General features: G+C 41.0%; 4 protein-coding genes and 2 long non-coding RNA genes across 6 annotated transcripts; 2 read left to right on the plus strand and 4 right to left on the minus strand.

The window, feature by feature from the left end:
- Positions 1 to 7,405: 7,405 nt before the first annotated feature.
- LOC108877064 (uncharacterized) lies at positions 7,406 to 12,082 on the minus strand. The gene is made up of 3 exons (XR_001960064.2): positions 11,600 to 12,082; positions 9,468 to 9,569; positions 7,406 to 8,703 (listed from the first exon to the last, which is right to left on the minus strand). It is a non-coding gene; the product is annotated as an uncharacterized LOC108877064 (long non-coding RNA).
- A 5,650-nt stretch (positions 12,083 to 17,732) lies between these two features.
- Positions 17,733 to 38,500, plus strand: slc12a4 (solute carrier family 12 member 4). Its single transcript, XM_018666866.2, has 24 exons — positions 17,733 to 17,982; positions 27,016 to 27,113; positions 27,199 to 27,330; positions 27,703 to 27,849; positions 28,213 to 28,267; positions 28,585 to 28,715; positions 28,870 to 29,111; positions 29,421 to 29,635; positions 30,049 to 30,213; positions 30,511 to 30,609; positions 30,733 to 30,790; positions 30,880 to 31,054; positions 31,350 to 31,468; positions 31,672 to 31,770; positions 31,994 to 32,113; positions 32,263 to 32,367; positions 33,493 to 33,661; positions 34,254 to 34,449; positions 34,799 to 34,968; positions 35,414 to 35,545; positions 35,766 to 35,873; positions 36,060 to 36,247; positions 36,358 to 36,491; positions 36,617 to 38,500. Exons 1-24 carry the CDS (start codon positions 17,847 to 17,849, stop codon positions 36,706 to 36,708), a joined length of 3,285 nt encoding a protein of 1,094 aa, XP_018522382.1. The 5' UTR covers positions 17,733 to 17,846; the 3' UTR covers positions 36,709 to 38,500.
- Positions 38,431 to 45,743, minus strand: dpep2 (dipeptidase 2). The gene is made up of 12 exons (XM_018666867.2): positions 45,582 to 45,743; positions 45,356 to 45,439; positions 44,823 to 44,983; positions 44,575 to 44,701; positions 44,299 to 44,428; positions 44,073 to 44,214; positions 43,440 to 43,509; positions 42,422 to 42,598; positions 40,285 to 40,369; positions 40,123 to 40,198; positions 39,426 to 39,561; positions 38,431 to 39,149 (listed from the first exon to the last, which is right to left on the minus strand). Exons 1-12 carry the CDS (start codon positions 45,624 to 45,626, stop codon positions 38,952 to 38,954), a joined length of 1,431 nt encoding a protein of 476 aa, XP_018522383.1. The 5' UTR covers positions 45,627 to 45,743; the 3' UTR covers positions 38,431 to 38,951.
- Positions 45,744 to 45,966: 223 nt separating this feature from the next.
- On the plus strand, positions 45,967 to 125,334 carry LOC108876968 (uncharacterized). The gene is made up of 3 exons (XR_001960056.2): positions 45,967 to 46,112; positions 46,997 to 47,073; positions 125,195 to 125,334. It is a non-coding gene; the product is annotated as an uncharacterized LOC108876968 (long non-coding RNA).
- On the minus strand, positions 54,180 to 56,414 carry LOC108876967 (uncharacterized). The gene has a single exon (XM_051076975.1). It carries the CDS (start codon positions 55,601 to 55,603, stop codon positions 54,770 to 54,772), a length of 834 nt encoding a protein of 277 aa, XP_050932932.1. The 5' UTR covers positions 55,604 to 56,414; the 3' UTR covers positions 54,180 to 54,769.
- Positions 98,045 to 236,021, minus strand: celf6 (CUGBP Elav-like family member 6). The gene is given in 15 exon segments (XM_051076972.1): positions 98,045 to 105,668; positions 111,821 to 111,970; positions 116,897 to 116,915; positions 116,917 to 117,041; positions 121,119 to 121,199; positions 121,784 to 121,846; positions 122,649 to 122,670; positions 122,672 to 122,799; positions 124,126 to 124,273; positions 125,200 to 125,373; positions 133,737 to 133,816; positions 137,752 to 137,880; positions 148,143 to 148,191; positions 225,850 to 225,932; positions 235,703 to 236,021. Coding segments are annotated over 14 exon segments (1,479 nt in total). The 5' UTR covers positions 235,953 to 236,021; the 3' UTR covers positions 98,045 to 105,668; positions 111,821 to 111,842.
- Positions 236,022 to 262,615: the final 26,594 nt, after the last annotated feature.

The following is a 262,615-nucleotide window of genomic DNA, read 5'->3' on the forward strand; positions in this document are numbered from 1 at the left end:
AAAAAAAATAACCTCATAAAAGATTTATTTATCAGGTATTCAAAAAGGATTTAAAACAGTATCAAAAACTTCTCTCAAGGAGGTGGTAGGAATGATGTTAAGCTAATCTTGAAAAATAACAATAGATGGATGGTGGTAGGGCTGGATATTGTACGTTACTGGTGGAAGCTATCAGTGAAGGACAGCACTGCAGAAGCTAACTTAGCCCTCTGCCATGATTTATGACTTGATAAAACAATGGATGGATGAATGAAATTGCAAATATCCTTAATGTGAATCTAGTATTTAGTGATGACATTAAACATTTTAAATTCAATTTGGCCATGAGTTGGTGATGTGGAATTATAACAGTAGGAACAGAGTTGCAGAGGTCTTGAATCATCTTTCTGGCTGGTCAATTTCTAAATATCACTTGTCACAATGCATTTTGACAAAATCTAAAATACAGATAGGCAAAGTCAGGCAAAACCTTTTATCTGTTAAAGTTGCTTGCCATATCTTGTTAGCTGCTATTACCTTCAAGATGAGATCACAGGTGCAGAGGGCAGGCAGGGGTTTAAAAAAATGGTCTTGGTGTACATCTAAAAAGATGAGCCAATTTTTAGTTATGTTACCAATACAACACACTATTAAAACAAGCTATAAAATACTTTCAATTACAAGAGTTGTTATCTCCAGAAAATGACAAAACAGTCAGTGGGACAGTGTTTCATTGGCCTCTCTGATTAGTTCATTTTACCACTGACCATGAGTTGGGTGTGAACACAAGTGTGCTCTGTTGCACCAGTGACCACAAAATCTTGAAGGAATGCTTTACCTCTGTGCCTTAAGTATAGACAGTTATTGGTGTGGTTTGTTACGCATTAAATAAACATCAAAATGTTCTCGATTTCTTTGACTATGAGCATAAAGTTTCCTGGTGAGTCTTGAAAGTGTGTCAATTCAATGCAATGCAGCAGCCCAGAGTTAAAATGAAGACAGTATGCGATGGATATTAAGTGACCAGGACAGTTTATCGACACAAGATATTTGCAAACTGGAAATAACATAATTTTACTGGGTAAGAGTTTTACTGGGTAGTGATTTCCCCTTTAGAACCACCTGATTTGATAATGAACACTTCTATAGCCGATAACCACTCTTACTCTTTCTGCGTTTGATCTGTTCTTCTGAAGTGGGGCTTGAATTGTCTGCCTTTTGCATCTCATCTCATCTCTACCCTGCTTCTCAATGCCTCCAGTTCTAGCTTAATGCAGCAAAAAGGTCAAAACCACAAACTTTCATCAAATTTGTTTAACCAATAAAAGTCAAGCTGGACCACCATAGACTGCATCTTAATTGGCAGCTCTGTGCAGCACTAATGTGATTGGGGCAAAGGAGAGCCATTTTTTTATGCGCCGCTTTAGACTGAGGACTTGTTCTATACTCATAATCCAATTGTCAGGGAATAATCCATGTGACTGAGCAGCAAAATCCTTTTGTGGTTGGCAGGAACATTTCATGGAGAGAATCCTGACACAAGTAGAGCAGGGAAGGTGCTGTTACCAAAGCATTAGTTTAAAAATCCTGTGGCAAATGCTACAGAGGATTATACCTACAGACAACGGTCTTAGCTTACAAAGTTTTTGTAAAATGCAATTGTTATGACTAGCAGAGATTCAACAGTGTGTCCAATTTCAGATCTAATTTGGTAAGATCATTTGTTAGTGGCCAATCTTTCAATATGCCCCATGAGATTTATCTATGATCTATCCACACCTGTAATGTGAGCACATGTCTTTGTTCACACATCTGTGCATACAGCTTGATGTAAACATCGCAGATGTATACCTCTGTACTAATTTGTTGATGACTGGTTATCAGGGTAAATGTTACTGTGAGGTTGAAATCCAAAGCTGGGTGGGTTTAACAGAGAATATCAGACCTCAATGCCTCTCTTTGGTACAGAAAACATTCCCTTGTTTTTCTTGGAAATATAACAGACACTCAGAGAGCAATGAGCTTTTCCACCATGATGTCCAACTGTGACAACAATAATCTTTCAATTCTTGAGGTTCAACAAAAATATTTGATGGTACATGTGACTATTTTTCTGTTTAGATGCATGGAATGTCCCATTAGGTGTTTTCCATATTTGAATGCCCAACTTAATTATTTAATTTCTTTTATTCTGCTGCTGTTGAATGCTATACAGAATTTCTAATATGTCCTACAGTTAAGGGTTAAGGGACCTATCAAGAAGTCACATTTCACTCCTTTGCCTTGGCAACCTGTAACCACATGGCTAACTTGAACATTAAGCAACCACAGAGCAGCTGTGGGCATGGCATGATGGCCAGCATTCCTCAGAGGCAGGAAACTCCTCTCCTCCCATGGGAACACTCTGTGGATGATGTATTTCCTGTTTATTTCTTGGGCCACCCCTATAACTGTGAATACCACGAAGAACCTGGACTAAGTCCAAAGTCTTCACAAGAACGAGAGAACTATGACCCTTTCCTCCACATATGTGGTTTCAGTCCATTCTTATTTGTCCAAAGGTTTCCATAAAAAGTCATGCCCGTTTCCTGTCTCTGCAGCGAAAGCAGACATGAATCTAATAGATGCCAAACTCTGATTCCAACATAATATACGACTACACATGGCCACAGCTTCTCAGAACTCCTGGTAAGCATTTCGGATCTCAGGTCATGAATTTAACCTGGACATTGAAGCTTAAATGAGCTTATGTCTAGAGAGAAATATGCTGTAGGAGTTATTGATTTATCACTGTCTGTGATTTAAAAAAAACATTAAAAATGACGTCTACTTTTTGTGATTTGGATCTTTTCACATTCAATACAAATTTTTTTTTTTTTTTTTGGAAGCCACACATGAAGTCAAACTGTTTCACTTTTGAGTCACATCTGTGACACACAAGTTTTGGAGTTTGTAGTTCATTGTAGCTTTTTCTTCTTTTTTCCAATTTTGCATTTATACAGAATATGCATACAGAAAGAAAAAAACGCTATACAAAACAAACATCAGTACTCTGTTAACACAAAAACATACTACATACCTAACTTACATGGTGGAGGAGAGGTTTAGAAGTCTTCAAACTACAAGTGTGTGAAAGGCTCACGCATACTCTAACAAGGACACAGGTACACACACATACAGTATACTTCCATAGAGGACCACAAAAATCTGATATAATTCCTTCTGGAAGGATTACTGTGCAGTTCACATCTAAAGATAGATAGTGTTTACTACAAATTCTACTCTAAGAAGTTGTCTTTAGAACATGAGCTGGAAAATCAGTTAAACTAAGGTATAGTTTCAGTTTTCTGAGGTGGTGGCTCCAGTTCGTCATTATGCCACCATTTCAGACCCACCCATAAAATCCACAATTCCACAGTGCAGTAACTTTCAGGAACTATTTTCTTAGAGAAATTATGTGTTTAGAAACAAATCTCTGAATTTGCTTTACACAGAATAATGACTACTTTCCAGGGGTGATATCATTGATTTAAATATGCAATATTCCTGATTCAATGATTTTACTTTTTGTTCTTGCTCTGTTCTTATGTTTTTTTCCATTATTGTGGTGATAAATTCATTTGTTATGGTCAGTTAATCTTTGTGACCCTCATAATTTTAATTTGGAAATTTACAGTATAGGTCTTTCCAAATCTTCACAGTGAGGACAAGACTTCTGAGGGTCTATGCGCAGTCTGCACTTGTAAGTATGATGCATATTGCAATCTCGACAAACTTAACCACTGACACTGAGGACATTGTGTTTATTTAGTCATGAAAAAAAATGAAATAAAAACATGACCTGATCAGTTAGACTGAGTTATGCTAACCCCAAAGTTCAGTTCACATCCATGCTTATCTGAGACATCAGTATGAACAGGAATAATTCTCCAGTTATCTGCTTTGCCTTGACATAGAAATGAAAATGAATCAAATCAGAACCAGATCCAACTGGATTTGGAAAACAAAGTACAGACAGCAAATATCTTTGAAAACAAAATGCAATGACTTTTTCCACTTCTGTGAATGTAAAAATAAAATGCTTTATGTTTCAGTAGGAATTTTGTGTGTGTAGTGTAGTTACACCACTTCCTGGAGGGATTGTTCGTTTATGTATGTGTGTTTATATTTAATTTAATCAAGCATGAGTGTGTACGTGTGTGTGTGTGCATGTTTATGTGCCAAATGCTAATTCACTCTTTATTTAGAGTTAGTGTAACATGGTTTACATTTGGTAGGTCTTTGTAAGTGCTTTTACACCAGTGATAATCAGTGGCAGCTCTGGACCATTTAAACTACAGGGGCCCACTTGGCCCAGTTCTTTTAGGGGAGGGCAGTTAAATTAACCCTGAAACTACGTGATGAACTGAGTGTTCATTATAGCAGTGGCTTGGGATGAGAAAAAAATAGTAAGAAAGTCAAGTGAGCTGGGTTAGAGCCTCTAAAAATAACTGTGACACACACAAGGATGGAATATTTTCAAGACTTAACTACCTTCTACAACAGATTAAAAAACAAACACAAGTCACACACAAATCCACAGGCAACTTTAACATTCAAATTTAGGGACATTCCAAATTTATTGAGATCATCAACTGGCCCTGTCCATGGTGCCTATTGCATCTGTGTCAATAGTACACAGTGACAAATAACTTTAGTACGCCCAACAAGTAGCAAACAATGCAGTCATCTACACTTGCTTGCACTTTACTCACAGTTACACACATAACCTCAACCTGAAACCTGTCTATGTTCTTACATTTTACATGTATTACAGTGATTGTGTAGTCGACTCGCACTGCCAAAACGTGAATGACCTACATAACAATACTGTGCCTGAACACATCCTGTGACAGAGGACTAAAGCTGCTGCTGCTGTTATACGGCTGAATTGCAGGTTTCACTACGCAGCCTCAAGCAATGAAACTACATTAACAGCTCATTTCAAGCCAAGGTGTGACATTTTCCCATCAATAAAGCCATTTATCCAGACAAAGAGAGAGAGGGGGAGAGAGAAGCCAGTGTAGTTTAGTTTAGTTTATAGCAGACACAACTTTGGGACTTTGGCTCATTAAGATATATTCATTGTTGAGTTTTCATCATTTCATGGGAGTTCACAATAAAAACTTTTTTAAATTTAACACACAATTCTTACACATAACTCGAAGTCATTTTTTGATCACTGCTTTGGTTTTCTTGCCCACACTTAGAGTATGTTTGAGTCTCACCACCCTCAACTATACAAACACCTGTTAACTATCCAATATTAAATTGTCTGCAATGTTCAGCATATCCTAACAAGCTGATGCTATAGCATCTTCTAGGCACCAAATGGCTGAGAGCTAAGTAAACAGGTGGTTAGCGAACAAAATCAAGCATTTAACTAATAACCAGCTGGCATCAATGGACCAAAACAGAGTAAATGGACAATTGAATATATATTTGTCAGGTGGCCAAAAACACCTCCACTGGGATGCTCATGTATAGCTGCATGTATATAGACAATTAGTCAATCATGGCTGTATTGGTTGTATGTGTTTGTTTGCTTGCATAAACTGCTTTATGCATCTTTCAGGAAAGCAAAATGTTGGGGAGACCTCTTAGGTAATGGTGGACTAGACTATGCATAATGGAGCGGTAAACACTTATGTAACTTGTCAGCAAGTTGAACTTGTTGAATCCGAACAAAGCATTACAGTGTGTTCCTGTGTGGAAAGGGGGATGTGATGGGAAGAGATGGAAGTGAGTCAAAAAGATAAGCAGCTGCTGAAGAAATCCCAAGTTACTGCATGCTTTCCACTTAGATTTGTGTTGCATTTTCCATCCATCCTCATGGGGAGTGTTAAGTGAAGTCAAGTGCTATTTTAGTAGTTAGAGGCTCTAAGGAAAGGAATTCCAGCTGGTTTTTTGTTGTTTTTTTTTTTTTACAGTACACTAATCTGCTTCTTCTGTAGCCAACAATAATTTGCAGCCAGGTCTTTGCTAATTGAAGTTTTTCTAAATATATCCAGCTAATTATTATTCTGGAAGAAATGTGTTAGAAGTCTTAGCAAGCCTCTAGCTCAGATGGTCTACTGGGGTGTCTTGGAAATTGAGACCTTTACCTGTAATTTTCTTTCCATAAAGCCTACTAAACTCTAAGGCTGCCCCCTAAAAGCAGATGATTCGATGTATCCCCCAGGAAGACCCAATTAAACTCACAAAATATGATTCAATGACTTACATTTTCTTTTTCAGCTGTCTCACCTTACACACACTCCACAATGCAGGAGCAACAGTGTGGCAGGCTGTAAACCTAACTACTGAGTCTTGTCTTTAAATGACCACATCGCAAAACCAAAGAGTGGTTTGAGTCTGCTGGCTACTCTAAACCACTCAGCTCCAGCGTCAGTTAAGTTCTGCCTGCCTGCTTGCCCATTGCAGGAACTCATGTCATAGGATTTCATACCTGGACCAAGACACTAACTGCTAAAACAAGAGCAAATAGCTGAATCTTTGTATGTTAATCGCCCAAATCCAATTAGAGTCAGGTACAGCCCAACTAATTTCTTCACATACAGGTTACACATATGGCAACGTCTGAATAGATGTATAATGGAGCCATATAGTGTATTGAGTGTAAAGAAACCTACTTATAAAAGAACAGATAGTGTGCAGTCATAATAATAATTAAGAAATACCCTTGTCAACAATGGTCAGCTCCAACACCTTCATTAAGCTCATGTAGCTCATCAACATCACCTCAACGAGGACAGAGGTTAAGGCCTGTAAGTTGCAACAATCTTAAAGAAAAGGAATGTGAAACCTGCCCACAACTGGGCAAGCTTCATGTTTATAACAACACACTGTTGGCCACCTTTTTGTTTACCATTATGCAATGCTGAAAAGTACTGACGCAAGATGAGAAGGACTAGCTGTCTACAAAGACAAAGCAGAGCAAGATATGGCAAACACAAAAACATCCAAGGGTGAGTGAGGAGAGAATGTTTGTTTCCACCTAAACCTGGATTAATGTCTCCACCTCCTCAGATGTCTGGGTCTTGGTTCTGTCTGTTTTCATCCTCTCTCTTTTCCACATTCTGGTTTTCTCTGTTTTTACCTCCCCCTCTCTCTGTATCTCTTCTACCCTCTCATTTGTAATCCTGTTTGAGCTGGTTCCTAGTCTGCAATCTGTCACAGAAGGAGTATGGTCCTGATGTTATCATGTCTATCAGCAGTAGATTTCCTGAGAGGTTTGTGTTTGTGTTTGTGTGTTTGTGTCCTTATGGGCAAAAATCTAAGTCATACACCAAGTTTCTGTGCTGTAAGAAGAAAGAAAATTTTGATAGCAGATTTTGAATGGTACTGCTCTAATAAACCATACAACTAATCATTTGGGTGACAAAAATACACTGTATGTTGTGGAAAAATTGGGAAATAGTAAAAACTCTGGTACACAAAAAAAAGAAACGGCTAACAAAAAAGGTAATACGTACATGTACCACTAATACTGTGCATTTTCGGACCAGATTCCATTTAACTTTGGCTCTACTTTGCAGATATGATCAAACCTACTGTGTATTCCACATCACAGTGAATTATTTTTGCTTTGCCACTGTATCTCTGTGATAAAACACAGCATGTGCACTAAGTGTGTGTGAGAAGAGACATAGGGCTGAGTTATCAGGGCTGTTTTCTTATCAGACAAATTTATAGTCTCAGCCAGGGCATCTGGTGTGGGAGCTGAAGTTCAGAAGTTATGGAAGGATTGAGTGGCATACAGAGGGAATTACAGATAACCTGGAGGATATAAAGCAGGTTTCTGACAAGATGGTTCATAATAAAGTGGAAAATATATAAGATGGGCGGTGTATGCTGATAAATACTCTCATACTGCTGACTTGAATGCACCCAGAAGCCTGAATTCTCAGGGTTATTATCCATCTTGAGCTAATTAAACTAACCTACCTTTTGCCACAGTCATGATCACTTGATCATGATTGGACCAAAACAGTCATGTGAAACAAGCATCAGGAAGACAAAATAGGTGTGATGTTTACAGCTTGCCATACCTTTATATACTCTGATAATGTTGTGATTTATATGTGTTACAGTGTTAACCGGGAGATAAAAATCAGTTTTGTTACATTAGTAAAGCAATGACAGTTCAACAGGCTGCACTCAGGTCAGCCTTCAAACTGGGGTTCAAATTAAAAGTCTTCTGCGGAGTCATGCAAATGTAACCTTGTGACATTGCAGAGGCTGGCTGCAAATACTGGGGTCTGCAGCATAGCCTATCCATAGTAACAAATAAATCTTGATGTACTACACAAGTGGTTAACAAAGTTTTTGAAAAAGAATAACACCCACGATGACCGTCACTGACTGTGTGGACACATATTGTTTGCTTCTTATGAAAACAGCTTGATTTTCAGCTGCTGTATATCTTTGCATAAGTTCATAATGATCTTCTGGAAAAACTCAAAATTGTACTTGATGTTTTCTGGAAAGACTAGATCAGAGGCATAACAAACAGCATGATGAACCCCACAATGACACTGCTAACAATTATGCTATGTGAGAAACTATTTTAATAAACTCACCAAATATTCCTTGAAAAACATATATGGGTCTTCCTTGATGTAGACAATAAGGCTTTGCAGGATGCATTCCCTCCTTACATCGATGTCATCACACTAAACATGGCTGACAAATAAAAGAGAGTATTTAGGCTACATAGAAATTGGCAAGAGCATGTTAAGTTTTCAAATACTAACCTCCTTCCTTCAGGGTTACCTCTTACTGAGATTAAAAGAATACTTTGCATTATTACAAGGTGTGTGGTATGTGCACATGAACGAACTGCCCACTATTTTGTTTTGGTCCTGGGGCTTTTGTTCCAAGTAAAGTTTGTATTTCCACATTTTTGTTGAATTGAGCAGATCATTTCCTGTGAATATTACATCAGCGATTAGTTTTATATTGATCAGTTTGAGCCAAAACCAAGTGCCACCCAACTTGCAAGAGATGTTTTTTGGTGTGGTGCACTGCAGTGCATTCTGGTAGTTGCAGGTTTTCTCTCTTTTAAGCAAAAGCAAATGCCACATCCCCTTTTCTCTGATCATGTAGCACAAATTTCAAGTGTTATTGAAACACCGTAAGCCTGACTGATGCTCAATTTTAGAGGTCAAAGCCACACACACTGTTTTTGCAATGATCTTTCAAATGTGGTTATCAAACACTTGACATGTGGTCATAAAACTCCATAATTCATATTCATGTACACTTTTTTTTTTTTCCAGTAAAAGACCCGTGGTTATAAAAGTAACCACAGAAGCGAACTCAAACTTTACTGCCCCTCTTGTAGCTTAGCTAGCTAGCCCGCAAAGTCCAATTTCACTGACGGTAAAGGCTTAACGGCCTTTTCACAGCAAGCTTTTTAAACTATTATTATTAAGTTGAGTACTCACCAAGGAGTGGATTCCAGGAGTTGTCTGTGTCTTTCGTACAGTGCCACCAGAACTCTCATGAGAAGGAATCAAAGACCGAAAAGCATGGAGGCTGAGAGCGCCCTGTTTCGTACATGCACAAAAGATGGCGCCAATTCAAATGAAACTTGTTTGTTTTGCGTTCATGAATGTCAAGGTGAAACTATTACAGTACCCCAATTAAATGTACATGTTTAAATCTTAAATAAATTTGTTCCAATAAACCAAGCAACAATTAAATGCGTCACATCAATGAAGGGCTTGGATCAGTTTTTTGAGTGCAGTTTAGTTTTGAAGAATCTGGTAAGTGGTTTGATCAGCCTGTATTTACATTTTGTTAACAGAGTGGATACTAAAGCTGTCAAATTATTCTACGAGTCGTTAAATAGAGATTCTGTCACTATATAGACACCACCACTTCTGGAGTGGAGAGGTGGTCTAATGGTTAAAGCCTTGTATTTAATCACAGGTTCCAACCCTGACACTCAATGCCAGTCAGCTAATCCCTCATAAATAGAACAAGTTTCGCCACTTTCTCTCTTTGGCTTAGCCTGCCTCTATCTTACTGCAGGACAGACAGTGAAGAGAAGAGAAGAAAAGGTTAATTCCATTTCTCCCAGTACTGACATGCATACTTTCCTCAAAATAAAACAAGGCACATATCATACAGCTCGTACACATGTTAGCCATCTTCTTTAATATTGCAAAGTTTGAATATAAAGTACAGATTAGTGGTGGAATATAAGCCTGTATAGACCTTTGAGGTGACTGTGTTACTTTGCCTTGAGTTGGCTCAAGTTAGTGCTGAATCACATCAATAAGTGTAAATCAAATAAATGACTGATACACCCACTCCCACCCCCCCACCATCACCCCCCCCCCCCCCATCTATCCATACACAATTACACAACTAAACATATTCCATAGCGAGTTACTTGTTAAAATTAATAACAAATACCACACAACTTAAACCGAAGTTAAGATGAAACATTCCAACAAGCAACCACGAGGCCTCTGTACAGGCTACAGTCACAAACCACACACACCACCAGTTAACAACTAATAAATTCCAAATTTGCTCAAGCAGCAGGCCCTGTCCATGGTGCTGAGGGTCTCTGTGTGGACAATACACAATTCAAAACCTCAGTAGCCCTAACACACTGCTGCACTTGCATTGCAAGTTATCACCACATCAACAATGGGCCTTTTTCACAGCAGATATTTTGAATTTTAATAGAAATGCATTACAAGGCATTACAAATGTGAGGTGATGTGGAAAAAAATCTTATGATAAATTTCATCATTTCATCAGACAATGTCGATATATACCACAATAAAAATAAACTCGCTGCCTGTCACGCTCAGAGATTCCTTTTTACTCCTAAGTGAGATGTGAAGATATCATAAGGTCAATTTTTTTTTTGTATGGCATGGCACTGGAGAGAGTGGACACTATGGTCTGTTATTGCTGAGCAGGTATTACACTGGTTGATTTAGGGGGACCACCAGCACTTGCTTGGGTCCGGGACGGTAAAGTCTTGTGTTGAGCATACTCTAAAGGATATGGCACTGCTTCAGATGGTAAAAAAGATTAGTGGTATTAGCTACCGGTCTTTGTAGGAAGTTGCTTTTGACACAATTTGCAGTATTCTGCTTCTTGTCAGACTTCAAATAGCAGGCAGCTAATCTTACGCTCAGTGCTGTGAGTCAATCTAACCTGACATGGCTGTAACTCTATCCTGCCACAAGTGGTTTGGCGCGGCACTATTCTCATTATCATTGGCGTTTGGTGTTGTCTGTCAAAACACGAATGGAATGAGTTCTATCGACGTTGTATCAAAAATGTCTTAAGTCTAGCTCTATTGAGATTGAGTTATTTCGCGATAATTATCGTTATTGTTTTATAGCCCCGCATTAAAAAGTCTCTGTTCCATTCAAGTGTCCCATCGACAGTGCGACAGTGGGAAACGTAGGCCCACAGTACACAAGGACCTTGAAACTATAAAGTAGCTACATTGAATGCAGCTTCTTAATGTAATTAAGCCTATTGTTTAGCTATGTGCACATCTTGAGGAAAGCCACGGGGCGTGCAGAGAAAGGAGGCTGGTACTTACTGGAAGAAGAACTTTGTCCCTCATGGTGGCAATGTCTTCGGTAACCACGTCATAATTCATCACTGGGCTTGAGTTTTACCACCGCCAAGAACTCTGTTGATATTGTGGTCAATTCTCTCCTGTCCAACTTTGTCTTCTTTTTTGCAGGTCCAGTTTCAGTGTCCACGTAGCCAACTTTCAGTTTCTTAAGTTTTTGTAAAGTTCCAGAAATCCATATCCTTCAATGCTGCTGACGGTTTTTATCAGAGTGCCACTGCTAACATTATTAGTAAAACGTTAAAACTTTCTAATTGTTGTCAATAGTCTGCGGTGTGGAAAAGAAAGCCACACTTAGTCGATCCTCACATACAGTCCACGTTCCCCCCGCATTCCCAGAGTACTAACCGTTTACAATTTGGCAGTAGCATGAGATTACTAATCAAGGTAAATGAGCTTCACCTGGCTTCTTCGTGGCGTGTTTTCCTGAAGCTGCGCAGTGCGGTCTTTCACCACACAGTCTGTCTGGCATTTGCCGCTAACAACAAGCCAGAGGGGCTACATATACACTTAGATGTCAGTTTATTAGGTACACCTAGCTAAAACTAATGCAGTCAAATACAAATACTAGGTATAGGTTCAAAAGTTTGGGAGCACTTTCTCAGAAATATATAAATAAAAATAAAACTGATTAGTGCAGTGTTACATTTGTTGAGAATATAAAGGTGCCAGTTGCATAAATTCACGTTTCTTTTTGACTGTCCTAAAACCCTTAAACCCACACCCAGAAAGTTTGACAGAAACAGCTCGCAAATTCTCATGTGCTCTATTGTAAGTGCTGGTGGCTGATTTTGCAGCCTTGATCATTGATTGGGATGGCTCCCACTTTAAGCATGGCTCCAAGTCTGCCATCTTAATTGTCATTAGAGATGACAGTGTTCCCTCCAGGGCCAAGCTGTTTCTAGTTCTTATTTCGTTCAATCCCACAAAAGAAAATATCCACTCTGCACCAGAATTGGAGTGTGGCAGGACTAATGTCAGTTTAGAAATGGTGGAGAGTCTCTCAAACATGTATGCAAAGGAGCAGCTTTCCTAATGTCAAAAGTCTGAACATGCTTAGTTGTTGAAGGGCTTTCTTTTTCTTTATCTCAAAATTTATCAAACAGTCAGTTTAACACAAATCATATTATTGTGTTTAATCATAAACATATCAAGGGTGGCCACACTGTACATACTTCATCTTACTGTTCTTTGCACTAAATTCCAACTACCAGGCAGATTGTTTTCCTTATCCACATATGGGATGGCCTGAGGCTTGTCAAGAGTACTGTGGGAAAGATGAACTTAGAGAAGAGCTTGTAGATGAACTTAACCATTCATTCAGTATTACATCTCACCTGAATATTAAATTAGTGCAGCCTGAAAGACAAAATACTGGAATGCAGGCTTCAATCGCCTCTTCCACTTCATCTCTGATTTTCTGTAAGTTAGAAAAACAAAGCTACAGCTCACACACATATTGTTAAGTTCAAGATTGGATACTGTAGCAAGGATATTTGTCTTACCTGTTGATTTAAATAGCTGGAAATTGGCTCCTCTAATCTAAGACGGCAGGTCAAAGAGGTTTTGAGGTGCAACTGGACAGACATCCTGTAGGGTTTCTATGTATTCTGATTCAAAGAGCTCAGAAAACTCTGTGCTGTGATTAATTCCATAATTGTATGAGAGTCATGTTACACCAGTTAACTCCTTCAAATTTAATTTAAATAATTTGTGTAGAACTAGCTGGAGAGTTGATACCTGCCAGAAGATCCTTGTGATTGGTGCTGCCTTTAAACCAAAAGTCCACATCAGCTGCAACATCCTCTAGATCAAAATCTGACACCTGCAATTTAACATTTTCAGTAAATCATACAAAACATATATTCAGCCTACACTTACCTCAGCAAAGGCAAGACCCGCTTGCTTTGCAGTGTTGTGTAACACATGACACAGACAAACATGGATAAAAACACTACTGTTTTTTTCTGTACAGTTTTTGAAGCAAATGTCTTGTCCAATCTTCATTGTCTACAAAGAGGCCAACACAGTTGTACCATGCAATGTTATTGTCTTTTAAGGTGACATCTATCTTTTGGAACTTGAGTTCAGCTGTTTCAGGTCTGGTCCCAGTTGTGATGATCCCATGGATGACTTTGTTCACATTCAACAGACAGATCTTTTTTCTTCCTGTATTAAGAAAAGAATTAGCCCATTGGGGAAAATCAAACAAATATAGTAAAGTAAGTTCACCTACAGTAGCCTACTTCAAAAATATGGCAATCAGGTTAAAGCGTAACTCAGTGTGTAACTCAGTATTACAATATGGATGTATAACGCTTATATGTACAATCATGTTAGTTTGCTAAACTGTCATTTTGGAGGTGAATTATGTCCCATAAGTAAACTAAATTTGTCTATAGAGACTGTTTTTGGCAGTAACAAGGCCTTCTCATATACTAAGTGTGTCATTGAGTGACACACACTGAAACCACCAAAAATTGATCTTAGTCTAGCTGTAGAGACTGGCAAAGCTGCTTTGGGGACAATGTATTACCGTGGCCAACCTTTCAGTCACCAGAGCAGCCAGACTGCATGGCATTCATTTTCCACAGATCCAGATCTTCAGTGCTGGAGACAAAGTGGAAGGGCCCCTGAGGCCACGTCAAGCTAATGATTGCAGCCAAAGGTAATTGGATCGACTTAAGTCCCCTCGGGCACAGTATTAGAAAATCCTAATCAATGTCACTGGTAGAAAGACAAGGGGTGCTTAGCTTTCACAACCAATTAGATTTAGCCATGCAGCTAAGAACCATTCATTCATAATGCAGAGAAACCCCCTTTTTCAAACAATAGTCTTTAAAGTTGTTCTTTTTTCTCATGCAATTTTACAGGGTAGACAGGATAACTGTGGGAAAAGAGTTGAAAAAAAAAAGGTCAGATAAGTGCACTAAAAGATGCTTATTTAGCATATTTTTTCCATAATCTTTAACAATGACATAACTGATTAGCACATCAGTGAGAAAATATGTCACACAAATCTTTCTCTTCCAACAGAGAATAACATTATAATCTTAAGCAGAGGACATTTGCCATGCCTGTCAATATAATAGTCAGGGTTACACTTTGATTTCAGTGTAGCTCCCCTTTAGAAATATAAACAAAAGGGTAGCTCCAACATTACAATTCAGAACACATGTTTGGTGCATTCTATCTTGATTCCCTTTTTTTGTATTGCCTGGACAAACACCAGAAAATGATTGAAGTGACATTATTAATGTTTTCTGATACTGAAATGGTTTGTTTAAATCAATCAACTCTGTGAACTCAGGAGTAAAGCAAGCTCGTATTTGTTTTCAAATGTCAGTTAATCAGTTAAATAACATAAACATAACATAAACATAACATAATGTTTATTTTCCAGTTCAACTTGTGACAATAAATGTTTTTAGGGCTATGTTCTCTTTCTGTCATTTGATGTGACTTTGACATTTATTAAATGTTTCCCAAATTAAATACTGGTTATCTTGGAATATACACAATGCCCTCCATTTTTTTTTATTACATGTCAGAAGTCTGACACCTAGTGGGTTTTGACCTAGAAGCTGAAAAAGGCAAAATGCCTTTGCAGGATGCTTGACGTATTCAAAGGTTGCCATCTAGTGGGTGATCGCCATAATTGCAAGTCAGAGAGGCGTGCACTGCAAGTGGTAGCAACAAGTGAAAACACAATGTTAAGGAAGGAAGGAAGATCAAAGATAGAGAACAAGCTATAATAAGATAATTCTGGTAAAAGACACCTCTCATCTTGTGGGCACTTTAACATGTTGGTACAATGCCATTAGAGAGACTGTGAGGCTAAATAGCTGTTCGTATTCACAAGTTATAGAGAGAAATATATATTATTATATAGAGAAATTAGTTGCTCATGTGACCTCAGCCAAACGTTTATTTCTTTGCTCTCTACTTTCTCAGTCACTGAGAAAAAAGCACACTATCTTTGAGTGAGAGCAACATGATCAAGACATCACCAGGGACCTTTGCCCATACCAGGTACTATAGCCCCTATCATGGTACTTTCTTACCTCACAGTACCTTTACCCCCAAATCCTAAAGTCTCTTCCTGTGCTGTAAACAAGCTGACCCATGTGGGCCTCATGTTTCCTGGGACCTGCCCCCTCCTGCATACATGTCTTTCCACAAGACTGAGTAATTGTAGTGGAAGGAAAGAGTGTGTCAAACCCTGCCTGCCTGCTGCTCACTGACCCTCACTTGTACACAGCGCTGCATGGGTTAGTCAATCTAGGAAATTCCTTATATGGTTGATGGCATCTCATGTGTATTTCTTTGCCCAACCAGCAAGTCAGTCAAGGAATAAACACAACTTCTATTACATCAAAGCTAAAGTCTGTCTGCAGATTGGAGAGAAAAGAAAAAGGACAGGTTTTATTTATTGTGGTACAGGACTGTAAAAGCTCAAAGTTGCCAACTGCAGAAGAGTCCTTATATTTGCCAAAGGTAACACTTGAAAAAAAGGGGGACAAAAACTTGTAGCACATAGTCTAAAAATAAAATAGTTTCATTACTAATCTGTTAAATAAGTTGTAATATGGACAAACTTTCAAAAAGGTGTTTGGGTCACTAGAATTTCTTGTGAGATTACAGGAAAGTGTTTCTGTGATGGTTAGTAGGTACAGCAAATGTTTATTTGTCCACAGAAATGAGCTTTCATGCAAAACAGATTCCAGTATGTGATGACAGTATCTCAAAAAGCAAGAAATTCTGTGCATATCGGGCTTTGCAGTCATCTCATATGATGAACAGATGATCAAGCCTGTATTTCAGTAGGTAATTAACAATTACATTGTAATATATATCTTCTATTTTTGTACAGTCCATACTGCTATAAAACTACACTACCCTTACCTGTTAGGTCTGGCATCAAGGATATGCAAATGTTTTGCCCCTGGTCTAATAACTAGTATGTCTTTAAGTATGCAGTGATTCATTTTCTCCTCTTTCACTCTGGGTGTGCTCTTTATGCCTGAAAAAGGTCTGTGACCAGAGGCTTGTATCCATTTAAATAGTATGTAGATCCCAGTGTGCATGAGCTCTTTTTTGTGTGTCTGTGTTCATGTGATTGTCCCTCCAGCTCTATATCCAAGTGAGTGAATTACACTTAAGCTCTTTTGCAGATTATTTTCCCATGTCCTTTTCTTCATATGGAAGGTGGTTGTCTCTAAAATAAAGAGAAAAAACACCCAAGGACACACTAACAGTTTACAAAGCCTCTGCAATCCAAACAGAGCACCAGCAAGATCTAAAACTGACTTAAACAGGACCACTAATAACAGCCTTAGCCAGAAAGTCTTTGATCTGCTACTTTTATGGTTTGAGAGTAGCTGCCATTCTAGGAAAGAGGAGGGTAATCTGTCAGTGATGTTATAATTCACTGCTGAGCCTTTCTTTATAGCTCCAACAGCTGTAGTCCACCTCAATTTATAATATAATACACTTAACATTCATGTATTGTCATTTAAAGAATGATAGAGCAAATGTTGCCAAAAAAGATTTAAAATTGTGATTGACCATGAGGCCAAAGATTGATGTGACAAATGAACTGTTGGGAGAACAGTTCATTTGTTTATATCTGGGGGCTGAACTCATTTACTGTTTCCTCTCATTTTGACAGTTTTTTCTGCCCCCCTTCCCTCTCTTTTCCTCTCTGTGCTCCATCCTCTCCAATGTAGTTTGATTATTTTCCAAACTGCCACGTTGCTGTCTGTGTGTGTTGGGTAAGGCCCACATACACAGAGGACTGTCTGTCTGAACCTTGAACAGACGAGGTTCACTCTGTTAGTGTGACACAGACAGCAGAAAGAGGTCACCCCGCACTCTCTCACCCACTCACTTTGCATGACTCAGGAATGACAACGCTAACTCTTCAATCAGTTATGCCCCCACAGGTCACTCCTTCTCCTTGGGGGTGGTGGTGAGGTGTGTGTGAGAGTCTTTCCAAATGCATCCCCGAGACCTCCATACCCTTTCTGTTCACACAAAAAGCTCAGGAGGGGCTGGCCTGTGGGTGGGGAATATGATAATACCCTTCAGAGGAAGTGAGCGCAGTGTAGTGGAATGTAGTTGCCATTAGTGGGAGTTGAGCTTCAGCTGGCTAACAGCTAGCCTGCTATGTTGAGTCTGAGCTGGAGACGCAGAGGAGAGTGATGAAAACATGCCTCACTTCACTGTGGTACCGGTGAAGGACCGAGCTCAGTCCAGCTACGACAGTCTAGAGGGGATTAACTGGGTGGATTACAGGGACACTGGGCAGGACAACCATGATCACCAAGATACTGTCAGCTCTGATGGTACGTCTCACAACTTTTACTCAGGTCTCTATTTCTTAGTTTGGATACACAGTAACTTATTTGAAAGTTTTGAAGGTGAAAAAAAGTCTTAAAAGTGATACTTTTATCGTAACAGAGCATGAGAAGGCTTTGCTTTGTCTTGAGAGACTTGTGAACAGCTGGTTGTATGGTTACCATGGCAATTCTCCCAGGCCAGAAAGCAGTTTTCCTATAGCAGACGGGTCTGTTTTTGACAGTTTGCTGTAGGTAAAGTTGTTGAAGCACTTCTCTGGTGTTTTTTTCCTGACTATGGAAGCCTTTTAAAATAAACTGGGGGACAGATATGTAACAAAGAGAAAACAATGAAAGGGGGCGAGAACCGTGGGGGAAAGACACAACGGGGGTGGGTGTGTGTGTGTGTGTGTTGGGGGGGGGGCGGTGTACCATTGCGACAAGAGAAGGCCCCAAGTGCTTTCTTGCACAAAAGATGGAGCTCTCTTTGTGCCAGGGGAGGATTTCCTTTCACAGAGATTGGCTGCTCAACAACACAGGAGCAGATTTCTCCCTCCTTGCTTCTCTGCCTCGGCTTGTCTCGCACTGTCACTCTCTTGTTTCTCCACTGTATCAACATAGAGAGAGGGGGGGACCAGTCTCCAAAAGAAGAGAAAAGGAGGGAGGATAAGGAAAGGAGCGAGGAGTTTGTAGCTGCTGGGTAGGATTATGTGAGAGGAGCGTTGATTTGTGTGGGCTGAGAAAGAGAACCAACTAGGGAGGATTTTTTTTCTTTTTAAATAAAAGACATGCATGGGCGTGGTCTTCAAATGAGGCACCCACGCTTAACCAGGCACCCAGAAGGCTGGGCTGGGCTGGGCACAATCCTACACACTTACTGGCCATCCATTTATATTACAGTCTGTCTACCGGTGAATGTCATGCAGACTGTTACCTCCCTGCTACTGAATAATACCAGAAAGGATTTGAGTTCAAGGCTGAGGACTCATCTTAGTTGTTTCTAAGTGAACAGTCACTATACTGTATGTAAGGATCTAGAAGGAAGGCATGTTTATTTATATGTGTTTATGCATCAAGAGTTTAACTGCATATATGAGTGATAAGATGCTTCAGTGAGCCACTGGGCCCAAATGAACTGACATTTGAGGCACAACACAAAGGAATCTCAGCATATGTTGATCTAGCTGTTGGCTTGTACATTTCTGGAATGCATGGATGTCACCCTTTATCGCCAAAAGGCATGTCTCACAGCAGAAATGCAAGTTAAGACACTCAAAGATACTGAACATAAAAGTTATTTATAAGTGTCTTAGAGTCATGGCTCAAATGTGGTTAAAGCAGAACTTTGTACCGTGCCCCTTTAAAAGGTTTTGATGACAGAGAGGAAAAACAGATGTCCTAAAATAACCCTGCAGGTTTTTTGGGTGAGTTTCGCACAAGCCTGTTGCTGTCTCCCCTGTCTTCCTGTTGTCACAGTTCTCTCTTACCCACCCAAGGAGCACTTCCTGAAGCCTGAGAACAACAACCATTAAACTTAGTGGACAGCTGCGAGGATGACTATATGCTGGACAGGGTGAGAAAGAGAAGGAAGCAAGTCTGTGATGAATGATGACATGGAGCAGACGGCATGTACTATGTTTCCATTTTGTTTCAGGGACAGATGGAAACTAAATGGTAATAGCTAGACAAGTCAATGCAGTTTATTGCATTTGACAGCAAATAATTGTAGGCATTCATTTATTTAATAATACTCCATCTTTAGATTTCTAAGACATATTGAGGCAAGAAAAAGTTGGGTGGGAAAGCAGTCACTGTGGTAAAACAGTCCAAAAGCGGGTGCGTGTACTAGATGATTTCATCATGGGAGTGGTGGGCTTGTGAATATGGTATATGCTGTGTGTGTGTCTCAGCTACAGTGTGACGTACTGCAGCATGGAGGAAGTGCCACAGTGCAGAGTCTGTTTCAGGCTGTGAACTCAGCACTGTTCAGCGCAGGACGGGACAGGGCCAGTCTCAACACTGTGGTCATTGTGAGGGTGCTGTACTCCTGAGCAAGAGCAACTACCCTGAAATAGCCTTCACATTTCATTTCATGAAGATGTCTACAGCTGTGCTTCCAATCTTTGCTGTAGAGAGTATCATTATATGTGGGTATATGCATGGCATATGTATTGTAAATGCACAAAATTACTGTTGTGTTGTGAAAAATTGTTGAAACCCTCAGAAATATGAAGGTCCTAAAGAACCCATATTTTCTCTCCCTAACTACTGGATAAGTGCCCTTAGGCAAGGCATGTAGAGATTCCAGGTGTAAGACATAAGAGTATGTAAAGCAAGGCAACAAATATCCCATGAACTAAATAAATTTAATGTGCAGAAGACATTACTTTTACTGTGACCAATCACCCATAAATAAAATATTAACCTACACATAACATTCCTTTTTTCTCTAACTTTAACAATTATTACATTTAGCCTGTATATACTTATCTATATAAGACCTTTTCCTTTTTATAAACAAAATACATATTCATTGTTTTTTCAAATATGGCAATAGTTAGTTTGCACATTTGTGAATTTGAAAAATAATGGTCAGTTATTTGAAAACCAGATGCTTTGGCAAGTAATTTGTTATGCTTGCATTCAAATAATACTCATCACCCAAAGAAACAAAGATGCAATAAGTATGCAAAATACATTTTGTGGCCACTTGAGGTCAGTGGAGCAAACTGTAAAGCAACACTAACATCTTTAATGAAGTTGTTATAGGGGTGTTAGAGACAGCTTACTCGCACATCCAGCAGGCAAGGAGCAATATTAGCAATCATTTGGACTCAGGTTTCTGGCCACCCTGCTTCTCTGTTTCAACCAACTGTGGTGAAAAGTATCTCAGTCTTTAGCTGCTAAATGCTGCATTGTGATCATGAGCTAGTCTCTAATTTTGTCTCAGTACAGGACTGGTAGCATACAGTGACTTTATCAGAGCTGAAAACAGCTGCTTGCTGTGGCTGGAAATGACTGATAAGAACAAAGAGGCTGCAAGTCAAAAACAACAACAACCAAAAAAACCAAAAAAAAAAAAAAAAAAAAAAACTATGACCTGAAATGCTTATGTTAGCACTTTTCTGTGGTTTTTTTTCTACAAGCAAAACTTTAATATTACACAGTTTTTGATCCAATGTTACTATAAAAATGACACACTATGTCTTCTTTTATTGTTATATGCAAAATACAGCAAAAAATTGAAATTTGTCTTTTGCTTGCATCGACCTTAAACTAAGCAGTTCATGAGAACCTTATGTAATGAGGGGATGATTTGAAGAATGCTGCTGCGTGTTCCCTCTCTAATTCAGGAGAACAGGGTGACCATTTCTGTCATGCTGTCTGACATGCCACACAGATAGGCCCTGAGAGATAAACACTCTGTAGAGGGGCAGAAATGTGGAGCTGATGACAGAGTTGGAACAAATTCTGATAGCCATAGACATCCAGACACACACTTTTACACAACCCTTAACAACTCAGAGTTTACAGTAAATCACTGTAAGAGGATCATGCTTAAATTAAATGATTTGTCACACATTTCTTATGATGCAGCTGTCTTGCCAGCAAATATCGGCTCATTTACATCAAAGTGACAAGACAAACAGAGCAGCTTAGATGCTTTTTTTCCCCCAATGCGTACCTCCAGCTGTTCCTGAGGATCTCCTGGTAACTGACTGCATTCAGTGTGTCCTGGGTCTAGCTGGATGTTCTTCACTGCCACACTTCAGATACTAAATAGAGGTCAGCAACACCCCCCCCCCCCCCCCCCAAAAAAAAAACAAACAAACAGAGTACCTCATATGAAAACATAAATAGTTTAGTGTCCACGCATAAATAATTTTTGCCATGTTTCACTTGGGCAAAATGTGAAACTTGTTGTAAATGCTCAAAAATATGAGAAATATTTGGAGCAGGCTTGTGCATATTTCCCAGTTCTTCACTCAGACACAAGGTTTGTGAGCAATACAGAACCAGGGAATCATAATAGGAGAAGCAACAATAAGCATAGTAGCAACAGGGTGCTATTTAATTGCATTTTCGAAAGCCTGTACCTAAAACATTTAATAATCTGTCCTTCTTGAGTTTTATATTTAGAAATGAGAGTATGAGATAAGAAATCTACAGCAGGCTATTGTTGTACAGGAGTTTTTCATTCATGTTCCCTTCATTCATTTTCTAGAATTCAGTTTTTTGGTGTTTACCTCCATGGCAGTGTGCTGCTCACGATTTTAACATACATAAATATAGACTAGGCAGTAACTGTTTATCTGTACCATAGACTGTACAGTCTGTGATCTACAGTATATGTGTAGCATTCACACAAAGCAAGCATTTTATAAGTTTTGCTTGTCTGTACTGCAAATAACAAGCTTTAAACAAAGACACTGCAGACAATCCCACTACACTTTGTGTTTATTTAGTCATTAGTGTTACACCCTTTGACATCCCCGTTTAGTTAATTTGTGTCTTTTTGAAAGTCTGTTGTGCGATACACCTCTTCCCTCCCACCTTCACCCCCTGAGGTAGTCAGACTGAGCTGCCGTCCTTTTCTCATCATTAGCACACATCAAAGCTAATATGTTTTGCTGTACGGCTCAGCAGGTTAGCATTCCTCCGCTCTGTACAGATGCCACCCCGCATGAAACACAGCCATTGCAGCTAACACTGGCCTATTGCTGTTATAGAATTAAACTATTTCTTGGCACAGGATGGGGAGGAGAGAAAAGTAAAGCGAAACAAACAAACAACTGTATAAAAACCTAATCATGAAAAGTTTCATAATTTAAGTGTTTTAACTAGCATTGCCTGGCAATATGCTTGTTGGTTTGTCAAGACCAGTTACCCCAATTACCATGGCCTGTAAAATATAACGGATACTAATGCAACTGTGTAGAAGAAATTGCAAATACTATAGATGTAGGTCTGACATTTTCCAGATTTGCATTACTAAGTGTAGCGACATTACTTCAGTGCATCAGCAAAGTAAGCAAAGTTGCTTATTGGATTTTATAATGGATAGTGAGTTGACACAATAGGGTTAGATAGAAATGATGTGTGACTTCCTGGACAAGTTTTTTCTAACCTAGGACCTGGTTTGAGACAAAACCTCACTTGCAGTTAACGTGATTATCATGAACATATTGATTTGTAAGGTAATAAAGTAGGAGGAGATACAGTAGGGACAGTGATCCCCCTGCAATTTGTTACACTGCACATAGCACATTCTAGTTTATTTAATTATGACATGCATGATGCCAAGGCTTGTTGCATACTGCCTCCACAGTGGTGCACCCTGTATTGTATACACTGCAAACAATTCCCACAGCCTCTGGTTATGAGTAATGGTGATATGGTTCCTGATCATGTTGATAGAGCTGGACTAGTTTTGACAAAGCAATACTCCAAATATCAAGTCATGTTACAGTTTTCCAGATATGATTAGTTGCTCCTCCACTATTTTTGTTGATGCACTGCACCTTATTGGGAAAAAGCAAAACTGATAGACTGCAGACAGCTGTGAGAGGTCAGAATGGCAATGACCTGAATACAGCAGAGAATAGAGAACAAGTTTACCTTTTAACTATTTGAGCTGCTGCCATGCATCAGTTGTATCATGTTTGCCCAACCCAGTGGTGCAGTCACTCTAGCTATGCTTTGAAAGCGTGCACTGTACAAAACCAAGCAAGCAAGCAAGAAAGAAATTAGAAATGAGCAGAGGACATTTTTCCTTTTTCTCTTTTACACACACAAATGCAAACACCACCTCCAAACACCACTAAACACTGGAACATTCCTCCTGACTAACTGTACAAAGTAGAGTGAGCTAAGCTGTATGACTTCTCTGCCTCAGTGTTAAGTCTTAAATGTTTATTAAAGAGGAAGTTTAGCAAAGAGGCTTTTTCAAACCCTAAGCAGCTAATGGACAGCGATATTGTTTTCCACGTCTAAGCGGCTTTAAAATGTGCAGTCACAATGTAAAGTTTCTTTCTTTCTTTCTTCCTCTCTCGAACATTAGTGATTTTGAAACATTTAATAGCTTGTTGTTTAAAAAAAAAAAACACTCTTGGAATCCTCCAGACATCTCAGCCAAGTACACACTGTAATCTAGACAAACTAAACTAATGACCTGTTTGGTGTAAAGTCTTGAAGATGTTTTGCAGGAGTCACTTTGTGGATGTTGGACCCATGACAAATCATAAATCATATTGATTTTGTCTTTGTAAGTTTGCCCTGAGAAATTCGTGTTTGTTTAGAAGTCACGAACTTTGCACTTTGAAAAGACTTGACAGCCTAGCGTCTTCTTTTGAAATTGATCTAGTTGTACATGCGCAACAAATTATACACATACGCAGTCTGTGAAAACATTTGCTTTAGACTTATATTGCATTTTGTGTTTGACTAGGACTACAGTTCAAAATTACTAACCTATGATAGTTTATTTGTTGTCTGGGAAGCCTATGCATGTAGGTTTTATGAAACAGGGTGACTGCAAATTGCTCAAATGCTCCTAACTGTGTGCTCCAAACTTGCCACAGAGAAAGTAAAAGCCATATTCACCCCTGTTTAAGTTCTCTCCTTAGATACACCCTTCTGTAGTTGTGTCTGTGAAACAGCACACGCTCTCTGTGATCTTTTAGCTGTGGTTGTGGGCTGTTCTGGTGAGGACACAGGTGACTTGTCGGTACACGTCTCTGTAAAGCCTCTATGCTGTTCTATGTTCACAGCACGGCTTTTGTATGCCTTCACAACAAGCCTGTTAATCTTTAATCTTTTTAATTAGACATTTAATGTGAGGTTATTAACAAGAGACCCCCACTGTCTCCCCAGCCCATTCTTAAATGAGTTTCATTAGTTTGGCAGCTAAGTTGGAAGCCAAACTATTTTTAGGTTTTAGCATTAGGACAGACATGTAGAGCACAATGTTTGGGGTAGCCTGTCAGCTGATTTCCGCAATAAAAAACTGTTTTGCCTGTGTGAATCCATGTCTCTGTCTCCTCTGCAGTAGCCTCCCTTCACTGTTGCTTCATATACAGATGTTGTGGTTTTTTATCCCATTCCACTAACAGCAAGATAACACTAGAGGACAGTGTTGATATTGTTTTTACTCTAATCTCTTCCCAGGCAGCACTGTACTCCAGCTGTGTATTTGTCAGGATTTGAAAAGACTCATCAGGAATTTGTCCTCCATGCTGCCACAGATCATCTCATTTTTATAACTAAAAAGAAAGGTTTAGGATTTAAGGAAACTGTTTAATTGATATATTTTATTCCCGAGCTTTTTGCACCTTGAGACTTCTGGAAACAATGCTTTCTTCAGTTGATTCCAACATACACACAAGTTAAGACCACTGTTTTTCTTATTGCTGTATTCCTGGAAGATCATTTTTAAGTGGTGAAACATCTAGATATATGCAGACTGAACACCAGTACAATTCAGGAATACAGATACCTTCAACTCAGCCTAAAGATCTTATATATCCATGAGCAGACATGTGCCTTGCATGTATGTGTATGCATGTGTGTGTGAGTAAATTAGCACTGTACCCTCCATTCTCCACCCCCCCTCACTGTGCACCATGTGTTAGATCAGGCCCCTGAATGAGTGCTCACCCTGGGTGACTGGGTGTCCTGGATAGTAATTGACAATTCCCCAGGCTAGAGCACAGAGTGCTCTGTTGCGGTCTGCACACAGCGCGTAACTATGCTTACCCACAGTGATACCTGCAGCAGTGGGACACAGAACACAGGTGAGTGAAGCTCAACCAACTCACTTACAGCAAAGCTGGTACACTTTCAACACATATGAGAATATTTTTTTTCTATTTCGTGCTCACTTGGCAAGCTGGCAGACTTTTTGTCGCAGGATTGATTTGGGTTTCGAGATGCCACTGTTAAAGTTTACATGCTCCAATAAGCCAAGGTTAGGTAATTTCGAGGTAATGAGGTGTGTGTATGCCTGTGAGTGTGAATGTGTGTGTTTACACAAAATTGCAGTGCTTCTGTGCGTGCAATGATTACCCCAGGCGTTGTTCTCGTCTCTGCTTGATTCTTTTCTTCAAAAGCAGAAGTTAATGAGAGTAAAATCTAATTATATGCCTGTTTATCACCTGGACTTTGCTTTGTCAGTCTGTGCTGTTTTTGGCCTTTAGCTGCAGCCTGACTGCATGAATTGTGTTTTAGTTAACTGCTACAGCTAGGTTATTAAAAAGTTTGAATTATAATTAACAGTGACAATGAACAGCTGATCAAATATTGAAAAGCGCTGCTATGGCACAACTGGAGTTGATATAGGAAACTGTATTTTTCCTGTCAGCTTTTATTCTATTACTGAACAGGCAATGTTAACGTTTCCTTTTCCTGATGGAGATTATGTCTCATTTCACAAGCTTTGAAAACTTAGATAATTTTGATTTGGCAGATCAAGATTTTTCTTCTTATTCCAAATCTAGAAATAATTATAAACAATTATGAGTGATCTTATTTTATTTTTAATGCAAATTGGTGACATAAATTAAAACCGTGTTTGTTTTGTTGTATATCCATTAATAACTGTTTGTCTGTAGTGGCACTTTGTTTATGAAACTTCTGTAACATATCCGTTAAAATGTTTTACCAAATGGTAAGGAATGAAAGAGATGGAGTGTGAACCTTTTAGTTAAGTCATTGTAGGTCTACAGTTGTTAATATTAATTTAACCCATCTTTAAATTGAATCAAAATGACACAGAATTATTATGTTGACACTACTGGATACTTATATATACTGTCCATGAAAGTCTGGTTGTTACAGAAAATGTGATACACTTTGACTTGATGCTGCACTTATGGTGTTATGTGTTACCAAGATACCTCTAATACGTCTTTAAGAGAATTGTCTGCCTGATTTATTAGCAGGGAAATATATATTTGTTTGGGTCTATAGCTTGAATGGTTGGTTAGCCAAAAAACAACTTTTTTTTGTTGTTAACCTTAAGTTGTTTTTTCCTCTTTCCAATAGGACACGGAAATCATAAAGAAGACAGTCCATTTCTCAACAGTGCCCATGCTGCTAACAAGAAGAATGACTTCTATGACAGGAACCTGGCACTGTTTGAGGTCTGTTACTTTTCCAATATCTCTGTCAATCGATAAACTGAAACCAAATTCATTAATTTAACTTCTTCCTCAATTCCTCCTTCAGGAAGAGCTGGACATCCGGCCGAAGGTTTCCTCTCTGCTCAGCCGCTTGGTCAACTACACCAACATCACCCAAGGGGCCAAGGAGCATGAGGAGGAGGAGAGTGCTGAGGCCTCACGTAGGAAGACCCCCAAGGTCAGTAGTCAAGGCACAGCAGGGGAACACTATGCCTCACTGTTTTTTACCATGAGTGCAGTGGAGTTTTAGTAACAATATCCTCCAGCTCTGGCTCTCTCTCTGTCTTGCTATCCAACTTCTAGTTTGGTATTAAGACTTGTTGATTGACTGCTTATGCCTCTGCATGCTCTGTAGTCACACTGTGCTCTGTAGTCACACTGTGTATAAGGCCTGGATACAAGCAAAGAGCTGATAACATGATTGAATGACCTTTAAAAAGCACATCAGTCAATATTAATGATCAATACACTTGTTTCCTGAAATGTCATGCTCAATACTCTCCCTTCTCTCTCTCTGCCCCCCACCCCCACCCCTCTCTCTTTCTATCAGTCTCCCAACATGGGCACTCTGATGGGAGTCTACTTACCGTGTCTCCAGAACATCTTTGGTGTCATTCTTTTTCTCAGACTGACATGGATTGTTGGGATGGCTGGCATCATGCAGTCGCTCTTGATTGTCCTCATGTGCTGCTCATGTGTTAGTATGCACACACATACTGTGCACACACACCACCAACAATGTGGGCCCTAAGCCAGTTTTTACTGCTTTATCAGTCGATAGAATCCACATGGTTACATAAGCAGCAGCAATTACTGTATTTAAGACAAAGGATGTTATTTTGAATTGTGTCCTTTCATTACCTAAACCCCACATAACAGATCCAGTAAAAGTATTAACATTCAGGCTACATATATTTAATGTGTATGATTATGTAAAGTTAGAGACGGAAGCTGGGCTCCGTTCCAGCTGTCAGTTAGACAAGCGGATATTAACGTTACACCCACAAGACGTGTGTTCTTATTTATTCAAATTCATTACACTTTCCTCTTCCCTTTGCAGACAATGCTCACAGCCATATCAATGAGTGCCATTGCTACTAATGGTGTTGTTCCAGGTAATACCTGCTCTGCCGTAGCCCCTTGTCATACATTTATTCTGCACTTATTTTTCATCAGTGCTATAAATTCAGTTGTAGCATACTTTTTTGCCTGATTCTGTGAAAAATAAATGGGTATTGTTGCAACAGATATATGTTTTTAAAATAATTACTTGCTGGACCTTCCTATCCTCTGTCTGCTCTGCAAAAATTAAACCAACATATTCTTCCACTTGGGGGCAGCAGAAACTTACTAGTGAATCCACTGCATGCAGTAAAAACTGTGAGGTTTCCAGTGGCTTTCTGTATGTAACAGTTGGTCCTGTTTTTTGTAGCTGGAGGTGCATACTTCATGATCTCACGCTCCCTTGGTCCAGAGTTCGGAGGAGCAGTGGGACTGTGCTTCTATTTGGGCACCACCTTTGCTTCCGCCATGTACATACTTGGTGCCATCGAAATCTTCTTGGTCAGTTTGTTGAAATGTTATTCTGCAGTGACATCCCAGCTCCACATTTGTATGCTGAAACGTGATTCCTAAACACTGCTCTGTAACAGATTGCATGTATTTTACATCCACCATAGTATATGCACTAACACTTCTGTCATTTTTTCCTCTTCAGAAATATCTGGTGCCTCAGGCGGCCATCTTTCATGGCACAGACCCCCTCGGGAGTGACAGTGCCATGTTGAACAATATGCGAGTCTACGGTTCTATCTGCCTCACACTAATGGCTGTGGTGGTTTTTGTAGGAGTCAGATATGTCAACAAGCTGGCCTCTCTTTTCCTGGCCTGTGTCATTATCTCAATTGTCTCCATCTATGCTGGAGCAATCAAATCCATGACTCATCCTCCAGAGTTTCCGTAAGTCTGCAGGGGAGGTGTGTTAAAATAAACATGTGTCTTAACACAACCTTAATATGGATTTAGTGGTTTAAATGAGGGAGACTTAGCATAAGACATAAGGACTTGTCTTTATTGTTATGATTCTGTCTCCCATCTGCCACCAATGTCTTGCATGGAGTGTGAATTTTCAGTCAAATACCTCAATATTTTCTTTTGAAGACACAGTCTATTCTGTGGCTATCGATGACAGTGTAGGGATGGAAATGATGATGACAAACATAGTAACAATTTCAACTTTTATCATTTCTGTCCATGTTATTGTCATAGGATCTGCATGCTGGGCAACAGGACTTTGGTGAGAGATCGCTTTGATGTGTGTGCTAAGACTGTGATACAGGGCAACATCACTGTGCCCAGTCAGCTGTGGGAAAGGTTCTGTCTGCCAGGGAACATGAGCAGCGCTCAGTGTGATGACTACTTCATCCAGAACAATGTGACAGAGATACAGGGCATCCCCGGACTGGGCAGTGGGATTATTAGAGGTAAATTGACCATCAGTTGATGAAGGATTGAAGTATATGTACAGCATGGGGTTTTGTTGTTGATGATAGAGATTACAACTCTTACTGTGCCAAGTACAGATGTATATATATATATATATATATATATATATATATGTACTGTATATATAATTATTATAAAGATATTGATAAAGGGGTAGAATACAATATTCATGACATTGACATTGCAGTTTGCAAATTATGCCACAATTTTTAAGAATAAAAAATCATTATGCGGAAAAGTTAACTTAATGGGTTTTCTTCCATTAGAAAACAGTACTACTGTATTTTGGAAATAAATTGCCAAAGTAACACCCTACTTGATGAATAACACATGTCAGTCTCCAATTGCGTTAGTCTGTCTCCAGTATTCTAAGCATGTGTTTCTCTGTTAGAAAACATGTGGGGTAACTACCTGCAAAAAGGAGAAATCTTGGAGAAAGCGGGGCTACAGTCAGTTGATACCCATGGCGCATTGGACAACTTTGGCATGTATGTGTCAGCAGACATCGCTACATCATTCACACTTCTGGTGGGGATCTTCTTCCCATCTGCCACAGGTAATAACAACATTGTAAATCAGGCCAGCCTGGTTATTCAACAGCTTCCATAGCACTAATCCTTACTTAAAGTCTTAAAAATAATTTACCAAATAGTTATTAAAATAGTGTGTTTGTCATAACAGTTGGAATGTAAAAACCCAGTGGTTGACCTGTTAAACTTGTAAACTTCATAATGCAGGCAGTATGACTTATTATGAATTCTTTATTATTTATCCACTCCAGCCAGTAGGGGGCATGCTTTAACAGTTTTTACATGCCCTTTGTATTTTTTTATCTGCCTGTGTTTTCCTGTAGGTATCATGGCAGGCTCCAACAGATCCGGTGATCTCCGGGATGCTCAGAAGTCCATTCCTGTGGGAACTATTCTAGCTATTACCACTACTTCACTTGTTTGTATCCTTATTTGAGTGACTACACACAATAAGACTCAGAATCCTCCCACCTGTACTGTAAAAGAGGAAAGGGAAACAGATACATCCTTGTGACATTTGTAGGTCCTTGACCTCTTGTATTCAGATTTAAGTTCTGTAGTTCTGTTCGGGTCTTGTATTGAAGGAGTAGTCCTCCGGGACAAGTGAGTTCATTTGTGTCCTATAACAAGTTACCACGATTATCAAACCTGTTTTTCTGAATAATAAAATTTAACAATGGAAATACTTGCAGGTTTGGGGACGCAGTCAGAAAAAACTTGGTGGTGGGGACTCTCTCCTGGCCATCTCCATGGGTTATTGTCATTGGCTCCTTCTTCTCTACAGTTGGGGCCGGCCTGCAGTCCCTCACTGGGGCGCCCCGACTTCTACAGGCTATTGCCAAGGACAACATCATTCCTTTCCTCAGGGTAGGGCAGCACATTGCACACTGTTGATCATACATTACCCATTTCACATTCCTGAAATTCTAACTTGTTTTGAGACAGAAATGGCTCCCACAGGCTGGTGAGCATATACTCAGAGACAACAGTTGTTTCCAAAGCATATGATAATTTGAATATTCAGAATAACCTCAACTACATGCAGGTCTATTGTGCTGGACATATTTGCATTTGGTAAGATATTACGTGCAAGCTTATTTGAATATGATACAAAAAATGATTCGCATCGTCACATGTGAAGGCTTTTTTTTGTTTGTTTCAGGTGTTTGGTCACGGAAAGACCAACGGAGAGCCAACATGGGCACTGCTGCTGACTGGTCTCATAGCAGAGCTGGGTATTCTTATTGCCTCTCTGGATATGGTGGCTCCTATCCTTTCCATGTAAGATCACATACATGCATACATGTCAAAAGTATGATATATGTGACAAGGATGTACTTTACACACCCACCACATTAATTTCTCTGAGACATATTGTATACATGAACATCATAATTCCCCTGTTTGGTAAAGGCCAACTACACCATTGATATGAATATCTACCTCAAATGTATACAAAATTCTTTTTTTGTCTGTTTCAACAGGTTCTTCTTGATGTGCTATCTCTTTGTGAACTTAGCCTGTGCAGTTCAGACTCTTTTACGCACACCAAACTGGAGGCCAAGGTTTAAATATTACCACTGGTAAGTACAGGTGTTATCTCCACCGTACTTACAGGAGCTGGGAGCACACTTTATTTTTCCTGGATTCTCCTGGCTGTCAGGAATTCAGATTACTGACCTTTGTCTAAGATTTATGCTATAGTGACCTTCATGAAAGACTAATGCATTATGCATACTTGTAAATAATCGTACTGTTCTTGATACACAAAACTGTAATTTCAGGCTTTATGTGTCTCACCCACAGGGCTCTGTCCTTCCTTGGCATGAGTATGTGTCTGGCTCTAATGTTCATCTCCTCCTGGTACTATGCTATTGTGGCCATGGGCATCGCTGGGATGATCTACAAATACATTGAGTACCAGGGGTATGTCTGGAATCTAATAAGCATTTGAAATGCTTTTAACTTACAATACATCCTCGTATGCACATGGAAGGAATGGTGCATAGGTCACTTTCAATTTATGTCCTCTGTTACCAATGTGCCCTGTCTCTTTCACTCATAAACCAAAACAGAGCAGAGAAGGAGTGGGGAGATGGTATAAGAGGACTGTCCCTTAGCGCTGCACGCTACGCCCTGCTAAGACTGGAGGTCGGACCTCCACACACCAAGAACTGGAGGTACAGCTACACCTACTGTTTTTTTACAGTCAGCATGACACTTAGATTGCATTTCTGAGGAGCCATGCAGCATGGTGGCACATAAAAGTTATTTTCACATCAGTATTTATTGACAAATATGTGACACTGTTGGTTTAATTTTGAAAATGCTTTAAATGCAGTTATAAGACCGCACAAGTTTTCCCAAAATTTTATTTGTGGCATTTGAGTTATGTTTTATGTCACCCAGAAGGAATTCTGGGTGGGCTCTCTGTCTTACATAAAAATGGCCCTCCAGAATAATGAGAGGGATTTACTACCAGCTGCCCGTACTGACACAAAATGAGTATGTGTCATCTGGAAAGTAAGGATGTAAAACATTTTTGGGAAGTTGTGGCATGAGTGGTATCATGTGGTATCATGTTAGTTCCAGTTAAGTTAGCGTGTCAACTTTTGCTGCAGAGTGTAGCCATTCTGATGTTGCAGTTCCTCTTTGCCTCTCACTCTGAATGTATAGACAGTGACAAATATAGCCAGCCTTGACTGTAGAACAAAGAGCAGAAGCAATATATTAATAAAATGTAAAAAAAAAAAAAAAAGCAGCCCAGTATACAACAACTTGGTGGTTTAGAGGTAAAAAAAATGTGTTGAGGTTGAGGTTAAAATAGATAAACATGGTAGACAAGTTAAGAGATTTTTAAGTTACACGCTAACTGTTGTGTCAACAGCACTTCTTTGGCCTTATTTCAACATATAGTTGGTATCTGACTCACACTGAAAAGTAGTCACTTAAATTCCGTGGAAGTGGCAGTGATGTAACCAGGCCATCTGAACAACTTTCACATTTCAGCTAAATTTTTAAGCAAGATTTCTTTTGACCTGCAAATCAGAGAATTAGCAAAGTGTATGTGATGGATGTGTTTACAAATGCAAGATATGTAGATAGAGACTGACTTTATCATCAGTCCTTCATTGACAATGATCATTCCTGTTTTGATAGATGAACATTAGCATTAACATGGGTCTATGCTCTCTATACTGTTTCAAATTAATATAGAATTCATCATTTATAGTGTATAAGACTCACCTTTGAACTTGGCCTGTCTCATATTGTCTGTCTGTTACTCACTACTCATTGCACTACAGACCTCAGCTGCTGGTGCTGCTGAAGCTGGATGAGGACCTCCATGTAAAATATCCCAGACTGCTCACATTTGCCTCACAGCTGAAGGCGGGAAAAGGCCTGACCATTGTGGGCTCTGTCATTCAGGGCAACTTCCTGGACAGCTATGGGGAAATGCAGGCAGCAGAACAGGTAAATACTGGAAAGTCACGTATGCTGTACGTGCTCTCTACAGTTCTCTATTGTGCTGTTTTGCTGACTATGTTGAGGCTGGTAGTTACAAATGAACACTTTTTGTAACGTGAAAACCACATTACAGAGCTTGTATATTTCACTTTCATCAAAGGGCACGGGTAGAAACATCTTGGGGACTGGTGCAAGAACATTTTTACATTGTGATGTATTTGGTGAAGAATTTAGCTTCACTAAGTGAAGCAAATTTTGCTCTTGGTTATGTGATAATAAGTGAAAAAAAGAATCACTCAAGCACTTTAAGCCAAGTCAATAACCATGCATTATGTATCATAACTCATCATTAGAGCTTGTGCTCTCCAAGTCCTGTATTAATGTTATTTCAGCTGTTGAACAAGTCTTTATGATGTCTGTAGACACATGCACTGTGATTAGTTTAATCAGATGTAATGAAGGCAGAGGAGCTATTAGAGCTTTTTAAAAAATGCACTGTATATATATGTATATATACTTCATAACTGTTTAAACATCCTCTTACTACTGATTGTGATCATGGCCTAAAATTCAGTCTAACCACATTTTTTTCTGTCAGGCCATTAAGAATATGATGGAGATTGAGCGGGTCAAGGGCTTCTGTCAGGTCGTGGTGGCATCAAAGGTGCGTGAGGGCATTGTCCATCTGATCCAGTCCTGTGGCCTGGGAGGCATGAAGCACAATACTGTGGTGATGGGCTGGCCGTACGGCTGGAGACAGAGCGAGGACCCTCGTGCCTGGAAGACTTTCATCAGTGAGTGTCACTGAGATATTATTAACATAACATGGCATTTAAAAGGCCCAATCAGCATTTGCAGTATGGCAATCCTTTTAAATGACTGCCACCCTAAATTGACCTTGATTGCATGATGTTTACAGAAATGAGTGTGTACTTTTTAATGGTTAAATGCTAATGTGTTCAACAAACACCTGACTATTCTGAGCTTGTAGTTATGGCAATCATGGGATGGAAAAGACACATGTGAATACACTTTTTACATGATGATATACATTCTGTGTTTGTAGTGTAGCTAAATTCATCTTTTACAGTACAGTTAATACAAGTCAACTGTCTCCACCTCTATGCGTTCATCTCTACCCAGACACAGTCCGCTGCACCACAGCTGCCCACCTGGCCCTGATGGTGCCCAAAAATGTGTCCTTCTACCCGAGCAACCACGAACGCTTCACCGATGGCAACATTGACGTGTGGTGGATCGTCCATGATGGGGGGATGTTAATGTTGTTGCCTTTCCTGCTCAAACAGCATAAAGTGAGATGACAATGTTTACTGTATATCACTGAGGGTTTTTCTTTTTCCAAACACTATTTTAGAAGTTGTAAATAATGTAGTCTTATCATCTCTAGAAAAGGTGCAGTGTGTTAAAATGTTTATTTACTGTTTTAAGCATATTTATATGTATATTTTGCATATTTACATTCTATTTTAAAGAAATACACACAAAACTTCCACAATGGAAATCATAGGTATGTTCAAAAATTGTTAATATATTGATAATTTCATTTTAATTAAAACAACTCACATGTGCTCCTTGAGCAGTATGTTAGTTTTAATTTTATGTTTTTTGGAGCTATGCCTTTTGAAGAACTTTTATTTTGAAGTAGGTTTTCTGTTACTAATTATATTCACATCCATTAAATAGACCTCATAGTATCACACTTGTGGCAATACCAACATGGTTTTATTTGTATTTCAGGTGTGGAGGAAATGCAAGATGCGCATCTTCACTGTAGCCCAGATGGATGACAACAGTATCCAGATGAAGAAAGATCTGGCCACGTTCCTTTACCAGCTGCGAATAGAGGCTGAGGTGGAGGTGGTGGAGATGGTGAGGGTTCCTCTTACGCAACTATTAACAAAAAATTGTGATTGAAACTACATGTTCATACACTGAAACAAGTTTGTTGTTTTCTACAGGATGCCACAAACATTTTTTTTTTTTTTTTGGCATGAATTCATTTACTTGCACTGTCACACTGAGTATGTGAACAGACAGATATGTTTAAGTTGCATTAACCATTAAAACTGTTTCTCAAATGGGATTTCAGCACGACAGTGACATCTCAGCATACACCTATGAGCGGACGCTAATGATGGAGCAGAGGTCCCAGATGCTGAGGCAAATGAGGCTCTCCAGTGCAGAAAGACAAAGAGAGGTGTGTTTTTTGTGAGTTGCTTTTCATTAAATCACCACCGACAGATGTAGTGGTGTTCTTTGGGAATTTAGCCAGCTCAACATGAGCTCCTATTAGCTGCTATGAGTTAACAGAGTAAGTTAGTTAAGTTAGTTACATACAGTATATTGACAACCAATTCTCATGGCACTCCCATGACTCCTGCAGGCCCAGTTGGTTAAGGACAGACACTCTTTGGTCCGTATGGGGAGTCTATACTCAGATGAGGAGGAGGAGGTGGTGGAGGCTCCTCCAGAGAAGGTTCAGATGACATGGACAAAAGAAAGGTGTGAGGCCGAGAGGAGGAACAGGAACAACGCACCTGAGAATTTCAGGGAACTCATGAGCCTCAAACCGTGAGTCGAATGCTAAAACTTTCACCTTATTTCTCCCTTTGTTTGTCTCAAAAAGTTTCTTATCAGCACAGACCCACTTTACTCTGTCTCTCCTTCTTGCTGCAACCCAGGGATCAGTCCAACGTGCGGCGAATGCATACAGCTGTGAAGCTGAACGAGGTAATAGTCAACAGGTCCCACGATGCTCGATTAGTGCTGCTCAACATGCCCGGGCCACCACGAAATGCAGACGGCGATGAGAACTGTATCCTTTGCCAATATGATAAAAGAATAAGGCGTCTTGCATAATTTGTAGAAGATTGTGGACCACAATTCACATGTGTATAGGCTATTGTTTGCTTGGCTGTACTTCCTTAACTGTTTCCTCAGATATGGAGTTCCTGGAGGTGTTGACTGAAGGCCTGGAAAGAGTGCTGCTGGTGAGAGGTGGAGGTCGGGAGGTCATCACTATTTACTCATGACCAATTAGGAGCTGCTACACAGAGGCCTCAGCCTCATCACACTACATTCCCCTTCTGAACGCAAAGCAGCACCCACTCTGCTGCCAGAAAGCAGCACCCACTCTGCTGCAGCACCCAGTCTGCTGCCAGACATTATCAATTTGACACTTTTTCTGAAGTATGGACTTTTGAGTACAAAAGAGGTTTATTCTATTCTTGTAGAATATTGAGACACCTTGGTGTACATATCTATCCAATATGTTCACAGCTTTGCCATTATTTACAAATGAAAGCTGTTATTTTTCTCCCTCAGAAAATCAATATTTGTGTAAGACTGTCAAACACAAAGTGTAGGTTAGTGTTTTCTAATTTATATGTAAGAAGTACCTCTTCGTATGTGAAAATAAACCTATATTTGATGATTTGGCAGAGAGCACAATCCAGGATAGTACGCATGTTTTTATAACAGTTTTAATAGTATATCAGATTTTTATTCTATAGCAGCCTTTTGATTATTTTGGAAGCACATCTCTATTTATTTATTTATTTTTTCAACACTTCCCCATTGAGGTAAAAGAAAATGTTACTGTAGATAATAAACATAATTCTTGACGTTGGCTGTGCTGTATTGGTGGCACAGAATGGAGTTTGTAAATGTGGATACCAGAGATCATAAGCAAGTTTTTAAAAAGAGTTATAATTTATCATTTTTGGACAGATATTTGTGCTCTTGATTAGAGAAAAAAATGTATGAGTGATCTTTGGGCTGTTACATTTGTACTTTTTCTGCCGACCTAAAAAGCTTATCTGCACACAAAAAAGATGGCTAAATGTAAAGTTGTAATCCTTAAGATTTTCATGAAATCAAACCCATTTTATACTATTTATAGTCTGCATTTTTCTGCAGTAGCCAGTCAGTGTATTCACAAATACCCACCTGTGTGGTAGTTTTCCTTACTCACAGTGGAGTTCATCATTCCCAACCTGATTTCAAATTGCCTACTAGCTAGCTGCTTATGGATTGTTGCCCGTAGTATTAAAAACCACACTTGCTGGTACCATAGTAACCATGGGTGTTGTCCAATCAACTAGGACTGAAATCTGAGGGATTACCACCTTACGAAAAAATCCTGTTCTCAGATAACATCTTGTGTTTTTAAGGTCTTTTCCTAGGAAGTTCAGTTTGATAAATAAGTAAAAACTGTTTCTTTTATGAGGACTCAATGGGCTGTACAAGCCAAGGGTGTTTATATGTAAGGAATAACTAGGATTGCAGTTATTAAAAACTAAAGACGCAATGGTAAGAACACTCCTGGTCTTCACTTTAAATCATAGAGAAAAAGCATAGGTTGGAGTAGATCATCCCACATTTTCTCTCTCCAGCAATCCATATTATGTTTTAGCAAATTCAGCTTTTGGCACAGCACTTTTTCATTGGAAACTTTATGTTGGCAGTATTTTAGTGACACTGAGTATTCATTTTAAGGGCGATTACACTATTTTGTCACAGTTGTGTGGTTATCTGAAAATCATGCACATGGTGTAAATGTTAAAACATCAAAATGAGCTCACCACAACAAATTCCTATCAGCTATGTTGCCAATGCAGTATTGACTCTGATTCCTAACAAGGCGGGTTTTCTAACTTAAATACCTGGTTTTAATTATTTCTTCGTGCAATGAAAAAAGCAAGGGCAATTGTCTGCTTGGCCAAATAGCTCAAAATAAAACACACACACACATGTTTTATATTCTTCCATAATATCTTATTATGCTGTACGATCAAATAAAAAGGAACATTTGTTTATTAACTACTCCCCCTGTACTACTCTGTTGAAGACATTCACACAATACTATCACAGCAATAAATAATTTGTGTGATATTTATATTATGATTATGCAACATTGTACACTTATCTGCACCTTAACTGGACTGTTTTCCTTCACTCTCACTAGTGCACTAACCTCCCTTACAGCCGTCACAGTAATAGAAGTCCCTGCTAGATTAATAATAATAATTTAAAAAAAAATACCTTCACAAGCAAAAAACAAACTGCAAACATTCCAGAATGAATGATAAAGTGCCTTTTAGAAGACTGGTAATCTGTATATTTAATATGTATATATAGGTTATCTTTACAGACCTGTGAAGTGCTCGGCTGACCTACAGACGGCTACAGCAAAACTCATTAAGCTCTCCTAATTTATCATAAAAATTAGGCTCTTTAAAAAAGAAGGTGCAGCTGACCTGAATTTTTAAAATATTCATTCAATCAGAAATACGCTGGAAGGCAGCAGAACTATAGCCAGGATTAGGAGACCTGGTGGTCCAGAGGAGGGACCCTGGTCAGAGGGCAGCCCTCTTGGGTCAGGAGGTCTAAGGACCAGCCTGCAGGGGTTCTGGACTTCCTCCATGGGGATCTGGACCTCACTGGGCGGGATTGAATTTAACTCATTACGGACCTAGGGGAAACATAGTGCGAGAGGAGAGTGTGGTGATATATGAGATGCTTTTGAACTAATCTGTGTTATGGCCACATAATTTTGAATAAAGGTGGTTTATTTCCAGACAGAAATGCCTTTTTAATTAGGAAAAAAATATATATATACATACATATACAGTCCAATATTTGATACATATCCTTTACTTACTTATCCTTCTCTACAGCTAAAATGATCCTTTGGCCATTACAGGGACTGCACATTTAAAATATAAAATATATAAATCTTCCAGCCCACCTGCTCCACCTCCTCGAACACTCGCAGGAAGTTCCTTCGAAGGACATCAGCCAACTCGCCCTCAGTCCAGTTCCTGTGCAGGAGTTCCTGGATCAGGGCAGGATACTTTGACACATCCTCTAAACCCTTAGGAAAGCTGATAACAGAAGAGCACAAATATATATTATGCAAAAAAAGACATCACTAAATCTGGACAGTTTTGGTGTTATGTAATGAATCATTTATCATTATAAATAAGATTCTTTTAGTATGAAGGGAACAAAACAGATTCGATGTCCACCATTCTGCAGCAAATCTACTGCAGCAGCCCTTTCTTTATGCCTGTTAGCAGTACAAAGTCATTGATTTTTACCATTTTCAGTCTGTTGACAGCTGAGACAGCCAAATTGTTGAAATCATGACAGGCTAACAAAAGCCCAAAATTGATCTTTTTCAAAAACAACCTCTGAAATATGTTGTCTAGAGAGTGCCAGAGAGTGTGCCCAGCTGGTACTGGAGCTTCATTTGGTTTCTGTCTGTGTATATGTAAGTTGTGTCTCTTAAAATTATCATCCATCCTAATCATAGATACCTACAAGCACTAAAGCAACTACAGCACCATAGATTCACTGTTTGCAAACTGTATGTCCATTTGCCTTTGACTTAGTGCTTCTAGTTATCTGTATGTTGTGTTTGCAATAATAAGAATATTTCTTACCTCACAGCACCTTCAAAGTCCCCTCCGATTCCTAACCACTCAGCTCCAATCACTTTCTTAATGTGGTCAAAATGGTCTGTAAAATCCATGTGGAATAAGAGATATAAGCAATATAAACTCCAGATTTACATGACCAAAAAAGACTCCAAATGAATGCCTCACCAGCCACATGGGAGATGTTGGCCTCATCCCTGCAGGAAATGAATTTGCTGTGGAGATTCACCATGATCAACCCTCGCTTTTTTTTCTGAAACACAACACACGTGTCATTGACATGAACAGAAAAAAGGCATACATAGAGAAGCATAAATGACTAAAATAAGCTGCGTATAAATGCATTTTATAGACACAGACAAACAACATTTCTGTCTCATTTAGATTTGTTAGTTGTGATGGCAGATGTGATAAACAAGTTTTGACTTGTTAATACCCCATAACTCTGTGCTAGAGTAAGCGCTCCAGCCTGCTTTGCTGTACACACATAGAACATTTTATGAAATAATGAGAGACATGCCTGTACATGATGGGGCTGGAGTCAGGCTGAGGTAATATAGTAGAAATATATCTATATGGATCTATTTTATATAGTATATTTCATATAAGATATATACATATCCCTGCAGTTAATTGTTATTAATCCTCATCATTCTCTAACTTGCTGCACCATCAGGCTGATATACTGTACACCTCTAATATACATGAACAAGCAAATTAAAAACCAGTGGATTTCGAGATGTTTTTTAGGATGGGTATACATCAGCCAATGTGCTGATATGGTGCCAGGCAGAGACCAAGTATTTGGATAGGAGGAAGCAGGATTTCAGAAAACTGTGCTTTGACTCTTTGCACACACTCAATGAATGTTGAAATAAACATTTAGAAAGATATGCAGTACACTGAGCTTGGGTATTTTTATTGCATAGAAAGCACTTGAGGCAATATACTACTCCTGTCCACAGATTATATCAGTATTTATCAAATAAAACCAGGTGTAATTACAACTTTTAACACATATTACTGGTAGATGGAATCAAAATCAGCAGAGAGAAGCTGATAAAATCATTGTAACCTGAGATGGGACTACATTTCTTGTAATGCTGGATAAATGATAAAAAAAGAATGTGGTAAGGGAAATTGCCCAACTATTGCAAGCAAAGTACAGCCTATATAAACAGACATTCTAGACATTCTAAACTCAAGTGGGAAAAATGAAGAGAATAATAGGTTAGTACTAACAACTGAGGATGAATTAGAACACAAACAAATGGTGGTTTAAAGAGATATTCAGAAAAGGATGGGGATGGGGGGCATCACAAGTATTGATACTGTTGGTAGTAAACTGATACTTGGCTTTAAAAAAGATTTCATAGATACATTGAGGTTTGATACCTTGATCATCAACGTTGTAATGACCACACTTACAGTAAACAAGCAGTTTGCTGGCAGTCTCACCCACAACACCAAATATCTAGATTGACTAAAGACTGGTAGGAAGTGCACTTTGCAGCTTTGGCTCATAAAATTCTTGTAATGTCTCATTTTAAGTTCATACATTATGCTGGAGGAAAACCACCTACGATTAGTGGTTTCTACCAGTTGTTCATTGTGTGAATCATCATTTTGTCATTTAATGCTGGGAACCCTGTATCACACAGTAAACTGAGTGTTAACCAGGTGTGGTAACCAGATCTCAATTTTGGACCAACGTGTTACACAGGACTCTCCACCACTATCAGCAAAACACCAACAGCAGCTGTTCTGGCAGGATGTGGTGGCCCAGTACCTTACTAAGACACTTAGTGTTGTTTTTTCTTTTATCACCCAGCTGTATAAAAAACTAAAATATACAACGTGGAGTTGATGTCCTGTAGTTCTTCCTTCATCCAGTTTTTCATTATCAGGAACTATATGTGTGAGCAGACTAGTTTATATAGATGGTTAGACTAGAGAAGAAACTAATGGGAGGAAAACATGGTTGTTGAAATTATGAAATAAAGTCAGCATTGAGACGTTAACTTCATTTTTTTGACTGTGCAAATACTCCCTGAGGATTTGGAATTAATTATACAGACTGTTATTGGCAAAAATAGAGTAATTTGTTTAATGGTGTAAGTCTGTCAGTAAGTGTTTTATCCCTTTTGATAAACTAAAATCTGACAAAGAAAACACATTACATGTTCTTTGTCAGAGGTATAAATAAAAATTATAATTGAAATAAATTAATCACTGACTTGACTGATAAGCTGGTCATTTACTAACTAAGCAGGCAATTAATCACTCTGTAAATTGGTTTTCTCACCAGCTCGAGCAGCAGCCAGTCAGGTACGTTACGGCCATGGTTACAGATGGAGTAAGAGGATGAGTGGCTAAAAATAACAGGAGCCTTGGAATGGTTCAGCACAGCCAAGGATGTCTCCCAAGAAGTGTGGGAGAGGTCCACTATCATTCCCAGTCTGTTCATCTCCTCCACCACAGCCTGAAAAACCATTTAAGCAGCCATTCACAATATCATGGGAAGGAAGGAAATCAATTCAGCTGAGAAACAGGGGACTGTTACACATACACGCAAACACTCGCTCAGATAGCAATCGAGGAAGTCCTACGTGCTGCTGTTGAGAGGGCCAACTGAATAGGAAGCGCAATATAAACATGTTTGTCATTTCAAAATAAGCTATTATATTGTTTATAACCAACATTGCTCTAATGAGCAAATTTAAGGACTTGCAAGTTCATGTGGGTTACAGCAGCTCCTCTGTAAACAGCCCCATGTCAAGAGAACATCTAGAATGCACAGCATCAACCAACTTTAATAATGACAAAGTCCAGTTTCTTCTGCACAGTGGATTACTATTGTGTCTACAGGCCTAAAAATGACTATATCCTCAATACTCTGACTTACTACTTACAATGTACCGCTATTACACTACTACAACAACCACAACAACTTCTGCTACTGCTACCATTAATAAAAATAAGATTGAAAGTAATAGCAATATAAATATTTCCTCATTTGTTGGCCAAAACATAACAATATATGTACACTCAATAATTAAATCAAATGAACTTTGAGGGGCTTCTTAAAATGCATTGCGTCATTAACTACAATTTGAAAAAACAAACAAACAAGCAAATGTTTGAATTTTATCATCATTAACTGTCATATTTGTAAAATGGTTTCTCATTTTAAATAAAATTACTCATCTAATACTTCCCCCCCAAAAAAAGCAATTTAAAATCTACAATATGCTGACATACCATTTTGTGGAATGTGATAAATGAAACTTTTCTGTTTTGATATCACTGAAAATTAAACTTACCTTCCCAAAGTGTGTCAGGCTGTTATTCTGTCTTTGATAGACACTATAAAGTTTTGAGGATGATTCAGCCCTGCAATTAAAAAAGAGAACACTGTCAAAACCTCAACTCATGAAAATCTTATGCATCAAAAAATGTAAAATATCTAAATATTGTGGTGTTTGTTGCATCTGAATGGGGTTGCTGTGTTTTTCACCTGGCTGGGGCACATTCAGCTACATGTAATGCCAACTTCTAGATAAAGTACAAATAAAGATTCATTTGCATAGAAGGAAGACAAATGTAAACATGTTTGACCTTTTCCATTCAGTCAGCCCAGTAAATAAACCTCTTCTAGATTAAATATGGTTCAGTATCCCATTCACCCTCTTTAAAGTTGCTCTCTATCATTGAAATCACCTGGCTGCTGCTTGCTATTTAATTTATCTTGAATATGGCATCAAAAGTTTCAGTGGTAAAGACACAGCTCTATCCAGGGTTTGAGTCAACAAACAATGTGGGAGAAAATACTGACAAAATTTGAAAAAAAAAAAGAAAAAGAAAGAAAGAACGCAAAAGCAAAAGAGGGTATTATTTAGTGCCCTATAGTATTCTACTTAAAATATAACGTCCAGAATGATGATGATCTTAATTACCAGGGTGTATTGCAGGTATGTGTGAGAGCCATGGAGCGGACTCCAAGTTGGTAAAACATCCGCAGGGCTGGCAGGCTGCTGTCAATGGAATGCCCCCCCTCAATACTTATTAGACATGCTATCTTCTTGGAATTCTTCAGTTCTGCAGTCACAGATGCACATTATCAGTCACTTTTGTGTTTTTGTACAAATCTAGCTTGTTATTCCGTTTTAAGGTGTACTATACCCTGGGCAGATGTGACCAGCTCAAACTCCTGGTACTTGGTGCACATGCGTCTGATCACATCTATCTGTTCCAGGGTCAGCCTCACAGCATCCTTCTCCTGGGCCCCACACATCACATAGACTGCAAACATCTGACAAAGGGAGAGGAGAAATCACAAGAGTAAAAGAGATAGATTTGAGTTACTGCCATTTGAGTTACTGGGCTCCTCTTTGGTCTAATCCACACTCTTGAAGAGACTGGCAACAGAATAAAAAGACAAAATATGAAGGGCAGTACCTGCGCCTGTACATGGCCAGCTTGGAGACGTGTGATGTCTGTGGCCAGTTTGCTGACATCATGAAGATCAATCTGACTCAGGCGATTGTTGTGATGTATCCTCAGCTGGAGAGCAAGGTCGTTATGACTAACAGATGGAGAGAGCGGGTGTGAGGAGAGTGAGATGGATGGGATGGAGAAGCACTTCAATCTAATTTAATCTGCTTATATTTGCATGATGTGTAGGCAAGACATTAAACATCCTTTACCCATCAATAAGAGGATATGTGGTCATCAAGTGATGGGCTCTATCTCTCTCAGAGAATCCAGAAATAAGATAACACAGAGAGGAGAGTATCAACAAATGCCTGAGGGACTGCAGGGAAAAGTTGCTTGAAGCACTTGTAACAGCTTTCCTACAGGACATATTCTGAAGAGAGAAAATACAGATATCTGATAACAGAAGAACAGACGCACACTTACAAGGACACACACAATATCACAGTGACAGTTAGAGATAATACATGGTAGCATCATTATAAATTTAAGGCTTCATATTTCAATGTATATTCTAAGTCCTACTTGGAATACATAATACTATCATTCTGATGAGTTTAAAATGATAGGATTGTGTATGATCATTATTAACTGGAAGAGAAACACAGAGAAGGAGGGCAATTTGTAATTTTTAAAATGCCCAGTAAAACCCTGATGCATCCTCTTCTCCAATACAAGCTTGTATCTATATAACAGCAGGAAACAGTTTACTTAAAAAAAAAAAAAAAAAACTAATCAGACTTACCAGACTGGTCTGTTGAAATGATACCTTTTGAACACTTTGAAGAACAACTGCACACAAGCGGCACGAACTTTCCAGCTCTACGCCCTAGACAAATGTAGAGCAAACCTATACAAAACTGGCAGCTGTGACTCGTGCTGCATTCGAGTTGGGTCTGACAAATGTTAATACGTATACCTTCAGATCTCTTGGTTACTAATAATAGTATTAGAATGACAGCGGCAGTTACCGTGTCTTGGAGGTTCCAGTGTAGATGGACTTTATCGTCTGTCATGCCTCTCCATATATGTCCCCTCCTCACTTTCAAAGCCTGACAGTTTATGTTACTGTGAGTATTACTAAGGATGATTACAGGTCAGATAAACAAATGGCTCAACAAATACAATAGCACCAGAGAAATCAGTCGACACTTTCATAGGCTTCGTACTTGCCACGTGCAGTTTTATTTATGACCTTATTTAACTGTGTTGCCCCTTTTCGGAATTAGGAACTTACGAGGAGCACTTGAAAGCACCGTTAAGACCGTTCAGGATTTGATGTCGCCATCTGCTGGCTAAAGCGCTACCTTGAAAGGCTATAAGCATAGTTGATTCGAATGTTATCAGCGTTTTTTATGTTTGCACCGGCAATTACTTTCGAGTTACTCGGCCGCCATGTTTGTGCTATGTAAAATAATTGATTCATAAAAAGAAACGGCTTGGTTGACCACAGCTTTACTCGTCAACACTCGCCCCCGCCGATTTCCAGACTGCATCTCAAGGTTTGTAAATGTGTAAGTCAAAAGAAAATGATAAGCGCGCTAAACGTTTTATGTTCTAAATGTAATGTTGTATATATATATATATATATATATATATATATATATATATATATAAAACTTCAACTTAACCCTTGCCCACAAGCTAACTGTTAGGTCACTTCCTGCTACCATCTTTCTTTGTCCCGAGCGTTGGAAGTTTGAGACAAGTTAAAACTCTTCAGCCCCCCTTTTTTTGTACATAGCTTTCACATATTTTTGTGAAAGCTGAATTGAACAAGTTTGTCGTCGAAACAGTAAGTGTTGTCAAAGTTTGGCCTTATAGGTTTAACATTTCTGCGGATTGGAGCACATCAGTAGGCTTTTTCATAGCAGACATTTTGATTTGTTAGAATGGGAAAAACACAGGTGAAACTGACAACATTAATGATGGCTTTGTGCAATTGAAGCGTTCCTGTAAGCCATGACAGTGATGGTATTGTGCGCCAACAGGGACAATACCATCAGCCTGAAACTAAAACATCTACATGGAATTCAGCCATCATTAATTTGATTATTTACACCTGTGACGTGAATAATGTCCTCACTGAAAAAGGCTAATGTATGTAAAAATTATGAAAAGCTACAGAAGAGGACTGACAACAGAAAGCACGGAGTCAGACTTTAATATTTTGTTATCAAAACAACACAACTTTTCAACTAATAAGTGATGTTTTGGCCTCAATCCAGCTTCAGCTTTGAATGGTATGGTCTTCCTAATTACAGTACATGTTAAGAGAGCTGCGGTTTTTATTTTTGCAAGGTGCAAGCAAAGTGCAAAGATAGGCCCCTAATGATCACAAGCTCAGTCTACTACAGTAAATACAACATAAAAAATGTTCTTCCAGGGAGCTGGTGGTGTGTATCTGCTTCAAGAGAAGCTTGGAGTTTGGAATACAGAACGGGGCAGGAACAAGTTCTTAAGGTAAGAGTATATATATATATATATATATATATATATATATATTATATATATTTTTTTTAGTCACCAGATATTGATTATTTTTAATCCCCTAAAATGCTATCCATGGCGTGATCTGCTAATAAATTGTCCCATTAGGCTGTGATAAACAGCTACACATTTACAAATTGCTGTATGTGGAAGTGTGGAAGAAGAGAGTAGTGCCAGGACTTGTGAATGCATTAGCTGTTAATGTGTTCATGATAATAGAGGTGTTTTTTTTTTTCCTTGGTTTGAACTTTGGTTTGCGTCAGAGAGAGGAAAGCTTTAGCCTGTGGTGTGTAGATATAGTGTGTTCCATGAGTGCACAATAGAACTTTTGGACTTTTAGAATTGAATGTGATTTAAAACAAGAATGGCAAACATGTGGCCTGTAGTATATTAGTTCCCCATGTACGAATAAAGGCATGCCAGTCATTACATTTCTTGCTCCAGTATTTTGGAATAAATGTCTGCAGACTGTTTGCCTCGCATGCCTCATAGTTAGCATCCTCACTATGATATAAAAGAGAACATTATGTGGGCAAGACAACCTAATTTCATTACTAACTGATATCTGTTGACTCATACAAGCTGCCATTCCAAATACATGAGGTGTATCCGGTATGAATTTTTGATATGTGGTAGTCAGTTATTGCTGCCCCAAACCTTGAGTCTTTCTATGTCTGTTCAAGAGGAGTAGATAATTTCAGGCATCACTCACCTAGAGCAATACCTTGGTCAGATTACTTTGCTTTGCCTTGGCAAGAATCATTTCTGGAAAGATGCATCTGATATGGTGAACTGCAGCAGAATGCAGCAGTCCAGACCACAGAATACAGCATCTGCTTTCAGATTCTTTCAAACTTGTAATGTCCTTGTGCTTAATGAATCCAGGGTGAATTGTGCAAATGTGAATGAGTCTGGTGTTGATGGGGAGCATCAGGGTGCCACAAATGAATTTCAATTAATTTCAGTGGGAAGATGTGAAGCCTGATTCTGTGGTCCACCCACTGAGATTTGGCCTTGTAGTCTGTAATGAGGAGAGTGATTCGGCTCTGATTGGAGCACCCTACTGCTTCAATGGAGTAATCACAACTGTGTTGATATTACTCTACCAATCCTCCCACTGTGCGGAGTGGACCCCCAGCTGACACTGTTTGAATTCAAATTAACCAAATCATTTAGTCATATTGCCGACCTTGGCGTGGAGTGTGACTGGCAATACAAGAGATAAAAACCTCTCACGTTAAACTGAGTTTTAACAGTTTGATGAGGGAGCTTGAGCCAAATTCTTGTTATTAGTGTAGTAGCTGTCTGCTGTACTTTAAAAAAAAAAATGTGATGGAACGCATTGGTGCAGGGGTTAGGTCACTCTCTGGTAAAGCACTTCAGAAAATTGATTTTGTAAATGATATTTTCCTTTAAAACCCCAAGTGAAATAGCGTGGAGATGGCTTCACAGAGAAGCACTTTGAATGACCCTGAGAAAAAAAAAGGACAACTCAATTAGGAAATGCCACTGGTCTCAGGTGTTGTTTTTTTTTTTTTTTTGCCACAGGTACCAGTATTATACACCGTGGAACCTTTCAATTGTGCTGCTTTTTTTGAATAATAGTTTTCAAAACTGCATTTTGGACTGCAGAATTATATGTCAAGAGTAACCCCTCTGAGCATCTCCTGAAATTGTGCTCGCCATCATAGTTAAAATAATAAACATGCAGTTGAGCGTATAGAACAGTCACACTTTGGTTAGGTGTAGGCACAAAAACTAGGTAGAGATCATTGTGTGAGTTACTTCATTAAGGTTACAGGACATTCAGGTTCAGTTTTTAAATGCAGTTACGGTTGTGGAGCAGTCATGGTTAAAAGAAACAGCGATGACTGTTGGTTTGAAATGGGAAAGGAGCAGCTGTCTCCTGTATGAACATCTGGTATTTGTTGATCCATTGATCCATCCTCCTCCTAACTATCTGTATTCTACGTCACCTGACTTCCTCCTTTGGTCCTGTCATACTTATAGTATCTAACAATAATTATCGCTTAACAATAAAACGTAACTACAGATGTAATCAACAGCTTGCATGATGACCTATGTGCTTGCTTTTTTTCAGGACAGTCTCCTGTCACTGCTCTTGGCTACAGTAGCTAGTGTCATGTTTTAGTTAACTGAATGAATCATTTTTAAATGTTTAATCCAACCCTCTCCTGCTGCTCATCCAGGTCCAGGTTGTATTGATTTCATCAGTTATATGTTAGGAATTATTGTTATAGCAGCAGGTATTTAAAAGGTCTTAAAACAGCTAACTTGAATGTGAACCCAGTGGAAACCTTATATCATAGCCAGACTAATGTGTATCAAAGAAAAATAATTGAAAATGATGTAACTTCTAAATCCTAAAAACAAACACTGTCAGCCAAACAACTGCAATAACTTGTGTTTGTAATTGTGAATTTATCAGGGAAGAAAAACTGTTTAGTTGAGGCACTTTTAATAGCTGTATCCTTCAAAGCTGTTGAACAGTCAGGAAAAGGCTGTTGAGCTCCTTGCTGTTTCAAGTGTGAGATGCTTAAGAAAACTACTGTGCCTTCTTTTCAATGATTATATTGATCACACTGGAAAGGGGGATCCAATTACAGAGATAACACCTAGAGGCAGAAGTTGTTCATCACTCTCAGTGCAGAGCAGGTGACTGAGGAATGTTAATATGCAACCCAGGAGCACTATGCATAACATTTGGGATGTTGTCACTTCTGAACACATCCAGGACTACAGCTTTCCCCATATTCTCCTTATTGTGCATGTGCATATTTTTCAAGAGGGGTCAGAGGGCAAAAGCTGGCTGAGGGGTTTATTCATTTCCAGCTCACCATTATTGTGTTTATCTTTCCCTCAAGACAGAAATGTCCCACCTTAACCTTTTACTGGGCATTACTGAAGCAGAACAAAGCTAATTTTTGCTGGGGCAGACATGTAGGCATCGGTTGTCTTTCTATCCTTGCTTTATTTTGCAAATGACAGTCACTAACCATAGCCTTTCCTGTTTCTCACCAGCGCCATTTACTAGAGACTGTACTGTGTATATCACTAGGAGTGCTTTGCATAATATAGGCAACCTGCTTTATACCTCAAATTCTTTAAGCTAATTGAGTCTAAGGTTCTCTCATAATTTGTGTGTGTGTGTGTGTGTGTGTGTGTGTGTGTTGGTGGGGTGGGGGATAAAACCTATTGAATGCAGTCTTTTCACTTGTAGTCAAAAGAGGAGAAGAAGCAACATTTCAACATGCTGGCACTGAAATAGGCATAACACAATCTTAAAAATAGGATGGCCCAGAGCTTCTACTTTATTTGTTGTAAATTCTGTTATATTTTTTTATACATGATATTAAGTTTGTCAGATAATGGTGGTCTGTCCTGTGACCAAGTGGCTTGGTTGTGTAAATATTATAAATGCACAGGGCCATAAATGTCTGTCCAATATACCCATGATTGCAACCTTGAGCAAGGATTTATCTTTTTCTGTAGTTGACTTTGAACCCATTTGTCCACCAGAGGGCAGCAACAGTCAGAACAAACCCTTGTTAGTTTTCCTCACCTTTGTAAGCCCAACCCTTCAAATAAGAAAATTAATCAAATACCTACATAACGCACAGAACTGACAGATACATGCATGTGACCAAATCCAAAAATGAATGCATAAATAATCTAAAGAGCTTAAGATAGAAATCCTTAAAGCAAATATCATTTTGCCCCAGTTTCCTATTAAATTCTAACAGCACAATGCTACTGTCACAAACTCTAAAATTTCCATATTAGTATTAAGTGAATCATAGGTAATGCTTTTTTGAAAAACAGTCTTTATTTAGTGTAAATACAATGTACCTTCATTTTCTATCAGGGCTTCTCAAAGAATGCTAAAGACATTTTGGTCCCTGAACTTCTCATTTCTTTTGCCCTGGATTCTGGCAGCCTTGTAGTCAGTGTTCATTATCTGCTCTTACAGCTTTGACTTCAGCACAGCAATTACATCCTCAGCTGCGCTGATTAATCCAACATGGAGGCATTTCACAAAATGGTTTTGAAAAGACATTTCCAGACACTTACCAGGGAGTAGCTGTGGCATGGCTTGTTTATGCAGATAGACCACAGCCAGTCATATTGCAATAAGATGTTTTCAATGGCTGCTTAAGTGTTCTCTTAACCTCTAGTGTACACTGTGCAGGAAACAATAGACTGTATGGAAAGAGATTAATTTAATCTGTTTTATTCTGACATAGAATGGAGGTCTGCCTGATGTCATTTTGGGTAATGTACATTTCTCTATTGTTGAACATATTCCCTCTACGACCATTCATTAATATGTCTCCACTGCTCTCTGCTTAACTGCTTAACCTTCCATTCTCTCCTGGCAATCACATAATCAATCACTGTCCCATTACTTGACAGGGCAGACAAAGAGAGTGTATGAGTGAGAAAAACCTTTTGGCCTGTCTCAACAAGCAAGAGGAATGTCGACTTCAGAGGCTAACACAGGCAGAAAACATAGGCCCAGTAAATATTCAATTTAAAGGATTCCCAGATAAGGCGAGTTGAAAAATTGAGGCAGCACCCATTCTTCTAGATAAGAGAAGACGGAGCCATCTGGAGGCTGGGAGATAGCGAACTCCCACGCCATCCCAGAGACCTCACTCTCATCTGCTGCAGCAGCAGAGAAGGGAAAATAGAGTGCCAACACTTTCATTATGTTAACTTCAAAATGAATTTATTCACATTCAGTGCATGCAGTTATTGGCTTTGGTAAACAGAAGGTTACGGTCCCGTCCACCATGATAGATAGCTATGAGCGGTCAGTCTTAACATGATGTTTCCCCTTATCAGTGATTTAATAGCTTAAGAACACTTTAGTTAGATATTCCTAAAAATTTTATAAGAAAAAAGTAATTCCCTTGCATTACCATTTTGAAGTAATCATTAAAAAAAAAAAAAACAATTATGTTTTTAAACAAACTCATTCATTCTACAGTTAGTGGCAGTTACCCCAATAAAAACAACTGAATTCTCTCTAACATACTCAGTTTGGGGAAAAACATCACTCATCACTACTATAGTTGCACCTAAAAAATTCATGCCTGACCCAAATAATCTTAAATATGTCCACGTCGTACTTTGACTTGTAAATCTTGTATATCTTGTATACATACATCTTCAAGATTGAAGATAGGGTAATTTAAGTGGTACTAAAAGCAGCTTTACCAGTTTTCTTTTAGTCTGTTTCATAGAGGGAGAAGGTTTTTTTAAACATGGTATGCACTCACTTTGAACACACTATGTGAGTATATAGTATTGTGTTAACCAAATTCAAATAGTGTATTTTAGGCCAAGGCCTGTATCTCCTCCAAATCCACCTTGACTGCATCTTTGAAAACAAACGTTATTCGTGAAATGGACTCTCAGCTTTTGAATAACCTTGTCCACATTCTTATAATGCACTTTGTTGACTCCTCCAACATACTATTTCGTGCCAGCCACATTGGATTTAGCTCCAGGATAATGCTTTTGTCAGTATGTTTTATCTGTTCTCTCACTCAGGTACGCTATGCCGTTATCCCTAATTACCCCCACTGCATTTTACACTTGGCCCAGAATTCTTAATGCTTGATAACAGATACAGGTCGATTTGAAATTTACTTATAGCTGCATTATCTTTTTGACCTGCATCACAGACTGACTGTCCCATAGGCTCTTGGGTGAAAGCTGTTAACTCTCTGATAACAACGACCTGAAGTGATAACCTTCCAGCAGTCTCGAGGACACACAGTTTGCTACATGTGTGCTGTATTGCAGTCACAGCATTTCTCATTCAACCTTGGGTGCTCTGCTGTGCTCTGATTCATTTAATGGGATTGAGAGGGAGGTTAATCACAATGTCTGCCATACACTGGTAAAGTGCTGGCTGACCACTATATGAAATATTACGATTTATATTTCTTTAAAAGACAAATTTGTACAGAAATGCCATAGAAGTGAATGCTCTTTTTTTTCTCTCTATTTTAAGTTGTAATAGAATTGTCCCCCCAGTTAGGAGTCACTTTGATTAATTTACTTTAGGAGGCCGATATCTGCTTTTGCAGATTTTCATTAAGATCAACAGTTAAAGCTTCAGACAAGGTTCCACTTGTCTATGTTATTATCCCCAGAAGACATGGTTGATTAAGTGGAAAAACTTCTTAAGTATTTGGATAAATTAATTCTCAGGAAGGTTTTTGTTTGTCTTGTTTAGTACAACTTTTCAGGAAATATATGTAGAATCTTTAATCCCTAAAATTCAATACGTACGTTTCTAGCTGTTTGTTTTTTTTTTTTGTTTTTTTTTTTTCCTGCTACTGTGCATTCTGCTCGGAGTTGGATTTTGATCCAATTGCCATACGTTTCTGCAGCATGCAGTTAAGCTTCAGCAGTTACTCAGAGGTACCTTTTTTGCAGCTAAAATGGTATCTAAATGTTGTGAAAATGCAGAGGGGCAATGCATAAAAAATGTCAGCTGGAGAAAGTCTGCTGCTATTTCATTTATTATGTCAGTCAAGTACAAGTGCGTAGATTTGCTGTGAAAACTTGGCTCTTTTTAGACCACGTTGTTCAGCATATTATTTTGCTTGAGAAGTGGTAAAAGTATATAGCGGAAGGGTAGACTGCACTATACAATAGATATGGTGGGTGGGTAGGCCTATAGGCTGAAAGGGGAAGGAGTGTAACACGTTGCCTTGGTTTCATATTTTGCAGGAACAGTGCGGTGTGAGCTCTGTCAAGCTTAGTTTTAATCCTTTTCTCCACTGTGTTGTGTGATGTTATGTTGTTATCTTAATGATAATCTGTGCTTGTATTTCTGCCCTAGGCATTTCTGTCAGGCTGGGTTGGTTTAGGAGCTGTGCCTTATCATCAGCTTTGTCATTAAATCAGCTTTTTCTACAGACAAATTTCACTGCCGTTATCCTTATCAAAAGATCAGCACACTGTGATTTTCTGTTCAATCAGAGCTTTGCAAATTCAATGATGTGTGAATAAGACAGATGAAATACAAAACAAAATTTCCATCGGGTGGAAAAAAAACAATTTATTCAATATTGTTTTCATGAGTTAATAATCAGACAAATAAAATTGCTATGTTTTGCATTTGTCATATCATCAATGGCTTTTAAGCTGTTCTTGGATCTACCTTGTGTATTTTTAAAGACTACACTTAAGAGCATGGAGGAATAGAGATGATTGTAACATGATGCTAATAAATAATTTTGTCCACAGGCTGTAGATACTTTACTGCAACCAGGAATCTGGAACCTGTGCAATTCATGGCTTTTTCTTTTCTTGATGTGAAATGGGATTTAAATCTGTTAAAGATTTTATACCACAGTAACACACATCATCACAGTTTTGTGGATGTGAGAGACCGTGTTGGACGTGCCGCAAAGCACATCCCTTAAATGCTATATGTACAGAGGCAAGCTTTTAGGTCCCAGTCAAACTGACCTCTGGAGGCTGGAATTGGTACTCAGTTCTTCTGAGAAAGCACTGTTCTGTCTGAGTGAGTGTTCTGATTGTCTCAGCATTGTGCTTGAGTGGAGGGCAGTGCCAAATGAACTCCTCTGATTCAATCCTCTCCACTGTTTGACACCGGTTCAGCCAGTCATTGAGGAGGGAGGACTGAGACTCCTTCCCCCAAACACACTCTCTTACAGTGAGTGAAACTGCTGTATGGCAAAGGTCCAAGAGGTCTCTTGCAGGCTGTCTGTGAGGCAGATTCGACACCTTCTTTCTCCTCCCACAGCGCACAGAGAGTCTCTGGAGGTTGATAGCCTGGTTCCTGGGGATCCAGTGGGTCTTTGGAAAGAAGGATGCTGATGGAGGGCACAGTCCTGTGCACCGTCATCTCAGATGTCCCGCCTTCAGTACTCTCCCAAACCTCTTTGACCACCTTGTACTGGAGTTTAGTCAGCTGGTGCAGAGAGCCCACTTTTCGTTTCATGATCTCAGCGCAGGTAATGGTCTTTGTGACTGCACGGCCTGACCCAGTGAAGACCACCTGCCTCAGTCCACCACCACTTACACCTCCCCCACTTACACCCTTCTCTCCTTGCATCCGTGCCATGGCAAATCCCATTAAGTTGCGGATCTTACTTCCCTCCTTCACGCGCATCTCCAGCACCCCAGAGGCTAGTCCTGGAAAGGGACAGGGGCTGTCCTCCTCAGTTCGGCAGACTTTCTTGAACCCTTCCTGCCCTAGTTTAAGTGCAGGGGGAGGGAGTGGTAGTGATGCTGGCTTCAGCGGGCTGGAAACATTGACCACTGCTGGCTGGCCAGCATTGCTGTAAGTTTGAGCCTGGTAGACAGGGCAGGTCCCTGGGGTTATCCCATTCTCCATTTGGATCGGTTTGTTCATCTCAAGTCCTGGGTGGGGCCTAACAGCGTCTCTGATGAGGTACTGGTTCTGGCCAGTGACCACTCCACCTCCTGTGAACATTTCTCCTGTCCTCAGTGCTCTACTGCAGCGTTAGTCCAGACACACACTTGGAAACAGCTCAACATCATTTTCTTATGTGGCGCTTTTCTCTCCCTCCAGTCAACAGCTGTAAAGTTTCAAGACTTCATATAAGAAATATTACCCGCTCCCCAAGAGCACTATCAATGAAGTCTTTAATGCTCCCTCTCAGAAAGAGCTGGAGAAATAAGATAAACGCCTGGCTTGTGAATTAAGAGTACTGTCGGGACCATTCAAGATGTTCTTTAAAGAGCATCTCAGTTTCATACCACAAATGACTATTTGGAAAGTGCTCTGGAGACAGATAGAAATAATAAAAAAATACTAAGCTAAATTATCCTCTTTCCTTCATTTGTATGTATTTCATATGGCGCTTTTAACCTTAATAGCTGCAAAAGATATGGAGTACTTTGTTGATTTTTCTGTAACAAAACTTTTCTACAGAGAAACTAAAAGCTCAAATTAAGACTCCACCTTTTTCTTAGCGATCCAGTCCAGCGTTGTTGATTTTGATCTGCTGTTCATGACGTTTTCAACTCAAAATTGACCTCTTGGATTGTCCAGCTGTTAAGGTCCACCTCCTGTTTTGGACTCCTGGATGTTTTACTCCAGCTTGAGTGGGTCTGCATCTTCTCTCCTTGTGCTCATCTTGGCATCCACTGAAGTTGAGGTCAGGATTGCATGGAGGTCTGCACCTGGGGTGTCCTCCCTAGAGCTCTGTCTTGTCTCCAGTGATGCTCTGGGAAGTCTGTTCTGTTCCCCACAAAGAGACATAAGGGACAGGAGCTGCCTCACAAATGCTCACAGGAGGAGTGTCTGTGTGGTTGAGGGGGAGCATGAGGGAAAGGGGAGACAGCCCTCTTAAAGGCACAGGTCTTTTCATCTTTTAGACGAACACCCTCCCCTCCACAACTGAAGCCTGCCATCTGAGGAAAAAAAGGAGGGTATGGCTACTGTGTCCCTTTAAAACCTAGAACGCAGATCCCCGGCAACTTTGTCAATCTCTTTAGAGGACGTTCCAGTGTTCAATGTACATGACTGATTAAACCTGAGTTCTGAAATAGAGACTCAGTCAACCTTTAAAAATGCATTTTCAGCTACGAAACAATGAATTAAATTAGCTCTGTTATAATTGAAAACATCCTTCAAAGAGCCACTGAAAGTCAGCAGCATTAAATTGCACTGTACTTAGCCTTTATCCTATTAGATGTTTGTGACCATTACAATTTACATAATGCAGCATTAATAGCTTCATTGTTGAGGCAATCAAGTGGTTCGGCAAGAATGCCTGTCTCTTAACGCTTGGATTGTTATATTGTTACAAGGCTGGAGAGCCCTTGTGGATCAAGGACACAAGGACCACAAAAAGCATAGAAGCATGACTTTCATGTTCAAGGTGCTGTATTAATAGTGACTGTCTTCATTAGACTGGCGTATCTTTGCAGGTGAGGAGATGGGGCTGACAGGTGGAGTAATAAGCATCTTAATGGGCTTTCCATCACCAGTGGAGGGCGCTGGCTTGCTCCCTTCTGTACCGAGTCAGGCCCAGACAGCTGTAGCATCGCCCTGTTCAGCCCAGTCTCCTGGCCGACAGGTGGATTTGTTTTTGTGTGTGACTGACAGATGGGAGAATAGGTAAAGACAGCCCACTGAGGCTGAACCTATGAGGCCAACAGAGAGAGGCAGACAAGTCCTAACTACTCTCCGCTCGGTATATCCCATGGTGCACAGTAGTACACAGACAGTATAAATTCACTGTGGCTCAGCCCAGTCCTTACTGTGAGGTTAATTCACAGTGGCATGTGTATTATATTGGATCCCTATGGTAATCAAGGAAAAATGAGGAAACCCCCTCAACTCCCAACTCCAACGGGTAAAGTGTAAACTGGATTTGAATGTCTTTTATTAGCAGAGTTTGAATGGGAATCGTCATTGAAGAATCAATAGACTGATTAGATCCATGGAATGACTCATTTTTTTCACTTTTCTTTTTTCCCCCCACCCATGTATTGGGTGGGAAAGCTATTTATCTCAGGAACCATTCCAGACACTGCAGGAGACATAGTAACAAACATCTTTCTTTTTCTTGCCTTTTTTGTAAGCTAAAAAGAAGACGGGAGAGAGGGAAGACAGGGGGAGGAGGGGAGGGTCTGTAGCGCTCAACACCAAAGTGATCATTCTGTTGTTTGGGAGAAATTACCCTCATCAGTCATACAGAGATGCACAGCTGCCTAAGGGGATCTGGTAATGTTACTGCATAATAAACTGTGTTTGTGTGTGTGCACATGTTTGTGTGTTCAGAGTCAGAGCGAGACGAAGCAAGGAAGAAATGCAAGAGGGCAGGGGGTAAAAGAAGTCTGATTTAACCACAGAGAAGTTAAAATTGATGATAAAAGCAGCCCTGTAATCATACCTCCTTACTACATGATGTTGACACATCATTTATTGCCTCTCAGTTTAACTTTAGGAACCTGTTTGCTGGTGTGAATGTGATAGATTAAGCAATACAGCTTCTGAGCAAAAATGCACTGTTCTGAGAAAGTGTCTTCAGACACATCTTCACAACGTTTTGTGTCTCTATCAAAGACAACACTGTTCTCCAGATGGCTAAATAAAACCATCAGGGCTTTGCAGAAGTGCCGTGTATTGACTTTTTTGAGCGGAGCTTTTTTCTTTTAAGTGGCTTCATTTAATGATGGGTAGAGGCGGCGGTGCTCATGCTTGGTCACTCACCCCTTCACACCTCCTCCACAGAGTTGGCCTCTGCTCCCGTAGCTCTCTAAGCACTTACTCCTCACTTTATCTGACCTTGGCTGGCATCTGTGACAGTCTAGGCATTCTCTCCTGCATGCTTACTTCCCCTTCCTCGTTCAGCAACCACCCTCAGCTTTCTCTCATGCCCACCATAATTTAAGTAAAGAAAAACCATTTATTCCCAAAGACTGTGACAAATAGTAGTGGTTGTGTCTTGCTCCTCTCCCTCTTTGCTATGTACTTCAGATGTCTGAAGTGGTTGCTGTTATGAATTGTAGGGCTGTCCCTTTGTTGTTTGTTGCAGCAGTCTAGTTGCAGAGGGGCTTGTTGTGCCGTTGTCAGGGCTGCACATAAGCACGGTGCCTCACTGTGACAGCCGGTCGCTCACTTTACGTTAACCGCAAGTGTTTTCACGGTCATCAACCAATGGTGGCCTGGAGGCTGTCATTTCGCTCCGTGTGGAGCTCGCCCGCGGCTTGGTTCTGCCCCACAAATTCACAGCCGGCCTTGGTGGGGGGACAGAGCAACACACACACATGCATATGCACACATTTACAGACACACACACGCCCACTGGTTGGGTACACGCACACACAAAAAACTATATGCTCAGCATAAGGCAGGCTGTTGGAGCAATTACAGAAACATGGCAGAACACGATGAAGCAGGCCCTACTTTCAGAAGGGAAATAGAGTGAGCAGAGGAAAAATGATGACGCCATTAATAACAGGGAGGCTCAGAGGCTCACGGGGAGGTGGGGGTGGATGACCCTCTGTGTGATTTCCCTGTGACAGCACTTTGAGGTGCAAATGGTTGTGTTTGTATTAGATTTTTGGACGTTTAAATGGGCATGTTTGCCTCAAAGGCTATATATATATATATATATATATACATATATATATATATATATAAAAAACCATGGTGGTGTAATATACCAAATGATGCGTGAAGAGATGTTTTCCTGTCACTCATGCTTCCATTATTTTTGGTAAATGACAGGTCAAACCTCCTTATTCTCTCTTCTTGCATCTCTGTCTCAAGCTGTTCTTACACATCTCTTCTCCTCCAGCCGCGGCTTTCCCCTCGGCACTGCAATGCAGATATGTCTCGCACAGTGGCAGGAAACTTTGAAGAAGCTTGTGAAATAGGAACATGAGAGAAAGGACTGAAGGGCATGAAAGAGATGGAACCGAAGGTAGAAGAGGACAGAACTGGGGAGAATATATGCAATACTACTAGAAGTGATAAAAAGTTTCTGCACTTGGGAACCCCAAGCATTAGAATGTGTAAAAGCTGAAGCATATGGTAGACCACAAAAAAACAAAAAACAGACGCGGCAACTCTTGATTTATGAGACCTGTCAATGGAAGTGATGTCTTTAGCTTCATCAACAAAACAGCTTTACAAAGCTATCACACCACCTAACAAATGTTGATGATGATGATGATGCTTCTGAAGTACCACAATCATATGAAAAGGTGGCATTTTTTGGTTCAACATTAAATTGAATTGGGCAGAGCAGAACCCTGTTGATCTGTTTTTAGGTGTATTATTGCACGCAGTTTGATTAACAGCACTGTCTCTAATTTAAATTGGCAGCAGCAGTTGATAATAGCATTTGTGTTTGGTGCTTCTGTTTTGTCTGGCCTCAGGCTAAAAGTTAATGGACTTTACAGAAAAATTTTGATCAATTCTATCAGGAATTAATTGGCCATGTTGAAACAAATGCAAAAAGTAAATGAATGCCTCAGAGAAAGTGTTTGCTAATACTGTAGCTTTCAACTGGGCAATATAATGCTAATTATTGCATATTCGTAGACGAGCTAACAGACATGGGTCATGGCTACAAGAATGGCATATTTGAATAGTAAGCATCAACATCCAAGACGTTAAATAGACAGAGCTGATGTTGATGGCGATGCCATGTGTTTGATGCTCAGCAATTACAGTTTTCTTGGATAAGTCTCTACAGGCTTTGCACTCCTGGATTTGGGCAGTTTATCCCATTCTTCCAGGCAGGTCCTCTTAGTTGCTGTCAGATTTTACGTAAAGCGCCTGTCAACCGCCATCTCAAGTCTCCCCACAGATTTGCTTTGGGGTTTAAAGCAAGTAAGTGATTCTGGAGAAAGATTCTTGATATTTGAACAGCCAAACATACAGCCCTCCTTTCAGTGCTACTTCAGAAGCTCCACCCCCAAATTTATTGATGCCGGTTGCCAAGGTAACGACACCTACAACTGGGCTAGCTGACCAAAAGAGAAATATGGTGGAAACGAGCGTCTGCTGCCTGAGGGTAAATTAGTATCAATAAGGAGAAGCAGTTTTTATTGCTATGGAAGTACAGGTGGAATATTTTTCTCTGCAGTAGTGTAGAAAGTTTGATAATAAACCTGTCAGTATTGAAGTAGGTGTTGAAGCCAAATACTTCTAGGTTGAAGAGTAGTGTAGCTTATGTATCCGTAATATTATTGTTAACAGTAACTTATTCTGTACTGTCAGTGGTACCTTGGAACAATGTTGCAAATTCTAAAAGAACAAGGAAGGAACATGGCAGGGTTATATCTCTGATGTTATTTAGATTTAGTTCTTACTGTGGTGTAATTCCATAGAGGAGCACTTAGGCAGGATTAGTAACAGTAGGGTGATATCTCCAATGTTATTTACATTTCATTACTATCATGGTGTAGTTGGCAGAAGCAGAGGAGGAGGTAGAGGTTGAAGTGCAACCAGTCCCTGCAGCCTATCCATGAGCATTAACTGTTACTGATTCTCTGGAATAGTGTTTTGTGGCTCAGTCTTAGCCACTTTGTTTGTTTACCCCGTTTACAGAGCCAGGGCTTTTTTTCAGCACACACAGAGAATGGACAGCCAGCAGACAGTGAGGACGTATTCAGTTAATTTGACAAAAAGTTTATTGGATTTGAATCACTGACTCTACCTTAAAGTCTTTGGCTGTGCCACTCAAGGACAGTCAGAAACTTGTCCTGAGGCCACACCAGCTCTGTCTTGGCTGAATGCTTCAGGTCAGTGTGTGGTGAAAGGTGATCTGACACTCCAGGCTCAGGTCATGTGCACTCTGGAGGAGGGTTTCTTCAAGGTTCTCCCTGTATTTGACTGCATTCATCCCTCCCTCAGTTCTAACAGTCTCCGTGTCCCTAGAAACACACCCAGAGCATAATGCCGCCACCACTATCCTTCACCGCAGGGATGGTATTAGTGAGGTGATGGGCAGTGCTTGCTATTTGCCAGACATAGTGCTTGAAGTTCTGCTCAGAGGGTTCAGTTTTTGCCTCATCAGTCCAGGGAATCTTTTTCCCTGTGCTTTCAGAGTTCTTTAAATGCCATTTGGGAAACCCCATGCATGCTGACAAATGCACTTTACTGAAACTGGCTTCTATCTAGCTACTCTACCACAAAGGACTGATTCATGGAGAGCTGCTGGGATGGTTGTCCTTCCACCTCTGCAGAGGACTCTGAAGCTGTTGGGTTCCTATTCACCTCCCTGACCAAGGCCCTTTTGGACTTGCTGTACAATTTGGCCAGATGGCCAACTCCCTGGTGATTCTAAACTTCTTCCATTTCACAGTTATTGAGGCCACTGTGCCCCTGGGAACACTCAAGGAGACTGCCTTAGAGATGGTTTTACGCCTCTGCCCTGATCTGTGCCTCACCCCAAAATTTTATGGCGAGGGTGCATGGATAGTTTCTTAGACTTAATGGCTTGATTGCCGTTCTGGCATGCAGTGTGAATTATGGGACCTCATAGATGTGTGGCTTTCTAAACTATGTCCAATCAATTCAGTTGGAGTCAAGTTCTAGAGACATTTGAAAAATAATTAAAGCAAAATTTCAGTTTTATTTTTACCCTATTGTGACTGAAAAACTGAAAACCCACCCATATGAGGCCTTTGTGTTAGAACTGCAAACAAACGGTCCAGCAGTGCAAACTAGTGAGCTGACAGCATAACCGCAAAGAGTGAGCACAAAAGTCTGATCAGTGAGAAAGAAGTAGAATGAACTATAAAAAAACTATAAAGTAAAAGTTTCACGTTTTGTTTCAGTCAGTTTTATTTGCTCTCACATTCTTATTTTTGTTAAATATTTAGAAGTTTTGTTTGATTTATACTGACACAAATCTGATTCCATCACTAGCATTTTGTCCCATGTATGGAAAACCATTCTTACTGTGCTAACCCTATACCTCAGAATATTATGTTTACATACAACTAAACTGCACAGTTTCAACTAAAAAAGGAACATTATAATCCTCATGACTATTGTGTTAGACTGCATTATAGGTGTTACCTATATTTTAGTGTCTGTTAAAAATATGTTACAAAGTCAGATATCACTGTATGATAGATGTTATGTGACTCCTTGTTGCCAAGGTATCACATTGGGCAAGTGAAGAGCTTGCACACAGGATGGCCCAGTTTAAGCCAAGTGCAAATATTGCCCAGCCAGTACATCACTGACCAACTGGAAGTCTTTGAACAAGTGCATCTGCTCTCAGCCCTCCATCACTTGTGATACATTAAAATTAATACAGATAATCTTAGATAGGTAAACGATTATGGGTGGTAAAAACTAAGATCAGGTAGTTTTCTATTTATATTGCTTTTCCATACTGGGTTTTGAACATATCTAGTCTACTCCATTGTGTTTAATTGCATCACAAACAAAGCCTATTCTAAGCTGATGTTTTGACTATTCACCTACTTGTATATATCCACTGTCTTCCATTGCAGTAATCATACTATTTGCACCTTAGGATATTCCTCTTCCTCAAATCAATTTATTGCTGAATTTGTATCTCCCTCCTTTGGGTCCCAAACCACCCTTTTAACAACACTGCACTGGATCAGTGGCTTCTGTACAACAAAATGAGACAAAGTAGGCTGTGGTTCTTTGTTCCCCCCAGTTTCTCGTAAACACCTTCCTGTCACTGAATTTCCAGATGGCCACGCTCCTCTGTATCCCACAGTTCATAGCTCTAAACTTCCTAGCGCACACATTTGTATCGGGTCACTGCTCACTCCGACACGCTAGAGGAAGAGGAGCACTAATCCTACCCAGAATGCCTCCCTGGAAATGTTCTCTATACACAAATGGTTGTTTTTTTTCTTGTGGGGGGTTGGAGGGGAGGGAGGCCACAGTGAGAGTGACATGGTTGCAAGCACGTGCATCCAGTGTGGCTGCTGTAACAGTTGACTATGGCTCAGTAGGTGTGATTCTTTTTGCAAGTGACCTCTTTAACAGACTTGGTTCGGGTTTCCTGGCTGGTGAGTGGCTGTTAGGAAACACAGCACTGAACTTTAAAAGATCCGTTCACAGGTCCACAGCAGATTTATCCTGTATTTAATTGCATCGGAGAGCAATCACTCTCTGCCCTCCAAATCCTTGGTAAAGCTGTGCTTTACAATAGAGCCATAATTGCAGGAGTTTAATTGCCTGCCAATGCTCTGCTCCCACTGCCTGCTTGCATTGAAGAGCCCAATAATTAGAAACAGGGAGAAATTAGGTGGCAATTTTGTCTTGGCAATTATCATAATGCAAAAGAAGTGCCATTAGTATTGTTAGCCCCACAGTACATAATCCTTTGACACTGTCAAGTCCCTCTCTTAGCTGCTGGGTACAACAACTCTTGATTTCCCTGTAGCCTTTGCACTCCCTCAGTCACTACTTTAGTCATCAGCTATCCAGGCCAGCCAGCACACTTGGAGTCAAACTAGCAGACTGAACACATCCATGCCCGGAGTGCTGGGAGGATTACGAGCTACAGCATTAGCAGTCTGTGTTTCCTTTAAAGGTATATAAATTGGGTGTTTAATCCTCTTCCACCATGTCAACCATGAAATTGTGTTTGATATAACAGAAAAATTAATGCAGCTGACAGATATTGTATTTGTACCACACTGGCATTTCATTTTGTTTCACTGGATTTTCATTGTTTTGACTCCTAAGTTGGGTATGTTGCTGGTTTTGAAAGTACACCTTGTAGTTTTAGTGTATGGGCAATGACAAGGAAATATTACAGGCAAACAATCTGCTGCTGACTCAGATAAAATTTATTTTAAGATTTGCATAATGAATGTCTGGTACTGTGTGTTTATTTAGAAAACTAAATATTTATAAAGTTTTTACTTTTCATCAACTCTCTAGTCTTTGCGTAAAGCTGAACAAAATGTGTTTTTTTTTGCCAGACCTCTAAGATGGCCTTATACATACAAAAAGTGAACCTAACTGAACCTAATTCAGCACATTTGGATGCTCAAATAAAACAGTTTTTCTGAATACCCAGATTAATCCACATTGGATGATGATAAGGGACATTTAACTGTAATTCAATACTTATTTCTGCACTTACATATATACAATGGTGTTAATAAGCCATGGTTTTTGTTAAGCTCTCTAAAATCATGATCCACAGATTGTAAAATACTTCAGCTGCAGCTCACTTTTGTCCAATGTATTCAAGGACAAGGGACAGATGCTTGAATCCAGTAGAAGCCACCACTGCCACATTTTCAAGTGTTTTGATTGGAATTCACTAACTTGTTTTCACAGATGGGGCACAACCATGTGTAGCAAGCCTTCAGATATTCAGTTAACCATCAATTGCAGATCACTGCAGCTTCTATGAATGGGCACAACTGCAGTACAAGGAAGAAGATCACCAAATATCTTGAAAGAGTACCATGCTGTGCAGTGGTCTTGAGGGCATTGAAATGTAGCCACAGATTGAGTACAGACAACATAATACACTTATGTTGTCTGAAATCACTGACTCAATTTGTTGGCGTAAGGATAAAATACAGCCCAGCATGAATATTTTGACTGAAACTGGGAAGCTTTTATGCTAAATTTAAGTTTAGGATGCTTTCATTCTTAACGATTCTGACCCGAAGTCAGCACAAAGCCTGAAACCATACATATGTGATATATTTCTAACACAGGATTTGTCAGCCTTATCAAAATCACAATGACCTCAAAGCATAGGGCTCTGGTTGTCTGTGGACAATTTTGTGCAAATATTTTTACTTTATTTGTTTCACTCATACAACTCTGCTTGGTTAGTTCATGTTACACAGCCCTTTAGAAAGGATCACTTCCCACTGCTCCCCTTCTCTTTAGCCCTCAGCACTTTGTTAAAACTTCTGCCTGAATTCTCTCAGAATCTGTTTGTGCAGTCCATTGCAAAACATCCTTTTACCATTTTAGCAATTTTCTTCATGTGAATGCACGATAGCAGATGCTGACTGTTGGGTTTGCCACCCACGTGGGAAGTAACCCTGGTAGCTTTGCATACAGTGACATCATGTGCACACCACCTATTGCACACTTTGCATTCTTTTTTTTTCTTTTTGTTATTTCAGCATATAATATCTTCACACAGCTGACTTTATGATGGTAGGCAGCTGCTAACTTTTATTTTGTTTGATATCCAAGCCAGGATTTGCCATATTCTCCTGTCTTACAAAAAGCATTAAGCTATATACATAAGGTGTTGTATTTCATGAATAAAATGACCTGATATACGGTATTAAATTATAAAATACAAAAATCAATGAATCAATATGGATTGAATTTATAAATAAATAACATCTTTTGTTATGAAATTAAAAATATGTGATAACAGTTTGGAAAGTACATTAAATTTGATCCACTCACATAAAGGGCCCAACTAGGATTTGAACTCTTAACTGGGGACACAGTGGCACAGATAAGAGGATGCCTATGACCTGTTTGTCTCCTGAGCTAACTGTGTTGTATGAGGCAGTTTAGTAGCAGGGTGTTATCTCTGTGTGGAAAACAAGAGGTACTAATACACGCCTGAATAATGAAGAGAAAATGACTTTGGGAATCAGGAAGTCCTTCACCATTAATGTTGAACAACTCTCAGTGGCACTCAAGCAATCAGGCAATGGGATTTACAAAAGATTTTAATTTGGATGCATTATCCAAACTCCTCGCAGACCAAAAGGCAGGCAATTGCTCTGACAAAAGATATGCACTGATAAGTTTGAAGGTCAACAAGCTGCTGCAGTGGAGATATCAGCAGCTGGTCTGTACCACATGCACTCAGTTGCAGTAAAACACAGACACACTTAATGTATACATACACATTAGAGGGTGACCAGGTGGCATAAACACTATCAAACACTAAAACTGAGTGTACAATTAGCCTTTTTCACTCCTCATCAAAGTTTATGATCAGTAAAACGCTTCTGTTTCATCACACATTTGAAAGTCACATGGAGCATAGCTTACAATTTCCAACCGCCATAAAGGAGAACGGCTAATGAGGCCCTATGTTGAGAATAAAAGGGGGATTAATGAACAACACGGTTTGAAGAGGCTAGGCAGCCCTCTCCCAAACCCTTTACAGTGTATGCATATACTAGGTGAGAATATTTTGAGGCTTTCACACGTTGCCACAGTATTGAATGGTCTGTGCCGCGCTTGGAGGAGCATTCTGCTGATGGAATCAAAACCCCTTTCACAGATTCAAATGAGGTGCACTCAGCTGTGATTGGTATTGGAAAAGCATTTGTCGGAACAGAGGCTCACAGAAGGCTTCTTAAATACAAGGCAATCACAGTGTCTAACGCAGAGACGAGGCGAGAGGTGTGCCCGGACTGCAGAGTGGAAAACAGGACAAAGGATTATGATGGTAATAAGCAGTAAACCAAAACAAAGTCATCCCCTGATCCCTCATCCTCTCTCTCTCCCTCTGTCTCTGTCTCTCCCTATCTCTCTCACCCCTAAATCCTCTAGTACACTCTCTCACTCCTCCCCCCCCCTCTCTGCATCACACACACCACATATTGACAGGGCCCATTTTTTCACTGTGCCTGAGCTACAATTTAAAACTCATTTCTCATTATTTGCGGTGAATCCTTACACACACAATTTCTAATCTGTCGAGGCCATGATGGCTGCTGGCAGAAGCAGAGGCTCTTTATGCAGATGCCCGGCTGTACTACCTATATGCAATGTCAACTCTTGCACACCCGGTTGGCCTTATTTTATTACAGGCGTCAGCAAATCTGCATGCCGTCAACTGTGAACCTTTGTGCTAATGTCTTTTTTTTCCCCCCTTTAGCTGAGCTTGTGGTGAAGGCATTTTTTACATCTCAGTGATAATGTGCAAGTGCAGATCAGAAACCGTTTCTTGCTCACAAGCTTCAAGAGATACCCTCATGTGACAGAGCTAAGATACAGAATATGCAGGCTACAGCCAGAATAAGGTGGATGAGCTCAGGGTGAGAGGGAGTTTACAAACCTCTAATTTGACCTGTTTAATGAAAGGTTGTCAGGGCTTCGCTATATCCCAAAGTGGCTCCCCTCCTACTTTTCACCACATCTTTGACAGACACTGGAAGGTACTGTGTGTGTGTGTGTGTGAGAGAGAGAGAATGAAAGAAAAGAGAGAAGGAGAGACTGAGAAGAGTAGGGGACAGAAACAGCCATTGTTATGCCTGCAAGAACAGGAGTTGGCAGCAGAGGAAAGAGAAGAAAAGAGGGGAGAAGATTGTGTCTGGAATTGTCCAAGTGTGGCAGTAGTGGTCCTCAGTCACTTTATCAGTGCCACAGCAGCGCTTTTTCCTCCCATCTATCTGCCCAGCGACTACCCCCCCACCCCCCTCTCAGAGCAGGAAAAACACTTGTGCTTTCACCATGGATGGCTCAACACAATCACAGACCTTTTTTTTTTTCTCCCCACCTATCCTGCTCACGCTATCTCTTCACTCAACATCGCTCATGTCTAAACACTGGTCTGTTTTTTTTCTTTCCATTGCTCAATTCCATCATATTTGTAGAAGTGCAGAGTACTGAAAAATTACCACACTTCACCTCCTCTGCACATGCTATTTCTATCTGTTCACTTAAACAGAGTTGGGTGTAAATACCACACCATCTCTAGTTACTTACATCTCTATTTCTTAGAAAGATTTTGAGTTTGTACAGACATAATAAAATTTTGAAACTTTATCTGGAAAGCAGATCAAGCTTGTGGGGGATGGCATTTGTTGGAAAGTGAAAGCTTTGACCTAAGACTTTCGTTCTATGGATTATATCAGACCCTCTTTTCCCATAGGTTTCAGATGATACTTTCACCATACTGAGCATTAGTCTCAGACACAGAGACAGAACAAAATTTTCAGGATGTATGACTATTTCCTGTGCCTGAAAAACTGGAGATTTCATGTGATGCTGAATGTATTTGCAAACAAAGAAAGTAATATCAGCAAACCATCTGCCTACTGCATGCTTCTTTTTCTCTAATGGTACTCTAACTGATTAATTAGCACCTAAGTCAGTACTAGCAATCTTCAGTGCCTGTGATAAATACAGGAAGCTTCTGAAAAACATCAACTTTGTAGAGTGCGACAGATAAATCATTTAAGAATGAAATGCAGATTGCTGCAGTGTGTCAGAAATGTCTCCACAAATAAGACAGAAGCTTAATGTTTGAAAATGCTATGGTGGACTTGGACAGAAGTAGATAGACATAACTATTAGACAGGCATATCACTAATGATGCAGCTGTGACAGCAGTCAAGAGACGGATATTGACTGTGGTATAAGTACTGAAATGTTCTGTGTGTCAGGAAGTTCCTTTGCACATAAACCCTTGAATCACAAGTCCGGTTCAGTCTCCATTGTTTTCTATGTCTGCTACCACAATGCAGGTCACATTATTGGCAGGAAACAGAAGTTCAGTATTCATCTTTGTTATTCCCCTGCCTCTCCTTTCTGTTCCTCCTCTCTATTATTTTCACTCCATCTTAATAATTTACTGTTAGATAAAGTGAAACCATGTCTAGGCATGCTGATGGTATGATAACCTTAAACAAAAATATCACGGTTTTGCGTTATCGCGGTATTGCAATTACAGCTCTAAAGTTATTATTTTGAAATGTCTGGTAAGAAAAACAACAGTGAACACAATCAATTTTATTTTTAAACAACACAGAATATTTGGAACATTAGGAAACATGTATGATTACGTTAATTTTGTTTTTTAAAAAAAAGTTGCCTAAGTGAGCCTAAACTTGCAGCTCAACAAACTCATAAATACTTTAATTCTTTTCCGTTAAAAATAACTCTCAAAAATAAAATTATAACTGCTCCTAAGGATTTTCTTCTGGTAGAAGTAATTCACACTTCGACTGATGTTTGCCTGGCATTTATTTCTTCTTTTATCCTCCAAGACACAGTGAAAAACTGAAACAAGTAAACATTCAAGTATAAATATATTAGCGTTACAAAGACTAGAATACACAAATTCAAACCAGAAACTAGGAGCTGCCATGATTTCCCAAAGTTGCCCTGACACTCTTCACTGTTAGTGAGCCGCTCTACACAAACATTGACAAATATCTGAATATAAAGAGTTGACAAAGATATAACAAAACTTCAGCAGCAGCTACAAAAACTAAAATATATGCAGTCTCTTTCCTAAGTGAGCCTTAATCTGCAGTTCAACAATCTCTGCACTTCTCTGCTCCTTGACGTAACGTTAGTGGGGAAACTAGCTGATATTAGCTAGTTATTTGTTATGTGCTGCAGGACCAAGCCTATAGCACTTATTTCATTGATGCTAAACATGCTAACTCTTATAGCTGTTGCATACGTTCATTTCAAGACAGCATAGCCTTGGCACAGAGTGATAGGCGGTGCTCCCAGAGACGTGAAATTAGGTTTGAAGTATTGCCTCCTGACCTGAAATATTCCCACACAGCCCATTTTTTTACTTTTATTTTTGATGGGGGGAAAGTTCAGGGGTGTCACCTGCTTCTGCCATCATGAATACAGGTATCCTAAACAGAGCTAACTGCGTGCACAAACTGGAGGGGTAGGGGTCGTGTTAATCCATGCTGCACACAACTCGAGGGACTCCTACACTTTCTGTCTTTGAGGAGTCATTTTAACGTGGGAGGAAAACAGCTTATACCGTAGGAATGGTATAACGGAAAATAGTGGCTTGACTTTTTCAAACCGCGGTATATCTTGAAAGCAGTAACCGGCCCATGCGTAGTCGCATATACATTGTATTTCCAAAGGGAAGCACCACAACATGGTAATGAATATATTAGAACACTTCATGTACAATGGTGCCTCTAGTTTACAGCATTCTGAACTGCATGCATTCACCTCTGTCTAATGTGGACTTCACTTCAATCAGTAGGTAGCATTCAGTATACTGTCAGCCCACTCAAAAGTCCAGCAGTCAATAAGAAATAGGTTGAATTAACAACGTGTTTGTGGTTTGACTGCTATTTACATAGCGGTGCTAATTACATCAGTTCTCCCACAGAGCAGTGGGATCAACTTGTCATGCTACTGTAATAATTGTCAATATTACTGGCCACATTGTGTTGATACTTGTTTCTTATTTTTTATGACAATATGTCATAACTAGCACACTTCAGTGTTCTGTTCAAGTTTCTGGAGCTATTTAAGTGTGGCTGTTAAATGCATTAATGAATACAGTATTTCTTCATCTTCATCAGCTTGTGATATTTGTCTATTCCTCTATATTTCTGTGACCTACAGTAAGCCAGTTTAGTTAGTTGTAAGCTAGTTAACAGCAAACATAATTTTATGTCAGCGATAATCTTTTTAATCCAGGTCTGTGGCATTGTTAGGCTATATGATTTCCTCCAAAATGTGGACATTTTCTCAACTTTGAGAACTGTATAGCTGTCTGAACTGGTCAGAACCATGTTTTTACTCATCTATAGCTAGTAATAGCAACCGGAAACAAAGTATCTAAAATAGTGCTCCAAGTAATGTGCATTATTGAATAATTTTCTCTCTGTCATTTGGTCTATTAAACATCAGAATACTGTGCAAAATGTTGCAGTTTGCTGAAGCCTGGGATGATGTCATCAAATTGCACTCCAAAACCTAGACATTCAGTTAAAAGAAAAAATCTCCAAATCCCCATTACTGAAAAGTTCCAGTTAATTATAGGAAATGGAAAAATGACTATTTGATTATCAAAACTGTTTTGTCTTTTCAGTTGTAATCTGAAAGTGATTGAAATTTATTATACAGTATTTCTGCAATTAGACAGGGCTTCTTCATAACCTAGTTAATACTGTTTATGATTGTTGATTTTGGTGTAATGACGATGTATAGAAGCTTCCCTTCTCAGAGAGCTGTTTTGGCAAGATGAGAAACACATCTCCCAGTGGGCAGCAACAGTGTTATCTGTACATTTATACCAGCATGCTGCACAGACCAGCCATAGATGCTTGGTCAGACATAGAGATGAGATAAACCAGTAATCCGAGGATCACAGACGAGGAGATGGGTGCTCTTTCTTTGTGTCTGCTGAAGACTGAAATAGCTGAGCTCCAAGGAAAGTTCAAAGTCTGAAGAATGACTTTGTGGCCGTCATCATATGAGCGAGGAGGTCAAAACTCCAGTAAAAGATGGGTTAGCCATACCAAACAGGTAGGTGTGCTCACTCTGTGGGAAATGAAGGCCAAAGAGGTAGCTGGGATAGCATTGCAGCACTGCAACTACAGTCACGGGTCAGCAGATAGCATTAGGTGGCAGAAGTTACAGTTACCATCAACAATATGAGTAAAGACTGGGTGGAGGGTTTCATTTTTTAGTATTATGCAGCAGTGACATAGGTGTGCACTTATCTTAACAGAATTGGCTATTCAAACACACAGTTCCATGCATATAACCCTAAAATTTAGCTCACATCCAACAGTATCTCAATAGTATAGATAATATTATAGGCATATTCTGTGGTGCTACCTGTTTTGTTAATTGTAATAGTTGTAATGGACGAGCTGAAAAGGAAAGAATGTTAACAAAATTAGTAATAAATATTCCTTTTTGATATTTTGTGCAGAATTGTATTAATAGACCAATTTGGTGTGGATGAAATGGCTTAATGGATCATTATCAACCAGAAAATCTATTGAGCAATCTCCTAGAGGCTTGTGTCCACACAATTTGAACATCAATTATGGCAAGTAGAGTACTACATGAATGTTTAAAAGCGAGATTTGTTTCTTAAAATCAAACTCAATCAGGTGTAAATAGCACTTTTAAACAACTTAATAGCACAGACTTTTAAAAAGCAGTTTCTCTAAAAATCTGCTCAACGACAGTAAGTAGTTTGTCATTGTTGCACACAGCAGCACATCAAAACAAGCTAAACTGAGAATGCGATGAGCTTGAGTGGATAATTGATCAGGCTGAAATTACCAATGGATTTCTGCAGAGCTTACGCTTGAAAATCTATTGGGCTTCAGGTCATCTATTGGGAATCATAGAGGTATGTAATACAGTGAAATGGGCACAGAACACAGTGTTAATAATCTGTTTACACTTCAACCCCCTTTCCATTGATTTCCATTCTCAGCATGCACCACCTGACAAGCACCACCTCCCCAAAGGACATCAGTTAGTTTTAAAAGGAGCAACAATAATTTAAATGAAACAGTGAAACAAAACTTTGTGAATACTATATTCTATACCAGTTACATACTGTATTTATGTTTATGTATTTGTTGGTTGTGAGCTATCAACAGCATTTAGTAAAAAGCTTATTGATTAGCCATCAGTTCTTTATTACTGTATTTGCAAAACATATCTGTGGAACTGTGTATTGAATTTTAAATGCTTATGTGCATACATACATAACGCTTGTGTCTGTATGTGGGTCTGTGTAATATTTTTATTTGTGTATGTGTGCAGCATGTGATTGTTTTTTGAATGTGTTCTAATATGTAGGCTTTATTTAAAAAAAAAAGTCAAAAGTTGGTGCTGGTGATGCCTGGGTTTCAGCAGATTAAGGTTCAGAGTAGGCAGCGGTCTCTGATGTACTTTGTGTGTGTGTGTGTGTAAATTAATATTTAATTTAACTTTCTCTTAGGGATAAATGATGTGAGGAAAATATCTAATTGCAATTTTTCTGACTAATATTGTGATTTAGACTGTGATTATTATCTGTTAATTAAACCACAGGCCTGTATTTGTGGTCTCCATAGTGTTGAGCAAGTATGTGTGTGTGTTTTTGCACTCACTCTACCTTCTTCCATTCACCTGCAACCTCTTTCATCCATATACATATGGTGTGTGTTTGTGTGTGTGAGTGTGTGTCCCACTGCAGCTCTGTCTGTCTGCCTTTAAAGAGGCTGTGAATGATCTTATTTAGTGGGTGCTGATTGCTGCTTTAACCTGGCGGCCACGCTGGCTGCTGCTGCATTAATAATCGCACGGAGGCAGGAGAGCTGGCGAGGCCCGCACCTTGTTCACCGCTCGCTCGCTCGCTATCTCCACGGCACCAAGGAAAGAGCCAGCAAACAGCAGGGGAAGTGTGGCGGAAAATTACAGTCTTCACATGCCAGCTAGGAAGGCTGCTGCTGCTGCTCAGTGGGGGCCAGTGCTGTGTGAAGAAGACAGAGGAATTGGGAGGACGTTTTAGTGTATAATGCCCGTGTGGAGCCAGAGGGGTTGCATATGTGTGTGTGTGTCTGTGTGTGTCTGTGTGTGTGTGTGTGTCTGCATTCTTCTATGTGTCCACGTTTGAAGCAGTTTGAGCTGAAGATCTTATACTTTCGACCTCTTGTCCTGAATGGGCTAGTTTAGATTGAACATTTTTTGTTTCAGGTTTGAATCAGGTTCAGACTATAGTTAAGGTTATTTTAGGGTCAGGCTTGGGTTCAGTACAAACAAGATAATGGAACATAAATGAGTGAATGCATGTATACATGTGTGAATGCATTGCTCATATTGGTGTGCCTTATAAAGTAATATGAAATGTATATAAAACGATTTTGCATGCTCTAGTTTCCTTTTATGGTCAAATGGAAACTCTTAGTTTTGGCCATAGGTGTGAATGTGAGTGTGGATGTGGTTGCCTATCTAGGTGTGTTAACCCTGTAGTAGACCAACGATCTGTCTGTGGTGTGCCCTGCCTTTCACCCAGTGCATGCAGGGATAGGCCCCAGCCCTTGTGACCCTGCTCAGGATGAGCGGCTATAGAAAATGGATAGATGGATGACTATGTATGTTGGACAGTGAGTGTGTATGTATTCATGTGTGGCATGTGAAGGAGAGAGGGAGAGAGGGGAAAAAAAAACACGGAAAACCAGAACACGGCAACAAAGCGGTCCACCAACAGACCTCCTTTGTGTCAACATTAACTAGACGGGTTGAAACTGCTGCCCTTTTTAAGCGTGGCCAACAATTCCCTCTTTCAGTCCAGTCCAGACGACATTTTGATTGGTTGTGTGAAGATTAAAGCTTCGCACTCTCTGCCAGGGAGAACAGTATAATTGATATTTCAGCTCTGGGCAAACTTGCTCTTGCAGGCCAGTGGCTGTTTCAGCAGAAAATTAATGTTAGCACAGCTTGGCGGCAGAACGGTCGGCATGTTTCAGGAAATATACTCTGAGTTAGGTCTCTCTGGTCCACTGGCTTCTGCTGCAACTCTCTGTGTGTGAAATGAACATCCTGTGTCGAGAAAATGCGTGTGCTTCGCCTTTGTGTGCCGGCACATACGCACACACAAGTAGTTTACCACAAATTTAAAGATCTGTGCTAATGGAGCTGAAGGAGGATCGGTGATTTACCAATTGTAATGTTCAGGCTATTTTTCATAATGATATCTATAACTGTAGAAATGTACTTTTTTTGCCCTCTGATCTTCTGATGCCAAAATGTGACACATTTTGAGATGTCAAGGGCACTTGAAAAGGAATGCAACGAGAGTCTAAGTAGGATTTGATCAGTCCCAGTGCTCCTCAGTAATATCAGGTTGCTCAACAATGAGAAGCATCTCTTGTCTACTTCATTAACACATGTATCATTCAGCCAGTCTGAAGAACATAAAAATCAACCTAGCATGAAACAACGCCGGAGTCCTCGTTCCGATGGCACCCTCATGGTGCACTCGTCCTGAATGGGCCATTTAAGTGGACACAGGGGATTAGGCAGATGATGGCAGTCGAGGTCCTCATATTGGTTCAGTGTGACTCGGACCACATTAACAGGACATTAGTCTCATTTCCATTCCAACAGCGTGTGCTTCCACACAACACTGGAGAGCGCGACCAAAATCATTGTGACCCTCACGCTTTAGCCTTTCATTTCCTGTCGCCATTCAAACCTGCCTTATCTTTTTCTCTCTCTGTTCTCCCGTTTTCTTTCTTGCCCTTTCTCGGCTGTCTTTTTTTTTTTTTTTCCGTCCTTGCCCCCGCACGCCACATTCTCTCCCCTCCGTCTCTTTTATTTCTTTCCTTCTTGTTCCACATCAGCAGCTGGGTGAAGCCTCTCCCCGTCACGCTTGGCCGCACTCCCCTTAATTACCATGTATTCTTCTTTAGCTAATAAAAAACGCTGATGAAACCGATTACATGGCAGCGGGGCTTTGTATGGAGCTGGATTTAGGCACAAATGGATAGTGAGAGAGAGAGAGAGAGAGAGAGAGACAGAAGGGGAGAGAATGCTGGAGACAAAGGGGTTGAGAGAGATGGGAAGAGAAGGAGGAGAGGAAGGGAGGCGATGGAAAGAGAAACAGGCAATGGAAACAGCAGAAAGGAATGGAAACGATGGATGGAAATTGGGGGGAGAGGGGGAATGGAGGGGGGGTGGGGGTGGAATGGTTTGGGCAGTAACCCGTTTGTTGTCTTTGTTGTTGTTTGGGTCAGAGATGCTTTAGGCCCTGAGGGAACTTCCTCATCTTATCACAGCAAGCAGACGGCTGGCACATCTTTCTCATTACTAGCCTCTCAGTTATAGATTACTCCTGCCTTACTCCTCTCCCCAGCCACAGGCAGTCTCTGTTACAGTCTACAGAGCCACACTTGCACCAAACGCAGTTTGAACTCCTGAATATAGACTTTGCCTTTTTCTTTCCCTTTCATGAACATTAAGTCGCTCTGTCTATCCATGTAATTGCGGTTTCAACTGCAACCAACTGCGGCTTGGAGGAGAAAATGAATTAGGGCTTCTTTCTTGATTGAAAAGCCCTCTGAGAAGTGCTGGTAGCTGGTTCATGATACACTTTCTCTTTGCAATATGTTCTGTTTTCCTGCTCAGCTGGATGGAGTAGTGCTTGCTTAGTCACAAAACAGATGCATTAGCACTTGTGTGTTAGACTTTTAGTATCAACACATGAGAAAAAAACCCATCTAAGCCAGCTCCCACCGGTGCAGCAATTTCTCTTTTATAGTTGAGATTCCAAGAACTTGGTAAATGTGATTTAACACAAACATGAAAAACAAAACTCTTGAAGGATTGTGTGTCAGTAAAAAAAAAAAAAAAATGTTTGAAAATCGTTACTGTTTCTGGGGAAAAACATTCTGAGTAGAGAATAGCTGATGACACGTTTTTATTTAATTTTTATCATATACACTTATCATACACACACACACACACACACACGTATAATTTGTCTGTCTCTCTCTCTCTCTGTGTGTGTGTGTGTGTATGTCTATGTCTGTATTACACATCAACAAGTTAGAGCCTAAGACCTTTGTACCCACTGTGAGTGCAATTTTCTGTATGCATATGTAGACCCATTAGCCACACAACAACCGCTGATGCACAGAAATGCTTTGGAACAAGCTGTGCCATTACTGGTTTGTTGTCCTATTTCATGACCCCTTTTCAATGAATACGGAAGCCCTGTGAGGCATCCTCCACAGTTACATGTTAATGTTTGCAATTTGGAAACATAAATTGAAAATGTCAGAAGCTCAATAGCTAAATGGAGATAAGTAAACACATTATTGAAATGCTGCGGCCACTTAAAGTCGGACACCCATTCCATACAAAAGCTAAAAATTATTAGGATGAGAAGGATGAGAAGGAAGTAAGAGGAGGAGGAGGAAGAAGACAAAGAGGAATAAGAAAGAGAAAAAGAGGGCAGGGGCACTTTAATTCGCACAGCACGTACTTGCCGAGGGGGTGAGACGATTAGGTTTGTGATGAGAGGCAGCAGTGTGACGGAGAGGGCATGGGGGGTGTCAGGATGAGCGAGGATGAGGGAGATGAGAAAGAGAGAAGTATTATCTTGCCGCTCTTTCAGAATCCCACACATGCACATGCACACACACATTTATACGTGTAGATGCATGCACATGCACTTACGCCAACCGCATGCATGCACATAAAATATCCACATATCCACATCATGTTCACACCCTCTGTCTGTTTCTCTCTGACTTTCAAACACATACACACACACACAGATGCGCACACAGTCAGTGGAGAAGTGGAGTCAATGCAGTTGGCACCTGGTTCCCCTCACTGCACACACATTCATCACTCAGTCGTGGGCCTGACAGAACCCTCTGCCCCACAGGCCATGGGTTCACACATACACACAAGCATACACACATCCTTTACATTTTAACACACACGCACAGACAGGAGAGGTAGAATGAAGAGACATCAGCAGTACTATCAGGCACCAAACTGCCCACGGGCCAGGGACCTGCACATAGACACACGCTGTTGCACACTGTCATTAACATTTCTCAAGGTGTGGTATCACTTTTAAATTAATCACCTCATTCTAAGTCTGGCATACTATTATAACTTTCAAATACAGAAAGGTTTGTGACTCAAAGGAATAGTTCAACATTTTGGGAAATATGCTTATTCAGTCTTTGCCAAAGGTTAGACTAGAAGATTGATACTACTCACAGTTCTGTGCATTAAATACAAAGCTACTTCCAGCAGCCAATCAGCTTAACTTAGCACTTATTAACAACTTATTAACGGTGCCAGTGCTGTTGATAAAATTTACTTGAGTGGGGGAAATAACTAGCCTGGCTTTGTCCAAATCCACCTACCAGCACCTCTAAAACTCTCTAATTAAAACATTATATCTCGCTTGTTTAAATGTCTCCTGGCTGGCTTAGCCTTACATTTAGCGTACAGACATGAGAATGATATTGATCTTTAAAGGTGGGTTTGTCTTATAATTAGTGTAACCACGGCATGTTTTTTCACATTCACCCGTTGGCTTTAACTGGGTGACTAGTAAGCACACCAAGTCACCAATGATGCACTAATTAGGAATCCCAGTGGGAAGCTGAGAACTTAATAATTAAAAGTTTGTAAAATATAATGATTGAATGCTTGAGTTGAATGTTAAAATACCCCTTTTAGACCACCATAGTAACCTGTGATAAACTCACATGTGCTGTCTGTCTGAATGGGTCAACATCCAACCTTTATCTAACCTAAAATGTAATACAGTCTAAACTACGTGGTTACTCTAGATTTACTACAGAATCATTAAATGATTTTACCCTATAGTACCGGTGCCAGTGCTGTTGATAAAATTTACTTGAGTTTGCTGTCCATTACTCATTATTGTAGAGGATGGGGTGCTTATATATGTATGTACATAATAGCATATTGTCTGATATAATTTCAGAAATGTGTAGCAGACCAACAGCAGCAGACACAAGGTCACATGAGAACTGCAATGACCAGAGATTAACCAGTGACTGCTGGTTGAATATGTATACTTTTCTGCACCAAACTCTGGATTTGTGCATGAATGTGGTTGCAGATACTCAGCAGTCACCATGGGAAGGAAATATCATTTCACAGCAGAGAAAAGACAAGCTGTTATTATACTCTGAGGAATGAAAGATTGTCTTACAGAGAAAAACTGTCAAAAAAAAAAACTTCTGCATCTTTGAGTTCTCTAGCTTACACCATCTAAAGGCATTCACAAAATGGCAAGAAATATATAGTTGAAGAAAATCTTGCAAAGATACATGTTAAAGATGAGGTGTTTTTAGAATGAAGAACTTTTTTATTGTGTCTGCACTGCAAAGAATATTTCTTTTGTAGCTCCTATTTCACAGTAGGTACTCTCCCAGAACAAGATGAACTTTGAGTGACATAAGTGTATGGTAATTGGTCGAACACGAGCAAATGCAGCATTGGCAACTGCCACTTTTTAAAACTTGTGTAAAATGTTAACTGTGTAAACAGCAACTTGTAATGACTCGTAATTCCTAACCAGCCATGTTCAGATGGGCAACAATGAAGTCCATGCTTTATTGAGTGTATATACGATGGGGGAAATTTCGGCATGTGCTGGTATGAGATTCTGACGGTATGATAACCCTAAGCAAAAATATCTTGGTTTCACGGTATCACGGTATTGCTCTTACATCTCTAAAATGAGTTGTTTTGAAATGCCGGGTAAGAAAAACAACTTTTTAAAATTGATATTGAACAGCTCTACCTGGGTCACAAGTGCGACAATCACATGCTCTCTTCTCTCCTTCGCAGTGCAACACAGTCACAAAACACCAGAAAGCCAGCAGGCTGTTTGTGTGTCGTGATTTCGAACTTTGTGAAGTAACGTTAGTGGGGAAACTAGCTGATGTTAGCTAGTTCATTGTTATCTGCCGTAGCTAGACATGCTAACTCTCGTAACTGTTACATACGTTCACTTCAGGACAGTGTTACCTTGAATTTGGCACAGCACCACCCCACAGAGTGTGGAGTGGTGCTCCTGTAGATGTGGAATCAGGTTTGAAGTATTGCCTCCCACTGCAGCCACTCTGTGCAAGCACATCCTGCAAGTTGGCTGCTCGAAATTGTGACCGCCTTTTTTTCCCGGTGCACCTTCCTCTGTCATCATGAATACAGGTATACTGAACACAGCTGACTGCTCGCACGAACTGGAGGGGTTGGGGTTGTGTTAATCTGTGCTGCACACGACCTTAGGTGCGCCTGTACTTTCTGTCTTTGACGAGTCATTCAATAGGGTGGGAGCCGCGACTTTCACCGTAGGAGCCATATGATGGAAAATATTAGTGGCTTTGAAACCTTGTTTTTTTCAAACCGTGGTATACCTTGAAACTGGTAACTGGCCCATGTCTAGGAGCAATACAATGTGAATTTGATGTTGCTATACCAACCGCTGATCAGCTTACATAACTTCAGCATTCCCATTGGTGGTGCGAATGCAAACAGACAAAAAGCCCTAGAAAGTATGTAGCTCTTGAAGTTGCTCTCAGGGAGTCTCCAGATCTGTTTAGTCCAAAAACGGCTATAGAAAATTCTAGCATCAGTAAATACACAGTGTGTTGTCTGGTAACTGCATAATTTAGTATTTGAAATTTAAGCCATTTTGTTATCCATTAGATTTAGATCAGCTCCTCATTCCTTAATAATACTGAGAGATTTTACTATTTGTGCTTTTCTTGAGATTGAGGTTTAAATGCTAGATTAGATTTAATAAAAAAAATAATTAATGTTAAAAACTTTGACTATCAATGGCCTTCATGGACTCAGATTCTCTCTCTCTGTTTCTCTCTCTCTCTCTCTCTCTCACACACACACACAGGCACCAAACACAATTTGCTCAGTACACAGCTTCTGTTTACTCCTGTCCTTCATCTTCCAGGCAGTCAAATTTTGCTAATAACACAAGCCTACATCAAATGAATAATGGGCCATCTTACATGAGCCATGGCAGTGTTACCTTTATAACTTATTCCTTGCTGTCTGTGTGAGAAAAAATGGCAAACAACAACAGGTATTGAGTCTGCAGAACACACAGTTGTAACTGCATTTACAGTGGAGGAAGTGGATTTAGAGGAATCATTTCTCAAAACACCCCCATCTTTTTTTTTTTTTACCCCCCCAGTTTTGTCTGTTTTGTTTTGTTTGCGAGCAAAAACCACTGGATTACAAGGCAGGAAAAGAGTTACAGCTTTTATTTTTGCAAATCGAAACTGATGTATTTGCAAATGGACACTCTGACTCGTGTTACAAAGCCAAACCTCATTTTGTCTGGAATTTTTTTGGCAAATTCATCATTTGATCATAGCAACCATTGCTGTGACAAATTTCCCCCCTTTTTCTGATTCAGCTGGCCCTTTTTGGTATGTATGATGGCTGAGATGTCGTTGCCATCTCAACCGATCCAGCTCATCTTTTCTTTTTCATGTGCTGTTTCTACATAGACCACCAAAGATTAAAAAAAGAATAAATAAACAAAAGTTCAGTTAAGTATAGCATGATATGGTAATGTCAGTCACCATATTTAATTGTGTTTTCATATGCCCTGATGAGTCTGTGTAACCCACAAAATCCCTCCATTGTTTTTATGTCAGTCCATGTGGTTTACAGCTTGTGGTCCGTCTGTAAGACGGCTCAGCGTGCCTGAAATACTCTAAATACAAACTGCTGTTATTGCTTTCTGGCATGATGAAGACAATTAACATTAGCTCTGCTTTAAAAAGTAAATGAGGTGATAAGGACACTTCCAGAGGCCTTCAAGTAAATATAAGATAGATTAATACATTTTTTAAAAAACATTTGAAATTCCTATTTTAATTTAACTTCGCAGATACTTGAAGAAAGATTAAATGGTAAAGTCAGAGAGTATACCGTATTAAATGCTCTTAAAATGTCATATTACTTTGCTGCTATCAGGCATTTCACTGTCCGTGTATTAACCTTTCTTGCAATCAGTGTCAAAATGGCACCATACGCCATACTCTAGTAAAATTCACTGATTTTTGACATTTCACTGCATGCAATCTCATCAACTGACCTTTAAACTATGGACCTTTTACTCTTCTCATAGTATGTGAAGTGGTGTGGATATATTTTCCTTCACAACTGGCTAAATTAGATCATGATGTGAAATTACATAATAAACAATCATAAATATTGAATTGAATCGGGAAATTGCACATTTTGTTGCAGCAGAAAGCAATGTTTTTAAGCACATGCTAATTTTAATTGAAAAATGCTTCTTTAAATGAAATGCTATGTCAACATTTTTCTACCAATACTGAGTAAAAATGATTAACCTATGTTGGAAAAACACATTAAAATTGTATCTCACCTTTATAATGCAGTATAAAGTGCAACTTGAGAAAGCTGCAAATGTCCGTGTATGCAAAGCTTTGCAGACAGAGGAGCATTTGTGTGTCTCTGAATGTGCTCATTTGAATGTGAGCACTTGTGTGTGGATTGCAGTATTAATGGACGTTCCAGTACATTTGGTCCGACGCCAGTGGGCCCAATTGCTTAGCATGCCTGCAGGACATTAATTGATGGCCGGGTTATGCTTCCTAATAAGTGTCATAAATAACGGTTTAGCAGGACGAAGGGAAAAATCTCAGATACATTAACCACTGCGTTGACATCTTAATGGAGATTCAACTGAGATGTGATCAAGTGGAATCCGTCAAGTAGGAATCCATTAATGTGGGGCTGAACCCTCCACAGCAGCAAACTGGTAACAGTGATGACAGGGATTGGGACAGACCAGCTTTAGTGCTGCTCGTGTGTCACTTGCAGCTTTAATGGACAGCCTTGTCAACATCCTCATCCCCACCCGCACATGGCCCTCCACCAACACAGCTGTTGAAGATCTGTCAAACCTCCGTGTCAGAGAGCCACACACACCCTCCCAAAGTCACTGATGGAGCCAGTAAAAACCATGGGCCGTTCACTGGCAGCATCATTGATTTTATCCCCGAATTATTGTTGAGGACGCACCATGCCTTGCATACCAATGTCGGGCCTTTCACAGGCACACAGGCAGGAGGGTCAAATTAGTCCCAGATTGCCGCAGTTTCTGTTGTGGGAATGGAAGTTGGAGAAGCAAGTGCTGGCAACTTTGTTTGGCGATATTTGTCTGCAAGCATGCACACATGTGCACACAATAAACTCATAAAAACATACTCACACAGTTTGCCAGATTTACCTCCATATTAGGTATGCAGCCAGGAAGCTCATCAGTGGAATTGCAGGTTTAGCCAACTGAGGATTTTTCTGTGTAACCAAGCCTCAAATGAATGGGATGAAAAACCTCTGAGCTCCCCCAGTATACTGTAAGTGGTGTGGAACTCAGCAAAGGTACAAGCATTAGTCCCGTGCTAAGGCTATATTACACAGAAGTGTATGTATTGGAGTGTATGCGTGGGAGAGAGCCAGAGTATACATATATATTCATTTGTGGGTGTGTTTATACATGTGTGAATGGGATCCATGGGACTCTGAATGTGTGTGACGTGTGTTTCCTTGTCCTTTTACAGTATGTGTTCTTGTTTTCTTTTTTTGGGGTATATTGTAAGATAACCATTTACGGAATAAGGAAAAAAGGGGAAAGGGAAGTTTGTCACTCCTAGTAGTAGAACCTTTTTTGACACTCTCACTAGGAGTTGCCAAAAATTTAAACCATACACATAGAGGTAGGAAATTACTTTTTACGTTTAAGTAAGCTTTTATGTAATGAGATTACTGTTAACATATATTTAATCAAAGCAGCAGAGCTTTTACTTGAATAAAGTAGCACCCTTGCTGTCAATCTCTTTGACCAAAAATGGCTGTTCGGTAGTGCAGCATAAGAAGTGCCATGCTCAGCTTTTCCAGCAGAGTGGTGGATGTAGTCTATCATTAGCCTACATACTGCCTTGACAGGTGCTTTTGTTAAAGGAATTCCCTCAAGTTTATCAACTAGGTTCTCTGAAGTTTCTATTGTAAATGTGCCAGTGTTTAGGAGGTGAGTAGAACTGCTGCAGTGACAGCCACTGTATGTGTGTATGTGTGCCAGTGAGTGTGTGTGTCTGTATGTGTGCTTGTATGTGCATGGAAATGTCTATTGAGGCCCGTGGGGTGACAGTTCTGCTCTCGGCAAGTAGGTAATTAGCATGCATTATTCAAATGAAAGACGGAGGGAATGAGGGTGGGGACCTGTCCACCTGGTTGTCAGCACTGGAGCCCGTCTCGTTCAGCGCCACTTACTCCACACATTTAGAAACATCAGAGCGTGTCTCTTGTCAGTGTATTACCCTCTTCCCAGGCGTGGGGATAATGCACTTTTACAGGGCCCCATTATGAGGCAAGATATGATCGAAGTAAGCCAAAGTCAAAGACATTTAATCTTCAAACTGGAACAGAACTGTCTGTGTTGCACATTTATATTTAAGTCAGATCAAGTCAATTTTATTTGTACAGCACTTTCAGCAAAAAGGTCTGACAAAGTACTTCACACAGCAACAAAGGGCATAAGAAGACAGGCCTTCACATTAAAACATAAAACACTCCACACAGCCTGATATAACTTAGAGCAGTATGACATTGAAGACCCATTTAAAGGTGGCAGCATGTGTTTAAAGAGGCCAGATTTGGCTGAAATCAAACCACAGCTGACCTGCATACAAATAAGAATACATAATGCAGGAAGACCTGTATCATCTTATCCAGTGTAATTTAATAGCCCTGCAATAAACCCCAGGTTTGTGAGGCTAATAGTATACATAGTTTATGTTGCTATGTCAAAGAGGTGTTGATTCAACTCTATGGTAATATATCAGGCTGTAGTTTGTGGTGTTGCTGGATTACCACACGGTATTTGGTAAGGTTCTCTTGTTATTGTGTCTACTTACTCATTGAGGCTTTGTGTTGTTGGTTTATTTAAAACTCCACGGCAGCAGAGATGCAGGAAGCAGAACTAGAAATGCTTTTCCACAAGGCAGCAAAAGCAAATTGTGATATTTTAGACCAATTACAGAATTTCATGCTGTGGGATCTGGTGTGTGAACAACTCCCCTCATTCAGCCAGCGAGCCTCTGCAAAGGCCGAAGCATTTGTATCTCCACAAACATGTTGCTTTGTACGTGAGAATGAACTGAATTGAATAGTTCCTGCAGCCAGTGCACTGACAGCTAAAGAAGCAGCCATACTATATTATTCTTTTGAGGTCAAAAATGTTTATGTAGAACATGATGAACACAGGACGATGAAATAACAAATGTACAGCATTTCACATCTGCACACAACTAAAACATGTTTTTAGTTTTAAACCTGAATACTATTCTGACACACACACACACACACTATCCCATAATACTAACATTTGGCGTGGTTTCCAATATATTAACACTGACCACCAGGTGTTCCTACAATATCTCACCACAACCATTTCTGCTGGATTATCATCTCCAGACTCATATTTTAGCCAACAGATTGAGTCATTAGCACCTTTCCTTATCTCCCACCCATTCTCCAGCCCCTCTACGACACCTCTCCAGGAGTGGCCTCTGTTTACATAATTGATCAATTAACTGCTTGAGAAGGCTCCCTCTCCTCCATGCATCCCATTTTGCCAACATTTACATGTGTCAGTTTAATTGTGTCCCTATCTCCTCTCCCAAATTATTTACCTACTCACTCACCCACACTGCAAAGCTCCCATTGTCCCCAGGTGACTGATAGTCTGACTGGAATGGAAATGTGTTTGCCTGGATCATAATTTGACTTTTTATGACTGGGAAATTGCATTGAAGGCAAGACCAACATCTAACCAGTGATCACTACAGTACTGACCACCATGGTGAGATTCTCTTTACTAACTATCCAGCTGACAACTTTAACCTGTCAGCTGCTGTTTGTTGTACAATATTTGAGCAACAGTCAATGTTTCCTTATGTCTCAGCACAGCACTGCAGACAAGGAACCAAGGCCAAAAGATATCCCCAAATGAAAACTGCACAAACAAAACATTTGCAGAGAAAAGTGATTTTGTGTCAGTGGCTGACTTTTTACAATGACCTTTTTTCCCCATAACTATTCAGCCATGGGTCTGCTGGCTTGAGGTCCGTTTGCTGTGGGTTGACTGGGCATGAAATCAGACTGGCATTAACCCTCCTCTCCCATAGTGGTTTTACACAATTTACATACAACAGTCTTTTGATTGTGCTGGACCACCAACTAATCCTTTGTTCCCATGAGGGCTTTGCTGTACTTTGTCCACTCTGTCTGCTACAGACTCTTACTGCCCTCATGTGGTGTATGGGCATATTACATCTTGGTAGAGGAAATAGGTGGTCAGTACTCTGTTTGTGCTGATTCACATGTAGATAGACAGTTATTGTCTGCTGACCATGAGTGCACCTATTAATGAAGTACTCTACTTTTAAAAGGCGAAACATAGCAATTTGTGAGCTTGTTTTCCGGAATCCACAATTACTGCAGTTTTAATTACATTACATTGCACTGCACACAGTACATTGGACAAAATACAAATGATGTATCAAAGTTTCTAATTTAATGTCAATGAATTAAGTATTGTGCTAGTAATGAAAGTGATTATTTAAACTCGCCTTTTATGTACCCACTCAGGTTTACACAAAAGGTGGATGTGTTTGCTGGGCAGATCATTCATTTTATCAGATATTTGTTTGTTTCATATGAGTACAAAAAAGTATGTAGTTTGTTTTTTTTCTTTAAATAATAGTAAATGTTATTTCAGCTTGTACCCTTCAGCAACCACAAGGTGGTGATAAATCACTGAGACTGATTTGGATAAGTCAGACCTGTGGCTCCTGAAACAGACCTGTGGCTTCTGTATTGTTTACTATTTTTATTTCTTTTTTTCAATCAACAAAAATATTTTCTTGCAGTGTTGTGTCCTAATATGAATGGAAAGTAAAATTTCAGTAATTCTCTTTTGTTTCAGAGACAAAAAATAAACACAATAGCTAATGTTTGTTTCTGGACAGGCTATTTACAAAAGCCCCCTACTAACCAGGCATGGAATGATTTCTATTTTCAAAAAGTAAAATGGTTTTGTTTGGTTATCTTTGCTGTAAGAAAAGTGAGACACTCATCCCCAGTCCTCACAGAACAGTTTGCTTTTGTAAGAAATGAATATGAACAAATAACAAATCATGCAATATTTAAACTACAAAAATAGGCAGTAACAGCTTAAAAGAAAAATCACTTCAGCTAGATTATGAAACACTAAGATCAGTTTGTTCCCTAACTCAGTGGGAGTTCTGGAGAGCAGCAGAGAGTTCCAGTCACTGTCTTTTGTGTGGTCATGTTTCTTTTTCTGGCCAAGTGTCCTTGAGCAAGACACAGGGCCCAAACCTACTCAGGGTTCCTCTGCCTGAAACTCCCCCTTTGTCTCCAGGATACAGATGAAAGTCAATCATGATCTTTGATGAGACTGCAGTGTGAGGGGGACAGTGGTACATCACAACACATAGGATCATATACTGCTAATAACATGGCGTATAGCATAGTAATAAAAGCATAATATAGCATAGACACACATAGTATAAATAGTGGTAGTGTAAGAAGTTTTAATGTTGTGGTTCACAGCGAATACAAATAGAATCCAAATATTTCAACTTGTACACCTGTGTATTTAGTAACCTATCAAAATTGGGATAAAGCCATGATGTTATGATGATGTTATTTTTTTCAATTCACACTTATAGAACCATATAGTAATAATAGTTTAGTATAGAACTATATAGTAAACTATGATATGGTTCAATATAGTAATCAGTACTGCATTGTACCATACTACCATACTTAGCATACTATCATAATTATAAAATACAAAGAACAACAAAAAAAAAAAACACAAAAAAAGACTGAACCACTATTTTAAATATTGTAAATCAGCAAAACATATTTTAACTGAAATTGAAAGCAATTTGCAATTAAAATGAATTACTTCTACTGTTTACTGTGAGCATTGTCTAATACTACAATATAGCACAATACAGTATAGCTCAGTATAGTTTAAAAAGTATGTAGTGAATATCATAAAACAGTGGAGAATTAATGCTAGCATACTACAACATCTAGCACAGTTGTAAAATTCGATGGAGGCAGACGTGTATATAGTACTGTACTGGACGTATGTTGTTACCAAAGTGCACTGCATTTACTCTTATAGGTAGCTGAGGATGTTCAGTAATGACTGTAGCTGACGTAAGACCATAGAAGCTTGGAGTTATATAGGATTGTGTGTGTGTGTGTGCATGTGTTGTAATGCATGTGGACATTAGTACTCTCAGTTGAACACTGGCAAGTTAATGACATGGACCTCTGTCAGATTCAGGCCCCTATCACAAGCATCCAGCCATCAGGGTTCAAGCTAGGACCTGCCCATTAACACGGAGGCCGGAGGATGCAGGCTGTCTGCACGAGGAGAGAGAGAGTGAGCCTGACACAGAGCAGGTCCCTCTCCCACAGCATGCTCACCATCCTGCACTTTCCAAGGACATTATGGCTCCATTCCACCAGCTCTCCGGTGGCAGGCTATCATTAGTGCGCTTGCGAGAGCCCAGAGAGGTGATAGCAGGGGAATTGTGGGCTTTCATATCCACAAGCTGGTCCACAGGATGCCAGGCAGAGTGTGGTAATTTAGCTCAGAGGTGATGGAAAATAGTGGGTTAGTTTAATGACGAGTTTGTGTGGCCATGTAAAAGCACTCATCAGAGAGTGGGCGATAGAGAGAATGGGTGAGAAGCACCAAAACGAAGAGAGAGAAGGGACTTTGTCGGTGTGTTTTTGAATGTGTATGTCCTCCCCCTTTTCTTATTAGAGCTCTGTTTTCTTTTTCTAACAGTGAGTCAACTTGCGTGCCAGTTTTCAGTGGATTTAGTGTGTATCTCAAAGAAAACAAATCATGAACCTTAAGTCCTACTACATCATCTTCTTTTGATTATTTATTTAAATAATTACCAATATTGGAAATTTAGAGAGGAGGACAGAAATAATGACGAATGAAATAAATAAATAATGCAATACAAAAAGAAATCTTCAAGTACTTAAAGTCACAGTATTTTACAAATAATACAAATACAGTCCCCTTTAAATATATTTAGTGCTTAATTTGTCAAGATTAAAACCACCAAATGACTCACAATTTGATGATTAAATGGGTGTATAGTTAGCAAGGCTCTTTTGTAAAACTACTTTTTAATTGCAGTACAACTTACCAATATCAAATGAATGACGTTAATGGTTATATAACTATTTATCACCAGAGTATCCCATAGAAAGTACTTTATATCTTAAAAACAGGCCTCTGTGTTAATTTGGCAGCTAATCTTTGTTAATCTATATCAAGATAAAGTATAAAGCTCAAAGATGAAAAACATAAATGAATAAAGCCACCATTCATAAATGTTAGTGTGCCCTGTCCTGGTGCAGTGTTTATTCATGCCTCTAATTCACTTTGAATTTCATCCCTAAGAAAAAAAAAATCAATCCTCCATCTCTGTCTCCCTTGGCAACAGGTTATAATCCATAGTTACGAGGAACGGTTGCTAGGTGCGTTGCCGAGATACAGACCCTTCTCTCCACTAGCGCTACGTAGGAGGCCACCGGGTCCTTGATGATGGCAGAGAGATGAGGGACGGGTGAAAGGATGACAAGAGACAGGACAATGAGGATAGGAAATAGACGCACACACCTGACAGAGGCTGTACGAGCAGAGGCACAAAGAGAGCGCAGAAGAAAGGCTGAAAATGAGAGTGGAGAATGGAAAGTAAACACAAAAAGGGCTAATGTAACAGTCTAAGTGGGCAATCTGCACACCTCCATTTGCCGAAGCTAGGTTTTAGTGTGTCTGTTTCTGCGTGTTTCTGCGTGTTTCTGTGTGCGTCTCTTTCTGTATGTGTGTGTGCATTTGTGCTGCATGTGAAAGACAAGAGTGACAGTGGAAAAGAGAGGAAGATGGGGAATCTACTTTTTTCTTTGAAAAGCCTGCTATCATGTTAAAAAAAGAAAGATAAAAAAGCTCTACTGATGACTTCAATCACTGAATCCTTTGTGTACAGGCTTTTTTCTTTCCAGGGGAGTGGGGAAAACTGAAGAAAAAACATGATAAGATGGAAACTTTTAGTATGGCCAGCTTTTCCAAGTTATTTGTCTTCTCTTTGACATAAGTGACACACTAGCATAATCAGTGGGTTTGTAATACTTGCAATGCAAATATGATACATGTTTTTGTCAGTTTGAAACCGTAATTATGATTCTGACTTTTTTTTAAAATCCAGTTGTTGGATATGCTGGACCTGTTAGATGTCTCCACATATTCCCACAGATGTTGCATGCATAGACAGTAACAGCTCTCTGTTTATTAGTGCTCGTGGCCATATAACCACCTGAGTTACACAAGCTGTCATTTTTTTCTAAGGCTGATCCGATTAGTATGGTGATGATAGAAACCCATGGGAGTACTTACTCCTCACGAGTTTCCTCGTTGCTAGATAGAAAGAGTGTTCTTTGGTGCTGGAGCTGCAGGAGCCATCTGCCACTCTCAGCACCGATTATGCCCAGCCTCTCCCCCAGGGGGCAGTAGCACCGTGCACACAACTACTCGACACACTTAGCTCTGAGATCAAAGGCACAGTGCTTCTGCAAGCCAAAATAGCCACCATCGCCCTCTCCTCTGTCTACCTCAGGACAAGTTTTCACTACTTTTTTTTTTAAGGATATTAATATGATGTCATAGAATGAGAAACCAACCTCAAACCTCAGGTTTTCAGCTTCCTTTGAATAGGTAGCGCTGCTCTACTGTGCCCATCGCTCCTAACAATATTATTAGGAAGATAATTCTCACAAACAAATAAACAGTGTGTAACACCCCTGTGAGTTTTCCTTTCAGGTTGGGTTATTGTGTGTGTATTTCACTGATATTGTGTCATCTGTTGAGGGAGCAAATATCAGGGTTAGTTTGAGGTTAGGCTTTTGATCTCTTGTGAGGGTATAAGTGAGGGAAATTATAGATGATCACAAACAAAAATTAGCTCATATCAGTTACTGACTGACAGTGGTTAGATTTAAAACTGTAGTATCATTTGTAGTTGACAAACATTTTGTCAGAGTTGGTTGAATTTCTTTTCTGTGCCCTCATGTCTCTGTTTTATTTAATTTCATTCAGGACTTTCGCAATTAAAGAATCATAAGAAAAGTACTTAAAATGCTCTACAGTTTGTTATTATCAATGACAGTTAATGAATTTGAAATCTCAATTGTTGGCTGCCCAGTGTGATTGCTTTGATGTCTTAATGTACCCAAACAAAATCCAAACAAAAGGAAAGACATTAAAAAAAGGCAGAAATTAATTAAGTTCCTATTAGTTTATGATTTGTGTTTTAGCACTGAAAAAAATAAACATATTATGAAAAAATGTGTTAAAGTACAAGGGTGGCAGAAGGCTTTATTACTGTTTGGAAGACTGCTTTCACTTTCTGTTACTGTGTTAAAAATGCATTGTGGATTAAACAATAGCTGGACCTCTGGCTCAGTATCTGTCCTTCAGCTTAGCAGCCTCTTCATACTGTAGGCTTTGCTTTGAGCAGAGACCCCTGTTGGTTGATTGGAATGACTTCCCTAATTGGATTCAATTCCTAATTGAAATGTAATAAAAATGCATCAGTAGACGTGGCGCCAACAATTACCTCATGCAAATCTCTTGATGAATTGACGTGAGGGGCGTAATTGCAGCTGTTAAAAAAAATGCATTGATTTCTCCTGGAATAACATCAATTCAAATCAGTTCACACTCACGCTTCAGCCCGCGTTCGGGAAGCATTTGTCACAGCACAGCGTCCCTGTTTGGAGGTATACAGACAAAAAAATGGAAACATCTGCACCCTTTCACGCGGGCACGTCAGATTGATTGGGCTTGTGAGACTTTGTATCAAATGTGCTACATCTATGCATATGCAGTAAAGTATTCTCAGCAACTTGGAGGAGGGAAATAAAAGAAGGAATGTCTTTGTTCTTTGTTTCTGTTCTCATCGAGATGGTGCACGGGTTATGACTTCCTTTGGTTTGTATAGCAAGCATATTCTGCTGGGGATGTACCACAGAAACACACACACTGTCTCAAAACACACAAGGTCGAATACAGTTGGAGGAAAAAAGAAATGAAATCAGATACACACGGAAAGGAACTATGCAGGCTTTTATTCTTCCCTCCACCAAATGTTCAGAACATTATCCGTCTGTCTGTTGATCGGGGGTGGCAGTCTAGAGAGAAAGGGTTAAAGCATCTTCTGAGTTATTGCCTACCACCGTAGTCATAGCAACAGGTTAATAAGTAGCTTCTCTGATCTTCCTCTGTTGCTGCACAGGTTGCTAAGATACAAATAGCATTCTGGACCCAGTGGACTGAACTGCAAACATCTTTTGATAAGAATGAACTTTAAAGATTTAAAAGTAATGTGGAAGGCAAAGAGCCCTATATGTGCAAAGGAATGTAAAGGGACAGAAAAAACTCCAGCATTACACCTACAACTATAGTGATTGCATAGTGCCACATTTGACCTACCCAGGGCCGAAAAGGAACACAGCAAAACAAAATTGAACACTTGCTAAATCCAGCTACCTCATACCTCGGAGGCTAGTGGTTGGCCCATGTCTAAAGGTAAACGGGCCAATCAGCTTTGGAACAGAGTGGCTGTTCCTAGACGCGTGTGCGAAACCAAGGGCAAATTAAAGCATTGCCTCCGAGTTGCATCATTCTCCCCTCACAGCTCTATTAGTAGGCTAGCCACAATGTCTCTTTACGAGAGGTACTCTCAGAGCAGAATTAGGCACACTTCCCTGCAGTGATATGTCTTTTTATGAACCACACTGGCATCATGTGTGCCAGTTCCTACAGCAACAAACCATAGCTGAATTTAGTGGGAGAAATGCATGTCTGGATACCTCTTTTCCTTGTAAGGTGACGTAATAGGAAAGCAGGAGATAGATGTAGAATTTTTTAATGTGATTCTGGCTTGATGAATTTCTCAGACATAAAGATAAATGAAGATGTGAATCAGATATTAAGAATCAGTGATCTGAATACTGATTTATAAAGATGAAAAAAGATGGTGTCCTCACCTTTCTGTTGTTATCTCAACTTTTTTTTTTTTTTGCCCTCTGCTCATCTCTTTTCCCATCAAGTAATGGAATCTGAAAAGTGCATTGATTCAAAAAGACGGACCATCCGTACTGACACAACAAACGAACAAACAAACGAACAGCTTGACTGGAGGAAGCTGTGAGGCCGCAGTAGGGAGCACTGGAGTTCGTTTTTGATGATAATGCTTGATCCCTCTGTTCTCTCTGTCACTGGGCTTCATGCTTTCACTTCAGCTCAGCTCAGCTGTCAGCACGCAATGGCTACTCACTCAAGTCCTTGTGCATGCGCATGAGCTCCTCATGCACGGGCACCCTCACATAATGCTGGGTGCAGCTGCGTAACATAATACTTGTGCGTAATTATTACAAACTGTGATTGAACATATGATATGATACTCCAATAAAACATGCATGCGTGTGTATCATATCTCAGAAATTAGTAACTATCCATGTGTGGTAATTTGGCAACGCTTATAAGCAGCAATAATTGTGTATCTGTGTGATTAAGACAGTAATCAGAAAATAATGACACTTCAGTGTGATTTATGAGAATGGATGAAATTTCCCAGCTGAAAGGTGGCAGGTTAAACAACACTGACCTGCCAAATACCAAGAGAGATTTAAACAAAGGCCAGAGTTAATACATCACAGAAGCAAAGGGGGGGTATAGAGTGGGATGTGTGCGTCACAGAGCTTTGGACAGCGTGAGGTGTCTGCGGGTCATATAAACCTTTTAAGAGAAGAGGGGATGTTGAGGTTACTTACCACTGATGAAACACAAACCACAAAAGCTGCCCTTGGTTTATTAAAATGATTGAAAATGCTGATCCACAAAAGTGATTTCAATTCAACGTGAAAAAAAGACTAACAAAATTTGCAGTTTCGGGGTTTAACCACAGCAGTGTTATTCTGCATACATCTACAGATGAAAGCAACACTCTCACTCCAATACTGATTAAAGGCTCTTTGCTCCCACCAGGCTCCACGCTGGTTTGGGTTCATTCAATCTCGGCCTTGATTACTCGATTGGATTCATTGATTGAAGGGGAACTTTAATGACCTATTATCTCAAGTGTTAATCAGGTGTTGACAGACAGCTCTCTGTGGGACTGGGCAGGGCTGAGGGCCAGGATGGACAGGACTTGCTGGACTCCTGCCACTCAGACAAGTCAAGGGTTGAGCAGCACACGGAGTGCTGATACGCCACTAGACAAGTTTCATTCTGGAGCACAGCCTGTGCTTTGCGGTGACATCATCTTTTCTCTACCGAGGTCGGTCATGAGTCAGATATTTTGGTGCCTCTTTTTTTTTTTCACTCTCATTCTCACCCGCTTTATCTTCTGTTGTTACAATTTTACCACCCTGTGAATTACCTCGAAATGAGAAAGAAAGGAAGGAAAGGAAAGGAACTGAGATATAAAAATGGAGGCCCCTGTGATCCCTATGTGTTCTCATTTCATTTTATATTTATGGAATATATGCAATTGGTAAAGTTAGGTAAATGTAGATGAACTGTTTTAACCTTGTGAAATATGACTCTGGAAAGGCCAGATATTTTTAATAGGAATAAGGTCCACTGCATTAAATGGGGTTACTGATTTTAGTTTGGAATAAAATTACTTTCTAAATGTGCATTATGCATGCTTTTGTAATACTTTGTGGTGTTTTGCTAGTATTTATCTGCAGATGTAATGGTTACCAAGTGTAGTTTTCTTTGTCAGGTTGCTCTTGAAAAATAAACAAATAAATAAAGTAAAATAAACAAAAAATAACAAATAAACAAGTACAGTGGAAGTGTTAAGGTAAAGAAAACATCCTTGAAATTGCAAACTTTAATATCACTTGTAACTTCAGTGTGTCTCATTAAGCATAGTTGCTCTAAATTCTACTCTGTAGTACAGGTGGTATGGGGTGGAAGTCTTAGCAAATACACTTAGTGCTCTTCCAGTGGAAAACAGTGTGGACAGACAGTTACACGTCCGAGTTACACCTGTCTGCATCACCTCCTGTATCGCCAGCCTAAATCTTTTTTGTCTCCTCCTCCCCCACGTCTCCCACTGCATCCCCTCTCTTTAATTATCTCCCTTTTCAATCCCAGCATCTTCAAGTCTCATCAATGCTTCTTAATTTCCATCAATACCTCTGCAGCCTAAGCTCCCCACACCTGTCCAGTCACCATGGCAACCTCACCTCTGACAACAAAGAGCTCTGTAAGACATGGCATGCTGTATTCCCCTTGATTAGATATTGATTAAGCTTTTGTAATACATAATAGGATCAAAGGGATTGTGCAGCTTTGCTTACCCAGGTCTTCTTCACACTTTCATTTAGTTATAATCTTTTGTTATTTAGGAATCTGCATGTAAAGAGGGATGGAATCGAAATTTGCCACCCTTTGTCATAGCCATTGCAGATGCTCCTTCAGGGACTTGTAGATGCACAAAGACCGTTTTTATAATAATTTTTTAAAAAAAGAAGCGGTGAAGAGAAAGCACAAAGACTCCACTATGCAAATCTACAGTTTAAAGAGAGTGTTGACAGCACATTCAGGCTTCTGAGTGGCATAGCTCATGCTTAGTGTTTGCAACATGTTTCCCATTAAAGGACATGCTAATAGGCCCGTTGGAGTGTGCAGAGGCTACCGAATGCTTGAGTGTCCCTAATGGACGCATTGATAGATTAATGGACGATAAAAGTCAAATGCTAAATGCATGGTAAGTGACAAGTGATAAGTCAATATGGTAAATATTTGTGTAGGGCACAGTTAAGAAGTTGAAAGGCCATTATTCACGATTACCTACAGACAAGTCATTCCTTGGCATAATGAGGCACATGGCATGAATTTAAGAGCTTATGAAAGTAATGGTCTGGAGTGCATTTCTGTCAATTATATATTAATGTCAGCTGCAGAAGGAGGATCAGGAAGACATGATAAAATTGGCTTATCATAAACCCATTAAACTGGTATTTTTAATCAAATGTTCCAAGTGAGGATAAAGAGTAAATGTTGTCATCTTTTGATAATGATGCTATATATATATATATATATATATATATATAATATATGCAGAATTTAGACAATAGAATCTTAGTAGTGCATTGCTCTGAAAAAAAAAAGAAGCAAACTCTTAAAAATTCCAAAACACTGCATGCTTTTTGATGTACTCCAATTCACACACTGCCCTTCACACATCAAGCACATTTGTTGATGTGAATGATGTGATACTAAAATCCTGAAGACACCTGCTCGAGGACATGAGAAGGATTGTGGGCTGATCTTTTTAACACCGGTTTTTTCTCATGTGTATTTGCGTTGTCAGCTGCAGTATTTGAGTTTCATAAGACCACCCCATCCCAATCAGCATTACCAATAAAGTAAATACACACAAGAAACACTTCAGCCAGACGGGAGAGGGTTGTGTGTTTGTCAAAATTACACTGAAGATTTAGAGATACACGACCAAGAGAAGTGAGAAAACCGATTTTTCCTCTCCCACACTTAGAAAGAAAGGGAGTCAGAGTTGAGGATAAACCCAGGAACTGAAAAGAACCATGTTTGGAACAATCTGACCTTTTTTTTTTACAACTCAAACAAGGATAAAGACAACAAAATGTAATAACTTTCCCCTACCCAATCCATACTTCATGATTATCCCTCACTCCAAAACATTGGAAAAAATGGAACTGTCAAAAGAGTCTTGTTGTTCCATTTTCTTTCCCTTGGCCCCCCTCCTGGAGACAAACAAACAAACCCCTGTTAGCACATTTCATCAGCTTTAGGGGTTACAGAACAGATTGAGTATCGACAACAGTGGCTGTTGAGGCTTATGGCTCAAAGGCAACAGTGGAGGAAAATCTCAGGGGTAGGAGATGCAATCGAAAGGACCAAAATAATTCAGCAGGACTCACTCGAGGAACAATCCAGTTTGTCATGTGGAATCATGGAGTGTCTGCCGCACAATGAGAGAAGGGTCCCCGGAGACCCGGCACGGGAGTCAACATGTGAATAGCCAAGAGTTAGTGCCCCAACTGGCCACTCTTTTCCTTTTTATCACCTGCAAATTTAGCAACCATAAATCTGTTTCCACACCAATACTACTACACAGATGCACCAGAGAGGCCCATAAACAAGAAATGATGTTTGGTGTCTTGGGATGGTTTGGTCATTGATGGTCCCTAGGGTGTCATACTCTATTCTCGGAACAATTACTGTCAGAGAGTTTTGATGTTTTCCTTTTGTTGTGATGGGCAGCTGTGGTTGCTGGGAACTGTTGAACCATGTCGATTTGCAAAGAAACAAGTTAAATTATCTCACTCATTATAAACAGGCAGTTTAGGTTTGTTTGACACAATATTGTATGGACTTTTCCTTCCACTGTAATAAGCTTTGAGGCGTCTGGTAGCTGCTGAGGGTTAATGAGGGAGGAGGAGACTCTGGGCCATAAAAAGGACACTGACCACAGGTTTCAATGTGATCTGACCCTCCTTGCCGTAATGTTCCTGTCAATAAAACGCAGCACGAGGAAAACCTCTGATTAATCGATCGACATCCTGCTTCTTATTCACAGACGATAACCAGCAGCACCCATTGCACCTGATTTTGTTTCCACTGTAACACCTCCACGAGACAAGAGCTGAATATCCATTTCCCTTTAATCAATTCACAATTTATTCCCCTCCCTCTTCCAATCTCCCTCCCATTTATTATGCATTATTCGCCCTTTTTAAACGATTTTCCACTAACCGTCTCATCTAATTTGGTATTCGGATATGGTTAGCGCTGTTAGCTCAATTAATACAATGACATGTCCTAAATGCATTCTCTCCACAATCCAAGTGACAAGAGGACACTGAACATTTCACATCTTTGCAAACAGGGTCATGCATGCACGCCAAGATAGATCCAAACCTTTAGGATTTATTTAATCAGGCTATGTGAACAGATAAAAACGACAAAGCAGGCTCAATCTTCTACAGGACTGTGCTTTATTTTAGTCTAAGCAGAATATAATGAACTAGAGAACTACAGAGTTCAGGAGCACTATGGGAGATATCACCCCGAATCAGGGACCCGAGCCAACGCTAATTCAAATTACATCTCTGTTTCAAACAAAAAGAAAACAGTAACTCAGTTTGTTCAAGTCAAATAATAAAGGGCATGATTATTCCATTCATTGTGGATATAAATACCTAAATATATTATGATAAATTAATTTTGCATGAGAACAAATGAAGAGGATGAAATTAGATAGTGAAGCTGGGAATGTAATGATTCATGATACAAAGATCAATGATGCAAAATTACCTATGACTAAATGTGAATTCTTTAAAGGCTCTTATTGAATGCTTGATTGGAGCAAACTGCTCAGTTAGCTGAGTTTGTTTACATTTTGGTCCTTGTAACCAATGGAAATGGAGGTGGATGACCACATCCTCATTTGTGTCAGAATGGGTTGAGGCAAAACTGACTCTGGCAAAGTGTTTGTCTTTTACAATAGATTTTTGACCTTTGAAGATAGAGCATTTGGCATCCCCAGAATACAGTGTGTCCGACAACTGTTCACAGGTAGTACTGTCAGAGAGAACAGGCTGGGTTTAAGGCAGAATTCCCTCCTCAGATTAACAAATCAACCTGACTGGAGCAAAGCAATGTGGTGCTACCTACTGTTGGTACAATGTTTTCTGTTTATGAACTCACATTAGATAGCAAACTGTGGAAGAAACGTCCCATAGGTAAGAACAGAGAAGATGAAAATCAAATATATGTCAATGATTACCACCAACCCTTCAAAACAAGCAAAGAAAAAAGAAGAAAGGAAAAAACACAATTACACAAAGAGAGAAACATTATAGGAATTCATCAATGGCTTAAAGACAATGAGATATGACAGCATAGGTCTCAAAACCAATCTGGCTGCAAAGTTTGATATTTTTTTGTCTTTTTTCTCTTTTCTCAAAACAACTAAAGGCCTCAGATGAGATTCTTTTTGAACATGCAATGCTGATTCATTTGAACTCAGTTGTGCAATGGACTCATTTTTTTCTGAATCCACATGACCAGTACCATCAATCATCCTTTTACAGTGCAGTTTGTTAATTTTTGTATTGATTTAAGAGCTTTCAGTGGCAAAATCTCTTTGAACTTGCCCGTCCACCAGGGATTCCATACAGGGATTGTGCAGCCCAAAAAAGAAAAAAGAAAAAAAATAAAGAAAAAAGAAAAATGATCAAAGCATATCCGAATAAACCTCATGACAATGGGTCTATCCCAGCTTCAGCCGATAACAACAAAACAAAAGAGAGAAACTAAAGAACCATTTACCAACATGAGTATAAAATCCCATTTTTGAACATCAGTGCTTCACTATACAAGAAATAAAATCATTTTTATCTTCTGTTTTTGATAAATTATTTCATAGGTTCCTTCTCTTAGTTTCACTGAAATATATTAACTATTCTTTTAATTTTTTTAAAATGTTTGAACATGATCTATTGTACGGCCTATAAAGAAGGTTCAACAGAATTGAAAAATAAGCTATATTGTATGTACAGAAGTAACGCAGCTGTGTGGTCAGGAGAGCAGTGGCAGATTGGGTCAAGCAGGCAGGGGGTTCTGCTGGGTTCTATAATAACTGCTGTCTTGTTTGTCCCCTTCTTCCAATCTCGGCCTAACCATGTATGTGTGATTTCAACCATATGTATTAAATGTTTGATTCCAAAATGAATTATGTACACGTTGAACAAACTGTTACCTCGAGTTTAATTTTGTAAAACTAGCTTCTTTAAACGTCTTAAAGCCCAAACTTTCACTTTCCAAAGAATGTGAAAAAGTGTGGTGGTGGCTGATGCTTTTTTTGTCGCACTGTCAAGCAGTAAGCATGCAGATGGATGAACTCTACTGTCACTGTCGTATCTGTTCATCAGCCCCAATTGGACTAATCCAATTACCGCACAGGCGATCCTTCTTCTGTCAGAAAAATCATGACATGTCGGTGTACACAGAATCTTAATTAACGGATCACTTCAGGGCTGTGGCTTAGGTTTGACACTAAGTCAAATACTCTCTAAGCCGTGGTCCGACGCTTAGGGTTGTAGGATGCATGTTCACAGCCCAAACTTAAGGGGCTTAAAAGGACTAAAACTCTCCTAGATCCCTGCACTGCTGTGGATACATTTTATAGTGACATCATTGTCCCACAGAGTTGGGCTTCTCAACACAAGCTGCTATACAACCTTCCTCTGTTTTTGTATTTTATAGGCTATTTACATTAAGGAATAAAAAAAGTCTTTGTCTTCATTACTCTCAGCCATGTTGTTAAACATAATTGCACACCTCCAGCGATTCACTGTGCGTTGTTAGGTGGACGATGGCATCTTTTTTTTTTGTTTGTCTGTTACTCTCGGAATTTGATATTGAAACTGTAAATCCAAAGCACGATTTAGGTGGTTCATCAGCCCTTCTGCTGGCTCAGCGCTCCCTGCGATGGGATGCGATCTTACAGCTCCCGCTGACCTTGTATTTGTGATTCTGCTTGACCTCCTTCAGGATCAGGGGTAAGGCAAAGGCTCTGAACCTCTCCACTAATCATGACATCATAGCGCCTGATGCCCTGAGTATTGGGAGTGATTTTGTGGAGTTTCAGTTTAGCACGCAGCACCCCCACCATCCAGTGCCTATTTCCACCTCCACCTTTTTTCCATACAAAATCCCATTTCCACAGCAAAACCCTTTCTGCGCTAGAGTGAGATGACGGAAAAGCTCTCTCCCAAAGCAGCTATTAAATGAGAGGCATTAATTTCTTCCCTCCTGTCCAACAGGTTCCTTTTAATTATCTCTCCACTTTCAGTCAATTACATTTCACTTCCTTTCCTTGACAATCACTGCTATTTTAGGGTGAGTGTTATGCACCCAGGGGGTTGGAGATTCGTAGACATGCTCTAGCAGTTCTCTGCTCGGCCCTGCCATTGGCTGGAGCACTTTAAGGATACATGCTCCTCTTGAGGACTGACCTTGTGAGTAGTGTGTGTGGTGGCAAGTATGGAAATGCGTGTACTATGCACAGTATATATCCCCCCTAATTTTTAATTTAATGATACAAGGTCAGAGTGGATACATGCATCAGTGGCAGAGGAGCAAGTGGTCTGAATGCTTATTGAAAAAGAACTCACTATTCTTGTGTATACCTTTTGCTGCTTTCAGCCATATTCTCACAATTAATTATATTCATACTAATGTCCTAGGGGTAAAATGCCAAGTTACATTTTCTCTTTGTAAATTTGAGGGCAAATATCAAATAACAGTTTGGCAACAGCTTGGTGAGTTACTGCTGGGTTGACATTTGTCATTGCTCTTAGAGGTGAAACATAGCCTGGACTACAAACCAGACCAGACAGGCTGGGAGCAGGGCAGGCAGAGACTCATGTCAGTAAAGGAGGGAGTGAGAAGATCTAAAAACAACTTTTTTCCCTGTTTTGGTAGTTCCACAGCCTGTTTCACAGCTTTTTTTTTTTTTTTTTTAATGCACGTCACTTCAGTAGCATCCTCCCTGGGGTGTAAAAGTAATAAGAGCACCCTTGTTAAAAGTGTTGAAATGCTGATTTCACATTGCCTAATTTAGCTCTGGCATAGCAGAGATGCTACATGAACACTGCACTGATTAGCCAAGCAGACAGCAGGATACTAGGCTAGGCTGGATTTTGGCTCACTGGGGACTCAACCTGCCTATTAGCAGTGGGAACTAGCACAGAATCTGGTAAAAGACAGAGGAGATCAGTAGAGCAGGCGTACAAGCTTCATGTTCAGCCTGACGGAGCCTCACATGCAGACCGCACTCTAGAGCTGGCCTAGACGAGGACAGGAAATTTCATTGCTCATGGAACATTAGATTTGCCATCGAGTTGTCCAACTTCACACGAATAATGAGCACAAACAGCTTGCAGAACATGGCTTTGTTTTGACCTACTTCACATTAATTCATGAAGCTTCCTGCATTTAATGTCCGACTGAGGGCTGAGGAAGGAGGGCTGGGTTGGTTGGTTTGTTTTATTTGTTTTTTTTAACCTCACATGTATTTGAAGGCAATTTTTAAAAAGCTGTCATTTTGATGGGCATCATTTTGAATCTGAAGAACTACTGTGCTTGACAAATATTCTTTCAGCAATACTGTGCTTTGCAGGTGTCCCAGCAGGGATACAAGCAAGAAAAAGAAAGAAGTGTGAAAGAAGTTATTTTGTAAAAAAAAAAAAAGGCAGCTTGTGTGGAGACTGTTGAGACACAATTATGTGCTGAAAGAGGAGTACACAATAACGTAGTCCTCTCAGCAGCTGCTTCTACAAAATTGAGGATTTCCAGTAAAGTTGTTGGTTTTGACCCAATTTCAGGCAACTATTGCTGCAACATTTGTGGTTAAAGAAAAAACAAAAAAAGGTCTCTATACATTTTACCATCCACCTTTCTCTTTTAATTTTCGGTAACGGTACTCTGAATGTTAACACCTCACTATGATAAGGAAAGTTTTATCCCACATTCTCCTTCGCCTCTTCGGGTAAATTTGGCAGTATTATTGGTGCCAGGTCAGCTGTCAGCAGCCTTGCCAGGGAGTAGGCACAAACATAATTCTCTCTAATCTTCCTTCTGTCATCCATGTGCATGCAGGGGACCATCTCTCCCGTCATTTGGTCCAAGTGATTATCCCGGTGATTTTTCACTTGGTTGCTGCTAATGTATAGAGGCTGGTGATTATAGTGTGATTAGAAGGAAAGGTGAAATAGCATGTCTAATACGGTGTGGGAGATAATTGAAGGGTAGCGAGCACAGACATTAGCCAGGTTCGAAAAATGCTGTTCGGAGGTGTGAGCCACTGAACAGTTGGGCTGTGGTCTTGAAAGGCATGGCTGCTCTCAGGACAGGGGGAAAGAGAGGGGGCACATGGCATCGCTAATATCAAGGGCTTGAATCAAGACCTTCCGCTTATTTAAATGGCAAACAGTGGCAGTACGTTAAAGAATCTGGAATCTGCTGGCATATTTTATCAGTCCCTCCTTCAGTGATTTGCAATAGGTCCGGTCTGCTTTTCTGTTTTAAGAGAGAAAGAGGGAAGGAACGGCAAAGAGAGGAGTCTCAGCAGTAAAAAGAAACAGGCTGGACTGGAGCTTAAGGTACCAAGCTCCAGTCCTATGCAATCTCATTATTTGAAAGCATATAGCACAAATACATAGTGTTTGTCACCAGGGGTGTGATTATAGCATCTAATTTTATCGATTAAACTATTGGGCGTCATCCTTGAAGCATCAGTTTAAAGGATCTTGATGTGATGTTTGGTTGTTGACTTCCTCTCTTCACCCCCCTCCTTCTCTCCTTCTTGCCTAGCCCAGGCCTCTTACTGCCAGCTGTTGGTGTTCAAAGGGCTGGTGTGTGGATGTGAGCTGGTGTTCAGCAGAGAAAACTGGGAAGTGTTCAGGGTGACTGAAACACCATTGCTCCTCCCTCTAGACTCATTCCAAACATACTGATCTATTTTTAGAGAAAGAGCCTGCATTCAGAGCTCTAAAACAGTCCAAATAAAGGCTACAGGACTCTAAATCAAGACATGACAGTTTTGGAGTGCTTCACTCTTGTCCTGTCTGGCGTCAGTGTCAGAGAGGCTACAGGAGAGCTGAATGATGGTTAAGAGTGACTGTTAGATCAAATTTAGATATAGTCTGTTTAAGTGGTATGTTTTTTTTCTCCATAGGCTCTATGTATAATATATGAGGAAAGCAGGTCAGGGAACATGTTAACAGTGGAATTTACATTATACTTGACAGACCTAGATGAACTCTAAAAGCCTGCACTCCCTTGCCTTCGATACAGTAAATTGAGTTTGTCTTCAGAAAAATGTTTGTTTGTATCTGCCAAGAGACAAGGTGCAATTTTTCTCAACTTGGGAGCTTTGCAGCAGCTCCGGTGGACACACACATCCTTGGCATGTCGCTTATGTAAGTCCCAGCTGTTTACAGTGGCCATACTTTGTTTTTTAAGGGGAATTCAAATGCCATAAGGGCCAACTCATTACTGAGGTCATTCTGCTGGCAGTTTCAGTAGCTGTCGCCCTACTCCTCATCCTTTTTTTTTTTTCTCCCCTCATGACCATCCATTTGTCCATCTCTCTTTATAGAACCCTTTCTTTTTAACAATTTGTGGCTTCATAATTCACACTCCATGTTGCAATACAAAAGGTCAAGGAAAAAAAAGGGAATAAAACAAAAGACACCCCATGTCCATTTTGCTTGGTCTTTACAGTGGATTGTCGCTTGAACACAAAGGCCAGTGGGAAGCCTTAAATGTCTGCACCCTGTCCAGCACAGACATTAGTAAGTTCAGTCTTTTTTTTTTTCTCTTGTCATTCTTTTTCTTCCATCCAGAACAGTCTGTTCGTAGCTGTCAGAGAGTGCAGTGACACATCATGATGAGCGAGAGATATCCAGTGGCTGATACCTTAACACCCAAGAAAAAGAGACTCGTTGCTTACAGGGGCAGATGAATGTTTCCTTTTTTTCCCTCCCTTTTGCCCCCTTTTCATTACGACTTCAAGTATTTTTTTAAACAACAGCAAAAGTTAGCAAATCTACATTTTTTTCTAGTCTACTTTACTATTCTACAACCTGGTGCTAAATCAGCATCCAGAGCAAAAGATCAGCCCCTATACTACGATTCCATGTCTTTTTTTTATACATTATTTCCATTTTCTTTTATTCGTACTTACAGTAGGCCACTGGATATTGATTTAATGATTTTTTTTTTTACTACGAGTAAATTGTAATACTTGCAGCTACAAGGTATGAGTTTTTAAATATATATTTATATATTTATATATTTATATTCTTTTAAAAAGCGTTTAGTCCTTTGGTCCCTATTTCCTAAGGAATGATGCATGTAAATTATCCTGGATTCTCCTCTTCTCTTCTCTCCTCTTCTTCTTCTTCTTTTTCTTCTCCTTCTCCTCGTTTTCTTCTTCGATCCAGAGCTTGCCCTGTCACAGAGCACAACACCTGTGTAGGCACAAAAACCAAAATGGCAGCAGGCTGGTGTGTGTGTTTGTGTGTATGTGTGTGTTCGCTTCAGTACTTGAGTTGGCATTTGCACGTATTTATACATGTACAAAGTAGATTTTTTTTTCATTTTTCTTTTTTTTTTTCGGTGTAGCATCTTTAAATGTGTATGTTTGGTTTGTTATCTGTGTTAATGTGTGTTTATCTATATCCTGTGTCAGTATGCATGCTTTGAGCATAATGAGTCTATAAAGGTTTTTTTTTCCCATCATGTCTAAAAAACAGCAGCAAAAAGTTGGTCTCTGCAAAAAATCTTCTTCCACAGACGCCAAAGCAAAACAGGGAAAAAAGAGGCATTTGCGAAGAAAGAAAAAAATAAAATAACATAAAAATAAAATAAAATAAAGAACAACTCTGGGATCCTTCTCTCAGTCACCCAATCTTTCAGCGGGTTTCCAGCAGGATCAAGGGACCACCCTTCCTTCATGATATGTAGCAGAGCAAGAAGTCTTTGTACTTTTACTGCACTTGTGGAAATAAGGTGTTGTGGCCCTTCATCCTGTGACAGAGAGAGAGAGAGAGAGGGGTGGAGAAAGAGAGAGGGGAGAATAAGGAGAGTGGATTCAGTGAGGCTGTGGCAAACATGCTCAGGGTTGCTGGCTCCTGGTTATCACACAGACTGACAGGCACAGCCAACAGCATGAGAAACAGACGGGAGGGAGGAAAAAAAAAAGAGGAGCGTGTCAATCAAAACCAGAAATAAGTGGGCAAGAGGTGGGGTGGGAGATTTGTGTTTTAACCATATGGAACAGACATCTACACTGTGACAGCACTAATCCAAGGAAGGCCTAATTTAAACTGACTACATCTCCCTGCATGTAGAAAAAAACAGCTGACTATTGCCTGAGATGTTGCTGTCATTCATCTTATTGTTAATTCATTACAAACAAAATCCCAAAAGAACAAGAAGGAAACATAAAGAGAACAGGACAAGCATGTGTGCGAGTGTTAAAATTGTGTAATGGTTATAATGACAGAAAAAACTGATGGTTGTCCAATATGAAAAAAGAAACATACATCTTTCAAGAAATAGCCTCTAATTAGGATCCCATGAAAAACCATCCTAGCATCTCCCCTGCCTTTGTGTTGACTTGATATGCTACACTGTTACTAAATGTGCCTGTGCTGTTGAGCTTTGGGTATAAAGGATCTAGTTTACAGCCTATCATCCCTAATATGTTGTGAGCTATGATGTGGGTGAAGAAAGGCTACGAAATCACAGCAAATCACTCTTTGGCAGTGAACATGAAAGGGTCTGACTTTGTTACGGGAACGTGCGCCCAGATATGATCTTTGTTCTACCTTTCCATTCCTGTAAATGAGCTTGTTACCATTTCATAAAAGATTTGCCTTTTAGATGTGGGAGCCGAGATTCTAACTTATTTCTTATGTGTGCCAAAGCGAGCCCAGCCATTAGCAGCATAAAGCACTAACAGTCCCGATTACAGATGCCCTCTTTTATAAGCCACGAGCGACTCTCACTATACATCTACCACAGAGCAGGAGAAACACACACAGTGGCTTTAAAACAGCGATTTTTTTCCCCAAGTAAGCAGCTTCTTTGAAAATCTTACAACTACTAGATAGATAACAAAGATTTTTTTTTTTCATAAGCTTTTTGTCCCAGCATTATGACTTACTTAGATGACTCCATAAAAGACATCTTGCAGTTAAGGGGCATGGTTGATGCCAGAAAGACTTTACCCCTCCCGGCTTGCCTGACTAGATACCCCCATGGGTTCATTGGATAGACTACAGGAGAGGAGAGTCACCTGCAGGGCTTCTGAAAGAATGGCGCAGAACGAGTTCGATGAAAACGACTAACTCTTATCAGGGTTTTGGCCTGGAGGGATAGAAACAAACTCACATGCAAAGAAAAAGACCTTTTTTACTGGGAATCTGTTTAGTTCCTTTTTGTTTGCACAGACAGAATAACAATTATATCAAATACAAGCAGCAAAAAACATAAGAGCTAATTCATCTGGTGGCATAATCCTATAAAAAATACAACAATAGGCAGCACCAAATACTCATCCCAGGTATTTGTATTTTGTTGTATTTCTGCACCCTGCTTACACATCTATGTGTGTACGGTATGGCTGTGTGGTGGACGGATTTTAGCCATGTGGGTCTACAGCGCTGCCTGCAGCTCTGCTATCGCAGGTGTAATTGGTTTGCACCCTCATAAATAAATAAATGGGAAGTGATTCTCATGTTAGGGTAAACAAAACAATCTTGCAGAAGTACTCCCTGTGCAGATGGAATCCACGGAGAAGTGGAGTGTCAACATTTGCCTGTGCTCTCTGCGTGAACGGTGGAGATTTAATTGGCTACACAAACATAGGGTCATCTTGGCCATCTCTCAACTAAACAGCTGTCGATTGGGGGTGGGGGGTGGGACGGGGTGGGGAGGGGGTGTCCTTTTTGCAAAGAATCATTCTTTAAAAAATGAAGAAAATCATAGTTTGCTTGAAAAAACACTGTTGATGTGGATGTGAAGAAATAGAGAAATAGAAAAATACAGTACATCCATACACATGAACCCCACAAGAGAAAGTAAAACATCACAAGGGCACACATTACAATAGCACAAAGGGTTAAAGGCCACTTCCAGTTATAATCAACCAACCACTCAGCACGTGAGTTACATTATGTACAACAGGTACCAGCCAAGAAAGGCATTGGTTTACTGCACTCCACAAACTGCCAATATACAATATACAGTATATATATAAATATATATAAAAGGAGGGCAGAATATAAAGAGATAGAGTTTAGAGATATCAATCAACGCCACGTCATGCAACGCAGTCACAGTCCCACCACATGACGTCATCCAAAAGAAAATGACACCATGGGTTCAACTTACAGCTGTGGGAACTTGGCCCCATGACAGGTGTGGGGGGGGTTGTGGCTATAGCGGAGAAAGGCCACCTCACACTGTGATTGGCCGTGTCAGGTTGCCAGGTTGGTGGGGGTGCAAAAGAGGGAAAGAAACAGTGGGATTTTCTTTTCCTTAAGTCAGAATTCAAAGCACCCTCTTCATATTTGTTCCACACTCTCACTTATTCTGCCTGACAAATCAAATGAGGTTATTATGGTTATTACCATAAAACTGAAAAAAAAAAAAAGAATTGACAAGTAAAACAGAAATAACAGAACAAATAATCTTCAACACAGCACAAAAAAGGCCTTTTCTTGTGCCTCAGTGTGGTGGTGAAATATTCTCAGGCTGACAACATTTGCAGGTTAAAAGGTTGAATTGATGTTTTTATATTCACAAAGATAACCCTTAAGGCAGAAATGCATATTTCAGAAACTTGTCCTGTCTACAGTAATTGGATTTGCCTTGCATTGTTTGCTATGAGGGTGGCCGTACAGTGAGTGCTTCAGCTTTTTTGCATTAAGTTTATCTTTAAGACACAGAACACAATTTCAGAGTAGCAGGGCTCCTGAGACCAGCAGAAGAGAATGCTGTCTGACGTGTTTTTAATTCAACTTCAAAGCGAAATCGTCGGTATTAGAGAAAAAAAGGTGGGCTTCTGAAGTTATCTACATATTGAAGTTTTTACCTAAAGAACACACACACACACAAAAAAATCATCATTCAAGTTTCATCAGAGTTTTTCATCGTTATAATGTTGTTAAATTGAGAAAATTAAATAGCTCCTGAACTTTACTTATTTCTGTCTGTTGCTCAAGAACTCAATGTACTGTCTGCCACAATACAAGGCAATAAATGAAAAGAAAAAAGTCTTAAAAGTAGATTGTTCACATCTCTAATACACACCTTCTTTATATAAGATCCCACATGATGTTTAAGAATCTGTAAACCCATAGAGCTGTGATACAGAGCTGGCTTCAGAGGCCCCCGGTAGCGTATTGTTTCTCCAGTGTTTTCATGGGATTGCTCTTGGTTTTGGTCTATTGGTTTTTCCTTAACTCAACAACAGAAATGGTGTAATAACAGAGGAAAAACACAGAGATGGATTGAACCAGACCAGAGACGAAGGAGGACATGAAAAAAGCACACACATGTACCGACACGCACGCATGCACACACCTCCTGATAAAGTGACAGAAATGTTATTGTGAGAAATGTCTGTGCTTGGAGACATTCTGAGTACATCTCAATGACTGTCCTGTCATTCAGTGCTGTTGCAGGATATTTTCCATTTGTTCCTTATTGATGTGCTAAATCAGAATCACAAGCCCCCCACCCCCCCACCCCCCAATCTTCTCAGGTTGTCTGCTTTGAAAGCTTCTCTTCAATTAGCAGGACGCAGCTCTATGCAAATGCTATCAGGCAAGGGATAAAGGGAGCATCTATCATTTGTATTGCATACCACCTTCCATTAATGCCATCCTGTGGCTTTTAAAGAGTCAAATCTAAAACAAACAAATGGTATTACCACGCTTTTATTTATGGAGGAATATAATCCATTGTAATGAAAAGTTGTCTAGCCAATTGGGTGAAGAGAGCATGCTTCTATATTATTTTTGCACTGGCAGCTGCACTTTGTGACAGATGGGCGATGATTCTTTGAATCAAGCCTGACATTGGGAAATTAGACTTTATTGAGGGATGGTGCCACTTTAAGTAAACCTTCTTTTTATTATTTTGCTTGAAAGCTCTGACTTTTTAAGGACCTAAAAAACCATATATTTGCAAGATCTCTTGGTTTCTCTGCTTGGTGAGTGCATACTTCATTTAAACCTGCCCCATTAAAGAGTTAAAAGCAGAAGATGAATGTGGATATAGTTCACTATGCCCCATTTATTCACAAAGGATAAACTTGATTTCAGTAGGTAATTTTATTGGAAATTGTTAAGTATTAGAATGGCATAGTTTTAAATTAACTTTTTTATATAGTTTTGAACACTTGCACACAGCAAACTTTAAGCATGAATGATAATTTTATAATGACATTTTATACATTATTAAAATGTTATTTGATAACTTTGAACATTCTCCTGTTTACATTATATATTATATTGGTTCATTTTATTTATTTGCAGGATGAAATCATAAGTGGTCAAAGCCCTTGGTGCTGCTACAAGGTTATAGTTAATTAAAATGAGATATGAGGACATGTACTCGTGGATAACACAAGAGCAAATGTTGACCAAATGTCCTCATGTTGAAAAATGTCCAAAACAGACTAGCAAAGTTAAATTAACAATACCAAGATATATCTTTGCTGTGTGTGTGTGTGTGTGTGTGTGTGTGTGTGTGTGTGTGTGTGTGTGTGTGTTTTGGAGAATATTTGCACACAAAGAATGACAAAATATAAAAATGGACTGAGACCGTTTTAGTTGAGAACAGACTGGTGAAGCATCACTTGAACTAACCAAATGGTGCCTACTGGGGTTGGTGCTGTTTTCCATCATTATATGAGCCACTGCAGTTTATGGGGTGAGTAAGTGCTTTTCCATTAAGCATCTTTTTGTTTATTTATTTTCGTGAGCACAGAATTTTCTTTCAAACATCCTGCATTTACTCTTCATGCCCATCACTAGCCTTGTAAAAAGTTGTTATACTATAAAGCTGCTCTGTATTATTGTGCATCTTCTCCATGAATTTTCCTATAAGTAAGGGCTGTACTAATAGGGCCTGTGGATTTTGCTAAGCAGCTGACAGAAATGTAATGCTGAGCTATTTTAAGAGAGTAATTATTACTATCTGGTTTTATAAATTTGTCGCTTAACAACTTGCATCGATTCTCAATGCCATTCCTCAGTAGACGGGTAATTATGCACAGCTGGGTATTGATGATGTCATCAGTCTGCACTGGAGTATCATGCAGGTACAAATTAGATTTAAAACCCCACAAGAAACAGAAACAATTCAGAGGAGCAGGGCAACCTGACAAAAATCTCAAGAGGCTGACTTTGTGAAGAGGTGCTACGCAATTTAGATACTAGTGCCCTGACACTTTCCTAGCTAATATACTTTTAAAAAAGGTTAGTGCTTACAGAACTAGTACAGAACATTCACTTTTCCCACAGGGGACCACATTTGTTACTAAGCTAAGCTATTTGTGTATTTTATAATTTTATTAGTTCATCATATATATATATATATATATATATATAAAACTATGAAAGTAGAAAATAAATGAGGAATGATGATTTTCTGTTAGTTGAAGTTGTTTGGAGATGCCTGGGAAATTGGTGCAGTTCATTTCCTCCTTCCTCCTTACGCTGATCACCTCCCTGGAAATTATACCCCCCACTTTGTTTCACCATTTCTTTTAATTGGGGTCAAAATGAATGGAGGAAAGATGTATAAAATACCAGTGAAACTGAAATTATATTACGATATTAAGGATTTAATTCATGCCTTATTCAGAAATTTTTTCTTTATTTTGTGAAACACAAATATACAGTATTATTTAATGATTGGTGTAATAAAAAAGGCTTAAAGTAATTAAAAGTAAAGACATCTTACTCAGGTTTGAAATTGAAAGAGTGCGCATAAAAGTTAAAGTGAGATTTAAGGCAATGCTCTCTTACATTCACATCTGCTGTAGCACCAAGACTGTGTGAAACCAGTAAGTTATTAAGTAGCACAGTGGACAGTTTGATTTTTAACAAGCATGGGATGACGTGCAAGGCATGGTGTGTGTTATGGCATGGATGTTACTGTACCTGGGTATGGACAGCAGTCGAGTCAGTAAGGTCGGTTGGCATCCTTTGGCCGCTTTAGCTGCACCTTCAGCCTCTTCATGCCTATCTGAAACCCGTTCATGGCCTGGATAGCGGCTTGAGCACTGGACGGGTTATCAAAACTCACAAAACCTGAGATGAGCACAGAAACAGATCGAGAAAAAGAGAGGGAGATGGGGGCAGAGAAAAATGGGAAAATGGAAAAAAGGAACAACACATGAGTTGAGAAGAATGGATAGAGATGAGAGAGAAACAGGGAGTGGAGAATGGGAGAAGGGGAGAGACAGATAGAGAAGACAGGCACGATGAAAGAAAAAAGGGGGGAGAAGAAGACCCTTTTTAACTCTCAACAATGACACAACAATAGGTCTTTGTTTTCTCTTTTCAGCAGATTAATTGAAAATCTCTGAATTAAAAAGATTACATAAAATACCACAAAGGCTAATAACACAGATATTAAAAATCAAACGGAGAAGAGCTATTAGAAACCGGGAGTTTAACTTGAGCAAAGAACAAAAAAAAACATGAAAAGGTGTTCAAAGATTAGAGAGAAAAATGGAGTCTCATGTTGTGTGTGGATTTTGAGAGCAAAGCAGTGAATGTTACCTGAGTGTTCGAGCCATGAAAAGAGTGGCAGGGCTGCTTGTGTGCGTGTGTGCGGAAGCGCATTTTTATGTACGTGTGTGACTGAGCATGTATCTGAGTAAAGAGTAAAGGGCATGGGGGTCGTGACGAGATGCTAGGAGCAAGGTGTGTAGGACGGAGGTGCCTGCTGCTCTGAGTTATCACCTGGGTGTCGAGGCGGAATGAGCCCACAGCTTTCCACACCGGGACTCCTTGCCTGCTCTTATCAGACACCTCTGTGATTGACGGCCCAAATTTTCCGCCTGCCAGCTGATTTGATCACACCGCTATGGGTCCAATTTAATTTGGGGGGAGAGGGCAGGCTTTTGTCAGTGCGGGTGAGATAAGGCTGCTGCTTTTACAAACCCTTTAAACAAACTGAGCAGGGAAGGGCCTGTCAGTTGGCAGTGATCCCCCCCCTCCCAGCCTTACAAACACACACTCACACTATTCCTGGCTTTAATGAATCTCCATACCTCACATTTACATCCACATGCCAAAAGGATGATAGGATGCTGGGGGTCAAAGTACAGAGGAAGAGGAGAGGACAAGAATACACTGCAAACTTTAAGCACTTGAATCCATGTGTATAAAAAAATAAAAGCAGAGTACGGTATTTGAACACGTTTCCAGTTTCAGCTGTTTTCTGGAGACAAAGTAACTGGCTGATGTTTCATATCTTTGATGCAGCACTGACTGTGTGGAGCTGTGCAACTCAATACTCCAAACACTACTAGTGTTTGAGGTATGGCTCTCACCACAGCCATCCATATCAGCAGAACGTCTGTGCACATTGTAATGTTATGCATTTTTAATAAAAACACACACAAAGTTGCAAACGTTACGGGTGACAGTGGGGAAAATACAAGTCGAGGACCAGGCTGAATAGCTGAGAATGCTGCTCTACAAACGTCTCACATTGCGCCACAAAAAAAGACTTACTATCTACCCGTTTCTACCACGGCGGTTCAAGGGCTGGTTTGTAGCCGGTGCCTTATCTTGAACCAGTTCTTCATGTCTCGACAGCCAAGCAACTGGCTCTCAGGCAAGAAAAGTGGTTCCAGAGAAGCATCAACACTTTGCTGGTCAAGAACCAAGAACTGTTTACATCAGGGGCTGTGGATGGGTTTATCGTGGCCAACTAGACCGACTAAAACTTTCTTATTGCCATTTTTAAATAATTTGGAAATGTTCAAAATCAATATCAAGATGTTTGGATGCCACTGTAGGCACTCCACACTATGGCAAGCTGGTTCTCAGAGAGTTTGCAAGTTGATTCAACTCTGAACTGGCACTGTGCACTAATGGTGTTTGGTACTACAAAAACCTTTTTGTGCACTAATGCAAAGGTGATATCTTGGTTCATAGCCTGGAAAAAACAATGTCCCCTGCTGGCCTATAACTACCACTCAACTCCCTTTGAACAAGAAGTCTGGGTGATCCATTGAAGTTTAATACATTTTTATTATGCATTTTGATGATTATATTATATTGGCCAAGTGCTCATGGGAGATTTATTGGTCCTTTGTGGCTGTTTAGGCTGTTTAAAAGTGTTTCTACAGTGGTGAATCTGTATAAATGTATGAATGTATAGATGAGCACAGCTGAAATGAACCTGCGCGTGTAACTTTCCCCGACTTAAAAGTGGGAAAGAACAAAAAAGCAAAACTACTAAAAAAAGAACAGCAGAAAAAGGGTATATCCTGTTTTCAGAAGCCCTTTAGGTAAATTGCATCTCCTTGTGTATATTTTTTTTTCACCGTATCTAAAAAGCAGAGGGTTTCCTATTTTAGGTATGTGTCTGTCTTTCCATTCTCAGCAGACCTTTTGAAATTCATTTTCAAGCTAAATCCAGCTAATTCCACTTAACAAGGTGAGCTTTGATCACTTTTAAAAGTCAATATTGAGTGACTAAACGCAGAGGATTAAGACTAATGTTGTTCTCATAGAGTCGCAGGTTAAATTAAACACAACCATATAGAGTAGCAGTAAATGTCTGTGGCCTGTGTATTTTTGCCAAATGGATGTTCTATATGTTTTTGGTGACAAAATAAAGCACAGCACGGGCTAATAACACAGTATATATGTTTAATATAAACACTAAGTGGCATCGCTAGTTTTTAAATTAGGTTTCTGTAACCTGTGATGCTTGTCATCTTAATTTCTTTAATTACTTTGGGATGAAATATTTTATAAATCCCCTAGATCTTTCTTCATATCTCCTGCACGGTTTCATATCAGATCATGTCACATATTCATATCCATTTTATCACAGCGCAAATAAATAGACTAAATTGAACAGACATCTGTCTGAATTGACAGTGATGCATCCCTTAAGAGTATACTCCAAATCCTACTCCAGAAATATATCCTTTATAGGAATATGCTTTGAGAGCTCCTCCAGTGACCTTTTCATCATATTGAAATTTTCGAGCTTCTCTGTAAACACTCCATCTCAAAGAGCGATGTCTGATTATCTCCTCTCAAAATCCCAAAATGTAGTTCACCTGTGCTGCAGAGAAATCAGGCCACAAATACGCATAGATGTTTCTGTTGAAACTCGCAGGAGCCATGGTTAGCAATTTGCTTCAAGTATTTCATTTACATGATCAATATTAACTAAATATTTAACACAGTGTAATTACTAATATAGTGTAACATGATGCTTCATAAAATATAGTGTGTAAATCAACTTCTACAACAGCAAGCTTGATTTTATTAGAGTGTGTTAGCTGTATTTAGATGATGGATTTAAGTTAATGTTTTTTAGTTTTGATTGGAAGAATATGTTGTTTTGCTCAAACGACAGGAAAATTTAAATCTTTGTTAACCAAATGCTGACATATCTACTGGGTTGTTTCTGTGTTAAAGATAATTAAATTGTCATGTAATTATTTTTCATTTTGTCCTAATTGAATACACTCAACAGTGTTTTGTAAATTCTCTCTTCAGCTAATAGCAAGGTCGCTGGCTTTGTGGCTAGAAAATGATGCCTGTTTGGTATCCATCACTGCACTGGGAAAAAGAAGTGTGTTTCCTTCACACCAGTGTTTGCAAGGCCAAGTTTTGTATTTTTTATTTATTTATTTATTTTACAATGGACAATTCATCAGTCCTTCCATCTATCCATTTTCTGTGCCTGTATACATCCACATACAGTAAATCTACACATGTCTGTGTGGTCTACATTGCCCATTAACCACACCGTCAAGGCTATACTCACACATTTTTAAGATGAAGTGTTCCAAGTTCTTGGAGGCCTAATAACTTATCCCCCTTAAAGCACAGCATCTTCTGCCTAATTTGTTAATGTCTTACAAAAGAGCCCTGAGGCCTCTGCTATAAAAAGGAGGTAAGAAATGATTGGGAAAAAAAGCCCACAAAAGAATCATGGGTTAAATTGCTGTTTTTCAGCCAAGATCTTAATTACTAGCCGTGGAAAATAAGCCAGTGAGACTGATGAGGTCACCGCCCCTTTGTCCTTCTCCCTTGTTGACTGACGGATAGTGATAGCAAGAGGCATATGTTTAGAGGAGAGCACACACAGGGAGAGAAAGAGAGAGACTGTCCTGCGAGGGATGGGGAGCGATAGAGAGAGAGAGAGATAGATAGTTAGATAGAGAGAGAGAGAGAGAAAGACAAGGTAAGCGAGGAGGAGAAAGCCTCATAGACATGCCATGTTGAAGAGAAACTGAAAGAAAGCCAATGCTGGGAGTCTCTCTCTCTCTCTCTCTGTGCCTGTCTCCTGGGTGCTGCTGTCCAACTGAATCAACAGCAAGGCCCACACCAGTCTATTATTATCTCTTTAAGCCCATGGATTCCACCTGCACCGCCTCCACCCTGATGAACTGGTTTGCTGTGTGGGAGGCGAGAGGAAAGGAGGGGAGGGGTGGCGGGATGCTGCTGGGTTACCTGGCTGGAGGATTGGTAGGTGGGGGACTCTGGGAAAATGCTTTTCTCTTGGGTAAAGGAGGCTGGGAATGGTAGAGAAAGATAGATGGATACTGATTGTATTAGGAATGGTGTGATAGAGAAGGTGATGAATAGATGTGTGGAGCAAATGGCAATTGTGGAAGGATCTTTGGGTCAGTTGCTAAATGAGTGATTCATTCATTCAGAGCGTCCACCTTCTGTCACACACACATAACCCCCCCGTTTCCATTGCTGAGCCCCACCATCTTGTTAGATATGCCTGTGTGATGGAGCCATGTGCACCCCCCCCCCCACCCCTTGCTCAGTGGCATGTAACGCCACCTTTAAAATGTTAATTGCAACTTGATTAGGATAGACACTGGGAATAAAAGCAAAAGCAAACACTAATTGCAGGAAAGCAACAAGAGACATGAGAAGATTGCCAAACGCAGCCACGGTGTCACTTTGTTCATTTTAATTATTTTTTTTTCTTCTTCTCTTCAATGTCGATTTTTCACTCACCGAAACATTTGCTCTGATTAGGTCGCTCGGTCCACAAAGACTTTAGCGGAGATGACGTTGCCAAAAGGTAGGAACATTTGCATGAGCTCCGCATCTCCGAACTCCTGGGGCAGGTGATAAATAAACAGGTTGCAACCTTCTGGCCCTGGTGATGAAAGAAAGACAACAGGGAGGTTACATGGGAGCATAAACAGGAGACGCCCAGAGAGACTGACCATAATAACATGGGTGGAAAAATGACTCAATAAAGCAATCACGACTATAATCCAAGGAACACAGGAGCCATGTAAACAGTTACTTGTGGCACAAGTATTAGTTGTGTCTGGTATACGTGGAGTACACATGCCTTAATCCCACTCCCAAGTGTTCACACACAGTTGTTTGGTCAGCTCTTTTTGTGATTTCCATTTGAATCCTCCCGAGAACCTCATTTCACATAATAACTGGACAGATAGGAAGCACTTTACTAAATCTTATTATACAGTTAAATTTGACTATTGTCTCAGAAAAGGTGCTGGCAATTGCTCTGCGCACATGTAAACAGCCACAGAGAAACAGAGATGGGAGATGTAGAAGAGAAAAACAGCCAGATATAAAAACAGAGACAACAGGAGGAGGAAAAAACACAGAGAGGCTGATTGAAAGAGAAAGACTGAGATGGATATATTGAGAAAGAGAAACACTGAGACGCAGAAAAAGAGAGAGGAGGAGGAGGCGGCAGAGCACACATTAAGACATAAGCCAAGTTTTTGCCCCAATTACTGTGTGACAGTAGGGACTGTCTTCCAATCTCTCTCCATCCCTCTACACTCATCCACCCAGCTGCCACATATTGTACAGGCCAATCTGGATAAAGGCAGGAATGAACTGGAGAGAGATGGAACCATGGACAGAGAGGGAGAGAGATGTGATGGACTCAGGGACAGTATGCTTGAAGCTGGCTGCCTGGCTAGCATTCTCTCCTGTCTCATTGCTCAGGGTGATAGCATGACGAGATGAGACTGGGGCTGGTGAGAAGGCTGATAAGAGGTCTGCAGTGGTGGCTGGCTGTAGTGCTGCTATGCCTCAGAGAGATAGAGGACACACACGCACATGCACACACAGGTTGACAGAGTAGGGAGGTTTTTTTTTTTTTTAAAGGCTGAATCTCAGTTCTGTCTGTTTAGGTTTAGGTCTCTTATGGAGAATTCATGCTTTGAAAAGAGGTGGTTTGTTTGAGGAAAAGAAACATTTGTACTATATGGGCAGGACATCATTTGTTTTGCTGCACACATCTTTACCTCTAGTCTTGCAAAAATAATACCCCTTAGCAGCATAGCAGCCATTCACATATATTCAAGTCTGTTCATTTAGCTATGTGGAGTATAAGTACATTTTTTGGCTGGGTAAATTTGTGAGTGTAAAATCATACAGCGTCGAATACTGTAACATACACAGGGTTTTTTTTTTTTTTAACTCAAAAAAATTTGTACACCGACCCTGATCTAATGAATCTTAAATATATATAATTTTTTATCTCAAAGATTGCATTGGATAATTTTTATTTATTGAACTCATATGTTGAATGCCAACAAAAGTAAATATCTTTTACAGTAGGTCTATGGGGCTTAAATTGTTTATTTAAAACTGTTTGTGTGAAAGAGCTAAGTAGTAAAGCACAAAATATCTGGAAGTGCATGCTAACAAAGTTGATCTGGCTGCATTATTTATACAGACACATGGTTGTATGACTTATTCACACAGTTTAGAATGATAATCTATTTGGTATGATTCACATATGCAGAATTTCTTCGTATTAATCTTTTTTTTTCCCAAAGCAGAGGTCAGGTCTTGGGCAGTAATACTACATTTGTGAAGAATTAAACAAAATCCAGAGTCAGCTGTGCAAGTCTGATAAATTGCCTCGAGGGGCGTCACTTAAGGTAGCATAGGTAGGGACTGAACACTACAGTGAAATAAAAAATCTTTGATAGAATAAGAGCTCTAACCTGTAGCCCACATCTAATTTCTGCTTGAGGCTAATGATTTGAGACTACATTAGCTGCAACTAGCATAACACACCTGAATTTCCAACTGAAGTGTCAGCACTTAAAGTTGCATTTTGTGCAATGCAGGTGCCAGGTTATGACAAAGAAGAAGAATGGTATAAAGAAGACAGTGTGGTTCAGTTTTTTCTTTCTTTCTTTTCTTTCTTTTTTTTTACTGTCCAAAGTGAATCTGAGCGCAATTCTAAATTGGTGGAGAACTCTTCTAAAACATTCATAATGTAGTTGTGTAACATATTGTTGAGACAGCTTCTCTCAACAAAAACACAAAAAGGAGGTCCTGAAATTTGAATGAAGAATGACAACAATAAGGCATACAAAGCTACATGTTCTTTCTGTTTTCAACATTTGCTGTCACCTCAAGCAACCACTGACATATTGATTTGTTGTTACATCGTTTTTTTCACCTAGGACAATCTGGAAATTATTCTGCTCAGGTTGGTGCTGATGCACCTAAGCCAGTGCTCTTGACATGGGTCTAAGGTTGTGTCCGAAATCTTTCACCACTGCCTATTTAACAGACACACAGTACTTTAGTCAATAGTGTGTAGTAAGTTGAGATTTCTAAAACTTACTAAGCATCGTCATATTAAGTCATCAGTGTCAACTGTTGAGTCGCACAACTACATTTTTCACATCTATAAAATGCATTGCATTGCATCGGGGAACTGTGAGAAGAAAGTAATGTAAATGAGATTTTTGAAGGCACTATATAGTGGATAAATTTACACACTTTGGACACTAAAATGGTAGAGGGCAAACAGTGCAGTGTACAGCATAGTAAATAGAGAGTAATTTTGGACACAGACGTATTTTTGTCGATATGGACAGACTTGGTAAAGTTGGCATTGAACTTAAGCAGGAAAAACTTTTATACTGAATTTTTTCTTATAACCAATTAATATTCTGTGCCGATTAATATGATATTATAGTTTATTCACAAGCATTTGACAACACTGCATTTCTTGGGGCATAATCATATACAGTCCCGATATTTGCTGTGTCAGTGTGTGTGGCTGTATAGTACTGACATGTCACTGTGCTGCCTGAAATGCTTCAGTGAAGTGAAAAGGACACATATTTTCAAAGAGTACAGTAAAGATTTGTCTGGTTAAAATTATATTTTTGGATTTGGGAGGATTTTCCTTGTTGATATACGCACAGACACAAACTGATAGAATGTATTGTTGAAATTGTTAGCTTTCAGAGGCAGGTTGAAGCTGAGGCTTGACTGTGCCTGTGTATTCAGGTTTAGGTGTCTCTTGTTAAATGGCAGAGCTGCAGACTGTGGCAGTGGACTGAGACAGACTGGGAGAGCAGCCAAAACCCAGAGGAGGCCAGAACTCAGACAGGCCACTGGCTCAACCAAGAATAGCTCTATGTGTGTGTTTGCCCGTGTGTATGTGTGTGGTTTTGTCTCTCTGTGTGTTTGCATTACCACAACTTCTCTAATTCTAGCTAATGATTAAAATGCTCCAAGGTAGCAGTGAGAGATGGGATGAACTTAACTGTTGTGTATTTTTTGTGAAAGTATGCCTGCATGTATAGCAAATAAGCTGCTGACATGTGAAGATAAGTTTATGTGTATCTACACTTTATTCATACACTTCTGCACTGTGACCCTGGCGTGCACTCTCACTATCAAAAAATGCAAACATAAACTAACTTTTCCTCCAGGCAATGTTGGAAACACTCAATTTCAGAGTTCCTATATTGAATATTCATGCCACTCTGTGCTGTCTCATACAATCATATAGATGAATAATTGAGACTGACAAATGGCGTCAAAAAAGTGATTTACCATCACAGTATATCCTATGCTTTATTACATCTGATGCTGTGGCATAAGAACGAACACTACACTAGGAATGGTAATAAATGATTATGCATGCAGCTAATTAATCTGATGAATATTTATAACCACTTAAACACATTGTAATGGACTGATTAAGCAGTCCAACGCTGCGAGTTTGAATTAGTGCAGTTTTTGAATAATGACAGAGTAACTTTCCATCTCACTGCTAATGTTCTTCTCTTTAAATGGGAAGCCTTTTTCTCACATTTTCCCCAGCCAGCTTTTCCCCTCCCTCGCTAATTCAAAGCAGCGCAGCTACATTAGAATGGAACATGGCAATTATCACCTTTTATCTTGGGTGGGCGCGCTTGCTCGCTCTTACCTTCCCTCTGTTGCTGGGGAATGATGGTTGGTTGCTGGGGGAACGCTTGGCTGATTGGCGCATAGGCGGCAGGGTAGGCTGCTGTTGCAAAGGGAGAACCAGAGTGGAATTTTTCACATCTCCATTTTCATATTTGACACAACAAAACTCAAATCATTATTCCATTGTTCATTTGCGTCCTCTAGACATTGCATAAATAAATTGCATTATGACTGGGAGCCTGGGCTCATTTGGCTGGTGGATCACTGCACAAAGAGCGTGGCGAAAAGGGGAGCGGAGTACAGTTCAACTGAGCAGACACACAAAAAAAGAGAGGGAGACTTACACCATGTTAATAAGAGCTGATGTCAGGCAGAGTGCAGTGGTCTAAGAGGTCTATGTCATCTCTCATGTAGGAGGCTATGGCAGGTTCAGATCCGCAGCTCATGGTGTACTTTTGGAATTAAGGATTTTTTTGTGTGTGTGGGTGTATAATCAAGTCAACTGAAAATCCCTTTGCAATCCTAATGTAAAGTAGCCTAATCCGTGAGGAAATTGGCTGGTCATCCGGCTATCTCTACCTGTCATAGTGTCTACTGATGTGACAAACAGAAAAGGGAGAGGGTAGAGGGAAAGGGACAGATGGAGGAAGTGAGAGAGCAGAGGAGGTAGGAGAGACAGATCACCTGCGTAGTGTTGGACGCCAGCATAAGCCTGTTGGAGAGGGTCGGTCACCGTTGGACTCTGTGCTGCAGAGAGACGAAAAGAGAGACAGAGAAAGGGGGGTGACAAAGAGGGAAATGAAAGCCAAAAAAGACAAAGAGAGGACGGAGAATGGTCAAGACAGATACAGAGAGCGAGGCAGAAATTGGCTTATCTGTAGAGAACCATCAGGGGGTGAGATCACACAGGGAGTGGGAGAAATGTGGGTTGTCACATCTCTCAGTTCTTCAGAATGCTTGTTCGCCCCAGATGTTTGCATCAAATATTAACAACATGCCAAACAAACCACTTTGTAGTTCATTACAATTGCAGCTGCCTTTGCATAATGCAGAATGGGAAGTGTGTGTCTGTCAATTCTTCAGGAATCAGTCCCAGACAGCATTAAGAAGCCAAGGATGGGCTGAGACACATCAAATTAACCATAATGAACTGATGGATGAACTGATGGATTCATCATGATACTGGGGCTGGCTGCTCAGAAATCTGCCAAAGATGCTGTTGATTGACCCTCGAGCCTTAAACGCTTCAGTTCAAATCAGAAAAAGATGTCATGAGAGTGTGAAGTAAAAAGGACTCTTGTCAACTTTTAAACAGTACTATGTGATATAATTCAGTTTGTCACAACTGACATGTTGAACTTGCATCATGGCAATTAGGTGATGTTCTTATTCAGATCAAGTACAACACTATAATAATCAAACATTCATAGATCACCATCAGTACAAGCAGTTAATCTTAAGAAGTGTCAGGGTCAGAGCAACCATCTCACGACAGTAGATGTTACAGATATATCTCATGTTTCTTTTATGTAACCCTTGATTGGCTCACCTGGGTAAGGATGAATACCATTAGGTGTAGATGGGCTCAGAGGTGGGCTGCCCGTTGCTTTGAGGCGGGAGGGCACTGAATCCGTTGACCCCGATTGGGGTGGCTATGCTGGGCACTGCTGTGGCAGAGATGCCTGGGGGTGTGCTGGTGCCTGCAAATAGATACAGAGTCATTACGGGAACTGCAGGGTGCACGGTTCACATGATACACTCTCAAAAATAGGGGTACAAGAGAGGTATATTTTTGTACTGAACATTTCCTCTCAAATGCGCTACTGTATAACAGGCACATAATGGGTCCTCATGAGCACAAATGCGTGCCTTTTGACCCACCATAAAGGTACAATGTTGTTTGGTACAAATTGGTACCAATTCAGCCGGAACTAGAGGTACAGTTACTAAAATCAGTCGAGGTAGGATGCTGATTGAGGTGTAAGGGTTGCACTCAGGTTTTCTGAATATTTCCTTATTATTATACCTCTGTTTTAAGGTATATTTTTGGCACTTGGGTAACTTAACTGCACGTTGAAAGGTAAAAAAGCATGGGTGCAAAATTGACCTACAAGAAAATGAACAGTATATTTAATGCAGAATCCTGAGCCTCTTCCTCTGACCACATTTCCTCCTTGTGGTGATATTCCAAGTCTATGTCACCTTGTCAGTGCCCCTTTGTGCTGATGGATTTTTATTATTTTTCTAATCCAGGTGAAGGGCATTTAGGTCTTGTAGGATTATGTTTGATAGGCATTACCTGGTATGTGTAGGCCTTGTGGATTACAAATGCCAGGTACAGCGTCGAGCCACTTTATTTAATACATTTGCAATGACCCTGCCGTCAGGCGGCCTGCCTACTTAGTGTCGAGCCATCAAAGCTCCTCATGACAAGGGCCAAAAAGATAGTTCAGACTGGGGTCCGGGATTATCTCACACAAATCTTTGCTCTTATATTGTATAAGCCAAGGACTCTGCATCCAATGTCATCGGATTGGCTGTGTTCCCAGAAAACACACACTGTCACAGAGACACAGAGGGAGAGAGCGACAGACAGACAGAGCGAGAGAGCAAGAGAGATAATGAGAGAGAGGAAGGGAGAGAGAGACTATAATGTGGCTGCCAATGAGTGTCAAGGAATGCTGTACATCTTCTCCCATCATGCCTCACTCAATACAAGGCTCCGTTTCCTTTAATTCAACACTGGTAATGTCTGCTTCAGCCCAGAATATGAAGCCTACATCTTAAAAAATGTAACAAGGACAAAAGTAGAGAGGCCTTGAATGAATATATTACTACTGCTTCTATAATTCTTGCTAATGATGAAAATGTTCCAGGGCAGCAGTGAGAAATGGAGAGAGAAGTCCTGAATGTGTGTGTGTGTGTGTGTGTGTGTTGTGTGTGTGTGTGTCTTTGCACACGCCTCTGCTCATTGCACCAATGCCAGGTAAGTGTGTGTGCGCGTGTGTGCGCCTATTAGTGTATACCTGAGGACGGTGTCATGGGAGTAGCAACCAGGCCGTTGACATTGAAAGCTGCCATTTGCTGCATTTGCGCGGCAGCGATGGCTGCCATGGGGTTCAGGTAGGACCCTTGTGTCGCTGCCATCAGGGCTGCTTGCTGTTGCATCATCTGCTGTAGGATTAAAGAGCAGTGGGGAGAGAGGCGAATGGCGGGAGGGATGGAGGGAAGGACAGAAAAGGAAAGGAGGGTGAAATAGCCGCAGGACCAGAGCGTGTTTACTCTCACATCTCTGTTTGCTTGGCCCATGCCTTGTTCTTGAACAGAGTGGTCTGTGTTGCCCTGCAGCGTTGCTTCCCAGCTACTGTAGCACAGCTCTGGCCTTGTGCTCATTATACTGACACAAGATAAAGGCTATGTGCTGAGATGAGTTTAGCAAACTGGAGACTATGTATATCTATATTCATTGTATATATGTATATGTGTGAGAGAAAAAAATGGGTCCATGGTGGTAGAGTTAGTGGAGAGATTGTGCGTGAGTGGGCGATTCTCACCTGTCAGGGTGAGTTGTTAGCTGCTGTATGAGTGCAAAATCTCACAGACTCCTAACTCAGGCTGTGACTTTCATGTGTGAATATGAAGTGGGGGTGGGATGGGCTGGCAAGGAAAGAGGCAGGGGGTGTGGGTTCCTGGTAATGACGTGCACCTCTGTTTGAGTGTAAAGGAATATGTGTAAGAAGATGAAATGTTAAAGAGGCAAGCTTGGGTTGGCAGTTTAAATTCACAGACCAAGTCAGGAAATGTGGGAATGGAAAGTGAATATGAAGTGGATGTTTGCAACTGCATGAAAGAAAACAGTTGTAGTACTGAGCATATATGATAAGCAGCTTCCCTGGACAAATGAAGCGATAAAAAGACACAGTATAAAAAAGCAGTGTAGCATTTTCCGTAAAGCCTATGTAAATTTGGACTCTAACAACCATTTAATAGTGTGAATCTCTTAAGGAGCTGTTCTCTGGAAGTGTCACATGCCTAGTGGGAGAGATCGTGAGTTCAAACCTCAAATCACAACATTTTTTGTTTTCTTTTTTAAAGCTCACCGTCTCCTCCCCCGCCGGGCTGAGACTTACAGCATGAGAGTAGGCGCCATAGGCCCCAAACTGGATGGTCATGGGACTGAAGATGCCGAGCTGGCCCGCCATCTGGTGCATCCTACGCAGGGTCCTCTCCTTATCAGTGTCAGCAAACTTGACCACCAGACTGGACGAGGCACCCTGGAGGGACACATATATTTACACGGTTAGTAAGTATGCAACTAAACTTCCATATTTATACTGGGTTTTGTAGATAGATCCAGTTTTCCACTTTTGATGTGTATCTTCATAAGAATTGTTTAATGGACACTGTGTAGTGTGTAATCATGCTTTTTCAGTGGCTGCCTGGACATTAACAAAAGCAAATAAACATAAAACAAACAAATGAGAAAAAAGGAATCTAAATATACTAAGTCTAAAAATTATTTGGGACTGTCAGAGTTTCAACAAACTAGGGCAACTAATAATACTAACTTTTGCAACTACAATGGTTACTTTCAATCAGCAGTTTTGGAGATTGCACCTGCCACTTCAGCCAACCAGCTAATGAGCTGGTGTTTGTTAGCCAAAACTGCCTGTGGACATCCTCAGACTGAATAAATAGTATTTTACTGATAAAAAAAAAAAGGGGGGGGGGGGACACAGCAAGACAATAACACATATCTGTAACTACAGCAGCAGGCTCACATGAATTTCTTAAAGCTAATTGAAAGCTTCAGCCAAAGTGAAAAAAATGACATCATTACTAATGTCACTGACTGACATAGTTACATATGCCTGAGAAGTCTATTGCTCTAGATAATATGAGATGCTTTAACTGCGAGTATGTATGGTTATGAATGTATTGAACACTATCAATCTGACCATAACCTAAATACAGACCATTTAGAAACAAGGTTGCTGGACGCATGCATTACATTTGCATCTTTTATTGTGTGGTTGAAAATAGCTTTCTCATAATGTGTGCTTCTCTTGGGGAATGACCTACAACAAAATATTGACTAAAAAGATGTAGAGCTGATCTGTATCAGTACAGCAACCTTCTTTTATTAAAAACATGAGTGCAGATTCTTGGCATCACCGCAAAGGAGAAACAGTGTTAAGCATGTCATTCATCTCTGCCATCTGATGTCCAGCGTACACAACACTGCAGCCTTCAAGATCTAGTATTTCTAAACCATGGAACTGAATATGCACCACTCATGACTGCAGTCACTTAGCTGTCAGCGTTAAACTGAAGAGAATAGTGAGTGATATTTGCTTTTGTGAACTTTCCAACTCCACTGTATACACTGGGAGTGAACTGTGATCCTAACCAGATCCCACAGGAGTCCCAGTCCCCCACTGGTGAAGCTCCACTGAATACAGTACTAGGTAATTAGGTCTGACAAAAGCCTTCGGCATGTGGAGGGCGAAGTATTGACTAATGGCTCTGCCTTATGGCAGATATAGTTCTGTATTGATGTCCATGCTCCTGAGTTTGCATCCAATTAAATCATTTGAGAGACAGACCAGAGTCAGTTCCTCATGTGACATCCAGGCAAGGAGAGAGGGTGGGAGAGCATCTGTGTGTGAATGAGAGACAGAGAGATACATACAGAGAGAGAGAGAGAGAGAGAGAGAGAGAGAGAGAGAGAGAGAGAGAGAGAGAGAGAGAGAGAGAGAGAGAGGATGAGGAGGCTGCCAGGCAGAGAAAGCAGCCACAGACACTGTCAAGAGGACCAGGCTCCTATTTAATTACAGGCAGTGCATGCTGGGAAAGAGCATGGAGCACCACCAGGACAGAAGGACACAGGCAGCCAGGGGGCAGTCAGGATATGATTAGTAAGATCATAAAAGCAAAGACACGGGGAGAAAAAGACTCCATAATCACAACTTGGATCCATCTCACACAAATCTCTTATCCTGACAGGGTCGGTACAAATTTATGCTTTGATTGAGATTTCCATATTTTCTTTGGTTGTAGAAATCGGAAATGCAAGTGAACTGCAGGGGACACAGTGACAGTGAGGCTGACCAGTGTGACTGGCGCTGCACACACCTGCACATAAGCATATGTGCCACAGTGTATGAGAAATTGAAACTAACAAAGCTGGACCAAACTGCCCTACAGGACCAAGTTTAAGTTTGAGCGTGACTTACAGACGGCACATTACATAAGCAGTGCTATCCAAACAGAAAATCACAGAAACAAATAAACTTATGCCCTGTGAAGTTGAATATTGCAATAGCACAGTGAGAGTGTATATTCAGCCACAGAACAAACACAGTCTCGGCCTTATTGTAGTTCAGCCTTACTTCATGCTATTTCATAGTAATTCATACAAAAAGTGTGTCCTATTTTTGTAAGCCCTTCATGAAATTTTAAACAGGAAAAGCTAAGTGAGAGGGCAGTGCCAGGGTGGTCTTGTGCCTTGGGGTTTTGTTAGTCATGGCTGCTGCAGCAATTCTTACACAAAACATAGTTTAGGTTGTCATATATTTACACTGCCAACACCTGACATTAATTGTTGATTTTTTGCACAATACCCCAAAGTCAGTCACCATTTTCCTAAGCCTTATCCTCCCCTCAGCAACAGTTTATTTCCTGTCATTTTCTGTAGAAAAAAAAGACAACTATGCATGTACTAAATGCAAAAAATACACAACTTCTTGTTCAGAGGTTCAGAGTTTTTTGCAAGCCATTTGACTCACCCATGTGAAAATGTGTCTCAGAAACATTCTATTAACACAACCAAGAGAATGTGTTGGCTGTAGATAACTGTGAGAAAGGGGCTGAGGAATGAAGGAAGGCATCAGCATGCACCCCAGGGACAGTGCGTCTCAGATGGGATCCTATCAGAGCCAGCCAGCACCCCACCTCAGGCCAGAGGAGACCCATCTGGTGTTTCTCCCTTGGTGCCATTTCAATTAGTTAAATCAATACTCCGACTTGGTGGCGTTAACAGCACAGTTTTTCCCTCTCTAATTTCATTTCATCCCACCTCCTGACCTTTTTCGGTTCTTTCTCAACTTTGCAGGCCAGTCAAAGGGACTGGGCTGTTGGATTTAATGAGGCTGGCACTGAGCAAACATCTTCCTCCAGCGTTGTTGCTCAAGCCTGCACACAGCATGGGGGCCTGGCATTTAGATCATATTCATTTTCTGCTTTGTGTGTCTGTGTATTCTTATATTCATTTAATACCTCATGAAGAATGCATTGTGAGCATCAGGACTGTGAAAGCCCGAGGCTGCCTGTACTCACTGCACCGTGAAGTGAGCCAGACTAGGCCAGACTGTGAGGCGAGTCTGGCCTGGTCTGGCTTCTCCCAGCAGAGTGCTCTGCTGTAGACGACAGCACGGGAGGAGACCCACTCTGCAGTGTCTACACTGAAAAGTCTTGGCAGCAGCACTAAAGCACTACAACAGCCTCTGTAGGTGTTGTCAGCACTGCCACTCATGTCAAAGCCTAGCATTTCTGACTTTCATAACATAAAAGCCAAAATATCCCCTCTGGAGAAAAAAAAAAAAGAAGAAAAAATCTTATCCTCATCCCCGAATAGGAGAATCTCATATCCTTACATCTCAAGTGGATGTATTCTGACTAGATCCAGGGCCTAATCAGAAAAAGCAGATTTCAGAGTGTGATCCCCCTCACGGATCAGGAGTTTCTATCCACATAAAGAAAGAGTAATATGTGGCCAGGTAATGAAGGAACAGGTGGCAGCAGACAACAGGCACTGGATGCAAAACAGCCACTCCTCACTGGTAGCAGAAAATCACAAGCTGACAAACAAACAGAATAATAACCTCCACCGGCATGACTCCTATACCTGGAGAGAAAATGAATTCGCTGAATTTGATAAGGGCCAACAGGGAGCCTTCACTTTTGACAGGTACAACTAAGGAATTTGTCACGGGTTCAAAAACTAATCTAATTTCTTGAACAACACACTTGACTTGTGAAAATCTCCCATATTGGATTTTTGTATAGGCCACGAAGTGTGTAGATGGGAAAGTACACAATGGTAATTGAGGGATTAGAACTCAACTACACCAGTGAAACGGCAATATGCTTTTATCTCTGCATTACTGTGATACAAAGACACTGGTGTTAAGTGTCTACCAACAGGTAAACAGACACTCATCTTCCATCCTCTACAGAGGCTTACAACAATATAATATAACAACATACTCATTGAAGGGAAACTGTCATTTTGAAAAAGCATACTAATGATCAGCCACTAATGTGATAAGAACCTTATTTTCCATTCATTCAACAAACATATAGCAGCTACTTTTACATGACAAATGAAACTTCCAGCTTTCTAAAGACTTAAAGACTCTAAAAGTGCTAATGGAGAATCTGTAAGAAATTAATTGAATACACCATAACAAGTTTGTTTGGTAATTGGATGAACCTCCCGTGGGCTTGGTATTCAACTCTCTGAACCTTGCTACATCTTTGCCAGCCTCATGGGAGGACTGTCTCTCATTAGCAGTGGATGATGCTGTCTTGGGTCTGGTTTCGCTGTCCACCACATTACTGCTGCAGGTGCCGAGCACACTGCATCAAGCCAGAAGACACAGGAGCAGAATTCCTGTCATTCATGATCGTATTTTCACTTGGCCTGTAATGCTATATTTTGTCCATAAGTAACAGTATTCGCTACCATATGTGATGATCGCAACAAATAAAACTCCATGTAGTGCATCACACATACCGAGGTTCTACAACAGTTTCATGTGGTGTTTGATGACTTGCGTGTTACAATGACAATGCTCTGTGGCTCGGTCTTATCTCTCATTAATCCAGAACTATAGTATCACACACATGCATGCTCTTGTTGCTGCCAACACCGGCAAGCTCCACAGGCCCTGTCAGCTATCGCTGTGACACCGAACATGACAATGTCTGCAATTTGCTGGGTGCTGTCTGCCTGCCCTCGGCTTTGCCATTTGAAGTTCTGCCACCTGGTCCTCCACAGCCTTACTGTAATGCAACAGCTGAACCAGTGAGAGTGCCTGTTCTGTGCCCAATCACCTTTTAAGTTAATTTTGGAAGCACCTGCAATCTGCAATAAACATCAATTAAAGCTATGACCCGATCTATCAGCGCGTGCCCTTTGGTGGCATCCCTTGCCCTTAAGCTTCATTAAAGCCTTTCATTTTGGGCCAGCGTATTTTGGTGGAGGTATTATTTATGGCATGTGTGTGTGTGCCAGGTAACACAGATGCTGTAGAGAGAACATTAAGAGGGAGAGAGAGACAGAGAGGGAGTGAGAGACAACTCTTTGTTCAAGGTTCATCTAGACCTCACAGCTGGCAGCAGGCAGTGAGCAGAGCAGCCCACTCTCTGAATCCTGCCTCCTGTTAGTTTGTTGTTGACGACATGTGGCAGTGATATTATCCAAATTAACTGCATCCCCCATCGGTACCAAAGCCTTAGTTGGATACTAATGGCCACCTTGCTTATTAATCTGAAAGGAAGTTGGATTTGGGGAGAGGAGGATAACAGGTGCAGGGATAGAGGGAGAGATATGGATAATATAGATTATTAATGAACTTTTGGATTGCTCGTGATTCGCCCCAGGTCTGTTTGGGGCTCCATATGTTGCCTTGGACAGTTCATCTGCAGCAGACCTCAGGTGGCTCAGTGACCCAACCTAATGCAACTGAACCAGTGCTAAGACAAACACACGCAAGTGTGCAAAAGTAGTCTGCATGAGCCACATTTTGAGCTATACAAGTAAGAAAAAAATCTGCCTCATAGGAGTCCAATTATGTTAATCTTCTGGATGTAAACATATTCTGTTGATTGAGTCAAGAAGATATTTTGAGTAGAAGGTAAATATCTCGATTATAATCAGATTCCACTAATTGTGCATGATCAGTGTGCAACATGATTATTGTTTGAATGCTGGCCCGCTGCTTATTAAATTTTGACCCTTGTGGTTTACATGCCAAAAAGTTTGGACTCTACTGAGCACAACAACCACGCACAAAGTTAAACTGACTCTACCACTTATTTCCCTCCCTCACTACTTCAATGTAATGCAAAATGAGGCGGCATCAAAAAGATGTGTAAATTACATCTGGCTTCCAGGACACTATCTGGCTGCCAGGAAGCGTCCGTAAATATTTATTGCGGAACATCAGTGAAGTGTGTGAAGGTGCGGATGTCTGCCAGAAAGAGTGTGTACTCATGTGTGTGTCCAGCTGTGCAGTACTCAAGAACACACACACACACACACACACACACACACAGCACTGGCAAGGAGATGCTTCGTAATTCATCATTTCTTTTACTTAAGCCTTTTTGGTGGCCTTGTTCAAGCCTGACAGGAAGCATATCCAATTCGTAATTAACTGCAGTTTGACAAGAGTTACAGGTTTGGTGGCCTGATTCTTCAACTAAACAAATCAACACCAACTAATGCTATTTCATGCATCTCATAACTACGGTATATCAAGCTGGACCAACACACCATTACCTACTTTCCACAATTCCCTCTAGACTTTCAGCTAAACTATATTCCACACCACTCAAAAGTACATTGAATGTGAGTTCTTGTTCTCTCATTATATGTAAATATGCTGTGTGACTCTGTGTAATGGTCAATATGTGTAGGCAACTGCAGTCCTGTCAGCCGACACCTGTATTCTGTGTTTTGTGTCTGTCATTGAATGAAGTGATTCCATATGAAATCTGATTTGCAATTTGGCTGAGCAGCAATATAACTTGTATTTACAACATAACATTATTCCGAAACATATCAAGATAACTACCCAAGCAGTCAAGAATAAATGTAGAAAAGCCAAAAGTTAATGGGTGTCTGATAAACTGCAAGTGTCCCACAATATTATGAAAGACTTACTGCTGAAATATCAGGAAGCAGTTAAGGAAGCAAAAGTGGCTTATTAATCTGACCTCATTTTGAAGATCCATCCTAACTCTAGGGTGCTTTTCAATATTATTGACTTCCTTGTTAACCTCCCTTCTAGTCACTGTAATGAAGCCTTCCTTGATAAGTGTTTTCAAGTGTTTTAAATGTTTAATATTCTTTAACAAAAAGTAGTCCTTGACAGGGGCCAAACTGTCACCATTAATAATTTGGCAGTGATGAGCTGTTTTCAAGTCATTTCTCCCACATCGCTAGAAAAGGCTTTGACATGTATGAAGCCCTATAAACTTGCATGTAGTTTACTTTTGTTTTGGTTTTTTTTTTTCATTTCCCATGTCTTATTTCACTTTTATTTGTCACTCTGATATTGTTTTTCAGAAGTTGGTGGACATATCCAAAACTAAAATGCCAGTGAATACTGAACTTGCCCAGAAAGAGGTCTCCAATGAGGTCATCTGTTTCTTCAAGACATGTAAGTAGGACAATTGTTAGCTAACACTTTAGCTATAAGGTCCAGATGAGCCAAAGATCTTCCATGAGTTTCTTTTTAGTCTTTCTCCCCCCTAAGCAGCACTATGATGAGCAAGTGGAAATAGAGTGGCGTATAATACAACCATAGCCACCTGCATTCAATTTTAAGAGTGGGAATTGAATAACTTAGCAATCATTTGCTAGCTGTTCCAAATAAAATTTAGCTTTTTCTATTTTTATTTCTATTATTCTTTTTAGATGTAAATTGAAGCAAAATATATTCAGTGCTGTTTAGTAATTGTATAGCAAGCAACAATGAAAACTAAACAAACTCATAATGCAGTATCACCTTATACAACTCTTGCACTATACAGTATATGCACAGCTCCTCATATTTCTGTTTCCACCATTCCACCTGTGTCCTTCCTTTCAGTTTCAACTTCAGTGTGTAAATAACATATTGATATATGCAGTACAATGACTTTTAAGGACACATTCAAGGATTCACGTGCAGTGCACAGTAATCATATCTTATAAGGCTGTGAATGTAAATACTATATCAGCCTGCGGAAAAGGTAGTTTGAATGGCAGGAGAAGGAAATGGATACTGAGTGAAAAGACAGATACAGAGTATGCAGCTGTGTGCTGTAAGGTGGCAGATGCTGATTGTGGGAATCTTTTGTATGTGATAACGTGGCAAGAATGTATGTGGGTCTGTGGACTGTTGATGTGCTTTGAAAGGAACATGTGGTGACTATATACATATATGTATAGTGTAAAGTATATACATACATGGAGAAATAGAAATAGATACATAGCTCGATAATAGGTATCTGGTATCTTTTGTGTGTGTGTTTTGGTCTTATAATTGTTTTCAAATGCCTTAAAACATTCAATATTGAATTTCACAAAGAGGCATACACCCTCCAGTGGGCATGTGAATGTGGAATAGAAAACTTTAAAGGAAGACTCGGTCAGTGTCTTTCTCTTAGCAGGGCAGAAAACAGAATAAGAAAGTCCATCTTTCTTTGTTGTAAACTATATCCAAGTCTTCCTCACCTCTTCCTCTCTGTCCACATCAAGTGTAAAAAACATTGTTTGTATCTGTGGTAAATAATTATATCTATAAGTGAATTATGTTATTAGAATAACACCTGTTATGATTGTGTTTCATAGTTTGTTACTTACTGGCATAGTCTGTCCACCATGCAAGCTGTTGATGGCGGCCTGCGCTTCTGCATGGCTGGAAAACTTCACAAAGGCACAGCCTGTATACACAGAAAAAGAGAGAAAAAGAAGGGAGGGGCACAACATCAGGGAGGTGGCCTTGAAAATGGGGAGGAAACACCATTCATTACCATTGTTTTCATGTTATCTGGTTTGTAAATATATTCTGCCATTTGTGTGTTCAGCGCATAACTCTGAATAAATCAGTCTAATTGTAGTGAAGGCATTAGCTGCGTGGAACATCCTGTCCCTCGCCCATTTCTAATTCCACCCCCTCCACTTTGGAGCATGGAGCCAAGGCATTTACTATCCTGACTTGTTTGTGATTATTAATCTGTTTAATATTTACACATTGTGATTTGTGTGCAGTCACTCATAAAAGAGATTATGATGACAAAGGCATAGTATTATAATCTGCCTATCTAACCGAATCTTTGCTCGCATAAAATTTCAGATGGAGGGGGGCTTTGCTCAAGGGGCATTCAAATCATCTTAAATCTGTTGTGTAGTTAATGCACAAAAGGAAAAGTCAACATAAAAAGTTGGCCGGAAGACAAGCAAATGAATGTTGGCAGCAGTGTATTGGAGCCTCATTGAATTAACATTTCAAATGATATCAAAAATGATTCAAGTAGATAATAATAATGCACCATATGTGTTTTTGAAGCTTACACATCCTAACCACATGATTAAATAGTGTATCAGTATGTAGGTTAGGACAGGCACTAAACTACTATAACATAAAGAGAAAGCTAGTGAACTGAATTACAGTGGGACTGAAATGTGGTAATTTTCCAAAAGCCATTAAATTAAACAGGAGCTATTTCTCTAAGTTTTATGGTCGTCATAGACTGCAAGAGGTATTCCGTTATGTCCTATTCTTATCCTTGCCTTCAGGTAGCTCATGTGTTAAGTCAAGAGATACCTAATTAACAAACTCACGGATTAATTCTGCCCCCTTTTCATTAATCGAGTAGCACCCGTGTCTTAGAACCAGACAGGCTTTTCCTCAGTTCAGTCCCTGGTTTCTTGAGAGCTGCTGATACCTATTTAAAATGGTTACATGTGCTCATATACATTTATTCACTCTGCTTTCCCAAAGGAGTCATGATGATTCATTTAAATTACAAACACTGATAGGTAGAGGCTCAGGAGATATTCTGTTTTTGGCAGCGGTCCATTCACTTCTGCATCTCAGGTGTCAGCTTTGCTTCCCCCAACAAACAGATTAGTAATTTCCTGATAAAATCCCCCAAAAATTGAACCAAAGGACATGCAGTATGTGCACAATCAGTGGAGGACAGTTTCCACCTTTACCTGGGGCTTTCTATCCACATTCCCACCACACAGTAAATGGTAAGTAGCTGAAACTGTTGTGTTTGGAAATGTGGTTAGCAGTAAAGGCCATGTGTTTCTGTACCATCAAATGTCCTCAAAGCTGTATAGATCTACAGAGGCAAACAGATAAGAAGAAGCCTTTGATTCTGTCACAGCACTCTTGTACCCTTTTACTTCACTTAAACACCCCTCCAGGTGGAGAAAGGAAAGGTCTTCATTTGTCCAAGTGAAATACATCAGCCTACGGTGTGCCATTTTACGGCAGCTCTGTCTTTGAAGGAACATATGCATTTAACCTTTGTGGTTGAAATAGTAAGGGGCAGTTTGTTTTCGCAAAAGCCTTTTGGATTTGTAAGGCAAGATAACTTGCTGTTGGTTCACTAACAAGGCTATCAGATATTGTGCCAGGGTCCCGGTGACCCTGGCAGCTCAGCCCAGCCAGTAAGACATTCAAAACTGCGGGGCTTGGCACACACCATCAATGACAAAGTCATGTCAAACATACAGTGCCCTCAAATTTCTCCATCAAGAAACAGTGCTGTAGCCTTGATTCTCCTGACCTAAAAAAAAAAAAAAGTTAAGGGACACAGAGCACAACATCTCAAAAGAATTGGAAGTGCTACAGCCTCATAAATTATAGTGCACATTTGAGTTTTTGAATTTGATGGCAGAGAATGAGTTGGGGAAAAAGGAAAAAGAGAGATTGTATTGCTTTCAAGCGAGAGGATCTGCGCTGCCTTTTGAATTCCCGGGGTAATAATATGTATGCATGAATTCCATCCCACTGGATGGGTGACATTTATAACACAACTTAATTATAGACCTAAAAGCCATCTCTCTATTATTCCTGACAATTCGGGGCTCTATTCAACTCTGGCAGCAAGTGTTGCACTTTGAAAGTACTTTGAGGAGCAGCGCCATAGAGAGATGGATGTTAAACTTCTCGGCCTTTTTATTGGGTGAAGAGGGGTGCTGAAAAGCCTCTGAGTAGCATAAATTTACATCAACAGGGGACAAAGCCTCCATCATGGAACAGATAGCACTGTCAATTTCAAGGTCTGTCTCATTCAAATTACGGGAACCTCATCCCGAGCGAGGCGGCTGGCAAAATAATTTGCCGTAACATCCCGTAATGATTGCGTAGGACTGTTGCACAGTGAGTGATAGGACCAGATACCTATACATGAGACCTTTGTCTCATGGTAGCATTCATAGTTAACATTTCTCTAGTTTTCCATTTCATAGCAGCGAAACTTGAAGAAAAGGGAATGATCAAGCCAGTGATAACAGAGACAAATACCAACACAGGAAACGTATGGCGTGTGAAGAGGGGAGAAAGAAAAAGTGTGTGGGGTGCAGGAGGGTAAAAAGGAGTGAAAGCGCGAATGAGGGAGAAAACTAGCTCCTGTCTGACACAGCAGCACCGGCCTTATTTCATTTTATGTGCTGTCAATCAGCTTGAAGCATCTGAACAGACAGGAAGAGAGGGATCTGGAGAGACAGCGAAAGAGGAAACAAGCCAGGGAAAAAGAAAGGTAGTGGGCCGGTGGGGTGACACACAGCAATAGACCCAGGATTAACAGTGAGAGGAACAGATGCAGACACAGATAGGAGTGTGGTTCAGTATAGCCAGCCTTTTCTCTTCGATATACTCAGAAGGCTCGCACATTACCAACCCCTCTCCCTTACCCTCCCACGCATTCTTTTCACACGTTCACATGCTTCATATAGGAGAATAAATCACAGTCAACGGGGAGAAAGAAAGATAGAGGTTCCAAGCAATATCGTTGGTGTTATCGCCTCAAATATGGCTGTGACACAGGGACCCATCAAAGGATGATTGGGGAGCCTCTCGCACTCTCAGAACAATCCCACCTGCATCGCACATTTCACAGCCATCTTTAATTTGACCACGCTCTACTAACTAAATAGCACATGAGCCACAGACATGAATGCATAAGCCATTACCGAATGCATGCAAATCTGCCGCAGAGTGAGTGACAGCAGCAAAACCCAGAGCCCGGCTGCTTTATTTACAGTAGGACATTATCGTCCAATGGTGTCCCAGGGGAGGGATGACGGGAATGTGGGAAACAAACATGATTACACCCCTCCGCTTTTCAGATAACAGGAAGAGGAGGAGGAGGGGGGAGGGGGGTGAGCAGAAAGACGAGGTGTTGTATGATGTATTTGTTGAGTACAAGCCCAGGGTGAGAGGAGCTGCTGTGATGAAGAGACAGCATAAGAAGAAGTTCGGGAGGGAAAGGAAAAAAAGGAGTGAGAGGTAGAGTGAGAACAAAAAAGGGAAGGGAAATACAGAAAGTAGCGAGAAAAAGAAAGTGGGAGGAAGGAGGTGTCGGAGCACGGTGACAATGAGGTATGAAAGAAATGCAAGCGAGACACATAAGAGGTGGTGAAAAAAACAGACTGGCTGAAGGGGAGGATGAGTTATTCAGGAGAGCAGAGTGGATCGCAGACGATGCCAATGAGTGCACAGCGGGTGAAGCATTGGCTCTAAAAATGTAAAGAGCAGAAAGAGAAAGAGAGACAGCACACGTACAAACAGACGGGGATTAAGAGGCACAGACAGGGCTAAAGTAGAGAAAAAAAAAAGAGTGGGAGGTGTGTGGGCTCTGACCCTTACTGGCCCCATCAGGCCCTCGCAGGACGGTGCACTCCTCGATCTGGCCGAAGGTCTCGAACAGCCGCCGGACGTCATCCTCACTCTGCTGCTTGCCGAGCATTCCCACAAACAGCTTCCTGTCTTCTGGATAGGAAGAGGGGAAAGGGGGGGGGGTTGAGGAAGGGGGGGTGGGGGGTGGGGGGTGGAAGAGAGGAGAGAACAGACAAATGCTACAGCTGATGGCACCGTTCTGCTGAGCTGAGAGCAACTCAAACCCCCTCCACCCCTCCCCACCCCCCCCCACCCCCCCTCTTTTATCAGCAGTCTGCTGTGTTGAGCCTACACTGCTGCTGCTGCTGCTTCTGCTGCTGCTGTTGTTGTTATTGTTGATCTTACTGTTGTGTGGTGTGCCACCCCACCCTGGTATGAGGGTGAGATATATTCCTGTTTCCACTGAGTTATTCAAGTCTGCCACAGTGATGTTTGATACAGATGATGTTTTGAGCGCTGTTGGTTTCAGGTAAAGGTAGAAAGAGTGCGGGACTATTTTGCTCAGGTAGACAAACTGTTAGATCGTCTGGGTGCTTAAGTCACTAAGTTGAAAGAGAACATGGAACAAGAACATGGTATTACATTTTCTCATCACCAAGGCAGTAGGAATTGTAATAAGCAAGAGTAAAGTCTGTGTCAGAGGTGTTTTCTTCTGGGCAATGAATAATATCCACAGGAGTTTTAAAGGTCTTCCCTCATTTGCAGCACATGCTGTACTGGTTTCTCATTAAAGTCTGTTCTCACCCGCTCTGCTCTCTGTTGACTATGATATGTAAAATAAGTTGTATGGAAAGTTTAGGGCACTCACATATCGTAACTCTGAATTATTGTGGGGAACTTTAAGCCAGGGAACAAATACTTTGGAAAACGAGTCAAGTCAGATTTAAAAATGAACATGCGTCTGTGCATTGCGCGGTGTTGCCCGCCTACAAATAACAGATGAAGCTTTTCGGTGTGAAGCTGTTAGTGGATAATTATCAGCCAAAGGTTTACAGATTTCCCATTTTTCAACTCCCAATCGCAACAAATCAAAACTAGAATCAGCCTGGTTCACTGCATGCAATTCAGAAAAAGAATTTGTCTTCCTACCATTTTGTGCACACACTGCATAATTTTTTGTACATTGTTTAATGTTAAAGGGTAAATGATTTTTTTTCTTGCAATTTCATTGCAACACAACCACAATAACCATGGCCAAGATCTATTACTTCCTCCTTAGCCCAGAGATGGAGCATGGCAGAAAGCAAAACATTGTAACTCTGAAAGCTACAAGGTCTAGTTCTCATACATCAAAACTAAAGAATGACAAAATATTACAGTAGGTAGTTTATATTGTGATATATGAACTCCTGTCTGGATATTTCTTAATAGAAAATAATCAGTAAAATAAGTGAGCTCAAAATCAGTTCTCTGTATGACTCATGAAAATATCAGAGCTACATTCTGGCTATCAAACCAACATCTTTAAGGTCATGGGTGAGTGGTCAAGGAAAAACAATGCCCAATGGACAGTCTAAGTGTTGGCTAAATCTTGTGTGAGTTTAATATCTGAGCTGACACTGAGCACTGTCTTTTTGAAAGTTCCCAGCCAGTACTTAACTGGAATAAAATTTACGTTTGAAGGGCAACTCCACCTGCACCAACATCCTTACTGCTACTGCAAGTCATAGTTGCCTCCTGAGCTCCAGAGGGGGGCATTCAGGCCCAGATGTATGGGCTCTATACCACAAAATTTTGGCCAGTCAGAAAGCTGGATTTTTCTAATTAATCTTCCCGGTGCTCTGGCATTAGACAGAGCATTCATCTTCTTTACATCTTTTACATTATGCATCCCCTATTCTGCTGTGTTGTGGAATGAAATGGCTACTAGCAAGAACCCATCGCCAGAACTGATGGAAAGTGGCAGGAAGAGGAAGAAGAGTTTATTGGAAATGACACTGTTGATCTTCAGTGTGAGTCATTTGACTGGTAGGGAGCGGGGTGAGGAGCAGGGAGGAGCGGAGGGCGAGAGCATCACCTGGGCCTCGACAGATGTGACGCCTCCTGTACCTGCCAGGCCCCATTAGACGCAGCTGTTCTAAAAATAAAGCACCAGAGCTTCCTTTTTTGCAGCAGGGAAATCAGATCCTGTTCAATTCCTGTAAAGTTCAAATGAGACACGTGCCTGCTACCCGCTTGGCCACACAAATGAGCACCTGCATAATCAATAAGGCCACGCTGCCTCGTCTCTACTGCTGGTGCTTGTAGCTGTGGTGTCAGTCCATGTTCCAGTAGTCACACCTCACACAGCAGGATTTCTCAAACCCACCAGCTGAGCCTGATACCACTGCTCATTACTGTTCTTCCTCCCTTGGAGCTCCAGGCTGGGAAGTGAGTGAGAACCCTGAGGAGATCGCCACAGAGGCAGCCACTTATACTGTCAACTGGGATTTAGCAAAGACGGACAGGAGGACAGACATCTAGCTGGATATTGAGCATCAGTGGAGGAGTTGCGTAGCTGTAAAGTCAGCCCTGAACAGGTGTTAGAGAGAAATGAGCCTGACCCCTGTCTTTGGCAGCAAAGGTGAAGCAGGCAACAGCCTGTCCATAGTGCATGTGACTTTGCCATGATCGTCCCCTCCATCTTTCAGATTTTCACTGAGGTGTCACTGTTACAACTTAAATGGGTAGAGTGCAGTTTTACAGGCCTCCTGCAGTGTGTTAATGTTTTGGGACAAAAGTCTCATCTCGGTCCTGGCCCGAGGAGATCTAATGGCGGCTTTACAAGGCTAATTAACAAGCCATGAGCGAGGTAATGAACTTTCCAAATGTGCTGGCAAACGCAAAAATAAATTACACCCCAGTGAAGGCATTAAAGGAAGTGTGAGTGTACTTCGGAGCCTTCCTTTGGGAGAGCCACAGTGAGAAAATGAATTTGGAGCTGCTATCTTTTCATTGCCTGACCTAAGAGTGTCTCAGTCGGCCCACCGCATGCCCTGGCCAGAGTATAGATTGCTATTAATTAGTCCACTTTGCACCTGTCTCCAAAGCAGCTCTTATTGGATTTTGCAAGTTCCTGCTGATCTCCTATGGCCACTTGCAAGCTTTAAATTGGCATTTTATGAATATGAATAAATATCTTGTAATGCACCCTCTGCACAAGGAGATGACTCCATGACTCAAAAGAGTTATCCATTAAAAGTGGGGAGTGGAGGAAAAAAAAAAAAAGAATACTCCTCTCTAGTACAGTCATGCATTTGCATTAAGAGGGGTGAGGACCTTCCTATGGAACTGACTGCAGATATAGAAGTGTGACAAAACTCATTGAACTGACTGTTTGACCTCTTTGTACTTATCTCTCATTGAGAGAGGCTCATCTTATCCCTCTAACAGAGCTGATCCACACAGTTGGAGAACATTTGAGCTCTACAGCACTTCTCTGCTCTACTCTGAAGAGACCTTTGTAATCTGCGCTTTCAAACCTTGCCACTACTTAAATAATATTATTAAATAATAATGTGTGTGTGTGTGTGTGTGTGTGTGTGTGTGTGTGTGTGTGTGTGTGTGTGTGTATGGTAGTTAGAAAGCCTGCCTACATAGTTTTGATTTTCTTGTTTTATTGCATCTTCAAACAACAGCAGGTTCAGGGGCATATATACAATTTAAAATGGGTTTTGGTGTATGGCAGTGTATGTGAACACATGTCTTTATATTGCTTGTCAGTTTTTTTTATTCTTATTTCATTCTTACTGTACTGTAAAAAAACTCTCTATATAATATATATGCCTACACACTAGAAGGTGAAGACATATAAAGTTTTAATACAGACTTCAGCCAGTGCACACTTACTTGCTCTCACACACAGTCATACACACGTCTTTTTTGTTTCCCCCCGTGTCTCATCTTTTGACTGAAGGTGGGAGCAATTGAGTGGAAAATGGTTCCATGTCAGTCTCCAGCCATGTCCAAACTGAGGTGGCATGTGGACAGCCCTATTTTATGAATGCAAATAAAAAAGGAGATCAAAAAAGTTATCAAAACACTACTGACATCTGACAATTGCTTGTCTCAGGAAGCCTTTTCATTTCAGCGCCCGGTATATTAAAAATTAATGGATTTTGCACAGACGCCATATGCTGTCAAGATTGATGCTTCTCTCCCTGGAATAAAGTGCTACTTGTGTTGTAGGCTGCGGTATATGCATATAGATTGTGCTTTTCTGTTCCTCTCTTCTGTTTTTGTCTATCTATTGCTCTCTTTCTCTTTATCCTTTACTGTCATTGCCCTACTCTTTCTCACCAGGCATAGCCTTAGTTGCTGTAAAGTCTACTTTTCAAAATTTTCTGCTTTTGTTTGCCAATAATGGGAATATTCTCTTTAAGGAATTACTCTCTTGCTAAAATGGTAAATATTTCTTTCTTCTCCTTTTTTTTTTTGGTTTTTCTTTTTTTCATGATTCTATCACTCATTGCCCACTGGCAGTAGTAAGGGAAACTTGGTAATAGTAAGTGTTCAGAAAGCATGGACAGCTGCATCCAACGATAAAAGATGCCTGCTAGGCCAGTGGGTGCATCTCAAATGCAGAGTAATGTTCCAGGCAGCACAACAGAGAAGTTGTACTTCTTATGGACTCATTAGAAAAGCCTGACGCTCGTGCGCTGCTGCCTGGGAGGCCCACCACCACACATGCTCACACTCTTAGTCGTAGAGACTGGGTGTACAAAATGTTGGGAATGGCTTCTTAATATTGAGTTAGATTTTGTTTTTCATCATCTACTACAGTATATTTTCCTGCTCTGTGGAGGGCACAGGAGTCTGTTTGGAATCAAAAGGTGCCACTTGTTTTCAGAATAGGCTTTTTAGATAATAAGCGAACATTTACATTATGAAGAATTAACTTAAGTTAGTTTATTAGTTACTTGTAGTTTGACCACATCATTTCCCCCAAATAATTTCAGAGAATACTTTACCTCCTACAACCATCATTAAGTCACAAAAAACCTTCTTGTGTAATTAATTGATTAATCATTCATTAGACAAGTAATCACTAATAAAACAAAATAATAGAGTAGTTATTAATGGAAAATATTTGGACTTAAAAAATGTAGCAAATAGGTGTCAGTGCATTTAGAAAATATGGTCATGCTGCATAGTGAGTGAAGAACAATTACTTGCTATAATGGCAATGAATGATAAGGATGACTGAAAGGTATCCACCACAAATACACTGCGATAAATGGCTTTCACAATAGACCAGGGGAGAAAAACATAAAGACGAATGGAAGCACTTCAACTCAAGAGAAAAAGTTTCTGATGCAGCATAGGCATACTGTACATCTCACATTGTGCAACCACTGGTCAACATTAAAAATATATCCTACAGCCTTTCCTTAGCATGGGAATTGGCCCAGAGAGAGAATACCCAGATAGATGATGATATCAGTCAGTATAGTATTTCAAGGTAATGTTGAAATTTTATGGATTTTTTTTTAAAACATCATTTGTGTTGCTATTAACAAAGTCAGTATGGGCAGGTGGGATGAAGGTTCAAGATGGCAGTTTGATACTCAGCAATGTATTCAGGAAAGTAACTCAGGATCTCTGCACCTCCTATTGTACGTGGTAATGTCAAGGGAGGCTGCAACACCTGAGTTACCTTGTCAGCTGGGGTTTACAAACATTCTTGAGTTGCTTCAGTGTTATGGACTTATTTGTCTTACAAAAATTAGCTAAGTAGCTAGCTAAGTTAGCTTCTTTAGCACAAATATAAAAAAGGAATGAGAATCATGATTTAATAATAACATTGCTTGATAGATATTTAAGTACAGTATTTATAATGGAAACTGAATAATACCATAGTTATACTCCCACTGAACCACAGTCCTGCATAAGATATAGCAGTTTTCTTTTTTGAGTGCAGCAAATGAAGTCGTGTTGTTGTTTTTCTAAATTGATGTAATTTTAGAATTCAGAAGTGCTAAAACTTGATGTATAATTCAGTGTTAATATGCACGGTTCAAGCGCAATGTTGAAGTTAATGTAGAAAGTGCAAAATAATGTAGTGAGTTAATTGTAAAACAACATGCATGACGTAAATATCTGTTCCGCTGTGTCTCTCAGCCCCCACGAGCATTCCCTTTACCTTTAAGGTTCAGTCTTCAACTGCTTAATAAGCCCCTTTCTACTTCCAACTCGTGTTTAGTTCCTACCCAGCTAACATAAGTAATTAGACCCCATCCCACTGAAATTGATGTGCAACCACACACTAAACCTTTCTGCTGCTGGTCCCAATCTGATGTATGCAAGTGGATTATCCAGTATAGTGAGGTGGTAAATGGAATAATCAGAGGAGAACAAACATTCAAATTGTCAGTGTATCAGGCACGATGAGGGGATACAGGCTGCGTGTTTGTAAATGCATTACTCATACCTTTAGTGCTGTCACATCCATTTACCCAAGGGAGTGGGAGGAGAGCTTTAAACCCTCTGGTATGCATGATCAAAAACCAACACAGAACAACTGAGGAAGCTTGTGAGAAATTGCCTGTTGCTGCTTCTGTCCAAATATTTTAACTCATTTTTTTTCTACATTAGAAACATCTTGTCTGATGGCTAGGCCTGGTCATGGAGCTCAGAGAAAAAAGCCATTTAAGTCAATTCCTTAACTCCTTAAATTATTACTCTGCCGTGGTCAGTGCTGGGAATTTCTGCATTCTTTTATCTGTCCATGTGTCTCCATGTCTCTGTGTGTCTCAGTGTATTCCTCGGCACACACATATCAACCGCTGCCAGGGTTCTGCTTGACTTTTCAGGGTTTTGCACGATCGTGTCCAGAGGCAGAGAGGGATCTTTTGGCTTCATTTGCATGTAAAGTAGAGCGCGCTCCTCTGTGGGCGTGAGGTGCCTCCAGACAGCCCCTCCCCTGTGGCCTGCCAGACTGAACCAGCCAGCAGCCCTCACTCTTTCCTACCTGCTGGGGTGGGGCATGACAGCACAGTGCGCAACATCTTAAGGTCCTGTCAATCTCTCCACTGCCCGACTGGGGTCCACCTTCTGAGGAGCAGCAGGTTGGCAAGGACAAACATGACCCATTCACAAAGACTCCCCTCAGCCAGACAGACAAAAGGCATGGACAAGATATTAAAAAGGCTCACACAGGGCTGCTGACTTTCACATACAGGGATTGTAATGCTGATGGCACTGTATAAGTAGCCAATAAAACAAAAGTAGGGAGAGTTAATAAACAAGCAGCATAAGAGGACTGTGTGGACAAATGCACTGTGAGTGGCACATTGTGAAAAAGTCGATGTTGATGGAGGTTGCTGGGCATTTCGGGAGAGTGTTGAAACCATCTTATCAGAGTTAATAAAAGGAGAGGGTGTTGCTGGCTGACCCATCATCTCTCTTCTCATCAGTGTGGTCTCCAGTCTCACAGCAGTGGCTAGAGGAGTGGGACCTGGCTCCAAGATTGTGTTTAGATAATGGCCATCTCCAATCATAGATAATCTGGCCCCATCTTTTCTTCACAGACACAGCGGCAGACAAGGTCAGGGGGAAAAAGATTCCTGGCGAGGCAAGGAGGAGATAGGGATGGGGCGGCTCTGAGATGATTTACTGCTGAGATTCACTCAGCTGCCTCCATCACCCTCCGTTAACTTTCTCATCCTGTCGTCTCTTCCCCTCTTGCTCTTTTTGTCTTCCATCTTTCACTCTCTTGCATTTCTCCATGGGCCTTGTACTGAATCCCCACCTCTCTCTCTATCACTCGCTTCATCTCTCCCTTTGCACTGCAGTACCAATGAGACGAAGAGAGGGAAAACGAAAGGAGGAAAGAAAGAAATAGAGAAAGAGAAAGTATGAGATGTCTACTTTTTCTCATTTCTGCCCCTTTTGGATTGAAGCAAATTGCTTGGGGTTTCAAGTGTAGATACAGTAGTGTGTCAGTTGTTACACTGACCACAGAGGGTGAGTGAGCAAAGGACCCATGCCTCGATTGTGCCTTAATATCTCTGAGCTGAAATCATGGTTTGATAGAATTGGGCAGAAAAAAGGGGTGTTAGGCACATCAGATAAATACGGACTTTGTGGGGAAGAGATCAGCTGACTCAAGGAGCAGAAATAGATTTAAAAGCTGTGAATCTCCCCTCCTTTGCTCCATTATTTCTTGATAATCCAAGGAAAAAATAAAATAAGACATGAGTCATTGTAATAGACAGCCAGAGAATCAGCCCTGTGATCCACAATGGCAGCCGAGCGGCAGGATTGCGCAGTGCCGGGGCCCCTAGTCATTTTCTGAGCTCTGGTTTTACTTCTCCTCCTGACACTCCCATATCCCCAGAGAGCAGATGTCTCTCAGGGACACCGCAAACAAAAGAAGGGCTACTGGAGTCTCCAAAAGGAGTAATGGGCCCTAATGCCTTCACAGGCAGGTAATTGAGACCCCTGGACAAGCTCCCATGACAGATAATTGCTGATGTCTTGGTAGTGATAAATGTGACTCCATTCTAGAGGTGCAAATGTCCCGGTTCAACCCTCGGTTTGACAATCTAGAAGCCCCACTGGGACTGGTGTACCTGACTGGCCCTCAGCCTTCCACAGATGAATCCCACGCAATATTCTCTCCTTTAGTCAGCCCTAGCTGGGCTGTCTATTTTCCTTTAACCACAGGCCTTCATAGTAAATCTCATTTCATTGTCAGCCGCGACTGTGGTTTACTTCCCTGGCCTGTCTGCTGACTTCCTGTTGCCATTAACGCTCAATATCTCTGTTGGGACCTGTCTGCTTGGTCTTATTTCATTCTGTGCTGTGTCCTATCCTGTCCTCCCATATAGAAAGTTCATCTGACAGACTAGCAGGGCTGTGCCAGCCTAAGAGCCCTCTGTATTTCATTCACACTGCCTGTTCATCTCCCTTCTCTTTCTGCAGAAAAAAGGGTAGTAATTGATATTGGGACCCATCCATCCTCCCCTCTTAAGCCCAGAGATCCAATTTATCTTGGTGAGAATGCCGATTGGCTCTCGCCCAGGCCTTGTCGGTCAGACTTTGCCTGTTTTTAGATGGCCGTTAATTAAAGTGCCGCCATGGCAAAAATAAGATCTACATCGGGGTGTGTGTGGCAATAGAAATGGGCCATCTGATTCACACTTGACCACATAAATCAGCGAAGTGGCTCAGTCTAATCTGACCTAGGCAGTCTAAATCACCACTCTGAAATGCAAGCACAGGGCAGACACAGACCGGACCAATTAGATCCACTTCCATCCATGTAAATCTTTAACTGGCTTAATCTGCATTAACCTCAGTGATGTTAGTCACAAATGGCTTCAGAATGATCTAGTCAATCACCATACCAGTCAGGCTAAAGATGGAGGGAGGAAGCTGTGCAAGAGCACAGTATCAAAGCAGAATTTTCATATTGATATGATTCATGCTTTAAATAGCACAGCACATTCTTTTAATACAGTGAACTGAAACTAGTTTAACTTATAGGATGCACATATGATGTATCTATGGTTTGTCAGTGGAGTCCAACTGGAAGTCTCACACCACACAATGAATCACACTGAATCTGATAACTTTCAGATGGTTCAATAATTTGAACCATACTATATAATCCCAGTGTACTATTAATGAAGCAGAGAGATAGGTAGCTTGGTAGATTAGTAGCTAAGTAGGTAAATTGGAAGACAGATACTTTGATAGATATATAGTTTACATTGATTTTAGAATAGTGAAACAAAAAGTGTGTATAGCACAAAGCAGTTCTGAACTTCTTAAATCATGACATATTACACTTTAAGTGAGTTGTACTGTTTCTTCTGGTTGTTCAGTGACTAAGAAATTGCTGTATTTAGATAAATTGATAGTGTCTCTCTCCAGGTAGTATCACTGAGCTGTTTCTATAAGTTTTTGTGTTTGTGCTCATCTGTGTGTGTGTGTGTGTGTGTGTGTGTGTGTGTGTGTGTTTTTCTCCTGCTGCTTAACTGTAAGCAGACTTTACTATCACTCTGTAGAGATTGAAGGATGGAGATCCTCCCCTCCTCATTCTTTTCCATCCTCACTCTCTCATTTCTTTCTCTCTCTCTCTCTCTCTCTCTCTCTCTCTCTCTCCACGTCTCTGTCTTGTCTTTGAACTGCTCCCAGTGACTGTGAACCTGAGACAGCCCCTCTGCTGGCACAGATGGGAAGTCAATAGAAGCAAGTGACCTATATTATGGGCTACTCTACTAACTCCCAGTGTGTCTCAAGTGAGAGCAGAATATTAAGGATTGCATGTGTGCTATTCCAGCGTAGTTGTGTTTGTGTGTGTTTGTGTATGTGTGCGCGCATGTGTTTTAAGGGGGGTGTGCAACAGAGACCAGGAGAAGGTTAATTACCTCCTCGTCCTTCGCTGTCGGCTGGCTTCACCTGGATGGGCCGGTTCATCTGGAGAGAGAGAGAGAGAGAAGTAGAGGAGAGAAAGAGAAAGAGAGAGAAGGAAGAGAAGGGAAATCCCTGGTTAGCACACAATGATAGGAGCAACCGCTGCAATATGTGAAGAGGGAAGAGAACAAGTAAAACATGGCAGTGTTCCTGGTGCTAATGTCCTGAGTTTGTCCTGCTCTGTGGGCTAAACACAAAAATCAAACAGTGACGATGCCGTAAAAGAGATAAATCTGTGCAGTGCTCCATGCCAGCGTGTTTAATTAATCCAGGGCACTGCCTCTAGAGATGCCTGAATTCCCCTCACAGTTCAGCAGAATTAGCACTTTTCAATGACGGAGCCACACTGGGTGTCAGATGGCACTTGGAGATTAATGCCATTACATCAGCCACTCCCAGCCCCATAGGGAAAGGTCCTTTCTGGCTGGCCCTTGCTCTTCCTGTCCCCTCCTGGCTCCAGACTCCCAGTCACCAGCTATATCCTGCTCATCCCTGACCCTCAGCAATCCCTCTTTTTCTGCCTCCATCCCTTCCTTCTCTTTTGCCTCTCTACCCAGAAGCCCTTTGGAAACTCACAACTAATATGCCACTGGTCTGGTCAGCCAACCCCACCCTGTCTCAGCCTCCTAAACTATTGAGAGCCACTGAACAGCGTAGCTGTGAAACAGCTTGTGAAAGGTTAACAGTAGGGAATCGATAAACAACCTTTGAAGATCCATTTCATAGTGAGGTGAAAGCAAAAGGACGCCAAGCTAACATAAAAAAACCCTTTTAAAAACTGCCTGCCGTGAATAAAAACTCCCCTTGTTCTTTTTGCTCCCCTGACTATGGTTTCATTTTTTCTCACTCCCTGCAGTTTGAATATGAAAACAGAAAAACACTCGATCTAGTGCCTTCTCTGAAACAGGAATAATATTCCCTCATTCCTCTGTGAAAAGGGTGGGTGTTAAGAGCCACCCTCAAAAACCCTTGCTTATTGAGGCTACCCACGCATGTCATATTTGGCATTGTGTTTTATATTTGGCATTGTGCTCCTCTGGTTTCAGTTGGCAGTGGGCCTATCTTTCTAACTAGGCCATGTGAACAGGTCCGTCATGTGAGTGCCAGTGAATGGCACACGGTACTGCCCACTCAGATCAGTCAGCTAGGGCGGCACAGTGGGTGTTGGGCCCTCAGGCAACGTAGCACTTGACAGCAGTTGACATGAGCCCGGACCATGGCCAAATATAGACCTAAGACTGGTGGACATGTATAGACAAGCATATACATGGTGACACCCTGGGGACGTAATGTACTTGCCAAGCAATATGCTGTGACACTGGAACAAAGCTTCGAGAGATGACGGACACATCACAAAGACAAGCGCATGAAACCATACACACACACAGACACAGGCTAAGGAGCAATAACACCCATACAAATTGATCTGCACACACTTGATAATCTCCACAGATAACTGTAGTTTCTAAACTAATAAAATATATAACCTAAGGCAAATAGTAAATATACAGAATCTATTATTGTTTGTCCCAGGGTGGATAACATTGATGGTGCAGAGATACTAAGAAACAAAAGAAATACTGTCAAATCATGTCTTGCTCACAAATTTTTACATGTGTTTGTAACGTTTCAGGGCATGTTACCTAGTTAGAGTGATCATCCTGCATATGAATAGAAATACAAAGGTCATATACTCAGTTCCGCAGCTGTCAGTGCCTGATGAGCTGAAGCATCACTGAGAAACTGACACTGACCTGTTGACACACTACTGGTCACTCTGAATAAACATCATCCATTCATACTAACAGTGCTATTCTAACACTTTTTAGGTATCCTTTAACAGTCATTAGATTTACTTAAAGGGATGAAGTGGCGACTTACTACTTTCAAGTCTGAGATAAAGCTTTAGAGAGGAAATTTCCTTATGTTCTCAAGGGGGACTATAAGTCCAGATGTTTCAGCTACAGCCATTACTCTGTCAGAGGCTGGTTCACTGAGGCTCTGACAGGATGGTGTGAGTATGAGGTCCTGTTGGGTTTTGTTTATAGTGTGGATCAAGGGCTAAAGTGGCTCTTAGCATCATTATAATTACCATCTTTGTACAGCCTTAAACATCCAGACTGGAACCTTTTCTACTGTCTGGTTGCATAACTGCTATCAATATTGCATTGAATATTTTTATATGTGACTCTTAGGTAAAGTTCAGGTAGGGTGAAGCATTGATGTATGTGAGTGTGTGGTGGAGAGAATTAAGGTCAGTTGAAGCATTGTAAGCAGTAAGTTAAGGTGTGCTCTGCCTACATACTACAAGTGTGTGTATGTGTATGTCTTGATGGCAGCTCGGGTTGGGGGCAGAATTTGTCTCACATAAGAGGTTTAGGGTAGTCCCAAGATCCCTGTCCAGTGATCAGTCAGCTTCTAGGTCTTAAACGCCAGCGATTGGTCAGGAGGCTTCATTAGTAGCCCCTGAGCCACTGCAGCAACAAGAGTCATTAGACAACCCAAAAGTATACTTGGGGGTTGCTAGGCAACCAAGCGGAGGTGGCCGGCAGGCAGGCAAGACAAGCTGGCCGCTGGTCTGCGGGCTGTTAGCCAACCAATTGGCACTCCTTTCTTTCTTCTTTTTTTCTTTACTTGGTCCAAGGAGGTCATAGTGAGAGGGGAGGAAAAAAAGATTTCTCAACTCCCACCTTCCAGCATGTCCCACTTTCATGTCCCTTTTTAGTGACTGTGACAATGAGTTTTCAGAGCGACTCTGCTGCAACTTTTGCTCCAGCTTCCTGCCAAATTATGGAGTTCAGCTTGATGCCAGACTACGAAGTTGTGAGTGGTGCTCACATGCATATGGCAGCAGTTAAGATGCCTGCTTCTCTGAGCTACTTTATATTGTCCTCTACATATATTTTCTTGCGCAAACAGAAGGAATGTTTTTAGCACACAAGCTCATTGAACAGAAATCTTGAAGTTGACTTTACTTTTATCCTCTCTCTCTCTGTTTCTCTCTCTCTCTTTCACTCACACTCACACACACACACACACATGCACAGTGGCACAAAAAGTCTTGGGGCTCAATAACAGCAGGTGGCTTAGGTGACATTTTAATCCCTTATTACTGAGTGCAGGATTAGCCAACAGATCAAGGCAGAGTTAATTATATGAATTCATCAGAGGCTGGGCGAAGAGGCAGCCTGCTTTCCCCTTGGGCCAGGACCCACCCCCACCCCACCACCCACCCTTTGCGCGCACACACACACACACACACACACACACACACAGAGGAAGAGGACAAGTGACATTCTGTCTATCTGAGAAGCTAGCTACTTCCTTATTAGCATTACAGCAGCAGAAAGCTAAGATAACATACAGTGGAGCCTCCAGAGATGCTGTAAGACAAATGACATCTACTACCTTCCCATTGGGCCCCGTGAAATGAACTGCGTAGACATTGGAGGGGAAGACTACAGGCTTTTTCATCCTGCAGACGTGTGGCTGCCGAGGCTGAAAGGAGTTCAACACCCCCCGTCTTGCTTTATCTTTGTCTCTCTCTGCCCCTTTGGCCTCCAAAACCAATATGCTTCCCACCACAGCCCCTTAATGGGTTGATCAATGCTGACAAATAGGCAGCTCATGCTGTCTTGCCTGGGAACTCACAGCTCTGTGCCTGTGTGCTGCTGCACTTAGAGAGGCCATCTCTCTTTCTCCTCATCTCTCCCTCTCCTTTTCTGTCTTTCTCTTTCTTTCACTCACTTTTTTTTCCTCTCCATATTTTCCCCTCCTTCATGCTCTACTTCCTTTATGTCTATACATTCATTTTTTTTCTTTGTTCTAATCTCCAGGGGCAAATCTATATTTTTCATTCTGTTATGATGAATAAAAGTCAGCTGAAGTCACGGAGGGGTGGAGAACCAACAGTGTGGAAGAGAGGAACTTGCTTACATTTTCCAGTAAAGGGCTGTGTGTAAGTTTCAGAGCATACGGCTGTGTGTGTGTTTGTGTGTGTGCGCACGCATTCAAGTCCATCTGTCTTGGGCTGGTGTGTCTGATTGATAATAGTGCAGTGAGGAGGAAGAGAGACAAGGACACCACTGGCCTTTGACCGCGTTTGACCATGCTTTGTGAATACCACTGCTCACAAAGCAAGCAAGGAGAAATGCTATCTACCAGACATTCTAAATTCAGAAAAATGTTCTCTCCGAGCCATGGCAAGAGTGTGAGTATTTATACTCTTCCTCCACTGTTGAGTCACTTTGACTGTAACTCTTACACTTCTTACTTTCTTTTTAGATGACTCGCATTATCCAGTATGATGGTGGACCTTTAAGTGATCCCAAGTTGAATTAGACGAATAAATTACACCTGTGAGAAAGTCCTGATCTCTACATTTAAAGCATTTATCTCCGTTGTTGGCTTCTATTTAGTCTTCTGAACCTGTCTGGAAAAGTATCTATGTGATTAGCCATCCAACTTTTTAGGATCATTATTTTTTATTCTGCATTTTAAGGACATGCCAATCAACTGCAAGAACTTAACATACAGTGCATGTTGTAATAAATTGAGCACCAGACAGACCTAACAACAGAGACACCCAGATAATTCTGAAGTCCTCTAAGTAGAATGTGTTGGGCTTGAGTGCTGGGCTAAACCCACAAAAAGTCCTTTAAGTGCTGCCTGTGCATTAAATGTCAAGTCACTCAGAAAAGGACAGCAAGCTAAAGGGATACAAGATAAAATGGTTTCACAAGGATGTAATGAAAAAATGTTTTAACTACATATTTACAATGATCAGCAGAGTGTTGTGTCATATGCACACCATGCACTGTGAAGGTGTATCTGGACACGAGGTACTATTTTTGTTCTTCAGTGAGCATCCACGCTTGGTAGTTTTGCTGGCTGAAGTGGGATATTGATAGGAGGGTGTGGTGATGAATCATTACCTTCTCTGCCAGTCACATTACTCATCTCGTAAAATTTAAACAGCTGTGCCAATCACAGTGGCTCATGAGGAATATGGCTCACCAAATGAAGGGAAGAGTCTAGACCAGTTTGTCTAAATAGAAAAATCTTCTTGCTTAGTCAGTGCGGTCGGTGAAGGTACAACTATGCAGTTTGTCTTGACAAATATGGCACCAAAGGCAGAAGATGAACCTCTCTAAGTTTAATTTATGTTGGTACAGATACTGAACCAGACGTTCAGTCACCAATTTTTCCATCTGTAATAATACATTGTTATAATGTGAAAAAGACGCTGATCCATTTTATAGCCTTCATATGCAGTGTAACTGCGTAGTACAGTAAAAGTAAAGACAAATAAAGAAAATGTCACATTGACTTTGCTTTAGTTTTTTCTGTTTGAGAAATTAATAAAGTTAGACTCATTTAGCTTTGGCTGCATATAAATGCAACAACAAAGCCACTACTGCCAAAACTGTGATTGAGCATTAGTCTGTTTGAGCTCTGCATAAACTGACAATTCTCTCAAATAATCCTGTTTACATGAGTTCCCCTGGAGAATTGTGGAAATGTTTTTTTTTCTAAAACAAATAACTTGTTTCCTCAATCACCACTACCAAAATTACACTCATGTTTCTGCTGCATTGGATTGTTCATCACAGCTACAGATCAAGCTGTATTACAGATTAACAATATTTTAAATTCAATGCTGCTTTCAGCCTGTTTAAATGAAGGTAATGCTACATGCAGCCACTGCTGTGCTGTAACCCAGTGATTTTTGACAAGGATATGGATGTGGAAAGGGGATTTGTGGGACTGTGCAGTCATGAAGGATCTCTGTTATGTAGTGTAAATAGTGAACTTTTAGTCTTAAAATCTTTCATGATACCTAAGTGGACTTGACAGATTTATCCCAAAGCGTAAACAGTTATGTTACAAACAAATAACTAAATGAAGGGAAAAATTAAAACTAATACTGGTTAACCATGTTCTCTTTGCTCTTTTTTCATCTCAGTTCCTTTCATTTCCTCCCACACATCAGATACCGTTTAGTTTTCAAGTCATCAGGTGCCATTCTCTTGATAAGGCATCCATTGTTTGATACCTCTCATTATCATTCTGTGGTTTTGCCGTCAGTGAATTCACTGGAGCTGTTGATGCCATTTACAGCCTTTTAAGCTCAATTAAAGATGTTTAATAACTGACTTTTCTTAAAGAGCCAACAAAGAGCCTGTGGCTCTGGCTGAGACGGAGGAACCTCATTCCAAAAGGAGATATGAGGATATTGAGACCCTGACCTTTGACCATTACAAAACCACAATAAATGCTCTGACTTCTGTCATTATCATCAGTGCCTTTGGAGGTTTAGGGAGTTAAGAATATTTCACTGTGTTATTGAGTGGAATTGGCATTTTTGTCTATACTCACTTTGAAGAGTGAGTATTAAGAGAGCGATTTTCTAAATTATTATTTTAGTATTTAGACAGCTGAGCTTTTTTTCTTAAGCCTATATCATACAATCCAAATGAAAAGCAAATAGTAAATGCAAACAGGACAAAATTTCTTGATACGTTCAGGATCTATTCAGGTTTTCCTTTGAATTTTAAAAATTGCATTTTGAAATACAATTATCTCACTATAGGCCTATCTCAGTGGCAAGCGAGCTCCCAGATCCTGCACAGCCTGTACTGTACCAGCCCAAATTACTGCTTCCATTACCCATCGCTCACATGTCAGGACATCCTGCCATTTCTGTGTATGGAAGAGAAACAGGGCCAGCGCAGCGGGAATGAGTCTTTCTCTCAAATTGGTGTGCGAGTTCACAGCAGCTTCCCTGTGAGGCCAGTGAGTCAGGAGAGGTTGAGTCCTGCCGTGTGTGTTGGAGGAGATGGGTTAGGGCCGGAGTGATCACACGCTGCCTGTCTCCCTTGAAAACACATGAAGGAGGGCTGTGTCTGCCTCACTGCGAGGAAGAGGGAGAAGGGGCGCTGACAGCTCAGCAGAGGGTGGCTGGCGGTGAAATGCGACCTATTTTTAGCTCTGAGCCCTAGCTCCTATTTAAAAACTAGGTACTTGGGGGTCGGCTGGGGAAAGGGTGGGGGACAGCAACAGCAAAAAAAAAAAAAAAAAAATGTTGCTCGTATCCAGCTAGCGCAGTATTCCCTGGTGTGATGCTGCAGCGTCATAGGGGGATCATCTCTGTGTTTGTGTTTTGTCTCTGTAATCTGTGTCCCATTTTCCATAATTACCTGGCAATTGATCCCCCATCCCCTTCCCCCTTGGAGTAGAGTTTTGGCTTTTAATTTATCTCTATGAATCCAGTATTGGCTCTTTGGTCCTCTGAGAGGCCCAGTTGAACATCTGAACCAATCTATACCACCCTGCTCTGCTTGGTCCGGTCCAACCCAATCTAGTCTTGGGGACTGTAGCCCAGCCTACATTCATAATAGCCCTATTCTCCCTTCCTATTTTTATTTTTACTCCACTGGTGCCCAGCAGGCCTGCTCTTGAGGTGGGACAGAGGCAGACAGAGACAGAAAGTGGATGAGAAATCGAGCCATCATGTTATCCTCTGCTCCATAAAGCCTCTGTTCTTCCTCTGACTGTAGATGGATTGCTGTGTAGATCACTGCAACCAATGGCCAGCACACTATATTACATTTATTGCCCCCCCCCCCCCCCCCCCACCTCCTCTTTTTCCTCCCTATCTCCCTCGGTCCTCTTCCCATGGATATGGGGTGGATGGAAAGAAGGACAGGGGGAGTCGGGGTAGAGGTGCATCAGGGGGGAGGAGGGGGTGACGATTCGACACAGTGAGACAAGACTAACAAATTAGTCAAAGTGACAGGGAGTTTTATGAGGTCTGCTCTTGTGAGGCGACTGCTGCTCTCTCCTTTCTCTCCCTCTGTCTCTCCCTCTCTCTCTCTTACTCTGGGCCACAGGGACACCGTGCTGGGGCTCTGTGTGTGTGTGTGTGTGTGGTACATATTTGTGCATTTGAAAAGGAGAAAAGAGCAGTGAAGGAAGTGGTGGAATATGGAAGGAGAAAAAAACAGCAAGCACGCGTGAGGTTGAGAAAGAAGGAATAGAGGAATAAGGGATACAAGAGGCCCACTGATGAAGAAACAAGGCAGAGGTTTAGCTTTGCTTTGAGTTCTCCTTTTCATTTTTCATTTCATAACGTGCCAAACAGCCACTCTTATACATTTGGTTGTCTTCAGTCTTAACATATTGCAGGTGGATAACAAGTATTTCATGAAGTACTTAATTCACTTCACGTAGAGTCTACATCAATGCCCTGTGTGTATCTATGTAAAAACTGCTTGTGATAGCAAGCATTTTTTCATATCTGAAACTTAGTGAAGTAATATTCAAAATGGTATGTCTACAGTTTTATCAGAGGATAGATTCTGTGTATGTATATGAGCTCTGTGTAAAAAAAAAAAAAAAATAGTGCATGTTGATAATAGTATGCAGACTCTGCTGCCAATGTATACAGCCAGACACAGAAGGTTAAATGACCAGACTCGAGCCCTGCACACAAACACAAAAGCCAGAGCAGGAATCGCAACAATAACCTGGTACCTCCCCAGGAGCATCTATCACTCCACAAGGCCACAGTACAAATGTTTCTGAGCGGGGCCAGGAAAACAGCTAAAGTGGCTCACAGTATAAAGAGGAGTGGGAGAATAATAATAAGTGGAAGGTAATGACACACCATGCATCTGTCAGATTTATGGGTGTATATCCTGCTCTGCTCCTCTCATATACCTGCCGGGCCGGGCCTGCGCTCCAGCCCCATACACACCACAATGCTGATGAGAGGAGTCAGCGGTGTGCGCAATCATAGAGCACAGAGCGAAGGGGAGAATGGAGCTGGACTCGCTCCGCTATGGGCAATGACAACATCCAGCAATCAAGCTCTGAAGGCCCAGAGTACACACACACACACACACACTAACACACATCGAAATGGCCTGCACAAATGCACAAAAACATAGAGAAGCATATAACAAAAAGGCAGCCAGGGGCATGTCTAGAATATTTGAATACAGGGCTCAGTATGGTGCACACTCAGCAAGGGGAGCTTATAGATGTGCAAATATATAGACTGATTTAATTTCCACTATGCTTCGAAACAGATGGAAGCTTTAACTAAAATGTTAACTAAACTGTTTATGTTCCTGGAAGATGCAGCAGTGCTTCCATTTAATTGAGTACTGTTTATCAGGTTATATGCTGCCTCCTACTTACAGGTTTGCTTCTCTTCTAATAGTGAACTGTATTGCACCAAGAGGGAGAACAAGAACACTTGAAAAATAAACAGTGCAAAGTAGTGGAATGCATTTACCTTAACAATAAAAACCCCACAGGAGTTATTTAGTGTAGCCAAAGGCTGATGACTGCATCTAGCATATTTCTGATGTAAAGTTTATATTTGGTCAGATTCACATGTTTGTGAATCTGTTTTTGATATATATATATATATCTGCGACACATCACATCAGATCAACTTTGTATGAACGTAACATAATTCCTAGTAAGATCACAGCAAGAACTGACTTAGTGTACACACATTACACATGAGTCAGATTCACATTCTGTAGGTTATGTTCAGTTAATATACATGTATACATGTTCATGTATTTACATGAGATACCAGATTGACGGCTCTCATCTCTATGGCAGATGTATGTTCAGTTTGCCTTAAATTAGCAAGAACCAGGTGGTATTCCATGTCCATGTGTGCCATAAGTTATTAAAAGAAAAAACAACAACCTTAACAGTAGAAAAATATCTCTTGTGTACATGTCTCCCCCATTTTTCACAGACCAAGGTTTGTGAAAATGGTCAGTCTTTTCTTTTGGTGAGTGCTAGTGGTAAAATAAAATATGTATCTTTTTTCTGTTAGATTATGAGAGCTGTCTTCTCTTGTTTTTTTGATTTGTTGTGCAATAAAAGATAAGTTTTCGAAAATAATAGAATTTTGTTGTTTTGGGCTGTGCAGCGTTTTAAGTCTGAAACTCATTTTCACTTAAATATGATAAGGTGTTTTTGGAAAAAATGTTTGTCTTTGCTGTTTTTGCTATCCACTACCACTGATTCAGTCTTTGTTTGCAGTTTTGGTGATTTTTCCAGACAGCCAAAAATCATCTAACAAATTAGCAGATTAATATTACATATTTGGATATTGACTCTATTAGGTTTGAGGCAAAATCTCATTCTATACTCACACACAGGCTGCTGATAACATGAAGAAATGCACTGCACACACAACGTGCATGTGACTACACACGTAAAGGAAAAATGGATTTACAAACCTGCCCACTTGCACACAACACACACTCACTGGCTGCTGGTAGTAATGGAAGGCGCAATCATGAAGATGCTCATCAAACACACACTATCATAGTTAAATGGTCTCATAAATACACACAGCAGAACAAACATATAATAATGGAACAGAAGATGTATTGTTGTAATGAACTGTTATTACACACCCAAATGCATGCATGTGGCTATCCAAGCACATGGAGACCTACACACTAATACATACTTGCAAACAAATGCATACATTCATGCATGTACACACACACCCACACACTGAAAAACTGCAGAGATGCCTTTAGACACATTCTAGCAGACACACACACAGCCCTGCAAGTGTGCTCCAAGACGCCGTTAGCACAGAAGGCTGTTTGTGAAAATGATCACATCAATCGAAGTGATAGATAAAAGACTGGGAGCAATTGATAAAGTGCCACAATTATTTGGAAGATGAATGGCTGAATTTGCTTTTGAAATTGGACTGGATCTCAGTGCAATGGAACAGAACTCATCATCATCAATGAGCCTGCCGTTAGATTGCTTTCTGTCACAACCCAATATCAGCCCGGACAATTGGATCCATCTGCCAAATGGGATCAAATAGACCTACTCACACAACATCAGAGGTGATGTATAGTGACCATGTGTAAAACATATTACATTGCAAATGCACAATACATCATTGTGTATGTTGTTGCGTGTGCTTGGGTGTAATGTTTGCCATCACAGCATATGAGTATGCTCAATAGAAATGATTTGAGATACATTAAGGAAACACAAGTAGGACATGGAGGGAAATGATGGCACTAGCAATGCAAGGAGGAGAAAAAACACACAACCACAAATGAACCCATCAATTCATATAATGTGTGTGAGATGATTGTAAAGACAAGGTATAGTGTGAGTAGCTGGAGATAGATGTGCAGTTATAGGCACGCTTTAACAAGAGGTATCATTTTCTCACATCTTCCAACAACACCCCGGTTCCAGGATATTTTTCTTTTATTATTATTATTTAAAAGAATATTTGCAAAGTTGCAACTCATAAAACTTGCACTATCGTATCACATAATTTATTTAAGCCTATAATTCCTTTGGCTTTTGCAGTTATATGCCTCATAATGATGCATTGGTTAACACGGCCTGAATATTTGAGCCACATAAAAATGGTAATAGATTAAACCAGGGGTGTATAGAGCTGCACTGTGTGTGTGAGTGTGAGAGAAAGAGGCTGTGTGTGCGTGTGTGTGAGCAGAGCTATCAGTAAAGAAGTATTACTGCAGCTTACACAGGCCTTAGCATACAGAAGCGAGCATCAGAATGCACTGTGTCTTCCCTGCATACGCGTGCACAAAGCAACAGAAGAGGGACAAACGCAGCAGGGGGCTGGAGGGAAACACACTAAGTAATGTATTGTGCTGGGAGGGAGGTGACAGGGGTCTGACGATACAGAGGAAGCGTGTAAATGGGCTGCTATTAAGGGAGAGGAAGGCTGAATGATTGTTTATGGCCACAGATCTGCCCAGAGAAAACATCTTTGCACCTAAAATTAGTTATTTACCTTTTCTCTCTTCTGTGTCTGGGGTATCCGTGGCATCTACTGCATCTAATTCACCTGCAATATAAATCTCACACACACATCTGCTTCAACCTGTAAATCTGTCAGTTGGGACGACACTGTAGTTTTGTTTTTATTGGCTGGATTGTTTCCAATATGTTTGTTTTGCACTGTGACATGTATTATCTCCAGTGTCTTCTGTACTCTCTATTCCTATGCTGTATATCCAGCCTTTTTGTTTTTGCTCCATAATGACCTAATTACAAAGAAAAGTCTCCTCTATTCTGTTGTATTATATTCAGTTGTTTTCTATTCCATTCTAGTCTAATGTCTGGTGTAGCTATAAGGTAAAGGCTGGCAATCTCTGTCTAAAGCAGTGACAGGCAAAAGTTAACTGAAATGCAATTAAACTTTTCCAAGCATGGACACACACTCATACACACACCTACACTGTACCCTATTCTACAGACATTTGCAATAAAATGAGCTTCTTTCTGCTTGTCTGTGAGGGAGTATGTGTACACTGCATCCTGATATACCCTTCACCGTCACATCCTGTCTTTTTTTTAACTCACATTGTCTCTGTCAACCTACACACACACACACACACACACTCATTCACAGATAGACAGACATATATGTAGGCATGCATGCATGCATGCATGCGCACACGCACTCGGAGCCCCACACATACACACACACACACACACACACGCACACACACACACATCATGTCTGTGCGGTCAGTGTCTGGGGGAGCTCTGTAGGGACCTGTGCTGTCAGAGAGCAGACCACACAGTGTTCCTGGTCCCTGCTCCACCTGCTGTGACAGCTAATTAGGCCTGGCCACAAAGGCTGGCCTGTCTGGGTGCTGGAGTGGGTGTCGCGGCATGGCATGGCAGGGCATGGCATGGGATGGCATGGGGATAGCGTGGCCAGCTGATAAGGTGCCCTGCCATGTTGTCCAGGGACACGCTTAACCCGGGAACACCCACGACCACAGCGGTGTGTTCTTGTCTTTGTTAGGCTCCCCTTCAGTCATTAATTACACTCACGCACTTCTATTAGTCTTCCATTTAGGCTAATCAACAAGCAGGGCCCTCCGCTGACATCATTAGCTCTCATAACAAGCAGCAGTATTTGGGGAGGGGCTCTTCAGAGCCGTTTGTGAACATTAACCCTTCTTCGGCAGTAATGAGCCATCCTTATCTTGTGGTGCACCTCAGGGCCTTTTGTCCTGCTCCCGTTGTCCGACACCCCCCAGCCTGTTCTTCTTGTGCCACTGTCATTAGGAGACAGCAGCAGCTATCGCCAAAGCTATGGTCGCTCCAGGCAGACAAGGAAGCTTAAATAGCATGGCAGGAAGTTAACACTGCAAGGGGGGCAGTGTATTTTTGGTAGGGTTGGGGATCAAAGGCGCTGAGGAAATGGGATGAGACAGGACAGCCTAAGCCCTTTGGGTGTGTGTGTTTCTTGGAGAGTGTGTGACTCATATTAGATACAAGGAAGGGAAGGAAACACAGGTTGGAGATGGTGACAGGGAGCTCAGCCGTTTGCCTGGACCAGCAGGGAACATGGGAAGCGGCCCCCTGAGCGACTGCACCACCTCCTGGGGTTCGAGCTGCTGTTTTGACGTAAAATTAAAAACACAAGCACATGCGTAAATACACAGGACTGAGCTAAAATATGCTGCTTCTCCTCAAGGAATAAACTTAAAAGTGTATGTGTGTACTTTTTGATAGCCACACTCAGATATGTGCACACATGAAAAACAACACACCTTGGCTTAACTTTCATGTGTGATTTTTGCCTTAGTGCTATCAAGTGGAAATCACACAAGCTGGTACTAGTCACCCTCCCTATAGTACCACCTATCACACAGATTCACACCTAAATACACATCATGTTATTTATCACATGCATGTGTATTGGTGTATAATCAATGCCACTTCCTTCACAGATGCACATGTTTAGCACTGTGTGTTTTCTGCCTCATGAGTCAAGCAAGAGTCACAAATGTGTGCATGGGTGCGTGTACGTGGAAGGTGGAGGAAATCACGACTTTGGGGCTTTGAGAATATCATAGGCACATTTTATCTTCCATACTCTAACACTGGTCACATTAATTTACCTGCAAGTCAATGTCTTACGTGTCCCCTTGGTTTGCTGCAGCTGCATCATCTTGTCTGACCGTGTGTTCACGCATATGGATACAAAGTAGTTGGCAGCATCTGGCCTCTCATGAATCTGTAGCTCTGAGGGTGTGTTGTGTTGAGCACGTAATTTGCATACACTGCTACAACTGGACAGTTGCTGTTTGAGGTTTCTCCCACCACCAGATACATCAAAAGTGTCAGCGATTTGTTTCCACATGGGATTCTTCTTGTGTCCCAATAACTCATTAAAGGCAAGTAACAAAGAACTGGGAAGCTGGAGACTGCAACAATCAGCCTTTCCTCTATTTTGTTTAAGGTACATTCACATTCACAGTAGTAAATAATTGTGCTTTCGTTTCCACTGGAATCAAGATGATTGTGATTGGTTCTTGACTGGCTGGCGCTCGCACTGCGTCAGAGGATATGTATATACATCTGAGCCTTACCCAACTTTCCCCTGTACTATAGCCAGGCACTTTTTGAGTCTGTTGAGCTCAGCTGGAGGTTCAGGGCTGCAAAGCCAGGTCTCATTCACAGCAAATAGCAGCCATCACTGTCCCAGCTTTTCAGTCCATATGTGTGAATGGCCCGTAATATCTTGTTTGCTGTAACTAGCTTGTGTGAAAGCCAGGGACATCGCTGTTCTGCGCGGCAGTTGGGATGCTGTGGTCAAAGTAACTCATCATCACACACATTTAAATCAGCAGACTGCCATGACAAGATATTTTGGTGTCATGTGGGCGGTTAGTTGACCAGGCAGAGCCATATCAAAACACAAATGCACATGCATTATGGGCATGGAAGCAGGAAGTAAGACAAACTTTTTCAGTGTACTCTCTGTGTGCTTGGCAAACAGCTTTCATTAGAATGAATGGGGCTCCGCGTTTGAATACCTCATCTATTGTTTAATACATCCATGGTAACTAATCACCCGTGGAGTATAGCTGGGAGCAAAGAACTTAGCAATCGTAGCCAGCTTTACAGACCAAAGAACATGTTCAATAATTTACCAGATGAGAACCGTGGACCACGCTGAAAATAAGCAGAATGGGCGAGAAAAGTACAACAAAGTTAGAGAAACCTTCATTAGGCTCATGTGCGTGGCTTCAAGTTGACTCTGAAGGCACAATCCTAGCCAATTACTGCATCCCAAAACCTATGCTCAGGGCAACGGGTAGCCCTCTCTGTTCTTTACTTATTAATCCCTGCCAGGCCTGCTGTATGGTGTCCTGATTGACTGTTCATGGTGAAAAATTCATGTCATCTCATTCTCTTCCTCTGTCTGCCTCACCTTCCTTGTAACCATTACTGACCAGTAACTGAATTTTCCTGTCTTCTAAGCTGTAATTTAGAACGATATGCATGCCCTGCTGCTCTCTTGGGCTATTGAGGTTGAACCGTGTGAAACAAAGCTTTAATGTTGTTGCTGAATAATGTAGCCATGTTGGTGAATGCTACGTGACCCACAAGTTGCAGTGCAACTTTGAAGTGCAAAGCATTTTAAAGATGTTGGTAATGATAAAAGCAGAACTTTTCCTTCTACAGAGGGTTCTTAGAGTAAACACACAAAGTGCAAATTTTATGGAAAAAAAGAGAAATATGTTAGTTTGTTTGTTTTTTCTGAGTCATTTGTTGGTTAAATTTTCTCATTTGTAAATCCACAACAAACAAGCATATGCACACATTCAATCATGCCTGCACACATGTAATTTGTGTCAAGAGAGGTTTGGTATGAAAAGGGTTAACACACTATTTTCTAGCTCTTATCGGTGCTTGTAAAAGGATAAGGAGAGGAAAAGTGAGAGATAGAGGGAGGGGGGAGCGAGAAAATGCCATTTGGGGGGGGAGAGCCAAGTGGGTCTGCTAAACGAGTGGATTCTTATGCAAATACATGCTAATTTATGCGCACAAGGCAGTGGCAGCGCCCGAGGCTGCTTTGATTGGCAGTTGCAGGTCTGTGTGTGCTGAGGAGGGACGCTTGGCTCCGGGTGCTTCTGTAAAGTTGGGCAAGGCTGCCTCTCCATGTTCTACATGCTCTGGATCCACCGACTGCACACGTCTGTAGCCTAGCCTCTCCACCGGACTAGTCCCAGCAACCAGCAGGGCTCCCATCCAAAAAACTCTCCACACACCAAGAGCTAAGCTCAGCCAGCTCCAATTCCTCTATGGCTGGAAGCAGCCAGGGCATCATTATAAAATCAATGCCCCAGCTTCATCTTGCCTGGCTGTGTGTATGTGTGTGTGAGCAGGAGGGGCAGCGTTCTGGGCTTGTTTGTGTTGATTCTAGGGGGTGTTTGTGAGTGGCAGAACAGCAGAGGCGCCGATGCAATGCTCTCCACGCTCACTAATGGGCTGACAGAGAGGCTCTAGGTCAGGGCCTCCCATTACTTCAGGAGGGAAACTGGCTAAATGAATAGGAACCTGCACCTAGTTACTACCCAGAGGAAATGTAAATGCCATTTGTTTCTGTGGCAAGGTGTTGTCATGCAGAGCAGTGGTACATCTTGATAATGTAAACATAAATTCCTGAATACGGTGATGCCAGAGTAATTGGGTAGCTGCTATTTATCATTTTTTTGGCAGTTTTTTTGTATTTGCGAGGCAGGAGGAAGAAAAACAAATTTAGCCGGGTGAGGATGAAGCCATTACTCTGTCTATTACTCATTCATACAGGCCCCTAGGCCAATAGAAAAACACTTGGAAATCACCAACATAAAATAGAATATGTTCCCTAAAAATATAGTGCATTTTATGCTACCTCATAAATATACTCTGTTGTGATGAGGTTTCTCGGAATGAAACAATGGCAACATTTTTTCCCACTATTCCTCTACAATAATATATATGGATGATTGTACTCATGCATATGTGATGTAAACATATCATTCTAACGTGCTCCCATCCTACACACACACACACACACACACACACACCACATGTTTGTGTACCAACATGACCCTCCCGCCCCCCAGCTTTTCACATGTGCCAAAGCAGAATGGGTATTTTTAAGGTCTGCAATTATACCCTCTGCAGAGTGTAGGCAGCAAAATTACTCGGTTGGCACCCCCGGCACCCCAATCTCACACTCCCTGCGCACCCTATCTCAATGGGAGATAAAGCAAAACCATTTAGACAGATCTGGAACAAACACATCCAAACCTTTTGTTTGTCACACCTGGGGACCACAAATGGATTCTCATCATACAGTAGATTGAAAATTTATGCTTATTTACACCAGCATCGTCCTCTTTCCAAATATTGCAGTCATTTTGCCAGCCATGAAGTGGCCCTGTATCTGCCCATGTGTGTCCTCACTCAACTAATCTCCCCTCTCCAGCTTTTGATGACACCAGAGACACGATGTGACGTTCCCTTGTCACTCGTCACACATTGCGCGGCGTTGGCTTTTGGAAATAGCGCACGCGCCATATGCATATTTCACCCCCACCCCTCTTCGTCACTGTAGAAGCGATGAATAATACATCTTTTATTATATTATTGCAAGAGATTTGTAACACTTGAAACAGAATGCAATATGCAGTTTATCTCCATGCATGGCGAACACAAGGTGCTTCCGTAGCGTCTGTCTGTGTCACCAGGCGAGAGGGGAAGAAAAGAGGAGAACAGAGGAAACAAGCTCGTGTGACTCCTGACAGTCCATCAGCCTCCTGCGGCAATTATTCTCCTGGCTGAGGGGTTGGATGCTGAGGCTGGTGACGGCCTTCGTGCATGTCTACACACTTAAACAAAGGATGTGTCATTTTTAACGTGTCTATGTGCTTTGTGTTACTTTTCAACGCAGCATATGGTAATAGCAGCTCATGCTGGCATACGTTCGGTATCAACGTCAGCAGCCAAAACCCTGTAAGCTGTTGTGACAGTTCAGCTGTTACACTAGCCATATCACTCTACAGTATCTTGTCTATACTCATACAGAACAAGAGCACATAAAAAGATATTATAACATGACAGTGGTTCCAGTGACTCCATTAAATATACAAGATATCGTCACTGAAAAAGTTTGCGCTCTGTACTTTTTCAGGCTTTTTGTTCAATTCACTAACCTTTCAAGACCTGGAAATTATTAGATTCATTTCCCATATTCTGCAGACCTGTGTAGAAAATCTGGCATTATTAAAATCCACCCTTAATCATCAAGCGCCTTTGTTTTGCTGCCGAAACCGTGGTCCATTTTGAAATTTAATTTCCTGAAGTAGAGGGTCGAGAGCTGATGCCATTTTAAATGGAATAATTGAGGTGTTTTTTTTTCCCCCCCTGCATGTGTGAGCAGCGGTGTTTGTCGTCTGCATCCTTGTCCTCTTAGAGATGGAGGGGTGAAAGCGTGCTGAAGGCCTGCAGAAAGCCCTCCAGCCTTTATCGTTTAATTTGACGAGGAGGCACGAGGTGAACTGGAAGAGAAAATACATCTTGCTGTTGCTGTATGCCACTTGAGAGCTCATTCACTGCCTGGGGCTATTGACCACACCATGTCAGGTTCTATGCTAGAAACGCGTCCCCACACAACACTTAAATTGCATTTGGACCTTGGCTGGGGTGAGCAAATGCCTGGCCAAAAATCAATGGGAGGATACAAGCCTCGGTGGACAGAAGAAGGTGTTAGCTTACTTTCCAGCTATTGATGAATTCCAGGTACATTTCATCAAACTACTGTAGCTCACTGAGTTTTTGTTTGCCGTACACATGCGGAATTTGAGATCGGGTAGCTGCTTAGAGAGGCTATACTTACATGAAAGGTTAGAGATCTGTTGTCAGTTTGGGATGTGGCTCCAGTGTTTTTCTTTCACTGATAAGTCTACAAACATCTTGGGGGAGATGGGTTAAATGTTTAAAAAAGTAAGTAGATGGATAAATAAACATTGTATCCCGACCTTGCTTCGCTGATCTGTGACTAACTGGATAGCCATTAAGGTTTAAAAATCCCAGAGTGTGAAACAGACTGGAACACATTGAGCTTCGGCTCAGCAAAATAGATTTTCATTTCCTTAATCAACTTCCTTATTCATCCTTTTTTTTCCAAGGAATTAATATAGATCAGTGTTAATGGGAGCCAAATACGTGAGTGGCAGCATGCGGGGAGCAGGCTCAGTGGAGGAGAGCAGGCTTTTCTCCTTCACCAGGAGCAGCATCTGTTGCTCCCCTGCTCCAACACTATTTACAGATAGCTGCCATTATTTACGCCTGATGAGATTCTATCCAATTTGCCAATCCGCACTGTTCACAGAGACGCGGACAACACAAGCACTTAACAAGGAAGTATCACAGTGAGGCTTGTCAGTCGGCCGTGTTCGGTTCCCAATTCGGCATCGCCTGAAACAAATGTGGAAAAGATTTGTTGCTATGTGATAAATGCAAAAAGATAAGTATTTATTTTGGTTATGGGTAATGGTGGTGCATAGACAGACAGCAGGACAGGTACGAAAACACACTTGTGTAATAAGTGAAATAACCTTCAAATTCTAATGTTGGTGGGTATACCAAAAAGATGCACCCTGCTTGGTCACCATTTAGCATTCAGAAGAGGCATGCTAACTGAAGCGCCCCAGTAAAGAGACAATATGTATACTGAGATAAGGATTACACAAAGCTCTTAGGATAAAATTCTCTCCTCACCATGTAACAGCCCCCCTTCACAGAGCCACCAGAGCCACATATTACGTACACCTCTGCCTAACTACTGTGCCTAAAACCTCAGATGAATCCTTGGAAAGTTTGATGTGCCAGCTTTCAGCTCTAGGCTAGGTGGGTGAGTGTTATTTTTCAAGTGAAATAATGCACTGTGAATATTCTCTGCAAGTGACTTTTTTTGTGGATTTTGGAAATCATATTCTCTCTCTGACTTCAGGGACTTCACAGAAAAAGGATTTATTTATGTCTGTATTTGTGTGTGTGTGTGTGTGTGTGTGTGTGTGCGCGCGCGTGTGCGGGTATGTGCAAAAAAAGACAGGAACCAAGAAAGAAATGACAAAACACACTGAGAGAGGAAGTGACAATGAAACAAAAGAACTAGAAAAGACCAAGACAGAGAAAGAGAGAGTGACAAAGGCAATGAGAGTAAAATGAGGTGACAGAGAGAAATAAAAAAAAAAACCAAACCAAAAAAAAAAAAACAAGGTATGTCCAAAGTAAAATAATAGAGGAAAAGATGAGAAAATGAAAAGGGGGGAGGACACAGTACCTGACAGAAAGAGAGAAACTTTAAAGGGGATTGGCTGCGGCAACAAAAATGATCCCTCTATGATTGCAGTTCTCTTTGCAAATAACATATAGTGTCAGTTTTAGTCTGCTCCAAACACCAGATGGATGGTTTTTCCACATAAGGACAATTCAGATGCCAGGAGAAGGAAAAAAGATACTAAATTGTCAACTGTAAATAAATAAGTTGACTTTTCAAACACTCTAAACTGTCATATGCCAAGCCATCAGACTGCAAGGAGATTAAAACAAAACAAATATTTGGCTCTTAGAAACAGATATGTGGCTGTATATTGCAGCACTGTCATCCATCAGAATTGCCTCAAGAGATGTCAACAATATCTTCCCCGAAGATTACACCTACAGTCCTCTGCAACCTTTTTGGTTGCAGGTACAGTTTGTCGTTTGTATCACAGCATCTAGACTTTGCTGTGAGTGGCTGACAAGTCTGTCTGTGACTGGTCGTTCAGCACCGCTCATCAATACTAAAATGAAATGAAGATTGTGGCGCTTTGTCCCAGGTGTACACACAACTAATTGATCTCTCCAGAAGTACATCCACAGACAGACACAAATGGCAAACCCTGCTATGTTTTTCTACTTCGTGTAGGCAAAAGAAAAGCTAGAGAAAAGTTGTATAAAGTTACATACTGTATTCCTTTTCTGCTCCTTCACTATACCTGTCACTGCTGTCTACTGTGCACGTCACTGCAATAGGAATCAACAGGACAAAACATGAAACACACGCAATCACATACTGCACATCCCTCCCCTTTTACTAGAGGATAACCCTGTGATGTTATACCCTTGCAGGGTGCAGCATCTATAAGCTCCTTTTTTGTCTATTGAAGAAAAGCGTTCCACTCTGGTAGATTACGGTCAGAGGCGATTAAGATCTTTGCCTCACTGAAGCAGGGAAAAGGGAAAAAAGGGGACGTGCTCTGTGTAACCTAAAAAAAAAGGAGAGAGAGAGAGAGAGAGAGAGAGAGAAGACAGAGGAGATAAAACAGATGAAATCCTTCCTTCACTCCAGAGCCCCAGGCTGCTCAGTGGGCGTGGCGATCCCAATGCATGAGCAGCATCATTGGCTTCTCTCTCTTTGAATGTCTCTGTCTTTCTCCTTGTCTCTTTTTTGTAACTCTCTCCGAACTGAATCCCCTTGACTCTTTTCTCACCTTACTGCTCTCAAAAAAGGAAAAAAAAACATCCCTTGTGTGTCTGTCCTTCACTCTGATCATTCTACAGTCAGAATATTATCAGTACACAGTGGTACCAAATGCTGCATTTTATGATGTTGGATTGTTGAATTTTTGGAGATCTAATGTGAGCTCAGTCAGCGGTTGCATTTATTGTAAGTCAGTCTGGGTAAATGGTTGAGTGGTATGAATAAAACTGGTCTTGCCTCTCTTTCAAACACACATTGTGTTAAAGTAGACTTTAAAAAAATCAAAAACACTTATAACTACATATGTTACAACTATATTAAAATATACAAGTACACATATGTAAGATATAAGTATATTTTTATGTTGATGGGGGTTTCCTTATGTGAAGATCTTAGATTAATATTAATTCTGTTTTACTTTTATCAACCTTATTAATCAAGTACAAAAAGAAAAATCACAAGACCAAAACTTAGCCTTATGACATTGCAGTCACTTAGTTTGCCTAGACCTGGGACTTCTACTCTACTTAAACAATGTACCAATTTCAAAAAGTGGAATAAATAATACTGAAGCATATGTCCATTTCTAGGAACAGAACAGACAGATCACAAATTAGGCCAAAATACATAAAAGGTCTCATAAATAGTCATCTAATGATTAAAAAAGCAGTGAGTACATTTTGGTTACAGATTGGATTTCACAAAAGGTAACAGCAGACCTAGATCGAGATGTGTAACAAATGCTTGTTTTTTAAAGTTAAGTCAAACATTCAGAGAAAATAGCACAGCCTTCCCTGTATATGAAAACATCTCTGTGTTGATCTCATTGATCCAGAACTGTTCAGACCCTGCTCTAGCTGCAGTGACTGATTTAAGTTATCTGATGACTGAATGTCAATTATTTAAAGTCGTGAGCCTCATCAAGTGAAGGAATCAGCTGCTTTGCTGTCACAGCAAATCTCCCCACTAACATCACCATAGAGCGAGTCTTTTAACAACCTCATCATCTTGTTGGGGGAGATGCTAAAATTTTCAAATCAAGAGGCAAAGTTGATTTTCAGCCCTTCCTAAAAGCCCATCATCTCTAGTTTGAAAAGCAATGAGTCCCATGATACTTTAAAATCCCTGCCCCATAATTATTTGTTAAGCTGATTCATATGATGAAATATGTCAGTCAAAAAAACTAACTTTGACCATAAACACCGCACCTCAAACAGCATGAGCAATGGAAATGGCTGCTTTGGTGTCGTGCTCTGCTTTTGGTGCTCAGTAATTATGATGGAAAGCCAAAACCTCTTTAAGCTAAGCTGCCTAATGTCATTATGGATGAGGAAATCATTGTACTCTTTTGACATGTCACTGGTAGAAAGGTCGATTCTGTGAACTACAAGTCTGCTGTCTTTTGAACTCTACCCGCTATTGTAGGTGCACTGTCTGTAACCATTATTTTGATCTGTTCCAACCCCAATCTTTTCTCCTTGAAAAAAAAAAAAAAAAAAAAAAAAACCCTTCTACTCAACTTTTATCTCGTCTAACTCCCTCCATGTCTTCCTCATTAATGTTAAAAACGTTACACTAAGTGTCACAGGTTTGGGGGAAATGGTTGACCATCACTTGTAGGCTATAACGATCCAGTGTTGCAAAAGGACTATGTATATGTTTAAAAAGTTAAAATCCACTGCTGAGTCCTCTTTCTCAAAGCCCCATTGCTTTACTGCTGGCCTACATAGAGAGGCAGGGTTTTTGGTAAGCATTACATCTTCCAGGCACGTTCTTGAAGAGAGGGAGAGATGGCAAGATAAAAGGTCTTTTTGTAACTCCCACCCTCTGCTTGCCTCTCATGCCCACACTTTAAAAAAATAATCGTATTAACTATTCAATTTAACTGGGATTCGTTTGTTTAAAAAAAAGAAAAAAATCCTCTTTGGTTATTTTTCCATTGAGAGTGTTTCAATTGTTTACCAATTAGTTTTAGTTTCAATGCAAGAACTTCCAAGAGCTCATATTGAAATGTGCCAGGATAATGTCAGCTTATTCTGAGAAAAGAAGTTGGATTGCATCAAGTCAGATTCTCTCGCAACAAGTGGTAGTTTTTCCTCATGATTTTAAGGAAAATAGGATTCTTAGAGCAATGGAAGATTAAATGACTTGTAAAAAATAGACATTTTTCACAGTGCTTTCTCTGCTTGTCTCTAGTGCCTGCGCTCCCTTTGCTCCTCTCTCTCAACCCGAGCATCGGCCATATGGCAAAGCACCCCTTTACTCCTGTGTGCTCTCCATCCCACCTCCCATCTCCGCTCTTCTTCCACAACACACACACCCTTCATGCATGCAGGAAGAGAGTAAACCACAGGGATGCTATGGGTCCCGGTACAATAGGGCAATGCAGGGTGGGTGACCTGGAGCAGATGTCTCTCCATTTCCCTCTCTCTCACCCAACCCTCCCGGCGGTATGTGGTGTCAGCCCATGCCAGGGCAGTGGTCTGGGCACCATGGTGCTCCACGTTGACTAAAATGTATTCATAGAGAAGTTGTCCATGGAGATTAAGCGTCTCTGCGGTGTCGGCAGGATGGGGTCAGAGTTGGCTGGTAACGAGGAGCGGCAGCACAAGCACAGGGCAGACAATAAATCTTTCCTGTGTGCCAGTAGACCCGTGGACCTACAACTCACTGAATGCTTTGTTTTTTAAATGAGCTGAGTTGACCTTAGTGGTGCATTAATGCACATTTCAGATGCAGACATTCTCGCCAGCCAAAAAAAAAAAAAAGTAAAAAAAAAAAAAACACTGCTCCTGGCTATATGAAAGGGAGAAACAGAGAGAGAGAGGAGCGTGAGAGAGAGTTTACTGTTATGACTGTTCACCTTTTTACCTTGGCTGCAGAATTAATTTCAGCATTTGAATGGTAACACTGATGTTTGGCTGAAAGATACTGCCAGTGCAATGATCCTCAATAAAGAGCTATGAGTGCTTTACATGGGAAGAGACATTTGCCATTTGCAGTGGGAGGCCCATCGGATCACTTGCTGAGGGCTTAGAGGAAAAAAAAAAACACTGGGGCTTTCATAGGAAGCTGATAGAATAGCCTCAGCACATAAAAGCTCTGTCATACTAGGACGGGAAAAAAAACACTATTCTCTGTACTCAGATTATGGGTTGTTTATGCTCCATTTGGAATTCAAATGGTATTTCACACTGACAAAGAAACAAAGCTGTGGAGATAAAGGCAGCTGGTGTGAGAGTTGTCATAGCGGCAGTGATGTTACTAATGTCTATGGCAGGTCCAGCCGTTACGGGCAGATGGCTGCCGTACAGAAAAGCCAGCATGAGTGCCCAGCACAGCGCCGCCTTCAGGCAAAGTGCTTCATGCAGTTCCCCTGGGGAAGCAGACCCAGACTGGGAAAACATTTGGGATGAGCCAAGTTGTCAATTTTGTCATGAACAGCTTATGATTGACGGTGCTGTGATTTTCTCAACCATGCCGCCTCTACGCCATCGCCACCCACCGCTCTTCTTGGCCACGTTTGAGACAAATGTCCATCCTCCGATGAGCCGTGCTTGTGCAGCCTCATCTGGGCTCCCTGGAAAGGAGCTCATATAGCTGGACGAAACAGAATGCCGAGATGAAACGAGGGATGAAGGGGACACCAAAGGAGCACTAGCTGGGGCCAGATTAGCCATTATTTGCTGCACAAACCCTTGTGACGCGAGGCCAAGGTCAGACAAGCAGGCAGGCACAGCTGGACGCAAGTACTGAGGCATCCCAGCGGCAAATGGCCAGCCTTTGATCAGGCATGTCATTTCTGTCACTAAGGTGACCCACACAATCAGACCACGTCGACTAGCCAGTGCCTGCGGCTGTGGCATAGAATGATGGCTAACATTCATACTCCCATCTCACCCTACCAAGTAAAACTGGAAGAAATCTTTATTTTGTTGCCATGTCAGCCTCATAACATGAGGTCATGCTCTTAGAAAGATCTTCTGTTTTTGTATCTAAGCAAAGTCTAAGCTGTCCATCTGCCTCTCCTCCATACCCTAACCTCTGCTTTATGAGGGCTTATCACAGACAGAAACAAACTGAGACAGAGTGAGCCGAGACAGGGAGGGGCCGAGCAGACAAAGCAGTGCAGCAGTACCAGCCACACTAACTGTGCCCCCTGCAGTAGACTTGCAAACGTCCCATGATCCCATGTGCCACAGTCCCCTCTCCTCTTCAGTCTACGCTTCTCTGCCTTTTCAACTACAGGAAGACAGACTGACACTCAAGTTAATTAAGATTTTAATCCAGGGTGAGAGTGTCAGTGGAATACCACACAGCGAAGGCCTATCAAGACGGGTCTGAAAAAGGAAAAGGAGATTTGGATGTGCACTATACAACATGACAATATTCACCCGCCCTCCCAGAGGTCAGACGGAGTCAGTCACTTTGTAGCCTGATCAAAAGTGCTAGACATCTACGTCCATTTCACTAGGCTTGGGGCTCAGTTCAATGCCATCTACAGCTGAAATGATGAGTTCATTTCCAAACACAAAATACATAATCAAAAGCCATGTCTGATGTTGTAAACATGAGGAAACAAATTACCCACGATGGTAGGGGAGCGACAATCCATGACTGACTAGAGGAAAAGGGGGATGAAATTGACTTGGAGACATTTGAATGCCTCTACTTCTTAAAAATTCTCTCGCAACCCGACTTCAAAATAGGACAGCTTGCTACAGTTGATGTGTTTGGAGATGAAATATGAGCTTGCACAAAGGCTGATTCATTCCTCATGTTTTTCCACTTAGTTCCGAATCAGATTTGAGGACCTTTCTCTATCAATGTGCCCTCGGGTTCAGTATAGCCAAGAGTAAGACCTTCTGGGAAATGTAGTTGGAGTGAAAATGCGAGCAAACCTTCCCACTGGCCTGATATCAGATCAGGCAGCGGGCTGCAGGAGAGGCAGGGGCCTATCCCATATTAGGAGGGTTCACCTACGTGGCAGGGTGTGTATGGTGGAATAAGTGGGACAACTCCCAGCAGGCTGAGAGAGCACTGGCCAATAAATGATAAAAGAGCAGAACTAGTCCCCACGCTGCCTTATTGAAGTTTACCTTTGTACATTTACACTGAATCCCAATTTGCCCTCCCTGCATTTTTTAACTCATACCACATCTCCCCACCGGAAGTCTGGGGACCGTCAGACACATCCAGACGTGTTCTACCTGACTGGCCTTTGTCACAGTGAGGATAAAGGAAATCAAACTCAGCTACAGGATAACTACACACTATCCAGAAGCTGTTGTTGAAAACTACAGTATTTCCCTGCAGATATAGGAGCATTTGTTTTCCTCTCTTAATACACTGAATGAGTAACAAAATGTTTGGTGAAAAGTATCTGAACCAGGCACACACTTTCAGCATATCTGAAGAGAGAGAGGTGAGAAATTGATGCAGTAGTTTCCTCTTTGGAGGGCAGTTTGAGCTGAAGTGCCTCTGCAAAGGCCCTAAACCCAAGATTAAAGGAAGCAGTCATTCTTCAGTTACCATAGCTCACCCAATTTTCATGTGAGTGACAGAGCTTCTTGCCTATGTAAGAACTATGTTTACTTATACTGTATTTAGAAAATTTGACAAAGACAAAGACAAAAGACAATCATTTAAACATTTAATGTAATAATTGAGCTAATTCTGAATTGAATGCAATGGCATTGATATTTACTTGCTACTTATAATGATGTTTGTATCCTTCATCCACAAAAAATGTTTAAATGTGTAGGTCCTTATACCCTGTAAATCATTTTAGTGTTTTTAACCTTAAAAAAAAGAGAAATGCAAGATATTTTTAAATATGCTGTTGAACATGTAAAATGGACAAGTCAGTGCAAATATAAGTATACATTCCCCCTCCTTCCTTAGACCTGAACAGACATAAGCCTGATAATACTCTGACCCACTCGGCTGACCCAAAAAAACTCTAATCATATTTGCACTGATTCCCAAACATAAGCACTTTAACTTTACTCGGATATGCAAATATGACTTCGTTCCATTGCCTACAAGACAAACTCTCGGTGATGTGTTTTTTTGCTGCTCCAGCCAGCTCAATACCTTTCCACTTAATATGCTGCCAAGTTAATCAACGTTGGTTGAAATCCGAGAGATCACAGGCACTTTAGCTGCTGACGGGCCTGGCATTCCTCAAAGGCAATGGCTGATGGATCTCCTGTGTTCATTATGGAGAGAAAGGGTTCTCTTTAATCAGCCTGGGAGTCACTTATCATAAGGACGCTCTGCCACATGTGCGTGCACGCACGTGCACACATACAGAAACTCACACTCCTGCACGGATATACACACATGAACAAACCTTCAAGTAGAAAAGCACACATCCAAATACACATCAGGATGCTCGACCACACACACACACACAGTAGGTCATCAAGACACATCCACCCAAAGGAGGCAAAGTGGCCTGGTATGATCACACAGCATAAATATACAGATACAGAATATGTACACACACTGTCAGACACACACACACACTAACACTAACCAGCAATACATAACAGCCTGAGAAGATGTGTGGACAGATCTCACAAAACCTAATGCGGACATGCTTAATTACAGCACTGTACACACACACACACACACACACACACACACACACACTGTAAGTCCTGCAAGTTAGCTGCTATACCCAGTCTCAATGTGACAGGCTGAGAGAATGTGATCTTGTGGCAGACCATGTTTAAGACTGAATAAATATTTGAGGTTTTGTGTTCAAATGCTTGTCTGGGGATTGTAGGTAAATATATGCGTCTGTATATTTGGGCCTGTACTGTGTCACTGTGTGTAAGTGTGTCTCTGTTAAAGTGACTGCGCGGGTGTTTGTGGTATGTGTATGTGTTTGTGTGTGCATGTGTGTACGCCAATCTCTTTGGCTTGTGGACAGGCGTACACTGATTTAATCACTCCCCAGGCAGAGCGTGGGGGAGGCAGAGGAGGCTGTGAGGCAGATAGGAACAGACAAACGCGACAAGGCGAGAGAAGGAGAGAGCATGCTCGCCCCGCGGGCCGGCTCTGCTGCACAATAAATACAGACTTGTACACATACTACTCTAAAGGTACACCTACATGGGCACATAAATACATACATGTATGTATGCACTTCAACCTTTCCTTTATCCTTTAGATGAATATTAAAGCACAAAACCAAGGTCTATGGGTGTATACCTGGTTGCTTGTGTTTGGTGTTTGTGGCTGCTTATGCATGTCTTTGTGTGTGCATGTTTGTGGTTTATTACATGTAACCTTGCCTTTGTTCATGTGGGTGGGTGTGTGTGTGTGTTTGTGCAGTTCGGATGCACGTACTGTATACATTTAGTCCCAGCCAGAGGTCACTAATGGAGAACAGGGTGGTAATGGGCCTGGCAGTTCAGGTTGTTCTGTAATCTCATCATGCTTAACTCAATAAGGTAAAGGTCAGTCTGCCCCCCGGTAGACGCCCTGTCCCTGCTTTGACCTGCTGAGAGACAGAAGGCATGGCACTGCAACCTCAGGGCCTCTGATGGAGGCCATGTCAAGACTTATTCAGTTACAAACTCCCTTCAAAGCTTTGTCTCTTCCTCCTGGTTTTAAAGCTGCACAGGGCAGTTGAAATGCAGCACTGAATGGCAACAACAGGTAGATGAAATGTGATACCATTTAATCAGTACACTGCAATACTGCACAGCACACTGATGTCATTTTATAGACAGAGATTCTACTTCAAACAACAGCAAAAGGACAAAAGAAAACATCCAATGTTGGTGAGTTTAGCTTTTATTTTTTTGTGCTGCTTTGTAGGAGACAGCTTTGTATTCGCTCACTGTGCAAAGAGAAATGACCAGATGCTCTTATCTGTTTGAGTCGCATTTTGTAATTTAGACTAATTAATCAGGATAATAAGTGCATTAAAATACTTTGATCTACTGCAAATTTAAGATTAAACTGCAGAGTAAAAATTAAGGTAGTTAGTTCTTATTGGTCTGCAATATGTATTGGTAAGATTCAACAGACCTATGTGATACCATGGGATGGAGTATACACAGCACACCACCTTTAAGGACATTTTATGTGTCATTTAATGCTGGTTTGTCCCCACAGACATCCATTGTGAACAGATGCTGTAAAACCAAGATTTTACTGAGAACACAGCCCGCTGAAATGAAACATTAAGGTGAAATGGTTAACCGGATATGATGATGATGATGGAGAAAGGGTTAGGGGATTAGGGGTGGGGTCAGGGTGTCTGCACAGTATAAGTCAGTACTGACTAAACTATGTGAAATGACATGTAAAAAGTAAAAAAATGCATGGTGATAAAGACTTGAGAATTCATAGGCCATTAGTGATTAGTGATTTTGTAACTACTTAATTTGTGCCTTTTAACTACAAATTCTGCATCCTCTGAATGTGTGGTTTAAAGGTGCAGACAATAGTGTACAACTTGTTCTGAGAACTTTTCAATCAGAAATGCCAAGACACTGTTTCTGTGTGTTCCTTGTTCTGTTCTCCACCCCCTCCCTCACATCCCTCATCCCTTTCTTACACACATCATATCGTCACTATTCTCTTGCTCTGCGCTCTCTCTCTCTCTCTTTTTCTCTCTCTCTACTGTAGGTTCCAAAATTGCTTCAAAAAATAAGGAATTGTAACTTAAAGTGAGCAGTTCGCACATTTGATTTCATACAACACAGATTTGATGACAACTGTACAATTGCAAAAGCTCTATGTGATATCATTGAAAATAGATTATTCTTTCTTCTTCTCTCACCATCCTCCTTTCTCTCGTAGCAGTGAGTGGGTTGGAACCGGTGTTTGACAGAATCAGACCATGTGATCAATCAGAGCACAGCGGTGACAATGAGGACCAATGGGTGAAAGATGGGTACACACACACACACAGTGGAAACCTGAGACTAACAGCCTTAATTAATTCAGAACTTTCTGTAACACACACACACACACACACACACACACCACAAAATGGCTAAAAACAGGAGTAACTGGGAGGTAACAGCTGTAAAAATATGTCGTTTTCCTCAGGAGTCATCTCCCTGAGTTTCGGGTGTCTGACACGGCAGTCTTGCAGGAGAGGGGAAGGAGCTTAAAGAGTGACCTGGGAGTCTCCCAGTGAAACGCCTCTAATCAGCCCCGGGGGATAACATCCTCTCTGGGCTCTGGCTGAGCTGGGAGCCGGGGGCAGGCACATGGCAAGTCTGACAGACTCTCTTCCCAGAGATCAATACCCAGACTCCTTTTAAAGTGTGACATGTTGAGAGGCAGACAAGGAATTCTACTTCTGAATTCCCAGGGAGGAGAGTTTCTTCTTTCTTTTTTTTTTCTTCTTTTTTTTTTTTTAAATGTGATTTTCTGGTGAAATTGCCTGACATATAGCAGGTGTGTGAACATCAGTATGTGGTTATGGGTATTGTGTTGCTTTGGATTACATCAGCCCTTCATTAGAGAGTGTGAATGGGAAGGACTGTGTATGTTTGGTATGTGCACAACTAATGTGACCGGTGGGTCATTACTAGAGTCGAATATTCATCAGACCAGTGTAACTTTTTAAAACACACTGTGACACTTTCTCTTTCGGAACAGTATTAGGTTCTAACAATAACTGTATGAATTAGACCAAGTTTACTATACAGATAAATTCATCCAGTGGATTGCTTGCCTTCAAGTGTGATTTTGTTCTTGTTGAGTTTAGCCACACCGTCTATGATGAGTGGTCAGTGCTTTGGTGATTTTCACTTCACTTCCCTGTGATCACATTGAAATAGCGTTGGCAGTACTTTGACGTCACAGGACTGACAGCAGTTCCCAAAATCCCAAACAAACAAGAACAGGCTGGCCCACTGAGACTATTGAAAACAGCTACAAATAACAGAAGCAACAGAATTTCAGCCAACACCTCAGAGCGACCCTGTCTACAGATACAGTATTATCTGCATTACATACATTTATCCACAACACCTGAATGACTGTTGAGGAACGTTATTACTGCAAAGTCAATGTTGACTGCAACTAATGCACTTCACACAATAGTGAAACCACACAGTTCAAAAGCAACACTGGTATCCCCTCTGCTCTTTTTAAAACTTGGAATATGCCTAGTCGTTTACTTTTGGGAAGTAATTGATGTTTTGGCTCAGAGATTCCAGCATTATCTTAAGCTTGCTTGCTTCTACTATATACATACTTGAAGTTTGTTTTCTGTAGGTGCCTCATTTTATCTGTTCAGGTGGTCTGCTGCTCATACCACCTAGCAGTTCATCTCTTGTTTTTCTAAATAAAGCACTTTTGCCGCCTCCATAGCTGTGAACTGTATAAGCTCCTAGGTGCCAAAGGGTTTGTACTGTTACTGCTAACTAACAGTACAGTGCTAACTGGGACTGGGTGTTTGGAACAGCAAATGTAAGCGCTCATGACTCATTATACAGTATATTCCATTGCTAGTGTGCATATTAATTATAGTATAAAAGTAGGAGTTTTTTTCTTGATTTTTAATTAAATGTGAATAAGTGGACCTTAGGTCCAATTTTTTAAATATCCTTTAAAAGAGTGCAATGCTGTGGTATTAAAAAGCAAAAATTTGGTCATTTGTAACACCCCACCCCACCCGCACTATTTCCTGCGGATGTTTTCACATTCTGACACTCATATTTGTTGTCTTATGAGGCAAACAAGCAACACCCATCTGGCTCCCCAGTAGACAAACTGTAAAAAACTCTTTGCCAATACTACCTGATCCAGGCCCGCTTGTTCCTCTGCATAACTATCTCTGCCATCCATCCCATCTGACATCTGGCACCGGCTGACTGGGCACAGCTCAGCCCAGCTCGGCCTCATAGCTTTAGGGGAGGTCAGCGACTGGGGGCTGAGCGCTGGGGCCGTCAGGGAGGTTGTTCTGCATACTGAGCAGCCTGATTAGGCAGAGGAGCACAGAGGGGCTCCAGCCCGAGAGGGCCAGTGGGGAGACAGGCGTGACGGCACACAGCCCAACAGCTTCCTGCCACCACTGACCAGGTAACCGATGACAACTCGCAGACCATCTTCCCTTGCACAGAGACCGAATCTGTGAAGTCTCTCCCTCTACTCTGGTTTCTGAGTACCAGTGCTGCCATTGAGAAAAAAAATACAGTTAACATCCTGGTTAAATTACATTAATGAAAAACTAGTTTCTAGTCTGCACCAGATTTGTCACTGTGATAATGGATAATTGCATGTATGGATGTTGATGCTTGGAAAATATCTAGGACTTAATGGACATGTTTGCATACTGATAAGGGGAACAGCATATTTTGCTTATGAGCAATTCATCCTCTGAAACACTGTCTACTCACCACTGTCCCTATAGTAAGAGCAAATTGATAAAGATAATGAGCCCATGACAAGGCTGGCTCACATCTAGCCCAGCACAGCTGACTGCCCAGAGCAATGCATCCACTGCTTTGCCTCCACGGACACGTTGCCAGTGTGACGGATAATTTGTGTAATACCTCTCCATTCTACCTGAAACTACCACTCTATCCAATCGCACCACCGCGGACCAAAAATCATCAGCATCTGCATGGAACATGCCCAGGTGCATTATGGTAACTGATGAGCGTTATCACGGGTAAAAAATAAAATCAGGGGCACGTAAATCAGCCAATGATTGGGGAAATTATTCCTGCTACACAGGCATAGGGTTTATGAAGCGTCCCTGACGTACACTGATTACTTTTGATTCTCTCCACTGTGTCTTCTTTTCCCAATGAGGTGAACAATGGGGGCTGAGGTGGGGTGCGGGTCTGGAGATGAGGGCTTGTATATAATGGTTGATATGATAAATAGGTGTTCAGGGGATGACTTAGTGGTTTTCGCACATCATTCCCCATGGCTCATTGTTGTTTGCACTTTGTCAGAAGGGCCTGTCTTGTGCAGCACGCACACAAACATGCCAGCATAAGCAAACACATGTGTTTTTCCACACAACTACCAGATGTAAACCTGAACACACACACACGCATTAGCAAAAAAAGGGAGCCCAACACTGCCAAGAGCAAGAGAAGGAGAGAAAGAGAGTGAGAGCAAGAGAGGTAGAGGGGTCAGCCATCCGCTGAGATGATAATGAAAGAATAATAATAGAGTACAGGATGAAATTACTGAGCTTTACCCACAATATCTTCTCTCATTAGCGCCAGCACTAATGTTGCCGTTTATGCTTGTGTTCTACACCAGCTCCCCCTAATTAGGCGTGGGCTTCTAAAAATAAACAGCAAACTAAATAGTGGCGTGAAAGTACATGCAAATCTGTTGATGTACAGGAATAATGGTGGCGGAGTAGAGGAGGGGTGGGGTGGGGATTAGTGGTGCGCTGCAGACTAAAGTAATTGAGTTGGGTAGTGTTGACACCCAGGCGCAGTCAGAGTGCCCATGTTGTGGAACGTGCTGTGTGCGTGTGCGCTACAAGGCTCAGCCGGTGTTTGTTTTGTGTGGCTGGTGTCATGGTAAAGGTGTTAGCTCTGGATAAAAGGCTGGAGAGGACGCACAGATACTAATCCTCGCGCTACTTTGCAAGAGAGGAGCAGGGTGGAGTCTTCCTCCTGTGAAACAGTGTGGACAATCTGTTGCAACACCTGAGCAGGGCACAGCACGGGCAGAGTGAGGGCACAGGGCTTGGCACTGCAAGGACAAGTAACTGTCAAGCATCATTCAGGTCCAAGACAAAAAAAAAACACTGGAATAATCATACAATAAATGATCATATGTTTTATATAGTTTATAAAACACATAATGTAATTATCATATCTTTAATATAACATAAGAAAATGACACCGCTGATTATTTCAATTCAGAGGGGAACAGATCATATCAGTGATGCAGGGAAGCAACACATCCGTTACAGACACAGTTAGATTTCTTTGAATCTTCAGTGTACCTACAGCTGCTCATCTTTGGCCTGCTGGAAGCCAGAGCACCCCGAGGTGCCATTGCCAACACAATGAAAACTTACAAGTGCCACACTGAAAGGAACAGGGCACCTGCTCTTACCGTGAGGGAACAGTGGTAACCACTGAGCCATTGTGTGCCCTCCTGTGTAATTTTACTGAGATGAATTTACCATAACAAAGACTTTGAACCCTTACAGAACAAAATTCAAATTCAGTAGCTCTCCAATAAAATCCAATATAAATGAAAATGGGGTAGAATGTTGACAGTTTTATGATATGTGGGAGATAAGGTAGAAAATACAGTGGCTTAGAGCAATTTTCACAGCAAAGTGCCTGTTTAAGCACAACGGGGGCAAAGTAGGGCCAGGCTCATCTTGATAATTCCTTTCTTAGCCTTGTCACTCCAGCTTTACGACTTAAAGGAATTCCTTGATCTCTTGACATTGACTTGGTTATTTTTTTTTTCCCCCTGGCATTTATCATATGTTTTTCACTTTCACTGAAAGGATTTTTTTTTTTTACAAACATTACTGGCGTATGCAGGGAATAGATGCTTGTACTGTGGGCAGCAGTCAAAAGAAAGCAATGTTATGAACACTAACAACAAGACAACTACACATCTATGAAGAAGTAAGTCAGATGGTTTGGTTACCATAAGTTATTTATGTTGTTAGGATAACTAATCGTAATGAAATGACTATTTCATTGTTGGACTTAAGATATAGGATGATTTCATCAAGCATAGTAGGTTATACACTATATTTAACCTTTCATCACCTTCTGCTCACATGATCTTAGCACTATGTAGAACTTTGACTTTGTGCTATTTTGTCAGTATAGCCTGCCAGTATAAAAACTGCATATGACTATTGTATGTAATAAGTGTATAGATAAATTACAGTCTTTATGGTCATTTTCACAAAATAGTGCCTTGTAGTAAAAAATAATTCAGGAACAATGCATGGCAAATTATACAACTGAAATCCTAAAAATATGATCTGATCTATTTCCCTACATTTAAAGCAGTCTGGTAAGACAACAATATAATAATTCAGTGAAAGCCTAATGTCCAAATTCATCTCAGATTTCTAATGATCAAAAATCATTTTCATTTGGTCAGGGTGTTGAATGACTAAACAGAAAAATAAGTGATCAGACAGAGTAAGAAGAAAGCTTTTACATTACTTGTGTTAATAAGAAATAGTCCATAACTTACATATGGAAAACTATTGATTTGATGTCTACTAATGTTCCACAACACTAACAAGCCACTAGAAAACCTATAAAAGAGAAAACTTTTACACTCTGTGTGACAAATGTCTACTGAGGGAGAGTAAGCAACTAAAACTCAAAGTCTCAATTCCTTAATTTAAAGAGGGACAAGGCTAACTGGAATTACAGGGTGAAGATAAGTCTGTCATTTCTTTGTTTCTCTGCTACTTTAAGAGGCACTTTGCTGTGAAAATAGCTCTAATCCGGTGTATTTTCTACCTTATCTGCTGCATATCATAAAGCTGTCAACATCCCAGCCAATTCTCATTTATATTAGATGTTATTGGAGCGCTATTGAGTTTGAATTTGTTCTCTGAGCAATGTCACCGGAGGACACCAAATCTTTGTTATGGTAATTACAGCTCAGTGAAATTATGTAGATGAAACAAATGAATGGGCCAAAGTTTCAGCATGCAATGCACTTGGGAAAATGCTGTATTTTCTAGTTAGTAATCTTAGAGGACTAAATACAGCTTGATAAGAATTCAAATCAAAGCAAAGCATTATGACAAAATTGACTAAAAACTGCTGTGAACCTCCTCCCAGGGAAATCTGTGACATCCCAGATGGAGAAAGATGAGGAAATAGCACTCAAGCGTGTGATCATAGGTGAAATGTCCTTTCACCAATGAGGTACAACCTTTATCTTTCTGCTGCTTTTATCCGAACAAACATCTTTTTTGCAAATTTTGCTTGGGTAAATAGGTATTTGAAATCTCAAAAGGATAACCTGTACTTTTTTACAAGGGGTACAATTTTACCACTTGCACTACTCATTTCTCTGTGCAAAACTAGTAGCATTGTTGTAGTGTGTTCAAAGGGAGAAGTGTGGTGACTAATTTCTGCCTTGAATGCAGTCCATTTGGCCTTGCTTCCAGCCCAGCTCTGTCCATTACTGCAGCTCTGAGTCACAAACCTCCAGACCTGAGGCTGTCAGCAAGAGTCACCCTGGTGGGGGGGCGTTCAAACACACAGACAAGCCAGCATACACATACACGCACAGACACACAGAGAGACACTTGCTGTCTATTTCTCACACTGCCACACACATGTACACAATCTTTCTGCCCTTCTTTCTTTCTGTCCCTCTCTCTTTCTCTCTCTTTCACACACATACGCACACACAACCTTACTTGCCCAGGAATCCGATCTTTTTATAGAGCTGCTGTGTGTTGGCGTGGGCGGCGGTATGGCCGTGCTGTTTCACCCAGCTCAGACTGGATCTCAGATCAATATCCTGTCCCCCGCCGGCCAGCTAGTTCAGGCCGGACAGACTGCTCCTGAAAACCTGTCCTTGTGATTTCACGTCTGCCGTCTCTCATAAAAGAAAAAAAAAAACGTCTGGTCATTATGTACCCACCTCTAATAGATTTCCTCACATCTGTTGCTTGAGAATCACAACTTGATGTTGGTCGCTTATAAAGTTGATCTTGGTTTGCAAGCTTGTGCACTGTTATTTGTGAAAACAAAAACAAGTGCTGAATTCAGAACACAAACTTCAGTGTGCTTCTTCAGCTGGCTATGTTTGTTAATCTGGTTCTTGTTGGTTTTTGTTTGTTCTTGTCTTGGTGGTGTTATCGTCAGTGTTGATGCAGCACATCAGCCCATCTGTTCCTGTAATGTGTGGTAAATTATATATATACACCTTTACATGCAGAATTTATACTGCACACTTAAGGCCGGATCTGTCCTGGCTTAAACAGAATAATAAGCCAGAAAGTTTAAGAGTTTAAGTTATCCCATTAAGCCAAAGCCAGGGGAGAGCCAGGACTTCATCAGTGTCAAGTAAAGCACACACAATGCTATGGTAACTATGATAACCATTACTTGCAAAGGAAACTGTTCATAAACCATCCATGAAAATTGCTTTCTACTCTTTGGGTGTAGTGCATGAAATTTCCACAGTTAGCCTGTATTTGGACCGCTCACTAGGCCTATACGAAGATTATTTCCTGTTCTGACTGCAAAAATGTTCCCCATACATTAATAGGACTTTTTATTTATTTATTTATTTATTCACCAAACCTCTCTGCAATTCCTGTTTGTGAATAAAAAAAAAACTTTCAAGATATTATTAATCGAAGAAGCCTTTAGATGAATGAACCTCAAGCAAGTCCAATTGCCTTCATATGACACTTTGAAGGTGATAACTGATGATACACAAGACTAAATCAAGGATTAGACAAGATTTTTAAAATGTTTATTGATCATTCCTCTAACAAGTTTAGACCAATCAATAGTCCAAGACTTGTATAACCAGTATAATGTTTCCAATTAAGAAAAAAAAACCAAGCAAAATATTAATACAGGGCCTTCAGTTTGATCACCTGGAAAACCATGACACACCCAAACCAACCACAAACATTTCTGTAAAAGCCCTTGAGGTTACCAGCAGGGCATCTAAGGCTAACTCTAATATCTCTACACATAGGGTTGCACTGGGGCTGGGTAGATTGTGCAGCTAAGCTGAACTGAGCTGCAGTGATATCTAAGGCTAGTTGGGCACTTTCACTACCCTGTCAGCCCCTGACGGCCCTTCATGATCAAGGTGACTTATGGGGGAACGTCTGGCGTTATGACGTCGCGGTCGGAATCTCATTCCCTGACAGATTACTGTGTTGGACAAGCTGCCACTCGCAGCAGTGTTGCTGTGATGGCTCTGATAATTGAAGTGCTCAAGGGTGGATGGGTTGGACAGATGAAACCCAGCCAGTCAATGGATCAATAGTGTAATCGTGAGCTCCAGGTGCTGGAACTAAATGGGCCAGGTGGACTGGGCCCAAGCTGAAGCACTCTAAAAAAAGTCCCAAGGTCTTTTGTGTCCAAATTCTGTACTTTTTGTTTTACATCTATTTGTTACCCACCAAAATTTGCCATTATAGGAGCGAACAGCTCAGCGCTAATAAATCCCACAGAGCCACAGGTGCCCCAGGCAACATATATGATGTACAGAAACTGACAGCAGAAAAACTATATCTATACAAATGATATGACAGCCAATATCTTCTAGCCAGTATGTGGCATTTATAGGAGTATTGGTCGGGGTTTAGCCTTTAGTATCTGCTATTATTGTTTTATCTCGCCCAGTCCTATTTCACTGATATAACCATCTATTTGCCTATCTTCTTCCTGCAAATAGACAAACAGGCTGCTCAGCATTCATTGTGTGGCAGCAAACAGATTTCATAATCGTCACTGGCGTTGCTCACAAGTCAATAGCTATGACTTTATCAGCAGGAAAACACACAGAAGGTTTGTTCATGGACTTAATTGAATAGGAATAGCTGAGCCCTGGCGTCATACACGCAAAGTCATTTTCATATCGCTCAAATGTCACCAGCCGATGGGGTGACAGGCTGGTCTGGCCACCTGTCAAGCCTCCCTGTGACAAGTGCCACCAAAGAAAACAACCTGAGCCCAACATTAAAAACAGACTTCAGCACAGAAATGAGCAACAGACTCTCTGTATTTACCTTCTACAGACGTACAACGTTTTCTTTATGGCGCTGAGGAAACTTTATCATAAATGGACAGTGCAGGACAAACAATATATTGCACACTATAAATATCACTTTACAAACATGTCATTCAATCAGTAAGTGCATTCAGGCGGCACAACACACAGAGAAAGATGAGAAATGCTAGCTGTGAGGGTTGCCAAATGGAGGTGTGCATAGGGAGAGTGGCTGCAAAGGATCTGCAGGGATGAGGACGGAGGGATGGCTCGGTGTGAGAGAGACAGAGATGATGATTTCTAATCTGTGGAGGTCTCTCGAGAGAGGATCAGTCACCAGTAGGAGATGGGCCTAACCAACTAACCGTAGCCCTAACACACACCCCCACTGGTAATTTACACTCATCTACACCATGACTGAGCCTGAATGAAGGTGAAATGTACTACCATGTGTATAAGAAGGAGATTTATCCTTGTCTTTAGATGTTAAGAGGATGCTTGGGTGGAAGGACAAAGGATTACATTTAACCCTTTACATTTACCTGATGCTCTTAGCCAGGGCCACCTATCAGAATAAGCTTCAATTGTAATATCACCAACATGACAAGCAAGCGATAATAAGTACACTATGTGCAAGGGTCAGAATCGTAGTTGCAGGGCCCTAGGATGACAATATAAGAGTTGTGTAAGAAAATGAAATGAAGAGGTAGAGGAAGAAGGAACTGACAGGGTCAGATGAAGATAAATGCCAGATGCTGGAGGCCAGAGTTGTGGTCGGACTCTACAAGAACAAAAAGAGTGTATATAAAGGAGAGAGCAAGAAGGAGTTAAAGAAAGAGAGTAATAGAGAGTGAGAGTGAGAAACCATATCCACAGTGGATGGGGAGCAATGCAGAGGTGCAAAAAGAGAGGCAATCCAGGGAGGGGGTAAAAAGTTAAAGCAGAAACAGGGAAGTAGTGAGAAAGAGAAATAGCCAATTAGCAGGAAGCCAGCAGGTGTGCTTTCTCTCTGGAGCCCCCTCTTCCCATACCCCACATCCTTGGTATGGGGTAGGGGGTGGGCTAATGCTGTGCGGGCCTTAAAGAGCAGGGAGTTGCTATGGCAACCGCCTGGCACGCTCTGTCTCCAGGGAAACGGAAATGTCACAGCTTAAGAGGTCTCACAGAAAGCAAGTGAGGAAGAGAGAAGCAGAGAGAAAGGCAGAAAAAAAGGTACAGGTGAGGTGTGTGAGGAAACGCAGCGACAGGATCAATGCATTACTTCTTATCTTTGTAGCAGGGCTGTCACATTATCTATGGAGTTTCTGTACAATCAAATTAATCATCTGGCATCGTCCTCCAATCCTCCTACTCACCCCTTAACTTAGTTTACACCCTGAACAGATGACAGTGTAGACGTTGGGTAATTTGGAGACTGTCCCTGAGTAAGAAACTGAAACCAAAGTTGCCTGCACCTGAGCACAACACAGTCCATTTCCAGGCCTTTGAGAGCTAATCAGCCTTCATTTATTTAATCAAATATTTACTGTCATAAACAGCCGAAGAGCTTGAGGGTGTGGTGGGAAAGCTAAAGTCTGCATTGGCAGCGTGTGGCGAGGGTGAATGTGACCGGTGTTTGCTGCTGAGCTATGGGCTGACCCTCCAAATCACACATTAGCCAGGGCCGACTAGCTGAAAGCCCATTAACCTGAATGGCCGCTGATTGCTCCACTATTAACACAGTCTGACTCCTCTCCTCCAGGGCTGTACCCACTTACACAGGTGCTTCAGCACCCCTCAAGGTCTTGGCTTAATCAGGGTAAACAAATGTTGTTTCTTTGTCATGGCAGTGCCACTTTGTTTGATGTATGCCACACACTGCAACTATAGTGACTCCCAGTTTTCTCCCCAAGTCTTTTTTAAAATTTATTTACTAATTGTGCCCATCTGGCATAATTGACCTTTTGTGTGTAGCCTGTCGTGATTCAGAAAGGTTGTTTCAGTTGTATTGGAAAGTCACAGAAGAAATGAAAGGTGTGTGTATACGTGTGCGGTATATGTGTGGGTTCGCGTTAGCGTGAGGACAGTGGGTTCTCAGGGAAAGGAGATGGCCAGCTAAATGGAGCATTTCTCCAGCATGCTGCTGCGTGCCTGAGAGTGTGGCCTGGCCATGCCTAATTTATTTCCTCTTTTGTCGTTGTTGTCTCCATTCCTCGGTTGATTAAACCAACCTCATGCAGCTATGCTCAACAAATAGCCTAATTGAGTACGACCTTGGCAAATGATATATCAGCCCTATCCTCCAAAAACACCACCTGCACCAGACGCCCATCTCCCCAGCCCATCGCTCTGTGGGCCGCCGCACCAAGCACAACAAACATAAGCAGGGGATTCGCCTCCTCAGCCAAAGTCATTTCTTGCACGACCTTTCCCACAAATCACCACGATGACACAGGGCTGGATGGATCACTGAAATGGGACACATTTGTATCACTTAGACCTTTCATCAGATGCAAGCAGATACTCATCTATTATTCCCCCTTCCATTTGCAACTTTCACCACACAGCCTGCACACGGAGGGCTAAAATAAGTGAACAAAACATTCCTATCTCTGCTCCATGCAGCAGCTGCAGCAGGCTTAAGCAGCACAGAATTCTCATTAAATTTCCATCCCGTCTCTGTGTTTAGATGGGAGCTGGAATGAGGGAAGGAAGGCGGAGGGGGGGCTGATAGTTTGTGTTCAAAGGGGCCTGCTGTAGAAGATCTGATGGCTCTCTCAGTGCAGTCTCTGGTGGGATCTCTCACAGGATACAGATGCCTGCTCCGAGATGGCTTCATACCTAATGAGTCTGAGCTCCAGCAGGGCTGCACACAAAGCAGCGCTGCCCTCGATTCTCTGTTTGTTTGCCACAGCCAGCCCCACCCTCGTTGTCTCGCTCACTCGCTCACTCAGCACTGAGCGATGTGCCTGCCCACAGCTAGTGTGTGACACTGATGTGTTTCTCAGGAGGGATGCATATCCTGCAGGTAAACACCTGGAGGCTGAAAAATCACCCTCCCAAAGCAGGCGGCGGCCTGTGCTGTAGCCAGGGACTGTTAACAAAGTGAGACTCATCCCTCTGCCTGTCTCTGTGCCTGCTTCGGTCTTGACACTGAGGCACTGGACCACAGGACTGGGTTCTGTGTGGTGGGAGATGATGAGGCAAAAATGCCACAGATGCTCAGGTCTGAATGTGTGGTTCTTTGAATTCCTCGTGCATGGAGCAGTTAGACTTACAAGATGTTTAGGGAATATATTGATAAGTTAAGGGAATATATGAATAAGGGAATGATTTGACTCACCTGGATATAGGGTGGCTAAATGGGTTGATTCCTCACTCAGAGATTCCCAATATCACAATACTTTAACTTTGCATGATAGTAAAACCCAAAAGTTATCTTTCAGGACAGACCACGTGTGACTGTAATTATAAGGGCTCAAGAACAGTAATAATTTTATTTTCTGCATCTGAACAAAAAAGGGGGCGCTTGTTAAGGGAATCATGTTCAAAATCAAGTAATTAAGTAGCTGTCTGTGTATTTCAGCATATGCATGTATAAATGTGTCCTTATGTGTGTGTTTGTGTGCTATAGAGAGCGAGAGGGAGAGACAGAGTGAGCACCCATGCTGTGGTGACCTCTACTAAAGACATGGCGGGGACAGAGGCTTGGGTAAACAGCAGATCCTCCTTCCATGTCCCTCAGAGCTGTGTCGCTTCTGGCCTCGAGGTGGGATAGGGACGTGTTGATGAAAATAGGTCAGACTGCCAATATACAGCCCGGGAGGTTGGCAGAGAGGTTACCACAGTGAGGAGAGGAAATGGACGGACATGTCTGTCTGTCCGTCATCCTCGGCCTGCTGGGAGACGAGAGCAGAGTTATAGGGAAAAAAACAGGAGAAACAAGAGAATTCTGGTCCACTCTTGCCGTTACACAGAGGTCAGATGCTGTTTTTAACACTTGAGATCTCTGCACTGCTGATAATTTCAATGACAGCATCCACAGGCATCCACTTTTAAAATCAAATGGAAAAATCTCACTGGGGGGTAATGCATACTGTAGCTCATTAAAATTTCACTTTAGAGCCCTTTGACGAGCTTCGAGCTCCAAGACAGCATGTCATCCAGGGCGTGTGAGAATAAGTCCCTCAAGGCCACTCACACAAGACAAACTGCAGGGGGTGTCTATGTTCTCTGCCATCCGGGCGATTAATACCACTACATACTGCACTGAGGGCTCTATACAGTCCACACTCCTCATGCCATTATAAGCCCTCCTGCAATGAGCCGTCTTCATATAGATGCTGGCTGTCCCAAGGCGGAATGGCTTTAATCAAAGCCTGTGAGGAGCCAACAGTCACTGGGGACAAGTTGCATTGGGAGTTAAGTTATAAGAATGAAGGAGCCATGCAATCTCAGCTCCTCCTCAGATGGGATAGAGGGATTAAACAGTGAAGAAGTGGCGAAGATGGATGGTGAGGAAAGGACACCTCTACATGCTTCTCCCCATCTTTACCTCAGAGAGCTGTCACGATAGCCGGCCTGGCCTGCTTATTTATTGAGAGCTTTTTGACTGACTGGGAGCATTTAAACGGACCTGGGTTTCTGCCTCTCGGCATGCCTGTGCTTCCCTTTTAAGCAGGTCCTCCTTCATAACCATCAATCAGTTGATAATTTTATCAAGAACCCCACATCACTTGACAGTCCACACCAGCAGGGCTTCACCAACACAAGACCCTAATAACATATTCCTCTCACCACTTCCCTGCAAATGTGCCAAGGGATTTATTAAAAACTCTTCCCATGGTTAACAATTTACATATGGCCAATATCACAAGACTTCATTAAATAAATAATCTGGGATCACATCTCTTCTCAGATGTTTGTAAATCCAATTATTGCTTTATCAAATTGGATTTCACTGTTATTATTTTTATTTTTCAGGGTGTGGTGCCTGGCAGTAGGATGATGAAATTGGTGCAGTTTAATATCAGCGCTGCTGATAAATGTGTTTGGTTTCATCACTGCAGCTGTAGACAGTCCAAAGGGCAAGCACAGTGCTCTGGAGCATGGGCCACTGCTGGGACGACTTCTGCGTTAATCATATTACAGCGCAGCTTCCAAGGTGTGCAGAGGACATTTGCACACAAGGAAATGTGTGTAGGACAAAACTGATAGGCAAGGCATCGCCCCAAGCCACCGCAGGGATGCTAGCTTACAGTGCTGCGCAGACAGGATAGTTGTGTTTACTGTTTAAAGACGCAGAGCGACTATAACTTTCTACAGGGAGCATAATTAGCTGTGAAGCGTCAAATAGACAACAAAGAGCGCAACATGAAACTGCCTCTGATGCATATCCTTGAACTCTCAATGAGGAGATGGCATCTTTACTGAGCAAAAAGATTCTACTTTTGTCTCTCATGTTCTCTGATCTCTTTGCTTGCACTAACATCTACATGTTTTCAAAATAAAAACAAAGGAAATAGAAAAGGAAGGATTCTCCATGGGGCTGGTCTGATAAAATGGTTCTTTTCCCCTGGAAGCAGGGAGAGAGTGTTAGTCCCCAGAGTTCCTGTGTCCACTCTGAATGACACTCCAGCAGTTTTTCTCTCTGGGGAGCCACTATTCACGAGGCACAGGAAAAAGAAAAAGGAAAAAATTACAAGAAAGGTAAAAACACTTTCCTTCTTTCCTCTCTTCTGTCATCTTTGATGCTCCTCTAGTACCAACCTGGGGTTTCTCTTTGTCTTTGTAGCACCATGCAAATGAAAACATGTGAGGAGAAGCAGAGAAAAATGAGGCACCCTAAAGTGGAAAGAGAGGGTAGAGAGTGAACAGGGGAGCACTGGGGCTGTTTTCATAAAAACAGCCATGCCAGAGAGAGGGGATGTGGAGCATCTTGTTAATGTGCTGCCTACAGTACAACCTTGCCCTAATACCTAATATTCCCCGATGTGTGAAAGTGTGTGTTTTGTGTGCATGCATGCATACACTCACAAGTGTTGCATGCATAAGAGTGCACGAGAGGGACCTATCTAGTGACCCATGCTGACCTATGAATGAAAAGGCTGAACATCAAATGGATGGGAGTGGTGGTAACTAATAAGCTTGTCATCTCAAAGTCCCTGAGAGTGAAGGCAGTGGGCAAGAGGACACATGGTAAATAGATGCCGAGCATGGTGGGTACTTGCAGGCTAATTGGCTAGAAATGCTAACAGCTCTCAGCTGTTGATTCTCACTACAGTATGTTCTGTCCCTTGAGTGTAGCAAAAAAAAAAAGAAAGAAAACAAAATGTGGATTCTATGAAACATCAATCTAAAAAAACAAGACAAAAATTAAATCATTCAGAACAGAATAAGGTTGTAACCCTGATGTCTTTTTTTCAATTTATCTAAACCTTGCCTCTCTGCATGTATCTGTCCCTGATTATTGTACTGTTTACTCCTCCTGAATACAAAAAATAGGGTTCTGCTAATGCAGATAGCAGCTTTAACGACTCCAAATCAAGAGGGACCCAGCACATCAGCCCAGGAGGTTGATAGGCTAGTCAGACCAAGCCATAGCAGCAGCAGCATCAGCATCAATTGGATAGACCGCTAAAACAGCGTCATAAAGGATTCAGGCTGGGAATTAAACAGGGACAACAAAGCAGTGAGCATGACAGTGAACAGGAAGCAACAGCAACTTAAATTCAGAGAAGAGACACTCACACTTGCAGACTGCATGTGCATGGATGCACAAGAGAAAGAGCTAAAATAAAATTCTCTGCTCTTGGATTATTAAACCATCACTAAAGCAAAATGTAAAAGTTAACATAGAAGAAATGATCACATGTAAAATATACACAAACAACAAAATGACAAGAATTAATCATGCTGTGTAGCTGACAGGTATAAATATAGACTTGTTAAAGTGCTAGCACTTTACAATACCCGAGGAGGCAACAGCTTTATCTCATCCTGTGCCAACTCCTGAGACCAGAGGGTGTTGATATATGATATTAGGCGGTCCAATCTATATGTGTCTTCTCCTGCCTTGGGGAGCTAGCTGTGAAAATGGGGGTTGGGGGTAAAACTGGTGGTGGCAAGACAGAGGTCTACACTGTATAGCTCACAGATGCCTCTACTCCCAGGCCCTCCATGATCTTCCTCCTGCCTACCTGCCAGACATCCATACAGCTCAGGGGCCATATACAAAGAGAGGCTTACAATCTTATCTGCGTCCTCTGCTTTTCCTGTGCCCAGTCTACCACCATATATTTATTTATCCTGATCCCGAAAATAAAGAGGGAAATGAAAACACACCTTTTTCATTATTTTTTTCTTCATTCAAGTGCTTTCCAGCTGACTAAAATTCATATTTATGCTAATATGCAGCACCTCTTTCCGCCTCTGCCTCGCATGGGAGATGGGAGCCAGGCTAGAATTAATGACATTGCATCGGCGGTAATGTTTGCCGCGTTTCATTAGCTGGTATATCTTTAATTTCCAATAAACACAGTAATTAGGGGAGGTATCCGCGGAGACAGGCCCTGGCAGGCTGCTGCCGTGGTAACAGCTGTAACCGAATCTGCACAAAGGTAACAGCAGTCAAGGAGGACTTTCAGCTTAACCAAATCCTGCCTCGCAGTGGGAAGGGCCTCGATTCAATTATATGAAAATGAAGCCCACCACAGATATCAGCCCGACCGTTCACAGAAAAGTGAGAGGAAGGGGAAAAAAAACATATGCAAGACCATCTGCAGAAAAGACAGATCCATCTATATGTGTATAGATGGGTTGAGATATATACATATATACATATACACATATATATATATATCACACATCGAAGCCGGATTTTTTTACATAAATGTAGACTTTCATTTCACCTTTTATTATTTGAAACCCCTTTCAGAGCAGGTTCTTCCTTTGCTCCAGCTTTCAAAAACCTACTCTTTCAAAGAGCACCTAAGAAGGAGGAGAAAACATTCACAGAATGATCCAAAAATCAACCCTTACATATTAGGCAGGCTCTTGCTCACTGTGAGCACAAAGGGCAGGCGAATGGATTAATCCTACACATTACAGTCAAAGGACTAGTCAGACTCATGTACAGAGAGGCAATTTACCATCCTGACCTTTCAATCTTTAAAACGTTCCACATATCCCTCCCTTCCCCCTACACACATACTTTTGAATGCTCTCCTCCAACCCAAGTGCCGCAATCATCTGAGGATTTCTTCATCTCAACATGACTTGATGAACAGGGTGAGATAAAAATGGAGGACAAAAGAACGTCAGAGAGAGTAAAGGAAGGGACCAGATAGGAGAGTGATATAACGATAGAGACAAAGAGCCGAGAATTTCTCCCTGAGAAGGGATATGGGCCAGGTAACCGAGTGGCTGGGCTGTGCTGCGAAGGAGAGGAAAGCTATAATGGAAGCTGACACTGCCTGCATTCCCAGTTCTGACCTCCCAGTCAGAGTGTCCTGCTTATTTAGACACAAACAAATAGTGAGCCACGAAGAGCTAATAGGCTGTGCCAGGTACTCAAACTCAGTCAGCCCGGTGTAAGGAGGATACTGAACACGAGTAAGGAAAATGTTGAATAACGGCAGCCTTATCCTTCAAATCTTAATAACATAACAAAAATTTCCAGGAATGAAAGGATTCTCTCTATATCTCTTTATTTTTTCACAAGCCTGCTTTTCTCTTCTTTACACTATAGCCACTTCTAGGTTGCACAATTGCTTTTATTTGCAAGGTTAGACATCTACAGCCATCTCTACCTTTATCCTTAGATCCTGTCCTTGCCCTATTCTATTAAACCTCCAAGGGCTGTATGCCTCACCAGTATGCCAGATCAGACAGAGGCTATGGAAAGGTCATAGCTCACTGGTGGGTCCCTGGCAGTCAGCCTCTTCCGCTGCCCTCCATAGGATCTGGTTTTGCAACCACATTATGGGGGGCCCAGAGCAGCCTTAACTTCTCAGTAGGCTCCATGGAGCAGCAAGCCCAGTCTGGTCTCCCAGCATGTGGAATCCATAATGTCAGACATCTCCATAGCCCCAGTAATCACCGGATCAACTTGGGACTCAGAGCCGGGCTGTGATTAGCGACAGTGGCTTACCAGTCCTGTTCAGACTTCGCACAGGAGAACAATAAGAGTTGACGTCTCCATCTGCTGCCATGAATTACTGCCGATGCCTTCCTTCACTCCCCTCACTGAGAGAGATTCGCAAGGTTGGGAAGAAGCGCTCACTCACTTTTGAAAAGCTCGCACCCTAAGTCAGAAAGCAGCGGGCTCAAGCTGTGCCTCTTCACCCTCCCATCTCAGTTGATCTTTGGGTGAGCATATGGCCTGAGAGTCGAGAAAGTGCAGCGTCTCGGCAGGCTGGATTAGGGTTGGAGTAACAGGCTGCGAGGGAGTGGTGATGGGCACTTTGGCTGGAGCATGCCGTAATCTACCCAGCAAGGCAGAGCACAGATGCTGGGCCAGGCAGGGAGGCTCACTCCTCGTTAAGGGTCCATTACAGAAAAGTCCTCGTTAAAGAAACACCACAGGGAGGAGAGACCGTCCGATAGATGAGCATGAGCAGAGAGGAGAAGATTTAATTAAATAATTAATTAATGGCCCCACCATTTTCAGTGTGATCATGTCTCCATTTCCCTCATTAAAGATACAGCAACCTGGGTGGGAGGACCAGCTTAAATCCAAGCTCAGAAAAGAGTTTTCCCCAAAACCTTTTTGATTTTTGATTTCTGTTGCAAAACTCTTCCACTACCTCTGTCTCTCTCCACCTTTTGTTTGACTAAATTCTACCTACCATTTCTATCTGTGCCTCCTGACAGGCTTATTTGAGAAAATGCTCTTGGTTAGCAATGCAAGGAGATGTGGTGAGGTAAAGGGAGGGAGAGAGGCCTGAGGAATTCTGCTCAATCGTGCACAAGGGAGGGTGTTAACATGGGGCCCTGGCACCTCTGCCAAAACGAGTTAGCCTTACTTGATGTTTCAGTGTTGATTAAGAGACTGGGATGGGAATAGGTTTCAGCTCTGCTTAGTAAAGGAGCAGCAGGTGCAGGTTGGGACAAGCCAAAGTGATGACGGTGTTGACTAGCATCAGCCTGTACACTACAAAAAATGTCTTCCCTAACACCTGATCCATCACAGCGCAGTAATCACCATATCATTGTTGTCTTAGGAGCAAAAAGCACAATATTTTTTTTTGACTTTTTCATTTAAATGAAGAAAGAAGAAGAAAGTTTTTTTTCAGTCAACATGTAAATGTAAAATGGGTTTGATGGTACCAAATGACAAGAAGATTTTTGCTCTTTATTGCTCTTTAGATCAGATTGCAGGAATTATTGTAAAGATATATATGTTATATCTATACCTAAATTCTTTGATGATGGTAAGACTTGATTGCTTTGGAAGCAGTGCATCTATTTATTTTTATTCATCTCCTGAAAAAAAGAAATTCTATTATTATTGCCTAGCAACCCAAACAGTTCCCCTTTGCACAGCTGGTCTATATAAGAGATGAATGTGATTACAGTAAGCAAACAGCCCAGTTCCAAATAAACTCATTATTAACTTATTTAAATAAATGAAGAGGCTCAACTGAACTTTTTAAAACTTTCTGAAAGAAAATTATTAAGTCAGTGCAGAAAAAAACTTGATTCCAATGTAATAATCAGTCTCAAGACAATCCATCTAAGTTGTGTCACCCTTCAATCAATTTGTTTTTTAACAGCAGTAAGATTTCATGATCAAATGCAAGTCAGGAACATTTCATATAGACATTTTCTACAGTGTGGAGGCTAGAAGAGATCCTCTAGAGAAGCACGTAGGCTGAACTGATGTAAGGAAGATTTTTCCTCTCCCTCTTTTTCACTGTAACAACCTCCCTGAGCATTTCATAGCTGCATATGCTGCTGCTTAAAGCACCGCTGAGATTTATGCCGTTGTCAGCTCACAAGGGTGCAATCAGGAATAAAGATCCCATAAACCCCTCTGATGTGTCCACAGGTACAGCAGCACTAGGTTATTGCTGATGGCGGATAAAAACCACGTAACTCTGAGTTTGGTATTTTTTCTTTTTCTTATTTTAAGTGAAAGCTTACATAGTTACATTTTTGAGTGAGTTTCACGACCCCTTTGACTTTTGAATCCTGATTAAACCCCACGACTCCATTTTACAAATAAATTGACGTCAACAAGAAAGCAAATTTAGCTCTTCCCTTGTTTATCCAACAAGAGCACCATGTTAGTTGAGAACGAAGGACAGACAGGGGGAGAGAACGAAGCCATAAAGATTGCAGACTGCCAGAGAAAGAAAAAGAGATTAGGATGGATGGGAAAACATGCATGTCACGTCAAAGCTTTAGGCCCCTTTGTTTTAATCCTAAGTAATGCTGATTTCCTCTGGGTTGCTGAGGATGCCAAGAGTGCTAGTGTGTGTGTCTGTGTGTACACCAGTGTATGCATGTGTATATAATATGTGTGTTTAGATTGTTTGTCCATGCGTGAAGTCCAGCCAGGTTGGCATCTGATGCATTGTGTATGCTACCAGTGTGAGTCTGCATGAATGTGTATGAGTAACACTTGGACCCCACAGATTATCCACTGTGTCCTGCGTGTATGTATGTGTGTGTGTTTGCATATGTGTGTGTGCCCACCTGGCTATCTCTCAACGGGTTACATAAGTATGAGCGAACCCTTCAGGGGACTCCCTAGCTCTGGGTCCAGCTGGCACAGTGCTCCCGCTCCTAGCTTTGCCTTTCAACTCCATCAAACAATCGACTTTATTTATCTCTTCCCTCACCTGCACAAAAACCTTGTTTTTTCTGTTTTCTTCATTTTAATTGATTTATTTCTTCTCCAGATAGTCTTAACTGGGGTGACTAACAGGGCTTAGCTGATACAAGCCCGCATCACCGCTGAGACAATTCACTTTTTCATTCCGTATTTTCATGGTGAGGTTGTCTGTTGTTACGGCTGGCTAGATAGTATCTACTCAATCCTGCCTGGCTCAAGCATGTGGTCAGAACTGTACTGTCAGAGGAAAAAAAAAAAAAAAGAAAATATCTGTAACTGTCCGTATGCCTGCTCAGTTTGATGACTGATGGGAAAAGTATTTGCGTGAAGGCCGAGGTATGAGAGGTGTCTCAGTCCTGTCTGTATGAGATTGCCGAGTAGTAATCAAAGAGGTGGCACAGTGTCATAGCCATCCGCAGGCAGTTTTTTCTTTCCTCCCAGGGACAGACAAGACCAATTGGGCAAAGCCTGGATGTCTTGGTGCTGAGCTGAGGTTGCACTGCGAAACAACCCCCCACCCTCACCCCCCACCCCGCCCCTTCTTCTGGGCTTCTCAAGGGCCGTCTATCCCACTCCATCGCATCACCGTAGCGACAGCTCTCCCTTGCCTCCCCATCAATCCCCTGGCCAGTCGCAGCTTCCTGATCTCACTGCCAGCTCCTCAGCCAGTCAGCAGCTGCCCAACAACGCCAGGCCTGACAATCGCTTACCCTGCCGCCTTCAAGTCTGTCAGCCCCGGGCCTGTCAAATTACTGTCAGCGTAAACAGTGGGGGAGGGAGGGAGGGAAGGGGAGAAAGAAAAGAGGAAGCGGAGAAAAGTGGATGGGAAAAGAGTGGAGAGAGCAGGGTGGGGCATGTTGGGTGGGAAGAGATGGGGGACAGTGTCACACACAGTCACACGTTTGTGCACACACACACACACACACACACATCTATACAACTCTGATATATATATCACTCTCGCCCCATCTTCTTCTGATGCTGGCACTTGCTCACTCCCATCAACGTCCCCCTCCCCTCTCTCTTTTCCTCATCTTTCTTTCAGGTAATTCCCTCGGTCACATCAGTCCTACTCATCTCTGTGCACCCCCCCCCCCAAATTCCTCTCTCTGCCCCTCCACCACACATGTTCCATCTCTATCCCCTAGTCTCAAAGCACCGGCTCAACATTGCTTTGATTCAAAAAAAAAAGGGAGGAAAAAAAGAAGAAGAAAAAGAAAGACGAAGAAGGAAAAAGTAATGGGCAGAAAAATGAAATGACTTTCTGGGCCCTCACGTAAAAGCGTGGCTCGCTCTTCGAGACAGGCAATATTCCCTCAATTATTGCCACTCACCGAACCCTCTTCGCCAGTGGATGAAGTTTTAATTCCAGGCCCCCAATAAAATGGATGCCCTAGATATAATGTGGAAATAACTCCTCAACGTTTCAGGATTTGCGTGACAGTGTACTGTACATGTGAGTGCCTCACACATGCACTGCACATTTGAGTGGGTGTGCTCTCACATACTATAAGTGGGGAGGAGGTGAAATGGAAGCTTCATATTGATCTGACACTAGCCATGGGCTCTCAGTTCTGAACTACAACCTTCTTTTTTTCTTCATAACTGGAGCCTATTCAGTCTTCCACATATTCAACACCACCTCTGTAGTGGACTGTGGTCAGGACATACATACATGTCAATAATGCTGCAACCTTCTTGATTATTTTCCATACATCAATAAGAAATGCTCATAAACCAATTACTCTTAACAATACACACAATTAGTTTTGACTGTCTTTCCTTTGTTTTATTTTGAGTGAGTGAGTACAAAGAGAAAAGGTTGGGTGTGAGACACTATGGCACTGGCTGTATGTACACGCAGCAGGTTTTATGAAAACTCTACAGACTGTAGACATTATGTTCTGTGGATGTGGATCATTCATAGTAACAATGGAATGGTTTTGGAGCTGTTGATGTTAAATTTCCTAAATTCAGTTTACAGTTTTTTTAATGGCACCACAAACTAAATTCCATCCACCTTCATTTCATCAGTGAAACTTTAGAGACTGTTATCTCAAATAGAATCTAACCATTTAAATGGCCAGACGCCACTAGGGAGAAGCAAGAACATTTCCATTCTTATTCTATTTTATTTCATTTTTATTGTATTTATTTGTTTATGTATTTGATCATTTGGGTGGCCCTTTAAATCATTTTAAAGACGTTCATACACCCAATATTAATGGACCTATACTCAAATACACTGGCAGTCAGTGGCAGTGACTATTTTTTTATTGAATTTTTCATTGAACTAAAATTCATGACTATAAACAGACAGACATATATTTGCACTGAAAGAACATAGTATCTACAGTAACTTTCAGGCTTAGTTTAATATATTTTTTTTTCATTATTAGGCCTACTATCTTCCCTTATTTTTTATTTACCTCAGTGATTAGATAAATTTCATGCTTGCAGTAATGCCACTACTGTAACTATTATTGTATTTAAGCAGCAGAACTAAAAACTCTCTGTAATAATCCACTTGACACACAAGAAAAAAATACTGTAGCGGCAGCTTGATGGTGCCGGACTCATCCTAAGCACAGCCGCTTTGCTCCCAGTGATTTCACTGTATAAACTTGGAATCTGTGTGCAAGAGCTTACCTCTGTGTTGTACAGGGGAAAAAAACACTTAGGTTAACAGGGCTACTATAAGATCATAATGCCACATTGCACACTGCTGCTGTGTAATAAAGTCAAAGAAAAGGAGCCACCATTCTGTGCTTGCTTGATAAGCATGAGACAGTGTCACAAGATCACGTTTCAAGCTAAAAGTGTGAGAGTTGGAGAGAGCAGGCAGAGCTGGGCTCCAGTGGGGTGCAATTTGGATGTCAGGAGGTGGAGGTCAGCTCTGGTGGGCTCCAGCTCAGTTTAACCCTGACACTAGTTGTATTTCTGGTACTTTGACTTCTACCTCTATTTGCAATCCTAGTACTAGTTATATTATAGGAATATTTTCAGCTCTGATTTAGGTTTATATTTGAATTTGGTTCTTTGGTTCTCAAGATGTAGTTTTAGATGTAAACCTAGTTGTAGTGTGTAATGAAACGTAATGTTCCCTCCTCTCATAGTATCGTATATCCAGTTCAGTATCTAGTTATATTTCCTTCCTTTATTTTGAGTTCCAGTTTTAATTAGAGTTCAGGCTCTAATTGCAGTTTTATATTTAGATCTCATGGTAATTATATTTCCATTTAGTTCTAGCTCTAATTATAGTTCAGGTTGTAGTTTTAGCTCTACATCTAGTTGTCGTGATGTGTCTAGCTCGCATAGTAATTACTATATTTCCAGTGCAAGTAATTTCTTTTCCATCTCTGGTTCGATCCCCAGTTGTAATTCTAGTTCAAAAATCTGGTTGTAGTTTTTAGTTCTAGCCATATTTGTATTTCTCATTCAAGTTCTATTTTTTGTTGTTGTTATATTTCCATCTCTTACTTATTGTAGTAGTTATACAGTATATTTTTTAGCTCTTGCAGTATTACATTCATAGTTGCAGTCCTAGTTCCAATTCTACTTCTAGTTCTTGTTCCAGTTCTACTAGTGGTTTTACTTTTAGCTCTTGTAGTAGATACATTTCCAGTTCTAGCTCTAGCTCTTGTTCTAGCTATGACAAAGTTCAGCCCCTTTACTCTACTGGTCTGCATTTGACTTTGTGTTGAGACGCTGGACTAATTTGCCATAGCGACTAACCTCAGGCACTGAGCTTTCTGATTGGTCAAGGGAGGGGAGTGGCCCCACTGTGCATAGATGAGTGCTCAGATAATTGGTTGAGAGAATTGGGAGTCGTCAGCGGCCACTCTAACAGAAATGGGTCTAGCCAGCTGAGCTCCCAGCTCCTTAAGTGCCATTTTAACACAGTCATTCCCTCCGCCTTTTAATTGCAATCAGACTTTGAGGGCATAGACATGGCCCTGGCCTTCCATCATAAACTGACGCACACGAGCAAACATATACGCATTCAGGAAAAAATGTGTCAGTCTTCTACTGATGAGCCACACAAGACACACGCACACCCGCCCTGACGACAGAACAGAAATCTTTCAGATCCTCACTGCTGACACACCAGAGGGAATAAACATGGCAGAGAATTCAGCTTTGTCTCTGACTCAGAGAGAGAAAGAGCGAGCAGGAAAGAGAGAGGCTTTGTCTTGGGTGTAGCTGTGTGGCTGTGGGAATCAATAGGTTTAACCAGCAGGGGCTTGGGTCTGTGGAGCAGGAAGAGACACAGGCAGGAGGTTAGGGCTGGGCAGAACAGCCTGGAAATGCTTTATCACCACTACCAGCAAGGCACTGTCTCCCATCCGGGGCACAAGAAGCTTAGGGGCTTGAGAGGCTGCTTGTATGTGTGTCTGTGTGTATCTCTGTGCCGTTCAGGGAGAGGTCTATGTCTGTCTGAATGCATGAACTGTGCGTGACAAATATTACATTATCATCCAGGGTGTTTGACTTGCATGCTGATATTGTTTGATTCAACCTGGCATCTGTGAAAAACGTCAGGAAAACCCCCTGCCATTGTTTCTGTTTTGCTTTCCCTTACACCAACCAGGTTCAGATGGAGCTATCAGAGAGAAATGAATCTAAACTGTCTGGTGGAGAAGGAGGAGAGGAGAGGAAACAAAAGGCAATGGGAAACCAGGTGAAAACTGTAATATCAGGCAAGGTGTGCTGCTTCTCCATGCTGACAATAGTCCAAACACCAAAAAGTGCTATTATTCTCCTGTTGAAGAGAAGAGGAGACGGGAAGCTGACATGTAGGGAAAGGTGGATTAGATGTCTGCACAGGAGAGAAGAGGAAAAGACAGTAGACTTGTGGAAGCACAAAAAGGCTGACGCAACATGCTGACCCGTCACAGTTTAAGATTGGTGACAATGACATCACCCAGCCTGGGGGCGAGGGGGTGCAGCTGGGCACAAATGCACTATTACTACTGCAGTTGGGTGAAGTTGAACGGCTGTAAGGGCAGATCACAGATTACTTTCTGCATATGACATATTGATAATTTTCTATTTCTAATAAACTCTTTATAAATGTAATTGTACACAGTGCGTTTAAGTTAGACAAGAAGATCTCTGCATGTTAAAGAAACTCAAGATGACAAATTAATCCCGTGTGAGTTATTCATCTCAAATACTGACAGTTTTGGTCTTTGACAATTTCATTCGTTAAGCCGGGCAAAGACATACAGTAATTGAGCTGAATAAGTTGGCCTAATGTCTTAGTCGTCCAAACAGTGCTGTCATAATTTGTTTTTAATCGGATTGCATTGTTTTGGCTGATAAAATATGCTAACTTGCATTATTATGAGTAATGAGAGGAGCAGACCTTAACTGAGCAGTGTTCCTCTCTCCAAACAGCAGAAGAGACTGATTGTGTCTGCACAGTAGATGCAAATCAGCTTGTCGTGCTGTTTATTGATTTAGAGGACACCGTCTGGAGTGGATGTTGCCGTCTTTTTGGTGTGATTTTTACCTTTCACCTAAATCAGACTAGTTCTGTACTGTGATCCCAGTGCTTTAATTAAAATGCGCTCCTCAACTCAATATTTGGATTAGTTGAGGTTTAAGCGCAGACTGTGAAATTTAATTTGATGATATTTTCAGCTATAACAAATGAACAGGTAAACAACTAAAGACCTTTCATATAATCCTTTCTATTTCCAATGCTGTTCAGGTTGTTAAAAATACCTTTAAAAAAGTGTTCATTGTATATGTGCAATGTTTGATGTGTAGTATACATCAGTGTGCTGTACTCTGTGAAATCATGTTGTTGTTGTTCACTGAGTTCTTGTATGTTCTGTGGACATAGGCCCTCGTGATACCTGGATTTACAATGATTCTAATATGTATTCAGTCAACCACAACCCAATAACTTCACCACATTGTATTTACAAGCATGCTTCTGCATGTGTAGCATTGATTTATAAAGTTTCAAATCAAACATGCACTTAATGCTTAGTCTAATTATGCTGAGAGACACAAGTATTATTACAAACATTATCCTCGGATAAACCACCCAAAATATTATTGGTATATGAAAACAGTAGCTGCAAACCTGGGTCAAGTAAACACTTCATCCAATTTGCGTCTGCGTTGCGGTCTGTGTAATTTCTATTTACATGGTAATAGTCTGTCAATTCATGTTTGCAGAGGTGTTTGGGATGGGGATATGAAGGTGCATGAAAACAGCTTATCCTGAATAAAACCTAAATCAGGAAATGAGCTTTGCTTAACTGTAACATTCCAAAAACATAAATTGCATGTAAATGTACATTATGAGACTCAATCTCTTGTTTCACTTTTCCGAATCAGGCCATGCTGTGCTGGAAACAACTACACAGTTGACTAAATGAGTGTAAATCAACAAGTGTCTGAGCTGTCAAACCTGCCTTAAAACACTGGGAGCCTGCTCAGACACTGACATGAATGACTTAAACAGTTTGCACTCCGCTCTAATTTGCCTATTTAACTCTGTGGGTAAAATGAGAGAACAGGATCAACTGCCAAGTGTTGTTCCTGCCTGTCTTAAAATGGCACACGGTAGAAAACGAGATTCATAGATGTGTGGGGAAAAAATGTCTTTTTTCCTCCATAATCTGCATGAGCGTGATGATTTGAAAATGGTTTAAAGATCTGGATCCTTCCAAATAATTTTGGCACTAAAATATATGTGCTGCACATTGAGGGGGTGTTATTGTACAGCTGCTCCAATTCATGGCTAATCCAACAAGTGTTAGCATCACAAAAACTCTAAACCGCACATAAATGTAAACTCTATATTCCTCCTCATATACATGAGCTCTGAAAGTAATAGATTGCATGTATGGGGATTACAATCATCTGACCATAAATAGCTTGTCAGTCACTGACTTTGTTTTTCCTTTGAAGCAATGCATCAGCTGAAAAATGTAACACCTACAGTACTGCACAAAGCCAAATGAAATGCTGAACGATGTAAATGTGAGGAAATCCAGACACTCCAAAAATAAGGATGACCTGTTTTGAAGCAAAATATAATTCTTCTCCAAAGCACAAAGTCGGCAGCATAATTAATAAGATTTAGTTCATAAACTCAAAGATCAAACATTATATATATATCCATTCTCTTAAATGAAAATTAAACTATCAGCTAATTAATCAGCAGCACAAAGAAATTAGATGATAATAAGACCTTTCCTATGCGTGAATAGTTGAAGTCAAAGAGGATCTAAATAACCCAGAGGTAAGGCAGAGATAGGACCTGGGCAGCTTAGAAGACTGATAAAGGTTTTACCTCCATTACAGGGGCTAAGACGAGGCTTGCGCCGCTGCAGCTCTGGATTCCAAGCACGCCTCTGATTTGTCAGCTCTGGGAGAATGCTGTAATAGTGGACGTAATGGCACAAGGATTGTTGTTGTGTGTGTGTGTGTAGGTGCATGTGATAAGGTGGGATGAGGTGTGCTGTGGGGAGACAGAAGGAGTGAATGACGGTAGAAAAATGTCTGCAGATGGATGCTGAAACAGCCATACATCCTCGTTAGACCCCCTGTCTCCCAGCGGCCAGAAAGTCCCCTTATCTCCCACACACAACACACACGCAATAATACACAAATAAACACACCTATACAAAAACAAACACTCACGCACACATTCTGCCATTGCCAAACTACACGTACTAGATTGTTTTCAAAATTCCTGCCCTGGCAATGAAGAATTAGTACACACATAAAGACACACACACACACACACACACACACACCGTATACAGGGCTGGATATCAAACTTGAGTGCCTCTTGTGTACCCATCAAAAAGTATCAGAAGTGTCAAATTGGCACTGCCTCTTCAGATCACTAATTTATTTTTTCTTTGTTTACGTTTATCCTGATTTAAATAATAATTTAACAATAGTCATTTGCTAGTTTTAGACTGTGTTCATATACAGCTGCTTCAAGATAAAATTAAAGACTTTTGTAGGTGAGGTGCTGGTTTATTAAACAGAACACAAAACTAAGAGACTACAGCCATGCTAGCAGCTCTGTAAAGGCTGTACTTAGGTACAGCGGTGCTTTGAGCTAAAAGCTTAGTGTGTTTGCTAACATTTCCCAATTAGCTCTAAAGTACGGCCGAGGCAGAAGTACTGGTATCAGTGCTGACACTCGGGTATCGTATTGGCACTGTTACCAAAAAATTTCAAAAAATAAATATTCCTTCACAGTTGCAGCTGGATACACACACACGCCTATTAAAATCATTCCAAATGTCTGTCTCCACTTACATAAACACCATTACAACTGCTTGTAAATGATCCATTTTTATCCTCCCATATCCCCTCCAGGATACCAATCAGTATATTCTGAAACAAAGACAAAAAAAGTGGCTTTCACACCAACTGCCACCCTGTCTCTAGCGTTTCCTCCCACCACCCCCCCAGCATCCCCAGCAGCCTACCAAATCATGTCCTTTCCCATGTTGTCACCCCCTCCTCCATCCACCCACAGCACACAAGTCACTTGCCCTAAAGAGAGCTGGCAGAACTACAGAGAAGCAAACAAAGATACAAATGGCCGCTCCAGACAGCTAGCACTCGCATCTGCATTCATTACCTCTCATTTTCACGACACACTAAAGCCTCTCATGGAGCCGCCGTTGCACGCTTGTGACGGGCTTCACGGCGCCGTCACACCGGCCTTCGGGGTCTCACGCCTTCCACGGTTGAGACAGTCAGAGGTCAGTAATGAATATACATGTGTGGTCTGCAGCAGGGATGATACTGGGAGAAATAGAGCGAGGGAGGAAGATGAATATTGAGTTAACGTGCTGAGCAGGGTATAGCTACATTCCCAGTTCCCCAGTCACAATGTCCTCTGCTGTTAGTCTCAGCCTGGCTTGTGAACATAAATATTTACACGGCTGTCACGATCAGGATTTATAGGACATTCTCTGCTCTTCCCGTAAGAGAAATATAAAGTATGCTTTATTCCCTCTTTTCTTTTGCAGAGGTAAGTTCCCTTTTGCACAATAGCAGTGAAATTCTTGTTTGCTCTGGGATGTCTATGCTACCCTGTTTTCTCTGTATTGTATACTGAGTGCAGGGGGTGTGAATATTGTCTCATTATATTGACAGTTCTCGTCCTTGCCAGTTTCAATAACCAACATTCAGCAAAAGAAGTGCTGTAATATAAACAGTTTGGATATTTCCAACTGGTGAGGGAAAGGCAACAGAGGCAATAAAACAGACAATATACTTATTGTCTTTCTTTGTAATACTGGATGCAATAACAATACTGCAGGCTAACCTGTCTGATGTGTATTTTTGTGTGACTGTGTGTGTGTCCAGACTTAACTCTGAATGTTTGTGACCATTACTGGAATATTCTCAGTTGAAGCAGCACCAATACAAACACCTTTCTCTCTCTTCCTCTAATCTTCCTCCTCCTGATTCCATCCTAACCTGCCAATGCCAAGTCTATTTTGTCATGTAACTCCTCTGATAGGTTGGCATGTAATTAAGTCCTTGGCATGCACTGTGGGTTGTCATTTGCATGGTAATAAATCTCTGCTCCTTACTGTAGGTGGAGGGAAGCATACAGGACTGTGTGCTTAGCTTTAGCAAACATCCCCGTCTAACCCCTTATCAACTCCCCTGACTCCAACCTGTTTGGTCCGAGAGGAGCAGTCATCATTTCCAGGTGGCAGACCATATTGATTAAACATTGTGTTTAGTTTTTATGAATGTATTTAAGGGAGAGATGCTGCAAATGAAGCTCTCGGACAACTGACTGCTATTAATCCGATGGTGCATTTGGAGCCTTGTATTTATTTGTTCCTGCGAGCCTTCTGCCATCCATTACAGAGTCATTTCCTTTTGTCCACTTTATCAATTGTAAGGCTCATCTTTCCTGGAGATCCCTGGCTCTTGCCCAACTATCGCTTATATACAGTGTATCAGTCAAAGCCACAAAGAAGAGGCCAAGCCAAAATGTGTGTGTGTTATGTGCAAGCATGTGTATATTTGTGCCCCTGTACACACACAAACAATAAGCCGAAGAGATGAGGCGTTTGGGGCAAGTGTGTGTGTGTGTGTGTGTGTGTCGGAGTGGGGGTGGGGAGGTGGGGGGGGGGTGCAAGGTGATTACATGTGTGTGTTTTGAGAGATGGATGAACGGAGTAAAGATTGCACTCATCTGTCGTGGTACAGTGCTCCCATCAGGTCTAATGAGTGTGCCGGGGTGACCTCAGTCTCGTAGGTTCACAGGCCTGATTAAACATCGTCTCCGAGTCGGCTCAGGGGATGCCGGGCAGACCAGCACCGGCTCCCCGCTCTCCCCTTCTTTGCTCCCCTCCATCGTCCTAATGGCTCCTTCTGATCTAACCCCATTTATCTCTATCACCCCCCCCACACACACACACACACACTTTCTCACCCCTTCCTACCCCCTGCTTCACTCTAGCACTGATACTTCCTTTGTTTGACTGTCATCTGTCTTTGTTAATACTCGTTCTCTTGACTTGTGTGTGTTTGTAGCTCATATGTTCAACACCCATGTTTCCTTTTGACTGTCATCAATAAATGCGCGTGTGCAGTTTATGAGCTAGCGAAACCCGACCCTTGTATTTTCTTCGACTACCATCTTTCTATGTTTATTCTGTGCTAGTAAGCCATAATGAGGCTGAGGTTGAGGGATGATGATTAACTGCAACAGGATCCAGGAACTGGCGTAACTCATGACAGGACAGCTTTCTGCGGAGACTTTGATTTATTTGGCTGTAAGGTGCAGAATATCGGCTGCTCTTCTGAGCTGGAGGCCGTGTGGGGTCACGAGTCGGAGACATGCAGTTAAGACGCAGCCAGCTAGTGCGTTTTAATCTTTCTCTCTTCACTTTGATCTCAGTAACTTCAGTCGAAGCTTGCTCAAATCATCACCAAGACATTTTAAAGGGTTGCAATTAGGGCCAAATAGCCTGCCATTTATCAAGCTCCTTTCATGTCCACCATTTTATTTTATGAAAGCAATCGATTGTCTCTGTGGCATGGAGGCACAGCCCAACCTCTGCTTGTACTCCTAGGTGAAAGCAATGAGCACAGTCAGGCCATTGCTCCAGCAGTGAGCGAGAGAGATAGAGAGTGATTTGGCTGGCTGGAACACCATGACCGGCACTTCTTTCACATTTACACCAGAATAATCAGACAGCCCAGTCTGGTAAAAATATAGCAGCTAGTCAAAATGCCAGGGGCGCCGGGCATCTGTGTTTGCTTTCGGGGTGGGGCTCGGCAGTTTGAAGGGAGACCGAAGAAAAGAGGGAGGAAAACAGACAGAGGTCAAGAGAAGGAGAGAAAGGGATGGAGAAAGAGATAACAGTGAGGGAGCAAACAAAATGAGTGCCACAGTTGTGTGTTGTTTATTTACAGTTATGTGTTATTTAATCACCGCTCCAGAGGAGTGCTCAGCTCCTTTGCAGACAGACGGGAAGGGAAAGACATGTGGCCGACTTAGACAAAGAGAGAGGGAGGCAGCATACACTGAGTACGCGCACTCACACAAGCCAGCACACAGACGATGGGGATTTGCTCATCATAGCAAAAGCCTATTCAGAAAATGATGTACAAAATGAGCTCTGTTCATCAATACTTAAATCCTCAAGCTATGTGATGAAAGGCTATTTAATACATAAAATATGCATGCATTCTTTAAAGATTTGGTCTGCAGGAGATGTGTGTTTTTTTTTGTCGTGGCAAGTATTAAAACAGCCTTTACATGCATATTTATTAGCAGGCCTATATTAATGGATTAATGAGACGAATGCGCGCACACATACACAAACAAGCAAATTATCTCATATTCACATATGTGGATACACACACATACACTGAGACACACAGAAGCAGAGCAGAGCTCCAGCAGTGCGGGGCAGGAGAGGAGGCTGCAGGGCCCTGACCACATAATCATCTCCTAGAGAGTGATCATCAAGGCCTCCAACATCACTGCACAAATACACCAACCCTGGACCCCCTGGCATGAGGGGAAGGGAGGGAGGGGTGAAGACAAAGAGTGTTTACAGGAAAAAGGGAGGGAGAGGGGAAAAATAAAAAGAGAGGGGAAAGGAGGGGGGAGAAAAAGGAAATTAAAAAGTGGAAAGCAGAACGAGAGAGAAGGAAGAAGGGGTCTGTGTTTACAGGGGGAAGATGGAATATTATGGAGAGGGGAAGAGAGAATATAAAGCACAGGATTATGCAGAGAAAGAGTGAAAGACTGAAAGGGGGGAGGAAGAATAGATAGATGTTATGTTGACAGGGAAGGGAAAAGGAGAATTAGAAAATTAGGAGGAGAGACGGATGGGTTAGGTAGAGGGGGAGCGAGAAAATTGTTAAGGGAAAGAGGCAAGAGGAGAGAGTGAGAAGGCAAGATGGGGGGTTTTCAGGAGAGGGGGGAGGGAAAAGGAAATAGTGAGAAACAGACACTCGGAAAGAGAGGGACAGGAAAGAATTAGAGGTGAAACAGGAAAGGGCCAAAGAGGAAAGGAAAGTAAAAACAGGATGAGAGAAAGAGCAAAGAGGTATGAGAAAGAGGTGGGAAAAAAACATAAAGCGAGAGACAGAAATAAGGGAGAGAGTGTATCTGTTTGCCACGCATGAATGTACAGCAACGTTGCCCTGGAAACGCCAGCCACTTGGATTATGAGCTGATTAGTTGCCCTCCTCCTTGAGCCCCCACCCCACAAACTGGGCTGCCTCCACTCAACAGGGTGTATAAATGCTACCTGGGACACGGGCTGATGAACACTCCCACATACACACACACATGCCTTGAGTCTACATTCAGACACATACATACAATAAACTCAGTCTTTACTCTTGGTTGCCCATTGTATTAACTGTAGCCAATACCTTTCCGCGTCAACATCTCAATCTTTCACTCTCCGCTGGACTCTGCCTCTCTGCCTCTCTGTCTCTGTGTGTGTGACGTGGCAGGGTGCTAATCTTGCCCCTTATCTTTGCCTGCAGCTCTGCTCACATTCCCTTCTCCACAAGCACCTTATCTGCCATCACTGTCAATCAGAGCAGATCGGGCTACCTACAGCTGAGTCCGCTCGACCCCATTCCTCCCCTCGCCCCCGCCAACCAGCCTCCCTACATGTCCATTACCAACACTCATGCAACATGCACCATCCAGCCCGCAGAATCTCCCACACATCTTCCACACACATGCAAGTACACGTGCAACTACCACCTGAACCGCCAGCACTGGCATATTTTGTGCAAGTTTGCCTTAAACTGACTCACTCTTTTGGCATCTGTCTCGCACAGTGACCACAAACACTTTGTCAGAACCCAATTAGCACATTTGACCACTAAACTCTGCATCTGTACCAGCTAATTAGCAGATCCGTTCTTGTACCTGCTCATGGCAAAAAACAAGAGTGAAATTTAATTTTGATTAAAATTTTCCTCAAGGGAAAGGAACCAAAGTGCAGCGGTAATTCAGATGTAAGCACTATAGCAAACAGTTCTTTTGTAATTGCCATTTACAACACATGTATTACAGAGTCACCACTGAAAATAGTTTTGCTTTTATTGTCACGTTTAGAGGGGAAGAAATATTCAAGTATTTTTGCATTGCTTGGGCTAATGAAACATCTAGTATTGTAACCTCTAACCCTGCCATCATCATGTTTTATGATAATGACCCATGAGTTTAATGAGAAAAACTAGGTGAAATAACACCACATTTCCATGATATTAAATATTGCATGGTATTAAATATTTTGATTAGGGATACTTAAATTTTAATCCATATGTCTTTTGTCCAGTGCATGGAATATGGAGTATACAACAGGAATGGAAACATGAATATTTTGTTGATATGGTACAATGAAGAAAAAAGAAAAAGAAACACTACTTAATGCTTTTTCATAGCTGAGCATGTATGTACTTAACACAGCAAAGAGTCAAACAGACTTGCGAGTGAACACATACACACTCTAGCCCATTGGCACTCTCCTCCAATCAGGCAGGGCCAGTGGCCTCCCACCTGTGATCACGCTGCGAAACCAACCCATCTAAATACTGTGCACACAGCCCACATTCACACGCCCACCCACTAATCAGAGGCACTAATCTAGACTGTCGGCATTTTTGGTTCACAAGCCTCACCATGAGGGCAGCCACAAAGCAGGTACAACAAAAGGAGGAGAAAAAAAATAAAATAGCACAAATCCCTTTTGGGCAGGTTTAATATTTTTAGGCGAGGGCACTTTTATGTGGGGGCAGGTGTGCTCTGACTCCCTAATGCTGAAGTAATTGTAGATAATGGAGTTTTAAGGACAGCTGCTGATGCAGGTTTAAGTAGGATTTGGGTAGAGATTTATGGTGGAGGGAAAATGGGCGGACGAGTGGAAAAGTTGGAGAGGTGCGAACGCGAGGGAGTGAAGGAGGAGGTGGGAAAGGAGATGTAGAGGTTAGGGGAGAGGGGGGGTCTGCCTCAGCTTATCCCAGCAAAGGTGTGAAGCAGGGGGAATGGGGGGGGGAAATATGGCTCTATCTTGCAGAAAAAGCTGTGGGATTGAGAGGGTAAAAAAGAGAAAAAATTAACTCATCTATAGTTTAGTGTGAAACGAGAGCCCGTCTGGCCCAGTGCTTCTCGAGAAAAGGGGGTTATAGAGGGCACAAGCTGGATGACTAATTGGGGAGGATATGAAATGAGGCTTGACTCAATCTACACCCTTGAATCAACTCTGCCCTACAGTATGCATCAAATGGGCTCCCTAAGTGGTGCTTTTCCATTGATTATAGCCTTTCAATGTTACGCTCCAACTCCTTGTTGGAGAAATTTGACAGAAAAAAAGAGAGAGGAGGATCTAAAGGGGGCAGTTGAAATACCGGTCAATACTTAGCAGGGGCAAAACCAGAAAAGTAGGAAAGCAGAGAGTGAGTAATATGATATAAACAGATATTCATGAAAGCGATTTGAGAAAAAGAGAGAGAGGGAGAGAGAGAGAGAGGACAAGGTGTGTAAAAAGTGCGTTTGGCTCGCCGTAAACGCAGCGGTGCGTGGCACTTCGCCTGGCATGGCACTCACACTTTATGAGGTGTGGAGGGCCATCTCCCTCGCCTCTCTGCCCATTTTAATGATACAGTTTAAATGGAAAAGCTGGAGCTTCAGTCGGCACCAAGGACTCCACTCCCTCTGGTCTATACACACACACACAAACACCCAAAAACTTAGAAGGGCACACATAAATATATAGTCTTACACGCACATCAGCATGATCTCTAGAAGTTTTTTTTTTTTTTTTTTAAATTTCAATTACAAATTAAGAACCTTAACTCTTCTTATCCCAGACAGGGATGGACAGAATTTACTTGTAAATCATCAAACCATCCCCTGAAACATACACCTTAATTTTAATCAAAATAATTTACCCTTCGCTTTACTACCTTAATCAAACTTAACATTAAGAAAAATTTGTAAATATTAGAAAAAAACAAATTAGTTATCTAAAGGGCCTTTTTTCCATAGGAAAGTATATGAACATCTGTAGTTTTCATAGGATATCTAAGAAGTGGAGCTAAGAGGCTGTAAGAGTAGATTGCTCACATTCCAACACACATGCACATACACACACTCACACACACTCTATACACCATTCGCATGCTGTACAGATGATCATAGGCCTGAGGTATAGCCTTGGATGAGACCCGGGAGCGACAGCGATGAAGCCAGGAGGTGAAACTGGCTGTCAGAGCTGTGAAGTCTCCTCAGATCTGCCCTGTGTGCCTGGCCACTGTACAGACAGAAGAGAAGGTTTTTACCCACACCCCTCACCTATCACTGTAACCTCTCAGAGGAGAACATACCGCAGTAATGCAATATTGATCTGACAATGTTGTGTGCGCGTGTGTGTGTGTGTGTGTCCCTGCATAGGTGTATGTGTGTGTGTTTGGGTGTGATGTGTGCTCACCAGCCCTGCGTACAAGTGACTGAGCTGTGTGAAGTTTGTTGATGTGTATTGCATTGTTTGTGTGACTGTGGTATATGTGTGTGTGTGTGTGTGTGTGTGTGTGTATGTGATAGGGAGGCGGCTATGAGAGCGATGCATTAATAAGCAAGAGGAGAGGTGTTAGCCTTGGTGCTATTTCTGACACCTCGCTGTCAGAGCCTTCCTCTGCAGTGGCGGGCCTGACTGAACGGAAACTAGCGGGGGCCTGTGCACCCTCATTTCACCTTTCACTCCTCTGTATCGCTACCTTGTTCTCTCTCATTTTCCTTCTGTCTTGCCTTCTAGCTGTCTATGATGAGAAAATGTTATATGAGTATATATAATTGACACTTAAAACTTTTATCACCAAGTGTTTAGAAAATGTGGAAATTAAGCCTTTGAGTAAAGGGTTAAATCCATAGTCTTAGTCTTTGATATATTTATAGAGAGATGCACTTTAAATAGTATAATAATGTTTTTTGCACTTTTTCTTTGCCTTTACATTGTAATGCACTCAGTTACTGTATATCTTCCGGAATAATTTGTACAATGAATATCATCTTTACTGTCTATCAGACTGTATTTACAAATCCTTCCATTTAGAGAGAGAGAAAAAATCCATTGATCACATTAATTAATCACTGAATCCACTGACTAATAATTACAGTAATAAGTTTTTTCATAACAATATTTTTGTCTACTTCATTTCCTACTTCACTCAATTCTCATTCATTTACTGTAGGTTTTTCTTTTTGATTGACTGTCAGTGTTCCCAAAGGAAGTGTTAAATTGAGATAGCCAAACATGCCCACACAATGTGTAGCATTACACATTACTGTAACAATAATAGAATGAATATTTTTTCAATATTTTTGCTTCTATGATTTTGTCAATAGTTAACCCAGGCATGAAATGGTAACTGCAAAAAGTAAGGCTGATGCAATACTTGTTCCTATGAAGCAAATACTGTAGTACATCCCCATTACAGTAATTCAAAGTTTCCCCAGTAGAGGTCCAGTAGGTATTTTAGAAATGTAGGACAAACATAGTGTAAGAAAGAGAAGGATTAAAAATTGAGGAGGGATTCATTCTCTATGTTCAAAATGCTACTTCACTATTTTCTTTTCTCCTGACCCAGAGAACTTTCTTTTCCTGTTCATCTGAGTCAGTGTCAGTGTATCAGAGTCTGCAGAGGATAATATTGTAGTGACATGAGGAAAGTAGACATGGCAGCAATACGAAATGAGCAAAGACGGAGAGAGAGAGAGAGAGAGAGAGAGAAAGTTCAGATTGTCTTTCTCTACCTGTGAGGACATTAAAGAATGAGTTCACATTTTTCATTGAAACAATACTCACATGCCTGTATGTTACATTAGGGGTGTAATGATTCTCCAATCTATGGTTCGGTTTTATTTTATAAATATCTGTATCACAGTTTTGGTCTGGTCCTAAAGTGGAATCCAATGGAATGGATGGGGGCACAACATTCAGAGTCCAAAATTCCCTCCTTGAATTTTCACAGAGTATCACTGTTCTAAGCTGGGGTGGAGAAATAGTAATACAAAGAGAGAATTTAGTACTAAACAGGTTGTAACTTTGGAAGACCTCCATTTGTGCAGGAAAAGATCTCTTCAAGGCCAGTATGAACAGGAGGAATGAGAGCAATATCTGTTTTGGTGTTCATATATGGACATCTGAATATATTTATACAGACTTGTAAAAAAATTATCCTTTAATTTACTGCTGATTGACGTGACCTATGACCTACCCCATTAGACTGAACTTAACTTATTAACTGAGGTCTTATTTTTTTACACTGCCAAATTTGCATCTTAGTGCTGCCTCTTGCAGTTTTAACATCAATTAATCATTGATGGTTGATCGTTTCCGAAAATACCGATAGCCTCTAATGGCCTCCGTGCTGCATTTTTGCAGCCAGTCTCACTTGCGGGTACTCTTGATAGTATGGTTTTTCTGCATAAAGGAGTTTATGGCACAAAGAGGTACAAGTCGCAGCTATTCGGCTGCTAACAGATAAAACAAAGTTATCCTCTGTAGTAAAGCGAAGGGAGACAAAGGGAGACTTTGGAGTGGAAAAAGAGCAAAAACAAAAAGCAGAGGGGATTATAAGAAGTGTGGCCTTCATGTTGAGAAACATCAACCACAGCAGTAACACTTGAGATAGACAGACTTGCGAGCATCAATCATAGTTTCAGCTTTTAATGCTGATTTTACCAAGAAATTACACTTATTATACTTACAGATAGATGTGTAAAAATACCAAACTAGCTCCCTTAATTCCAAACCAAAGAAGAAAAAAATCTAAACTGCCCTCTTGAAGAAGCCGCAAATGCTTTTACTTCAAAGGTCTTAAATTCAAACTGGGTCTTAGAAGAAATAGAAGAACACTCGCATACACATCACACACACACACAGACACAGAGAGAGAGGGGGGGGGGAGGACATACACACATGCACAGATAGTATAGTATATAGACTGACTCATAGGAGCCCAGAAACAGCAGTTATTCCCAATGCAATAAAACAGGCAGACTAACTAATGGAACCACCCACACACCAAACATACTTTTTATCACACACCACCTTCACAAACAAACACGCGCACGCACACACGCTCTTTTTGTCCCAGCCCACTCATTGCTTGTTAGCTGCTACATTGGGCGTTTTTTTTTTTTTTTGTGTCGCTGCCATGACACAGTCTGGCTGCTGCTGGCTGTATCTGCTGAGAAGGCACCACCAAAAATACTCCACTTAACAAACTCTTCTGATTACAGTTTGACTTTCTCGCTGTCTCCTTCTCTCCCTCCTGTCTTTAATCAGCATGTAAACAAGCACAAGGTCATTTTCTTTCTTAAACGAAATGGGGTAGATAAGAGGAGCGTGGCGTAGTTAATCCTTTGGACACGCTGATGGAGGAGTTTGTCCTGGTGATGCTCGGGTGTTAATTATGCAAGAATGCATCTCCTCTCATGCTCTCTCTCTCTTTCTCTCTCTCTCCCTGTCTGATGATGACTCATCATTTTATCTCTTTCCTCTTTTGCTCTCTTTTCCTTGTTCTCTGGATCTCTCCCCTTCCCCCTTTTTCTTTCCCCTCCCAAAAATGTCAGACATCCAATCACATGTTTTTCACAAATCCTAAGATATGCCTCCAAGGTCCTGTGTGTGCATATGTGTGTGTGTGTGTGTGTGTGTCACAACATGTGGAGATCCTTTTTGAATCAGCAAGGTTTACACTTGTCCATGTGTGATTAACTGCAGTGTTTGTTAACCCAGGCTGCCAGGGTGATTTGCTGAACTCAGCAACATCATGTTTTCTTTACCCCCTGTTTTGTCTTTGAACAAATGCGTGCAGATTGCCTGGATGTCTTCAGTGATTGCATGAATGAATTGTGAATTGCAATGAAAGGCTACTAACTTACCTGACAGGGAGGCAGAAAGAGAGGGAGGCTGTGGAGATGAAAGGAAAGGAAAGGAAAGGAAACTAGCAGAGGAATAAGAAAGACTTAAAAAACTGATCAGTTTTCAACTGTGCTGTCTAAGTAAAAGACAACAGCTTTTCTGTTATTTACTTATCTGTTATTGTGATGTGTCAAAACCTGTTTCTATTAAGACATCACACTGCCTAAAACTAGATAAAACTAGACATCTTTTGAATATCACACAACTTTAAAACTAGATTCACACACTGATCTCCTCAAACTGAATGGGCTGGAAGTTAATTACCTTAATCCGGCAGCATTTTGATGATTTTGAGGTGAAAATCCAGCCTCAAATATTCATTTTTGGTTTGTTTTTGATTTTTCTCTCCAGTCGTTATTGCCAAAACAGCCTGATCTTGATGCAGCGGAAACTTTGATGTTTAATTGGTTTAGGAAATGTCACATTCCGGCGTGCAGCCTAAGAGACAGCGATCCAGCCCGAGTAAAAGACTAAAATCATCTTTCTCTGAGGTGTGACAGCACCCAGGCCTCATTTCCATCCTTCTCCGCTATTTGTCAGCCTTCTCCTCTTCCCCAGTGAAGCAGCAATGTTAACAATGCTGTCCCCACATTTACCAGTTCTGCCTCATTACTGCTAAAGAAGTGGATAAATTAGCGCAGGAGAGCATGCACGGCGGAGTCCAACTCCACCTGTCAGCGAGGGGAAGATAGTGAGTGTGTCGATGTGGGTGGGTGGGGGGTGTGTGTGTGAAGGAACTGCTCAGCGTACAAGCTTTCAACATACATTAAGACAAAACCCACCCAGTAAAGCCAATGCTCATCTTTCAAAGGTCATTGTCTGTGGTACATCTTCCAGCATTTTAGAATAAAGGTCTTCTCATTTTGTCAATCAGAGATTCGCTGTATCATCATTTTAAAAGACTCTATAATCTTGTTTTTAATTTTCATTCATTCATTATAGAAGTCATTGTCACATGGGTGGAATTTTGGTAATCTCATAGATGCTCAGCCTTCACTGAATTTAGAAAGAATAGAATGCACTTTTACAGATTTTGAATCTCATTTTGTAGTAAAACCCAGAACTTCAGTTTTTGTGACTGCAACTTTGTTCGTAGATCCATCTTTCAATAAACTGCGAGACTGTGATTTTTCACTCAAACAACCTGGGCACCAGCCTGTTTTACTGTATTGCAGTATATGTTCAAGATCTAGAGGACAAATGGGTCTGGTTGTTGCCACTGAAACTCTCCAGCCCTGCGGCCTTTGAAAAGCGCTATCTCTCCTGCTCATCTGTCCAGCGCCTCTGGCCTGCCATCTTTATAGGCTGGTTAAGGGCTCTCTCACAATCAACTATGTTTGTGCCCTGTCCACATTCACCATTTAAAAAAAAAATAAAAAAAAGGCCAGGCATTCCACAGTGTCCACCCGCCTGCCAGGATTAACATTTCGCACTCTCCAAGGTTGAAAATCCCATCAGATGGAACGAAATTAATTTTTGCACAATATTCAGGGCCACCAGCCACATAATAGGAGACAATGCCGAGTGCATCCCTCGATTGTGATTCCATTCACTCCCTAATCGGCAGGATGGCCGTGCGCGGTGCAGCAGCGAAGTAAATGCTTTCATCCCAGGGGGATAAGAAAAACAATGGCCCTTTTTAATTTCTTTTCTAAAGCGGGCAGGAGAAAGAAAATGATATAGACGTAATTGATGATGAGGAGAGCAAGGGGAGCCTTAGCAGAGGTCTCACGTCCAGTGCCCAGCCCCCCCCCACCCCCCCTTTTTTTTTTGCTTCATAATGGCAACTGCTCAGGGGCACTGGAGGTTGACAAATCTGGCACGGAGGACAAATTGATCGGCAACAGAACGCAATTTGTCCCTTAAAAGAATGGGTAAAGGCTCTGTGTGGCCTGAGTAATTAGTTTAAACTGCAGCATGTCTGTCCAGGAGTGGACCTGTTGGAGAGGAGCTTATGTCCTCTGATAAGACACCGTGACACTGCAATACACACACACACACACACACACACACATCTCTCACCTGGAATACTCCTCACAAAGCCTCTACTACTGAATATGTCAACTAACACATTTTTTAGATAAATTCTAATAAAGGGAGGATGTGGTCATGTTAGTGCAAATGCAACCTATTGGTGTGTACATTTGAATGTGTGAGTGTTTTTGTGTTTATTTGTATGCGTGTGAGCTTGCATCTTTACCACCTCACAAGTTCCCCTGAGAAGTCACTGAGGAGAAGTCACTCTTCAGTGAACAAAAGTCTGGTTTAATAAAGAGCAGAATAAAGGCAACAAATTGTTTGAGAACACTTTCTCAAATTAAATGCTTTTCAGTTATACATTCATACTCACTGCCTCTCTAAGGCGTGTGTGATTTTTTTACGAGAGTACAAGGGGGAAAAATGCTGGTTGCTTATTCTCAGTGTGCTCTGAGCCACAGACAAAGACATATGGCAGGTCTACGATGGCCGCATCTGTGGTGTGATGCGGAGAGAGAGTGTTGAGAACACGGAAGCACTGGCTTAGTGACACATAATACTGGTATTGCACAATCTCCCCCTGACCCATTTTTCGTGTGACACACGCTGAAGTCAATTTTCGGCACTTTTCATGCACAGAGAAAGAAACAGAAGAAAAAAAAATGTGAGAAACCCAAACATTTTGCCACTCACTTTGGTGAAAGCCGATACCATCAAGCTTACCCTTTCAAATTTGACGAGAAACACTTCAGAGAGTGGGAGTTGGTAACTTTTTCTCTCCTATCTTCTTCATTGTTGCGCTTGGCTGATTCGTCATCAGTACAAGGGTCAGGTGCTGCTAGTGCTCTCACTCAGAAACCAAGAAATGTGGATCCCTCCACAGAAACCTCTACGTAAATGACAAGTATAAGGCTGTGGTGCCACCGCACACTCAGCACATTCCACAAAGAAAGTGTGGAAAAAGAGAGTGGGGGAGTGAGAGTGGTATAGATATGATTAGAGAAGGCATGGGGGGAGGGTCGGAAGAGGAACACAGCACAAGTGAATGAGAGACAAAGAGAAGCTGGATCTTTTTTCCTAGAAAATTTTAATTGGCTTTTGGGCTTCAGTAGCACCCAATTAGCATGCTTGTTACATGCAAACACCAAGAGCTAATTGGCCTGAGAGGAAAAAGCGGCACGGCCCTGAGAGGGGAGAGCAGGATCCATTTGAAGATTCGGGGCTCCAGCAGCATGTTGCAAGGCTATTTGGCAAACAGTTGTAAATAACATTTTGATGCTGCAATTGCAAATATTATTTATACTTCCTTTCTGTCTTTAGTGCCAGATGGTGTTAACAAAAAGAAAAAATAATGGCTGCCATAAAGTTTATAGGCAATCAAAGAAAAGTATTTGGTCATCAGAACTTAAACAACTTACCTGGTCTACACAAATGGTCTTGATGTACAAGGGGAATGCTAATGGATTGTGCATAAACTACTATTTGGCCCAGGCCTGTGTGTAAACATACCAGGAATTAATCAGATCCAGAGAGAAATCATTCACAGGCATGACCTAACCTGTCCACATACAGTGCCATGCTGCCCTACATCAGGGGAATATGCTGAATGTGCACGCAAATGCAACAGAACCACAAGCTCACCAAGGGCAAGAGGCTGAATCTCTGATTACATTTACTGTACAAACTGTAGCAGCGGGATCTGATGCACAGGACATCAAGAGCTCATTATGCTCTTTACATGCAATTAATCAAACAATGTAAACAGAGCTTGCTTCAGCCACAACAGACAGAGCCGGATTCCCCAGGTGGCAATTCAAATGCGGTACGCACAGTTCAAGATTTAGTAAGTAAAGGAATGTGAATTATGGAAAATGTAAGACTCACAGCCAATCTGGAGATGATGTAAGAGTCGTAGCTTCCTGCTGAGACCACACACACACACACACACACACACACACCCAAACGTCTCTGCCTCCTCTCTGTCTCACTGTTAAGCCTGTAGTCGCTTCCTTTTGTGAAATGCACACAGTATGTTAATATGAAAATATCTGCACTGAGCAGGAAGAATGAGACACTTACACAGTGTAACAATGGATGTATTAAATGGGGGACACACAAGTAGGAATACAGCACTCTGACCGAGATACTAATGTGGCTGGACGTGTCCCTTCAGCTGTGATGATCTGGATTTGGATTCGATTCATGAACTTTTCATTTTTTAAGTAAAAACTTCTTGTTTAAAAATGTAACCCAAAACCTTTTAAGGCATAATCAGTGATGCTTATGTAAGAATGCCTTTTTTTGCCTTAAGTCCAATTTGCTTTAATTAATACTTTGTGCATACAAATTACCCATTCATCCCTCTACATGCATTAATATATTATGCATTTGTACTGTAACAATATGCAGCAACCAAATCTTTGTGTTGTTGGGAGAAGCTGAAACTATTCATCTTACCATATTAGCTGCCATTCCACTTTCTATGCCATATAAGCAACTACAGTAAATAACATATTGTATTATCACAGTGTGTTCATATCAACAGACAATGGGAGTTTTAAGTCTCTGATGTCAGACATAGCTGTACTATCTGTGTGCTTATGTCTCTGTTGTCTCTACTCCTTGTGTGAACACTACATATATCTCTATATACCTTGCCAGTGTGTGTATGTGTCCTGTTTCTTTTCCTCTCAACAAACCAAGCTTCAACAAACTAGCAGACAGACAACAAAAATGGAGACACAGGACAGGAATTGTGAAGCTCTTATCACCTCTGCTCTCTGCCCAGTAGACACCACTCTCCCTTTGACAGATGCCAGAGGGAGTATAAGGCAGGCCATACTAACAATGCTCTGGCTTTGTCTGTTGCAGCCCCAAGCCGATTGGTCACCAGGACAACGGTTCATCAAACTCACATGCATACACCTTCTTTTTCAAGCCTCATAATTTTTGGTTGGAATGTTTTCAAGTACCAGCTGAGTGTTTAGGCTCTGTTTGAGGAAACATTTGCAAACTGCCATCCGGCTAGAGTCCCCCTTTGTGGAGTTTGCATGTTCTCCCTGCATGGGGTTCCATCCGGATACTCTGGCTTCCTCCCACAGTCCAAAGATATGCATTAATTGGTGGCCCTAAGTTCCCTGTAGGTGTGAATGTGAGCGTGAATAGTTGTTTGTCTCTATATGTCAGCCCTGTAATAGTCTGGTGACCTGTCCAGGCTGTACACCAGCAACCCTCATAAGGATAAAGGCCATGGCTAATGGATGGATAGTTTGAGTTAAATAAGTGAAATCCATCATTGTCTGTGCTCCAGAGCTTTGTAGTGTCTTTTAGGTCTAAGGGATGATGCCATACAAGGACTTCATCTGGTAATCAGGGTTGAGGGCACAGTTTGGCTTTCTCCAAATGTAACCTCATGCACATACAGGGAAAAGGATAAACATGATGAATTAGGCTGCTGACTGTCAGAGCTCATACTTTAATTTGCATTTAACCTCATATGACATAATTGTGCAGCAGCTATATCAAATATGATTTACCTCTCTTTTTAGGCAGTCTTTGTATTTTTAATTAATTTCAGGTATCTTCTTGTGAGAGAAAGATGCTGATTTAAAAAAAAAAAAAAAAAGCCAGATGTCTCATTTGAACAAAAATTTGCATCTAGGTTGCCTGACAGTCACACACAGCCACAACCAGACTGCACAATCGTGTCTGCAATGCCGTGTGGAGGAGCTACTGAAATGACAGCATTATACAACCGAGCATCTCAAACCATCAGGCCATGACAACGACAATGAGGCTTGTCCAGAAGTGTCACCTCTGCCGGTCTTTGTCTGTCTGTCTCTCCCACTCTCATTGTTTTTTTCTCTCTCTCTCAAAGACAGAACATCTTTATTAGCCTTCTGTATGCAGCCTGTGCTCAGCCCGAGATTGCAGGACTGACCCCTCGCTGTGAGCTGTACAGGGGAAATGTTTACCCAAACCCCACAGAACATGCCATTAACCTCTTTCTAGATAGAAGACAAACAAGAATGTCCCTCTATGAGGGCAGTAAAGATAGGAGCACCAATCCAGGACCATCATGACAATCATCTCATTATGTAGCTGTGGGAGGGAGTAACGAGCCAGGGAGCCTGGTCTCTGAGGGACTCTTTCGCCGCAGTGTGCCGGTGTGCCTAACATTCAGTGAAGTACCTGTGATATTCACTGAAGTGCAAACAACTGATTAACTCAACAGTGAAGAACAATATAAAGCCCCCAAACTCCATCAACTGCCTTTGCCCCCTTTTGCAAACCATTCCCTACCCCTGCTGTCTTCCTCTCTTCCCTCGTATCTCCTTCTGTCTCTCTGTACCTCTCTCCCTCCCTGGAGATTTAGATGGATATCCTCAGGCTCTGATTAAAGCCCCCACCTGGGAAGGTGTCTCGGTACGTGGTGAAAGGACGGGGGGGCAGTAAGGAGCCTGAGTACTGGAGCAGCTTCTCCTTCTTAGGAACCCGCGGGCATAATTCAATCACACCTCGATAATTCCCCTGATGTGGGAGTTGAGTCCCCCCTCACGCACATCAAGTACAGATAGACACCACAAGCTCACGCTCATCCCAGATTGAGGGTCTCCTCCTGGGTGGGCTTAAGAGCCCACTACTAGGTATGTTTTACCTGTGTTGTTTGAAGAGGCCATTATTTTAATTGAAAAAGTTACCTGCCCGCCAAAGGCAAACGATAGAAGACGAGAGTAGAGAAAACCAGGGGAGAGAATTAAAACAAAAACACCAGATGGTGATATACATGGTAAAAATGATTGTTTATACTTACTGTTTGATTATATGTGATAATGAGAGTGGGATTCCTCAAGGCAATTAGTGTCTGCGGCAGCCATATTGTGAGAGGACAGGGGAAGGACAGCATGGGCTGTTATGAAGGAGCGCTTATCAAATATCTCCGCCGGGGTGATTAGTGTAATAAGACACTGCAAGGTGAGATAGGCCACTCACACTCTTTTAGTATGTCTGTGTGTGTGCGTATGTGTGTGTAGGTGAGTGAGCGAGAAAGTGTGTGTGTTAGAGTGAGCAAGGAAAAGCAGCTGAGAGGAGTCTGAGAAAGTACGAGTGACTCTTTCCATCTGTTTCCATGTCTCTGTGTGTGCCTGTGTGTCTTAATGTAAACTGTGTCCCCATGTGCCTCAGCGTGTGTGTGTGTGTGTGTGTGTATGTGTGTGTGAGCAAGTGTGATATAATTCCTATGTTAATGTAGATTCCCATACCAGGCTGGTTGCCCTGGGGGCTTTAGCCTATGACAGAGGGCAGATCGGGGCACTTACCCCTGGCAGAGTCTTCTGTTCATGGAGGGCGCTCTGGGCCTTCAGTGCTGACTCTCTGGCACAGTATGTTAGAAAGGCACATCCTACAGGGAGACAGGAGAGACATAGGCTTATTCTACCAGACAGTAGCTTCACAACTACACACTATCATTAATAATAAAAGTAGGAAATAGGAAAAAGTTCTGGTGACAGAGAGTTTATGGTCGGACTTAAAAGAAGAATACATTTAATGTACCTTGTGCTTTTTAGGGCACTTAACAGTTGTAAGAGGCCACAAAACATAAAATCCAAAGAGCAGAAGGTCATATGTATGTCATTATGATACTGTAATCTGGGGATTTCAGCATTTAGTACCCATCAAGTATATCTAAAAAGAAAGGTACAAGCCATATAGAGGATGTAAAAAAATATATTTTTCTCCATCACATTTATGTAAGCCTATTTAGACTGCACAAAGTGAACTCTGAGGCAAGTTACAGAATGTAACTTGTGGCGATTCAAACACCAGATCTGATTTTCATTGGATAATCACTCCAATAAGTTGCATTGTAAAGATGTGGAGCTTCCAAAAACCACACTGTAACCTTCCAAATGGACCCAGGGATTTGTGATTTCACTGAGGTAATTCCAATCTACACGTGGCCATAATGTAAGATTTACTGGAGTTTTACAAGCTATTGCCAAAAACATGTATTATATTACAATGAAATTCATATACTCTGCTGACAGTTGGAATGTGGCTCTCTGAAGTTAATAGCTCTATACCCTCAGAGAAAATAACATGCTGGTTAGATTAAAATTTTACTCCTTTTTTTTTTTTCAAAGTATGACAGCCGGTTCAGATTAGATTTACTGAACTCATGCATATCTTCACTGTTTATCAGAATATAAAGTTGGCCACATTTCTCATAGTGTTATTATTGTTATTTGCCATCTAATTCTGTATTTTTTCCATTCAGTTTAATATGGTGAAATGGACTAAGCAAAAGAAAACAGCAAAATGTTGAACACGAAAGTGTAAAGAATAATGTGTTCCCGGAAGCTAAATTTAGAGAGAGTGGTGATGAAAAATGCCAAGTCACCCCAGATAGATTTTTTTGATAACTAAAAACTATGCATACTGCTTTCTGATGAATGATCACTTTCATAGTTGCTGAACAGGATACAGGAGGGAAAAGTCAAACAGTATGAATATATTTTAGCTGCCAAATAATTAAAAACCTCTGGTGATGAGCTGAAACTGTACCCCCACATGTCTCTGGAGACTTTTGCTTAAGTCAGAAAATTCGGGAAAACAGAATGAATATGCATCAGTAAATAAGTCCCTAACAAAAATGTGACAGCTTTCATTAAAGAGTGAGTGGTTGCTCTGTTACGCGCTTGGCAGAGTTGACAGTGGGTGACCCCGTTCAGAGGAGGTTTTGCACTATGCAGCATAATTTCCCATTACTACATGTCACACCTGCTGCCAAGGATTCCCATGGGAAGAGAGAGAGAGAGAGACACACACACACTCACTCACACACACTCACTCACACACACACACCACACTCACACTCGCACATACAGATGATAGCCGGCATGCAGCACATAGCACCCATCACCTCCGAAACCCAGCAACACACTCTGGCGCCTGGCCAAGAGAGCTCCCTTTCACGACAACCTTCACCCTCCTCCACAACTAGGCAGTTACTCAAGAGGAAAAATCACCTAAACGACACTGATGAAACAGCATGCCACACAGCAAAGCAGAAAAGTTTGGGAGCCTGGGGAAACACTCTTCATCCTTTGTGACATTACAAAACTGTGGGACATGAGCCGAGGCCTCCCAGGGGGCATGTCCTAGCAAGGACTTATGGGAATCGTAGGCTGTTGCTGACTGCCTTCTGCCACTGCCCTAACCTTTTTTTTATGTTTTTCACCTCTCTGCTTTGCAGGTGTTTAGTATATCTTGGCAAGGTTTCGTCACATGATTTACTGTAGTATGAGGTTAAAAATGTCCCGACCGCAAATCAGTGCAGCGCTGATGCAGCAGTGATGGTGCTTTTTCTGGACAAAGTTTACCAGTAAAGTTTTATTTGACCAGTGTCCTTCCAGGAAAGTAGCTTTGGGCTGTCCCAAGTCCTTTAATGGAAATAGAAACTGCAAAAAGTGTCCATCTTAACATGGCACTGAAAAAATTCACACTTTGGATTGAAGTAGTTTTATAATTTCATAAAATGTCTTTTTCTTTTTAACTCTTTCTTTTTTATCCTTTTCTCCTTACTAAACACAAAACATGTCTAGTTTCAGTGATAAACAGTAACATTTACACAAGCACTGTTCTAAAGTAGAGTTTTGAGGAATAAGGCACTTGTTCTTTACTTGAGTTTTTCCTTTTAAAGCTACTTTATACTTCTACTCAACTACATTTATTAATTACTCAGTACTTTTAGGATTAATATTTTATATACAAAAACACGTGATCAGTTTATAAAATATGGTGTATAAACTACCCAGCAGTTTATGCTCACTTTGAGCAACAACAAGATTCAAGCAGCACTAATATCTTAATTATAAATAAACTATAACTATATATAATGTAAGTCTGTATAATGATTACTTTTATTTTTCATAGGAAGATGTTGTTGCTAATACAAGAGTTCTTTTACTTAAGCACAATTTTGAATACAGAACTTTTCATTGTAATGGAATATTTTTACAGTATTGTGACTTTGCTTATACTTGATCTGAATATGGATCCAACAGTTAGTTTTTCCAGGAGACTGCATCTGAAACAAGTGAAGCAATGTCACCCCACTGCAAATTTGTCCCGTTGCTTCAGGAAAAATAGCAGTTAATACTATTAGTTCAAATGGCTTGTTAAACTGGGCTTTTTGTACATTGCAGCCTTTAATATTCAGGCCAGCTGCATGGCTGCCTCAGCTTCCTTGCGGCAGTGGAAAATTGGTGGGACTTTAAGAAAGCTTCATATCCAACACTGCTGGCTCAAGGGACATCTGAAGCCCAAAGGAGTCAGTGACTGAGAAAGCGAGTTGTGGAACAGATGAGCATCCCACTTGTAGAACATGAGGAAAGGCACAATAATACCGTTTGAGGGGAGGTAACAGGGATGCACCAGCTGCTAGCAGGTTAGGGCTGTCATTTTAAAATTTTAAGTTGGCTAATTGGCATGGAATTATATTCATACTTGCAAGTTGGACCACATTGTGGTCCTCTTGGTTTTATATACAACTGTGCAAATAAACCCTTCTAAAACATACCGCTTTCATACCACTTCTCCACCAACATGTAACAGGTTCTATTCTTGTTCACTCACCTAATTTTAAACCATTTGGAGCATTTCAACTAAAAATGAATAGGTTTAGAACATGAAAGGTTGGTTCTGGACTGAGACCAAAAAACATCAGCGGGTGTGTCATATTCTACAGGTTAGAAAGACAGGATGTGCAAAACCCTCTGTTGATGATGCATCCTTGATTATAGTGGCTCCTCTTAAAACTGGTTTGTCAGCACCAAGTTTCCAAGAATCCCGAATTTGTTAAAAAAGAGTTGTCGTTGGTATGTGATAATGCGGCAGGAAGTACGAAGTGATTTAAAATTTTAACAACATTACCACATAAAATGTAACTGAGAAAAAAAAAGCGGGCATGATGTCCACTGGTGTATCACATAGGTTTGTAACAGTAGTGTAAAGTACAGATTATTTGTAGTAAAATAGAATAAAACATAAAAAACACTTTCTGCAATACTTTTTAAAAATTTTTTTACTGATGCTTAAGATGTATTAATTTTCAGCAAATAATTCAGATAACATTTCAACTTCTCTGTGAATTAAAGTGAATTAACCAAATATTCTAAAGACTGGAGGAAATAAGTTGGATGGATTAAAAGGGAAGAAGAAGAGGAGGTGAACATGGACAAGGTTCTGAAATTAAGGGTAAGCTCTGGTGGGGGTTCAACAGAAGGACTGGTGGCTTCCTGTGATGAGCAGGTTAAGTGGGGTGAAAATAATACTTTGGTAATCAAAGACAATTTACCACACTATAATTTCAGTGAGGGACAAAAGTTCAACAAATTATATTTAAGGCAAATGAAAAAGTAAACCCTGCAAACTGGTTCAAAGAGAAAGCAGGAAATGTGAAATGTGTTGTTGCATTTGCTAGACACGTTTCGGGTAATTACTTAAAGAACTTTTCCCCCTGTAACGCTTCTTCTAACAATTTGTTTTAAAATGGAAATTAGTATGTGCTCACAATTGCATGCATCCAGGCATTAAGAGTAAATTGTGCTTTTTTAAGGCATCAGGTACCTGTAATTGAAATAACTCCAGAACAAATTTGTATAAAATTTCAATTCATTAGCAGTGAATTCATGAATCATGAGCAATTTGCTCTCCTTCGGTCTCCTCACACATGTCTGATCCAAGAATGTTCATTAAACTGGGAAAAGAATGCAAATTAATTTCTGAAAAAGATCTAGGCGCAAAAAAAAAAAAAAAATATGTAAAACAACTGGATGCTGCTGAATGTGACAGCCTGACCCCCTCATGGGTACTGAGACAAATACGATGTGAGGATTCATCCAGCGCTTCATGTGTCTGTGTTAACCACACTATTACCTGCAGAGCATCTTACCATCTTTCAGTCATTCTATCCATCTGTGCTCGGAACGGGTTGTTCAGAGCGGTTAGCTGTCTGGTTCACATGCGGACTCTTTTCTAATGATCAAAGAGGTCATCTGTAGACTTAAACTACACCTGTCACTCAACTTACACAAACTGTCAATCACTGTCCAACACTTCCTCTACAACACTGACACTGTAGATAAAATCCAATACAAGCATGGATCTGTATCTCAGTGGCCATTACTATAAGTCAGAAGAATTGAGTTTCACAGCAGACCACAAAACTGTCTACAAATTGTAAAACACTTTCAAAGATTTGTTGTTACATTCAGTGAGTCAATTGCAATTAGATATTAGTGCCCTACTGAGGTTCACTTTTGACATTTCGATGCCTATGAGGGGTTTTTATGTCAATTTGGCAGGCTATTTATAGCCAATTACACTGCATGGACCTACTGAGGAGAGCAGAATGGATGAGGATATTTAACAACTCTTTGTATCACTTCCTCCTGGCTGTGTGGTGCAGCTCAGAGTCCCTCCTCTCAGCATCAGAGACGGATTGATAGATAACGCTACTCAAGCAAAAGATTTGCCCCCCGCTAACATTCAGCATGTCTGAACAATGCATGCGTTCTGGCACTGACACTAAGTATTATGATAATGTAGTGCTCAGCGAAATGATGGATGTTAAACAGCACGACCTGGCTGCACCACACACTGACGAGCACCATGCCCGCCAATAGTGTCAAGTCATCCCACGCTCTGTATACGGCTCCCTGACGACACACAAACTATCAAACCAACATTAAAGGCAACAGTGTCTAACAACTACGAGGCAGGGTATAATCGTCAGTTAAAAGAAACAAATGAAAAATATTCTCTGAGTAGACATCAGCATACAGCTACACCCACCCACTGAAGAGTACAGGAAAATATAACATGTAAAAATTTCCTCAGATATTCAGACAAGTCCCTGGAGGTACCTTAAATGCCCAAAGTAAGAATTCACAAAGCACAAAACATCTGTGCAAATTGATGCATTACAATCCACATGAATTAGTCATGAGCAAACATGACATATTTTGATCTGCCCTTAAATCCATAATTATGGTGCAATTCTGTGTCACAGGACTCGGGCTGTGAAAAAAGGTAGTGCTGCAAATCATCCATTAGGTATGGTTTACTAACTGATGCCAACAGCCATATACATCATCTATCTGAAACAAATCAAATCTTTCTCAGCCACAAACTAAGCTCGAAGAGGGATTTGAAAGTAGTAGTCAAACTGAATTTATGGCACTCCACTAAATCTTTATGAACTTTATGTTTTTAGGGATCGTGGAGCCAAGCTGATTATATCCTCCCCCACTCTATCTATTGCTCTGTTGTGAAAAATGTTTGTGTTACTGTTTATGATAAAAATGTGGATTGAATTTGTGATAATGTTACAACAGTAGATGCCTCCCAGGCCTTTGACATAATAGCTAACCACTATCCATTGGCATACTATGCATTTTTGTGAACCAAACAGAAGAAAAAGCACTTTTTGAACCACTATGCAATACATACACTAGTAGACAAAAGATTATTACAAAACCTTATATTGTATGGAGGCGGAGGAAATGACTCAAGAGCTATACTACAACATTGTTGATGATAGTAACACAGCCACAACATTTCAATACTATTCACCCAGGTGATGCAACATCAGGTTGAAATGAAACTATCCACTGGCCTGTGGTTGTAGACACAAAGATGAATCAACACTCATCTGAGGGATTTCTACTCAGTGGCAGTGAGTCTTGTGACCCACATGACACCCCCACCCCATCCTGATGAATGTTAAGTCCAATATTCACTCACCTTTTAGCTCTGTTATTTAGTCCTCACTATCTCTTAAGAAAAATATATGAATCTTTAGCTGCTAAATGCTACAATATATTCAGCAGCTAGTAACAAACTTTCTCTATCTTTCGCTTGGTGCTGGGCAGGTAATGAATAGTTGGTTTTTAGGGTCATTTCCCTGAAAGCAGCTCCAAAAATAAGGCTATTAGAGCAATTAAAACTGTAAAGCTGAAAACCAAAACAATGAGCTGAAAAATGCTAAAAAATAAAAATAAAAAAAAAACTCCAGAGAGCTTCGAGGGATGGCAGAGTCTGTGGGTCCATCACTGCACATGACCCCTTTAACAAACAAGTAGTCATGTGATCCATTGTTACTATAAAATTATTATAGTTGTTAAAACTGTATATTTAATGGGCATTCCAGAATACTGAAATAGTTAAACATCATTGATATGTGAGTTAGCGACATGCTGAATAAACTCTGTGATAGAACCTTTAACCCAGGGGAACCCGATCGTGTTCTGTAAGCCATAATTCAAATGGGAGTTGTAGCAACTATGGAGCTACAACAGCTGAGTGTCTTAAATATCAAAATATTTGTGCAAATACAGAAAGCAAATATATAATGAAAAAATGAGGAAGCAAATGTAAACTTCACTGTAGAGTTTTTTTTTTTTTATCACAATTTACTGACGAGAAGAAAACGTTTACCAGCATGGCAATACCCACTGTAATTCCTGATGCTTTACAGTTTTCTTTTGTTATTATAGTTTCTATTATTCCATTTTAGTGGACTTCTGTAAGGCTTTGTACAATTAAATTAAATTTTAATGTAATTTCAAAGTTATAAATCTGATCATATGGAAGACTTGTACTGACTTTATTGTGTTGTTTACAACAGAATTCACTTTGAACAAAAGTGTAGCATTTCAAAGAACTTTCACAGTTAAGTAAGTCATTAATTTTACCTTCACTTCCCCTACAAAAGTATTTCTTGGCTTCAGAATAGCCATTCACTCAGTGTTTTAAGCTGCTCTCCTTGACTGACACAGCTGATGATGCACTGTACTTACTTCTGTTTTGTTAACGACACTAATCCCATTTTCTTACTCTTGTACCTTCTTGCTTCGGGCTACAGGTATCACACATCGACGCAGCAGGAGGCATGAACATGGTTTAGGTGAGTGGCCAATAAGAAAAACTCATCCATATAATGCATTGGTGAAATCTTATTAAAAGTGCACGCCTGTGCTCCCAAAGTGACTTTGAATGTCATGTGGGATGAAGTGGGCATAATGCATACATCAGAGTGGCCTTGGTGGAGGATGATTTGAACGGGCATACTGTCTGGCTTTGGAACAGGATTATCCTTCCCGAGGCAACCATCCTCCAGAGTGTTGACATTCAGGGATGGTTGAGGACAGGCGTAAACAACACAAACATCAGAAATATTGTTTTAATCGATCACCGGGCTCCAAAGAGGAACACTGGAAAGAGGAGGAGCAGGTTGAGCACCAGCAGCTGATGGCTAGAGGAACAGGTGGTGCATGGAGACCTTTCAGGGCTGCACACACAAGTAAGCAATGCTGAGCCCACACTCATTTCTCCCACAAGAGCGCTTTACTTGTGCTGATCGATAAGATCATGAACTGTAGCCACTGACTTACATATCATACATAATTTGCCTGCCTTGTGAATAGATTATTTTTACTGAGAGTGAAGTGATTGTGAATTCAGTGCTACTGATGCTTGTGTGCAGTGTCAAGTGTTTTGTGTGTGTGTGTGTGTCTACGTGTGTGTAATTTTAAATTATTTAAAAAATTCAACATAGTTAAAAACTATTTCCAAAATAGCATACGTCACGATCAGTCATAGCAGTGTTATATTATTATTTTTCAATAACAGTACAGCCCTTTAGCTGATAATAAAATAATAAACTGTAGGCTGTATACAGTCTGCTTATGATGACACGGACAGTACTGGAAACATGACCTTATTTTATTGATTCAACTCTCATAAAATGAATCAATAAAACATCACCAGATAAAAAACTAAAATGATCATTAATAATGATGATAATAATAATAAGAATTTGTAATTATTAAAGAAATTGTAATTTTTAGACCAAGCTACAGCAGAATAAGGTGAAACACTAGAGGAAAAGGCATTGCAATTCAAGGCTTGTAATAAATAATAGATAAACATCTAAATGCAAATTGGAACAAAGCCATTCCACATTTACAGTGAAATCATTCTGCTGTAGCTGTTTCTGTATTAAACACAAAATAAACACAAATATAACTAGTGTAGTGTAAAGTAGTACATAAAGTAATTGAGTTGTGTTTTAAACCATACTTCAACTTGGAATTTTGGACTTGGACTGGATTCTTTTATTTTGTAACCAAAAGACTTTCCAACTCCTAACCGCACTGTGGCATTCAGTTATTATAACTATCATTAGAAGTGATCGATCCCTGATTATCCGTGGCCTGTCTTGACTAATTACTAAGTGAATACTGATCCCGGTCGTTTTGGACAATGAGGGTGGGGGGGTGAGAACAGAGCGAGCGAGAAGACGATGCATGCTGGATCTCAGCCTCTACTATTATCCTGCTTTGTACTTCCTGACTGCAACCCGCCCACGGAGCAGCATTACAATACAGCTGCCATGTAAATAGTATTTTCCACAGCTAATGACGTCTGAGAAAGTATGCTGCATATTAGCCTCGCTGAAAGGTCAAAGCAGCATGCCAGCACCACCTTAATCACCGATGCTGATTGCCTGATAATGGTTTGCATTTCCCGCTCCCCTGAAAGCATTTATTTCTCTCTGACAGTATGCAGCAAATTGGCTGGATGGAGAACACAAGGGTGTTTTTTTTTCCTCCCCCCCCTTTTTTTTAAGTTGTGAGGAAATTTCTGCAGCTGCTGAAATAACACAGCATCCCCAAGCGCTTGCCTGTCCCGCCCCCTGAAACCGGGATGCTCAGCACATGATAGTCAATGTAAACACACAAAGGCGTTTTCAGCTGTAGTATTCACGTGGACCGGACTGGACGCGGTAACAATTAACCCTGCACTTGCGAGTCATTCACTTCCACGTGTTCTCCCCCTCACGCCTCATATATTTGTGTAGGTGTGTGTGCGCGTGTGTGCGCGCGCGTATGCGTGCGTGTGTGTGTGTGTGTGTGTGTGTGTGAAGGCTGTACGGGGCTCCCACTCTGTCCCAAACATCTGCAAATTAGCACACTTTTCATGCTCTCTGCCCCCAAAACTGAAATGGGACGTTTTTTTGTTTTGTTTTGTTTTCCTCCTCTCTCTCTCTCTTTTATTGTAATTTCTACAGGAACGCTAAAAGTAAAAGATACCAAAATAACCAACCTTTATGCATTCCCGTAAACCTGTCTTTCAGTACAGTGAGTTCGTATATCTTTCCGAATTCCTCAAACAGGGGTTTCAGGTCTTTTTCCTCCAGGTTTCTGGGAATCTGCCCGATGAAAAGCTTGATGGCGTCGTGGTCCTTCATTGGAATGGTGTTCTGGCCGATGGTAAGCCCGTTCATCCTGCCGGCGCTGTTCGTGGTGCTGAATCCATTCTCTTGCTGCACTCCGTTTGCAGTGACTGTAGCCATCTTTCCTCAATGGGCCGGCGGGCTGCTCTCTCTCTCTCTCTCTCTCTCTCTCTCTCTCTCTCCTCTCTCTCTCTCTCCTCTCACTCTCCTTCTCCCTCTCTCTCTCTGTAGTTAACTGCACAGTGCACACTGCCCCCCCTCCCTTATATCTTCCTCTCTCCCCACTCCTCCTCCGGTTTTCCCTCCCTATACTCTCTCCTCTTCCTTCACAGCCTGAGCCCCCTTGTTTGGAATCAGCCTTATTTATTTTTCCTTATGCTTTATGTGTTTTCGTTTTTGTTTTTTTTTTTGTTTTTTTTTTGTGTCCCCCTCCCCTCCCTCACTCCCCTCAGCTGCCACTCTGCCCGTGACGTCAACTCGTACTCTCATGAACAGGCCCCGCCCACCGCCTAAATTTGCATAATGAGCGCGGCCCATGCAGGCCAACGGGAGAGCAGGATGGCTGAGGGCCCCACAGGGCAGAGAAAGAATGCAAACATTTGTGTAGAGTGGAAAGCTTGGGACATTTAAATGGTGCAAAGGCAGCATTTACGCTACTTCTCCTGCCTGTGTCAGGTCATTTAGTTTTGTTTTAGCAACGAGGCAAAATTGGGCTTGGTTTGGGGGGATAGTAACTTTGTAATGGCAACTCATGTAATTGTGCCTCACTAATACCATTTGTGATGCTCTGTGTCACTAGTTTCTAATGTTATAATGTTAATGGAAAACACTCTAATTGTTCTGGTTAATAATTTAGATTCTTTTTTATTCTTGTATACCCTGAAGTGGAGGGTTTGCACTATGTTGACCATGTTACTATGAAGCCCTGTCCTCATAACACTAATGGGCTGTTGAACCCAGGTGTGCCCATTTTTTTTATTTATTTTTCTCTTTTTAAATCCTGTCAGGTAAATAATTGCATACATGAGGCATACTGGGCCTTAAAAAAAGTCCCTGTCAGATGCTTAGAAATAAAACCAGCAGGGCTGTAAGTCCCGAGGACCAGTCATGAAAGACACTCCTGTGAAGCCTTGTAGAAATGTTCTCTGCAGCAGTGGTTCTCAATCCTGGTCCTCAGGAGCCAGGGCCCTGCTGGTTTTCATTCTAACCATCTAACAGGGACTATTTTACACCTGGGATGCCAGCTGAATGCTATTAACTACCTGAGAGGGTAGAAAACCAACAGAACTGTGATTCCCGTGGATTGAGACCCACTGCTCTGTGGTGCTGTGTTCAAATAGTCTGATGTATTTTATATTCTTCACGGTATGGTGAAGAGCCCTTTAAGTATAAATACCAAAATATGAGATATAGTTGTTTTGATAGTATTACCATTCAAATGTTTAAGAATTGTTTATGTTAAAAGGCTGTAATTACAATATGTCAAATCCAGTTTCTTCAATGAAACAATTCTCTCATATACAGGAACACCCACACATCAAAAAAAACTTGTAAATAACAACAGAGTTAACAACAGTTGTTTCAAAGTGTCACTCATCCACTATCTTCTCCACATATGCCCCAAGTCTTCATATGTGTGCTAGTGATCTTTCTACTTGTTTTTCTCTAACACAGCAGTCAGAATTTTATAAGATCACTGGTACTTTTCTGATCTCTAGCATACTGTATTCACATATAGCTGGAAACCTGAGCTGCTTTCATTTAAAAGAATGATTTGAAAAGAAAATGGAAGCCTGGTCAGGTGCTCGGATCACAGACATATTTGGGTGAATAATTAAAAGATTGCAGCATGCTGGAATGCAACATGGAGCAGCCTTTGGAGCATTACACTATTTAAAAACAAAACGCGCTTCTCTTGCTCCGCTACATAGGTACAATGTGAATAGATAGGAGAGAAGAAGAGAAAGAGAGAATAAAACACTGTAGTTTGAAATGATGTCAGCTCAAACCTCCGGATTCAGAGCTGCCTTGTGTCACTGTCCATGGTGCTGAATCAACGTTGCCATTCAGAGACCGTGAAATAGATTGTTGGAGCTACAATTTTTAACAGTACATGTTTGCACTGCAAATTCTCCACACCCGCTCTGTCTGTCTGCTGTGCACAATTTCCGAGCCGGTCTGTCCTTTACTTCACAAAGGGAATGTTGCATTCATCGCCACACTCTTCGGGAATAGTTTTGTTATTCATGCGAGCGAGTATGAGCGCTGCCAGTGTTGTATTACCCAAACAGTGTATTCTGTACACAGAAAGGTCTAATTAGTGCAGATGGGAATATAACATCAATACAAGGGCAGTCCAACTCATACTGATATGATATAATCATGCTTGATATGACGGCATTTATTTGGATTATATCATGTATCAATAATCGATCGCGTGTGGCATGTTTATTATTGAAATGCTTAATAAGAGCTGCATGTTACCATATACTGTAATTAGATCAGCCCTGTTTAAGTGTCCTTGAGCAAGACACAGAGTCTCTGACACCACCAGAGGTGTTGTTCTGTAACTGAGCCTGACCTTTGAGCCCCTTGTGGAACTGGGCAAATGGAGAGAAAACATATCTTCTGGGATCGGTAGAGGATCACAAAAAACCTGCATGTCTACTATTGAAATGCATTCAACAGACATGCTTAACCTCTGTTAGGTCAGAATTAATTGGCTAGTACAAAGATGTAATTAAATAGTAGTGATTAGGTTGTTCTGTTGCCTCTGCTAATTAGTAGAATAAAGCTGCCTCATAATAATATTTAACATTTTGAGTGTCCTGTCTATCTATCTATCTATTGGTTTGTCTGTAAATGATCTGCATACAAATTAGTGAAGCAATGATATTCTTTTTTACATTCAATATTATTTTATCATTGTTGTGTAAAATTTAACAAAAACATCATCTCCCATGAGTCCATAATTGAGCTAAGCGGTTTGTTTTCACTGGTACCAATGCAAATTTGACATTTGAACACCTTTTTTCAGTGAGTTACTTAATGTTTGTGTTATCAGAGGAGCAGTCTTATCTATCATAAATAGACAACAGGGGTGGCCACCCGTTTCAAAAAATATCTAACAGTATGATAAGCACATACATTGTAGGGACTCAGCCCAGTGGGAGGTGTCACAATGTACCTCATGAACCTGTTTGGTCACTGGGTAGTAGAGAAGTCAGCTTTGATGGATTATGTGCTGTTTCTTCTGTGTGTGTGTGTGTGTGTGTGTGTGTGTGTGCACACGTGTGTTCACCCCTGATGTCTGTCAAAGTGAACAGTCTTCAGGGATAGTGGTATTCTGAGAGCAACTAACAGTAACATCTGGCACTGCACTGGCTTTGTTATGAATATTTATTTATTTTCTATTTAATCATGTCTTTGTAGACCATCTCAAAAAAAAAAATCCTGCAGAGTTTTTTGCTCTGAATGGGGATCAAAAACACAACGGGTCTCCCTTGTCAGTATCATCAGGGCCATTCTTTCCCACAAAGACATAGCTAATTTAGCTTCAGTGCTGTTTATTGGCTTTGTGATTTTTATTTCGTTGTTTTTGTCATTTCTCTGTGGGATAGTTTGCCTGCACAGCTGTGAAGACTTGGAAACTGCCTGGCAGGAGGAAATGCAGGTACTGCATGATCTCTTCAATTATGCCTGTGTGTAAGCATCCTCTTTGTTCGAACACAGGCAAGCGTATCAGAAAGGTTGACAGGGTTCTTCTTCTTGTCTGTGCCAAGCTCAGCACCTGGATGGTTGCACAGGGCACCTCTGCCGATTGCTCTCCTTTCAGACAAAAGAGCAGTCAGAATAGTTCCAGCTTTGCAAAGTGGGTATGAACTTGCAAGAAGAACAACACAGAAGAAAAGAAGTCCCTCAAGCATCTTGTGCACTCGAGAGACACATTTCACTCAAATTATTTTCTTATTATTTCTGGATGGAAACTGCATTTGCCCATTAGTAGTGAGTGAGGATTTTCCCTCACTGGGCTAACTAGGATTGGAATCAGGAGGGGGTGTGAACATAGTAAATGTGTCAGCAAAATCATTTCCAGACTAATGCAAAAAATATTTACCCTGAGTATTTCACACAGTACAACTGCTATTTTCTAGTCCTGAGTGAATGCCATTTCTGTTTTTATTACCAAAATTATTCACACCACTGTCAAGGTGACTTGTTGGAATGTCACAGACACACCACCCTGAAACAGCTACCAAAAATATAGTCCCTTGAAGGAGCAAAATCAGTGACATAAGTCATGCATTGTGCATAACAGCTTGGTGTCATGCACAATTCCTTTATACTGTGTGTTCATTATCCCATTAAACTGGATATATGGAGTGGGCCAGGTTGAACGTAGTCATGCATGAACATTTTTCACTGTCTGTTTTGTAGAGTGAGTCCAAAAGGAGAGCAACCATTGATATTCATGGCACAGCCAGTATGAGGTGTGACAGTATTTTTTTGTGAATCTGTGAGTGTATATGGTAATACCAGAGCAGCCTCAAACCTCAACTGCAGTCTCTGCCTGGGGGAGGGGCGCTCTGTTCCCCCCACACACACAGGCACTGCAAGATAAAGAGCCACTCACTCAGAAGCCATAATTTTCTCTTAAAACACAATTTCTTGCCAGTTCATTTGCTTTTGTGCTGTAGGGAAAATGCAAGAGTGATTGTTGGTCTAGCCTGAACAATGTTTTTGATAAATTCAATTTTGCTCATTTTTATTTTGAAGAGGTGGATTACATCTCTATTTTCCCTTTATGGGTGGTGTTCTCGTCTGTACTGCTGTTGATGTACTGCTGAATGATAAGCAGGGATCTTGCTGCATGTATAGGTTCACTTGTGACACAAGGATTGGGAATAAATGAGAGAAAAACAAATAAGAGGTCAGGGAGACCACAATGAGTCATCTGCTTTCTTGCAGCTAATGAATCTCAGAATACTCTTTGCAGACCTCCCCTGGGTACAGTCACATAGCTCTTACTTGCATTGCTATTGCATGTAAACACAGCATCTTGCTTCTTTTTTGTTTAGGTATTAACTGTGAATCAGTACATACTGTATGTATATTATGTGTGGGCAGTGGGTATCCCTCCACATCTCTTAATAGAGTTGCTGAAAACAAGTATCGCCAACAGAAGGTTTGAGGTCACTGAGGTCATCTCATAAACTTATGATATAATATAAAGAGAAAAGTTGAATATATAAATACAAGGTGCTCATATAGTGTTTGAAAGTTGTTGCTAAGATTGCAAGTATTGCCGGTGTTCCCACTGAAATTGCAGCAGAGGCCAACAGAAAACTGCAATACCACTGTGCAGCTTGGTGTTGTTGTGTGTGAGTGTGTGGTATTCAGGGGTACATATATGCACACACACACACACACACACCCTCTCCTCCTTCCCTTCCCTTAGGCTGTTGTTGCAAAACTAATGTCACTTTTCTGTCAACCTAGATTCCTCTGATATGGATTAAAAAACACCTACGGCTGTTTGAGCACATTATCTTTAACAGTAGTTACATACAACTTTTTAAAACTGTTATTATACACATAAAGTTACTGTGTTTTATAATGGCATTTAAACAAAAAAATATTTTTCCCATTTATCTCTAAAATAAAGATAGTCATTTATAACTTTAGTGAAAGTTGCAATAATGTGTCAGGGGTTTATTATATCATTGCAGTGTATCCTTTTGATGTAAAATGTATCAAAGCTGTTTTCAAAGCCGCTCAGAACCAGCATTGTTTCATGGCCTTACTATGATAAGTTGACCTAGTTATTTTATCTTGCAAATGTTTTTTTTTTTTTTTTTTAAAGTTTAACACAATAATACCATAATACACACACAGTTATTCGCACACAAAAAAAGTGCTTGCGTGCACAGAAAGTTGAAACACACACTCTTCAGTACTAGAGAGACACTTGCAGGACAATTACATTGCCGTTAACTAACAAAGGCTGTGTCTCAGCAGAATGCAGTGTAAAGCTTTATTGCAATACAAATGTTGAGAGGAGCTGACTGGAGAGAGGACAGGGGATGATGGAGACTCAGGGGGAGTTGAGACTCAGGGTGTGGGCAACATCTCAGCTTGGAGTCTTGAGGCTACCCCTGAGGTTCCTCAGGAGAGAAGACTTTAGAAAGAGAGTAAAGAAAAGGGGGAGGGAGGTGGAGATGAGATGAACTTGAAGAGGCCTGTTCTTTAACTTGCATTAAAGGAATAATTCAACATTTTACACATATTTGCTTTCTTATGGAAAACTAGAAGAAAGATCAATTCCACTCTAATACTATAAATATGAAGGTGGAGCCAACAGCTGGTTAGCTTAGCTTAGTCATTTAGCTTAGTATAGGATAATGACTGAAAAGAGGGGGAAACAGCAAGCCTTGCTCTGTCCAAATCTGCCTACCAGCAAATCTAAAAGCTGGCTAATTAATATAATTCATCTCATTTGTTTTAATTGGTACAGAAACCAAACAGCAAAAATGACATGTGGTTTCACAGGGGGTTATGTGTAATTTTTTGAGCAGACACAGTAACTTCCTGGAGTCTTGTCATCACTGTGACGTTACCATTTTATTACTATTGTTTTCAAAACTAAAGACATGTTCTCAACAGTTCAGAGCAGAAAATAAACCCCAATCTTCTGAGTCAGTACATGTATAGAATTTGTGACATTTGTTCAGCTGTGAATCAGCGACTCATATATAATACAATGACTACAATGACTGGCTGAACAAAACAGTGCCAGTTTAGTCCGTAGTGCAGACTCTATATATGTATGTACTGCATATAAAACACATAGCTGTCAATTGATAAAACAGGATAACTACAAATGTAATTTCTAGTGGTACCTTTAACTGTGCTATGAATGACCTTTATTTGATTAAATAGACACTTGAAGATTAAGAATGTCTTTCTTTTATAGGCCAGGCAAAGACAACATAATGACTACAGACCATAAAAGTTATTGGTATTTCAACAGCTTGCAAAGAGAAGACTTTTCAAAGCTGTAGTCATAAGTGCCTTTAAAATAAACACCCCTCTGAGCTTGTCATTACCAACAATAGCATCAGCGCAATGTCATCAGCATCTGAAAACATCAGAATGAAATTGCTGTTTCAATTTGCAGTAGCATGGTTTGACAGATGTTTTTTGTATATATATAAAATTAGAGCAGACTGAAATGTCGATGTACTGCAGTGTCCTTGGATTTCAAATCAGCATCTTTTTAATATTTAGCTAAGGAAGGCCCCTGAAAGCATGGAAACCATTAACATTATGGAAATTAGTATCAGTTATCTGTTCATAATCATCACGACACAATAAAAAATGTAATTGTGAGGAAGCATGATTGAAAGATTAGCTTAGTAAAATGCCAATAAAGAGTCTGCCCTCGTGTTTTAATGGTAAAAAAGTAATGTCCTCACTAGCAGCAGCAGCATGTTTTCAGTCTTGCACTAGACATAGACTGCAAATAAATGTACAGGGATTTGTCTTAGTGACATTGGTGCAGAGACAATGACAACTTACAGAGATTCACAGCGCATACTGAGACAGCAATGGCACAAGGGCAACTGGACTTTATGCAACGTGCAATGCAAGACACAGTGCTATGCTATGAAGAGTCAAATACTAATTTCTTAGCATGTATTACTTAGTATAGAAATGATCATGGAAATAATAAGGAAAAAAAATACCATATGACTTAGTGATGAAAAAATAATAGTCAGTTCTAAATTACAGTTGCCTGGATGAGATAGCGCCTACTCTGAGGCTGCCCACATCTGTTAAGTAGCTTCAGTAACAGTGCTGATGAGACCAGTGTGCAGTTAGTAACTTGGACTATCATGCTTAGTCAGTGATTGTGCAAACGACAAAGTCAACACAAGGTCAACACAAAATGAAAACTCTCACGTAGACACAAAAGCATAAACAGAAAGAGGCATGTATTATACCGGGAGTAAGAAAACAGATAATCTGTGGGGGTAAGACCAGGCCATTGATGAAAATTCTAATGACTCAGCAATACAAAAAGTCTCCACTGGTATTTTTTTTTACTTATCAAATAGAAACTTTTGAATTAATTAGCCTGACTGGGGCAAAGACTCAAGACTATCTATCATATATCATACTCAAGACTATATATATATATATATATATATATATATATATGCATTAGGCAGTTTTGCATTAGAAATACAGCTGTTTATTGATTTTTGCATCTCATTGTGGTTTGTGTCTTTGCTTGTTTTCCTTTTCTTTGTGGTCACAGTCACATCATGCAGTGGTTCTGGTCCAGGGGTCATGCCACTCCTGGCCCTTCCTCTGGCCTCGCCCTTGTCTCAATACTTCTAACCCTGTCTGAGACCCATTCCGGCACTACATGACATTATACCCTGTAACTCCCACAAAGAGGTGCCCACACAGACACAAACATATGCACGAGTCCGAGTTCACCATATATCTCTAAAAGTCAGATGAGGACATGGTGGACCCTCATACTGTGCAGCTTGACAGAAAGAGCACAGCGAAGCTTACGCAGCACTCAGCTATTGTCAGGCTCGATGCCATGCCTAGCACCAACAGCTTGCACTCTGTTTCCATCAGATGTAACACACAGTCTGGCACTGCAGCCAGTCAAACCTTGTTAGTTGCTTTAGCCTCTGTTTACAAAGACTGGGCATTTTGTCATGTCGGATTTTGTTTATCTTATATGTGGTAGGGATTGTTTGATCAACGAGGGTAGTTGTTTTTTTTTTTCGCTGTAGGCTGCTTTGACAGCTTGAGGTGAGCTGATCTGGAGCTCCCCATGGCAGCACCAGAAACACTCATTGTTAATGGGCGTCTTTATGGCACCACAGACTTGTCATCACAGTCTATTTTTACTTTGGTGGAGGCCCGGCAGGCTCAGCGGCGTGGCATTTGAAGCTCACGCCGTTGACTCACAAACAGCGCTGCTTCACAGAGCCTACACAACTAGTTCACAAGCTGTTCTGTCGCACATGTTGCCTTTCCATCACGCCGCTTTGGAGAGACTGAAATAAAGTAACGTGTTCCCTACTAAATCTATTTTTCATTAGCTTTTAGCACTGTGTTGTGCAAGCTGTTTGATTTCGGCAGTGCTGCCTTTAGAGCTTTGGCTCAACACATCAAAACTCCTACATCTCCTTAGAACTCTGAAAACCTTTGGAGGTTCCTTTCTTGTATTTGAGTCCAGAAATAGGAAACACTGAGTAGACACAGGCAAACACATGTGTCAAAAAAAGCAATTTGATAAAGCATGTGCATGTTTTGCTTCACAGCTTCAGGTAAAAAAATTATAAAAATAGAGTTATTAGTTTTTATAAAATGTAAACATACACTGCAATAATAGTAAGAAAATAAAGAAAAATAATAAGATAAAGGCACATAACATTCTTTTCACCTTTTCTGCACCTGTAACTGTCCTTGCTCCTCTGCTTTCACTGAATCCTTTTCTCTTTACTCACAAGGGTATGTATGTTGAAGGCACAGTGTGCATCAGAGGGAGTGTGTGCGGGTATGTGTGTGTGTCTGTACTCCATATGATTCACACACCAGCCTGAGTATGTGGCGGAATCGAAGCCCACCCCTCTTAAGATGTCTGAGGACCTCAGGGGCTCAATATAATATTGTTGTTTTCTACTTATTTTCTAAGAATGTTTCATTCCCAGTAGTGTACTTCCATCCAATATAATGCTGTTTATTGTGCTGGAAGGACAGGATATGTTTGTTTTGCAGTCTAAAGGATGTATTTTGTGTCTGCAAGCACTCAAGGTTGTACACTGAATACCGTATAACTGCTCTGATACAGAGTACAAATAAAGGTCCAACATCTAGATGTTTCAGTCCATAAACTTTTCATATATTTTACTCTTTATGAAACATTTTCTTTTTTATATGCTGTAATCCTGATGAAAACTGCAGAGCAGAATCTTACTGGTTTATTATTTAACTCTATTTGTCATCGAAGTGTTGCTGAATTACGTATTTTTTGCTTACAGTCCTCATTTTCAAGCACCTTGCTAGAGCAGCAAATTAGAGACAGATTGTTCCATTGAGTGTTTCATAAACTGATTAGTTCATGTTGACCCTAGGCTAAAACTACATTAGAAATAACATTTAGTTACAATTATGATTCTTGAGTGGATACAGTTCACGTTGTTGTTTTGTTGAGCAGGCTATCTGTAAAATGCAAGCTGCTGCGTATTCTTTCAGATGTACTGTAGCTGCCTTGAACTTATGCAGCACAGTTCACGTAATATGAGTTTTACCGCTTTGAGAGAAGAGGTGTTTTTCTTCCTTTATTTGCCCATATTTCCCAGGATATTCAAGCACAGGGTGTTAACTGTTGACAGCTAAGAGAGTACACTGAAACCAAAACAAAGGCATAGGCAGAAATGTAGGCTTTGGATTAATCACCTTATTCACTGGATGCTATAAAAGTTACACATTTTTAAATGGGAATTATGATAACATAGCTGCTACAACACAACACATAATGCTGAAGGGGGGCATAGAGATACAGAGGTAAAGGTATGGCTGACAACTTCACAAACAAAGCTAACTTCCAAAAAAAGTAAAGAAAATTCCAAAATAATTCACATATAAAACTCTGTAACATCTTTTGCTATCTAGTCATGTACTTACAGAGTGGCTTCAAAGGCATTAGGTAAAACTGTCAACCAATGAACTGAATTGCATCCATTGTTCTCCTCTGATGGATCATTTGCAACAATCCAGAGATAAATCTGCTTTCTATTTTTGGGCTCTGACAACCTCTACCTGTATCCAGCCGCCTGCTAGCCCCCACCCAGACAGTGACTGGCCTAATGTCTGGTCGCAGTGGCTTCCTTGAAGCACTCCTGCAAGTTAATAAATTCTGGGCCATCTGTTTTCATACAGCCCCTTTCCATTACCAGGTGCCCCCCCCCTCCTTGGACCTCTATCTAATTAACTTTCCTCTCTCTGCCTCTCTTTGTGCCCACATTCAAACTGGGGAAAGTGAGGTAAGGATAGGGAGGACAAAGAGAGTGAAAGAGGGGAAAGGTAAATTTGTTTAACCTGATGTTTTGAGGCAAAGTAAACCTTGCGGTAACCTAGTTAGCTGCAATGCTTTTTTGTGCGATTTAGCAATGATGTTATTAATAACCATGTGAGGCTGAAGGGTACTTAACCATGCAATAAAGAGATGGGGCATTGAGTGCCACTGTTCTGCCATCGCTTTGGAGAGGAACACTAATTGCTAGTCAGGGAATCTAATGAAAACCCTCCAAACAAATAACAAAGCAGACAGTGAAGAGTGTATGAAGTAGAACAAAGGGAGGAGAGCAATGCAAGGCAGAGAATATATGAAATAATTATAATAATAAACACTCTTGGTATAGCTATTAAAGGCAGTTAAAGGCCTCACAGACAGTGAACCAACAGCAATTCAAAGTCACAAGGAGAAACAATAAAAATGCCGGCCACAAATTGAGAAAGGTATTAGAGATCAATAAAACAAGTATTTATAGTAAGACTAAGGTAGGTAAAAACAAATAATATAAAAACCCTTTCTGTGAAACATGTTTTAGGAAAGATTTAAAAGCTGACCCGAAGGGACATGAAATGATCTCATTTTATCATTGGATAGCTTTTTATCAAATAAACATGAGCAACATGTTCTGCTCCCACAGATTTTGTGTCCTTTCTTTGGATAAATGCTGTGGCTGAGAACAGAAATGGCTGTGGGAAGAAAAACAGCTCTCTGACACTGAAAAGACTAGCAATGCCCACAGCATATAACGCTTTTAACTACTTTTTGCTCTCACAGTCTAACTCAGAGTATCAACCATCAAAGCCATTAGGGTGCCAGAGTGCCCCTGTGGTTTTGCCATTAGCCAATAATATATTGGCAACAACATGCCACAGTGGCACTACAGTATCAACATACATGCACTGAGGAAAAATGTGGCAAGTAAATAGCATATCCAAAAGAGCACAACACTCCACACAAGGTTAGGATTCCCCATTGTGGAGGAAATGTAAGTTATGTGTCTACATTAAGCTGTAATGTTCTCAGAGAAGATGATGCCACTTTTTTATGGTAAGGCTGTTGACTATTCATGAAAATCATGAAGGTGGCTGTAGGAGATTAGATTCCTGCTGTTGCAGGAAACCCTTGTAAGTCCAAGTTGTAATTTCCATGTTTTCTACCTGAGCTGAAGGTTTATGTGGTTCTTTATAGGAAGTGCCAGCTGTGTGACCCCAAGGCTCACAAAATCTATTCATAAACTACAATAAGGATGCATGGTTGTCAGTATGAAAATAAGGCTGCTTTTCAAAGATACAAGGTTTCTACCCAGTGGCAGCGATATTTCTGACACGTTTGAGGCATTCCCATTTGCATGAATCCTATGCATATTACATCGCTCCGACCTGTTGGCTACCACGGGAATTGTCATCATCGGTTGCAGGCAATAATAGTAAGTTACTGCTGCTTGTCATATGCCATCCTGCTTCTGCTATAATTTATGTGCACAGGACCATTGTCTTCTGGCCCAAGGGGCATTTTGTGTGCCTCCGATTTTAGCTTTATGACGTGAGGAGCAGAGAGCCTCCACCAATGTCAACTGAACCAAAACCTGGCACATGTAGAGAACCTTCTTTCCAAATGAATGTTTCACTTCTCTCCCCATCTGTGAGATACAGAGGGAAACGCATGGCCTTCCCATTGACGGAGTCAGAGAGGGCTCCATATGAATGAATTGGAAGGAGCGTGATCGGGATGGTTTGCACCTTAGAGGGGCTCATCCAGAAGGGCATGTCCCTCATTACAGCTGTTTGGAGAGAGGTCTCGTTTTGCCAGCACCGCTCGCCTCTGCGTCCTCCACCTGCAGCAGGTCAGGGAGGGAGGGAGACGTCTCTGACGTGACCTCCAGTGAAGTGAGCATGTCGGGAACCGCTGGAGACTGGGGGCGGAACCAATGCCGAAGAGGGAGAAACACATGCCTCGCAATCAGCCATGAAATGCAACCTGGCACCAATTGGACTGGGCCTGCAGGGAGCCTCAATAGACCTAAGCCTGCAGAACAACAGGGAAGGAAGCACGGGTAGAGGGTGAGGGATGCGGGGGGTGTAGAGAGGGATGTGGGGTGCGAGGTCATTCTACCTCACAGGGTGTTTTATTAATGTAATTAAACACGGGCGAGCTCTCTGGCTCTGCATCATAGCTGACCTCCACAGCAGAGGGAAGGGAAGGAGGAAAAAGAGTGAGAGACGGGCATGGGAAGGGAGGGCGAGTGAGGATTGGGGGAGGGAGCGTGCAGGGGAAGGAGGTAGGGATAACAAGGACATGAGATTGGCAGGATAAGGCAAGATGAAACAAGAGAGGACAGAGCTAAGCAAGAGGGATAAAAAGAGATAGATGCAGCATGATGCATGAGTGGGAGGGGAAGATGTGAATTTAGTCAGAGAATTAGTGCATGGGACAAGGCAACTGAGCCATGGAGGAGTCAAGGCCAGGGCATCTGAGGAAAGAGGTCAACGTCAGGGCAAACAATGGCCTCTGGGCCTGGTGCACAATGTGAGGAATGTCATGTAATCATATTAGACACAGTTCACTGCTCTGTCTAAACACGGGGCTGTGCTCTCTCTCTCAGCATAATGATAATGTTGTGCAATATCTTTTTTCCCCACACTTAAGCATTCTTTATTAATTATTAAATATGCAATATATAGGCAGACAGAATCATCAAAATACCATTTAAATATATAGGGAATTTAAAGCCCCTGAAAAGTTGGTTTCATATCTTGTGTGTCTTGTGTGTTTTTTTTTTACGACATTTGATATCCATGATTAAATAAGCAACAACTTAGCAAGTTAAGGTAAAAAAAAAAACATTTGTACATATCATTTATTAAGAAGTTTAACTGTCAAAAATTCAGCTGATCATTGGGTCTGTGTGGGTGTGGTTTGATCAGTTCTTATTAACATGAGCCTGGCAGCAAGAAGCAAACAACCTCACAACCGTTGTCACATTTTGATTCAAATGTTGCGAAACTCTGATTGGTTCACTAAAGTACATGTCATCACCTTTTGTTTCAACTGGGTCCCACTTCAAACCATGGCGAAAAAGCAGGGAGAGTGACACAAAACAGAAATCTGATGGGAAATAATCAAAACTGTTCTAATATTGGCAGACAATTTTGTCTTCATGGAAGACCCCATCGCACATAGTAGTTGACTGGGAAAATAGCTTTCAAGGTTCTTAAAGCTAAACAAAGAAACTTTGCAAGAATTCATCAAGAATTCACATTTCTGCTAAAGTAGCCAATGAGCTGACTGCTTTCAGCACATTTAGTATTGATAGAAGTCATGACTGCTCTTGTGCAGAAAAGTTGCTAACTGCAAAATATTCCAATAAAGGAACTCAGAGAAGAGGAAAAGAAAGAACCAATGCCACCCTATCTGTCATACAAGTTTGTTTTTTGTTCTTGGGTTCTGACTTTTCAAATTTTTGTTCCTGTGGAATGCATGAGGCGACCTCACAACAAACAAATCTTGTTAAGGAGAGCAAATCTGTTATTTCATTTAAGGTACAGTCTAGTGCAAAGTCACAAACCTGCTTTAAAGTCTCAGACCTGTTATCAGTGGGAAAAAAGTTCAAATAAGTCTTTCATGCTTTTTCTTATCCAGAGTTGGCTTGGAAACATAAGGGCCCCAAGCCTTCAAATCACAGCGCTGCTGCTTTTTTGTTTTGTTTGTTTGGGTGTTTCTTGATTCTCTACTTTCACGTTGCAATAGTCATGTAGTTTGTACCTTGGCCAATACTTCAGTTGCAATATAATGAGGTTCAGGTAAATTAAATACTGTGAGACACTGAAGGAAAATGTGCCTCAACATTATGTGGCACCCAAATGTAACCAACGATAATCCTCATTTGTGTCTCCATCTCTTCTATTTCTGCACTGTAGATGAACTCAGTCACATACAGTGTATCGGCAGATAGGGAGACATATGCTTCAGAACACAGACGTGAAGGATGGAGCTCTGTAATAGGTCAGGGCTTTTGAAGAGTGGTGCTGCGAGGAAGGGTCAGCGAGAATTCACCACTGTACGTGACAGCTTGAAGCACACCCTGTCACAATCCATTTCTCATTTCTGCGGCTTGCATTAGACGCCTTGTCACAATAATTACATTTCTCTGTATTAATTGATGACTTATAATGGAAATAAGAGCTGTCGGGGAATGTATCAAACTACAGCAACAATAATAGCAAAAGCAATAACCAAACAAATATCAAATGGACAAATGAGGGAGAGTATTAGACATGATTGATGAGGGGAGCAGGCCCAACCACACACACTGTGTACGTGCCGTGGGACTTCTACTTCTGTATATTTGACAGGCTTGTTTGACTCTGAATGTGTATGTATATATTAAACAGAGAATGTAAGAGTTTGGGTGGACTGGTGTGTATGTGTTGTTGCATGTGTCTAGTATTCACTTTTAGTATAGGCTAGAGACTTGCTTGGAGGGAAATTATAATAACTAATAGAGCAGGAATGAGGAATTTGTAATCCGTGTCGGAATTGAATTACTTTCCAATAATGCTTATTTCAATACACAAAAAGACATAATCCCATTCATCTGTAAGTTTTCCATTGTCATCAGTGTATACACAGCAGAATATCAATGCTGAAACACGCAATCATTACATTATTGACATGAAAGCTACAGTGTATATCTGATTTTTTTTTTTTTTTTTTTTTTTTTTTTCAGGTATAAATATTTACAACTGCTGCATAATGGCTATGCGCAGAATGTCATTAGAATGTATGCTTTCCTCAAGTGTAATGAACTGAAAAACCATCGCGCACAGTTAACGATGCAAGCACAAAGTGTGTCCGTGTATATAATTAGTAATGCTACAGTGTACTGTAATCGTCTGTTTTGACTTTGCCATTTATATTTTTGTCTATCTGAAGAATGTCTTGCTACTGACATGAAAAGAAGGAGAGACTTAAAAACCTGAGAATAAACAGATGCATACACATTTCATTTATGAAGGCTGAACCTTGAACTTTTGTAATGAGCCCCACACAATTCTCCTATACACCTTTTCTCTTCATGCTGTTTTTTTCTAAGAAAGCTTACAGCAGCAATATTTGTCAAAAGGCTATTACATACAGCATAATATGGAATATTACAGGGTTTTTTTGGTAAGATTAAGACTTGGACTTTTTCAGACCTGTTTATATATAACATATACAATGGTGTAATTTACAGTCACACAGTCACTCTTTGCTTCTAAGTGCCGTAACTGGAACAGATTAATATGTTTACAAATTGATCGTCCCTAAAATTGTGCTGATGATCATGCATGAAATTATCATCTCAATCAAATCAAAAAGTACTTTGATTTTCACCTTGACTCTGGAACAGTCAAAAGACTTGAGTGGCCTGAGGATAGCAAAGTTAGAAACTCACTGATAGAAACAAGGCCAAACATTCAACTATGTTCGACAGCAAAGCATTCTCTTGATATTACTAAAAGACAAAATTGTCCACAGTCAAAGTCAGTGAAAGAATGGCTTTTTTGTTTGCACTGCACTGTTAGAGGGGAATAACCAAGGCATGGCTACATTTGTTTGGAGAAATGTTCATGGCCAATAAATGGTATTTAATGAACAGAGGGCATCTAATATCACACAAGCATGGCTTTATTCACTCTTTTCTACTTAACGCATATTACTTCGCATAACTTCCTGTGTGGTGAGCAGTGTAGTCTCACAACACAATCGCCTTTGGCTTGAAAATGAAGGTAGGATTATACATTTTTTTTCCTTATTTCATCAGGGTCAACAGAAAAATAATAGTTGCTGATGGAAGAAAATCTCTTCCAGTTATTTTCTTATGATTGAATAGTCATGCAACAGAAAACAAAGAGTTGTGCAGAGGTGGCAATGGTACTTTATTTACACTGCCTCTTGGGATCAGGATCTGGCATCTAGAAAGTCATCTCTAAAAAAGTGGGTTTCCATCCAAATGTAAGGCAAATTTTAAACAAATTTCGAGAAAAAACACAAAAGAAAATGCAATTGAATTAATGCAAATCTCCATCCACTACTGTTATGCAAATATAAAGAGTTGGTTTGTTAAGATAAACAGGTGGTGGTGCTCATTCTCCAGTCAGGTGCCATTAAATTGTTGTAAAGGAAGATGTATTAATTTGAGGAATGACTGCTACAAGCTCCTCATCGCTCTGCTCCGATCACACAGACCTGTCTTTGTCTGCTATTTTTGGTGGACATTTAAGGCACATGTGCCACGTAAAGAGAGTATGTTTCCGTTGCATTTTGTTGCATTTTGTTGCATTTTGTTTAGACACAAACTTTTCCTCCTCGACCAAGTGTAAAAACTTTTTGCAGCATTTTAGGACTTTTTCAAATTCCTGACATTTCCGTGCATTAAAGCAGGTCGATGGAAACCCACCTAATGACGTGTCCACTTGTGTTTGGTGCAAGGAGCAAAACATCTAGGACACTGGGGTAGTCCGATAGATCCGTAGATAATTATAATTGTTGTGGTTGTGTTGACATGCTGTAGGTTAACAGCAGCAAAGAACGAGAGCAGCACTGACTGACCAAGGAACGTGTCATTGTTTTTGTTATCAATCAGGAACAATTACCAATTCAAAACCTGTCCCTGTGATCCATCCAGTACAATAACAAGTATGTGAGGTAAAATTAGAATGATCAGCTGAGACAAAGCAATTCAGATTGAATAAAAATGAGTTGAATCAATTCAAGGCAGTCACAGTACCAAGTACCAATCTACTGTCTTAATCTGTTGATTAGAGTGGCGTAATCAGTAGTGTCTAAGGTTATGCTAAGGTCAGGTAAAGCCAATATGGGGCACTCTCCTGAATCAGCATTCATCAATAAAGCCCAGACCATATCAGCATCCAGTGAACCCAAGCTATCCTAAAATATCTGGAACACACCCAGATGAAAGAGAGCTGTTTGGAATAAAAAGCAAACTAGGGCCGACAGCCCTCATAACCTCTCTGAATAAATTTGCAGGAATACTATCAAGGGCAGAGGAGGGCCTCATATATGACACAATCTCAGTGACAGTATGGGGGAAAAAATCGGCCCAAAGCGATTCAACAAATTAGGGAACGGGCAAGGGAGGTCCGCAGCACAAATTAGAGGAGTTGGAGGAGCGATATGAGTCCTTCTTCAGACTGAGTAAACCTGGGGAAAATATTTAAAGACTCTTTTCATGTCCATCAGATAATGCAAACATTTGGAAGCCATTTCAGGGTCCAAGTGATATCACCCAATATTCTGCACTCCGTCTTCTTGGAAATTAAGCTGCATGAGTCATATGCTAGCACAGACTACAGCTTCCTCTAGGGGTGAGTCTCTACCTTCTCTCTAACTCAGGTTTCTTGTAACTTGACATTAACTAACATTTTAAACCATTTCTTTTTTCTTCTTCTTCTTTTTTTTTTTATAAAAACACCACCACACCCCAAAAAGCGTTAACTACCTTCATTAGTGGGAAAATCTTATTCCCTTTCTAACTCCTGACTCTTAGACCTCAGTGGAAATACTTTTTATTTTTGTGTTGTATTATGATACAAAGAATATATAAGATGTCGTTTTTCTGTGTTACAGCTGAGTACACCCTTCATACCATAAAGGCATACAGCTAGCCATTAGCATGCTTAATATCTGGGTCAAAGCTAGCACTTGGACTTTGACAATTGTAAAAACACAATACTGTTGCAGCATATCAGCTACACAAAATACCATTAGCAACTATGCTGCAATAACATTTTGCATTAACATTTACTGATCAACAACTCTGGTGTTTCTTGTTGTAAATATGTTTTCTGTATTTCTGTCTGTAAAGGATCCAGAGGATTTTCTGTATGTTTATATTGGATAAATCTGCAGCACACACTCTATGTCCAAGTTTTCAGTGTGATTAAATACAGGTAACTCAGCTCAAAATTACCTACTTCTGACTTGGATAAAACAAAATGTACCATTACTCATTGCACCAGCATGAGTCAGCATATCTTTAGCAGCATTTCAGAGACACCAAGACACTATTATGGCCACTATCAACAATACAGATAGAATTATTATAAGGATATACTGTACAGAGATGGTGTGGACATTTTTCAAGGTTTAAAGCTGTGTTTAATAGTGACAGCTTCTTACAGGTTTGCTTAAACACATCTGATGAATGCAAATGTTCTTGTGCTGTATGTGCAAGATTTCATTTGTGAGAGTCAGTTTTTATTTTTCCATATATTGAAAAATGAAAGTCCTGGAGAGAGAAATTTTGGAGTGCTTCAGGGAGTGAAGTACACAGTGCACAGAGTGCAGGGCATTGACCAGCCACATAAGTCAAGTTTAAGTTTGCCTCACTGCAAACAAGGTGTGTATATAGCGTTAAGTATGTTCAGTGAATGCCAAACATTTGACATCTTGGGGAGCTCAAACCTATCACCAGGCTGTTAACATATTTAAACTTGATAATGGGTAATTTGTCAGTGCTAATTTGTTATGCAAATTTCCTCATCAAGCTTCCTAACAAGATTAGCTTGGTGGAAGCCAAGTACAATATGAACCACTACGACAAGTTCCTCTTCAGCTCCTTTTATTTCAGGAGGGATGGACACGTCATTGGGCCAATGCTGGCTAGTTCTCATTTGAACACACAGCTGGGACACTCCTTAATGGTACATATGCTTTTATTTACTCACAGTATGTTTGTAATTAAGTGCAATTGCCACAGTTTGTGAAACATAACTCAAAGCTTTTAAGGTTCCTGCCTGGCAATGCACGCAGCGCCCTACTCTCGTCCCTTGAAGGTGATGAGACCCATAAAAATAAAATATAGATTTTATAATGTATATTGCTCTGTTATTTAATCGTATTTCCTATCTTTACAACCCCATGTCATTTTCTAAAATTGCAACTTCCCACAGTGCCACTTAACAATATGGCTGTTTGACTGCATTAATATACAGTAGTTGTTGTTTGATTTTCCAAGTTGAATGTTTGGACTGCCAGGCTATGAACACACTTGTAATTGCTTTTAATGGCTGAAGGCTTATTGTAAAATTGACCAAACCCACAGCTCCTTATTACTGACATTTGTTAAGTCCACCTCTTATAAATGGTAGTAAGTCATTATAAAGGGTGGTACCTTTTTCATTCTTTAATAAGCTATCAAGCCTGTAGGTATTAGTGTTAGATAGTTTAGCAGTGTGTGTGTTTAGTAGTTTTTGAGAAGTTTTCTGGAAAAAAAGAAGGAATGGGAGTCAAACAGTCCATGGGACAGTCCTTTGCAATAACTTGAATGGCGACCAAAATAATTATATTGTCAGAGCTCACTTAAAGGTGGGTTTACAACTTGGCAACCTCAAGTTTTTCTTTTTCTTTTTTTTTCTTTTATTCATACACTAAAAAAGCTTGACACAGGCATCAATTAATAATTTATTAACCATCAATAAAGTCATGTTGAATATGTTTGATGCACTGATGCATTATTTACAATACAGTCCTCTATGTACAGTATATTAGACCATGTATAATGATCAAATGTCTTTTGATTCTGGCAGAGTTTCAGATACCTGAGATTGCAGGTCATCAGATTACTGGCATGAAAATTTAAGTAGCACAAAACCCCATCCTACAATTGTGAGACTATAAGAATCAATATTTACATCATGAAAATCAATTCAAAAAGAAACCGAGACTTTTGTAGGGGGATACATAAGCCCTGTAGTTGGCTAAAATTACAGTACAGCAAGTTCACCACAATACAAAAAAGACATTTAGTATAATATGCTTGTTGATATTTCTTTTGGAAAAATGAAACTAAAAGTACTGTATGTTTGTCTCTAGCATAAACTCTAGCTCTGTTGTCTGTCTTTCCAGTTGCATTTGCACAGTTTAAATGCTGTCATTTAAATTTCCTACTGCAAAAGGGAATATGGATTCAAAATATGTCGAGAAAATAATACATTTGCATGGGGTGCATAATTTCTCTCTTGAGACTGTAGGCCAGTACTCCACATAAAAATGGGAGATGACAAGTTAGTGAACATCTGGAAGGAGGAAGGCGACAAGGAGACAAGTTAGGAGTTATAAGGGCATCTGTTTGGCTCTCCTTCCTTCCACAGCTTCTCTTGGAGCAGAATCTCTCCTTCTTCCTTGTTTCTGGCATCTTTATCCGAGAAAGACAGATGGATTTGCTTCTCCCCGGATACACACTCAATCACACACACTCACACACACACTTTAATTCCCATGCATGCATGTATACACACACATATAGGATAACACACAACCAAAGGCACAAATAACTTACAGAGCAGCAGGCATAGTGACTTTGACAAACAAATAGACTCCAGCGGGCACACACTCATACACTCAGCTCTTGGGAGACGGACAGCTGCGCAAATATGCCCGGCCCTCATTCTTGGGATCTGAGTGGCGCTCCAACCACAACAGCAAATATTTCCCCTGCTGTCATCTTCTCTATTTTCTCTCCCTTATTCATCGGAAGCGTGCCCAGGAAGCGGCAGGAGAGGTTCAGCAGCTTCATGGTGCGGCCAGGAACCACCACATCCCTCCTTTTTCCCCATTTCCCTCTTCTTCCTCCAGGTAGCCAGATGCTGATTGGGGAGGGGGAAGAGTGGTGGCGAGGTGGGACCCTACCTGTCCCCTGGGGAAGATGAAATGTAAATTTTGCGACGTGGGCTCATTTGCTGCAGTCTGGAGCTGTCTGATAGGACCTGACTGGAGGCTTATTTGATTAGCTTAATTCCATCCTCGTGTGGACCACCGCAGCAATGTTCCTGGAACATTTGTTAGAGCATTAGGCCCACAGTTAATGAACAATTTGTTCCGTTGAGCAACGAACCACACGAGCAATAGTGAGCCGTCTGTGCACTCTGTGAAAAGGTTTTCATAGTTGTGACACCTACCCAAGAAATTAGATTGGAGAACTTGTGGCTGTAAAAAGTACAGCCTTATTAATTTTTCTGTGCTCAGATGATGGAAAAAACAGTCTTGTTAATTTCTCTGCGCTTGGATGATGCCTTAATTTGATGGCTTGTGCAGGTTTTGTGTTATCCCAGGGCCCTACTGTAAATGGTGTTAACTTGTGAATGCATTACATTATGTCCACTGCCATGCACGCAAACTGAATTTCCTCCTGGGACGATAAATAGCATTTTATCTTACTGTATATATTGCATATAAAGAGGTTTGTTGAAAGGTTGAGGCCTGAAAAGCTTCCCAGTGTGGGCTCAGACATCACTTGTGGCGAAGTCCATTCCACTCTCACCTGACATGGTGCATCTTTCACACCCTCTCCATATGTTACATTTCAGCATACATCTCCATGTGAGAAATAGCATGAGTCACAACACTGTATAAACAGCAGCAACAACAATCAAACATGGCTGAAGGAACACTGCATCACATTTCCATGGAGATTACAAAGTATTAAAACAATGTTATTATAAATAATAGAAAATATATGTGTGTGTTTAGAGCAATTGTGTGCTACTTTTTCCATTTGGTACTTGTTCAATAGGCAAGGTTTAATTTAAAAAAAAAAAACAGATGTTTTACATTTCTGAGTAACAGATGAAAGTTTCACTGTAGACAAAAATGTGGAAATATGGCATCAGGCTTCATCGTTGCGATATAACAGGTGTGATTTATGTCTCCGAACAAAACACGAAACTCCTACAGGCTAACAGGTGTGTTAACTACAGAACTTGTTTTCTGCATAAATCAGTGCACAAAAGCATCTGTTGAGGGAACCAATAGCTTAAATAGTAATTCTCTAATACTGTAATATGATAGGAAATTTTGATGTTTCAAATTGCTGCATGTATCCCATTTAAGTAGCTACACTGCTGTGTGATGACTTAATTCTGATTTGTTGGCCCCAGGGAGAAGGTGGAGCTTTGCCAGGAAATTAAATCCAATTATATGATAATGATTATATTGTATATTCCATATAAATTATTGGAGTGGGAAGTTACATTAATAGTAAATTTGTGACTAGCTGTTCAAATAATGAATGAAATATGATCCAGAAAGTCCAGGTTGAGTAATAAATCCATGAACTTAAAGGCTTATGAGACACCAAAACACAGGTTTATAATAACTGAGAAGCTATGATAGATTGAGTTATCATGGCTAAGGGCATCTTTATTCCCCATCTTGGTGCTCATGAGGTAAAGAGTAGAAGAGAGCATATCACGGAATAAAAGTCACAGTTTTGTAGACATGCTGCCATTTTTGTTGTTAAAACATAATTTCTGTTTCCTGTCGCCATTACAAAGGATGACATACAGGACAAAAATTAGCTCAAAGGTACAGATTAGTACAATCAGTGTGTGGTCCTACAGGACTGTGTCATGAAATAACGTCAGAGCCAAATTCAACGAATGTCAGCCACAAAAAGCAAACAAGTTTGTATGGTAATGTCGGTTGCTACCCAGTTGCTGCTTGATCACGCAAGCATTCAATCATATTTATCCACCTTTGCCATACCATACCACCATGGGATCTAGCACTAAGTAAAAATAAATCTTTTTGTCTCACTCCTATGCCTCCCTCTCTTTCTCTCTCTACTGTCTCTGCAACTCCTCCTCCGTTCTTCCTATGCATGCACGTCTTGCTTGCTTTCTCTCTCTGTCTCTCTCCCTCTTCCTCTCTCTGCCCTTCCTCCTCCGGCCTGCCACGCTCTCATTTGTCACATTTACAATGGAAACATCCAAATTTACAGATGCTATCAATTAATCACCTCCGCTCTAATTACAATCCAATTAACCTCTGTTTCCACACGCCATGCTGCAGGACGGCCAGCACCCTCCCTACTCAATCACACTGCTCAGAGAGAGACAGACAGTGAGACAGAGAGGGAGGGAGAGTGGAAAGTGGAATGAGATTTAATGGAAGAAAAACTAAGTCAGACGGGGAGAGAGATACTGTAGATGGACAGATAGATATATTATGTGGCCAAAAGTGTGCAGACAGGGTGGTCCACATACTGAAAATCTGTGTTTTTTTTTTTTTTTTTGTGGTCTGGTCTTAACATTGAAACATACAAACCTTAAAAATGAGTGGAGAGACAGGATGATAATGCCCCCATTCATAGTGCATGAGGGGTCACTGAATTGTTTGATGAGTATGAAAATGATGTAGATCATATGCTATGGCTTTTACCAGATCTCCATCCAACTGAACACCTGTGGGAGATTTTTGGACTGACGTGTTAGACAGCGTCCTCCACCACTACCATCAAAACACTAAAAGGAGGGAACATCTTTTTGGAGGAATGGTCTTCCATTCCTCCAGTCGAATTCCAGAGACTTGTAGAATCAGTGCCAAGGTGGACTTAAGTTGCTCTGGCAGTGTGTGGTGGCCCTGCACCTTACTAAGATACATGTTGGTTTTTCCTTTAATTTGGCACCCAAATGTACAGTGTGTACAATGATATTTTAGAGAATGTATGCAGTGTTTTCAACTTTGGCGATGCACCTTTCTTGTTTCAACATGATAATGCCTCCGTGTACAAAGGGAGGTCCATGAAAAAGTGCAGGAACTTGACTGACCTCCACAGAGCCCTGACCTCAACTAGAAACACATCTTTTGGATTAACTGGAACACCAACTGTGAGCCCTTCATGCATACATATGTACATACATAGATGGGTGGGAAAAAAGAGGGAAGAGGAGGTGAGAGAGGAAGCAGACAGCCATGCAAAAAATAAATAAAGAATCGGAGGAGAAGGAAAAAATTAGGCTCAGCTCAAGAGCTGATGTCTCAGCGGAGGATCACAGGTGTGACTTGTGCAGAGACAAAGAGAGAAGAGAGAGCTAGAGGAAGGTGTAGAGAGAGAGAGCTACGGAGGGAGGGAAGGATGAAGAGCTGTTGCTGCTGTTGTCAGGAGGATTGAAGAAAGAGGAAGGATGTGTCCATTACAGACGAAACTGTTCTTCTGGTGCCGCGGGAGACCAGACTGTCACCATGAACCACCTGTGTATGAGTGGGTATAAGTGTGTGTGTGTGTGTGTGTGTGTGTGTGTGTGTGTGTGTGTGTGTGTGTGTGTGTGTATGTGTGGTGTCTATATGCAACATGCACACAAACACACACACACTTAATATGCTATTGTATCCACCTGAACATGCACATACATTTTCATGCACATGCCTCCAAAAACACAGAGCACATCTGTACAAAAACAGCCCACGCACCTACAAATAGGAACACACACAAAAACTGTAAATATCTCACGTGTGCATATGTTTTTAGATGCACACACACGTACCATATATGCATTAACATCATGTACGTGTGCACACATGCGATAGAACAAGCACGCACATACATGGACACACACTCTAAGCCACCTCTAACACAGATGGATATACGGCACCACTATTAGCAGCTCTGGATTTACAGTGGCCCGTCAGCCTTCAGCTTTTAATGCCACGTGGGGCCTGTTTTACAGCTCTGCCCCAGGGCCCCAATCGGCTTTCAATTAGCAGGTGAGCTGCAGCCCTGTTCCCAATCAATAGCCCAGTACAGGCAAGCTGCAGGCACCCTGGGGCCCCCGAGCTTGGAGGGAGGAGAGTGGAGGAGGAGGTGGGGTGGGGCGGTGGAGGAAAGGAGGGGAACTGGCAAGAAAGGCTGAGGTGGAATCATGCCATGCTGCTGGGCCAGAGGGCTGTTTTGAAGGGGCTAGACCTGTCATTTCCTCTCTTTCTACACATGCACACAAGCACTCAGCAAGGAATGCACTGAGGCACAAATTGTTTGCAAATTCAGTCTTCAAATCTTGTTCTTTTTTTAAACAAGGAAAATGAGGGTAATAAAATCGACACACTTAGTGAAGAGTGTTAATGCACTGTTGGCAACCTTCGAGCAGGAAACTGCCCTCCAGTCCAACTTAGGAAATAAAAGCAGTGTTTATCAGTGACTAAGGAAGGGGAATTAGAATAAAGAAAACTCACTACATACAAGTTCAATTTCGATAACTTGGATTACATAAATTGTACAACAAAAGTTCTGAATTCATTCATTTAACAAAATTGTGTTTAAAATTGACAAATTCATGCAGTATGTTAGTGTTGCTGGCAATAATCTCTATAGATAGTGAGATAGTGTCTAGTACAGAGATACTTTCAGATGTTTCTTCTCCAATTTTTCCCTGGTTTAAGAGTTTTACCTCAAAAACAAGTGACAGTATCTTCAAAGTTGACGATTACTCTGTTTTTTCAAGAAAATACCAATTAATTCATGAGAGCACTTGAAAGTGACTGGGTTGCATTAGACACAAGTGAATTTGTCTCACAAAAACTAGACTGTTTTACTGTTAAGATGACTGATTTAAAGACAGATAATGAGATGAAATAATACAAGATGGACATTTTTGGCAGTATATCTTTCATTAAGAAGTCTGGGAAATCGGTCTCATGCTTCTTTCCAGGAACATCAATAAAACCAACATGAGACAAGTCAAACTCAGCTGATAAACTGCCTGACAAGAGCACTGCGATTTCTACACTTTGTGGTCAGGACATTTTAATGCTCCCATGTTGGAAGTTAAATTATTTATGACTATAGGACTGAATACAAATTAAGTGACTTATTAAATTTTTTGCACTGCACAGACAC

Source organism: Lates calcarifer, linkage group LG2 (genome assembly GCF_001640805.2).
Source record: "Lates calcarifer isolate ASB-BC8 linkage group LG2, TLL_Latcal_v3, whole genome shotgun sequence".
In the NCBI taxonomy this organism is placed as follows: Eukaryota; Metazoa; Chordata; class Actinopteri; family Centropomidae; genus Lates; species Lates calcarifer.

Excerpts from the sequence above, each read along its gene's own strand:
- slc12a4 (XM_018666866.2), top strand. The coding sequence starts at position 17,847 with ATGCCTCACTTCACTGTGGTACCGGTGAAGGACCGAGCTCAGTCCAGC. Across the intron at positions 27,331-27,702 it reads CACGTAGGAAGACCCCCAAG|TCTCCCAACATGGGCACTCT; the intron begins GTCAGTAGTCAA and ends TCTTTCTATCAG. Across the intron at positions 34,450-34,798 it reads TGCCTGGAAGACTTTCATCA|ACACAGTCCGCTGCACCACA; the intron begins GTGAGTGTCACT and ends ATCTCTACCCAG.
- dpep2 (XM_018666867.2), bottom strand. The coding sequence starts at position 45,626 with ATGACAGACGATAAAGTCCATCTACACTGGAACCTCCAAGACACG. Across the intron at positions 44,215-44,298 it reads GCTGGTCACATCTGCCCAGG|AACTGAAGAATTCCAAGAAG; the intron begins GTATAGTACACC and ends CTGTGACTGCAG. Across the intron at positions 42,599-43,439 it reads GCCTGACACACTTTGGGAAG|GCTGTGGTGGAGGAGATGAA; the intron begins GTAAGTTTAATT and ends ATGGTTTTTCAG.
- LOC108876967 (XM_051076975.1), bottom strand. The coding sequence starts at position 55,603 with ATGTTCACAGGAGGTGGAGTGGTCACTGGCCAGAACCAGTACCTCATC.